Source organism: Heloderma suspectum, chromosome 1 (assembly GCF_057233095.1).
Source record: "Heloderma suspectum isolate Gila_16-S chromosome 1, 16-S_ref, whole genome shotgun sequence".
Taxonomy (NCBI): domain Eukaryota; kingdom Metazoa; phylum Chordata; class Lepidosauria; order Squamata; family Helodermatidae; genus Heloderma; species Heloderma suspectum.
Genome location: NC_139458.1, coordinates 409,632,446 through 409,920,803, shown reverse-complemented (window position 1 = coordinate 409,920,803; position 288,358 = coordinate 409,632,446). Strand labels below are relative to the sequence as shown.

The following is a 288,358-nucleotide window of genomic DNA, read 5'->3' as shown; positions in this document are numbered from 1 at the left end:
CTGGCAGAGATTCCTCCTACCGGCATTCCAGACATAGATAGCAGTCCTGGGAGTGAAAGAGTGCGGGAGGAGGACTGGCTGGATGCTCGACGCAGACGCAGAGAGCGACGAGCTATGGAGGGCGTGGAAAGGAGGCGTAGCACCCGTTTGGCGCGCAAGCAACGGTCGCGTCCAGAGGACCCAAGGGAAAAGGGGAGGGACTCTCCCTAGCCCATAAGTTCAGGGTCTGCAAGTGATTCTCGTTCAAACGGGGACCAACTGTTTCCAACCCGGGGCATAGATTACTCTGCTGTTCATAGCTTAGTTGCTGGTGATAAGAGTTATTAAGTTGTAAAAGGAATAAAGCCTTGAAAAGAATCCTTTGTCTATGTCTGGAGTTGGCTACTGGAGTAGACTGAAAGAGGCCAGCTAGGGCCTCCTGACACACCCATGGCAATGAATACATATGTAAAGAGCTCATAGTAATGTTCGACAGGTCAGACTCAGTTAGGAGACCAATATCTAGCAAACTCACAGGACTTTCTGAGGAATTCACATCTTCTTCTTAGAAGGCCTAACCTAAACTTAGGCCTAACCTTTCTGATGTTAATAAAGCATAGGTTTGGGGCCTTTTTCTAGATGCTTCCGTGACCAGAGCCATCTATAGCCATGGAGGACTTTGCTGAGGAGTTGCCTGCTAAAGGATATTCTAAATTCCTTTCCTCTGTTTTCAGCATTCAATTTTCTTTTATGGAGGGATATATAAGGGAAAATGTTCTGTCTTAGTAAAGCGGTTCGGACCTTCCAGTACTCTGGCCAATTAGTATAAAGTTGTTAGGGTGAATGACAAACTTACTAGGATGACTGACAAGCATTTGACACTTACTTTTTTATTTTCATAGAATCATAGAATAGTAGGGCTGGAAGGGGCCTATAAGACCTTCGAGTCTAAAATAAACTTTATTTTATTTATTATGATCATCAAGTAGTGCGTACACAGCCCTCTTCCTATTCCTGCTTTTAGCCTCAGGACTAAGCGTTCTATTTCCTATTATCCTGTCTGGAGATAAGATGACCATAATAAATAAAATAAAATAAACTTTATTTTAGATGTATGATTGGATTCAGGGGGTGGGGTGTTCTGCTTCACGTTGATTTGACATCCCCCAGGGTACCCCTGGCTATAAAACTCCAGCATAAAATCTCTGGCTACAGGTTCTGTTCCCTACATGCATTGTTGAAATGCCAATACAGAAATGTACTTTTACAGGGGGGGGGAGGAGGAGGAGGAGGAGGAGGAGGAGGAGAAGAAGAAGAAGAGGAAGAAGAAGAAGAAGAAGAAGAAGAAGAAGAAGAAGAAGAAGAAGAGTCTTCAGTCCACACCTACCTAGGTAAAAACTGCACTAAACACAGTGGGAGTTACTGCCCAATAAACAGGCATAGGATAGGCCTGCAGAGATCAGAATAGGCCAAACCACTCATAAGGAGTTCCAGTCCAAGTGCAGACTCCTAGATGTAGCTCCACTAACCTAGACACACTGTTTACCACCTCTCAGGGGAGGCTGGCAGCTTCGATGTCCGTGGGGTGGTGAATCCGCACCAGGTTTCAGTCAGAACTCTAAAGAAGCTATCTAAGGTGCTTTGCCTCACTGGTGCTGCGCTCCCCTGCTAACTATGTGGAAATATCCCCCATTATCTTTTCTATCCTTCCACCCCCGCCACCACGTGGCCTCCATTTTCTCTGCGAAAGCAAAGTTGTCCTGATTGCGTTCCTGCCTCCCTCGATATGCTGCGTCGCTGGCTCAGCAGGCTCCGGTGGAGACACCTGCTGTTAAAAGCACCTCCGCGTCCTGCACTACTCGACTTTCCTTTGCAAATTTCCCATCCAAACACTTGACCTGGTCTAACCCTCTTCAGTGAGCGAGAGACCGATGAGATCGCAGCCTCAGGTGATGAAGCTAAACAAATGAAAAAGTGATAACAAAACCCAACCACCATGATTGATGTATCAGTGAGCCGAGTACAATAAACGTGCGGAGAGCTCTGTCTATGCGTTCTGTTTCCTATTATCCTATCTGGAGATAAGAAAAATAAGCTTAGTCCTGAGGCTAAAAGCAGGAATAGGAAGAGGGCTGTGTATGCAGTACTTGATGACCATAATAAAAAACGTATATTATACGAGGACAGATTACTGCCACAGAAAGGATTTGGGTGCTTGTGAGATGTTCCCTCCGGGCAAAGCTGAAGCACAAACCATCCTGGACTTCTTTTTTTAGCTGCTGGCAGCTATCTTTTTTTCCCTTCCTTTTTCTTCTGAGGCTTGGTGCTTCTCACTAAGCTCTGATCTGACCCCACACAGCCCTGCTTTTCCGATCCTCGCTGTCAGCTTCACTAAGACTCTATAAAAGTATTTTGCTTGGGCAAAAGGAAAAGATACGTGAACAAGTAGCTGAGTGCATCTTCGGATAAAAGAAGTAGTCAGCTGTGAGTGGTCTTAAGAGATTTTCTTTTGTAGCCTGTCAATGGGAAGAGGAATATTTGCGGCAATTGGAAGAGGGTGTGGTTTAGCGTTATGCAAGAGGGACTTGAGATACCAAGCTGGCAAGTGAATGGAATGCAGTGATCTTAAACTGGTGCAACGAAACTTTGATCCTTGATTTTATGGTGATGTGGCACCTAGAGGCATACTTTAGTTCTGATTTGAAGACCTATTTACGCAATCAATTAGTTCAAGCTAAAAGCTCTTTAATTTGCTTTAAGCATGTTCTTCACATGTTGGGTTATCTGGAAGTTTTATTTAAAGATCTCAGCTAATGCTTTAGGTACCATCAGCCCCAAGGCATGGTTTGAAGGTATATATTACAGTAAGATTGATGAAGCTAAGCAGTTCTGGTCTGGTGAATGCCTGGAGAGCTAACCACCAAGGAAACCAATGTACACTGCCTTGAGTACCATCCTGGAGGAAAAGTGAAATATAAATGAAATAACTAAATCAGTGGCGTCATGGGAATATTATGGGACAGTGACCAGGTTGTACCATAGTGGATGTTATATATGGAAAAGAATCAACATGGCTTTCGCAAAGGTAAGTCCTGCCTCACCCACCTTTAAGAGTTCTTTGAGAGTATCAACAAACACATAGACAGGGGGATCGAGTAGACATTGTTTACTTGGACTTCTGAAAGGCTTTTGAAAAAGTCCCTCCCCAAGACTCCTGAGCAAACTTAGCAGGCTGTCACGGTTCCAAGCCCTCCTACTGAGTAGTGAGGCAACGAGACTCGCTGTCAAGAATGGGTTAATAGGGTAGGAGCCATGAGGGCCGCTGGGGCACTCACGTTTGCAGCAGCCCCCTGGAGGTTCATTGTTTTTTTTTTGGCCCTTTCTTAGCCCTTTCTCAGCAGCTCAAGGCCACGGTTTGCTCTGGCTAATTGTGGAAATGATAACAGCCGTGCCTGGTGGGAAGATGCAACCCCTTTGGAGGGTGGAGTGGGGCGTCCTGGGACTGGGCTTAAGCCCTTGTATAACAGACTTGCATATCAGCTAAAAATAAAATGAAACTAATGCTGAAACTGGGAGGGACTGTAAGGCCAGATGGGGCCGCAGCAGAGGATTTGCATAGAAGGGGGAGGGAGTGGTAGTGGGCTAATCAAAGTATGAGATGTGAGAGGTGCATATAAGCAGCTGCAGCCTAGCCAGCTACATCAGCGTGATCAGTGTGACCCAATCCCAATTTGGATTGGGTATTTCAAATCTGCCTGGAGTTGCTAGGGCTGGGTAATAAAAAGAGGGCTAAAGAAGGGGCGGGTGTCTCTTCTTGGCCCTGACTGTACTAGGGTGCACTGCTGGTCGATGACTATCCTGGGAGGCCGATGCTTTGGTATGTACAGGATAGACTAGCTAGCTTTATTGTTTTGCTCTTAGGAGTGTGTGCCTTGGTGTTTGGCATTTCTGGTTTTGTTTAGAGTTTTGAACCTTGCTTGTAATTTCCTGTACAACCTACCACCTCACCCCTGTTCCTTCCTCTTTGCCCCTTTTCCCCTCAATAAACTTTTATCCAACCTTCAGTTGGTGTGGTCTTCCTGTGCTAAATGCAGTGCCTATTGGCCTGGAAGGGAGCTACTGGGTTAATTCTGGGGAAATTTGTGGCCAAGTTGGGCCTGGCCCACCTTGCAGGGTTGTTGGGGTGAAACCAGCAATCCTTCACATGGTGGTAGAGGTGGGATAAGACACTGAAGTGGTTCAGGGTGCTTGAGGGCACTGAGGAACCAGGGAGAGGGAGACGCCGATGCCGGGTCGTATACTCCTGAGGTTTGTTGTTTTGGCTAGTTAGGGACCATGCAGGCCCAAGCTAGGAGTGGCTCCAATCGGGAGGAGGCTGTTTCCTCCCAGCTGCCTGGAGCAGAGGCTGGGAGTTTGGCCATCATAGAATGGGTCGTAGGTGCTTCTGCCTCTGGGCTGGGGGGAAGCGGAATGCCGGCTGCGGCTGCAGAGGTGGAGAATTGGCCTATGGCTCTAGATACTGCTCCTCCAGCTAGTGGGAGGCGAGGGAGCCCAGTGCCAGCCTCTGAACCCAATAGCCTTCCTGACAGCGTGGAGGCGCGCTTCTCAAGAGACTCATGCCAGGCAGATGAGGCTGATGGAATTACAACTGGAGGCGCTAAAAGCCCAGTTGGGTCCCTCGGGGGAGAAGAATGGTTTGCCCAGCTGGATCGTAAGTTCTTTCCTGTTCATCAGCCAGGCCAGGACGTTTTAAGCTTCTTCTCTCTGTTTGAGCTGGCCTGTGAAGACCAAAATGTGTTGCCCCACCAACGTATGGCCCTTTTGAGGGCTCTGGTTATGGGAGAATTGGCTGATATATTAGGGTCCGTGGCTCGACTTGACGCCCATGACTACGGAATGTTTAAGATCCTCGAAAAACATCATTATGGCTTATCGGCTGACTATTGCGGGCAACTGCTCCGGAATTTACGGCCTGTAATGAAAGAAAGCTATGTTGCCTTATCAGGGAGATTGTTGAAGGCCTTAGACATATGGTTAGAGGCGGCTGAAGCTAGCTCCTTTGAAGAACTGCGCGAGCTGGTGGGGCTGGAGCAATTTCTGTCTCTGCTTCCCTTGGAACTGGCGGCCTTGGTCAGTGATCGGAGCCCTCGGACTGTGAGAGAGGCGGGGCTCATGGCAGACCAGATGAGTATTCATCGCCAGAGAGAATCTTCCCGATCTGCTCACTCCAGGCCCTTTGGAGGAGCTGGAGCAGGGGGGAGTGAGAAGGGGAGTGAGGCCAAAGCGATTAGTGACCCCCTCAGAGCAGCTGAAGGGGGACAGCGAGAGTCTCTGCCCTGAGCCACGTCCACTCCCCAGGCTGGGGGCTGCCATTATTGTAAGGAGGTGGGCCACTAGAAGCGAGATTGTCCAAAGTTGGCTAAGAAGAAGGAGATGGAGGCACAGCCAAAGGTGGCTATGATTGCCCGCCCCCTGACGCTGACTGCTAGCCTGGCTGCTTTGGAATGGGCCGAGGGAGGGGAAGGCTGGAGAGGACAGGACACAGACGGTCTCCTGCCACTGAACACTGGCTTGGCTGGTGTGGGAACCCACCTTCCGTCGGAAACCCCCTTGCCAGCCGCCTCACGAACCTGGAGGGAGGCCAAGAGCCCTGATGTTATCCAATCGGCTGGGAGTGACCAACGCAGCTTTGCTAGCCTGGCAAGCCCAGCCACTGGCTCTTCAGTGGCGATGCGGCTGCTGCAGCTGGGGCAGATCAAAGGGAGCCAGGCTGCTAAACTACGAGAAGCAACTCCTGACCTGATGGTGGAGTCACTGGAGAGCCCTCCATTGTCTGAGGCCAAGGAGGCTCCTTCCAACCTGGGGGCCCAGATGGATGTTGGAGGCCTGGAGAGGGAGAACAGAGATGAACTGGGGAAGAGAGGTAGCCCTAGTCCAGCTTTCATTGTAGCCCAGATCTCCGATCCCACCCTACAGTCTTGCCGGGGAGAGGCTGCCCGGACTATTGCCGATGTTTCTTCAGTCTATCCGGCACGTTTCTTGTGGGCCAATGGGGCTTTGTATAGAGAGTTTGCCCCCAAGGGATGTGGGGCGAAGTGGACCCGCCAGCATCAGCTGGTTGTACCCCAAGCCTTTCAAGAGCAAGTTCTCTGCCTGGCCCATGAGGTGGTGTGGGGGGGCCATCTTGGTGTTAAACGTACTCAGAGCCGAGTAACAAAAAGGTTTTATTGGCCCCTAGCGGCCAAGGTGGTGAAGGAATATTGTGCTTCTTGTGATACCTGTCAAAGAGTGGGGTTTAATAAAGATCATCCAAAGGCACCGCTGCAACCCCTTCCCTTGGTTGAGGCCCCTTTTGGACGCATTGGTATTGACATCATGGGACCCTTTGCCCCCCCTACTAAGATGGGGAAGAGGTTTATCTTGACTGTTAGAGGCTTTGCTACTCGATATGCTGAAGCTGTGCCTTTGTCCAACATTACAGCTGCCATCCTGGCTAAAGCCTTGCTTTCCATTTGTTCTTGTCTAGGAATGCCCAAGACCATTTTGTCAGAACAGGGCACTGGGTTTGTCTCAGGATTTCTGCAGAAGATACGGGAGATTGGAGGTATAGAAACTTCTTTTAGCGTCCCCTATCACCATCAAACCAATGGGCTGGTGGAAAAGTTTAATCAGACTCTGGGCCAGATGATACGGGCCTACGTTCTCCAACATCCAGCTGATTGGGTCCAAGCTTTACCATTTTTGTTATTTGTTAACCGTGATGCTCCTCAAGAGAGCCTGGGATTTTCACCCAATGAACTGATGTTTGGCCGGGAAATTTGGGGCCTCTTGGCTTTACTGCGGGCAGAATGGGAGGGAGCCATGGCCTCTTCCCCCCAGTCAGTTGTGACTTTCAGGCAAAGATTGCAAAACACCTTGAAGGATGTTCGAGAGGTGGCTCAAGCTAATTTAGCTCGAGAGCAAGAGGGACAGAAAACCTGGTATGATTTGAACGCTAAAGTACGGGTGTTCCAGCCTGGAGATCAGGTGATGGTGCTCAAACCCCTCAAGCTGGATAAACTGTCCGTGAAGTGGGATGGGCCCATGGTGGTCAAACAACGATTGGGGGTGGTTAACTATTTGGTGTCCTTTCCAGATTCATCCCGTAGGCCAAAAGTGTTTCATGTCAACATGTTAAAACCGTATGTGAGTTGAGATCATAGGGTGTTTCGATTTTTGGCTGAAAAGGAAGATGTGGGGGAGGTGGTGGATATGCTGGAGGAGTGTCGAAGTACTGGGGGGGTGGAGGAGGTGGTTCTTCCTCCAACTTTGACTACTTCACAGCAGCAACAACTGGAGACCCTCCTACAGGATTTTAAGGCCATGTTTTCAGCAGTGCTTGGGTGGACAACCCTGGCATGACACTCTATAGTGACTGGGGACCACCCTCCTATTCAGTCTTCCCCCTATCATACTACGGGCAAGCATGCTGCTGATATTGCCCAAGAGATTCAAGCTATGCTGGAGATGGGGGTCATCTGGCCCTCCCAAAGTCCTTGGTCCTCTCCTGTGGTGTTGGTGGAGAAAAAAAGATGATGGAGGCATCAGGTTCTGTGTTGATTATAGAAAATTGAATTTATTGACCCAGCCAGACCCCTACCCGATGCCCCGGATTGAGGCCCTTTTAGATGATCTAGGGAAGGCCTGGTACATCACAACGATTGACTTGACCAAGGGGTACTGGCAAGTACCCCTAGATGAGGAGGCGGCCCAAAAATCAGCTTTCATCACCCATCTCAGCCTGTATGAGTTTGTAGTACTCCCCTTCAGCCTGAAGGGGGCCTCAAGTACCTTTCAAAGGCTAATAAATGGGCTGCTGAATGGGTTGGGAAGCAACAGTAAGAACCAGACATGGAACAATCGATTGATTCAAAATTGGGAAAGGAGTACGACAAAGCTGCATATTGTTGCCCTGCTTATTTAACTTATATGCAAAGTACATCATGAGAAACGCCGGGTTGGATGAATCACAGGTCGGAATTAAGATTGCTGGGAGAATTATCAACAACCTCTGATATGCAGACGATTCCACCCTAATGGCAGAAAGCGAAGAGGATCTAAAGAGCCTCTTGTTGAGGGTGAAAGAGGAGAGTGCAAAAGTTCGTTTGAAACTCAACATTAAAAAAACTAAGATCATGGCATCTGGCCCCATCACTTCCTGGCATAGAGAAGGGGAAGAAATGGAAGCAGTGACAGATTTTATTTTCTTGGGCTCCAAGATCACTGCAGACGGTGACTGCAGCCATGAAATTAAAAGACGCTTGCTCCTTGGGAGGAAAGCTATGGCAAACCTAGACAGCGTAGTAAGAAGCAGAGACATCACCTTGCCGACAAGTTCGTATAATCAAAGCTATGATTCCCAGTAGCAACGTATGGCTGTGAGAGCTGGACTATAAGGAAGGCCGAGCGCCAAAGAATCGATGCTTTCGAACTGTGGTGCTGGAGAAGACTCTTACAAGTCCCCTGAATTGCAAGGAGGTCAAATCAGTCCATCCTAAAGGAAATCAACCCTGAGTGCTCATTGGAAGGACAGATACTGAAGCTGAAGCTCAAATATTTTGGCCACCTAATGCGAAGAGAAAACTCTCTGGAAAAGACCCTGATGCTGGGGAAGATTGAAGGCAAAAGGAGAAGGGGATAGCAGAAGATGAGATGGCTAGATAGCATCACCAATGCAATGACTATGGACTTGAGCACACTCCGGGAGAGAGCGCAGGACAGGAAGGCCTGGCGTGCTATGGTCCATGGGGTCACGAAGAGTCGGACACGACTGAACGACTGAACAACAACAATCTATGTGGCCATTTTTAGTCAGACCTGGGAGTCCCATTTAGAACATGTCTGTCAGGTGTCTGGGTGTATTCAGGAGGCTGGCCTGACTGTGAAGGCCTAAAAGTGTCAGTTCAACCTAGGAGAGGTCACCTATTTGGGCCACAGAGTGGGAGGGGGCACCATTAAACCCCTTGAAGCCAAAATAGCGTCCATTCGAGATTGGCCAGCGCCCAAGACCAAGAAGCAGGTCCAGTCCTTTTTGGGTCTGGCTGGATATTACAGATGCTTTGTGCCCCACTAGTGATCTCCCCCCCCCCCCCGCCGACAGATCTTTGTAAGAAGAAACAGCCGGTCCAAGTGAGGTGGACTGTATCGTGTCAACAGGCCTTTGATCAGTTGAAAGCCAAGTTAGCGGACTATCCAATTCTACAGGCCCCGGATTTCGAGGCCTCCTTTGTCCTCTAGACAGATGCCTCAGAGGCAGGGATGGGGGTGGTCCTTCTGCAGGAAGGGCCAGATTGAGAACTCCATCCAGTAGTCTATTTGAGTAAAAAATTACTGCCTCGAGAACAGAATTTGGCAACAGTGGAGGAGGAGTGTCTGGCCACTGTGTGGCCCTCAGGCAAACTCTGGCCTTATCTGCGGGGCTGGAAATTTCAGCTACAGACCGACCATTCCCCCTTCTGCTGGTTGGACTGAGTGAAGGGGTCCAACCAGAAGCTATTGCATTGGAGCTTAGCCCTACAAGACTATGATTTTGATGTTTCTCATATCCAGGGCAAGAAGAACATCTTGGCTGACAGCCTCTCTCGTGTTCATGATTGGAGTCAAATGGCGGGAGAGGGGGCTTCTGGTTAGTGAGCCTAAGCTGTTGGGACTAGCTGGAAAAATCTGTGGGAAATTTTTCAGATTTGGTTTTAGCATTTTTCTTCCGTATTTTAGTTAGAGTTTTAAGTAAGGCGGGGTGGGAAGATAGAGAATTGGGAGGTTGTCCCCCGAGTCCTCATCTTTTAAAGGAGGGGATGTCAAGAATGAGTTAATAGGGTAGGAGCCATGAGGGCCGCTGGGGCACTCACGTATGCAGCAGCCCCCTGGAGGTTCATTGGGGTTTTTTGCCCTTTCTCAGCCCTTTCTCAGCAGCTCAAGGCCACGGTTTGCTCTGGCTAATTGTGGAAATGATAACAGCCGTGCCTGGTGGGAAGATGCAACCCCTTTGGAGGGTGGAGTGGGGCGTCCTGGGACTGGGTGTCAAGGGCTCCTTGGAGGCCTCTCTCAGTCTAATCCAGTAGCCAAGTCCAGACACAGACGAAGGGATTCTTTTCAAAGCTTTATTCTTCTTTTACAACTTAACCACTATACCGTTTGCAACTAGATCTGAGAAGCACCGAACCTATGCCCTAAGTTGGAACAGTTGGTCCCCGTTTGAAAGGGAATTACTGGCAGACCCCTGAACTTAAGGACTAGGGAGAGTCCCTCCCCTTTTCCCTTGGATCCTCTGGGCGCAGCCGTTGTTTGCATGCCAACCGGGCACTACGCCTCCTTTCTGCGCCCTCCATCTGGCGCCGCTCTCTGCGTCGGCATTGCGCGTCCACCAAGTTTGCTATCCGCTCTCTGTTACTCCCTGGACTGCTATCTAACCTAGGAATGCTGGTGGGAGGAATCTCTGTCAGCTGTTGGCCCTGGGAAAGAGGAGCGCGCTCCCCTCCCAGGAGCGACTGCTCTTCCTCAGAATCAGAACTACTCTGGGATTCTATGGGCTCAGTGTCCACCCTGACACTGGGCTTGGATTGGGTATTTCAAATCTGCCTGGAGTTGCTAGGGCTGGGTAATAAAAAGAGGGCTAAAGAAGGGGCGGGTGTCTCTTCTTGGCCCTGACTGTACTAGGGTACACTGCTGGTCGATGACTATCCTGGGAGGCCGATGCTTTGGTATGTACAGGATAGACTAGCTAGCTTTATTGTTTTGCTCTTAGGAGTGTGTGCCTTGGTGTTTGGCATTTCTGATTTTGTTTAGAGTTTTGAACCTTGCTTGTAATTTCCTGTACAACCTACCACCTCACCCCTGTTCCTTCCTCTTTGCCCCTTTTCCCCTCAATAAACTTTTATCCAACCTTCAGTTGGTGTGGTCTTCCTGTGCTAAATGCAGTGCCTATTGGCCTGGAAGGGAGCTACTGGGTTAATTCTGGGGAAATGTGTGGCCAAGTTGGGCCTGGCCCACCTTGCAGGGTTGTTGGGGTGAAACCAGCAATCCTTCACACTGTGCAATCCACAAAGTCTTTATTCTGTTTAAACACATCTTCATGGCTGTAGAATCTGTGAAAGCTAAGAGCTGTCCTCTAAGCCTAACTAGCTACACAAAGCAAGGCAGTTGCCTATCTACGAAATGAATAGTTTCCTGCTGTGTCTGACTGGCTTTTGCAGGGCTCCTCCTTCAGGGAGGGTCCTCCTGACCCAACTCCTGAGGTGCAGCAAAGCGGGAAGACTGCCTCCCACCTTCCCTCAGCTGCACCTGCCTAACCCTGTGGCAAACTCTGGGATCTGTCCATTCTGGTGCTCCCTCCCCCTCCGACAAAGGCTGAGTTCCCATCGGGGTGGGGTGGGGTGGGGTGGGGAGATGATTTCTGAACCTGGGCCTCCTGTTCGATAAGCTCCTGGGAAGATTCATCCCTGACTCCTGGAGAGTCTTGGGGAATTTCCTCCCCACTCTCTGTTTCGACTCTACTTCTTCTAGCTCTGCCTCTGAATCTGACTCAGAATCTGACACCAAACCAGGGAGCCTGGGTTCCAGCCTGACACTGTCATGGAATAAAAGGAGAGGTCTTTTTATGGATCAGTAACTGGTTAAAGAACAGAAAGCAGAGAGTAGGAATAAATGGTAAATTCTCCCAACAGAGGGATGGAAATAGTGGGGTCCCACAGGAATGTGTATTGGCACCAATGCTTTTCAATTTGTTCATAAATGATCTGGAATTAGGAGTGAATAGTGAAGTGGCTGAGTTTGCCAATGACACCAAATTATTCAGGTTGGTTAAAACAAAAAGGGATTGTGAGGAGCTCCAAAAGAATCTCTCCAAACTGGGAGAATGGGCATCTACAGTCAGGGCCAGAAATATCGGAAGAAGGATAACTGTTTTGGCAGTTGGCCTCTGTACACCACCACATTGAAGTTGAAAGGAAACACACCCAGATGGGAGTGAAGTCAGGACTTTCAGCTGTAATTCAAGGGGTTTGACAAAAGTGGGGCACTAACCATTCAGGAAGGACAGCCAGTGGCACACACACACACCCATTGTTGGTGGCTCATAAGTAATGGAACAAATGGCTGACAAGCAGCTGCATGGCCAGGTGTGGCCTGTTTCCTGGGTACTCCATGACCAATCAAGCAGATAAAAGGCCTGGAGGTGGTTCTGAGTGTCACATTTGCATTTGGTGGCTGCTCACTGGAACTCCCAACATGAGGTCGGTCCAAAGAGGTGTCCATGTGAGTGAAGGAGGCCATCATTAGGCTGAGCAAGCAAAATAAACCCATCAGAGAGACAGCAAAAACAGTGGGAGTGGCCAATATAACAGTCTGGAACATCCTGAAAAAGGAGGAATTAACTGACAAGCTCAGCAACAGCAAAAGGACTGGCAGACCACGGAAGACAACTAAAGTGGATGACCGCAGAATTCTGCTCATGGTGAAGAGGAACCCTTTCACAACATCTAGCCAGGCCAACAATGCTCTTGAGGAGGTAGGCATGTCATTGTCAACATCTACAGTCAAGAGACAGCTTTATGAATGTAAATACAGAGGCTTCACAACAAGGTGCAAACCACTGGTAACGCTCAAGAACCGAAAGGCCAGATTACCCTTTGCCAGCAAACACCTAAAAAAGCCTGCCCAATTCTGGAATAAGATTCTTTGGACTGATGAAACCAAGATTAACTTGTACCAGAATGATGGGAAGAGAGAAGTATGGCGAAGGAAAGGAACAGCTCATGATCCAAAGCATACTACATCATCTGTTAAACATGGTGGAGGCAGTGTTGTGGCACAGGCATGTATGGCTGCCAATGGAACCGGGTCACGGGTGCTTATTAATGACCTGACTGATGATAAAAACAGCAGGATGAATTCTGAAGTGTCTAGGGCTATACTTTCTGCTCAGATTCAGCCGAATACTGCCAAACTGATAGGACGCTGCTTCATATTGCAGATGGGTAATGACCCAAAACATACAGCAAAAGCTGGCCAAGAGTTTCTCAAGGCAAAGAAGTGGGATGTTCTTCAATGGCCAAGTCAGTCACCGGATCTCAACCCAAGAGAGCATGCTTTTCACTTACTGAAGACAAGACTGAAGGAAGAAAGACCCACAAACAAGCAGCAGCTGAAGGCAGCTGCAGTAAAGTCCTGGCAAAGCATCTCGAGGGAGGAAACTCAGCATTTGGTCATGTCCATGGGTTCTAGACTTCAGGCAGTCATTGACTGCAAAGGATTTTCATCCAGGTATTAAAGGCAATCCTTAAGTTTGAAATGATGTTGGTTTGTTCCATTACTTATAAGCCACCAACGATGGGTGTGTGTGTATGCCACTGGCTGTCGTTCTTGAATGGTTCGTGCCTCACTTTTGTCAAACCCCTTGAATTACAGCTGACAGTCCTGACTTTGCTCCCGTCTGGGTGTGTTTCCTTTCAACTTCAATGTGGTGGTGTACAGAGGCCAACTGCCAAAACAGTTATCCTTGTTCCAATATTTCTGGCCCTGACTGTAAATGGCAAATGTGGTTCAATGTAAGCAAGTGTAAAGTGATTCATGTTGAGGCAAAAAATCTCAGTTTCAAGTATAACCTGAGGGGATATGAGCTAGTGGTGACCGACCAAGAAAGAGATCTTGGGGTTGTGGTGGACAGCTCGATGTAAATGTCAGCCCAGTGTGTGGCTGCTGTAAAAAAGGCAAACTCCATGTTAGGCATAATTAGGAAAGAAATTGAAAATAAAACTGCCAATATGATACTGCCCTTATATAAATCTATGGTGTAACCACACTTAGAATACTGTGTACAGTTCTGGCCACCACACCCAAAAATGATATTGTAGAACTGGAAAAAGTGCAGAAACGGGCAACTAAAATGATCAAGGGGCTGAAGCATCTCCGCTTTGAGAGAAGGTTACAACAGCTGGGATTGTTTCGCTTAGAAAAGGGTGAGTAAGGAGAGACATGATGGAGGTGTTCAAAATTATGCATGGTGTGGACAATGTGGATAGGGAGACATTTTTCTCCTTCTCTTATAATACTAGAACCTGGAGTCCCATGAAGCTGATTGGAGGGAGATTCAGGACAGATAAAAGGAAGGACTTCTTCACACAGCACTGGGTCAAACTATGGAATTCACTACCACAAGATATAGTGATGGCCACCCATCTGGATGGCTTTAAAGGGGTTTAGACAAATTAATGGAGGAGAAGGCTATATAGTGCTATATAGGGCAGGCAAAGAGTTAACATGATGCTGTATCCAGGGCGTATTGGAGACAACAGAGCAGAAGTGAAGCAGACCTTGGCCTCCGCCATCAGGCCAGTGGGAGGTTGCATCCCCTGCCCCCCGGGAGGAACATCATGGCAAGGTGAAGACTAGCCTGCCCTCATCCGTTGGCCAGAGAAGGAGCAGCTGCATGGAGCATGCTTCCCCCATTCCAGCCAGAAAGCACACTCAGCTCCAACTGCCCATCGCCCTCAGCCTGCAGAGTTGAAGGGAGGTACACTCTAGCTTCTGCCACCAGCCAGAGTAACAAGGGCTGCTAGGTTAGTTGCAGCACCTCTGTCCAAGCCAGATCACCAGGGAGAGAATATCAGCCTGGCCCCAACTGAATATTATCACCCATTTATAACTCACTGCTTTGTTCCACGATGTCCAACTGATCTTTCTCCTCTATCTTTTCCTTCCACTCCCCTTCCTTTGTGTATCCTGTGTTTTCCATTTATAAGCCACAGTATCAATCTCTCTCAATTGATGTGAGTCATTTTGGGAGGCAGTATTTATTTGAAAAGTGTGATAAAAATATAATTACATAACCTCGCGATATGCTCTGCTTGTGGCTACCCTTGAGGTTGCTGCAGAAACTAGAGCTGGTGCAAAATGTGGAGTAGCCTATTACCGCCTTGTGATGTTACAAGTCTGAAGATAAAAAGTCTATGGTTATTGTTATATCTCTGCTTTTCAGGGTGAGTATTTCTATGGTGAGGGAGAGATGAGCGGCTGGAAGAAGGTTGAATTTGCATATGTGAGCTGATTGGCTGAGTGAGTGAAGTGGGGTGAAATATTTGGGCTATATAAATTGTGGACTGCGCTGTGGGAGTCAGATAGGATAGAGAATTGATGTGACACGGTTTAGAGCAGAGACAGGGATTAGGAATGAGGGATAAAATCAGAATTAAGATTTGTGATGAGATAGGGTTAGGATTTTAGGACTGAGAACTGCGGGGGGAGAGGTCTGTGGTGATTTTGAGGATTGTGTATGTGAGAGCATATATTGATAGAGACATTAAGAATTACTTGTTTATTATTCAACAACTTATTATTGTAATTAATAAAGTTTTATTTGTTTAACCAAATCTTATGCCTTCTGCTCTTGGCTATGTAAGGGGAAGATAGGAAGGGAACAGTACAAGGTTCTAAGTAAAGTGTGAGTGTCCTTGCAAGTAGAGGACTGAGTAAAGGGTTGGACCTAAGCCTTAAAGGTCCTGGCGTCAGCGAAACCCAGTGTGTCAGAGAGAAGGTGGTTCCTGCTGGGGGTGAGAAAGGCCTTAGAGAAGGGGAATTCCCACTAGGAGAAGACAGGAATGCCACATATCTCTACTGAAAGGGTTGCACTGGCTGCCTCTATGTTACTGGGCCTAATTTAATGTGTTGATACTAGTGTACAAGGCCCTAAACATCCCAGGACCAGGTTATTTCAGAGACCACATTGGCCTTCCCGGCCTTCCCACTAGCATCAATCTTTACAGGAGGCCCTTCTGATGGTTCTGCATGCCCCTTGAATTAATCTGGCAGCCAGTCAGAAAAGGGCATTTAACGTAGTTGCCCCTGTCCCCTGGAATTCTCTGCCCTTGGAATTAAAACGTGGGCCAAAGATTGTGAATGTTAGGCACATGCTTAAAATGTTTCTTTTCACCCCAGGCTTTTTCAGATTAGTTTTTGTTGATCAAGTGTACTGCTGCTTACTCTTTTAGCTGTGTATATGCTGAAATGGATATTTTTTTACAGGACTCTTATATATTATTTTATTCTGTTTGTGTATTTTCTTTGTTAAGTGGTATATAAATGTAATTAATAAACAAACAAATAAAGAAGGGGAAGGAGAGACTTCTAACAAGGTGATGTTGCTATATGCATCATGGGTGTCTTATCGGCCAATCTCAGAACCAAGACTAAAGGAATTTCAAATGTTATTACAAATGAGAGTATTTTGCAATTCCTAAAAATATATATTATTTTTGCAGGGATGGCCAGACAGAAGAACAGAAGTTCCAGAAGACAACCATACTAATAAGGTAGAAGAAAAAATAGATTCCCAGATGTACTAATTGTTTCCTTTAAACTAAGACAACAGGAGTAGCAAATGTTCATCAACATTAAAACTCAGGCTATATATCTGTTGGAGTGGAACATTCCAGGGATGTCTATCTGAAGTCTTCAAAATTTAGCTCCCTTGGTAGTAATTTAACCATTTGGCTTCCCCCACTGTTTCTCTGTTGTTGTTCTTTGCCGAAGGAGTTGAATTCATTTGGAAAGCAATCAAGAGCCCTTTCTGAATGCCTTATTTTCCCCTGCGGCAAATGCATGCAATGTATCATTGTTTTACATTCCATATGAAATTCAGATGTGATGAAATATGAAATTCATTTAGTGTCGTTATCTCAGTTGTGGCAAAATATCACATTTGGTCATATTCACAGGCGTAGCTTTGTAAGTACTGAGAAGTCACTCGCTCCCCACACATCCAATCACCACGGCAGGGACACCTAAAACCTGGAATACACATCACTCTATAAAAGCGAAGTGGTCCAACCTCAACTCTTTGTTACTAAATTCATGCATATGCTTTTCAGACTTGGGAGGCTACTGAGCAGGGAAGTTGATATTGGACAAATCCCTGATTAGACCCTTTGTAATGTTAACCATCCCTGCTGTGCCGGAATTGATTACTCACATTTGAAGAAAGGCTGTTTGAACGGTAAGTCACTTAGTCATATTCTCGTTTTCACACATCATTCAGCATCCTCCTGTCCTTAGGCCCATTCTGTCCTCCTTTCTCACAACAGTCTGCGCAGCATGTTCCCCCTATTGTTCGGCATAGTTTGAAAAGGCATTAAGAGGAGAACAGCAAGGTAAACAGGTGGAAATAGTTGCCACTGAAATGGTTAGCACAACCCCAGGCACTTGTGTCTCCCACACAGCAAGGAGGAGAGAGGAATTAGCAACACTTCAATCAGAGATCAATTAATTGCTACAAACAAGCTTAGGGCCCAAGCACCCTTTGCTCTCAGGGAAGTGCTTTGAAGGGAAGGGCACTCAGCACCTTGCAGGACAGACCACTTAATGAGGATTAAATATTTTTTTAATAGCGAGCAAACAAACATGTTTCATGCTCATTAGGAGAAGCAGGAGCTCAAAATGCAATTCAAGTGAGGGTGAATATGACAAATGCCAGATGTGAACGTTAGATCCAGATTCAATATATTTATTCTTAACACTGTGAATTCTTGATTTGATATTCAAACTGAAAAAGTCTTTTATTTTATTATCTGTCTAGACTAGGGGTACGCAACTTGGACCTCCAGATATTTTGTCCTACAACTCCCATCAGCCCTAGCCAGCATAGTAAATGGTGAGGGATCATGGGAGTTGTAGGCCAAAACATCTGGAGGGCCACAAGCTGCCCATCCCTGGAAGGACACCTGTTCCAAAGACTATTCATATGTAGCAGCTCTGGACATGTCATCTTTTGTAAAATTAGCACCCTGAGCATTGAAGTTTTCTTTTCTGTCTTTTTTTTTTTAAAGGTCCTGACTGTCATGGTTGTGAAGAAGTGTTTGAAAAACTGTTATATGATGAATGCACAGTAACAAAAAGCACCTTAAAATAGGCATGAGATAGCAGAATGTGCAACATTAGTATGGGCAGGGGGGATATGCCAATCAGCCTGGGTAGTCTAGTCAGGATTGGTTCAGTAAAGGTGGAAAATTCCAAAGAAACCAGCAGGTAGAGATGTTGGAGAAATCCACAACAGAACCAAATGAGTTCAGATTTTCATAAATCCGACCTGTGGATTCCACAGCAGACTGGTTTTCACCTGTTGGGTGGATTCTGTGGTCTTTGCAGACTGGTTTTCTAACTTTCCCAAATTTTGCATAAATTTCATTGTAGAAAATTATGCAAACATTTTAAAAACCAGCCAAAAATGTGCATTTCCCCCATAGGCTAAAGTGTGAAAATGCACATTTGGGGGGAATTTCTGCATTTTCACACATGCAAATTTGCGTGACTGCACATTTGCGCAAATGCGGATCTGCACAAATTTGGAAACAAAAAAGTTCCAATTCCATGGGTGGGTGGATGACAGAATGAAAGGTGCCTGACAATCTGCAAAACCCAGAACGGATTTTATACAATCCATACATCCCTAACAGCGGGGCAAACAAACTACACCATACAGTAGAAGCAGGTTCCTGACAGTTACGGTGACCAGTTCCAGGGCAAGTCAGAAGAAAAGCTAGGAATCAAGCCAAGACGGGTGGCAAGGGTTCTGTGTGCCTCGGAAGTAAGGGGCAAACTGGATAGGATCCCTACCTGTTTATTGGAATGTGCATGAAGCTTTGGACTGGAGTCCATAATGTACTTCCTTTTCTGAGACCTGAACAATTATGGAGAGTTTAATTAATCAAATACGGGACACATAATAGTATGGCTTCAATATATCTGGACTGATCTCACCACCAGTAGATGCTGGTGGCTCTTATGCCTTATGTCAGTGGGGCAGTGAATATGCTCTGAGTTTCAGTCAGAACCAGTCAGAACTCTAATGGAGCTATCCAAAGTGCTGGGGTTCAGCACTTTCAATAGCTCCTTTAGAGTTCTGACTGGTTCTGACTGAAATCCAGAATATTTATTTATTTATTAAATTTATTAATCGCCCATCTGACTGGTCACCCAGCCACTCTGGGCGATGTACAACCCACCATAAACAATTTAAAACAATAAAATTTTACCATAATTTTTTTTTTTTAAATACCCTAACCCACCCCAAATGCCTGCCTGAACAACCACGTTTTTAATGCACGACGGAAGCTCATTAAAGAGGGGGCATGACGGAGTTCCCTAGGGAGGGAGTTCCACAGAGTGGGGGCCACCACAGAGAAGGCCCTCTCCCTCGTCCCCACCAGTCTAGCTGTCCTGGCTGATGGGACAGAGAGAAGGCCATCCGAGGCTGATCTTGTTAAGCGGCCTGTCTGGTGTTGCTGGAGGCGCTCCTTAAGATAGGCTGGGCCGGAACCATATAGGGTTTTAAAGGTCAAAACCAACACCTTGAATTTGGCCCGGAAAACAACTGGTAACCAGTGCAACTCCTTCAGCACTGGAGTGATGTGATCTCGCCGGCGGCTGCCTTTAATCAAGCGAGCCGCCGCGTTCTGTACCAGCTGCAGTTTCCGAACCATCTTCAAGGGTAACCCCACGTAGAGCGCATTACAGTAGTCTAAACGAGAGGAGACCAGGGCATGTACTACCGATGGGAGCAGATGGTCGGGAAGGAAGGGGCGCAGCCGCCATATCAGATGGAGTTGATACAGCGCTGTCCGGCTCACAGCTGACACCTGAGCCTCCATGGACAGCTGGGAATCCAAAATGACCCCCAGGCTGCGGACCTGGTCTTTCAAGGGTAGCTGTACCCCATTCAACACCAGAATAGATTCATCACCTCACTGACATAGGAGCCACCAGTCTCCACTGCTCACCACCACATCTGTATAGTTATAGCAGCGGTGGGGAACATTTCTGAGTCCAGGAAAGTTCTCGCGGGCCACTCTGCTGAAGTGGCTAGTGCCAGAAGGAAAAGTGGGCAAGGCCATAGGCAAAAGTGAGCTCCCCTTTCTCAGTGCACAGAAAGGAATCCAATTTTGCTGGGGCTACAGGAACAGATGGCTCGCCCCCTGCATGCTCAGCTCGCCACGATTCCTCTCTGGGCATGGAGAATGGGGCTGCTCTGTCTCAGTGCACACAGAGTAGGCTCCTCACAGCAGCTCCCTCTTGATCACTGCTCAGCTGTTTCCCAACCAGAGGCCCACTATCAGATGCACACTATCAGAATCGGGTGAGTGCTAGACAAAGCACCTAGGCAGGGGGATTGCGTCATGATGGATCACCGTAATTTCACTACTGGGTGGTATAGAAATGTAACAGATAATTTTAAAAAACAAACAAACAAACAAATAAATAAATAAATAAATAAAAAAAATAAAAACATAATAAACCTCCCTGCCCACCAGATCTTGCCTACTGCTAAAGTAGAAAACCCAGTGGACAGAGCTGAAACAAGTTAACCCCATCCGTCTCCTCCAGACTGGCTTTGTGCATGTTCAAGTCATAGAATCATAGACTCATAGAATAGTAGGGTTGGAAGGGGCCTATAAGACCATCGAGTCCAATCCCCTACTCAGTGCAGGAATCCAAGTCAAAGCATCCCTGACAGATGGCTGTCCAGCTTTGTCTTGAATGCCTCCAGCGTGGGAGAGCCCACCACCTCCCTAGGTAATCGGTTCCATTGTCGTATTGCTCTAACAGTCAGGAAGTTTTTCCTGATGTTCAGCCAGAATCTGGCTTCCTGTAACTTGAGCCCGTTATTCCATGTCCTGCACTCTGGGATGATCAAGAAGAGATCCTGGCCTTCCTCTCTGTGACAACCTTTCAGGTACTTGGAGAGCGCTATCGTATCTCCCCTCAGTCTTCTCTTCTCAAGGCTAAACATGCCCAGTTCTTTCGGTCTCTCCTCATAGGGCTTTGTTTTTGCGTTGAAGAACTGGAAAATAACTGGGATTTCTTTCTGGCATGCTCATTCTTGGTCCTGTTGAAGTCAATGGCAGATTTCCAGCTGGCTTTATCAAGGCTAGCCTTTAAGCTCCTCTATAATCAAAGTTGTCAATTGAAAGTGACTTTGCCTTTCCTTTGTCTCCAAGCAAAAAAGATAGCTTAAGCAAGCAAGCACGTATCATTTACATACAGAGGGAACAAGCAAAGTCACTGCCAACTGTTCATAGTACTTGCCAAAAACAGGCATTGGGTGTTACTACTGATGTGCTGTCTTCTCCATCTTGACATATGAGTTCTGTAATCTTTATTTAAAAGGAGATGGGGTAAAAAGAAGGCTGAGAACATACCCTCGAACACGTGGCCTATGGTAGGAAACAATTCAAGTGTAGAATTAGGGCGCCGGTAAAAAATATCAGTTTGCATGAATAACGCATTAAATACAGCAACTATAACAAACTATATGGAAGGATTTCACTGGGGTTACAACCCCCTGCAGTTTGCTTTCCTTGGAGTAAGCCCCACTGAACACAGTGGGACTTATTTCTGAAAATATGCATAGGGCTGTGCCCTGGATTTCCCTACCTGAAGTGGCAATAAGGTAAAAAAATGGGCCTTCTGCTCCTTATGATGTAGCAACTTGCTTTATCAACTCCAACTCTGGGTATACTGAATGAGGGAAGAAAGAATACAGTGGAGGCTGGTGGCTCCAATGTCAGGGAGTGGTGAATCTGCTCCAGGTTTCAGTCAGAACCAGTCAGAACTCTAAAGTGCGAAGCACCTTTAATAGCACCTTTAGAGTTCTGACAAACCTGGAGCGGATTCACCGCCCCATTGACATCAGAGCCACCAGCCTCCACTGAAAGAATATATATAATAAATACCCCGAACTGTACTATTCTACCTAAGCTATATGCAATGCTTGTTATGTTCTTGACATGGTAAATAAAGCTTGTATTATAGAAGTTTCCACTTTATTCTGCACTAACCACACAACTCATCTGGAGTACAACATTCGGTTTTGAGCACCACATGAACAAGGATACAGACAAATCGAAACAGGTTCAAAGGAGGGCAATGAAGCTGGTCAGTGGTATGGAAACAAGTTGAAGGAGGAAAGGTAGAAGGAACTGACTATGTTTAACCTTGAGAAGAGAAGACTGCATGGAGACATGATCACACTCTTCAAATACCAGAAGGGCTGTCACACAGAAGAGGGCAAAGATTTTTTTTCTGCTGGGCAGAGGGCAGGGACAGATCTAATAGACTTAAGTTACAGGAGGGTAGACTTCATCTGAACATGAGGAAAGTTATCACTAGTAAGAGCAGTTCAGCAATGGAATCAATTACCTAGAGGGGTGGTAGGCTCTCTCTTGCTGGAAGTCTTCAAGCAGAGGGTGGCAGCCTTCTGTTCGGAATATTCTAGTTCTAGCATTCCTGCTTTGAGCAGGAGGCAGGCTTAAAGCCCGCCTCCCCCCCATTCTATAGTTCTGTTATCTAAGGCTGTAATCCTATTGATTGCACCTTTGCTGCTTGGAAGCCTCCAAACTTGAAGATTTCCGAGACTCCTGAAGCCGGCAGGGCAGGAGGAGCAAAGGAGAAGATCTTCGCCTCCCCATCCTCCATGTCTGGTATTTTTGCTAGATAGGTTTTTCAGCCCATCTAGTAAGGGCGCTTTGGAGTGGGAAGGAACGAGGCCAGAGGAGGCTCAGGATATCTTGCATCTTAGCATCTCCAGTCTCCTCCCCTCCCCACCCACCAGAATGCCCCTTTCCTCTTCCTCCGAGGTTGCCTTTCTGAAGAATGTGCCTGTTATGTTTAGATTAGACAGCTAACTGTCAGGGTGGAAACTGAGCCCAGGGAGCCCCAGAGCAGTTCTGATTCTGAGGAAGAACAACAATCCATGGGAGAGGGGCCAGCTCATCCCTCACAGGCTCAGCACCTGGCAGAGATTCCTCCTGCCGGCATTCCTGGGATAGATAGTGACCCTGGTAGTGAGGGAGTGAGGGAGGGGGGCTCCTTAGATGCTCGACGCAGATGCAAAGAGCGACGAGCGATGGAGGGCGCGGAAAGGAGGCGTAGCGCCTGTTTGGCGCGCAAGCAATGGCTGCCTCCCATGGACCCAAGGGAAAGAGGGAGGATCTCTCCCTAGCCCATAAGTTCTGGGTCTTCAAGTGACTCTCTTTCAAACAGGGATCAACTGCCTACTTGAAGCTTAGGCCACTGCTGTTCCTTGCTTTAGTCTCTGGTGATTAGCATCTGAAAGAGTCATTAAGTTGTAAAAGGATTAAAGCTTTGAAAAGAAATCCTTTCGTCTGTGTCTTGAGTTGGCTATTGGAGTCTACTGAGAGAGGCCGCCAAGGTGCTCCCGACACTAACAGCCTGAGACTATGGTTTCACTTTTGCTGTACTACTGTTTGCAGTGCTGCTATAGGTAAAGTAGTATCCTATTTCAGGCAAGTGGGGAAGAAGCCATTGAATGTGCCCTTTAACCTCCATTCTTAATCCCTTGTTTATGGGGTCATGGCATTTTATTGGACATTGTTTTTAGCTGTTTTAAATTTGGTATGTTTTATCTTTGTTGTAAGTCACCTTGAATCTTTTTTCTTCAGTAAGTCCAATAAATAAGATGATGATGATGATAATGGCTGACCTTATTATTGTGCCTGACCTTAGTGGTATTCCATCCACTGGGATGCCACGCTAAGGGCATCTTCACACAGGGCTTTTATCTTGCTATTGAGATTGGTTACTTGTGGAAGTTTGCAGGTCTGTAGGTGATGCTGTCAACCTTCAGGGTGTCTCCCGCACTAAATGACTTTTATTCCATTTATAAAAGATCAGAGATAATGAGCTATCAAATTACAGCACTTGAGTTCCTCTTGAGTTCCCTCCTGAAAAGAGGAAAACCGCAATTAGAGGAGCTAGACCACAGCGCCATCTAGAGGCTATATAATGAAACACATGGAAGACTCAGATAAGGGGGGAAAGAAGGTGGAAAGGGAGGAAGGAAGGAAGAACGGGGAAAGGGAGTCCGTCGTGATCCTGCATTTAAAATGGAAGCAGAAAGCCCTGTTTTAAATGCAGGACTTTAGTCTGGAATAGAGTCGCTCTAAGAGTGCCCTGCTCCTTCCTGCTCTCAAAGCGAGGGTCCTAACGAGACATCAGTGTACCAAGGAGCAAGACAATGGGCATTTTCTAGTACAGTGGTTCTGAAGGTGCTGCTGCATCCAAAAGATGAGACCACCACTAGAAACCACTTGCATGATCCTAGGAACTCACATGCCTAGTCATCAACAGGACAGTGAAAACCACTCCACCTGGATTAGTACAAATTTAAAAAACCCCTACTTTGGAATACGTGGTTTGAAAGCAGGAGCTGTAACATTTATACATCTGCAAGTTCTTGTGCCATGTTTTAAAATACAACTGCCAAAAACTAGTTCTCACCTGCCAAAAACTAGAATAGGACAACCCCAGGTTGTAGTTATTTTATATCAGGAGTGGGCAACTGCAGGAGGTTTTTGTGGGGGGCAGCAAACCTCCCCATGAAGGCACCAGAAAAAGACATTAAAACATTAAAACATGGCATCTGTAGTGCTACAGACTGCCAAAAGGGTCAAACTTTGTTTGTTTGCAAGCTAATTTTGACCCTTTTAAATTTGGCTACACTTGCTTTTTTGTTGTTAAAATCCCCCCACCCCCGATTTCAGGAGGCAGCAGGGAGCAGTGGGGATCTGGCTCAACAGACAGCGAAACAGTAGGAAGGAAGGGAATTTACAGCCATTTTGTGCTTGGTTTTTGGATTACTAAACCTGGATTATTGTAAAATGATTGCTTTTTGTTTTAGAGACTTCTGCAAATGGGGATGCTCTGAGCAGGAGGATTAAAAGTCCAGCTCAGGAATCTAGCATTTAAGAGAGGAAACAAGCTCACAGGAAGTTCAAAAGTTCATCTTAGTAAATGACAGTTAAAGAGGGAAATTTGCTCACAGGAGGGTCAAAGGTTCAGCATAGGAATCTAACAATTAAGGATGAATAGAAACTTAACCAGGACTCTACTGTCCTTCCGATTGGCTATAAGGTTGGGAGTGGGACTGAAAATTATATACAGTATTTTACTTATGTAAGTAAAGTTGGAAAACAAAATAGTCAGAGAGGAACAAATACAGTTCTGAGGTTAGGGCCCTGTTGTAAGGAGAGTGGACATCTGAAGAAAGGAGGTAGAAAGGATGCCTGCAGTGGATCCAAACTGGAGAAGAAGGCTGGAAGACTCTTTACTGAAGAGTATTCGCTGGGTTAAGGAAACAGCCTAGAACAGGTCTAGTTGGATGCATTTATTTCTTTTTTTAAATTTGCTTGTCCGGTTAATTGTTGAAGCTGTTCTAAAACTGGTGTTCACCCCAAACATTTTCTTAAACACTGTTAATCTTGTTTCCTTAATACAACTTTAAGTATTAAAATAAAAATAATACAGAAATAATAAATAAGTAATACCAAGTGTGAGAGTCCATGCATGCGTGGAACTTTGGCTTGCCTCTCTACTCTACCTGAAAGTAATTGAGGCATTCCCAAAGGAGGTGGGAGCTGGCTGGCATGCGCAGCTAATGAGCCCAAGCAACAAAGGGAAAAATATAAAAACAGACCAAAACAGAAGAAAGGGGTGGTGGAAGGAGGAGAGGACAAGGAGTGGTGTGTGTGAAGCTGTACAACAGGCAGGCAAGTTTTGTTTTGAGAGACCGATTGAGACTCAGACTATCTATGAAAAAAAAAATCATCCTCTATGATGAACCAGCTATCTCTCGTTTAAAGATAAGCTGGAAAAATATTTAGCTTTCTCAAAGAACTGAGAGAGACTAAACTATCTCTGAGAGGCAGTATCTTTAATAGCTTATCGCAGCAAGATTTGTTTTCAAGCAATTTCTGTACGACTCTACCCAGTATAGAGAATTGACTGGGCCAGTAACTCTGGTCCAGAAGTTAAGGGCTATTTAGTGGAGGCAGCTAGGGAGTAAAGATATCCATTTTTTATTACATTTGTATGCTGCCCCATAACATAAAGCCCTCTGCCACTTGGTGGCAGTGGTAGGCTAGCTGTTTTGAACACCTTCCCACACTCTTAGGGTGCAGGGGTAATGCGTGCCATCACAAACATAGGTTCTTACAAGCTTTTGTCTGCAACACAATTATTTCAGTCAACTTGAACTCTTTGACTGCATCTTTCTCCCTCTCTGTCCATGAGGTATGCTACATGCAGCTATGCAATGAAAGGTGCGTAGACCTTTTTAGATAGTACAATGTCTTTCTGGAATCAAAATCATTCTTCAGAGGAATTCAGTTTAGCTTAACCCATGGTGAATGGCCCACCATTGGGTTGGAATAATGTTGTATTAGACAACTAAGAATCACCAAAAACATGAACATTCAACACTTGAATCTCTGTTTCTACCCTCTCCCACCTCAGGGCAAATATCCACAAACAAAGGTGCTGTTGTTCAGTTGTTAAGTCGTGTCCGACTCTTCGTGACCCCATGGACCATAGCACGCCAGGCCTTCCTGTCCTCCACTGTCTCCCAGAGTGTGCTCAAGTTCATATTCATTGCATCGGTGATGCTATCTAGCCATCTCATTCTCTGCCGTCTCCTTCTCCTTTTGCCTTCAATCTTTCCCAGCATCAGGGTCTTTTCCAGGGAGTTTTCTCTTCGCATTAGGTGGCCAAAATATTTGAGCTTCAGCTTCAGTATCTGTCCTTCCAATGAGCACTCAGGGTTGATTTCCTTTAGGATGGACTGATTTGACCTCCTTGCAGGCCAGGGGACTCGTAAGAGTCTTCTCCAGCACCACAGTTCGAAAGCATCAATTCTTCGGCGCTCAGCCTTCCTTATAATCCAGCTCTCACAGCCATACATTACTACTGGGGAAACCATAGCTTTGATTAGACGGACCTTTGTCAGCAAGGTGATGTCTCTGCTTCTTACTACGCTGTCTAGGTTTGCCATAGCTTTCCTCCCAAGGAGCAAGCGTCTTTTAATTTCATGGCTACAGTCACCATCTGCGGTGATCTTGGAGCCCAAGAAAGTAAAATCTGTCACTGCTTCCATTTCTTCCCCTTCTATATGCCAGGAAGTGATGGGGCCAGATGCCATGATCTTAGTTTTTTTAATGTTGAGTTTCAAACCAGCTTTTGCACTCTCCTCTTTCACCCTCAACAAGAGGCTCTTTAGATCCTCTTCGCTTTCTGCCATTAGGGTGGTATCGTCTGCATATCTGAGGTTGTTGATAATTCTCCCGGCAATCTTAATTCCAACCTGTGATTCATCCAACCCGGCATTTCTCATGATGTACTCTGCATATAAGTTAAATAAGCAGAGTGACAATATACACCCTTGTCCTGCTCCTTTCCCAGTTTTGAACCACTCGGTTGTTCCATGTCTGGTTCTTACTGTTGCTTCTTGACCCTTGTACAGGTTTCTCAGGAGACAGGTAAGGTGGTCTGGTACTCCCATCTCTTTAAGAATTTGCCAGAGTTTGTTGTGATCCACACAATCAAAGGCTTTAGCATAGTCAATGAAGCAGAAATAGACGTTTTTCTGGAATTCTCTTGCTTTCTCCATGATCCAGCGAATGTTGGCGATTTGATCTCTAGTTCCTCTGCCTCTTAGTTTGAACACTCTTTGGCATTGCCCTTCTTGGAATAGGAATGTAAACTGACCTTTTCCAGTCTTGTGGCCACTGTTGAGTGTTCCAAATTTGTTGGCATATTGAATGCAGCACTTTAACAGCATCATCTTTTATTTTAAATAGCTCAGCTGGAATACTGTCATCTCCGCTAGCTTTGTTGTTAGTAATGCTTCCTAAGGCCCACTTGACTTCACTCTCGAGGATGTCCAGCTCAAGTTCAGTGACCGCACTATCATGGCTATCAGGGACATTCAGATCTTTCCTGTATAGTTCTTTCTGTGTACTCTTTCCACCTCTTCTTAATCTCATCTGCCTCTGTTAGGTCCCTGCCTTCTTTGCCCTTTATCATGCCCGTCTTTGCACAAAACGTTCCCTTGAGATCTCTGATTTTCTTGAAAAGATCTTTAGTCTTTCCCATTCTATTGTCTTCCTCGATTTCTTTGCATTGTTCATTTAAGAAGGCCTTCTTGTCTCTCCTTGCTATTCTCTGGAACTCTGCATTCAGTTGGGTATATCTTCCCCTTTCTCCCTTGCTTTTCGCTTCCCTTCTTTCCTCAGCTACTTGTAAAGCCTCATTAGACAGCCACTTTGCTTTCTTGCATTTCTTTTTCTTTGGGATGAATTGAGTTGCTGCCTCCTGAACAATGTTACGGACCTCCGTCCATAGTTCCTCAGGCACTCTGTCTATCAGGTCTAATCCCTTAAATCTATTCCTCACCTCCACTGTATATTCATATTCCATTTCTTCTAAGGGATTCTTGCCCACTGTAGTAGATATAATGGTCACCTGAATTAAATTTGCCCAGGTGTGTCCATTTTAGTTCCCTGATGCCCAAGATGTCGATGTTCAATCTTGCCATCTCATGTTTGACCACCTCCAGCTTACCTTGATTCATTGATCTTACATTCCAGGTTCACTCTTTCTGGCGCTACTTGGAAATTCCCTCTGCTCTTCCCCATTAGGATATTGGACACCTTCCGACTTGAGGGGCTCATCTTCCGGCGTCATGTCTTTTAGCCTTGTGATACGTTCCATGGGGTTTTCTTGGCAAGAATACTGGAGTGGGTTGCCATTTCCTTCTCCAGTGGACCACATTTTGTCAGACCTCTCCGCCATGACCTGTCCATCTTGGGTGGCCCTGCACGGCATAGCTTATGGCTTCACTGAGTTACGCAAGCCCCTTCGCCACAACAAGGCAGTGATCCATGAAAGGGAAACAAGGGTGACAGGTAGGCATTTAATTGGAGAAATCACATCTACTGAGTGATCAAGGTCACAGGAATTAGTAATCCTGTTTGACCAGGAGTTCTCCTGTTCCATGGTTCGTTGAGGCTCATGGGGAAGCGGGTAGCATCTGATGCCTGTCAAATCAAGGCAGAAAGAAAATAGGGGCTAGGATAGCTCCAAGTGAGTCTTGCTAAAACAATAGGAGGATACCTCAGTGGGGAGCTATTTCTTTGGGATTTAATGGTGGATCAAGGCCAAAAAAAAAAAACCCTTCATGGATCACTGCCTTGTTGTGGCGAAGGGGCTTGCGTAACTCAGTGAAGCCATAAGCTATGCCGTGCAGGGCCACCCAAGACGGACAGGTCATGGCAGAGAGTTCTGACAAAATGTGGTCCACTGGAGAAGGAAATGGCAACCCACTCCAGTATTCTTGCCAAGAAAACCCCATGAAACGTATCACAAGGCTAAAAGAGATGACGCCGGAAGATGAGCCCCTCAGGTCGGAAGGTGTCCAATATACTACTGGGGAAGAGCAGAGGGTGTTTCCAAGTAGTGCCAGAAAGAGTGAAGCGGCTGGGCCAAAGCCGAAAGGACACTCAGCTGTGGATGTGTCTGGTGGTGAAAAGAAAATCCGATGCTGTAAAGAACAATATTGTTTAGGAACCTGGAATGTCAGATCAATGAATCAAGGTAAGCTGGAGGTGGTCAAACATGAGATGGCAAGATTGAGCATCGACATCTTGGGAATCAGTGAACTAAAATGGACAGGCATGGGCAAATTTAATTCAGGTGACCATCATATCTACTATTGTGGGCAAGAATCCCTTAGAAGAAATGGAATAGCACTCATAGTCAACAAAAGGGTGGGAAAAGCAGTACTGGGGTACAATCTTAAAAATGATAGAATGATCTCAGTACGAATCCAAGGCAAACCATTCAACATCACAGTAATTCAAGTCTATGCCCCAACCACTGAGGCCGAAGAAGCTGAGGTTGATCGGTTCTATGAAGACCCACAACACCTTCTAGAAATAACACCAAAAAAAGATGTCCTCTTCATCATAGGGGATTGGAATGCTAAAGTAGGAAGTCAAGAAATCACCGGGATAACAGGCAGGCATGGCCTTGGTGTACCAAATGAAGCAGGACAAAAGCTAATAGAGTTTTGCCAAGAGAACACGCTGATCATAGCAAACACTCTTTTCCAACAACACAAGAGGCGACTCTACACATGGACATCACCAGATGGTCAATATCGAAATCAGATTGATTATGTCCTTTGCAGCCAAAGATGGAGAAGCTCTATACAGTCAGTAAAAACAAGACCTGGAGCTGACTGTGGCTCAGATCATGAGCTTCTTGTTGCAAAATTTCGGCTTAAATTGAAGAACGTAGGGAAAACCACTAAACCATTCAGGTATGACCTAAATCATATCCCTTATGAATATACAGTGGAGGTGAGGAATAGATTTCAGGGATTAGACCTGATAGACAGAGTGCCTGAGGAACTATGGACGGAGGTCCGTAACATTGTTCAGGAGGCAGCAACTCAATCCATCCCAAAGAAAAAGAAATGCAAGAAAGCCAAGTGGCTGTCTGATGAGGCTTTACAAGTAGCTGAGGAAAGAAGGGAAGCGAAAAGCAAGGGAGAAAGGGGAAGATATATCCAACTGAATGCAGAGTTCCAGAGAATATCAAGGAGAGACAAGAAGGCCTTCTTAAATGAACAATGCAAAGAAATCGAGGAAGACAATAGAATGGGAAAGACTAAAGATCTCTTCAAGAAAATCAGAGATCTCAAGGGAACGTTTTGTGCAAAGATGGGCATGATAAAGGACAAAGAAGGCAGGGACCTAACAGATGCAGATGAGATTAAGAAGAGGTGGAAAGAATACACAGAAGAACTATACAGGAAAGATCTTAATGTCCCTGATAGCCATGATAGTGCGGTCACTGAACTTGAGCCGCACATCCTAGAGAGTGAAGTCAAGTGGGCCTTAGGAAGCATTACTAACAACAAAGCTAGCGGAGATGACAGCATTCCAGCTGAGCTATTTAAAATCCTGAAAGATGATGCTGTTAAAGTGCTGCATTCAATATGCCACCAAATTTGGAACACTCAACAATGGCTGCAAGACTGGAAAAGGTCAGTTTACATTCCAATTCCAAAGAAGGGCAACGCCAAAGAGTGTTCAAACTACCACACAATTGCGCTCATTTCACATGCCAGCAAGGTGATGCTCAGAATCCTACAGGCTAGGCTTCAGCAGTATGCGAACCGAGAAGTACCGGAAGTACAAGCTGGGTTTCGAAGAGGCAGAGGAACTAGAGATCAAATCGCCAACATTCGCTGCATCATGGAGAAAGCAAGAGAATTCCAGAAAAACGTCTATTTCTGCTTCATTGACTACGCTAAAGCCTTTGATTGTGTGGATCAAACAAACTGTTGCAAATTCTTAAAGTGATGGGAGTACCAGACCACCTTACCTGTCTCCTGAGAAACCTGTACAAGGGTCAAGAAGCAACAGTAAGAACCAGATATGGAACAACCGAGTGGTTCAAAATTGGGAAAGGAGTACGACAAGGCTGCATATTGTCACCCTGCTTATTTAACTTATATGCAGAGTACATCATGAGAAATGCCAGGTTGGTTGAATCAGAGGTCGGAATTAAGATTGCTGGGAGTATTATCAACAACCTCCGATATGCAGACGACACCACCCTAATGGCAGAAAGCGAAGAGGATCTAAAGAGCCTCTTGTTGAGGGTGAAAGAGGAGAGTGCAAAAGCTGGTTTGAAACTCAACATTAAAAAAACGAAGATCATGGCATCTGGCCCCATCACTTCCTGCCATATAGAAGGGGAAGAAATGGAAGCAGTGACAGATTTTACTTTCTTGGGCTCCAAGATCACCGCAGATGGTGACTGTAGCCATGAAATTAAAAGACGCTTGCTCCTTGGGAGGAAAGCTATGGCAAACCTAGACAGCGTAGTAAGAAGCAGAGACATCACCTTGCCGACAAAGGTCTGTCTAATCAAAGCTATGGTTTCCCCAGTAGTAATGTATGGCTGTGAGAGCTGGACTATAAGGAAGGCTGAGCGCCGAAGAATTGATGCTTTTGAACTGTGGTGCTGGAGAAGACTCTTACGAGTCCCCTGGACTGCAAGGAGGTCATATCAGTCCATCCTAAAGGAAATCAACCCTGAGTGCTCATTGGAAGGACAGATACTGAAGCTGAAGCTCAAATATTTTGGCCACCTAATGCGAAGAGAAAACTCTCTGGAAAAGACCCTGATGCTGGGAAAGACTGAAGGCAAAAGGAGAAGGGGACGGCAGAGGATGAGTTGGCTAGATAGCATCACCAATGCAACGAATATGAACTTGAGCACGCTCCGGGAGAGAGCGCAGGACAGGAAGGCCTGGCGTGCTATGGTCCATGGGGTCACGAATAGTCGACACGACTGAACGACTGAACAAGGCCAAAAAAAGCCCCCGAGACTGCCACCTACTAGAAACTGGAAAAATCTACAACTAATTCCTACAAGTGATCGTAAATGTCTGTAACTTTTAACAAACCTTCATAACGCTTGAGGAATGCTGTACTAAGATTCTTAAGTTGGAGAGCAGACTCCAAAGAAAAGCCTTCAACCCTTGAGCTCTGGAGCTCATTGATCAGAAAGCCTGGTTCTGCATTATATATCAGACAATCCCAGAGAAGATGATCTACAGTTTCATCCACTCCACAAACCTCGCAAAGAGCATAATAGGGAGTTAAAACCAACTGAAGCCTTATGTAGACCGACCAGACCTGCAGCGTGGTCAGTTCTGCCTCTCCTGGAAGAAATGACTGGACTGTTAAAGGATCCTCACTCGATTTTGTAGCCTTTGTGAGGCTGGGGAGATACAGTTTCTGTCAGGAACTCATCTTCTGGGTCAGAGCACAATGGCAGGGCTGTATCCACTGGACAGGAGGGCCTTGAATAAGGCACTGACTATCTTACCCCCAAGGAAGCTTCATCCTGGGCTTCATCCTCATCAAAATTTTCTGCTGCACGCTGGAAGGTCCGAGGCCTGAGGATCATGACATAAGTTCTGAACTCTCTTCAACATGGATTATTATCATTTTTATTAATTACATTTCTATACCGCCCCATAGCCGAAGCTGTCTGGGTGGTTTACAGAAGTAAACTGTTCAAACCTATCCATGCTATTCATGGATAACGTGAATTAATGACTTACTGACTTTCATTAATTAATGACTTTTAATTAATGATTTTTATTTAATGATTTTTTCTTACATGAATTGACTTAATAAAGACTTCATACATGTACAACCCCAAATTATTAATGTTCAGCTCTGATTGCCAATTAAAATATGAATGGCATTTAACTTGGTTAAGTCATGGAGGGAGCAATCCTATGTGGATCAACGGTTGCCTCCAAGACTGAGGGTGACCGCCTAGCCAGTGCAGGGCAGGAGGAGCGGTGAGAAGTAGATCTCCTCCTCGCTCCCCCCAACCTGCTTTTGCTGCTAGACAACCAATTTTGGCTGTCTAGCTGGGGGTCCTCAGAACATGGGAGGCGGCAGCCGGATGACACATAGGAATGCCAGTACAACACATCCTGGCCTCTCCGCCCTGCCCCGCCCCCAGGAATGCCCCATTTTTGCTGCTCCGCAAAAATGCACTTCCAAGTGCAGAGCGCAGGGCCAATCTCCACTGCCTATGAAGCAGTACAGGAGGGGGTGGGGGTCGGTTCTCTGGGAAGCTACCTCAGAGCACGGGTTCCAAGGTCAGTTCCCGGAAACTGACCTATTCTATGGCCATCTAGCTGCTGACTAGTGGCCATAGGATTGCACCCTAAGTATAATTAACTCATAATTTGATCACAGCCATATTTTTTTCTGCAGAGGACTATGTATAGCTCTGTCGACCATATTACTGGCATTGAGTCATAATGACTGTTTGTAAATATTGTTAGCAGGCAAAGCAAAAATAAAAAATAAATCACAGATGTAATGAGATAGTTTCAAGAGATGTCTTGATACTGGTTATTCAGCTTCTTTTCTTTTAGAATAAACTCCACTCCACCATTTAGCACATCAGAAGTCAGATTTCTCAGTTGGAATAGCTATAAAACCAGACTACTAAGAAGTATGGAAAGTAGATTTCCAAGGAAGTGGGAATGCGATTTTATTTTCAACATTTTTACCCTGCTTAAACCAGCTCCATAAAGCTCTTGAAGGGGCTAATAACAAAGCAAACAGCCATTTAAAACCAGTTTACAAGTTCAGTTTAAATACACTCACATATTAAAACCATCCCAAGCAGGCTACAGTAAATTAAAGCCAGCTTTATTCTTGCCTCCAGAATTCAAAGATATCTCTGAACAGGAATGTCTTCACACGTCTTCTGAATGCCAGAAGGATATTAGCTAGATTAGTCTTCCTTGGAAGTGATAGAGCCACAGTAGAGTAAGCCCTGCCTTGATCATACTGCCTCTACAGTGGAGACATGCTTACAGCAGGGCCTCTTTAAGAGCCACTAGAGAATATATGGGAGAAGGAGCTCCCCCCCCCCCCCGGCCCAATACTACACCAAGGTTGTTCAGGGCCTTCATGGACCACTTTGAACTGGAACCAGAAACAGGCAAGCAAACAGGACAGTTCCTTCAGACTAAATGTAATATGCTCCACTGGTAGCATAAACACTTATTTTTAAAATATGGTAGGTGGTATATAAGGGTCCAATCTTCTGCATGTTTAGACAGAAAAAGACCTGTCTGGGCCAGAGTGAGAGGCAGATGAAGAAGCAGGCTGCAATGGTGAAGAGGAGAAGCAAGTCCAGGGGGCTCTTGTATGTGGGTCCCTACTGGAATATGGGCCCTTGGCAGGTGCCTAACTATGCTTACCCTTGATGCTGGCCCTGACACCAAATGGGACCTGCAGCAAAATTTGGTCTAGGGTAAATATTTCCTCTTCCATATCAGAGGGACATCTCAGCAATCAAAGGATATCTGTTGGAGCCCCACAAGTCTTACTGGCCCATTTTCACCCTGTGGTAGCATCCAAGCTATCCTGAGAGCTACTTATGGTGGAATACCCTACCTGAGAGCAGGGCCATCCTAAGACATTTTGCTGTCTGAGGCAGAGCAGCAAATGGAGCCTCCCACCCACAGCTCAAGGACCATAGTACCCAAGGCTGGTCAACTCATTTTGGCACCAAAGCCAGAAAATCCTACAAGTGCCTCTCCCCCTTCCTGACAGCAGCAGCAACAACAACAACAACAAATTAAATAACAAACTATTTCCTGCCCTTTAACAATGCCCCAAAGCAGCTGTGAACACCTCACTCTACCTAATAGTAGGGCTGTCCTTGGCTACAGAGTGGGTGATGTTACTCACAAGTCTGATTGCTGTGGTTGCCCTAGCAACTAACCACTGTGGCCTAGGGCTTCCTGAGGCAGGTCAGCTATTCTAGTGTGGTCCTGCTCTACAGTAACAATGTTTTTCCCCCAGAACAGATGTTATGGAACATTCAGTCACTTTCTACAATTCCCATTTTATTTTACTGTACAGAAAAGTTGGAGGAAACTTTGATATGGGTGGGTCGGAAGTCATTCTCCCTCAATTTCTCCCTGCTAAAATAAACAAGAATGGCAACATTTTAGAATCGGAATATAGTTATAGTGGGGCATGAGAAAGACAGGAAAGTCTATTCCACAGTAGATAGGACAAGATGCATATTTAGCTTCTATGACTTTTTAATTTAAAAAAAATATTGAAAATCTTACATCTGAAACAGCTATCAATTTTTTTAAAGCCACATGACCAATAGCATTCATACGTTGATCAGTGGCAGTTTGAAAATTTATTTCAACAGCTAAACAAGCACATCCTCTCAAACTCCAGCAATTAATTCAACTCTTAAGAATCAGTCCAGAGGTTAGGAGCTTCTGCTGCACGCTCCATCTACTGGTCTCAGCGTTGCTGTACTCCAATTACAATGGAAGGATAAACAGAAGCTCTCCTGTCACATTCCCCAGACAATTTATGTAAATGCATTCTTCCAGTCCTGAGAGAATGACTTCAGAGCCACAATAAAATGACAGATCTATAGAATAAATGGACAAGCAGAAGGGAATCCTGCTTTAAAACTGTTGGCTATGAACTGTTGGCTATCAACAGTCCTATGAACTATTGGCTTCATTATGGTGCTCACTGCAATGGTAACCATGACCATCAATTTCATCTGGCATCAAGATATGTCACATGAAGGATAGAAAAGCAAGCGCTGAGATGACTCACTAATACAAGATCCTATGGGCACTTCAGCCATCACTGAGCAAAGCTATCATATTTGTAGTCTGCCCTTGCACCAAATATCCCAGGGCAGCATGCAGCAGTTACCCTCTTCTCACAAAATCTACATAAAGTAGGCCAAGAGAATGTGGTTGGTTTCATGGCTAGACAAGGATCTGAATTCTGATCTCTGTGGTCCAAGGTGCAATGCTCTGTCAACTGCACCACACTGGCTTTTCTAAGAATACTACACTCCCTATGTACTCTAACTTAACCTTTACAGTGAGAGTATTGTATTTTCTTGTTATTTTGTCTTGTGAAGTGCTGTGGGATTTATTTATTTTAAAAATGAAAAGTGGAATATACATTTCCATAAATAAATAAATAAATTCCCCATTTCACACACACATGTGTGCACGCGCACGCGCGCGCACACACATGTATTTTTAAAACGCTCTTGAGAGGGAAAGCCATCAGTTGGGCAAGCAATCTTTAATGGTTACAGCTATTCCTGAAGACAGGCAAAAGGGAGATGATTGAGCCTTTTTGACAGCAAAATAGATTGTGGTCTGAAGCCAAGGGATAAGTCTGTTTCCTCTGGTCAGGAAGGTGCTCTGCACAGCTCTGTCTTCTCAGCGCGCGTGTGTGTGTCTGTATATATCTATATCTATATCTATATCCAGAGTATACTAGATACTTCATGGAATGTCAGCTGGGAAGAGAATAAGCAGCTGTATATATACATGCCCAGGCCATAAGATTGTCTTGAGTGGCCCTTCTCCAGGAGCCCCCACCAAAGGAAGTGAGGTTGGTGGCTACTAAGAAGAGGCCTTTTCTGCTGTGGCACCCTGGTTGTGGAATGAGGGTTTTTCCCATCACCTGCCACCTGATCCTTTTAATGCCAGGGATTGACCATGGTACATTGTACATGTCTTCTACCACTAAGCTATGGTTAGTGCACAACTCCATGTAAAAAAACTGGTGGTTCACCGATGACACTTAAAATGTAAGAATCTTGCCATGCAGTTGTAAATCCACATTCCTACATTGTCATCAGCTCATTTTTTAAAAAATCCTAATACAAGTGCATATAGAACTGCATTTTTGTCTTTCACACACGTACACCAACAGTGGGAGAAAGACTAAAAAAGTGCTTTCAAGTGGCACTTGTGATGTCTTAGTTGTTGTATGCAATGCCCCTTATTCCACAGCTTATTCCACTTTTTTGAGTGCATATAAACTTGAGCACGTGTAACAGGAAGTATAACTTTGACCCCTAATCTGAGTTGAAACGCCACATTCACAACCCTAAAACTGTATCAAAGGGCAAGAAAATAACACTTAAATCAGAGGCCTTGAATAAAAAAAGAGAGGCTGTAATTCTGAGGCTAACTGTGCCATCTAGTGGTAGAAATGGTTGAGCAAGGGCAATAGAGAAGAAAAAACAACCCTTGACTGTCTCATCTTTTACTTATAATCTCACTGCAGCATTTTCCTATAATTGTGCCCTTCTGCTTGTACATGTTCTTTTTCTGATTATTAGATTATACATTTCAAATATATGTCTGTACTTAATACCCTTTATTGTTCCTAATCCGTTTTTACGGCTAACAACAGCTTCAAGAGCATTGCCTTAGGAAGGGTTCTTTGAGTGCGAGTAATTTTTGAGGAGAACAGGAAGGCCTGACGTGCTATGGGGTCCATGGGGTCACGAAGAGTCGGACACGATTTAACGACTGAACAACAATTTTTTAAAAGGCTCAAAACTGAAAATCTGTATGTATTTAGATGGCACATAGAAGGCGTGCCATGAGAGCCAGTGTGGTATAGTGGTGAGAGTGTTGGACCGGGAGTTGGGAGATCCAGGTTCTAGTCCCCACTCAGTCATGGAAGCTCACTGGGCAACTTTGGGCCAGTCACAGACTCTCAGCCCAACTTACCTCACAGGGTTGTTGTTGTGAAGCTAAAATGGAGAGAAGGATTATATACACCACCTTGGGTTCCTTGAGGAGGAATAAAGGTGGGATATAAATGAAATAAATAAATAAATAAAGTTGCTCATTGGCAAATGCATGTTTACCACTGAGTGGCCATTGAATTGCCAGCCTCAGTTCCCTGGCATATGTGCCTTCACCGATACATGTGTCTGAAAACATACTTTCACATGCATGGCATGTTTTAGGCATGCACACTGAATGTTTTATGCCAGGGGGTGGAAGCTATTTCAGCCCGAGACCCAAATTCCATTTGGGAGAAGTTCGCTGGGGCCATATTCTGATGGTGGGAGGGGCCGAAGAAGGAAAACAGGGAGGGGCCAAAAATGCCAACATGCTTTCACTTAAAACTCTCACTGCCAGTAACTGCCATGGTTGTTTGCTTGAAATTGCTTGTTTGAAGTTGTTTTAGATATATGTTCTTTTGTGTATATTGTCTGTTCGTGGTTTTTTTTTATGTAAATGACTTTTAAACTCTGCATACTATATTTTTAATGTTTTTAATCTTTGCAAACTGCCTAGAGAGCTTTGGCTATTTGGCAGTATAGAAATGTAATGAATAATAATAATAGGAAAGTAATTTCAACCTTTTAGAATGGGGCAGCGGGGACTGCACAAAAGCCGGGAAGTCACTACATGATGGGTGGGTGGGTGAAAAGACATAGCCATCTGGGAACCCTGGAGGGCTGGATTGGGACACCCAGGTGGCCCAGGTGGCCCAAATGCCCCCCCCCCAGTATGAGGTTCTCCACCCCTGTTGTATGCATATAATTGCCAAATGAATGCTAGTTTAGAATGCCAGTTTAAATCTTGTGGGTTTTCCATGAGATTTTTAGAACTGCGCGGGGGGGGGGTCTGCACAGAAGCTGGGAAGCCACTAAACAATTGGTGGGTGGGTGAAAAAGACATAGCCATTTGGGAACCCTAGAGGGCTGGATTGGGATGCCCAGGGGGCCCAGATTTGCCCCCCAAGTCTGAGGTGCTCTACCCGTTTTATGTATACAACAGTCAAATGAATTGTGTAAAAGGGCCTTAAAGCAGCCTTTCCCTACCTGGTGCCTTCCAGATGTTTTGGACTACAGCTTCCAGAATTCCTAATAATTGGCCATGCTGGCTGAAGCTGATGGGACTCTCAGAGCCTTTCTACATGAGGCTTTTATTGTGCGCTCATGATTGCTCACGCATGGTAGTTTGCAGGTCTTTTACATGATGTCGTCATCCTCCAGCGCCTCTCCCACTCTTTGCAACCATTTCCCTGGCTTTTTTTAGATTGAGGAAAGTGTGGTATTATTTAGACATGGTGGAATGAGACTCTTGTGTAATTGCACAGTTCCCCTATACCACATCGGCATCTACTGGCTGTGTGATGAAACATAGAGAAAAGCAGAGACAACCCCCCCCCCCCCCAGAAAAAAACACATGTAAAGGAGCCAATCTTAATCCTACAAAGAATCCAGAAGCAGAAACCTCGGTAAAGCTATGGGTTAAAAGCCTCATATAGAAAAGCCCCGAGACAACTGGAGGGCAGCAGATTGGGGAAGGCTGCCTTAAGGGGTTAGCTGTGGAATGTTCTCAATGTGGGAAGTCATCATGCATTGAGCAGTAGGTGTGGCCAACACCAAGGATGGATGCAGCACATACCAGTGGAGGCTGGTGACTCTGATGTCAGTGGGGTGGTGAATCCACTCCAGGTTTCAGTCAGAACCAGTCAGAATTCTAAAGGAGTTCCCCGCCACACACTGACTGCCAGTTTAAATCTTGTGGGTTTTCCATAAGGTTTAATATCAGCACATATAGTAACGGAATGTTACTGTCAATGATTTTGGGACTCTCGCTCCCCTTCCCAAAATGTAACTAGGGATTTTGGAGACTTGAAAACTGTGATTGTCAAATGGGGCTTTGGATTCAGATTGGCTTGGAAATGGCTCAGCCTATTTCTGAGCTGAGCCAAGCCACAGGAGGCCAACCCATCTCTGGTCATGGCAATTAGGATATACAGGTTTGACCTCCACAGGACAAAACTGACCTTTAGGATCTTCTGCCAGCGACAATGATTTGAGATGCAATTAAGGAGAAGCAGAACAAGAACCTAAGCCACAGAGAAACTCCTCAACCACACAGCCACAGGAACAGACGGAAGACACACTCACGATGAGCACCATCCTACTTCCTAGTGTCCTAACAGCCCACACTGTAGCACTCCCCCTTGCTGCTCCCTATTCCCATGCACAGCATCCAGGGACACAGGCATATATATCAGAACTGAAGGAGCCCAATATAGAGCATTGGGACTCAGCTTTCCTGCATGAGGCATTTATCATGTACTCATCATTTTCTACTTATGGTAGTTTATGGGTTCTTTAGACAATGTTGTGACCCTCCAGTTTGGCTTCTGTGTCTAGGGATGTTGGAGAATTCCGCCATGGACTCCAGTGAGGCTGGATTCTAAAGAACCCCCGGAGTCCATGGCGGAATGGTCTCCCCCACCACCACCCCTCGAAATCCCCCCCAGAGCGGACCTACCTGGTGGCGGATGCGATGATGGCGGCGGATGCGGCGGTGGTGGCTCCAGCTCGTCTTCCAGCTGCTGCTGGGCTGCTGCGGCTGCAAATGGCGGCCGTCATAGTGGCCACCATTTGAGTGCCTGTATTAGGCCGTGATAGGCTATATAAATACTTACGTAGCCTATCACAGCAAAGAGCAGGGGCGCAAATGGCAGCCGCTACACCATTTGTGCCCCCACTCTTTGCCCTAATAGGCTACGTAAGTATTTATGTAGCCTATCACGGCAACAGGCACGGACGCAAATGGCGTAGTGGCCACTATTTGCATCCCCGCCTTTTGCCCTGATAGGCTACATAAGTATTTATGTAGCCTATCATGGCCTAATGCAAGGACACAAATGGCGGCTGCTACGACGGCCACCATTTGCGGCCGCAGCAGCCCGGCAGCAGCTGGAAGCTCAGCTGTGGCCAGCCCCGGCCAGTGGCTCCACGGCCTTGCCGTGGAGCGAAGCCGGCTGGGGAGGATTCTGGGGGGAGGGACGGATCGCCTCCCCCCACCACGGATGCCCCAGACCAGAAGAAGGTAAGGGATTCGTACATCCCTATCTGTGTCTAACCAGCACTTTCAGTGAGTGTTTTTAAGCTGGGAAAATACAGCATTGAATTGTGAAAGAAACCGCTTTTTTCACATGTATTTGCGCTATTCTGCAATACCACAGTGCCACCTAGAGGTTATGTAGCAGAAAAGCAAAAAAAGGAAATACTCTTTATGTAGTGCTCAGATCTCAGTTCTGCAACAAAATCAAAAGTAAATACAGCACATCAACAGTCTCATATAGAAAAGGTCTCAGAAAGTGAAAGAAAGGGAGATTTCCTCTTGTGCATTTGTGCTGTTTCACTATACCATAGTGACACCTCAAGGTTATGTAGCAGAAAAGCAGGAAAGGAAATGCTCTTCGTGTTGTGCTTGGATCTCAATTATGCAACAAACCAAAAACAGATACAGCTAGGGATGCTGGAGAAATCCTCAACGGATTTGAATGAGGTCAGATTCCTAAGAATTCGACCTCCGAATTCTGCAGTGGATAGTCTCTCCCTGCTGGTGTTGGCCCTGGCAGGGAGAGCAGGAGGGTAATGTGCTGCTTATGGATTTTGTCTACATTTTTCCCTTTAAAAAAAGCAAGATACGTAAATTGCATGAGCAATGTGCGTATCTTGAGCAAATTACAGCCTCAATTAGTGTATTTTAAGCAAACTGCAGTTGTAAAGTGCTCAGTTATGTGTAGATTGAGATGCAATTTAGACAAAACCCACAAGCAGGGCTGGGGGCTCCAGGGAAATCCATCGAGCCCCAAGAGGGCCAGATTTCCCCGTGATGGACAACCCGCAAATCAGGCGGATTCACACTTCCCTCGATACAGCCAATTAACAGCCTTGTGTAGAAAAGCTCTCTGTCACCAGAGACTTTTTGTTCTGTGCCATCTGCTCTTGCTCATACGTGAGCCAGTGTGGTGCAGTGGTTAGAGTAGGGATAGACAACCTGGTGCCCTCCAGATGTTTAGTATTACAACTCCCATAAGCCCCAGCTAGCATAGCTAAAGGTCAGGGATTATGGGGGCTATAGCCCAAAATATCTGGAGGGCACCAGGTTGCCTATCCCTTCTCTAACCACGGCACCACACTGGCTCATGCATGCAGGTTCCTTCCCGCACATATAGCGAGCACTTGGACAAGCAACTGAGTTGCTTTCTCAGTTGGCCACATGTTCTCCTAGATCAATCTTCCCAGTCTAGTATTCTCCAGATGTGTTGGACTACAACTCCCATCATCTCCCACCAATATGGCCACTAGTCCTCCTGACTGGGTAAGTTTGAAACAATAGTCCAGCACAGCTAGAGGGCATCAGGTTGGGGAAAGCTGTTCTATCTCTTCCTCATAGGGAGGCTACCACTATGCATAGCTGAAGGCAATGGGCAGAACCGCCACCTTTGTGGGTGAGCACCAGGCACTCTGCTGCAACTATCGGTACAACTGCTGGTCAAACACTCATGAGTCATTTTTCCTTGCAGACTCTGAGCAAAAGCACATAGCACAGGACCAAAATCATTGGAGACAGAGATCATTCATTTACGAGGCTGCTAATCTGCTGTATCTACTTTCAATTTCATTGCAGAATTGAGCAATTCTTTCAGGAAACACCCCCCGTGTAGTGCTCTGATCTCAATTCTGCAATGAAATTGAAAGTAGATACAGCAGATTAGCAGCCTCGTATACGAAAGCTCTCTGTCTCCAGTGACTTTGGTCCTGTGCCATTTGCTTTTGCTCAGAGCCTGCAACCTCTAGGTGGCATAACCTCTAGATGGCACTGTGGTATAGTAGAATAGCACAAATACACAAGTTAGGAATCGTGGTTTAAAATAAACTCTGGTTTGTTAAACAAGCCAGCTAAACAATCCATGGTTTCTAGTTGGCTTGTTTATCAATAGAATAGAGTTTATTTTAAACAATGATTCCTGGTTCACATGTAACAACAAGCCAGCAATCAGGAAAAGTGAAACAATCCTGGTTTATTCTTCCTCCTGGCCATGTGGGAGGAGGAGAGTGAGGGGCAGTATGTGAGCCTAAGCTTTCATTCAGGCTCCTTTCTGCCAGTCTGCAAAGCACTCACTAAACTATGGTTTAGCATAATGTGTGAATCTTCCCATTATTTGTAACCTGCCCTAGGGAGCCCTTTGGGACAGAAAGGTGGAGTAAGAAATGGCAAAGTATAAAATAAATAAGAAAGAATGAATGTTATGGCAACACACGAGTAGAAAATAATCATTGCAGTAGGCCAAGGATTTTTAAGTGAGGGAATATAAGGCCGTATTCGCTTATCATCCCTAAGGCTATAGCCACCCTTCAAATAGAGAAAATGAACAGAAGGACATGAAAACAGATGGAATCAAAAACAGAACTCCCTTTCCCTTTTCTCTATAGAAGGCAAAAGACAGTGGTAGCAATCATTTTGATGCATGAATAATTTTGTCAATCAGTGCCTGCTAAATGGATCTATACCTGTATTTTTTAGCATCTCTGTGGGAATAATGCAGTGCTAGCTTGATTTCTATGTGTGAAAAAGTTCTCTCCAGAAAGAGGCCAAAACAAAAACAAAAAAACCTGCAAACAACCTTGAATTCAACTTTTTATTTGAGATTGGATTGTTCCTAAACCACTCCTGAGGCTCCTTCTGAAGCTGAACGTAATTGCTGGCTGCAGGCTGTGTGTAAGTGGAATGCAACTTCTCTCGACTCCCCCAAAATAAGCTAGGAAGGCAACTACACTAATTGAAATACTAACCACAGTTCCTCTACTGGTGGTTAGTGCTGTAGTTACTCTACTGGTGGAGGCAGGGAGCTCAAATGAGTTCCTGAGTGGATTGAACTTTTGTGTATTCATCTCGCAGCAGTTGCCTCCTTCCAAGTTCAGTGCTTTCAATAAGACTGCATTCCACCCGCCCGTTGGAGTTTCAGAGCAATTGGCAAGCTACTTGCAGGCAACACAATTCCAAAGCGAGCTACAGCAGGACAGCTCCTTCAAGAGGCTATCTCCTGTAGACAAGGTAGTAGGTCTGCAGACTTCAATGTACAGGGCTGATGAAACCCTGTAAATGTTATAATCACCTCTTGCCAACTTGGCACTGCTAATTACCAGAGTAATTCAATGCACACTTAATAAAACAAAAAGCAAAAAATAAAAAACGACAGAAAGAGAAGCTTAATTTGCATGGAATCATAACAGAGATGTAAGGGAGACATACAGGCCAGAACAATTTTCTAAACAATCTGACCCCTAGGGAAGGATCTGTGAAATAAACGAAATCTAACTGAATGGCTTCATTCATTCTGCTAAGCAGGCAACTCAATGCCTCTCACCTGCAATTCTCAAGAATAAGTCTTGGGTCTTAAAAAATAAATCTAAATGCAATCTCACAGTTTGCAAAAGTGAAGAGCTTGTCAGGAGGTGCTGGAATTAGAGCCAGCACTCCACACAGCCATAGGTTCTAGCCTTGTGTGGTAAACCACTAGGCTAGGCTGCCTAGTTACACAGATTTGCACCAAAATAACATATAATAAAATTGCATAGGATAATTTATATGTGTAGATGCACATTGCGAAAAATATATATAATTTACATAGAAAGACAACACATCTCACCATAGTAGGAAGGCTATTGTTAAGGAGCGTCCTCTCTGGATACGTGTGTGCGCACATATTCAGAGATATTAACAGAGCAGTCTTACGGTCAGTGGAAGCCGGTGGCTCCATTGTCAGCAGAGTGGTGAATCTGCTTCGGGTTTCTGTCAGAACCAGTGAGAACTTGCACCTTCGGTAGCTCCTTTAGGGTTCTGCCTGGTTCTGACTGAAACCTGGAGTGTATTCACCACCCCACTGACAATGGGTCAATGGAAGTGAGTCTCAGGGATCGTAGAAGATGTTGGAGTCCCCGTCCTGAAGCCATAAACTCCTACAACTTTGGCGGGGGAGCCCTGAGTTCTGATCCCCCCCCCCACGCGCCTTTGCAGTCGCTGCAGGAAGAACCGCAGGGGCTGCCACTCAAAACTGCAAAATTGACGTGGATGACCTTGTAGAGGTCAAAGGGGGGCATTCCACCAGGTGGGGGAGGGGAGAAGCCGGGATCCGCTGTATCCTGTGGCCTCTCCAGCCCTGCCTCTGCCCCAGGAGCATGACCTCACTAGACAGGCTCAGAGGCCTGCGCAGAGGAAAAAGTAAAAAAGGAGAACGGAGAGGTGACTATCGCCTCCATCGCTCTTCCTACCCTACTTGCAGCAGCCTAGCAGGGCATAGAGTACTGAGGGCTTCTCCACACAGAGCTTTTATCCTGCTATTGAGATTGCTCACTCATGGAAGTTTGCAGGTCCTTTAGATGACATCGTCAACCTCCAGGGCGTCTCCCGTGCTAAATGACCTTTATTCCATTGTTTAAAAGATCAGAGAGCTATCAAATTACAGCATTTGAGTTCCGCTTGAGTTCCCCCTGAAAAGAGGAAAACTGGCAATAAGAGGAGCAATACCACAGCACCATCGAGCTGCTATATAATGAAACATATGGAAAACTCAGATGATGGGGGAAAGGAAGAGTGTGTAAAGAGAGTCCGTTGTGATCCTGCATTTAAAACGGAAGCAGAAAGCCCCCTTTTAAATGCGGGATTTTAGGCTGGTGTAGAGATGCTCTCAGAAGCCTTTGAGCGCAGAGGCTTCCGTCTAGCGGGTAGTGATTCCATAGGATTGCTCCCTAAGGGATCTTTTAACCTAGGCAGTAGGGCATCTTAGCAGATTTGTCCCAATGACTCACTTACTCACACACACTCACATACACACATATATTCCACAGGGGGTTGGTTTATTTATTATCACACAAGATATAAAAAATGTACACTGTGATCAAGTTGGGAAAGTCTGTCTGAAAGGGTGCCAGAGGTTTGCCTTCTTTCTGAAGGCGTTCTCCGTTTGAAGAGCTGTCTGTCCAATTCCAGTTTAAAGACAAAGAACCATCAGAACTGTTGCCCATCAACAGTGAGCATCTGGGCAGCAGACCAAACAGGCAGGCACACAGCTCACTTGCTCACAGTCTTCTGCACTATGGTGAGATTGACTGTGTTTCTCTTTAAATTCTAATATTTTTTCCTGAATCGTCATCTCTACATATAAATTAGCATATGCAAATAGTATGCAGATCACAACCCTTTTTAATCCTCTTTTTGTTGAGGCATTTCCTCTTTTGGGGCAGTTTGTAAGTGACCACCCTAGTGGTGTAGTGATAACTTTTGAAATGCAGGCACTCATCATGACAGCCCTGTAGCCACATCCCCACTGAGAGATCAAACATGCAGGCAGCTGTGTTGATCCATATCAACAAACCAGTTCTAGCAGTTTTCATCTCCACCAGGAGCAAGCCTTTTGTAAAGCTAATGGGTCTTAATTGCCTATTCAAGACCAAAATACTTCGCAGTACAACAGGGATAGTTCACAACAATATAATGTTGCTGGGGAAATCCATCCCCCCCCCCCGCGCCCCCGCTACTGAGAGAACTGCAGCTAAGCTCAGAGGGAACAGGAACATCTGAGAGGTGCAGCAGAATTTACTTACATCTTAGTAGACATATATAGAATTGTACTGTTCAGAAAAGATCATGAAATGCATCTCTCTCATCCACCGTCAGACAGCTGTGGTAACCTCTGGTCACTGCCACCAGAATGGTAGATTGCAAACAAGCCTAGATTACAAACAGAAGACAATGGATAGAAGATAACGGGGTTAAGACAACAGAGTGTGGATCACATCAGAAATCTGAATGCAAAAGGCTGTATAGGTTATTACTACAAATTCCCCCAACCATTCACATCTTCTCAGAACAACCAGTTATTTCAAGGAACCAAATTCTTGAATCCAAGATAGTTTGTATTTTCGTTAATTCATTATACACCTGTTCAGGCATTCTTCTTCTTTGCTATGGAATTGGGGGGGGGGGGTTCAGCTGCTGAAATCTAAATCAGCGTACAGTACCTTTTAGGAGCAATTGATCTTTTTCCTAGCAACCTTCCCCCCCCACCCGCACCCCTGGCCAGGCTTCCCCCCCCCCATCCATCCATCTATTCATTCTGTTTTGCTAAAGAATATTTGCATCCACTCCATTACACTCCTGCTTAATGGCATTGCAATGAAATGCTATGCAATGCAATAAAAAAAACAACACCTTACAGAATTAGGACCCAGCCTGACATCCCTAGAGGCTGAGTTTCAGATAATTATTTCTGCTGACACTGTACAGCTGTTGTCAAGTTCTATTTTCCTCCCCCCGCCCCCCCCCCGCCATCCTCAGGAGCAACTTCGATTCTTTTTTTCAATATTCCCCCCTCTGGTCACAGAAGGCTTTTGTGGGAACAGGAAGGCATGCCTTGTTTGAGCTGTGATGTAATGTCACTTGACAGGTGGGTTTCAGAGAACTCTCTGGGGCCGTGGCCTCTTTAGTAGTTTTACCACTCTAAACTCAATTACACTGGAGTTTCACGCTCCAAAGCGAACTCCGGTGCTTTTTTTTATTTTATTAAAACACACATACCCTCTACAAAGTAAATAAATCATGATGATGCTGTGGGTCTACCATTTAATATTCACTGAAGTACATATGTTTGGAAGTTGGAAGCAGAATTTAATCCATTTTCATATTTATTCCAACATGGAGTTTTCAGAAGGAAACCATGGGCAGAATTCAACAGGGCACTTATGCACCCATGGATTCCTTTCTGCCCCACCAGTTCCCTTCTGCAAGCCGTGGGTCCTGCTGATTCCGTTGTGCAAGTGGGACCCACCACGTACGCAAGGGAGATTTAGTGCTTCTTAGAGGAAGCCCGGAAAGGAGCGTTTCTGAAGAAGGCAGGTCAGCGGAGCTCCCTTACGTGAGCTCTGCCAACCTGCCTCCTTCCAGAAACGAGCATTTCCCCTCATTTTGGGCTGCCCTGGAAGTGCTAAATTGATGCTGCACAAGCGGTGAGGGCCACTTGCCCTACAGTTGTGGGATGTAACAGAGTCAACGCAGGAATGAGCACCCTGTTGGATTCTGCCCAATGTCAAGTTCTGGACCAAACAAGATAAACAGATCGTGTGTGAGCCCCCAGCTTCAGCATAAGAGTTGTCCAGATTGGAACCACCATGCATGGTAGGGAAGGTTTAAACCTTCCCACCCAGCCACTCCCCCTGCACAAATTTGGTCCCCCCCCCCCAACCAGGGGAATAAAAATGGTGGAAAACCTCCATCGGCACTGATGTCGTTTTTTCCTTTTTTGAAATAGTCCCTGAGGTGTGTGTGGGGGAAGGGTAAATTTGCGGGACAAATGGCTGGGTGGAAAGGTTTAAACCACCCCTACCTATGCATGGTGGTCCCGATCCAGATTGGGTGTCCATGTGCTTACATTAAAGTAAACAAAATGGTGAAGATCAGTTGCACACTGCTGCCTGAGCAATAAAGTACAGTTTGGGGATAGGATCCAGCACCTTGGATAGCTCCTTTAGAGTTCTGGGTGGTTCTGATTGAAACTCAGAATAGATCCATAGCGCCACCGAAATCAGAGCCACCAGCCTTCACTGCCCGTGCCCATTCAAACTCACCTTTGGAGCTTCCTGGACAGAAAGGGCTATAAATAGTTTCTTCTTTGAACTGGGACTGTGCATGAGCAAGAAGCCCTTCCTGGCTCCAGTCCACTTGCATGTTCCTTTGGTTCTCACTCCTCTTTCTTCCTCGGCTCTTGACTTCTGGCTTGGTCATTGGTTCTGACTCCTGTTTTGTTCACCAGCTGTGACTCCTGTATTGTGTCCCAGCTCCAACACTCTGGCTCAGCTTCCTGGCTGTCAGTTCCCAGCTCATCTTGGACAGCATCCTATGGTTCAACCCTGACCAATTCCTCAGCTGTTCCCTGCCATTTCATTTAGAGTAGGGGTGGGCAACTTGTGGCCCTCCAGATGTTTTGGCATACAATTCCCATTAGGCCTAGCCAGCATAACCAATGGTGAGGGATCACAGGAGCTATAGGCCAAAATATCCAGAAGGCCACAACTTACCCACCACTGATATATAGACTGCATGAAATGCGGGGAGCAAGAGAGGAATCTGTCAGGCCCGCGGGCCAGAGGTTCACCATACCAGATGTAGCCAATAACATCCAAAGCAGGGGAGAGTACGTCATCTCACAGATTTAATTACTTCCTTACCCTGGATATTGGGCCCACTAGAGCAGCCTTTCCCAGCTTAGGGAATGGAACCTGGCTGGAAATTACGCAAGTTGCAGTCAAACACATCTGAAGGGCACCAGGTTGGGAAAGGCTGCACTACAGAACCAGCTCACATGTGAGTCCATCTGTGAGCTCACCAGGAATAGTAAGGTGAGAACAAGCCCACTGAGTTTAGGACAATGGGTTGCTTGGGAATTACACAACCATATCATGGAGGGATTTGATCCTTAGGAAATATTTCCAGTTATCTGGATGATACAATTAAGCAAGTGCAACATAAGTGCTGTTGCAGTCGTGTCCTGCTTGTGGGTTTCCCATGGGCAGCTGGTTGGCCACTGTGTGAACAGAATGCTGGACTAGAAGGACCCTTGGACTGATCCAGCAGGGCTCTTCTTACAATCTTAACCGGCCTTATATTATGCTGGCATTTTTACAAAGTGTAAAAATCCCTCTCAGCCTTTCCAAAAGAACCTAAAGAATGAAGCAAGTAAAATCAATTAAAAACTCATGTCTTTCTCATTTGTGTGTGGTGGTGGTGTGGGGATGCCCATGAAACACTGAATCCAAATTGTTTACCCCAGGGCTTGTCTACACAAGGCTGTTTATCCGCTGCATCTACTTTCGGTTTCATTACAGAACTGAGATCCGAGCACTGCACAAGGAGCATTTCTTTTCCTGCTTTTCCGCTACGTAACCTCTAGGTGGCACTGTGGTATAGCAGAATTGCACAAATACACAAGAGGAAATTGCACATTCTTTCACCAGCAGAAATAATACTGCATTTTCCCTGATCTAAAAATACTCACGGGAAGCTGTTTACAAACAGAAGCAAAACTGGAGGGTGTCTAAAGAACCTGTAAGCAACCATGATTGCACAACAAATGCCTCACATAGAAAAGAAACAGATTCTCCCCTCTTTCTTTGCTTGCTTATATAGCTGTTTGTTTTTATGGGACTGATGAGATCAGACGCTGGGACAGCGGGCTTGATCCTGCACTCCCCCTCTCCATGCACCCATTCTACATGTTATGTGAACGGGTACAAAGGGCTTTTGTTCTGTGGGTATCCTGCCCTTCTTCTGAAGAGCTCAAATCGAAAGATTCTTGAAGGGGAAAGTTCTCCTTTGTCCCTCAGAGTTCTATTTCAGATCACTAAAAGATGAATGAAGCTGATTTTGAAAAAAAGAGTTAATATAATTATGTAGTCTTTTCTCTGACTGAATGTTTATGCATGCTGGTATGGCTGATGGCACCCTCTTTAATAATGCAGAAGCCAGGTTCCTAAGGGGACAAGGCTTGATTTGAAAACGGAATATGGTGCACTCTAAATTCTCTTCCCGGAGGAAAGCTGACTAAGTGAAAAGTGCCATGAGCTAGCGTGGGGACTGATTCTGTCAAATCAAGCTCAAATGGAAAGCACAATGTAGAATCTTCTCAAGCTTTCGTGAGGTAATGCAAGCAGACACTTGTGACATTAGACAGTACATCGGCTCCGGAATGCTGTAGAAGTTCACTGTCTTACTACAAGGTGGTCTTTCGATGACAGGATAAGGAAATCAGTGCAAATTTGTTAATGTAACAAGTTGGAAAAGCTTGCTAGAAATGTCACTCTGTTGGGATATGTGATAAAACCTATAGGGATGTGATTGCCATTTGTGTACCCTTGTGAAACCTTTGGAAGAGTGTTAGCTAAAGGACATACACATCCACAGCCTGGGGAAGATGTCGAAACTGTTACATTAAAATCAACACACACATCAAGAATTCAGTCCCGCCCGCAGTTTTTGGGTGCCTTCAGGAAGACCAAAGTGTCTGTCATTAATTATTATATTTTTCACTGGCAGCAGCAGAATGTGTATTTTTAAAATATTTTATTTTTATTTACTTTTTCATAGAATCGTAGAATAGTAGGGTTGGAAGGGGCCTATAAGACCATCGAGTCCAACCCCCTGTTCAGTGCAGGAATCCAAGTCAAAGCATCCCTGACAGATGGCTGTCCAGCCTCGTCTTGAATGCCTCAGGTCAGCAGTTCAAGACCCGAGTGCTGCGTGATGGAGTGAGCTCCCATCTTCAGTCCCAGCTTCTGCCAACCTAGCAGTTCGAAAGCAAGAAATTGCAAGTAGATAAATAGGTACCGCCTCGGTGGGAAAGGTAACAGCGTTCCATGCACCTCAGTGTTCAGTCATTCCGGCCACATGACCACGGAAGCGTCTTTGGACAGCGCTGGCTCTTCGGCTTAGAAACAGGGATGAGCACCGCACCCTAGAGTCGGACACGACTGGTTGGGGACACCTTTACCTTTTTAAGTGTAAATAAGATTGCAGCCTACATGTTGTTCTCAATTTCAATTCATAACCAGGGATCTAAAAGAGGTATTTTAGGAAAAGCTTGCGTGACTTTTATTTATTTCTTACATTTGCATCCTGCCTTTTCACCAAATGGTGCTTAAGGCAACTTTTGCCCTTTGAACGATACACCTCCATGCCATATCACCAACTGCTTTTGAAAGTCACCTTGGTTTCCAAAGAGGTGTATGGGGCACAGCTGTTTGAGAAAGTCCTATCCAAACCTGTGCAGAACTAGTTGTATGGATTTTTGGATCCAGGCCTTAGTGTTTTGTTTTGCAAATAGTGGGATTTTTGTGAGAGTATCATATTATTTTGATTAATGGGTATAAGTGGGTTTTTCTTTAGAATGTTCTTACAAATAAGAAATTGGTGCTCCTTTTTATATAAATACCAGACCCACACACCAAGCTCCCTAGCTAAACAACTGTCTGAAGATAATAGGTAGATAAGGAATCTCTTAGGCATCTACTTTACATTTCTATAGCTCCACTCATTTGAGACACTGCAGGCACTTTACAAACAATAACATGTTTAGCTTTGCAAAGCTCTAGTGAAGTAGGCATTATCCATAGTTTCTATGCAGAAAAACTGAGGAGCTGAGGATGCTTTTTATTTTATATAAAACCCCCATTATTTTGAAGTGCTTCTATTTTCCCATGCTCACCCTTGGTTCTACTCTTTTTTTAAAAATGCACAACACATCACAATTTACGTTGATGTATCCAGTTTGCTGTTGTTGTTGTTCAGTCGTTAAGTCGTGTCCGACTCTTTGTGACCCCATGGACCATAGCACGCCAGGCCTTCCTGTCCTCCACTCTCAACAGCTGTGTGAGGGCAGCATAACTTCATCATATTGGAAATTGCACTGCTATAGCAGGTGGGCAGGGGGAGCGGGGAGAAGAAAGAAAGAAATGGGGCTCCTGCACCTTTAATATTTATGTAGAAGAGGGAGTTTGGCCAGGTGTAGGTAGACCAAGAAGTAGGAATGAATAAGTTGGAGAAGACCTGGCTGTTGTGTTTGCTTAATTGATCATTTTACCTGATCACCCTCCACCCTCTAGATGTTTAGGGCTACAATTTCTAGAGGTCCCAGCCAGCATGGCCAATGGCCAGGGATGTTGGGAGCTGTAGTGCCAAACATCTGGAGAAGGGTGGCCACTTATGAACTGCCAAAAATAGGAAATGCATCACCAAAACAGGACAGTGATTTGCATAACATTTTCATATGTTGATTTATGTGTATAGCTGGACATTTAGAAATAATGTCCAACTATAATAAACAAACAAACAAATAATGACTAAAGAGAAGCACAGTACATCTCACCATACTGTGGAAAACTGAGACCAGGTGGTGAGCTGTGTGTCTGCCTGTTCAGTCTGCTATCAAGGTGCTAACAGATGATGGGCAACAGTTCTGATGGTTCTTTGTCTTTGAACTAAACAGAACAGGACAGCTTTTCAAATAGAGTCTGCCTTCAAACAGAGGACAGTCTTACAACACCTCCAACAAAGGACTGCCCTTTGTAAAAGAGGACGCCTGGCCCCTGTCGGGGAAATCGTGGTCCAAAAGACTGAAGATCACGCATGTTCGTAGGATTGGGTAAAGCCCTTTATTCATGGATGAGGTTGCTCTCCTGAGAGAAGAACAACATCTCCAAAATGGTGGCACACATATATATATATTTACATATAAGAGGCGGCCTCTGGGCGGGGCGTTTCCGCCTTCAAGGTGGCCTCCCTGCAAGGATTACACAGCCAATAGTAACATTTGGCAGCAACTTACAACCAATCATATTAAGATAACACAGGAATGGTTCTGCACATGCTCAGTTATTCCTTACTCATGTGGCCATGATGATCTCATCATGACTCTTGGCACATGTGCAATGGCATTTGTTATCAGTCACCTGAGTACTTCAAGGCACTTCCTTGCATGAGCACAATAGAACTGTGAATGTGCTTTGTCCATCTCCAGCTACTGTTCGCCCTCAGGGGCTTGTTTGCTTGTGTGAAGTATTTTTATCCTGTCCCTCAGCCATAAAGGTTTCCAGAGTGGCTTACATATGTGGAAAATAGCTAAGGCAAGGCCATGTTGATCGGCTTCTTTGTGCCAATGTGGCAGATTCCTCAAAAGCCCATAACTGTTGTCTTTGTTTCTTCTGTACTGAAGGAGAAACTGCTAGGACAGTAGAGATAAGTTATCTTGTCTCCACAGCAACTCACCCCAAGCCTATGAATCGTTGTCCTTGCAAAAAGTTACAGGGCTCTGAGAAGAAGCAGGGGGTGATGGTCCAGAATACGTTTAATCGATAATGACCAGACATGCGTGCTAGGTTTGGTTGATGTCACTTATTTAGCCACATTATGATTATAAATGTAACTGGTGAGTGTTGATCTGCGCTGCCTCTGGGTTGACAGAGCTGCCTTCGTTGTACACGAATAAACTTGAGTTGAATCTCACCCGTGTGTCCAGAGCTTAATTGGAGGGCAGCTGGGCACAGACCTCCAAGTCCAGTTTGGACTTTTACCACACATATAATCAGTAAAACAAGATAGTCCCTTCCCACAGGCTGACAGTCTAATCTAATCTAATCTTTTGCTAACATGATCTGGAGAAATCATCCAGGTGAAGCTTTCCAGGGCATGGAGATAAGCATTACCACTTGCTGAAAACTAAAGATCATCAAGCTGCTTTTAATGGCACATGACCCAGTTGAGAAATTGGCAACCCCTGATCTTCTAGGCCTTCTAGTCTTTTACTGCTTCCCCCACACACCCCTACCAGGGCTAGATGGACCAATGTGTGATTCCATGTAAAGCAGCTTCATTTGCATTGCTTGCTTCATAGAATCATAGAATAGTAGGGTTGGAAGGGGACTACAAGCCCATCGAGTCCAACCCCTTGCTCAGTGCAGGAATCCAGGTCAGAGCATCCCTGACAGATGGCTGTCCCGCCTCGTCTTGAATGCCTCCGGTGTGGGAGAGCCCACCACCTCCCTAGGGAATTGGTTCCATTGTCATATTGATCTAACAGTCAGGAAGTTTTTCCTGATGTTCAGCCAGAATCTGGCTTCCTGTAACTTGAGCCCATTATTCCGTGTCCTGCACTCCGGGATGATCAAGAAGAGATGCTGGCCTTCTTCTCTGTGACAACCTTTCAAGTACTTGAAGAGTGCTATCATATCTCCCCTCAGTCTTCTCTTCTCAAGCCTAAACATGCCCAGTTCTTTCAGTCTCTCTTCATAGGGCTTTGTTTCCAGTCCTCTGATCATCTTTGTTGCCCTCCTCTGAACCCTCTCCAGTTTGTCTGCATCCTTCTTAAAATGTGGTGCCCAGAACTGGACACAGTACTCCAGATGAGGCCTAAGCAGTGCTGAGTAGAGGAGAACTAGTACTTCAAGGGATTTGGAAGCCATGCTTCTATTAATGCAGCCCAACGGAGCATTGGCCTTTTTTGCAGCCACATCACATTGTTGGCTCATATTCACCTTGTGATTGACAACAATTCCAAGATCCTTCTCACTTGTAGTGTTGTTGAGCCACGTATCCCCCATCTTGTAACTGTGCATTTGGTTTCTTTTTCCTAGGTGCAGAACTTGGTATTTATCCCTATTAAATGTCATTCTGTTGTTTTCTGCCCAGCGCTCCAGTCTATCCAGATCACTTTGAATTTTGTTTCTGTCTTCCAAAGTATTAGCTATCCCGCCCAATTTTGTGTCATCTGCAAATCTGATCAGCATTCCCTGCACCTCCTCCTCCTCCAAGTCATTAATAAAAATGTTGAAGAGCACTGGGCCCAGGACTAAGCCCTGCGGTACCCCGCTCGTTACCTCTTCCCAGTTTGAGAAGATCCCATTGATAAGCACCCTTTGAGTCCGATTCTGTAGCCAACTGTGGATCCACCGGATCGTTGTTTTATCTAGCCCACTTTGAGCTAGATGAAACAACTAGTTTGCTCATCAGGATATCATGGGGCACTTTGTCGAAAGCTTTGCTGAAGTCGAGGTATATGATGTCTACAGCATTCCCACAGTCCACAAGGGAGGTTACTTGATCAAAAAATGATCTGGCAGGATTTGTTCTTGACAAATCCATGTTGGCTTCAAGTAATCACTGCATTGTTGTCAAGGTGCTTACAGATGGATTGCTTTATTGTCTGCTCCAGAATTTTCCCAGGAATGGATGTCAGAGTGACTGGTCTGTAGTTTCCAGGTTCCTCCTTTTTACCCATTTTGAAGATAGGGACAACATTAGCCCTCCTCCAGTCATCTGGCACTTCACCCATCCTCCATGATTTCTCAAAGAGAATAGACAGCGGTTCTGAGAGTTCTTCTGCCAGTTCCTTTATTACTCTGGGATGCAGTTCATCTGGCCCTGGAGATGTGAACTCATTCAAAGTAATTAGGTGTTCCTTGACCGTATGCCTATCGATCTCAAGCTGCAATCCTGCCCCTTCAGCCTGTACTTCGTCTTTGCCAGAGGGGTCATAGACCCTCTTTTGGGAGAAGACTGAGCCAAAGTAGGAATTGAGCACCTCTGCCTTTTCTTTGTCATCTGTTATCATTTTGCCATCCTTATTTAATAGCTGAACCACCATTTCTTTCCTCTGTCTTTTACTATGCACGTATCTGAAGAAAGCCTTTTTGTTGCTTTTAGCATCCCTCGCTAACTTCAGCTCATTCTCAGCTTTAGCCTTCCTGACGCCATCCCTGCAATTCTGTGCTACCTGCCTGTACTCTTCCTTTGTTGCTCTTCTTTCCACTTCCTATATGTGTCCTTTTTTGTTTTCAGGTCATCTCGAAGCTTTTTGTGAAGCCACATTACCTTCTTCTGTTGTCTTCCACCTTTTCTTCTTGTTGGAATTGCTTGTAATTGTGCCTTGAGAATTTTCTTTTTTAAAAGCTCCCACCCATCTTGGACTCCTTTTCTCATTAGAGCCGCTTGCCATGGGACCTTACTGATCATTGTTCTGTGTTTATTAAAATCAGCTTTCCTAAAATCCAGGGTACGTGTTTGACTACATTTGGCTTTTGCTTCCCTTAGAACCAAGAACTCAAGGATAACATGGTCGCTTTCCCCCAGAGTTCCTGTAATTGCTACTTTATCCACTAAGTCATCCCTGTTGGTTAGGATCAAGTCAAGGATAGCCAATCCTCTAGTTCCTTCCTCTACTTTCTGTAGGAGGAAGTTATCCAACACACAAGTCAGGAATTTCCTGGAGGGGCCATGTTTTGCAGAATTTGTCTCCCAACAAATATCGGGGAAATTGAAGTCCCCCATTACTACTACATCGTGCTTCCTTGAAACATTGGCTATTTGCTTTTCAAAAGTTTCATCCTCATCTTCTCCTTGATTGGATGGCCAGTAGTAGACTCCGACCACCAGGTTCCTTTTATTCTTTGCTCCATTTATTTTGATCCAGATGCTCTCGATGGGGCTACCAAGCTCATCCTCCTGTATTTCTGTGCAGAGATATGTATTTTTCACATACAGTGCAACCCCACCTCCCTTTCTGTTCCTCCTGTTCTTTTTGAACAAGTTATATCCTTCAATTGCTGTATTCCAGTCATGAGAGTCATCCCACCAAGTCTCAGTTACACCTATCAAGTCATAATTTCTCTCTTGTATTTTCATAATTTCTCTCTTGAAGCAGGGGGTGATGGTCCAGAATACGTTTAATCGATAATGACCAGACATGCGTGCTAGGTTTGGTTGATGTCACTTATTTAGCCACATTATGATTATAAATGTAACTGGTGAGTGTTGATCTGCGCTGCCTCTGGGTTGACAGAGCTGCCTTCGTTGTACACGAATAAACTTGAGTTGAATCTCACCCGTGTGTCCAGAGCTTAATTGGAGGGCAGCTGGGCACAGACCTCCAAATCCAGTTTGGACTTTTACCACACATATAATCAGTAAAACAAGATAGTCCCTTCCCACAGGCTGACAGTCTAATCTAAACTAATCTTTTGCTAACATGATCTGGAGAAATCAGAAATCAGATCAGACAAGAGCTGGCACCTCTAGCACTCTGCTGGTTGGTGATAAAACTTGGTGAGGTTGTTGATAATTCTCCCGATAATTAATTAATTTAATTAATTAATTAATAATTGATAATTATTAATTATAGTTGATAATTAATTTAAATTAATTAAATTAATTTAGATAATTCTAAATTAATTAATTTAGAAATAATTAATTTCTAAAAAATTAATTCCTACCTGTGATTCATCCAACCCAGCGTTTCTCATGATATACTCTGCATATAAATTAAATAAGCAGGTCAACAATATACAGCCTTGTCATACTCCTTTCCCAATTTTGAACCGATTGGTTGTTCCATGTCCGGTTCTTACTGTTGCTTCTTGACCCTCGTATAGGTTTCTCAGGAGACAGGTAAGGTGGTCTGGTACTCCCATCTCTTTACAAAGGCACTGTGTGCTTTCACCACATTGTAGGGTGGCCCCTTATGCATCACCAAAAAGAAGAACACAGATTTGCATTAAAATGTGCATGTGTTTATTCATATTTTTAGAAATAATGACTGTACATTTATATAGAAATACAAGGTACATCCAGACAAGGATTTTAATGTGCAATCAGCCTGCCTCATTCACAGAATTTTACAGGGTGTCCAGACATCATTGCTTTAACTTGTAACCCTCCCGTATTTTCCCACCACTCCTTCCATCCTTTTTCTTACTGTGGAAAATTCATTGAGGAAGGAAAGATGGAATAGTTGCACATTTTCTTCTGATTGTTAGTGCTAGGAAACTTCCATCTGGAAGCAACAAGAGTACATTTCAATACACCATGGTGGGGAGGTTACCGAATAGCCCTTCAAATGATAAAAAAAAGGTAAAGGTAAAGGTGTCCCCAACCAGTCATGTCTGACTCTAGGGTGTGGTGCTCATCTCCATTTCTAAGCCAAAGAGCCAGCGCTGTCTGAAGACGCTTCCGTGGTCATGTGGTATGACTGAACACCGAGGTGCACGGAATGCTGTTATCTTTCCTGCCAAAACGGTACCTATTTATCTACTTGCAATTTCTTGCTTTCGAACTGCTAGGTTTGGCAGAAGCTGGGACTGAAGATGGGAGCTCACTCCATCACGCAGCACTTGGGTCTCGAACTGCTGTCCTGCTGACCTTCCAGTCTGCACTAGGGATGGCGGAGAATTTCTGAGAATTTCTCCACGAATTTCAGTGAGGCCGAATGCCAACGCATTCAGCCCCCCGAAATTGGCGGTGAAATTCTCCGCCCCCCCCGGGATGGGACTTACCTCCTGCGAATGTCCCTCTCGGCGGCAGGTCCTGGAGGCGTTTCGGAGGCGTTTCGGCGGGGGCGGGGGCAGCGGCCGGTCTTCTGACCGGCTGCCGCCGCCGCCATTACAAAATAAAGTAAAAAAAAAAAAAGTGATAGGCTACGTAACGATTAACGTAGCCTATCACAGCTAGATTTCCAAAGTCAGCCGTGATAGGCTACGTTAATCGTCACGTAGCCTATCACGGGTGACTTTGGGAAAAAAAAAAGCGCATATGCAAATGGCGGCAGCCCATGACTACGGTACCGTAGACTACGGTAAAAATAAGGGCAACGCTATTTTCGCCGTAGTCTACGTAAATGTTTACGTAGACTAGACGTGCCAAAATAAGGAACGCAAATGGCAGCGCCCACGGGCTGCCGCCATTTGCGTACGCGCTTTTTTTTTCCCCCAAAGTCACCCGTGATAGGCTACGTGACGATTGACGTAGCCTATCACGGCTGACTTTGGAAATCTAGCCGTGATAGGCTACGTTAATCGTTACGTAGCCTATCACGTTTTTTTTTGTTTTTTTTTCTCTTTTTGTTTTGCGGCCGGGGAGACGGGGCGCTTCTCCCCGGCCTGAATTTCAGCCAGGCGAGGCAGGGCGCCTCCCCCCCCCGGCCTGAATTTCGGCCGGGCGAGGCGGGATGCCTCCCCCCCCTCGCCTGAACTTCGGGGGGAGAAGCAAAGCGCCTCCCCCTCACCGCGAAGCCAAGCTGCGAAAAGGTAAGTGACTTTCGTACATCCCTAGTTAACCACTAAGCCACCGTGGCCCCAAACGATGGATACCTTCAAATAGAGGGCTGTCATCTGTAAAGTAGGATGCATGGCCATCCTAGAAGGCTGGATACTGAAGAGGACCAGCTACTGGTTTGATACATACACTCACTGAATTGGGACTATGTGTGAACAGATTGCTGACAGCAGCAGCTTCTTGTTTGGTCAGGGAGGAATTTGCTTCAGAATGGTAAATCATAAGTTATAGCATCCTTCCCTGATCTGGTGCCCCCCAGATGTTTTGGATTACATTTCTCACCATGGTTGAGCGTGGCCCATGCTCAGGCTGTGCTAGAAGATTCACAAGTGCAAAGAGCTTCACTCTTATAAGCCAGCAAGAGGTCCGTTTGACACACAGGCCTGGCCTAGCCAGCACAGAGAATTGGGAAGATACATTCAAAGAGACATGATTGGGATGAATGTTCTCCTATGACTTTCGTACAAGTAGCTACATAACTGCAAGCATGTATAATGCAAGAAGTACAAACCAGGATTATTTTTATTTTTTAAACTGAGCTGTCAAAAAAGGATTCAAAGAACAATCTAACCTTTTCTGTTTCCTAGTCATCTATTTGTGTGAAAATAAACATTTTAGTGGCTAAAGTGTTGATTAAAAAAAAAAAATCCTCCAGAACAGAATAGCCCCTAAGTGATTCGTTTCTTTTATTCAAGCGAAACATACTCACACAGAGTATAATATTGAAAAAGCACTCTTCCACATTAATTGTAAATGCATGTGATTTGCAAGTATAAAAAGCTGGCGCTTCCCCTACAGCTGCGCTGAGCTGCTCGCCCCTTTGGCAAAGATGCCACTCACAGAAAGCTCACAAGCTTGGTTGCAATTTGCCCCCTAGGTTTGCTCTCCACTGGGGGGATTGGGGTGGGGGGAGAGGAAGAGTACGGCCATTACGCTTGCAAATGAGCCTTGAAAAGAGAAAGGAAAAAAAAGAAAACAAACCTCAGGAACCATCACACTGGAAATTCAATATTATTTTGCAAGCCTACTTAGGGGAAGAGTCTGAATGAACAGTGAAGAGAAAGAGTGTGAGCCTCAAAATGACACCATTAAAGCACACACAGAGCAACAACGGACTAATAACTTCTGACTACAGAGTTCATGCATTACTCTAAGAGAATCAAATGCTCAGTGATAACGTCTGAAAACTTCTGCTCTTCTAAATTGCTAGCATTCTGCCATAGACCTTGAGATAACTTATTTCCTAGATCACCAGTAATTTCAGCAGTGTTAGAATTTGAGTAGAAGTGAGGCAGAGGTTTGTTTTTTTTTTTTTAAGTAATATAGCGTTCAGTTATATGTAGATTACTCTGTGAATAAGTACAGAAGGTCAAGGCTCTTAGCTTGAATTTCTGCTGATGCTTAGCAGAAATTACATGGGACCAAAAATGGATTGCCAAGGTGAGAGGAAGAAATCACTTCGTAATTCACAAGCAAATAGGTGAGTGTATTCATCCAGCCATCCGTCCATTTCAACTGATAACAGTCTTTAAAAGTCCTCCGCTTTGTGACTGGACCAGTGCAGAAGAAATGAGATCTTATTATTTTATTTTTATGATTTTATTAAATTTATACTCTGCTTTTCAAAGCAGTTTACAATTATAAACTACAAAGAGGTACGATATAGCAGGAACACATGGAACTGTTAAACTGCCAGCATGAGAAGAGAATGCTGTAATGACATACATTGAGATCCAATGTGGTGTGGTGGTTAGAGCGTTGGACTGGGACTTGGGAAATCCAGGTTCTAGTCCCCATTTTTTCCATGAAGCTTACTGAGTGACTTTGGGCCAATCACTGACTCTCAGAATAACCTACCTCACAGGACTGTTGTGAGGATAAAATGGCCAATCTTTTATTGTTCACTGCTCCAGAATCTGTTTAGATGTGGAATGGTATATAAATGTTGTAAACAAACAAACAAACAAACAAACATTACATGCATTGTTGCATTTAACATGCATGTTTTTGAGAGTTTTTATTTTTTAGTGGAGTCATGGTGATGGCTACTGACTGACATCGCTCTTACAGGGACTCGACAAATCCACAACAGATCTATCAGCAGATGTTAGCTATGGCAGCTAAAGAGAACTTCCTGTCCAAGATCCATTCCCCATACCTTGTGGGTAAGCAAGTTGGAGCTGAAGCAGGAACACCGGAGTAGCTGGTACCAAGGCAGGATCCACAGCATAGGTGTACATAAGAACATAAGAAGGATATAAGAAGAGCCACGCTGGATTAGACCAAGGGTCCATCTAGTCCAGCATTCTGTTCACACGGTGGCCAACCAGCTGTCAACCAGGAACCCACAAGCAGGGCATGAGCGCAACAGCCCCCTCCCACCCATGTTCTCCAGCAACTGGTGTACATATGCTCTCAGCCTCTGGTACTGGAGGTAGCACATAGCCATCAAGACTAGTAGCCATTGTAGCTAGTGAATTGATGCTGGAGGGCTGCATGGGGTGGCCAAGTATCCTACTTTACAGAGGAGTCCTCTACTTTGGAGACCTGGCAGAGAACAGTCCTCTATTTGAAGGTGTCCTCTCTTTGAAGAGGTGTCCATCCAAGTCTGGTTTAAAATCAAAGAACCATACGGAGGGAGAGCAGCAGAGGCCTTGAAGTTGCCCATCCACAGTTAGCACCTGGAGAGAAGACTGAGCAGGCACACAGGGCACCTGGCCAGTCTTCTCTACTATGATGAAAACTTAAATATGGTATTTCTATTTAAATTAGTAGTTATTATGTCTAAATCTGCAGCTATACATATAAGTTTGCAAATGTGAATGTTATGCGAATTGGTGGCCTCTTTGTTTGGTGATGTGTTTGCATAGGGATGGGAACTGGAGCCAAGACAAATGTTCACTAGAGCTACCCAAGGGAGACCTATATGGAGCCGTTATCCCAGCAGAGACTGAGAGATTTGCACCTCTGCAGCCACCCCCACACCTTCCTGGTGTAGTAGAAATGTGGAAGGCAATTGCTATTTTGTGGAGTTAGTGGTATACAGCAGTTGTTCCTCCTGTGCTGGTCTTTCAGCTGGGCCTGTTGGTTTTGGTGGTTAGCTCTGCTTCTTCTTCCCAGGGCCAATTATCTGTTTGAGACTGAACAAACTGAGAGGCAAGTAGATAAGCTAGGCTGCTAGGTTTTATTCCAGTAAGCTTATCTGATAAGATAAGCTGCTAGGTTTTATTCTGATTGTATTGTTATATTGTGGTTTTAATTCTTTTATATTTTATATTGTTTTATCCCACGCCTTTTGGTTTTAATGTTTGTGATCCGCCCAGAGAGCTTCAGCTATTGGGCAGTATAGAAATGAAGTAAATAAATAAATAATAAGCCTCTGGCGAGATCTCAAAGTTAACCAGAGTAGCTGGGATAGAGTTATCTATGCTAGCTTACTGCCAAACATTCTCAAAGTCATTGGAGTATGGCCAGGATAAGGAAGGTGTTAATATGAGCACAATAGTATATATGAATCCCTAAGACACTCCCTGGGTGGGGAACTTGACTTGATATTTTATAGGGCTCTCTGGGAACATCTTGGACAGATAGTGAATAATCAGCCATCCTCCTCCTCAGACAATATCCCCAGGACAGGGGCTGTAGCTCAGTGGTAGAGCACCTGCTTTGCATTCAAAAGGTCCCAGGTTCGATCCCTAGCATCTCAAGTAGGGCAGGAAAAACTCCTGCCTGAAACCCTGGAGAGTCGCTGCCAGTCAGTGTGGACAATAGTGGGCTAGATGGACTATTTGTCTGACTCAGCATAAGGCAGCTTCCTAAGTTCCTATGTCAGGGTTGACTGCATTGATTAAGGCTATACGTGTGGTTCTCAGTTTAGTGAAGGGCACCATTGGCACAGCTCTAGATCAGACGCTGAATGCAGCTTGGAACTGCATGCAGAGCACCCATATGCACATGCTGTTCCCAATGCAACAGGAGATACCCATGCAAAAGCCCGTTTCAGGGTCTGCATTAGTATAGCAGGGCTGGGGGAAAATAGTTTATTAATTTAAAAAAAAACTTTAATCCTGGGGTCATAGTGTCTGCAGATGCTGCTTCTTCCCCCCCCCCCCAGGCTCTCTGCCCCCTCCAATTTTTATTTTATTTCTTTAGAATAATTTTAAAACATTACTGGGAGGCTGGCATGCTGCAAAACAAAGTGCTGCTTTCCAGCGGCATCTTTATTTGGGTTTGACAAAGTGGTTTTGTGTTTTGGAGTGCAGAACCTCCAAAGGCACCTCTGCCTTTTACTTCGGTTCTGGGGCAAGTTACTTTTCCTTTAGTTTCACCAGGTTGGCTTCTGGGAAATGAGTGTTTTGTAACTGGCCATGCCCACCATGGCAGCCATCTTATGAATGGGCAAGCCCACCCCATGGCAGCCATTTTGTGAGGACACCCATGACACTCTCTCAGAATTCCAAATGCGCCCACTGATCCAAAAAGGTTGGGGACCCTTGCTTTAATCAGTCAGCAGCCTTAGGGCATATCTAAACCTGCAGTTCATCGCACATTCATGACTGGCCACTCACAGAAGTTTGCAGGTTCATTACATGATGTTGTAATCCTCCAGTGATTTTTCTGCCATTTCCTCCTGCCTATCCAGTGTTAGCCCCAAATGGAAAAAATGCCTATGCAAGAGGAGAGCCATGACCTTCTGTATTTCTCCCATAGCATGAAGAAACCATTGTGCGTGTGCAACTGTGGATGGTTGTTTTGGTTTGTTGGGGGTGCAGTCATGATGATGACGGCAGTGACATCAGGGTGGTGGGCATGTTGGTATACTGACCTGCCGGCTTGCTGCCACACTATGACTAATGCACTGACTTTTGCTCCCGACTTGGGCTGCTCACTCCACAACACAGAATGGCCGACATGCCAGCATTCCAGCAGTTTGCCAGGAAACTGGTGCCTGCGAGGGCAGGGTTTGGGCAGTTCGGTGGAGGTTGCTGTCCACCCCCATTGCGTGTCAATCACAACCAAACAACCAGTAATCTGTGAGGGGAGGGAAAGGGGCAGGAACAAAGGGAGAAAATTTTGCTATGCCCCCAGCGCGTGTAATGGCTTTTGGTGGAAAAGTACTCCCCCACACAGGTAAGGGAATATAACAAGATAGAAACAACTGTGTAAAGGAGTCTAATCTAATCCTGTGATGAAACTGGATGGAGAAAGCCCTAGTATTGATGAGGATTTCTGCCCCCTGTGTGATGAACCCCTTAGTAGTCATCTGTCAGCATAACAGGCAAAAGTTAGTAAGATATTCTTGTCTGTTGGATTGTCGAGCCACTTACATAATGCTTAAAAGCAAAACAAAGAGGATTGCCTAGTGTGTATCTGTAAACTATGGCCTCTTGCTCGGAAATTGTTTAGATTTGATTGCATTGCATTATACGATGCACCATTACTAGCTTAACCTCTCCAAGGTTTTCAGCTGCTGTTTTATTTAGTATACCGACTATATCGCCTACAGCAACTCTGGGCAATGATTCCCCCAATGGCTTGCATGAGCTGCCCTGTTCGACCGCAAAAATACATTATGGCTGAATTTGCCTGGAGAGTTTTGAAAGATCTAAAGTCTTTGGAGACTAAAAATGTGTTTTTTCTTTGTTTTAGCTGACAGGATGAGCCTCTGGCATTTTAAAGTGCAAGTCATTAGCGTCCACAAGGGTGATGTTAATATGTCTGTGTTTCAATCTCAGGACATTTTCCAGTTGCTTCTGCCACAACAATCTCTGCCATCTCAGTGCTTTTTAAGCCCCCTGTGAATTAAAGGAACCTTTGCCATGCCAGCAGGAATCACGGTAGACTTCAGCTCAGACCAGTTGCTATATCGGATTCACTCTTTGCAGCGGTTGGCAGCGAAGGCCAAAAAAAATTGTCATTCAGGTTTAGAGTAGGAAGGGGAGGGGGAGCTTAGTGTTTAATAATGAATCATTATCTTGTCATAGTAGATCAAAAAGGAAGGTTGTGGAGGAATTTGGAGGAAATGTAATGTTGTGCTGAGTATGGAATTTTTATACAACACCAAGGCTGAGGGAAAATGCCCCCCTCCCAATTTGCCATTCTCAGGCAACAAATCTGAGGGGCATTCAGAGAGTTTTGGGTGCGTGTGTGAAATTATTCAACGTTTTGGTACTAGGGGCTTATTGGGTGGCGTTGGCAGCTTGATGTCCCTCAGCAGCTGTCTCCTGACAGTCTCCATCCCACCCACACATAGTCCCCCTTTGGAAGGATGGTACACAGTGGTAAGGTAACATTTAATGGGGGTGGGGGGAGGGAGAGAATAAAGCTTCTGCCATGACCCAGTAAGCCCTCACTGCCAACCCCCCCTGAAATTGCCCCCAGACTTGTAGTGCCCCCCCATCATCATCTCACGCTGATGTCAGTTCTCAGCTCGATGTGCAGTTTGTCACTGTCTTAACATGGTATGGAGACAGTTCCATTTAGGCTAGTGGTGGCCATACTTCAGGCTCACGTGATCTACTTCATTTTTTACTAGAAACCCAAGATCTCCTTTGGGTTTTTTAACTAGAACCTTAAGATGCACCAATCAAGTGCAAAATAGTGGCTAAGATGCGCAGGCATATGTTAAGCATTAAGGAACAGAGCGCCCCTAAGCACATGCTCAGCCCGAGAATTTGTGAGCAGTACCAGAACCAAGCTCAGAATTCCTTTCACACACAAATCCATTCCTGGTTTCCCTCCAAGCATTCTTTTTCAGCCACCTAATTTAGAGAGCAACCCTATGGCCCCTAGACAGAGTCTGGGGGTCCATAGGATACTTTGGATTCTTTGATCCGAGGTCAGAGACAGTGCTCCAACCTTGGACTCAGGAGTTCGAGGTCCCTGCCCCTCCCTCTGCCCCTCACAGCCAATGCAGAGAGAACCGCAAAGGCAACCTTGGAGGGAAGGGGGAGGTTCTAGGGCAGGGAAGGGACAGGCCTGGGGAAATGGGGATATGAGCTACCCCAGCCTTCCCCAGCCTCCTTCCCTCCCCCTCTGCAGTGCCCTAGCTAGACGGGTGAAAATGCCCATCTAACAAAAAAACAGAGTGGGGGGAGCACAGAGGTGAAGATTGCCTCCACGCTGCTCCTGTTCTGCATAGGATTCCCATCAGGCTCTGAGTTCAGAGGCTGATGGGCATCCCACTAGGATTGCACCCTTAGGGAGGAAAGGCTTTTTAGTTGTTGCTTTTGTTAGGCAACTGGGAGTCGGAAACTCTTGCCCATCTACTGCAAATCACCCCGAAATCTACCAGTAGATCCTGATCTACCTTCTGTCCACTCCTGAATTAGGCTAGGCTGCACTTGAGGCAAAAAATCTCCACTTGCACCCAGGCCTAAGTTAATTAGCCACTCTTCTTTTGAAAATGTAGATGCCAGCAATTATCTAAATCTGTTTCTGGCACTAATCAGAACTTACAGGACCCCTGTACGGCACAGAGCAGAGTTCTGAATGGAGTGCATATGATATAGAAAGCGGAAGATAAGTATTTTAAAATCCTTATCCATTCAAAATGGAAAAAATATAAAAGTACCACTTCCAAAAGGGTCTGCTTAATGACATATTTGCAATTTGCCTGAACTTAAGTGTGGCCTTCAATATTCAACATATATTTCTTTGCATCAGCTACAGCCCATTGCAATTAATACATCATACATAAGACACAACAAAACAAATAAAATGATCAAACTAAATGTTATAAAAATGCTTGCCAATCACAAAACACATCAAATATTAAACTGAGCACATGGAATTGCCAAACTAATGTTTTTAAGAAGAGTTAGGGCTCAGGGCATTACAGTAGACCTTATTTTAATGGCAGACTTCTAATTTTTGCTTCCTCCCTCTTCAAAAAATGTAATGATGCAAGACAAGGTAAATAACCACAGCAACAGAGATAAAAGGTGGATGGTGGACATGCACAAAGAGGGGACGAAATGGAAGGCATCCAGAAAGTAGCCTCCGGGACCAGATGACAGTCCTAATTGATGCGAGGGACAGAACCTGTCAAGGAAAGGGAACACCACATGGGAAATACAATCAGCCAACATTGTAGGAAAGCGAGGGGTGGGGGAAGGGGGTTGAATCAAAGGGTCTTTTGCCCCCTGTGGAACAGCTGAGCATACATGTTCAGCGTGTTTGGTCAATTGCTGCTTGCTTTAACTGGAAGGAATGTCATAAAGATTCTCCCTTCCCCTCTCAGATTCTCTGCTGGCTATTCCCTACAGTTTCCAGCTCAGCCTCAAATGACATCCCATGACCAAGTGTAATGTAACCTAATCTGATCAGAAGAGGTAAGAAAGCAGGAGAGGAGACATAGGTTTTAAACCAGTCAAAACTAGGGAAAAGATAAGTGAGTGGTGGGGAGGGGGAAGTATTATGTTTTGGCCATTCTTGGCATGCATGCCTGGTTTTTTATTTTGTCATCCGGAACAAAAGTGATTCCCAGGTTCTTAAGCCCTGGTATGGTGCCAGGAGAATTATTCAGAAATGAGAGCTTGGGGTTGTATCACAGACGGTTTCATCCAGTGCATCCATGCCATATAAAGAGGATAGAACAGCTAGAATAAATCAAATGAATGGTGGCACCTTTCCCAAAGGACGGTGGAGAGGACCAATCCCAGAGATTCCAGTGGGAGCTTGATGAAATCACTTTGAAACTGTTAACTTGCCTATGCCTGTAATTTGCTAGCAAAGGCTGTCATAGGGAGATTATGCAGGAATTCATATGTAGATTTGATTTGGCTTCAGTAGAGACTGGGATTGTCCACTCCACTACAGGAATTAACAGCTAAACTAGAAGTGAAATGCATTCACACATTTAGAGTGCAGTCCTGTGCAGATCAGCTCGGAAGTAAGTCCCACTGAGTTCAATGGGACTTACTCCCACGGAAGTGCCTATAGGATTGTAGCTTTAGGGGGCAATGCTGTGCATGTTTAGAGAGAAAAAGTCCCACAATTCCCAGCATTTCCCAGCCAGCCATGCTGGCTGGGAAATGCTGGGAATTGTAGGACTTTTTTTTCTCTAAACCTGCATAGGATTGAGCCTTTAATGTGTGTATGTGGGGGTAGGGAGTTCTTTGAGAATAACAGCTGTAGGGGAGGGGATGATGCCAACCTGCCTAGTCAGTCACTGAGGTCATCAGAGGGCATGTTCCTGGTGATTCCACACCAACCTACGGCCTAGCTGGAGTCCACCAGGAGTCCACACCTTCAGTGTGGTGGCCCCCTTCCTGTAGAACTCCCTGCCTTTGGAGGTCACACAGGCACCAATGTTGTGTTGTTTCCAGCGCCTCCTGAAGAAATTGTTATTTCGGGAAGCCTTCCTTGAGTGACCAGCCACGATTTATTAAATTTGGTCTCATCAGAACTGGTTTCTTTTTTAAATGTTTTAGGGCACAATCCTATCCAGATAGGCAGCTGCCTCCGAACTCGGAGGCGACCACCTATCCAAAGCAGGGCAGGAGAAGTGCGGAGTGGATCGTTCCCTCCATGCTCCTCCTGCCCTGCATTTTCGGCTAGACAGCCAATTGTGGCTGTCTAGCTGCGGGAGGGCTAAGTGGGGGAGTAGCTGCTGTATGACACATTGGATGTGTTGTACAGGCATTTCTGCCCTCCCCGCCCTGGAACACCTCCCGGAATGCCCCTTTTCGGCTGCTCCGTGCTCCTCTTGTGAGCGTGGAGGACGGGGCTGTTCCGCACTGCCTCCAAGGTGCTCCGAGGTCAGTTCCTAGACAACAGGATATCCTATGGCTACCTAGCCGCTGTCTAGCAGCCATAGGATTGCTCCCTTAATTGTTTTAGCATGGTGTTTTCTTCTTTTATCTTTGCTGTTCACTGCTCTGAAATCTTTTGATGTGGAGTGGTATATACACATTGTAAATAAAGCAAACAAATAAATAAATAATTATTATTATTATTGCATTTATACCCCGCCTTTTTTCCTCTTGCAAGGAACCCAAGGCGGCTTATATTATCCTCCTCCTCTCCATTTCATCCTCACAACAACAACCCTGTGAGGTGGGTTGGGCTGAGAGTCTGTGACTGGCCCAAAGGCACCCAGTGAGCTTCCATGGCCGAGTGGGGACTAGAACCCGGATCTCCCAGCTCCCAGTCCAACACTCTTGCCACTATACCACACTGGCTCTCAAATTATATTTGAGATTATATAATCTCAAATTATATGTGTGGAGGTTTTTTTAAAATTGTATTTTAATCCTTTGCCTCTACACTGCAGTCCCAATTAAAATCACCCCCCAAACCTGCTATTCAGCCTGGAAGGGAAATTGCCAGTGGCATCAGTCCTAAAATTCAAGGAGGTTCCTTGCTGATTGCTTGCTTTAACAACCAACTACTTGGAAGGGTAACCCACTATTCCAAACAAAGGACTCTGACTCTCAAGGATGCTTAGGGTAGAAACCAAAGTTAGTCCTATGTAGAATAGACCCACTGAAATGAATGGGACTTAAAAGTTAGTTGTGACTAACTTAAGTCTCATTAATTTCAATGAGTCTATTCTACATAGAACTAACCTTGAATTCCACCCTTAGATTAGTTGGGTTTGTGTTTGACCTTGCTGAAGTAGCAGGTAGGTGAGGATGCTTCAAGACTGGATCATTCTTCCCATTGGGGTATTTGATTGGCCAGTTCAAAGATACCCTCCGGTAGCCTAGCCGACTGGGTGGTGATGTAGCAATTAGGTATGCATTTGGATGTGTTCCCCAGTCACAGGGAAACACTCCCTTCCCAACAACCCTGTAGCATTCCAGAGCCTTTGGGTTCCCGACAGCTATTCAGGCCATGCTTTCTGGAACAAACTGGATTCCTGACCAGTCTCAGAGTAATGTCCAAGAGATCCATAGAACATACTACACATAAAGACACAGCAGTGCATCTGAAGCCCCTCTGTAACAGAGGGTGAGGGGAAAATAAATGGGGTATCCCAGAAGATGGTATGACAACTTGGCTGGAATCCTGGGGCACTCCACCAGCGAAAATGGTCTTTAAAATACCACCTGATTCTGTGGTTTTTACTCCAATAGCCTTTAAGGCTACAGAAAGCGATGAATTTCAAAACATCTCAAAGAGCTAGGTACTGTGCAAAACTTAGAGACTAAGTCAGCTCTGGCTGCTTACAGGTTTACAGAATGCTAAGACAAGTAAAAATTGAAATAAGGAAATAAGACGCAGGAGGAAGAGATTTCCCTATTAAAAAAAAAATTGAGGGAGCACCTGGATTTGAACCAGGGACCTCTTGATCTGCAGTCAAATGCTCTACCACTGAGCTATACCCCCAACTGCACATGTTTTTGTAATTCTGCTCATGAACACTGTGAAACTCATCTTCCAATAGGTTTGTGAACTACTATGTTGATTGTGTTTCATGCCATCTACAGAAACCATACATATATTTAATCAAATAATACGTTTAGAATACTACAGCATTTAGATGTTAACTGGTTGGATGCTATTTTTATTGTGTTTTTTATTTATTTCTTTTTAATCTGTATTTTACTGTTGCCGCCATGACTGCCATTTGTGGTAGAAAGATGGGATAGAAACTTCATACATAAAATAAGATAGACTTGTTCCTAAACGCTCTTAACTGTCTTCTGCCAGGTGTGGGTGGGGAGAAACCAGAATAAGCAAATGACAGCTTTTGTACTTGTATGTCTCCCAGGGCTGGTTCCAGGTTGGACCTCCCTCTTTGGCAAAATAGCATCTAGTGCAGCTTCTCCAACCTGGTACCCTCTAGAAGTATTGGGACTACAATTCCCATAATTCCCAACCAGCATGGCCAGATTGGGGAAGGCTGATCTAGTGGATTTGAGGACCCATGGTGGCCTTACTATCAGCAACTAGAGGCATTAGCTGTAGTACCAGTTTACATTTCCCATGATGGCCCTACAACATATGCCCTATTCAAGCATTCAATTCGGGTAAGAATTAAACATCTGGGGAGAAGGAGTAGTACCAGTTTACATTTCCCATGGTGGCCCTACAACATATGCCCTATTCAAGCATTCAGTTCGGGTAGGAATTAAACGTCTGGGGAGAAGGAGTAGTACCAGTTTACATTTCCCATGATGGCCCTACAACATATGCCCTATTCAAGCATTCAATTTGGGTAGGAATTAAACGTCTGGGGAGAAGGAGTAGTACCAGTTTACATTTCCCATGATGGCCCTACAACATATGCCCTATTCAAGCATTCAGTTCGGGTAGGAATTAAACGTCTGGGGAGAAGGAGTGTTCCACCCTGCTCCTCAAGCGTTTCCATTGCCCTCTACTTGTGGTTTGAACAGAAGATCCTCCATGGATCCATGCAAGCTGGAACGCTGAACAATCCACATTCTGGCTCTCAGGGAGAGCCTACACAGATACAGGAGACTCTTTGTAAGACCCAAGGCCTGAACCAAGCTATTAGTACTTGTAGAGTGGCTTCGATCCATAATGCTCTCAGCCTTTGGTTAGAGGGCTGCTGTTTTCCCTTAACTGGCCTCCTGATGTAGCCAGATGAGTAAAAAGGGTGAGAAGCAGCTCCAAGAACATTCCTCACTAATGAGGAGAAGGTCTTATCACTGATGAGCCTGAGAAGTGGAGTTTGTTTACCTTAAAGCTGCAGGTGGCTATGCTTGAGAACCAAGTACTGCTGGTTGATGCTGAGAATGATCGCTGGGGCACGTGCTGCTGAAACATTGCTAACCTGTAGAGTATATGATCCATTGTGCCCAATGGCTCGGGGTTCAGAGAAGCTGTCTGATCCAACCATTGGATGGTTGGATCAGACAGCTGTGTGCTGTCTGTTACTCAATAAAGTAACAGATAAATAAATTGTGTGCTGTAAGTTACTCAATAAAGTCTCCTTGTAAGCAAACCTTTGAGTCTGATTTATCACTATCTTGGCACTTCTAACCTAAGAGTTCAGTGTCCACTGCAGGGACGACACACTCTTCTCTTCAGACAGTTGCCCTCCATAAGTAGAGAGCAACAGACGCAATGAGGGAGCATTCTCCTCACGCATTGATTTTAACCCCTTTCTGAATGCTTGTATAGGGCTATCATGCCACTCCATTGTGGGAAATTTAAAATGGCAGGTGGCTTACAGTCCACAAGATAAAACCAAGCTGCAGGGAATATTGTGCAGGCACATCAATATGCAGCTATCAGCAGCATCTGTGGCCCCTTGGCAGCTGCCTGAGGATGCCACAGACAGACACAGAACCCTTTACCCCAGAGGAATTATTTCAAAAGGCAATTTGTCACCACTAAAAGCACCACTAAAAACAGCACATTCTTTGCTACCTCCAGTATCAGAGGCAGTATCCCTGTGTACACCAGGTGCTGTGGTGAACATGGGCGGGAGGGTGCTGTTGCACTCGTGTCCTGCTTGTGGGTTTCCCATGGGCAGCTGGTTGGCCACTGGGTGAACAAAATGCTGGACTAAATGAACCTTAGTCTGATCCAGTAGGTCTCTTCTTATGTTCTTAATATCTGTCATCTATCTTTCTGTCTGCTAGTCCCTAAAGTCTAGCTGAGACCACAAAACTGAAGCTCAGGATCGGAAGGGGCAAATGAGGCTGTGCAGGTATGGCCCAGATTGATTCTCAGTGGCCGTGCTGGCAGTTGTAGTCCTACACATCAGGGGGTACCAGGTTGGGGAAGGCTGGCTCAGGAGTAAGAAGTGGGATTAGCCTCCATCCCAGTGGTGTCTCTTGGATCTTTATAGGTTACATTTTTTAAAAGGTTAAAAACAGAAAAGCTCCACTAAATTCAATGTGGCTTACACCCAAGTAAGAGTGCACAGGATTACAGCATGAGTGATACATAGAGCTCTGCACATGGGAAGTGGAGTAAGCACCAGTGGAGGCTGGCGGCTCCAATTTCAGCGTGGCTGTTTATCCATTCTGGGTTTCAGTCAGACGGAACTAGCTAGAGCTCTGAAGGAGTTATCCAGGGTGCTGCACCCTATCCCCAAAATCGGTTCAGCACCTTGGATGCTCCTTTTAGAGTTCTGGCTGGTTCTGACTGAAACCCAGAATGGATTCACCGCCCCACTGAAATCGGGGCCACCAGCCTCCACTAGTAAGAATATAAACGCCCTGCTGGATCAGACCAGGGGTCCATCTAGTCCAGCATTCTCTTCACACAACCGCCAACCAGTTGCCCACAGAAACCCACAAGCAGGACATGAGTGAACAGGGCCCTCCTGCCCATGTTCCCCAGCACCTGGCATACTGCCTCTGACACTGGAGGTAGCATATAGACATCAGGACTAGTAGCCATCAGTAGCCTTATTCTCCAGGAATTTCTTAACCCACTCTTAAAAGCCATCCAAACTGGCAGCCATTGACTACCTCTTGTGGTAGCGAATTCCCTAGCCCAGCGATGCGCCGTGTGAAGAAGCGCTGCCTTTTATCCGTCCTGAATCTCCCACCTTCATGGGAGGACCCCGAGTTCTAGTATTAGGAGAGGGAGAAAAATGTCCTCCTGTCTACTTTCTCCACACCCTGCATATTTTTGTAATAACAGCGAAACGACATTTTTATTCCACTTTCAAGCGTTCGAAGCGCGTCACCTGCATTACCTAGTGGGCATCCTTACAACAACCCTGTAAGGTAGGTCAGTACTATTATTCCCGTTGTGCGGTTGGGGGGGCGGGGACTGAGGCTGAGAGGGCGGCTTGCCTCAGGCCACCTAGCGAGTTCATGGCAGAGGCGACATTCGAGCCGAGGCCTTCCCGGTTCATAACTCAGGGAGCCGCTACGACACGGCAGCGCCCTACAGCCGCGCCCCATCAAGGAGGTCCAGCGACGGCCGTAGTTACTGTAACCCAGCCCACGAGCGCAACTTCCCACGAGCGGCGCAGGCGCAGTCCGAATGGGCACCATAGCGCCCGCGCATGCCCAAGTAGGCGGAGTTAGGTTTGTCTCGCACGAGTCCCTCCGTGTGACGCAGGCGCTTCCAGAGAGGCCAACCAGCAGTTTCCCCAAAGTTGAAAGTGTCTTTGGTCGCTGCTCAACCCGTCAAATGTCATTTTCCGTCTCTGTCACATGTTTTTTTTCCCCACAAGTCCCGTTGCCGCGTCTGAAAAGTGGCGCCTTCATTTTCGAGATAATCATTAATTAATCACGCATCTTAAAACTTCGGGTTATTTTTCTGACTGGCCCGGGATCGTCTCTCGGCTGACCCCTGAAGCAAATCCGACCGTTTCGGGCCGTTCCATTTTCCCCCCCCCGAGGGGGAGATCGACTTTAGAAAACCAGATAGCATCCTGAAGCGGAGGGCAACCGAAGAGATGCCCCTTTAGGAGCAGTGATGATGACAGCTTAAAAATTCCGGCTTTGTGGTGGACACGTTCCTCCGTCCAGGAGAAGCGAGGCCGGGCAGAGCACCGCCTCAGCAACCCCCCTTCGCCACTCAGTGGTTGCGTCGACCCCAGTCACGTGCCCCCTGGAGCGGAGCGTGCCTCCGCTGCGAGCGCGTGAGCGGGAGTCATGGCTGCGCTCCTCAGGTCGGCCTTGCGGCTCCGCTCGTGCCTCTTGCCCCTGAGGGGGGGACGCACCGTCGTGGCCGCCGTCTCCTCCCCGGCGTCGCTCCCCTCCGCCCAAGCCGCCGCCTCCCGCGCTGGCAGCAGCAACAGGTGAGTACGTTCCCGGGCGGGCGAGAGTCCCGCCGGTGCCCGAAGGAGCCGCGGCGGCGGGAGAGAGGGCGAAGGTCGCGCGAGGGTGTCGCCTGCGCTTCCTTCTCTGCGCCGCCCAGCCTGCGGTCAGCAGGCCTCTAGCTAGAACCAGCCTTCAGCCCACTCGGAAGGAAGCCCCGTCGAGAGCCCTACGCTGTGATGTGGTTAGGACAGCCTTCCCCAACCTGGTGCCCTCCACTACAACTCCCATAGTTCTCAGCCAGTAGTGGCCGGGGGTGATGGGAGTTTTAGTCCAAACACACCTGGAGGGCTCCAGGTTGGGGAAAGCTGGGCCAGAGTAGCCTTACTCCAACCTGATGCCCCCTTCGTTCTAGCCACCATGGCCAATCTTGACTGGGGATGTTGGGAATTGTAGTCCAGATACTTTGGGAGGGCATCAGGCTGGGCTAGAGTGGCAGGCTAGTCCTCAACATAAGAACCCCGCTGGATCAGACCAAAGACCTATCTAATCTAATATTCTGTTGCCTACAGCAACTAGCCAGATGTCTCTGGGAAGCCCACAAGCAGGTGATGGGGGCAGTATGCTTCTTCCAGTGCTGTTTGCCCCAGCAACTTGTATTCCAAGGCATGCTGCCTCAGCTCCTGAAGGTAGCAAGTAGCTATCATGTCTAGTGGCTATTGATGGCTTTATTTTCCATGCTTTTGTCTAATTCCCCTTTAAAACCATCTAAATTGGGGCCAGCACTACATCATGTGGTAGTGAATGCCATAGTCTAACTGTGTGCTGTGTGAAGAACTACTTCTTTTATCCATGTTGAATCTCTCATCAATCAGCTTCAAGGGAGGGGCCATAGCTCAGTGGTAGAGCTCATGCTTTGCATGCAGAAGATCCGAGGTTCAATCCCTGGCATCTCCAGGTAGGTCTGGAAAAACTCTTCCCTGAGACCCTAGAGAGCTGCCGCCGCCAGTGTTGACAGTAGTGGGCTATATGGACCAAGAGTCTGACTCAGGCAGCTTTCCGTATTCATATGTTCGTGAGATGACCCTGGGTTCTAGTATGAGAGATGGAGGAAAACTTCACTTTGTTTGGATGAAAGATGGGATATGCATGTAAGAATGTAATTGTACTCAGTTGGGCTTGCTCCCAGGTAAGTGTTCACAGAATGACAATATATTTAGCAGCATCAAGTGACAGGCTTTCTTTTTTTTTCCCCTTGGAAAGTTTCCCTTCAGGGTGCAAATGTAGGGGTTACAGGTTTGAATATTCACTCATGTTACAATCTCCCAGCATGTAGAAAACTAGCATGTGGGGTAAGTTTCAGCCTAATGTTCTTTAGGGCTCAGATAATCAGGGAAAAGAAGCCACTGTGGCTTCTTTTCCCTGCCCCCCACATGCGGCTCATTCACCCTCCATTTCCCTAATTTCCCATGCTACAGTGCAGGTTGCGGTGTCATCCGAATCCGGCGAGGCGTGCAGTGCAGGTGGCTTTCAAACCACCCCGCAACCCCTACAACAAGCCATGGGTTGTGGGGTGATTTGGAAGCCACCCCCGCTGCACACTTCTCCAGGTCCCAATGACACAGCAAACTCAACTGTGGCGCAGGTAATTAGGGAAATGGCGGGTGCATGAGCGGTATGCGTAGGGCAGGGAAAAGAAGCCACAATGGCTTCTTTTGGTCCACTGATCATCCAAACCTGGCCACTCTGAAATCCATTTCTCTAGGCTTTTCAGTGCACTAAATAAAATTGCGTAGCAGTACATTTGAATAGCTAGTAAAACCAGTAATGACACCAGAAAATGAACTGAATGCAAATTGAAATCAAAGATCTTGCAGCAACCCATGCAAAAGATGGATACGCTTCCTTACTTCTGTGGGTAGAGCATATTAGAACCTAAAGGCCCTAACTGTAGCTGTCATTCTTCTGAACTGATGAAGCAAAGACCTGATTTCCTGACCTGGGTTGGAATAGGGAGATGTGGTCCCTCAGGTATGTAGGTCCCGTGCCATGTAGGGGTTTAAAAGGTTAAAAAAACAGCATCTTGTTATTGGGCCTGGAAGTTCACAGGAAGCCAGCACAATGCCTGTTTTTCTATGTTCTGGGGGGGGGGGGGGTGTTGTGTTGGAATATTCAAACATACAACTCTGAACTTGTAGCCTGAAATGGTCCAGCTCAGGAAAACTTTTACTATGTAGCAGGGGTGTGCAAATTGTAGGCCAAAACGTCTGGAGAGCCACAACCCCCATGATCCCCCACCATTGGCTGTGCTGGCTAGGGGCTGGTGGGAGTTGTAGGCCAAAACATCTGGAGGGCCATAAGCTGCCCACCACTGCTTTATAGTCTTTATTTATGCATTTGTCCTCACACAATTCTAGTTGAGTGAGGGAGAGAGTGGGGCCACGCTTGCTGTTGCATCCCAGTTGGTCTGGCCCTGCCACATTTCACACAGTGGAGCAAGGAGGTCTGAAGCAGGGAGCCTGTTCTTGGGGTTCTACATCATGTAGGAAGCTATGTATGTAGAGCAGGCCCCCTGCATCAGACCTTCTCTCTTCAACACGTGGAAGGCTGCTGGGATGGGGCCAGTCAGTGTTATCCTGCTCTCCTCTTCATTTAATTGGAAACATGAGGGTGAACACGCAAATAGGGCTTTTTATTCTGCTGAATGTATAAACTAGCCCATAGGCCTAAATCCCTTCAGGGCTTGCTTATTCATGTAGTAATATCACTTGATCACTAAGTGCAAAGAGGCTGGTTCACACGGACACTTGCATCACTTGCATTCTTGATGAACTGTGTTAACCGAGTCCATTGAAAAACACTGCATTTTGAAGTGATGTGCAAACACTTCCTGTGGTGCTGTTATGTCTGTCATAGCTCATTTACAGATGGAAATTATCACTGCAAACACAGAAACCTGTTCTTGTTAAAAATCCAGTATATTATATATAGCAATTTAGAATGTGTGTAGGCTTACCTGCTAAAACCGTTCGCATAAGTTAAAGCTGCAATTAATTATCAAGCTAGCATAGGATTTCTTGGATTGTTTGTGTTTATTTCCCCTGCTCTCATGTTATAGTATTCTTCAGTTTACCTGCTGTTTTTGGTGTATGGCTTTCAGGTCTTGTAAAGCGGAAACTGATAGAGGTTTGTATCTAATGTTAGTCTAACATTAGACCCATTTCAGTGGACCTACTGTAAGTAGGACGAATATCTTCACAGGCCCTTCTCTGGGTTCCCCCACCAAATGAAGTGGGGTGGGTGGCTACTAAGGAGAGGGCCTTTTCCATTGTGGAATGAACCTCCCCAGAAGCTCACCTGATACCTGTATTGTGGTCTTTTCAGAACCAGGGGAAGGCCTTCTTATTTTCCCAAGGATTTTAGTCTTTCAGTTTCTGTTCTTTTTAAATCTGTTACTGTATTTTAAATCTTTGCACTGCTGCTGATTTTTATTAGGTTTTATTCTGTAGTTTTAAACTTTTATATTACATTTTATTGTGCTGTATTTTATGGTTTTAATTGTTGTGAACTGCCCAAGGAGCTTTGGCTATTGGGCAATATGGAATGTAATAAATAAATAATACATAAAATCAGTCAATCACTAACATTCAATACAACTTGTAGATTGATCTTCTTCAGTAACTTGTCAAAGATTACTGGAGCAAAGATGACTGCAGCAATTCTGAATGCACTGATTAGGGAGTAAGTTCTCAGTCAGGCTTATTTCTAAGGAAATATACTTAGGACTGCCTTGGGAATGCTAGGATTAATTTACACTTTACCAGATTTCTCCACGATAGGAAATGATCAGCCCCCTGCTGTGCATACTGAGAAGAAACTTGGCCCTTTCAGTAAATATGTGCTATTCTCAAGTGACATGCCCTCAATGTGTTTTTCTTTTACGAAGTATCTGTCCCAAGTGCTAAAAGAATTGTGCATTAGTCCCCAGTTTGCTTGGTTAAAAAGTGTATACTCTTGGGGCATAGGCATGATCTTGCTGCATAATCCTGTGTTTATTCAAAGTAAGCCCCACTGTGTTCATTGGGGCTTATTCCCCGTTAATTGTGCACAGGATTGCAGGCTTCATCTTTCTCCCCAGGTAATCTCAACTGATTTGCTCAGATTTTACACTACAGTCTTCCATTATATCAAGTACCCCAACAGCCAAAATAGCTGGGGTGCAGCTAGTGCGAAAGCAATAGCTTTGAAGAAGTTTGTTTAAATATACAATTTAACAAAAATAATACAATAATATCAATAACTCGTGCATAACACAATGAGTACTATAACCGAGTGTTATCAGAGACTTTAAAATAAACAATAAAGGGGAAAATTAAAAGATATTTCCTCATAGCTCACTTGAACACAGTTTGGATAAGCTTTGATGAAACGTTTTAAATCATTGATCTGAGCTGTTGCAAGTTTTGGTTGTGAAACACGTCATCCCAGTTTAGTCCAGCAGAGACCAGTCCAGTTGCTCATCTTGTATGGAAGCTGCACTGCTAAAGCGTAAAGAGCTATGGCTGGCCCATGTAGGGGAAGCCCTGTGTGATGGGGCTCTGGCAGTTATTTATGAGCAGGAATGAGAAAATGTTTGAGAGTTGCTTATAACTCCTTCATGTAATTTTGCAAAAAAAGTATTCATTATTTTAAAAAATTGTATCCCGCTTTCCCTTTCAAAATAAGTGACTAACAACAGAAAAAATTGAAAACGTCCACAGCAACCTGGCAAATAAGTTCATAAAATTCACAAGCTTGCTAACATTTTTACTAATCCACATGCCTGTACACACTCATATGGGACGTTGATGATCTAAAACAAAAAGTGAATCACCTTTTCCCATTTAAAACGGTTCCCTGCTTGGTTGCCTGGAGTTCATATTTTTATTCTTCATAAGTAACTAGTGAAATGGCTGCTCACAAATTCAGTAATAATTTCTGATAAAAATGGTGTTGTTATGGAGATCCTGGATAATAATGAAATGAAACGAAAAGCAAATGGTGTAAGAGTCAGAATAGCTGACTAGACAGTGACCCAGTTCGTACATAATGAGCAATCCATGGTTTGTTAACCATGGTTTGTTTGGGAGCGTGGGAGCTTGCTGGCTCCCAACTGTTTGCCCACTTCTGTTGTGTGTAAACCTGGAATTCTGGGTCGTTGAGGGAGAAATCCATGGTGCTTGGGATAAAGCTCTGGGTTGTTTCTCCCTCAACAACCAAGAGTTTCAGGTTCACACGTCATGGGGAACAACCCGAGTGAGCAAGCAGAGAGGAGCCAGCTCGCTCACTCCCAAACAACCTATAGTTTATTAACTGTTGGTGTTCTTTGTGTGCGAACAAGGTCAGTGTAATCATTAAGAGTTGGATCCAGTGCTGTTGTTCTGCTGATGGAAGGAGTTCCACTCCCTTTGCATACCCACAACAACTGTTCCAGAGGGCTGGGAAACCCTTTGCACAGATTGTAGGGCAGTGCAGAGGGCTGCAGGGTGTAGGACAGAAGGAGAAAGGCCTGTTGCACTTGTGTGACATTGGATTTAATCCTAAGTATTTAAGATGGGAGGCTCTCAAACTTTGCTTTGTAAGCTTCCCAGTAGCAAACAACTGGGACAAAGATGGATGGTAGCTGGCTGTATTCTGTACCTCACTTGTAGGTTGTGAACAGCAAGACTGAAAGAAAAGAGCAACCCGCAGCAAACATTAAGGCTGACCAAGGAAGAACCCAGGAAAGGAAAAGGCCGCTCAGGACTGGTGTTTGTGTTGGTAGTATAAGAATAAGCATACAGCATACAAATGCAATGCATCTACTTCTTGGTTCAGTTGTGACAAAGTTTTTTCCTAAACCACTCATGAAGTGGCAGGAGTTATTTGCAGTCCAGGTTGTTTTTGTGGCATTTGCGGACAACAGGACAGGGGGCTGTTGCTCCTGGTATTCAGTCTGCTTTTGGCTTCCAGGCCAGCCTGTTATGACACAATTGCAGCCTGCGGTGTGTACAAAAATTCTGTCTAAAAAGCAAAGATTGTACTGGCAGAGCTAGCCCTGCACACTTTTTATCAGCAGGCATTGTGTTATGCAGTGAGGACATTTTTGTCAAACTGGACAGAGCTACTCCTGTGGTTACCTATGACAGGGCCTCTCTCAACTTCAAGAGATACTTAGGTTCCAGAATACCCAATTTTGAATGATTTTTTTTTACTTCTGAGTTTAGACATTATAGTTGATAAAATACTGAGATGATAGTGTATTAACTGTGACTCCTTAGAGCCTTCAGCAGCCTAGTTCATTTCCTCAATTCAATGAAAGGGTTTAGAACTAATGAGACATTTGAGAGAGGGATACATAATGACTTTCTAGGTGCTTTTGGATACATCATTTCTGTCGTATTTTTAAAATTTTGCTGATGCCAAGAAAACTAGAGTTTTCCCTATGGAAATGGAAGCTGCTATGACGGTGGTGGTGATAATGATGATGATTTGCATCATGCCAGCCTTCCAGTTAATTTTTTTTAATTAAAAAAACTTTAAAAATCAGGAGGGGTAGCTAGTGGGGGCCAAGGGAGGTGTCTGCAGACACACTGGTTTTCGTGAGTTCCACATCGGAGACCCCAGCACTAAACCATAGTTTAGCATCATGAAAACAAGGTGTAACAAGCCTCAAGCTTGTGTCCCCCCCCCCCCACTCTTTTTGGTGTAGCTACGTGGTAGGGATTGGAAGCTTCTGTGTCCATTTTAGTTTAACTGCAATTTTGTGTTATGTCCAAACCTGAAAAACTGTGGTTAATTTTTACTGCAGTCAGTGAAAACAAGCAAGCTTTATTAACCATGGGTTGAACTTTGCTTGTTTCTGCTAACCAGAATTCTCACATTCCCGTGTATAGGAACAATGAGCAGGGCCTCCTTGGGGTATCTCAATGGATATTTTATTTCTCTGTCTAACAGACTGTTCAATAACCAAGTTATCTGGGTAGCTTACAAACATAAACGTTAAAATGTGATCATGAGCCATAAAATAATATTTTGAAAACTTGATGGGGGCACCCAGAAAAAGGCCTACGAAGGTGATATCAAGCTCTGGCTGGGTACATGTGGGAAGAGAAGATCCTTCAGGTACCCTGATCCTAAGCTGTTAAGAGCTTTAAAAGTTATGATTTATCTCTTCAAGTAATGTTAAGAATTAATGTACTGCATACTACTAGAGTTACAGGGTGACTATCTTCTATTATCCTTCCAGTATTACATTTTTCAAAATGTCTCAGTTGTAGGACATTCCTTTTCTTTCAAGCGTAATTACAGACCTATGTGAGCTCCAGTGTTGAAAAGAAGAATCATAACTCAATCACAGACCATACCAATGTTCCTAGCTCCATAGCTAAGGAATAACTGGATCTTTAATAGTACAGTTCATACCATTGAGCAGGTGCATGCCATTCTTAACACTTATGCCGTTCTTAACACTGGAGAGATTCCAGTTATGCCAGCCTTCCCCCACCTGGTGCTGTCCAGATGTATTGGACTACAACTCCCACAATCCAGTCAGCATAGCCAATGCTGGCCAGGGGAAGATGGGGGTTGTACATCTGGAGGGCACTAGGTTGGGGAAGGATGTCTTAGAGTACTGAGCTCTTTGTAAATTACAGCAAGCATTTCTGTAAACTGCAGGAATGTCTTTCAGCCCAAGGGCTGAATTCAATTTTGGGGAAGCTCTCTGGGGATGTATTCTAATGGTATGGCTGAAGGCAAAATGGGGCAGGGCCAAAATACCAGCATATTTTAGTTTAAAGCTCTTACTGCCAGTAACTATGCCTTAGGAGAGGCATTTCAACCTTTTGGAATGGGGAAAAACTGTGCAAAAGCCAGGAAACCACCGAACGATCAGTGGTTGGGAGAAAGGGGGTAGAGCCAGGGGAAGTAACCATCTAAGGAACCTGGGTGGGCTGGATTTGGCCCCTAGGCCTGAGGTTCTGCACCCCTGCTGCAAACAAACGCTTGTAGACAAAATCTGTAAAAGTTGAAAATATCTGAGTTGTAGCTGCTGAATAGGCATATTCTATGTTTGAAACAGATTCATTTTACAGAAGTAAATCTCTTGCACCCAGGTGTTGTTGCCGTTATTAGTATTTCACACCAGACAGCTTGCTTAAGGATCAACTTAGCCTTCTCTGACTTGCTGCCCTCTATATGTGTTGAATCTGACTTGCTGCCCTCTATATGTGTTGACCAGCAAGTGGTCAGGGGTGATAGGGGTTGTAGTCCAAAACATCTGGAGGACACGAGGTTGGGGATTTGTCATTAACTTATCTCAAATTAGAATGAGAGTTAATTTCTAATCATTTACACACACATACATGCGCGATCTGACTTCATTGTCACCTTTTTAAGAATGGTGTCTTTGATCTGAAAAGAAACCTTAGTTTCTGATCTGTGATGCGTACCAGTCTTAAGTTAAACTTGTCTGCTAAGACCTAAGGATATGTTCCTTCCTAGAACCTTAGATATAATTACAAGTAATCACTTACCCAAAGCAGCAATACTCCATACTACAGTATTTTGTTGCAGGTCCCACTTGTTTATGGCTAATAAAGGTGTCCTTTAGCGCACACTTGACAGTGGGCATCAGTTGGTTAATTAGAACTTGGGCATGGATCTTGCCAAATGCAAAATAAGCACTGCAAAACTTTTCTATGTGCTCAGTTGGCTTTGTAGCTGGTAAAGCATTCTATTCTTGGGAAATTTATATTGCATATATTTTCCCAGTATTTAAAGTGTCTTATCTAGGTAGTTGAATTATGCAAAACTCCACTATATATGGGCCAAGATGGAGTGTGTTTATACAGATTAACTTTTGAAAACGTTGGAACAGAAAATGTTGTTGCGGGTATTAATACTTGCCAAGGCAGACTGCGCTTTGGCTTTAAAATATAGGCACACAAACTGAAAACAATGAAAAGTTGTTTTCTTGTTCATTCTGGAGGGAGACAACATACATATTAAATGACTGCTGCCTCTTGAACCCCTTCTATACGTTTGGGAGACAACCTCTTTTCCTATATGGGTCCATATAGTTTCTTGTTAAATTCAATGATACGGATAGGCTTTGGACAGTCGGTGGGTACTAATGCAAAGATTTTTGGCAAAAGTGTCCACTATGTTTCAGGCCCCCTTTTATCTTCTTATCCCCACTCCACCCCACAACCACATTAGTTTCAGTTGCCACAGCTCCCAATTACTGCTTAGCTATTGGGCCTATAACTAGCCTGTGTTAGCACTTCCTGCTCCATGTGTTGGGGATTAAATGCTACATAATAAAAACTGCATATAAGCAGTGTACAATGTTATTTTTCCTTCCGAGTGTTGCCTTGAGAGTCTTTTTTCCCCATTAATTCCTTCCTTTCTTTATGCGGTTTCTTTCTCCCAACAGACAACTATTACCTCACATTCTACCCCATCCTTGAAACTCTCCAGGTTTGCTTCTGCTATGTACACTCAGTAAATCAAAGGCACAGGTATTGCTGTTAATTCCCCTCAAGGGGGAACTTCTGGATTAATTTGGCAGAATGGGGGCAGATCTTGAAATATTTTTTTCTGTTCATCTACAGTTTGCTCTAAACAAGGCAATGTCCTACCAGATTGCATGCAGACGTGATGTTAAAGCAGTTGGTTTCGCGTCCTTAGGCAATCTGGAAAGATTGCTGTTAAATGATGTCCTGGTTTGCATGATCAAAATAACCCACCATGGCTCATTTAAGCCATGGTGGGTGCAGTGCATGCTGGGTGGAATTTGCATATTCATTGTCTTGCTTTCCTTGTCATGCAGACCCATGGTCTGTTGTTAGGTTATGTGAGGGTTGTTTACCCCTCACACAACCCCCTCGACCCAGGTTCGCATGACACAACAACCTTTGGCCAAGCAGTGAATATTCAAAATGACCACAGGCATGCTCTGCAACCCACTGTGGCTTAAATAAATAAATAAGCCATGGTGGGCTGTTCAGTTGTGCAAATCAGCCCGATGACTGTAGATTTGTATGTAACAGTCATTGTTTTCTGGATTTTTCCCTATGTTAACATTTTAGATATAAAAGTAAGTAGATTTCATTAGTCTATGCTAATTTATGGTAAAGATGTAACAATTGCTTGACATTGCTTTAATTGTAGCATTTGTTTCATTTTGCAGACATCTGATCTACCAAGCAAGGCTTTTTACAATTGCAACCCAAGAGAAGGGAGATGTTCAAGAGCAACCAGTTTCAGCTATTCGAATGAAGCAGGCACAACATTTTGATTGGGCTTTGAATAGACTGGATAATTCTATCAGAAGAACAGGGCGCATTACTAAAACTCTTCTATTAAGAATATTTCATGATGTGAGCAGAACAGGTAGGCAGTTATTTCTCATTTAACATTTAATTGACCCAACTTTAGGTTTTGCTAAAAAGCACCAGTGTGACTTACATTTTTGTAAACTCCTTTGGAGTTATTAATGTACACTGCCTTAAAACATTTCAAAATAGTAACAGCATTTTTATGTACTTCATGTCTAATGGTTTGGTAACTGTAATAAGAACTTTAGTTTTGTTTACTCGAGGTACAGATTAGGGATGCTGGAGAAATTTGAGATGGACTAAAAGGAGCTTGGATTTCTAAGAATCCGACCTGTGAAATACGCTGTGGAGCGGCCCCTCAGGCCGCGTGGAGTCCACAGACTTCTGGATGATTTTTTTACTTTCCCAAAATAAATTCATAGGAAAATGCATAAGTTTCTGCTGAGGAAACGTTGAATGGAATGGGAGACAATACGCTAAGTATTACGTACTGAGGTAAATTCTGTAAATACCTTCATAAATACTTACATAAGTATTTGCTTATTTTTCTGCAAGATTAAAAAAAAAAATTCTCATCCATCTGTGGGCGGACAATGGAACAAAAGGCACCTAACAATCTGCAAAACACAGACGGAGCAGATTTTACACAGTCCATAAATTCCTAGTACAGATACAACTTGTGAGAATTGATTTCTTTGTAGAGGACAAACAGTTTTACAGCATTGATATGACATTAGAAATTTAACTTCCATTGGAAATTATTGAACGTAGTGCCTTTAGGCAGACATGAGCAGACATCAGGCCTGTGCAATCTACTTTGTTTTTTCACTATAACCTCATGTTACACCAGTCAGAGCCCAGGTGCAAAATAGTGGTATGGGTGGGCAGACATGAGTGAAGAATTAAGAAACAGGGTGCCCAAGAATTTGTGATCGATACCAGAACCAAGCTCACAGCTCCTTTCATACAAAAATCCATTCATGGTTTTCTCCTGAGTGTTCTTTTTTTAGCAATCTAATACAGGGGAAGAAAACTTTTTAGTTGTTAGTATTTGACAATTGGGAGTCAAAACTCCTGCCAATCCACTGTGTATTGCCTAGGGATCTGCCAGTAGATCCTGATCCAGTAGATTCTGCCCATCCATATCTTAAGGCACAAGCCCTGTTATAACCCTTCCCCCAACAGTTGCTTTACACAGTGTGCTCTGCCTCAGCAGGGCCATTTAATTACAGCGAGGCCCTCCTGTATTTTATCCATCAGCATCCCAGAGTTCTGGGACAGTCTTCTCCCAGCACAAGCAGTAGTAAAGAGCCCCCAGTAGTTAGATGCCAGACAAGGTGCAGTGCACTCTGTACAGCGACAGCACACACTGTGCACAGAGGCACCTTGCTTGTCAAGGGTGCAGGATTGCACCCATTGTTAACCACTTTCAGCTTGCTATAAATTGCAGGTGCGGACCCCCGATTTGGATTGGGTGGCTGGGCAACTTTAACCCATTGTCTTGTGCTGTGGTGCAAATCCTGATCAGGACTTCCATGCTTCCCAATTCACACTGGGGGTTCCAGGATGGGAAGCTCCCATTTGCAGGACATTTAAGGTGACAGATGCATTAGGCAGTATAAATAGGAAATATATTATCCCTTAACTTAAAGCTTTCATTGAGAAAGACTTTAACATTTCCTTACCTGTTCCCTGTAAAAGTGGGATTACCAGTGTGTTTGCTTCTAAATTCAAATAAAGAATATGGTGTGAGCTTGGCAATCTGTTCAGTGAGCTTGGATGGAGTCTTACTTTCTTGACCTGATGTGCTCGCTGTGGTGATAGTCCTATTTATGTATGTATTTATCTGTCTATTATCTATGTGATTATGGTCTGCACTGTTGATTGTATCACTTCATTCTGGCACAGTTATGTGTTAAGTTGATTTAAATCATGCTTTTGTTTGGTAAACTGCTTCCAGATCTGATGCACATTTTTGACTTTCCAAAGTTTTTGCTTTCATTATACTACATTAATTGTGCTTTCCTTGGGAGCTTTGTATGTGTATTTTTAAAGTATTTATAAACAATTTCTCTGAGGAATGTGCATTTATGCATTCATGTGATACTGAAATTCCCTATGTCCATCATAAATATGTTACACATTTGTACAGTTATTCCAGGAATAACTAGTTTGTGTAGATGCACATTGGTGCTCACATACCACAGACTAAAGGCAAAACAGTCTCAGTTGCATATACATGTCACTGAAGGTTTGGTCCACTCTTAGTAGCCATAATAGAGTTCTGAGTTTATGATACTTTTTGTCTGCACATATTTATTTTTTTATTTATTTCATTTCTATACCGCCCAATAGCCGAAGCTCTCTGGGCGGTTCACAAAAACTAAAACCAAACAACACACAATAAAACAATTTAAAATATATAGAACATTAAAACCACAATATAACAATACAACCACAATAAAACCTAGCAGCAGTACAGGAGTTTAAAATACAGATTTAAAACAGCAAAGATAAAAATTTAGAAAGCTAAAATGCCTGGGAAAATAAAAAGGTCTTCACCTGGCGCCGAAAGGAGTACAATGTAGGCGCCAGGCGAACCTCACTAGGGAGCTCATTCCAGAGCCGGGGTGCCACAACAGAAAAAGCCCTCCTCCTAGTAGCCACCCGCCTCACTTCCTTTGGCAGGGGCTCACGGAGAAGGGCCGCTGATGATGATCTTAAGGTCCGGGCAGGCACATATGGGAGGAGGCGATCCTTCAGGTAACCTGGCCCCAAGCCGTTAAGGGCTTTGAATGTTAACACCAGCACTTTGAATCGGGCCCGGAAATGGACTGGCAGCCAGTGCAGCTGGAAAAGTACTGGCGTAATATGAGCTTGCAGGCCAGTCCCTGTTAACAATCTTGCGGCCCTATTTTGGACCAGCTGAAGTTTCCGGACCGTTTTCAAAGGCAGCCCCACGTATAACGCATTGCAGTAATCCAGACGAGAAGTTATCAGAGCATGGATAACTGTAGCTAGGCTATCTCTGTCCAGATAAGGGCGTAGTTGGTATACCAGCCTAAGCTGATAAAAAGTGCTCCGTGCCACTGAGTTCACCTGTGCCTCAAGTGACAGTAATATTTGTATTACAAGCAGACATAGTTGCTCAATTTAAACTAGAGATGTGAGTTTTCTGGAAAATTTTGAAGTGGGAGATTTTCCTCTGCAAACTGTTAATTTGCTTAGGGAAATTTGCAGTGGAATTTTTTCAGTTGATATTGGAACATTTTCTGATGCCCTAAATAATGATTTAATTTAGCATGTTTATTTTACTTGTACTTAGTACAACAAAGCTAAAAAAAAGTACCCCGTGTTAATTTTTTGTCCCAATTTGTCCCTGACCTGAATATTTGAGGAAAAAATTAAAGCACACTTAGGGCACAATACTATGATCCTGGAAAAGTATCCCCAGGACCATAGGATTTTTCGGCCCTCCTGAGGCTGTAGGTACTCTGTGTTCCAATCCCTCCCCCTGCCTCCTCCCCCGACAGCTACTGCGGAAAGAACTGCGGCAACCACTTCCCAAGGTTGCAAATGAAACTTTGGGGAGGAAAAAAGGGAGCATTCCAGGAGAAGTGGAAGGGAGGCCAGGATACACTCTCCAGCCCCCAGCAGCACAACCTCTCCAGACTAGATGGGCTCAGAATCATCTCTAGAAGAAAACAACAATAAAGAGGACGTAGAGGCAAACATCACTTCTTTTGCTGTATCTGCACTGCTGGGTCATTTGGAAAGGATAGGATTGCTCTGCCCATATAATTTAAATGTTATATTATGTAGATTTTGTTACTGGAATACTTGTAATTTTTTTTTAAAGATAACAGCATGTAGTTCCCTTGCATTGTTTAAATTTAAGAAAAAAAACAGGTACTGTTAATATGCTAATAAATCTTAGCAACCTAAAGGACTGTGCGTTATATGCTGACAACCGCTCATCTACAACTTTGAAACTGCCAAAGTTGTCTAATATTGTATTTGCAAATGATATTCCTTTATTGTTACTAATGAATTTATGAAATTGAGAATTTTCTGTGGAAAAATAAAGCACTGGAAAATTTTCTGCCCCACATCACTGATTTAAAACTGCATCAACACAAGTTCTTACTAAAATCCAAGGATCCCCAACCCAGTGCCTGTGGGTGACACACCTGCAGAGACATTCCTCAATACCCACCTGGCTCTCCTGTTCCTCAGGTGGAGTTCTCCACTCCTACCCTCCCCTACTGCTGCCATAGCTACACCATGGCCCAATAGGAAGCCCCCTTCTGCACACCTCTGACCAACTAGAACAAAGAGATGGCAGAACATATCTAGGATATCCACCAATAATGTTGCTCAAATAATAGGGAAGTCAATGTGCAAGTTAAGTATGCCCGAAGGAAGGTTTTTTCCACCATTTCTTCCTTCTTCCCCTTTGCTTTCCTTTTCCTTCCTCCTCACTGAGATGTAAAACTCCAGAAAGTTTGAAGTTAATGGGAAAAAATTGTTTTTTCCCATTCCCCTCCTGGAAAAACAGATATTATAAAGGGTGCAGGATCGAAATATATGCAATACTTGTTTCTTATCAACCTAAACTTATTTTACTGCTTTATCAAAGTAAAATGCATAATTTATAACTTACCATATAACAGTATTTGGCATATTTCTGAGGTTTATGGAGCAATGCTAGTTATTTATTTAAATACTTTTAGGCCATCTTTTTGAGTAAGAAGCTTTCATGGTGGTTTGCTTAAAAGAATAGTATGTTTACTCAGAAGTTAGACAAACTGTTTAGTGTTTCTCTCCTGGTAAGCACAACTAGGATTGTATTTAAAGGTATAAATGTCTTATAATGCAATCCTATGTATATCAACCCAGATGAAATCCCCACTGAATTCAGTGGGATTTACCTTCTAGTAAATATTACAGGATTAGAGTTTTACAAGCAAAATTGTGAATATACCCAATATGAGAGACGAGAGCTGCAAACTGCTGCATCCTATGCTACCTAAGCACATATATGATATGTTTTTGCCATATGAGAAGTAAGAAACAACAGTTGAACATAAAAATTATAAATGTTGTAATAAACCCAAAAAAGTGTATTTTAAACTGAAACAGTCATACAGACCCAGTATTAAGGATTAGCTGCATATTTGTATATCTTTATAACAACATTGAAAACATTCAACTCTACAATATATATAGGAGTTCATTCTTTAGTCCTATAGATGGAAGATTTTTTACATAAAACAAACTACACATTTTGAGTAAGTAGAACTTTGTCTTAAAAAGAATTTCACTCATTTTGAAAGAGTATTTCATAGGGGGTTTTTCCCCCAGTGTTCCCACAAATTTCGTATCCAAAAAAATTGGGTGGAAATGTCTTGTGGGGAAGACATATCCCTCCCCCTATTTTTCCAGTTCTTTTCTGGGCCTTCATGTCTCTACCTCTACCTACTACTCCCCTCCATTGCTTGGTTTCTCTTTACTTTCTCCTGCCCCCTCTGTTGCTGGGCTTTCCTGCTCCCTTCTGTTGGTGGGATTTTCCTTTCCTCACCACGCCCGTTCGGTTGCTGGGGCTTTTCCTACCTTTCCCCTCATCGCAGCCATTTTGTGGTATTCCCAAAATACTTGGTAAAAAAATCCTAATGTGCCCAGAAGTCCAAAAAGGTTTGGGGACCCTTGCCCTAGTCCTGTAATATTAGCTGTAGACACATAGTTTAAAAACCCACTGTCCATCTAGTGCTGAAGTATCTTGCCAAATACGTTACTACATACTCCCTATCGGTCAGATGGTTCAGTGTTGCAAAGTGACTTTCATTCCTTGTGGTATTGTATATTAAGAGGCAATGTGGATACTCTTACGCTTAAACTTTGAAAGCTAAGCTGTGTGCCTTATATCACTGATGTGCTCACGTTGCATTTCCGTATATTTTGTTCCAATTTAGGTTATCCTAGTAGTAACCAAGCTCTGTTGCTGTTGAGAAGCTGTGGTTCATTACTGCCTGAGCTGTGTCTAGCTGAAAGAACAGAACTTGCCCATATTATATGGACCAAGCTGAAAGATCTGGGTATGTCTGTCCTTGTGTTTAAGTAAAATAAATCATATAGATGTGATCTTAGTGTGTGCTGCCTTTTGTCTAAAGTAAAACTTAATGGAATTCTAATACTACTATATACTAAATGTCTAGCATTCTTTAAATATTGTCAGATAGAACACTTCCGTGTCTGTTCTTTCAGATTTTGAGTGCTTTGCTGACATCTAGGGGTGTTAATAGTAAAAACCAAGCTTTATTTTTGTTCATTTAATTTAATTGATTTGTTGCTTATTGCTATTGAGAGTTTATTGTTTTTGTATTTTTACCTTGCTAAATTACTAGATAAAATTCTGTGCAATATCCCAATTGGGTGTCTCCCTTGATCTAGCTAGTAATAATTCTTAATCAAGACATTTAGTTACAAAGTAGATATTAAGTGGTAATTGTATTAAAATAGTATGCATGCTTAGACTTGGTTCAGGCATAACTCCAAGCTCTGGTTTGGGGCTACTTGAACAAGATTTGTGCTTATATACCCCCACCCCCTCTGCAATAACTTCGATTCCCTTCCCTCCCTTCTGCTTTAGCTTATAACCATATTTTAGTAATAATCTAAACCAGGCAAACTGTGGTTTGCACAAAACCTAGCCGACCTTGGCCCCATTGGTGAAGTGTATAACACAGGGTTCCCCAATCTGGTGCCCTCCAAGTGTATTGGACAACAACTCCCACCATCCCAGCCTGTCATCCTGACTGGGTATGACTGGGGTTGTAGTCCAGCACATCTGGAAGGCATCAGGTTGGGGAAGGCTGGCATAACTGAAGTGTTAAGAACAGCATGCACCTGCCTCATGTGGTGAGTCACTGAACTGCAGGTGGCAACTTCTCAGGAAATAAGCTTCCAGACATGGCCTGGTTGTGCCCACCCAGGCTGGCATTGGATCCTTCTGGGTGGGAAGTAGTATTAAAGGTTTCCTATTGCAACTGAGCCTCGACTGAGTGACAAGGTCTGCCTGAGCTCTTGCATGTCTCGTGTGTCTAGTTCTTGCTCTTCGGTCTGAGCTCCTGGTTTATTCTCCAGTCCTGTCTTCTGGTTTCCCCTCTTGATCCTTATTGCTGTTCAGTCCCAACTTCTGGGTCCAGGCTCTAGACTGCTACCCATGGCCCAGCCCTGACACTAGTTTCTCCACAGACCTGAATTGCAGACCAAATTCAAACTAAACCATGGCTTTGTAGTTTTGATTAGCAGCAAACTATAGCCCTCTTCATATTTAGCAGGCTCTGTTGTCCACATCTTCAAAAGCACATCCGCATTTTGTGGCCATGCCTACAGATGTTCATGTGGTGGCACAGCTCCATGCAATCAGGAACCCGACTTTTCCAGGGGTGTTCCAATCATGTGGAACCCTGCTTATTTGCAGGTGCACATTGCTGCTTTGCATTTTAGTGTGTGCACCGAATACACAACCTTGCCGGGGAGGTGGGCGGGGGGCGACACAACCTTCTTCCAGGTGTCTATACATACAGGGAAGGTGCAGAGAAAAGCCATAATGCCTGAAAAGGGCTTATAGCTTGTCACTAATTCAGAAGTGCTACCAATCAAGAAGGAAGAAGTGGAATTTGCAGTATAGGAGGAAGGAGCGTGAAAATGCAAATCATGTTCTAAATGCTCCAGCCTCTGGTTTGAAGAATTGGGAATGCTATGTCTCATTTGCTTTCCGGCATTGTTGAACAAGCTGTAGACCTAAGATGTATTGTGTTGAAAACAATTCACAACAGATGTGTTATTTAATGGGCTGGTTTGCACAATCACCACATGCCAGTGGCCGTTTCAAATATTCAAACCATGATGGGGGGTTACCATGGTTCACCATGTCATACGGACTCAGGCAGCATGGCTTGTTGGAAGGGGAAATGATCCTCCAGTAACCCTACAACAGGCCATGGGTTATTGGAGGGTTTCCCCCACCGACAAGCCCGGCCACCCGGGTTCAGACAAGCTGTGGCTTGAATAGGCAACCTGGCGCCTGTGAGCATTGTGGCTTGTAGCTTAAATAAGCAGGCTGCAGTGATCGTGTGAACCAGGTTGATGTGTTTTTGTGCTTTAAGCTTCGCACTAAAAAAGTGCACAGTGTATAGTGAACTACTAGGTGCGGCGGCATAAGTTTCTAGCCTCTATATGTCTGTGTTTTGTTACTTTGGCAATGTTTGTGTCAAACTATTTTATCATATTGAACTTCTTCTGATTTCAGTGGATTTTACTAATTTTTTCCCCTTTATAACCTCTTGTTTAGGTGTTGTATACGATGTAAGCCATTATAATGCTTTGCTAAAGGTGTACCTTCAGAATGAACATACATTTTCTCCAACTGAATTCTTAACAAAAATGGAAGATGCCAATATTCAGCCCAATCGAGTAGGTACTTCATCAAGGCATCTTCTCCCCCCCTTCCCCACACTCAGTAAATATCAAGTCTCATTTTCATCTTCTCTTTTACAGGTCACATACCAACGACTGATTGCTGCCTATTGCAGCAAGGGTGATATTAATGGTGCAAGGTAATGGTTTGCATAAACATGTTTAAATATTTTATAGCTGAAATGCATTTTACAGTACAACCCTATGCATGTCTACATAGGGTAAGAAGTAAGTTTCATTGATTTCAGTGGACCTTACTCCCAGGTACATGAGTGTAGGATTACAGCCTTACTGTGGTTAAACATGAAGTCAAGTTTAACAAACTATGCCCCTTTTGCTGATTGAAAAATAGAAGTGCCATTTTTAACTGGCACTCAGCATCATTACTGAAGTGGTAGCAGTCTTTGCTTTTCCATTTTGAAGTTGGTTGAAATTTGGTTAGCATTCTAAAACAACTTTTGCAATAATGGATTATTGAAGAATAGCTTTGTCTGAGTAACTGTTGATAGGATGGGTGGTAGAATGATTTTTTGGCTATGATTGCAAAATACGCTAAGTTATGGTTTAGTGCAATGTGCACAAAAAGGTGCTGGTTGGTTGAAACTAGCTATAATTACTGTTAACCACAATTCCAGGTATGATGACACAGCAAACTGCAGTTAACTGAAAGTGGAAGCAAAAGCTTTCGAACTCTCAGCTGTGGGAGGAGGGTGAAGGGCATGAGCCCAAGGCTTGCTGCAGCCCATTCATGTTTCAGTAAGCCATGATTCAGCATGGTGTGTGAAAGCAGACTGTGGGTTATGCGAGGGTTGTTTAACCTTAAAATAACCCCTGCTGGCCAGGCTTGCATAACATGACAACCCCGGTCATGGTTGCATATTCATAATGAGAGCCAGTGTGGTATAGTGGTGAGAGTGTTGGACTGGAAGCTGGGAGATCCAGGTTCTAGTTTCCACTTGGCCATGGGAGTTCACTGGGTGACTTTGGGCCAGTCACAGACTCTCAGCCCAACCTACCTCACAGGGTAGTTGTTGTGAGGATAAAATGGAGAGGAGGATAATGTAAGCCACCTCAGGTTTCTTGCAGGAAGAAAAAAGGCAGGATATAAATGCAACAAATAAATAAAGGCGGCCAGCATGCGTCGCAGCTCTTCAAGGGTAAATTAACTTTCAGTGGGCTGGTGTATCATGTGAACCAACTCATTGTATGTGAGAGAAAGATTAGAACTAGAGTAATTTGTAAGGAACAAGTTGCAACAAAAATAACTAGCTGCTGGAGAAGGTTTGTATACATTTTTATGCTGCACAGTGCTTGTTATGCCATTTAACATTGCCTAATTCAATTGGGAATTTCTGTTTCGGGTTAATCTGTGATTGTCAGGCACTGAGGAATACTTGAGGTAGAATTCAGAGGAATTGACATGTGCCATTTTTGTAAAACATGTTTTAAAATACTGTATCAGGAATATTTTACATTTAAAGCTAGACATCCATCGCTCACAAATAATGTATTACAGATGTTTGTCCTTTTTGTCAATTTTATGTATACATCTTTTTTAGGAATAACTTATTTAGTTTTACTTTAGCATACAGGGTTTACTATTAAGGTACAATGATTGGTTAATTGCATTGTCCAAGAAAAATATAACTGACTTGGTCTTTCATCTTGCAGCAAGGTTCTTGGTTTTATGAAAAGCAAAGAGCTCCCAATCACAGAGTCTGTGTTCAGCGCACTTGTGACTGGCCATGCAAGAGCTGGGTAATTTATAGTTCTTAAATTGTTACATTATCTTAAGTGGATATATTTTCAAAAAATAATTTTTGAATGATTACAGTTGAACACTATTCATATTTTTCTCCAGTACTTATGTGATCCAAAGTCCAGAGATCTGTGCATGTGCTGGTGTGTTTGACAATCTCATAAATGCAAGAGCGTCTCCATTGTGGAGCAGTGCCTTTTTGCATGGGACTTTGTCAGGATTTGTGGCTTTGGATGATATTTTCTGTCCGCTCTTATCCTTCCATATTTCATTCATTCCTTTTACATAGCCATTTAATTGAATGAAGAACTCATGTTGGATAAAATGTGATTGTGGATTGTCTTTAAGATCAGGAGACTGGCTTCATTCATAGGCAAGGGGCTAATACTAATCATTACCCATATATACCATTTTGTTTATCACTGTATTTAAAAGTCACTGAAATGTTTTTCATATTTTCCCCCCTGGAATGCTTCAGAGATATGGAGAATGCAGAAAATATCCTTTCTGTGATGAGAGATGCTGGAATTGAACCTGGTCCAGACACTTATGTTGCATTATTGAATGCATACGCTGAGAAAGGTGACATAAATAAAATTGAAGAGGTAATACACTTTGCTCCTGAAGGCACAACTCTTTCTAGAGTAGATTTTATAATATCCACCACTTTTCATCCATGCATTTTTCCAAAGTGCCAGTAACTAATTCAGTAGTAGTTGGTGTACAGTGGTAAGCTGAGGAGAGTGGCTTGGCTAAGGCTACCTAGTCATTTTATGAGGCAAGATTTGAACCAGAGACCTCCCAGCTGACATTCTTGGCCTTTACATTACACCAGATTTAGTCATGACACTATCAGCTGTAGAATCTTTAAAAAATGGTGTGGAGATCTGCCAGCACATAACCCCTTTGGGAAAACTGTGTGCCTGTCTTCAACATCCATGTAATCGTATAAGAGACATAAACATTTGTTGAGATTAGTGTTGGAAAAGAGAGGAATGTGCTGAAGATGAATGAAATAGTTCATAATTATCATGGGATAAATTGTGTTTTAACAGCCAGATCCACAACCCAGTTAAGCTGGCTTTTCTTCAGTTTAAGCTTATTATCTCCCCATGAATTTAATGAGGACTATACTCTTTTGAATCCAAGCAGTTGAGCAAAACTGTAGATTGGGGTGTTCATCTTAACCTCCCCCCACAAAAATTTTCCCTAGTTTTTACAGCAGTATCTGACTGATGGAAAAGGACTAATGCTAATGCTTTCCAAATAGGTTTTCTCTCTCACTGGAAAGGTCCCTGAACAATGCAGAGACATGATTGTGCCAAGTGTGGTATGGCAGTTTGGGAGTTCTGCAACGTTCTGCATCTCCCTTCTGGCTAAATGGAAATTACAGCTGAAGAAATAACAACTGCCCTATGTGCTAAGATTAAGAATGAATGCAGTGCTATTAGAGCATGCTTGCACATTAAAAAGGAAGTTGCAGCACAGTATTTTGCTTCACTGATTGTTTTTTAATTGTCCTATGTATGCAACATTCTGTCAAAATGCGTTATCGGCATAGCTTACACAAATACTACCCTATGGAGCAGATCTATGCTAGATCCCATTCTTTTAGATATTTGTCTTCTGATTAAACATCTTCGCATATAATGCATTCACAGAAGTCAATACACATGCCCTCTTTATAGATGGAAAACTATGTTGTGTTGTGTTGATATTTATATCTGTGTTGATATTGATACTTATATCTATAATAGGCATGATTAATACAGGTTACAATTTTTCTTGCTATTATAGACGCTGGGAAATACTGAAAAGGCTGAAAATTATCTTTTAGACAGGGACTTGATGGACATAATTCTTACTCTTGCTAAGGCTGGATATCCTCAGTATGCACAAAATATTCTGGAGAAGATGAGATATGATAGAGGATACATTCCAGGTAATGTTTCCAGAAATCTGGCTTGCTTATTTGTACTCAGCGTTATGCTGCTAATAGGACATTAATGAGAATTTAAGGTTATTTACTAATTCACCCCATTTGAGCAGCTCAGAGTAGTAATAGCCATAGAACAGAAATGTATATCTCTTTCAAATACATTTTTTTTAAAACTATGGATGAGTTTAAAAACCCTTTTTATTGCATCCTTTTATTTAAATTGTCAAAAGATGTGTAGATTAAAAGATTGCAGACTCTGTCAAAATGTCTCATTTGTGCCTTGTCATGACTTGACTTTATATAGTCATGGCAATATTAAGGTACAGTAATCTAGACTTTTTCCCACCATTTTTTATGATTCTCACTACATCAGATGGCCATGAATAGTTTGTATAGCAATAAGAAAATATAGGATATGACCACTGGCTTTAATGATTATTGGAGGCATTTTTTTTACTTTAATACATTCTACCTACGTTACAATATGCCTTTCCTAAACTGCACCAGCATTTCATATTAACGGATACAAGCTATTTATCTTCAAATTGCGGTATTAGTAATACTTAAGGTCTTCCAAAAGTTGATGTATTTTAGCATTGTTATTCAGTGAAAAATTAATGCCAGACCAAGCTCTAAGTGATACGTTTGCAGTAGCACTACTTTGGAACATTAGTTAATGTTCTATTACATTACTAGAATTCTATTCTATTACTAGAATTCTATTACATTACTATTACAATTCTAGAAGAAACCATTACTAGATTTCTTCTAGAATTGCATTGAAGTGAATGGATTACGTATCTTAGTGCTTGGTAAATTGCACACTAAGCTGATAATTTACAAGTAAATGGTTTTCCACAACTTTTGGATGTAATGCCTTTGTATCTGAACCATGACTGTTTGCTTTGCTTATCATTGTACTATCATTTTTCATATAATTCCTAAAAGTATACTGCTTTAAAATAAATGGTTTAATTCTTCTACACATTAAGGCAGAGAGGGTTGTGTTTTTTTTTAAAAAAAATCTGTTCATAGTGGTATTTGGTTCTTCCCCCTCCCCTCTCTTTACTCCAACATCCAGATGCTATGAATCTTTGCCTGAGTTTAATAACACAAGGCTTAGAAGATACAGCTTTTCAAGTTCTGAAGTCGTTTCCTGCATCATCATTCGATTCCCAGAATGGAAATGTCATGGACCGTGGCAACTTCTTCATACGGCATTGTGTAAATATGGACAAGGTATCTGAAGTTTTGTAGGGTCATAACAGTGAATTACTGTTTGCAGGCTCACAGAATTTGTTGAACTGATGATGTCCATGCACATATGGCTGACTTTCAAGGGTAGTTTACAATCAATGGGTTGTCTCCACATGAATGTGGAGGGTTGGACTCGATGGTCTTACGGGCCCCTTCCAACCCTACTATTCTATGATTCTATGAATGCCTACAGAAGGGGGCAGGCGAAAGGTGAGTTTCCTGCCCTTTTATCTCCCTGCTAGTCCCCAGAGTCCCCCGAAAATGCTCCCTTAGGAGCCCTGTTGAATGGAGTGGCTGTGGCATAGGGAGTTAAGGGGAGATAGTGGAACGTCGGGCAGAGGCACCTTCTGTGAGGGAGCATTTTCAGAGGACTCTGAGGGCTGACGGGGAGAAGAAAGACAGGATAGTCTGCTTCCATCTGCCCCCTTCGGTGGGCAGATAACTGGATCCAATTAATTTCCTAACCAAATTGTTTACTCTAAACGATTACCCTTTTTAGAGTGTGCTTTTCCCATCCTCCTCTCCTCACTCCATGCCCTGACTGCACAGACTGCCAGCTAAATAGTGCTCTGATGCCCACATCCCTACCAAGAATAGAGAAAAGCTTTCTCTTCTCTAAACTAGCCTTTATTTTCCCATGTGTTGTGGTCCCCAACTGGAATCAATCTGTTCCTCCTGCTATTAGTTCTTCCAGCTCCATCAGTCATTGGCTTCCTGGTGTCACCTTTGTCACCCTTATGCTGCCTCCAATTCATGCAGTTACATGAGTGATTCTTTGCTACTTTCTCACTGGTGAGCTGGTGATGACGTGTGATGACTCTCCCAATCAAACCCAACACAAATTGCTTCCTGGGCATATTTGAAGTACCCATTTGCTTATTGTCGGGTTGAATGTTGCTCATTGAATAGTGACAAGTTTGAAATTCTTAAATCTTCCCTTTCCTTACAGCCAGTGGCTAAGCTGAAATATTTCTGTGATGAGTTGAAAAGAGCCAACATACATACTGCACCCCTACAGTTGACTCTACATTGTGCATTGGAGTTAAAGAAAGATGGTACTTAAAAAAAAACCCTCTTAACTTTGTTTAAAAATTTACTACTTCTTCTGTGATTACTCTGTTTGTTAACTCTCTGTCTTTCTGCATCTTTTCAGTTCTGGCTATTGACCTAATGAAGATAATGAAAGAAGAAGGCTTACCTGTCAGAATTCACTATTTCTGGCCATTGCTGGTTGGGCACCAAAAAGAAAAAAATGTTCAAGGTTAGCTTTTCTGATCAAAGCTAGGTTACTGTGAATGTGAATTCTAACACACAGTCCTTTAGCCAGAAATGAGTTTGAACATGAGAAACAGAACAATTTTGCAATACAGGCAATCCCACTAAAACACTGTTGTGCTGTTGATGCAGCAATGAACGATATGAAACACTTTCCTTGGCATTACTTTTTTCATTTTTCTTTTATTATGCTGATATTCATCGTCTTAAATTTAGAACTCTTCAAAGAGTTATGATTGTTTTAGCTTGGCTGTAACCAAGGTTCTTGGTTTATTACTATATCCTTAGCTGTCTGCCTCTTGATCTTCAGATCTAGAAAGACATTATATTGAAATCTAAGGAAGCTTTTAAAACTCAGGTTTTAAAAGCTTTGCTCTAAATGTAGAAGAAATTAATCTTTTAGACAAGGTTTTCTTATTCTTCTGCAATGATAAGTTAAATGTGAATGAGCTTAGCTACAATAATAAAAGCACAAAAACCTCCATTGTTGAATGAATGATCATGACCTGACAGCATATTGATTGAATGTTCAATCTTTTGGATTCTTAAGTAGGTTTAAGCATTTAGCACATACTTTCCCCTGTTACACATGGGGGTGTCTATAGGATATGAATAAGAATTGAACAAATATTAAATTTCAAAGTACAATATCTAATTCTTTGGTTTGCATTATTGGTAATTCAGAAAGAGTGGTCTGATAAAAAGATGCTTTTAACAGAAGTACTTTCCCCTTGGGGAAATTAAAAACTGTCTTTTTCATCTTATCTCACAGTATAATGTGCTTTAGAATGAGATGCAGAGTTGTTAGTGTGACACTGGGTGACAAACAAAATGCACAAACAAAAAAAAGTGCTTTTAGCAGGCAGTTCCTATTGCAATTTTATTTTAAAATATACAGTCACATTCCAGTTTAGAAGAAATGCTGAAACAAGTATTCCCTAATTGTTTCTGGCAATAAAAGTGTGCCAAACCTTTTTAGAAAAGCCTTTATAAAACAATATTCTGTTCTTGTTAACTCTTTAGGTCCCTGAAGGTACTTGGGAGTACTTGGCAAATTGTCCTCTAGCATAGCATTTGAATTCCAGAATGTTGTCAGTGCATTATAACAACACACTGTATCTACTAAAACATGTTGGATCTTAGAATTACTTCCAAAAAGTTCCGTTTCATCTACAAATAAGTGGATGAGAAGCAACATGTAGCTATATTTATGCAGTAAAATAATGTATTGCATATCTCAGTGATTTGCTCTGCTTTATGCAGTGGTCAGAAGCAATAAGCGTTGTTTGTGTGATTCTTGAAAAAGGCAAATGGGGAGCGAATGGACAAGCAATTGTAAGATTTGTGGCATTAGTTGATGTCGGATCTTCAGTACCACAAAAGTCCTTCAGTACCACAAAACCGCAGGAAGCATCTCCTAAGAATAGTGGCAAGAAGAAGTATGAAAATATCTTGGGCCACATGAAGGATTTTTTTTTCTAAGTCTAAAAATGTAAAATGTTTTGTTCATATACAACTTTTGTAGTGAACTTAGAAAAACTTTTTGTACCCTGCAGCTACAAAAGCTCCAGCTGTGTGTACCAGAAGCATCCAATATTCTTGTAGCCATTCATTCTCCCTTTTAATGGGTTAGGTCCGAGGTCTGCCTTCAGCATGGAGTTATCAATGTAAATGTTCATTCTTCAAGCAGGTTGAATACATATTCATGCCTGTTGGTATTTTCATGATGGAATTCATATGTAAAATATGTCAGTAAATGGGGAAAATGAAATCCAACTTGTAGAATGGGAAGCTGATGCATCTGGGGGGAAAATGCCAAAATATAAATAAAATTTATCAGTCATACAGATAATGGAAAAGAGTAACATAGCATTAAAATTTGGTTTGGTGGTGTCCAGTGAATGGGGAGAGTTGCAGCATATTATGTTATCAAAACACTCCTTGAGAAACTGAGATTTATTTATTTTTTTGCTAGTTAAGACAGCACTGGCGTTTTGGATTTCAGGGATGAAGTAGCTAACTTTTATTGTGGTGAACTCCCTTAAAAAAAACACAAATGAACACTGTCTCCAGTGACATCTGTTTTATTTACAGACCTCCTTAGAATTCAAGTTGGGACATTTATTTTCACATGAATACTCACAAAGGGTTGTTGTTGTTGTTGTTGTTTTTTAAGGAAAGGTATCATTACTTATCAGAATGAATGCCTAAATTGCTCTGTAACCTGTTGGATAGAAGCCAGTTGCTAATACAGTTGGAAGAAGCTCTTCATTCTTTGCTATTTATTTTCACATTATAGTTGGTCTTTGTTTTCAGACAGATCCCACGCTTTGATGATCTTAGCTAATACTAATACCACTCAGTGCCTGCCTTTTGTGTTTTGTGTGCCAGTATGTTCTGACGAATTGTAAGACTTGAACTTTAGAGTTTGAGTTGAAATATGTAGTCAGTCATAAACTTGCCAGCCCAGTTTGTATGTAACTCCAAAGCATGGTTTGGACATCCTTAGGCTTGTTTTGCTCCCCTCTCTCCTGTCCTCATGTGCTCCAATCCCTCCCTGACTTCCTTCTCTGGGCATATATCATTTGTCATCTCATCCAAATCAGCAAACTATGGTTTGGTTTCCAAGCCAGAATTGAAATGACACTTTGAAGTGGGCTTCCAGTTCTTGCTTGGGGGAGCACAAATCATAATTGGAGTGAGTGGGGGAAGGAGGGGAAGTACGCAAACCATGATCTCACTATTGCCTCTGAATTGGCCCATGGCCTTGGACCAGTCCTTGTTGTTGTTGTTCAGTCATGTCCGACTCTTCGTGACCCCATGGACCATAGCATGCCAGGCCTTCCTGTCCTGCGCTCTCTCCCGGAGCGTGCTCAAGTTCATATTCATTGCATCCGTGATGCTATCTAGCCATCTCATCCTCTGCCGTCCCCTTCTCCTTTTGCCTTCAGTCTTTCCCAGCATCAGGGTCTTTTCCAGAGAGTTTTCTCTTCGCATTAGGTGGCCAAAATATTGGCGCTTCAGCTTCAGTATCTGTCCTTCCAATGAGCACTCAGGGTTGATTTCCTTTAGGATTGACTGATTTGACCTCCTTGCAGTCCAGGGGACTCGTAAGAGTCTTCTCCAGCACCGCAGTTCGAAAGCATCAATTCTTCGGCGCTCAGCCTTCCTTATAGTCCAGCTCTCACATATTGTATGCAAGAAGCTGTTGAGAAACCTAGCTATGGACATGGTTTGTGGACACTGTTTGTACCTTTAGAATAAAAATGATGTCTCTGACGCTCCCAAGCAATCCTCCATCTGAGTAATGGCCAGCTCTAGATCTATATACCTTCAGAGACTGGCCTGAATTATGACTTTTAAACTGTTATCTGAGCCAAAATATATTAAAGGTGTGGCACTCCCTTTTCTAATGTCCCAAGCTTGACCCAAAATTGAAGTGTGGATCTCTTGCACCCACAACAAGAAGCACTCCCTGAGGCCTACAAGCTAGACCACGAGTCCCCAACATGGTGCCCATGGGCACCTCCATTGGCACCTGCAAAGGGGTCCCTGACGTGGTGCCCATGGGCACCTGCAAAACATTTTTTTAGGTTTCCCCCGTTTTTTTTTAAATAAGTACATGGATTTGTATATATCCATAATAATGAATACATATGAAATGCATGCAACTTTCTAGCATTATACATAGGCTTCAACAAAAGCAGACCAAATATCCAAAGAAGTACCCATTTGAAGGTGGCGTCTATATTCCACCCGTTCAGATATTGAAAGCGTTGTAAGGTCCTCAACCCATTGCATTATAGGAGGTGAGTGTTCATTCTTCCAGTGTTGTAATATCAGTCTTTTAGCTGTCATTTACTCTGACCATTTGTTAATTTCCACAAAGCAGGTAAATAATTTAAAAGAGTGTGTACATCGGTGCGTATTAAAGACTATTCCAGTACAAAATTTATCTGTGTAATAACCTGCTCCCCAAAAGAAGCAACTACTGGACATTACCAAAACCTATGCTTTAAAGAAGCAGTAGCTGCACTGTCAGCAGTTAGCGGAATTAGATAATTCCTTATTAAAGTGACATTGCAATGTCTAGTATAAATGAAACAAAAGGTTTTGCGAAATAAGACACAGCCTAAGATACATAGACATGGCAGGTAGACACCAAAATGGCGATCCACTGATTGGGGATTTTGTAGTGGTGCCCACAACGTTATCTCAAATTCCCAAATGTGCCCATGGGTCCAGAAAAGTTGGGGAGCCTGACCCTTCAAAGAGAACCTTTTGTCTTCTCCCAAAGTCACAGGGGATTCATATTAATTAATTACTCCTACTGTCATTGATTTTTCTGAGAGTGAGGCGTATTTATTTAAAATAGGCAGATATTTAATGGGTAGAAGCAGATATTGATTCATTAAAAGGTTTAGTGCCTTTTCTTCCTTCTGACACACTTCTGTAAAACTTACAATTTTGTCTGGGACTCTGGTTTGGTGTAGGTAAGCGGTGCTTTTCTAGGTGTTACTTTGAGCCTTGGGATTACTTCACTTGCTCTTGGGGATCTGATGTGAATATATTCTTACTAAGGCAGCATGATGTGAGTGTATATTGACAAAGGGAACATTTTAAGTTTTAAATGGATCAGCAGGATGCTTCATACACCGCACATTAGAGATGGGCAGAACTGCTCAGTTTTGCTCTGGAAAATGTTCTGCTAATTGCAGATCCTTCTCATTACAAATCCTAAATGTGTGAAATTCTGGAATGGTTGTCTTGGGCTCCAAAACAGAATATCCAGAATATCTCTTAGGCTTAACTGCACACATGTGGGGGCTTGAGTAATTTGTGTCTGATTTGCTTGAACTGCATTGCTGTATGAGGTACTGGGAGTATCTAGGCATGTGCAGTATGGCCTAGTGAAGCATATGGTTATTGAACAACCTATTTGAGAACTTGGTGGATCCACCGGTAGATCCGATGTATCCTGGGTTTGAGTCACAGGGGGTTGTGCCAAAGCAGAACTCCAGATCTGCTGCCAAAATCTGTTTTTCAATATCCTTACATCGTATATAAGCATATATTCTTGCACAAATATGTGAGCATATATGTAGTTAGATTCTGTCTCTCTGTCTTCCCATGATCTCTGTTGGCATATGCATTGCTGAGACAGTTAAAGACATTGCTGAGTTATCTGCGACCTGGTTTAAGCATGATGCTTTAAAAAAAATGTATTCTATTTGGGATTCATTGTGGTCAATGTTGAATTTAAATGAATTTTTTGGTGCCTGCACATGTTAAAACTTCCTCTGTAATCAGAATACTAGCAGAGCAGGTGGGCTGGGATAGCACCTTTCTACCTGATGTGCTACTTTGTTACTTTCAGGAAGCTTGATATATGGGAAAGCAATTAAAAATGGCATCCCTCATCTGTGCACTTAAGGAGAACTGTCCATTCCACCATCTTATTCTGCTGCATGGGTAGACCAGCCCAGATTATATTGAATGATGGATGGTACCACTTCATTCATTCATTCATAAATAAATAAATAAATAAAAACTTGCTAGTCTCCCTATAGCTGAAAGCTCTGAGACTACAGCTAGGGAATTACCTATATATAGAAAACCAGCACATCGGGGAGAAAGGTTTTACCCTTCCATGATGTACTAGTTTTACTATATACAGGGATCTTTAATGTGGGGAAACATTCAAAAATGTGACCCCTGTACCTGCATTATGAGGCTGAAGAGGCAGTGCTATCTTTAGTGGACTCGCTAACCATGGCATGATCAATAAATAACCAGTCTGTCTACGAATTTTAATTTTTACTGGTCATCTGCCTTTTAACTGATTGATTGATACATTATTAAATTTAAATACATGTATGGCTGTGAGAGCTGGACTATAAGGAAGGCTGAGCGCCGAAGAATTGATGCTTTCGAACTGTGGTGCTGGAGAAGACTCTTACGAGTCCCCTGGACTGCAAGGAGGTCAAATCAGTCCATCCTAAAGGAAATCAACCCTGAGTGCTCATTGGAAGGACAGATACTGAAGCTGAAGCTCCAATATTTTGGCCACCTAATGCGAAGAGAAAACTCCCTGGAAAAGACCCTGATGCTGGGAAAGACTGAAGGCAAAAGGAGAAGGGGACGGCAGAGGATGAGATGGCTAGATAGCATCACGGATGCAATGAATATGAACTTGAGCACGCTCCGGGAGAGAGCGCAGGACAGGAAGGCCTGGCGTGCTATGGTCCATGGGGTCACGAAGAGTCGGACACGACTGAACAACAACAACAAATCAAAACTCAGTACTGATACCTTCTTGAGATATGGGTGAGGAATAAGGTAATTTGCAATGTAAGAAAGAGGGCATCCATAATAGTTCCATTTTTTTCCTTTATTACAGTAACACTACAAAATCAAAAAGAGTCTCCAAAATAAACATGCCCTTAACTCTGAGGCCCAGTGATTAAAATTGGTCCCCATCAGTTAATTGAGTGTTGATGAACCAATTTAAAACTTGAAGCCTTAAAAAATAGGAAGTGCTCAGTTGTGAGTACAAACGGATCACTAAAGGGTTAAAAGACAAAGCTAGTCTTGCAAGCATATAGTTTGAAACAGTAATTCTACTGGCTATGCCATGTTCAGACAATCAAGATGAAAATGAGTCTCATGGCCCCGCACACAGTTGCTTCATTCCTCCCTTTGCATGAGCTGGGAAGCAAGCCAGGAAATGTTCAGTTAAATGCCAGCTTGGGCATTTTGATTTTTTTAAAGGGTATAAATGTAACAAATAATAAAATGATAGCTTCCCATTGTATCCAAACCGGGCTTCCGAACAAGCCAGGCTATTAAGCTATCTTTAAACCATGACTTGATATGCTTGTTCAGAAGCTGTTGACTGTAGATTCCTGGTTCACACGTAACAGGAAACTGTAGTTAACAGATGACTTCCTGGCTCCCTGGCTTGTTTGCTCACATGAAGGGAGGAGAAAAGTGGCTGTGTGTGGGAGCCGTGTTCATATCTCTTCATCCAAGACACTTCTAGCTTCCTTGGATGCTTCATCCATATCCCCTTAATCCACATACACAGCAGCACCCTGAATTCTAATCCTTAAGACATCAGCTCAAAAATAGGGCCAGCAGGCATGGGTTTGTGATATTTTCTGCGATGACTGAGTGGGAATTTGAACCCGCATCTTCTGCATATAGCGAGCTTGATTTACTGTAGCAGTTATTAAAAAAACAAAACAATTGTTTCTCTCAATGTGGATCTAAACAGTTTTTAATTATGGAAACACTGATGAAATATACTTTTAGCTGAATTCATTACAGTTTTTGACACCTTATAAATATAAACCATAAGCTTGCTGTCAAAATTTGAAAGGTATTGAGCAAAATTATATTGTAATTAATTCTTTCTGGATAGATTTGTCAGTTCTGGGCCAAAATCAGTCAGTGTTCTGTTTTAAGGCAAACTTGAGCAGATGATGCGACTTTAATTTAGTGTGACTTGTCGGCATGTATTTTGAAGTGCTCAAAGGGAATTCACATTTGATTATTTGCACCATAGTGCACTGCATAAAATATTCATGGAAGTGTCACTTTTCCATAGGTGGCACTCCAGGGTAAAGACAGGGACTTCAGGAAACTTTAGAATTTTTTGTAGTAACAAATATGTGAGGCAACTTGGAAAAAGAAATAAAATAGCATATGCTACTTAGATCTGATATCCTGCAGCATCTGACAAATCATTTTTATGCTAACAAAAATTTCAGTACCTGTATAGGTTTTGACATGAATTCTGAGTTAGTTAACAAAATGTGATGTAATAAAATTCAGCAAGTTGTGTGGATTTCAAAGAGAAGAGCTTATCTGTAATGTATTTGTGGTAACCTTTAAATGCTGGATGTAAGACTTTTTCATTTCTTTTTTAATAATCAAGTTGGTCTATCATGTATTGGCTTAATCCCCCTACCAATACATTTCTATTTATGCATGTCACCCTTTATATGAAACTCTGATTGTGTTCAAGGTGCCACCTTTCTCTTGCTTCTTTCAGATCTCTCTTCAAAACCCAACTTTTCTGTAATGTTCCCATCGTAGCCGAAACATAAATATGATTGTTTATTTTAAACATTTTTATACCATCCTGTATTCTGTTTCAGAATTCCAGGGCAGGGTACAATTAATTAAATCACAGCATAGAATACATCAATAAAACATCACCTGAAACCCTGAATTCTTAAAAACGTACACAAGCTAAAATGCCTGGCTGAACAAAAATGTTTTATCCTAGTGCCAGAAAGATTTCAGTGTGTGTGCCAGGAGAGCCTTTTCCTTTGGGACATAACTGATGTCTGATAAAGGTGCCTGAAGAAGGGCCTTGGTAGAAGATCTTAGCACATGGGTAGACTGGTATGGGAATAAGTGCACCTTCATGTATTTGGGTCCCAGACCATTTAGGTCTTATCTAAATGAATAAACCACCTTGAACAGGACCTAGAGGTGAATAGGGGTAACCATTCAAACTTGCATAATCCATAAATCTGTCCTTAGTAGCCAGAACTCTGGCGGCTATATTCTGCACCACTTGAAGCTTGTACATTGTCTTCAAGAGCTGCCCCAAGTATAATGCATTGCAATACTCCAGTCAGGAGGTTACCAGCACATGGATCACCTTAGTTAGGCTATCCGTGTCCAGAAATGATTGAAGCTGGCAAACCAGCTGAAGCTGGCGAAAGGCACTCTGTGCTACTGAGGCTACTTGGGCCTCTACTGACAAAGTTGGATCTGGGGTACCTCCAAACTCATATTTGCTCTCATCCATTTCATTTAATTCATTATATTTCTATACTGTCCCATCGCCGAAGCTCTCTGGGCAGTTCACAAAAATTAAAAACCATTAAAACACAAAGTACAAAAAACATTTTCATAAAAACAGCACACACAGACAACATATATCTAAAAACAATTTGTTTAACAATCAGCCAAGATGATCCAGGACCTAAACAACACTCATTATATGCTGTCATTTTTTGCTACGCATGTCTCCCTCACCTCTTCACCTGTTGCATTTCCGACAGTCAATGGTAAGCTCCTTGGGGCATGAATTGGTAGGTTTTGCTTAAGCAACTCTGTAAAGCACCATGTACACTGATAGTGCTGGATGTAGTGGTGGTGGTGATGATGATGATGATCTTTCTGCTGCCTCTGTTTTGTTATCTTTATTTTGAAATAAAATAAAATTTCATGATAAAAAATACAAACAATAATCCTGAGTCAGTATGCTCAAATGGACAGATGGTTGGACTTATCCATAGGTTCCAGTCCACACTCTGTTCAGCTGCGTGGGCCAATCTTGTGTATGTTTAGTCAGAAGAGTCGAGCAAGGAGCTCTGCTCCACATGCATAAAATGTTGAAGGATTTCTCTAGAAGCTGTTTCTAAAGGCAAGGAAGGCTAGATAGGCAAGGAGCAGTTGCTCTAGTGTTGGGTGGTTGACTGGGCTTTCTCCATCTGTTGTGCCTAATCTGCCTTCATACTTCTCTCTTGCCTGTTGGAAGTGCTAGGGCAAGTGGTTGTTCTTGTTGTTATATTTATGGTTTGCATGATTGGCTTGCAAAGCAGCTTACAGTTATACCACACAAGATATAACATGTTAGGGAACTGTGAAGGGATTGATGGCAGTCTTTTCTGGTCTATAGCAGTTGATAATCGTGAACTAGATTCTAGGCACTTCCCTCCAGAGGGGGTGAGGGGAAGAGGCAGAAGGATCTGCAGAATGATTCGGGCTAGCTTATGTTAAGAGCCCCTCCACTGATCTGCAGAGTCTTCTGGGCCCCAGAAGTTGATGATATAATCCAGGCTCTTCCCTCTAGAGCAAGGGTGCAGAACCACTTTTAGGTGCGGGGCCGGATGACCCCCAACCCAGCCCTCTGCGGGCCATATGACATCAGGTGACCGTGCCTGCCTGATGTCATTTGCTCCCTGGTCCAAGCATGCCAGCTTTCCTGGTTACAGTTTCGAGGGAAAGGGCAGAAGGAGCCAACAACTTGCTTCTTCTAGCAAAGAGCTGCTTTGCCAAGGGTGAATCTGGCTCCTTCCTTTCCAAAAGTACAGGGACAGGGAGATACAGGCATCAGCTCCAAAGAGGAGCCTTCGGTGTTCTGTGCAAGCCGAGCTGCTTTCCACATGAGTAGTTTAACATGTAACTATCTGATTCCAACTTAATTCTGTGGTTCTTACTTCTGAGGAACTGTGCCTAGCACTGCTGCCTTAATTTTCCATCTGTAAAAGGAGAATGATGGTGATCTGCCTTAACAGGATTCTCTTGAAGGTGGGTGTGTTAGAAATTTCTTGTCTGAGCTGGAATGATCACGTAATAGTAACAAGCGTTAATGTGGTGCGTTGTGAGTGTTCAAAGTGCTTCACGTAACATTGGGTGAGTTTGCACATCATACTAAGCCACCCTGAAGCCACCATGGTTGGTTGTTCACTCAGTAACCCACGTTACTCCTGACAGATGATTAGGCGCACTGTGGTTTGCCATGGGTTGTTCCTCCTTAGTCCTCCTGCCCACTTGCAGCACATATCCCAGGTGCCTTTGAAGGAGACATCCTTATTCCCTACATCAACACCGTTTCTGCAGTTGGTCCTCTGGGATTGTCATCTCATGAGGTGACAACCTCTGGTGGGAGCCCCTCCCCCCATCAGATCGCCAAATGCACATAAATTTTCTGAGCCCTTATGCATTCGCAAACTTTAAAAAAAATTATTTGGGGTCTTCTGCAAGTGCACAGGAGCACAAGACCGACTGTCTGCTATTTAGCCTAGCATACCATATCCCCCTCTTGTCAATGCCCTAGTCATTTTCATCCTCCACTTTGGTGATTGCCTTGCTAGTAAACACCTTTTTTTTAAAAAAAAAAGGCTGCTTCAGGTACTACTGAAGTAATTACACCTGCCCCAAAAGCTCCTTCACTTGCAGCCATCAGCCACTTTCGGCTCCCCCTACCCCCTTTCATGCTTGTCACTTCCCTCCACTGGTCTGAGTTGTTAGCTGTCAGATATAAATATGTGTTACAGAGCAGTGATGGGGATCAGTAAAGATATGCAAATCGCAAAGCAGAGCAGTGAGAGGGATTGGTAAAGATGTAAATTTCAAGGCAGAGCAGGGAGTGAGGGAGACTGGTAAAGATATGCAAACTTCATGGAAAGCAGTAAAGCAGAGAGGAAATTTAAGGAAATTTCATAGCAGCGGACTTTTGAGTGTGCACACTTGTAAAAGACCTTCTTCTTTTAAAGGACTCTTCAGTGTCCTTCTCGATTTTTAGGAGTACGGGGTGGAGGGTACTGACAAGGGATGAGGGAGGATGGAGGTGGCACTGGCAAGATTGCAAGGAACAGTAGGGTTTTTTCTGGCTGTTCCCTACAACCCACGATGAAATCGCCCTGCCTGGGTTTGGACGTCACAACAAACCACCCTGAAAACAAGCCACCCTGAATAACCCAACAACAAGATGTGGGTTGCAGGATGGCTTGTTTGTGGAAAACAACTTATGATGAAAAAAACGCTCTGATGTCACAACAAGCTACCCTGAAACAACTCACGGTGACAATTCACCGTGGCTTATTGTGTTGTGCAAGCCAGGTCATTATCTTAATAAACTTTACAATAGTCTGTAAGAATAGTAGTGTTCCCATATTTCAGAGGGGTGGTCGTGGTGGGATTTTGTCTGAGACAAAAGTGGATTGTGTAATAAGTTTGTGGCTGTGGCGAGATTTGAATTATAGAGAACTTTGGTCAAAGCTCACTTTCTGAGCCTATTATGCCATTTTTCAGTAGTTCGCAACACTTGATAATGATAGGTTTATTGTAAAGCAGTCTTCATATTAAAATGTGATTTAAATGGTTCTGATTTATTCTGTTTTTAGGAAATGTTATAAGCTCTTGTATTACTTTTTTAATGCTCTATTGTGGTGTGGGAAGCTTGAACATTTGAATGTTTAGACTTCCTGCTTAAGAATCGTATTTCTAATGACTCTCTAAACTAGTGCTTGAAAACTGAAGTCATCATTGAGAGAGACGTTTGGTTAAATCTGCAAACTTAATATCAGCCCCTTGAACTCAAAAAGCTTGGGAGTTTGAAAAGCAGTTTGGCATGATATAAATGTAGTGCTTCTGATCTCCTAAAGGTGGTTAAGAGTTTTGGAATGGGCTTTGGGCTCATGTGCTTTCTTTTCAATTGTGCATTCTCTCTCCCTTTGCCTTGTTTGAAGCAGTCAGAGAGAAAGGAAGTCAGAAGTCATTTGGACACATCTAAGTTTGTGGAGTCCCCTTCCCCAACAAACATAAGGGAGATACCATTTATTTTGTCATTTTGACCACAAGTTAAAACCTACTTGTTTACTTAGGCCTTTAATTGTGGTTAAATTTTGTAATTTATGGTTTTACTTTTGCTGCTTTGGATTTTAATGGTATTCAACTTTCTAGGTTTTTCTAAAGGAACTTAGTTATGTATTGTTCTGTTCCTTTTCGTTGGGTTTTGTTTGCTGCTTTGAATATTTTCATAGAAAAGCAGCTTATGAATGCTTTTGGGACATGCCTAAAGGAGTCCTCTGGATGGTAGCCTTGTAGTCCATTGTTTCTTTGGTTAAGATATTTCAGTCTGCTATCCTTTGCCTTCTTTTGAGGATTATGACACCTTTTGGAACTCATATACAACTGTGGTGCATGAATACCCTACTTTGGCATGTCCAGTAATTTTCATGCCCATATCTTAAAACTATATTGCCACAAAACAGAGAGCTCCTTGAGGTACTACTAAATATTTTGTTTTTCTTCGAACAGTAGCATCCCTTGCCATCTTAGAAACTACTCTTAACCTCTCCCCCCCCACACACACACACACACAATACTAGCATGGATATTAAGAGCAGGTTATCATGTTGATTTCAGAGTGGTCAGCTAGTTGGGTAGACCCAAATGTTCCTCTCTGCAAAAAAATGTAGCTGTGTGGCTCTCTGAGTCCCCCTGTCCCCCCTGGTGTTGATATTGGATTCATGTTTGATACTGTGATGCAAAACAGTTTGTCTTTAAAAAGCCCAAGCATCAGTCTGTATTGTTTAACAAATTACTTTTAATCTTACGTTGCAAGATTGAAATAAAGATATTGGTTTTTTTTACTAGGAATCAAAACTGAACATTGTATCAAGAAAAAATACTTTTCTAATCCTAGTAATTTCTAAGTGTTTCCATTACTTGTTATTCTTATAGAGTAAGACATACATAAATACAGTTAATTTCACAATTTAGAACTTGATTACTGAGGGCAAGAAAGAAAAACAGTGTCTTTTTTTCTTTTTAGGTACAATTGATGTCCTCAAAGCAATGCATGAAATGCAGCGAGAGCCTGATGCGGAAACATATGCAAGCTATGTCTTGACAAATTTTGATGATGTCAGCTCTGCGCGCCATCTGCTGCAGGTGAGTCAAGTCTAAATACTTTAGAGCTGAAGTCTGTAATCTTAACAAGTTTAATTTTACTTCAGTGGTGACCTGAGCATGTATTGGCTTGAGAATGATGTCTCCCAAATAAATCTTTAAAATAAATCTTTAAAATCTTCTCTTTAAAACACTTTTCATCTGTTCAAGAAAATGGTTCATGGCATTTAGGGTGTCATCCTACACATGAGAGCAAGCCCCATTTCATTCAGGGGGACTTATTTCTGAGTAGACATATATAGAATTGCACTATAAGATGTTTAATTAATGATTCATTCTGTAGCTGAAAATTTTCAGCATTCCTTTGTCTAGCAGATGCTGCATAGTGGATTGATTTAGATCAAGGCAATTTAAATCAAGTTTCCCATTTTTAAATCTTAGTATGCATACTTGTTCCAGAAATACAAGAAATTCAAAATTCATATACTGTATATTGATATAAATGAATTCACATGCATACTAACTGGTTGCTGTAATAATGAAAACATACTGCTTTGCAACTAAATAGATTACACAATGTAGGAGCATAATATAAAATCATTTGGCATGCAGCCCGCATACCGTTGGCATAGCAGAATTAGGTTCTGCTTCACTTACTGAAAACTGAGCTGCAATCCTGTACATAGTGATTTGGAAGCAAATCCCATTGAATAAGTGGGACTTGCTTCTGTCATGCATGGGCTGTAAGATGTATCCAGAAATTTCCAGAAGCAAGAGCAGTTACTGGGCAAAATAGTGTTTCTTAATGAGATAGATAGTAAGTGAGCATATAAAGCTACCTTGTACTGAGATAAACCATTGCTCCATCTAGCTCAGTATTGTCCACTCTGAATAGCCCTGCAATGCCTTTCCTGGCTTTATCTGAAATCCTTTTAACTGGGGATGTCTGGGGCTGAACCTGGGTCTGTATGCATGCAGAACATATGCTTTGCCACTGAGCTATACCCCATCAACTTAGGTTGTTTATAAATGTTCATATAGAGTTAAAAATGTTCATAACAAGAGATCTGAACACATTGCTCACCTCTGGTAACTGGAGGGCATAAAATGAAAGTGTTAGATGACTCATACGGGCTCTGTGGATGATCTTCGTGAGATACTGGATGGCATCTCCTGGATTCTAGCACTTGTAATCGGTACGATACATGACATACTGTGTCACTTACACTGCTTGAGTTCAGAAGTCAGATATTAGTACCTCCACAGTTCAATCTGACATTAACAAGCAGTCTTTACCTCAGTATATGTTCCTGTATCATTATGATACAGCATTAAAAGAAAAGAGTAGACTTTAACGTATTTATTTGTATTAAGTTCATATAACCTTTAAAACCAGATAATTTTTTAAAAAAGAGATACTTACTATAATTAAAATATTAAAACAATGAAATAGTACTTAATTTTTAATTTAATTAAAAATAATTATATTCACGTTGAGATCATTTAGTTCCTGCTATATAGCTTCCGTTTTGACTACAACTGAAACCATTCAGAAAAGAAAAACTATGTAATGTATTTCTCCACCAAATATGCAGATTGTACCAACAGTGGACATTTATTTATTTGCATAAAGTAAACTTACCACAGAATTTGGACTTCCCTGGTGCAGAATTTATTTATTTTTTTGATACTCTGCTGTCATCAACAGGGAGTCACTTAAGGCTTCTCCCCTGTGTAGAGCTAGGCATGTTCAAACAGATTGATTTCAATGGGCTTAGACCAGGGGTGGGCAACAAGCAGCTCACTGCCCTGTTTTGTGGCCCCTGTTGCCCCCCAAAGTGTCCTCAAACTGCTGCCACTGTGTGGTGCAGCAGCAGCACTTTCTCTTTGAAACAAGGCATGTGGTGAGCGTGCACCTTATTCTAATGGCAAATCATGCTCTTCTGGGAGCGCAATTTGCCTTCAAAACAAGGGATGCACTCACCGCATGCCCTGTTTTAAAGCAGAAATGTAGCATTTTTGCTGCTGCAGTGCTGTCAAAATTTGACAAATTTGGCTGCCATTTTGGTAGTGGGGTGTGTGTATCTAGCGCCTGCTGGGGTCCTGAGTCTGAAAATTGGCCCCCAGACTCTCTGCAGTTGCCCACCCCTGTCTTAGACATACATAATTTTGCAGAGGATTGGGGTATAAAAGAGGGAAACAAAACTGATATGTATTTTTGAATAGAGCAATCGCTATGCTGGCTGTGGATCATGGCAGTTGTAGTCTAACATCTGGAGGGCACCAGGTTGGGGAAGGCTGGAATAGAACGTCATTCAAACTTTCTTTCAAAAAAAGTTTATTTTGGGCTAGACCTACTTTTCCACCAACAAATTCATATTTCATACAGCATTTCTCAAAGTTTCAGTCACATAAATGTAACTTTAGACAAGACCTTGCCTGCTTGGACAACAGTCTCAGTGTTCTAGCATGAATTGCTAGAAAGTTTGTGTTGTATTTGCATTTTCTACAAATTGAAAGGGATGTTCTCTTTCAAAGTGATTATATTGCAGTTCCAGTTTGTGTATTAGGTATGATTTAAAAGGTGGCAGTATTTTATTATAATTCTTAAATAGTGCTTTGCCAAAGTACTTCATATAGATTATCTTAGGAATCTTTACAGCATCCTATAAAGTAGGCCAAGGCTAAACTTACATTACCAAAATGGATGGGGATTCCATAAAGCTGGTTGGTGAGCTCATGCCAGAGTTGAAGTTTGTGCTCTACCAAGAGTTACTTTATTTCATCACTGTGTTATGATTTCTCCCTAGGAAAGGGGCTGCCCTATTGGAGCTAGTTTCTCTACAGCAGAAATCAGACAGGAAGCTGTATATGGAAGACTGGATAATGTTTTAGCATTAAGTAAGTATCCTTGATGTCGTAATTCTTATCTGAATAGCTAATTTGTGGTCGGTTTTTAATTTCAAATGTCACATTCGTGGTATAAATGAAATACATTTTACCAGTTACCTAAATTTAGGATGACATGGAGTTTTATCATTCTTCTTTATGAACAGAGAACTAATGGTTAAAATGAACACAAGAAAACATACAAATCAGTATTTTGCTTTATTTTAGGAAGTCCATTATCCATCTCGGTAGAGCAGCCTTCCCCAACCTGAATGCCCTCCAGAAGTTTTAGACTACAACTTCAAACAGCCCCAGCCAGCATGGTCAATGATTAGGGGTAATGGGAACTGTGATCCAAAATATCCAGAGGACACCAGGTTGAAGAAGGCTAAGACAATACATTAGTCAGGCTACTGAAGATCAAGTATCATTTTTAAAAAGTAATGTTGCAAAAAATGAGCCTGAACACTGCAAACATTTTCTAAAATATATGGAAGTCAGTAGGCCGCTTCTATCTGAAATACTAGAAGTGTTCTCATAGTTTTATTTTTAAATGCCCTTCAAAATTACAAATTAAATAAAGGGAAAGTGAAATCTCATTTGAGAGACAACTGGGTCAAATTTGACTGGATGTCTGAGAGTTTGTAAAACAAATTTCTTTGTTTTAATTTTTAAGGTAAATTTGAATGTGAGAATATTGTAAAGTGGAACTGATCAGGAGCTATCAGGAGACAGGATTTAATGAGTCTTAACAGATTTGTTAACATATTATGAAGCACAAAGAACCTTTGGGTTCCTTTGATGTATATAAATTATACTAAATACTATATATTCTTTAAAAATGGTGTATGCGGTATTGATTTTTCTTTGACTATATGGCTCTTTCTGCCATGTTTGTCAATCCAGTCATGAAATGGTTAAATAATCTAACATTCAGGGAGCAATCGTATCTAAATAGGTGGCCACCTCCAAATTCAGAGGCGACCACCTATCCAAAGCAGGGCAGGAGAAGCACGGAAGGGATTGTCCCCTCCGTGCTTCTTCTGCCCTACTTTTTCAGCTAGACAGCCAATTGCGGCTGTCTAGCCACGGGAGGATGGAGCGGGGAAGGAGGCTGTTGTATGACCTGTATGTGTAGTTACGCTCTCCCCGCCCTGGAACGCCCCCAGCCACGCCCCTTTCCATTCGCTCCTCACTCCTCTTGTGAGCGCAGAGGATGGGGCTGTTCTGCGCTGCCTCCAAGGCAATGCGGAAGTGGGGGGAGGTCGGTTCCCAGAAAACAACATATCCTATGGCCATCTAGCCTCTGTCTAACAGCCCTAGGATTGCTCCCTCAGCGTCCTAAGAATACCTCCAACAAAACCACCATGCGAATTCATAAATGTTGTGTTCTTCTGTAAATAAAGCATGTAATGCAGTCTACTTAAATTCTGATTCTGTGATAAAGTTTTTGTTCTGGTTGGACCTGGCTTGGCTACGCACTTGAGTGATCCAGACTCAAAGGGGCTTATATGCTAGATTCTTTCATTCATACTTCATCTATGTCACCAGTATAAATTCATCCTTGTCGCAAGTGTAGTTTCACTGGCCAGTATAGCAGCGCATTTTCAATATTTGAAATTATTCAGGCTATTGGGCAGTACAGAAATAAACAAACAAACAATATTTATGGGAATTCTTCACACAGTGCATGAACTGTGGAATTCACTTCCAGAAGATGTAGTGATGGCCACCAATTTTGATGGCTTTAAAAGGGGATTGGACAAATTCATGGAGGATAAGGCTATCAATGGCTTCTGATGGCTGTATGCTACCTTCAGTATCAGAGGCAGTATGCCTATGTACACCAGTTTCTGGGGATCGTGGGTGGGAGGGTGCTGTTGCACTCATGTCCTGCTTGTGGGTTTCCCGTGGGCAGCTGGTTGGCCGCTGTGTGAACAGAATGCTGGACTAGATGGCCCCTTGGTCTGACCCAGATGGATCTTACGTTCTTCATTACTACAGGTGTAATGGTCATTTTTTATTTACGTTAAGTAAAATTCCCTTTTGCTAGGGACAGCTCCTTTCCACTGTGAAAAATACATGAGTGATTTTCCTGGAACAGGTGCACCATTATAGAAAATGTAAATATTGGTTCATGCAGGTTAACACACACGCACATGCACAGTCCTCCCGATTCAGAACTCCTGCATCAAGCATCTGAAGGTGTGCCCACTGTGCTCTTGCACCACATGCAAGCTTGCCACAAATTATCAGTGATTTCAGCCCTTCCCGCTCTTGATTATCTGTTTGCAAGGTGGAGTGCTGGTTCTACCTCTATTAGGTAATCAGAGTAGTCAGAGCTTCCGGTACAGTCCAGCTGATGGGATCTTGATACATGGCAGAGCCTTCACATCATGTTCTGAGCATGGCAATCTTGGGATCAATGTCGTATCATTCTATGCTTTTACTAAAAGTGTTGATTTTAATCAACAGGGTAAAACAGGATTTTTTTTGATCAAAAAATCAGTTGATTTTTTCACTGTTGGTTATAAACTGTGGTGAAAGAGTTCTTTAATTGCATTTGAATTTGAAAATTGTGTTTATAAAGTTGTTTTTAATTCAAACCACTACAGCCAAAGAGATATTAATGCAGACATCTCTTTAGTACTATCTGAAAGCAAAAGCAAGTCAAGCTTTATAAAGCCTTTACAGTATTTCTATATAGATTAAACCATTGACTCTGTAAATTGGTGTGCTTGTCAATACTCCTTTAGAGAAGGGGGTGTAATATTAAAATATTTAATTAAAGCTTGTGTTTTAGTGCAGTTGTTGAAGGGGAAGGCAGCCTGTTAAAGCTGACTTCTCTGGAGGGTCATTGATTCTTCTTCCAGTCTCCTATAGTGCATAGATTTCAGCTACTGAAAAGCTGAAAACTATGAAGCATCAGTTAAGGAATCTGGGCACATAAGACAGCATGCATAAGAGTGCCTGTTTCCCCTTTATCATACCATACCATTCCATTCCACTTCATTGTCATCTGCTTTTGATTTTTCTCAGACTTGTTTGTTGCTAAGGAAACCAGGTTGCCGACTGTCAGCAGCAGCTGAGCATATGGAGATGTACTGTGCCAAATTTTTTTTAATGAACAAAAACTTTTTGAGCACAAGATTTTAAAAATTGTTGCTTTTTTAAAATGAGAAACATCATCAGAGGTTACATAATATACCACCGGAAGCAAGGAGATTTTTCAATGTCAGTCCCAGGTTAGGTCACGAATCACTTTCCTGATTCCAGGAACTGAATGAGATTCTTCTCTACTGCTTCACAGTTCAGGCTGTTTTATATCTGGTATCTTTCTTACATGGGTATAGGAAAAATAGTATGCATTTCCGTACACAATAAACATATGAAATTCATGTGGCCATCTAACTTTGCTGTGTGTGCTCACATGTTTGTAAGCTTTAGTGCTGCTGCTGAGCTCATGATGCTAGAATGCATCCATTTGTGGGAGACAGAGGCATGGGCATCTCATCTGCTTGAAATTCTGGATAGCTGGTGATTTGCTAGAGTCATTCACTGGCTGCATTTAGATTATCTTTCCTGACTTCACAAACCATAGGTTATGAAGCTGGGAATGAGGGTTGGGCTCATGAGCTCCTCCCCACCTTGCACATGGACTTTGGTGCTTCATTCCTGGCTTACCCTAAATCACAGTTGCCTTCCCCCTTTCCCCAGTGCCACATGACAGTCTGTGTTCCTTGGGCACACGTAACCTTGGGTGCACCTATTGGGGCTCCCTAGGCTTATGAAATTTAGCTTGCTAGATACATTACCGAGGGCTAATTGACACTTTACAGGGATAAATACAATAGAGATTGACACCTTAACTTAGTAAGTGATCACAGTTCTGAAGAGAAGAATGTGCAGTAACTGTGCACTCCCAAATCAATGACAGACTCTCAAGAAGTACTGTAACCCAAGTAATGCCAGGGTATTCTGTATCTTTCTTATTCTAACTGGTGAACAAAGGTCAGTGTTTGTAAAAAAAAAATGTTATTGAAAGACCATGTGTTAATGAACAAAGATGATTTTATTAAATGGAATCACTTTAAATAACTGTCATTTGATATGGATGGTTTAATCAATGCTTTTGAGAATCGAAGGTCAACACATTCTAAGGCATTTCATATACTCTGCAGTGTCTTCCACAAATATGCCACCTCCGGATCACATGCAGTTCAGAGGCAGTCTGATCTATGGAATCAGAAGGTAAGAGTGTTGAATGTCCTGTACTTGGATGATTTTGGTCCCTAATCTTAGGTTTAGGGTAGATGAAAGAAAAGGAAGGAAGGCAGGCAGGCAGGCAAGCAAGCAAGCCAATTTTAGCTTTTATAGCTGGTGAAATCTCAAAAGCCAGACAGGAGCTTAAGGGATGATCTCTACTGGGTTTTCTGGAAAAATTTGAATTGGAAAATTTTCCTATGCAAATTAGAATAATTTGCATTTGAAAAATTTCAGCGTGCATCACAAATTTCCTGGTGCCCCAGAGTGTTATTCAATTTATTTAATTTTGCAACTACACTTTTCAATTGGCATCTATTCATTGATACGAAAGAACTAATGAAATGGGAATTTTTCCTCGGAAAAATTTAGCACTGGAAAATTTTTGGTTGTGGAAACATTTCTGTAGAAAATTTTCCACCCCACATTATTGACAATCCCCATGGTCTTGAAAAGTAGTTCAGGCCCATCCATTCTGCCTCAGTCTCTCCAAGTTTTAAAGAGTCCAAATGAACTCTATCCTCCTCTGGTGAGTGGAATAGGTGAAATTTTTAAATCTGTACACACAGTGGCTGTAGCATAATCATTTTTGGTTCTGTAAATTAAAAACTTAATGAGTGATGGTGGTGGTGATAATATGTATCATTTATATAGCCCTTTCAGTGTTCAAAGTCCTTTATGTACAGTATCATAGTAATCCTTGCAACAGCCCTGAAAGGTAGATCAGTATTACTATCCCTATATTATAGATTAGGCACTGAGGCTGGGCTTGCCTAAGGCCACCTTATGAGTTCATGGCTGAATTTAGATTTGAACTTGTAACCTCTCTGATCACAGTGCTTTGTATTATCCGCTGTGCTACACCTGTCTTCACATAAAAATTGTGCAGTGCTTTATAGTCTTTCCTTAGTTCATTCTCCCAACAGGTAGGTGTGTTTGTTATGTCAAAATAAATCCCATATTACAAGTGAGGAAACAAGACATGAAGCCCAGCTTCATGCTTAGCACACCTGTGTGATGTCTCTCTTGTTGGGCTGTACTGTGTCAGAGTGCAGGTTGTTCTCCATATTGAAAAACCCCCACACCCTGAGAAAGCTGCCATGCTAGGGAGAAAGCCAACCTAGAAACAGCCGTACTAGTTTGGTATATATAGGAGATGTTTTAAATCATAAGAGACAGTCTTTGATTATAGCATTAGAAATACATGATGTGCCCTATATTAGGGTCGTTCATGCCTGTTTTTAAAACTTCCTTATTTGGGAAAAGTTAGCAGACTTTGGTCTCATGTTAGCTGTTTGCTTATATGGTAACTCCAGTTTTCCAACTGTGATCAGTGCCTAAAAGAGTTGTTCAGTATGATTGGCAAAGTGTGTGGTGACTGAAAATCCTTATAAGACCATTTGTGGTCTGCCACTTGGGGTAAAATGTCTGATATACCAGTGGGAAGAACAGAGTTTAGATGATGAGCATTTTTAAAACTTGCGACCCTCTTTTCAGAATGCTTCTTCTCAAGATGGTTGCATAGAGCATAAGATAGGAATGGAACACAACTGGGGATACTGATAATGGAGATCTCTCTTTAGGCCCTACTGTATTAATTAATGCCTCCTTCCCCTGTTGGTCATGTTATTCCTGTTGTGCTTTCAGGTTAGCGGGCTGATGCAACCCTGCTTCAAATCTGCATTGGGAAAGGTGGTTAGGTGGGCAAAAAAGGGAAGAGAGCTTCGGCCACTGGGCAGTATAGAAATGAAACAAATAAAATAAAATAAAGATTTTCACAAACCAGTTTAGTGCAGTATTTCCTGAAGTTCCCTTTCTCTCCCCCTGCTTCTTTTTTGGAGATGGAGAAATCAACTATTTTCTTGCTAAATGCCTAAAACGTTTGTATTTTTGTATGGGGTCACTGTGCCACAGACTGCCCTCTTTTGCTGATTTTGAATAGTCCCGTTAAATAGTCCTCATTGCAGAATTCAGGCCTTGTGTGTGTATATAAAAAAAAACAGTGTGTCAAGACATTTTCCTGTTCCAAGAATAATCTTGAAGAGTTTTGAGAGATGTTTTGTAAATGCAAAACGTCACCAGTCAAAGGGATAAACATTGAAGAAGTGACAAGTACAGCTAACCATGCACATCTGAAACCTTCTGGTGCCCTAGATGCTTGCATAATTCTTCATGTCTGGTAGTTCAGAACGTACTCAGCTGCTTGTTGGTCACTATCACTGTGTGCCTCCCTAGGCTGTGTACTCTGCTTTCTTGAAAGGGAACCTCCATCCTGGCATCTCTATGCGTTTTCTGGAGAACAGTGCTACATTTCTTTTACTGAAGATTTATTTTTAAAATGGAAGAATATAACTGGTAGCCTCCTGGTCATTTCGCTTCTTACATTGAGACAGGTTTTTGCATGTGTAAGGACCATTCAAACAACGGAAGTTGTGAAGTGTAGTTGTGGACAGTTCAATAATCCCTGACATAACATATGAATTAGCTAAGATTCCATACATTAATTTTCCTGTTTGCCAGCCACAAGCACCCCTTCCCTGTCTGGCAAATGTCTTTGCACTTCCAGCAAAAGTTTTGTTCATGGGAAGGAATCCACACCTTTCTTTTCCTATGGGGAGAACTTGGGAGAGGGAAAGAATTCATGGTTTCTCTTCTTTTCCTCAAGAAGCTTACCTACTGCTGCTTATGTAAAAGCCCTGTCGTAAGGAAGAGAACCCACTCCTCCTTTCAAAGAGGGGTAGTTTGTTCCTTTATATTGGCCTTTTGCAGAAGGAGGCAGAAGCAAAACCTCTGCTCATGGGAGAAACCAAGCGATTCCTCTCTTTTATACTGGATTTATGCTCGAAAGGAAGGTAATGTAATTACTCCTCCTTTCCTTCTCCATGTTCTTCATGGAGTAAAGGAGGACTGATTTCTCTCCCATAAAGCTGATCTTTTGCCAGAAGTGTCAGCATCACCATGGAAAGGGACCTTGTGGGGGGGCAGGGGGAATGGCCATAACTGTGGTTTTGGTCACACTACAGTTAGCAGGTGGAACCATGGGTTACAAACGCATTTGAAACCAGAGCTCCCAATTCTGGTTTGCTAGCCAATTGCAAACCATTGTTTGTTAATTCAATTGTTATGTTACTCATAGCTGAGCATCTTTAACTATGGCATGGAATGAAGTCTGAACTGCGCCTCTATGTGAAATGCAAATGTTGATGATAGTGTGTACTCTTTTCCCCAGCAGTTTTGACTACCAAAATTTTAAAAAAATAGATTGTGGTTGGGCAAAATAAGATAATGAGCTCTCCTGACTCCTGCCCAAATGTCTAGCTCAGGCCTGGGGTCCCAATCCAGCCCTCCAGCATTCTCCAGATAGTCATTTCCACCCCCTTTTCCCCAACCACTGATCATTTTGTGGTTCCTTGGCTTTTGCATAGGTTTTTCACATTCTAGAAGGTCGAAATGCCTCCCCTAAGGCTTAGCAACTGGCAGTAGGAGCTTTAAGCTGAAATATGCCAGCACTTTGGCCCTGCCCCAGTTTGCCTTCAGCCCCGCCCACCATTAGAAATGGTGCTTCCCCGAAATTGAATTCAGTCCTTGGGCTGAAAGAGGTTCAATACTCTTGGTCTAGCTAGACATTACATGAACACATAACTACATCTTTATAACCAGATGCAATAGTAATTTCCCTACCAAAGCTCCATGATGTTTTGGGGGCTTCTCCATTGTTTGTTTTCTTCCCGTCTTGTTTAGAATCCCTTGGGTGGCTGGGAATTGTATTCCTGGTGAATGAGATCAAATAAGAACCAGGAGAAGAATGGCTGTTAACTCTGGATTGTGGCAGTGCAGAGTAAGGAGAAGCTTGGTCAGGGAGGGATAAGGCTGACAAAAATGGGGAGTGTGCTTATTGATTGGTTGATGGCTGGAGCACTACCGTCACAATAATTGTGTGACAGAGTTGGCAGGGGTGAGTATGAACTGTGATGTGAATACATGGGTAGATAGGAAGGAGAGATGAAGGCATTATTAGCATGAGGGTTAGGTTGATGGCGGGGAAGGGGCAATTTAGGAGCCACGAGGCGGAGGGATGTGGAATAGTAAGAAGGGAGTGATGATTTGATGGGAATCACAGGGAGATGGGAGAAATGGAAAGTATCTCATTCAAGAGATAGAGTGGCAGATTTTGAGCAAGGTGAGAGAGAGAGAGAGAGATACACACGTGTGTGTGTGGGGGAGACATTTTTTCTATATATATGTATCTGAGGTATATCTTCCTACTTCTTGACAGGATGTTTCAAATGACTAGGTACAAGAACACCCTTTAGGGTAGTTTGGTCATCTGTCTGGGTGCAGAGAGAGAGAGAGTGAGATATGAAAAAGTGGTAGAGTGCAGTCTAGGAGAGAGACAGTGGTGGTGGAAGAGGCAGATGGGAGGATTTGGTGGAAGGTGTCTATATTGTATGCCCATGCCACTTTGCCTGGGTCAGTTCGTTGTTTAGTAAGAGACAGTAACCTGGTTTACACGTAACGACAACCCAGCAGTTTAAAAACCAATGGATTGTCATGCACAAGCAGGAAAGTGGAGGTGTGCTGCCTGCAGCATGCCTGCCTCTTCCACTTTTACTGCCCAACCCAGAATTGGCTCCTTTGTAGGTTGTGGAGAGTGACATCCAAACTTGGGCCGCTGGGTTGTTTAGGGGCTAAACAACCCAGCAGTTAACCCAACAACAAGCCATGGTTAGCCCCTAAACAACCCAGCGGTCCAGGTTTATTTATTATTTATTTATTTATTAAATTTATTAATCGCCCATCTGACTGGTCACCCAGCCACTCTGGGCGATGTACAACCCACCATAAACAATTTAAAACAGTAAAATTTTACCATAAATTTTTTTTAAAAAGAATACCCTAACCCACCCCCAATGCCTGCCTGAACAACCACGTTTTTAATGCACGACGGAAGCTCATTAAAGAGGGGGCATGACGGAGTTCCCTAGGGGGGGAGTTCCACAGAGTGGGGGCCACCACAGAGAAGGCCCTCTCCCTCGTCCCCACCAGTCTAGCTGTCCTGGCTGATGGGACAGAGAGAAGGCCATCCGAGGCTGATCTTGTTAAGCGGCCTGTCTGGTGTTGCTGGAGGCGCTCCTTAAGATAGGCTGGGCCGGAACCATATAGGGTTTTAAAGGTCAAAACCAACACCTTGAATTTGGCCCGGAAAACAACTGATAACCAGTGCAACTCCTTCAGCACTGGAGTGATGTGATCTCGCCGGCGGCTGCCTTTAATCAGTCGAGCTGCCGCGTTCTGTACCAGCTGCAGTTTCCGAACCGTCTTCAAGGGTAACCCCACGTAGAGCGCATTACAGTAGTCTAAACGAGAGGAGACCAGGGCATGTACTACCGATGGGAGCAGATGATCGGGAAGGTAGGGGCGCAGCCGCCGTATCAGATGGAGTTGATACAGCGCTGTCCGGCTCACAGCTGACACCTGAGCCTCCATGGACAGCTGGGAGTCCAAAATGACCCCCAGGCTGCGGACCTGGTCTTTCAAGGGTAGCTGTACCCCATTCAACACCAGGTCAACATCCCCCAGCTTCCTCTTGTCTCCCACCAAAAGTACCTCGGTCTTGTCAGGGTTCAGCTTCAGCTTATTCCTCCCCATCCAGCCACTCACCGTCTCCAGACATTTGGACAGGGATTCTACGGCCAACCTTGGTGAAGATTTGAATGAGAAGTAGAGCTGAGTGTCATCCGCATATTGATGACACTGCACCCCAAACCTCCTGATGATAGCCCCCAGTGGCTTCACATAGATGTTAAATAGCATCGGGGAGAGGATGGAACCCTGTGGCACCCCACAAGTAAGTGGCCACGGGTCCGAAACCTCCTCTCCCAGTGCTACCCTCTGGTACCTGCCAGAGAGGAAGGACTGGAACCACCGCAATACAGTGTTTCCAATGCCCAACCCCTCCAGGCGGTCCAGGAGGATACCGTGGTCAACGGTATCAAAAGCCGCTGAGAGGTCGAGGAGAACAAGGAAGGAGCATTCACCCCTATCCAGAGCCCTCCTCATATCATCCACCAAGGCGACCAAGGCCGTTTCTGTCCCATGCCCAGGCCTGAAGCCCGACTGAAATGGGTCTAGATAATCAGTTTCTTCCAAGTGTGCCTTCAACTGCACCGCCACCACCCGCTCAATCACCTTGCCCAAAAATGGCAGATTTGAGACTGGGCGAAAGTTGTTCAGAACTTGAGGATCCAAGGAGGGCTTCTTTAAGAGCGGTCTTATCACTGCCTCCTTGAGGGCTGATGGCATCACTCCCTCCTCAAGGGAGGCGTTCACCACTGCCTTGATCCCCTCACCCAGTCTCTCTCTGCAGCTCATAATGAGCCAAGATGGGCAAGGATCAAGTAAGCAGGTGGTTGGCCTTACAGATGAAAGCACCTTGTCCACTTCATCAGGAGGAAGAAGCTGGAACCGATCCCACAAAACCGGTTTGCCACAGGCCACCTCTTGCTCACTAACTGTATCCACAGTGTGCAGAGTAACACACCTAATCTGATCAATTTTATCTGCAAAGTGCCTTGCCAAAGCCTCACAGGAGGCCTTAGAATGCTCCAGTGGTTCCGGAGCCACAGGACCGACCAGGCTCCGGACCACTTGGAACAGCCTCCTGGGGCAGCACTCTGCAGACGCGATGGAGGCAGCATAATATTCCTTTTTTGCTGCCTTCACCGCCACGTGATAGGCTGAAGATATAGCTCTAGCCCGTGTCTGATCGTCTTTGGAGCGAGACTTCCGCCACCGGCGCTCTAGCCGTCTCACCTCCTGTTTCAGAGCTCGTAACCGCGGATTGAACCATGGTGCAGTCCGAGCCCTGTTCAGGGGGAGAGGGCGTTTCGGAGCCACCTGATCTAATGCCCCAGTGATTGCGGCATTCCAGCCACCCACCAGGGTCTCGACCGAGTGGCCGTTGGCATGCCCCAGAGAATCCCCAAGCGCATTCAGGAATCCATTTGGATCCATAAGACGCCTGGGGCGGACCATTTTAATGGGTCCTCCACCCCTGCGGAGGGGTTGTGGAACCGAGAAGTCCAACATCACCAGATAGTGATCTGACCATGACAAGGGGGTGGTGGATATACCCCCGACTTCCAGATCACTCCCCACTTCTCCAGAAACAAACACAAGGTCTAGTGCATGACCGGCTACATGGGTGGGCCCAGTTAGAATATGGTGCAGCTCCCAGGAGGCCATGGTCTCCATGAAGTCCCGAGGTGCTCCTGTGAGGATGGCCTCCGAATGTACGTTGAAGTCCCCTAACACCAGTAAGTTAGGGGACTGTACACGCACATCAGAGACCACCTCAAGCACCTCGGCCAGGGAGTCAGTCGTGCAGCGGGGTGGACGGTACACGAGCAGAATCCCCAGACTGCCCTTCGGGCCCAACCTCCAGTACATGCACTCAACAACCTTGGTCTCCCGGAGAGGGGGTCTGGTGAAGACCAAGGACTCTTGGTAGATAACAGCCACTCCCCCTCCCCGATCCCCAGCCCTCAGCTGCTGTGCATACGAAAATCCAGCTGGACACATGGCTGCAAGGGTTGGAGCAGCAGCCTCGGCCAGCCAGGTCTCCGTAATACATGCCAGGTCTGCACCCTCATCCAGGATCATGTCATGGATGAGGGAGGTTTTCTGGGTAACAGACCTGGCATTGCAGAGCAGCAAACGAAGGCCAGAAGATGGGGTCACGCCTCCCCCAGCCATCCTTTGGCTCTGGACAGGCCCGGAGCAGGGGACAGATACTACACATCTCTCCCTCGTTCCCCTTAGCTGGCATGGCCTGCCCCTAGCGCTCCGCCAGCGCCTGCCGCCCAGCCTCGGTATGTTCTGGCCCCCAACACTCCCCCCACTGCCTCCATCAGGTGGACACATGCCCCCTCGCTCCCGCCTATCAGGCAGGCTACCCACCCCTAAAAACACAACAAAATCCCCCCCAACAAAATAAAACAAACAAACAAAACAATTAAAATCCCCTTAAAAATGCCAGGCAGGAGTCCACAGGGAAGGCCTGGTGGCGGTGGTAGCGGCGACGGCGGCAGCAGGCCCAGCGGCTGCAAGCACGCCTCTTCCCCGGTGGTGGTGGTGGTGGTGGTGGCGGCTTCTCCTGCAGGCCCTGGCTCTCCCAGGCCACCTCAGCCAGCCAGCTTATGTAGCCCCTCCAGGGAGGGGCAGGTGGAGCAGCACAGCTGGCTCGGTACCTGGGGGCCTGGTCCTGCAGGGACTGGCGGTCTGCCAGGCAGAAGTGCACAAGGAAGGCCTGGTGGTGGTGGCAGCGGCGGCGGCAGCAGGCCCAGCGGCGGCAGCAGCAGGCCCAGCGGCGGCAAGCACGCCTCTTCCCCGGTGGTGGTGGTGGTGGCTTCTCCTGCAGGCCCTGGCTCTTTGGTTTGGATATCATGCGCCACCACCTATGAAACAGCCAGTTGTGGGTTGTGGAGTAAAAGTGGAACAGGTGGGTGCGGTGCAGGCAGCACACCCACTCTCTCCTGCTTGTGCACAGCTACCCGATGGGTTGTCTTATGTGTGAACAGCCCCAATAGAATACAAGCAGCCTGATATATCATAAGTCTAGAATGCAGGTTTGAAATGTTTAAACCCAATGAACCTCAGAGGGAATCATAGCCAATAGGACCTCTCCAAGAAGCACACAGTTTGTTTTGGTTCTGTGAACAGCACTGCCATGGAAGAGTGGCACTCTGAGAATATCTGCCTGTGAACTATTTTGGTATCATTGAATTGATTAGTGGAACTGGCCCTGGAAAATTAATTGGAATTGGAAGCCGCATTTTGTTTCCCCTGTAGACCTATGCTTGGCTCTCTTTCAAGTTAGTCTGCCAGAGGCACTATAAGCTTAAATACATACATTTCAAAGCTCTAAGGATCCTTTAGAAATGTTCTTATCTTACAACATACAGGCTAAACTATTAGTTTTAGAGTCTATTGAGGTTTAAACTCTCAACGACCTTTCCCATCTGCAAGGGTGAGGGACCTATTAAAATGGTCCATCCACAGAGGCCAGTGGATTCTGGAAGGCTCTGGGGGATTTTCCTCCTGTTATGGCTGGTGCTCCTGTTGAAGATGTGTTACTCTGTGCAATGCAGAGATGACTCGCCAGTTGAAATTATTGCACCCAAGTGCCCTCTCCCTCTGTGCAGAGTCCGGGCAGCTCCTTGGTATATGCCTGATCTGAGGGCAATGAAGCAAGAGGGAAGATGACCAGAATGCAGGTGGAGGAAGTTCAGTCTAAATGAACACAGGTTAGAGGTCATTACTGAGTTTACTTTGTGGCAATGATGGTGGCAAAGAGGGAGTTCCTTTCCAGTACCATTGCATCTTCTCAGTGTCATCCAGCAGAACCTTTCTATGTGGTTCATGGCCTGCTACAATCTAAGCCAGGGAGAGAGATGGTGGAATCCTCAGTAGCAAGCTGTGATGAGTTTGCATGACACTTTGAAGCTAAAGTCTCTCATATTTGTCACAGTTTGGACAGCACAATTAATGGCGTTCCATCTGTTGAGGCACAACTGCATTGGTCAAGATTTGGTGTAGTTTTATTGGATGAGTTTCAGTTGTTGAGACCTGAGAATGTGGGTGAGGTGCTTGGCCAAGTCTGGTCGACCACCTTTATGCTTGACCCTTGCTCTTCATGGCTTATTGCATCCTCTCAAGATAGATGTCCGGCTTGGTCCAGGAGGTTATAAATTCCTCCTTGAGAGAGGGAGTAGTACCAGACACTTTAAAGGAGGTGGTAATTAGGCCTCTCCTGAAGAAGCCTAACCTGGACCCAGAAGATGTTAACAACTATGGGCCGGTTGGTAAAATCCCCTTCCTGGGCAAGGTACTTGAGCGGGTGGTTGCCGATCAACTCCAGACACTCTTGAATAAAACTGATAATCTGGATCCCTTTCAGTTGGGCTTCAGGCCTGGTTTTGGAATGGAAACTGCCTTGCTCATCCTGTGGGATGAACTTTGCCCAGAAGCGGACAGGGGGAGTACGACCTGGTTGATTCCTTTGGACATCTTGGTGGCTGGGTTGGGAAATGGAGGTACTGCAGTGGTTCCACTCCTACTTGGATGGCCAGTTTAAAGTGCTTGTATTAACCTTCATAGCCTTAAATGACTTGAGGCCAGGTTACCTGAAGGATCATCTCCTCCCATATATACCTGCCTGGACCCTAAGATCACCTTCAGAGGCCCTCATAGAATCATAGAATAGTAGGGTTGGAAGGGACCTATAGTACCATCGACTCCAACCCCTGCTCAACGTAGGAATCCAAGTCAGAGCATCCCTGACAGATGGCTGTCCAGCCTCACCATGAATGCCTCCAGCATGGGAGAGCCCACTACCTCCCTAGGTAATTGGTTCCATTGTTGTATTGCTCTAACAGTCAGGAAGTTTTTCCTAATGTTCAGCTGGATTCTGGCTTCCTGTAACTTGAACCCATTATTCTGTGTCCTGCACTCTGGGATGATCGAGAAGAGATGCTGGCCTTCCTCTCTGTGACAACCTTTCAAGTACTTGAAGAGCGCATCTGTCCCCTCAGTCTTCTCTTCTCAAGGTTAAACATGCCCAGTTCTTTCAGTCTCTCTTCATAGGGCCTTGTTTCCAGTCCCCTGGTCATCTTCATTTCCCTCCTCTGAACCCTCTCCGGTTTGTCTGCATCCTTCTTAAAGTGTGGTGCCCAGAACTGGACACCGTACTCCAGATGAGGCCTAACCAGTGCTGAGTAGAGGGGAACTAGTGCTTCCTGGTATTTGGAAGCTCTGCTTCTATTAATGCAGCCCAAAAGAGCATTTGCCTTTTTTGCAGCCACATCACATTGTTGGCTCATATTCAGCTTGTGATCTATAACAATTCCAAGATCCTTCTTGCTTGTAGAGCTGTGGAGCCAAGTATCCCCTGTCTTGTAACTGTGCATTTGGTTTCTTTTTCCTAGGCGCAGAACTTGGAATTTATCCCTATTAAATTTCGTTCTGTTGTTTTCTGCCCAGTGCTCCAGTCGATGAAGATCACTTTGAATTTTGTTTCTGTCTTCCAAGGTATTAGCTATCCTGCCCAATTTTGTGTCATCTGCAGATCTGATCAGCATTCCCTGCCCCTCCTCCTCCAAGTCATTAATAAAAACGTTGAAGAGCATTGGGCCCCAGACTGAGCCTTGTGGTACCCCACTCGTTCCCTCTCCGCAGTTTGAGAAGATCCTATTGATAAGCACTCTTTGAGTCCAATTCTGTAGCCAACTGTGGATCCACCTGATCGTTGTTTCATCTAGCCCACTTTGAGCTAGTTTGCTGATCAGAATATCATGGGGCACTTTGTCAAAAGCTTTGCTGAAGTCGAGGTATATTATGTCCTCAGCATTCCCACAGTCCACAAGGGAGGTTTTGTTGTTGTTCAGTCGTTAAGTCGTGTCCGACTCTTCGTGACCCCATGGACCATAGCACGTCAGGCCTTCCTGTCTTCCGCTCTCTCCCGGAATGTGCTCAAGTTCATATTCACTGCATCGGTGATGCTATCTAGCCATCTCACCCTCTGCCATTCCCTTCTCATTTTGCCTTCAATCTTTCCCAGCATCAGAGTCTTTTCCAGTGACTTTTCTCTTCGCATTAGGTGGCCAGAATATTTTAGCTTCAGCTTCAGTATCTGTCCTTCCAATGAGCACTCAGGGTTGATTTCCTTTAGGATGGACTGATTTGACATCCTTGCAGTCCAGGGGACTCGTAAGAGTCTTCTCCAGCACCACAGTTTGAAAGCATCAATTCCTCGGCGCTCAGCCTTCCTTATAGTCCAGCTCTCACAGCCATACGTTACAACTGGGAAAACCATAGCTTCAATTATACGGACCTTTGTCAGCAAGGTGATGTCTCTGCTTCTTACTATTGTTGCAGAACCCAGAGTCAGAGAGACCACGGAGTGAAGGAAAAAGAGATGCTTTATTTAACGCGCGGGCTTAAGGCTGGAATCGTTTCCAAAGAGCCAGAAGCCCCGATTTACATTAGCACATTGGTTTTATAGACATTGTGACACATATGAAACGGCTCCTCCTCCCCCTCCCGCATGGGGTTGCAATCCTCAACATTTCTTCTCTTAGCACTATTGTTTATAATACAAGAACTGGGTTATAGGGTAGCCATGATAAGGAGAGAACAGAAGAGAACAGCAGAGAACAAGATATACAATTGTATGACCTTTGACAAGATAAGGAATTCCTGTGTCTCGTCAGCTTACAACAATATATTCAAGGGAGAAAGAGCTCAGCAAGAACATGAAGCATGAGACTGCAAGAGGCTACTTAGTCTGACCCCCGATATGGCTGCTACATTCCCCCCTTAAATGCATAATTTCATTACAATTATAGCATTACTGATAACTATACAAAGCTTTTTGTGACATACATATTACTTAGCCTCTTGTTGGGCTATTAGAGCGTAGAGGGCAGCAGTTTTATTAGCTGAGACATAAAACAGATTGGTTAAACAGCGCATAAGACAAGGAACGCAGAGACATAACAGAACTTTTATGAACAACACTGGTAGAATTAGGATGAACAATGCTTTTAAGCCAGCTAAGATCTGGAAGCCAAAGGGTTAACTAATTGAGCTAATTGTTTTGTCTTATTGTTTTGTAAGCTACTATATTGTGCAGCTTGTTGATTTGTTTATTTACAGCATTGCTATTATCAGTTAAGTTAAAACAACAGAGCTTTTGGTGTGTCTCACAACTTAAATGATGAAGAAGGAAGAGGTAATCTATACCAGCTGTATTTTCTAGAACTGCACCTCTTAGATCACGCAACTCTTTATTTAACAATGACAATGCTCATGAGGTGGCATTTATGCTTTTGGCTAAGCTGCAAGCTAACCGGTTGATTTCCAGACCATCAGCCACGGCTAAACCTGGAACCTCAACTAGTGACATTGCTAAGGCCAATTTTTTTGAGTCAGAATATAACTGCACATGACTATTACAATTTTTAGTTAGTTGGAGTGCTCGAGGCTGCCGTTGACGGATTTTCTCGGGCTACAGGGGAAGAATTGGCACCAGTTCAATTGGCGGCTGAGGCAACATGGGTGGTTATCAGACAAGTTGGCAGGAATGAATGACCAAGTGCGGGAATTACATGTCTAAAACTATCCATGAGGCAAAAGTATGTGGGCATCATTAAAAGATATGTTTTGAATTTTATTACAGTGGAAGGGGGCCAGGGATAGCTTTATATTTTCTGGAAAATGTTTTGACAATTAAGCATTCGTGCACACGTAGCATTTGTTTCAGCAACGATGGGGGTGCGTAGAGTGAACTCTGTAGGGGGTAGGATCTTTGCAACCACGCCCCAATTAGCATTTTGGGAATAAGTTAAACTTACACCATAAACTTTTAACATGGTATCTTTTTGAATTTTCTCAGGATGTCTACAGACAGGTATTAGGCAAGAGCTAATAAGCCTGTTTGCAGGTATACCTCTTGGCAAACAAAAATGTTTTACTCTCGTGATGTTAGCCAGGTGAAGCCAGTAATTATCAGCAAATCACTGGGACAAACTTTCTCTTTCAGGGGCTGGCCCCCCTTTTTGCACCTTATTAAGGAAACACAATGCAACACTACTAACACTACAACACTACAACACGCATGTTTGATCTTCTTTGGGATCTGACCGTACGCTGGGCAGCTATTCACCTGGCAAGCTGCAGTAGGGTCTAGTCCCCTTCTTCAATTCTCCAGTTGCAGGTCTGACCGTACGCAGGGGGACAGTCTCCCGGTGTGTCTACAGTAAGGTCTAGCCTGAGTCTTCTTACTGCTTTTTCAGAATGATTTTTAAAGGATTTTCAGGATTTCTGTTTACAGTCTACTCTCCCCCTCTCGCTTTCTTGACTCGTGTCTAATGTATCCAGGGTTTAATTCTAGCTGCTTTCATAGCTGCGGGGGTGGAAAGTATGACAGTTTTCAGTCCTCTCCATCTGGGAGTCAAAGGGTTATTTTTCCCTCTTTAACTCATACTTTAACTCTTGGTTGGAAAGGATGAGCTTCTGTGATGGGAATGGCTTATTTTTTTAAGACAAAGCGGTGCTGGGCTTGAAGAACTTTGCTCAGTGTTTGAACTTTTTGTTTAAGGCTAACGTTTGCTTGCTTTTGATGCTGCTCCAGTGTCAATTATGAAGTCAATGTCACGGCCCTTCTCAAGCTGTCTCCCTCTTCGCCCATTTTGGCCCCTTTGGTTTTCTCCTTTGTGTATTTGATTTATTTTATTTGGGCATTCATGCCACTAATGTCCATCTTGTCCACACTGGGCACACTGGTTCTTTTTTAAGAATCTTTTGCCTCTGCCAGGTCTTCTTCTTTTTTTCTTTTGTCCACGCCACGTCTTCTTGGGCCTCTGGGTTGAGGGAGGGGGTTATACTGGCGATAGGCATTTGAAAGACGCTCCAAGTACGCTCTGGGGCCTCGGTGGCACCTTGCAGCACTTTAGACACTTTGGTCATATTAACTGACTTCTTCATACCTGCTTTCATGGCTTTTAACAGCAGGGTTTGATACTGGGTGAGGCGCTCTAGCCCCACTTGTGTTTTGGGATTCCAGCGAGGGGGGGATTTATTTACAAGGAGACTTTATTGGGTAACTTACAGCACACAGGCGTACTTAATGGCTGGATCAGACAGCTTCTCTGAACCACGAGCTATTGGGCTAAATGGGTTTTTATACCATACATGTTACTCATGAGGCAGCACAACACTAGCAAGCATTTTCAGCATAGGCTAGAAGTGTTTGGTTCTCAGGCACAGCTTCCTGTAAACAACTTCGCTTCCCAAAGTGCTTGATAACACTTTTATTTATTAGTATGGGAAGACAAATTTTTTCTTTCTTTTGCTTTCTTTTTCTTTGCTGATCTGCCTGTATTGCAGATCATGTTTCAAACTTTTTATATAAAACTTTCTGCTCCATGCACCAGCCTTGTCTCTTTATTTGTCTTTTTCAAGTTAAACTCACTCACTTAAACCTTTCTGCCTTACACTAGTCCCAATGACACACATTTGGGATAGGCTCTTCTTCTCTTTCTAGTTACATTTTCTTCATCTTAAAGAACTATTACATTATTGTGGCTACTTTACCCCAGGTAATAAGCTCCAGGCACAATCAGCTGCTTTTAATTTACCCTGGGGGCAACTATGGCCACGCTTCTTTTTTATAAATGTTTTTTCTTTGCCTCTTGCCTTTTCTTTCTTTCTTTTTTTTTCCTCTCTTCTCTATCTGTCTGCTACTTTCTCTATTCCTTCTTTTTTACTTGCTTTTGTCTTTCTTTCCTTGTCATCCATTGGGAACCACACTTAGTATTATTTGGAGTTGCAACTAACACTAATCTGCAAATATCACATATATTTTATGATATTTAAGAAATCATAAAATATACACAACAAACTTTTTCTGCAATTTAATACAATGAATGAAAAACACTTCTTGCATGGTAAGGCATGATGGAGCAGATCCAGCAATTATACTGCTCTTCTGGCTGAAAGCTCAGGGCTCATTAAAATCAAGGGACGGGCATACCCACACACGCAGAGTTCTAGGTCACCATTTTTGCATCGGCAACTCTATGCTGCATGAGTTCTGGCAAAAGGAAATTTAAAAGTTACAGATCAAACGTAGCCTGCTGTACACTGAGCTGACTACAAACACAGACACATGGTCCACAGCGATGAGAGTTCAAGTTTATCAAAAGCTTCACAGCACTGTCCATGGCAAGTCTCTGACAATTTAAAATTTTAGTTCATGTGCAGAGTGTCTCTAAAAAGCCCAGATGATGATGGAGGCAAACAGTGAAGGCTCTGGGCAATGAAGATGCGATGTTTCCAGCAAAGGCTCTCTACTTTTGCATCAGTTTAAAAAGGGAAAGTGTGGCCCTACACCCCTTCTGACAGACAAGGGCCTTTAACTTTTTAGCAAGGCCTCTGTCTAAACAGAGCCGCACAGCTCAGCTCTCTAGCCGTGACGCTTTAACCTGGGCAACTCCTTTGTAAATTTTATTCTACTTCTGTCAGGTTCTCTCACAGACATTTTAAAAACTTGCTCTTTTTTTTTTTCTTCTAACCTGGTACACGAAAGCACTGAAACACTGAGTGCCGAAACTCAGGACGCTGGGGGGTGATGGGCATCGCCTTATACTTGCATTTTTCAAGCAGCCATTAATTTTCGGGGAGGCGGTGGGGTGATTTGCAGGACTTCAAAGGCAAGCTTCTCAGTTTGTTTGTATTTGTAAATCCCAAGCTCAAAACAGGACACGATGAGGTACAGGGCAGCCAAATTCTTGCTTTGGCACAGGCAACAAATAACTCAGGTCAGCTTTCTTCGCTGGGGTCTCAAACAGGAAAACAGTCTTAATTTAAAGTTGTAACATCACTGACAGCGTCAGCCAGCCAGCTACACAGATCTCATTGTTTTTCAAGACAGTTGCTCCAATATCTTCTTTTCTTCTCAATCAGGTTGGGTCTCCCAGCTTACACAGTTTATTGCAGCTTCCAGGAGCATGGCAGTAGCGTGATTTTGGCTTGGCCAGGAACATGCTGTCTGGTTTCTCGGTCTCTTTAGCACACACACTTAGGCAGTGTAACACTGGACACTCAAATCAGTGAGATTTCTTCATTGCAGGGAATCCCACGGCAAAAGCTTAATGGTTACGCTCTTTAGAAATCATATAGCTGATGGTCAGTAGCTACAGGCTCTATGCAATTTTAACACAGTTCAAAGCTAAACACGGTTACCTTGACAGAGATTTTCAATGTGGTCTTTCCACTTTATTCTGCTTTGGGACAGTCTTATGGCACACTTTTTACTCGAAGAGGGGTCTAGCCTGTGCTCTGGGGGCTGATTCTTCACCTTTATTTTCTATTTTTCCTTCATCTTCTGGGTCTTCATTTTCAGTTTCCATTTCTTAGGAATTTCATCTCAATTAGGCGAGGTGATGATGTTGCACAACTCAGAACGTTGTGGGCAATTTTCCTGCCCCCCCTCTCTCGGCGCGCTAGGCTAACAGCTACTTCTTCGGCCTTACACTCTCACGCTCCCACGCTTTGTTAAAAGCCAGACTGTCCTGCAACATTTTTCTAATTAACAGCCTCAGATCTTGTTTTTTTTCCTCTCAGCTCGACCTTGAGCTTTTTGCTGTTTTCTCTTTCTATTCTGAATCTTTTTTAAAAAAAACTTTTTCTTTCTTTGTTTGACATACATCTCAAGGGGGTGCAAGGTTTGCTTCCCCCACCACCCATAGCCTCCCTCTTAAATTGAAGACAGACACAATTAGGGAATGGGAATTGGTCAGTGAGTAAGGGGTCTCACTGGCCGACACAAGAGGATTTTTCACACCACGCACTTTGCTACTGGCCTGGGCACCCGGACGGTCAACGGTATGCTTCAGAAACCGCAGTAGCCACTCACACAATCATCATTCTCTCTACTGCATCCATATGTCCCTGCCACCCACTTTTCCCACTTTTTACCAGAGCGGAAAACGGCTTCCCCAGCTTCCTCAGCTTCCTACTGAGTACTGGCGTGCTGGGTACTGGCGCCCACTCGGGGGTGTGATCAGGCCCCCCTTCTACCCGCAAGGAGTAGGTTCTTTTGTATACGTATACCACCAACACTGACCTTCTTCATGAGGCGGGGCCCTCTTTTTTTCTGCCCAGTGGCCTTTCTCCCTAAAGGCGGGGCCCTCTTTTTCCCATATACTTGCCTTTCTCCTGAAGGCTTCCAATGTGGGTTTCAACTCAATTGCAGCTGCGATACAGGCAGGGCTCAAGTTCCTTCCTACGCTTCCCAAGGTTCTCTTGCTGCTCACTACCGTTTGGGCGATCCCGGTGCAGGCTTTCTCCCATTCACTCGACAAAAAGGTCGGTGGCGTCAAGAAAGGGAGGCATGCGCCGAGCTCGTCTTCCCGGTGCGGCGATCAAGAGCAGGCAACTGCCACCTGTCTGGCTCAGAGCCTGCCACATCCGAGTCACGGCACCATTTATGTTGCAGAACCCAGAGTCAGAGAGACCACGGAGTGAAGGAAAAAGAGATGCTTTATTTAACGCGCGGGCTTAAGGCTGGAATCGTTTCCAAAGAGCCAGAAGCCCCGATTTACATTAGCACATTGGTTTTATAGACATTGTGACACATATGAAACGGCTCCTCCTCCCCCTCCCGCATGGGGTTGCAATCCTCAACATTTCTTCTCTTAGCACTATTGTTTATAATACAAGAACTGGGTTATAGGGTAGCCATGATAAGGAGAGAACAGAAGAGAACAGCAGAGAACAAGATATACAATTGTATGACCTTTGACAAGATAAGGAATTCCTGTGTCTCGTCAGCTTACAACAATATATTCAAGGGAGAAAGAGCTCAGCAAGAACATGAAGCATGAGACTGCAAGAGGCTACTTAGTCTGACCCCCGATATGGCTGCTACACTATACTGTCTAGGTTTGCTATAGCTTTCCTCCCAAGGAGCAAGCGTCTTTTAATTTCATGGCTACAGTCACCGTCTGTGGTGATCTTGGAGCCCAAGAAAATAAAATCTGTCACTGCTTCCATTTCTTCCCCTTCTATATGCCAGGAAGTGATGGGGCCAGATGCCATGATCTTAGTTTTTTTAATGTTGAGTTTCAAACCAGCTTTTGCACTCTCCTCTTTCACCCTCAACAAGAGGCTCTTTAGATCCTCTTCGATTTTTGCCATTAGGGTGGTATCGTCTGCATATCGGAGGTTGTTGATAATTCTCCCAGCAGTCTTAATTCCGACCTGTGATTCATCCAACCCAGCGTTTCTCATGATGTACTGTGCATATAAGTTAAATAAGCAGGGCGACAATATGCAGCCTTGTTGTACTCCTTTCCCAATTTTGAACCACTCGGTTGTTCCATGTCTGGTTCTTACTGTTGCTTCTTGACCCTCGTACAGGTTTTTCAGGGGACAGGTAAGGTGGTCTGGTACTCCCATCTGTTTAAGAATTTGCCACAGTTTGTTGTGATCCACACAATCAAAGGCTTTATTCTCCAATGAAGCAGAAATAGACGTTTTTCTGGAATTCTCTTGCTTTCTCCATGATCTAGCAAACGTTGGTGATTTGATCTCTAGTTCCTCTGCCTCTTCGAAACCCAGCTTGTACTTCCGGCAGTTCTTGGTTCACATACTGCTGAAGCCTAGCTTGTAGGATTTTGAGCATCACCTTGCTGCCATGTGAAATGAGCGCAATTGTACGGTAGTTCGAACACTCTTTGGCATTGCCTTTCTTTGGAACTGGAATGTAAACTGACCTTATCCAGTCTTGTGGCCACTGTTGAGTGTTCCAAATTTGTTTGCATATTGAGTGCAGCACCTGAACAGCATCATCTTTTATTATTTTAAATAGCTCAGCTGGAATACCGTCATCTCCGCTAGCTTTGTTGTTACTAATGCTTCCTAAGGCCCACTTGACTTCACTCTCTAGGATGTCCGGCTCAAGTTCAGTGACCACACTATCATGGCTATCAGGGACATTCAGATCTTTCCTGTATAGTTCTTCTGTATATTCTTTCCACCTCTTCTTATCTGCTTCTGTTAGGTCCCTGCCTTCTTTGTCCTTTACCATGCCCATCGTTGCACAAATGTTCCCTTGATATCTCCGATTTTCTTGAAGAGACCTCTAGTCTTTCCCATTCTGTTGTTTTCCTCGATTTCTTTGCATTGTTCATTTAAGAAGGCCTTCTTGTCCCTCCTTGCTATTCTCTGGAACTCTGCATTCAGTTGGATATATCTTCCCCTTTCTCCCTTGCATTTCGCTTCCCTTCTTTCCTCAGCTACTTGTAAAGCCTCATCAGACAGCCACTTGGCTTTCTTGCATTTCTTTTTCTTTGGGATGGATTGAGTTGCTGCCTCCTGAACAGTGTTACGGACCTCCGTTCATAGTTCCTCAGGCACTCTGTCTATCAGGTCTAATCCCTGAAATCTATTCGTCACCTCCACTGTATATTCATAAGGGATATGATTTAGGTTATATCTGAATGGTTTAGTGGTTTTCCCTATGTTCTTCAATTTAAGCCGAAATTTTGCAAGAAGCAGCTCATGATCTGAGCCACAGTCAGCTCCAGGTCTTGTTTTTACTGACTGTATAGAGCTTCTCCATCTTTGGCTGCAAAGGACATAATCAGTCTGATTTCGATATTGACCATCTGGTGATGTCTAGGTGTAGAGTCGCCTCTTGTGCTGTTGGAAAAGAGTGTTTGCTATGATCAGCGTGTTCGCTTGGCAAAACTCTATTAGCCTTTGTCCTGCTTCATTTTGTACATCAAGGCCATGCTTGCCTGTTATCCCGGTGATTTCTTGACTTCCTACTTTAGCATTCCAATCCCCTATGATGAGAAGGACATCTTTTTTTGTGTGTTAGTTCTAGAAGGTGTTGGAGGTCTTCATAGAACCGATCAACCTCAGCTTCTTCGGCCTCAGTGGTTGGGGCATAGACTTGAATTACTGTGATGTTGAATGGTTTGCCTTGGATTTGTACTGAGATCATTCTATCGTTTTTGAGATTGTGCCCCAGTACTGTTTTTCCCACCCTTTTGTTGACTACGAGTGCTACTCCATTTCTTCTAAGGGATTCTTGCCCACAGTAGTAGATACAATGGTCACCTGAATTAAATTTGCCCATGCTTGTCCATTTTAGTTCGCTGATTCCCAAGATGTCGATGTTCAATCTTGCCATCTCATGTTTGACCACCTCCAGCTTACCTTGATTCATTGATCTTACATTCCAGGTTCTTAAACAATATTGTTCTTTACAGCATCGGATTTTCTTTTCACCACCAGTCACATCCACAGCTGAGTGTCCTTTCGGCTGTGGCCCAGCCGCTTCACTCTTTCTGGTGCTACTTGGAAATACCCTCTGCTCTTCCCCAGTAGTATATTGGACACCTTCTGACCTGAGGGGCTCATCTTCCAGCGTTATATCTTTTAGCCTTGTGATACGTTCCATGGGGTTTTCTTGTTAAGAATACTGGAGTGGGTTGCCATTTTCTTCTCCAGTGGACCACATTTTGTCAGAACTCTCCACCATGACCTGTCCGTCTTGGGTGGCCTTGCACGGCATAGCATATGACTTCACTGAGTTACGCAAGCCCCTTCTCCACAACAAGGCAGTGATCTATGAAGGGGACAAGGGAGGTTACCTGATCCAAAAATGAGATCAGATTCGTCTGGCAGGATTTGTTCTTGACAAATCCATCTTGGATTCGAGTAATCACTGCATTGTTTTCAAGGTGCTTACAGACTGATTGCTTTATCATCTGCTCCAGAATTTTCCCAAGGATTAATGTCAGACTGACTGGTCTATAGTTCCCAGGTTCCTCCTTTTTACCCTTTTTGAAGATAGGGACAACTTTAGCCCTCCTCCAGTCATCTAGCACTTCACCCGTCCTCCATGATTTCTCAAAGAGAATAGACAGTGGTTCTGAGAATTCTTCTGCCAGCTCCTTCATTACTGTAGGATGCAGTTCATCTGGCCCTGGAGATTTGAACTCATTCAAAGTAATTAGGTGTTCCTTGACCACATGCCTATCAATCTCAAGCTGCAATTCTGCCTCTTCAGCCTGTACTTTGCTTTTGCCGGGGCGGGGGGGGGGGGGGTCATAGACCCTCTTTTGGGAGAAGACTGAGCCAAAGTAGGAATTGAGCACTTCGGCCTTTTCTTTGTCATCTGTTATCATTTTGCCATCCTTATTTAAAAGTTGTACCACCATTTCTTTGTCTTTTACTATGCACGTATCTGAAGAAAGTCTTTTTGTTGCTTTTCGCATCCCTCGCTAACCTCAGCTCGTTCTCAGCTTTAGCCTTCCTGATGCCATCCCTGCAATTCTGTGCTACCTGCCTGTACTCTTCCTTTGTAGCTTGGCCTTCCTTACACTTCCTATATGTGTCCTCCTCCTGGTGCTTCCACCAAATGCGGTGAGACAGATAGCTACTAAGGAGAGGGCTTTTTCAGTTGTGGCATCCTGGTTGTAGAATGCCTTCCCCAGAGAGGCTTACCTGATGCCTATGTTGTAGTCTTTTCAGTGCCAGGTGAAGACTTTGTTATTCTCCCAGGCACTTTAGTTCTTCAGTTTTTGTTATTTTTAAATCTATTTTTAAATTTTTACACTCCTGCTGGTTTTTACTTTGGTTTTATACTGAAGTTTGATATTATGTTTTAGTGTGCTTATTTTATGGTTTTAATTGTTGAGAACTGCCTAGACAGCTTCAGCTATTGGATGGTACAGATACTTAATAAAGAAATATTAGTATCATTTTATGAGAATTTAGAAGGGATCAAAATGTATTTATCCAATAATGCAGCAGTACTAGGATATAAGGTTAATTTTCAGATAAGGGATTTGGTGTTCATTGAATTAAGCACAGAAAAGGAAAGTTTGCTATATTGTTTTTGGACCACTTAGTTATCTGTCGGAAATCTTGCACATCATATGGGGCAATATCTGATTACTGTAAGGAAGTGAACTGTGGTGTATAAAATAGATTTGCAGTGGAACACTTCCAAACACCAAGAGTCACCTAGGAAAAGTATTATCTGAAGGGCTGCAGTATTTTCGTACTAGTCCCCCCCCCCCCCTGCAAAGAATCTGTATTTGGGCTGGTGTTACTTTAAATTAATAAGTGATATGGAATCAGGGATAAACAGGAGTAGCCAAATTTGTTGATTATGTCAGATTATACCAGATGATGAAATCCCAAGCAGACTGTGGAAAGCACCAGACAAAATCTCTTTAAAACTCTGTGGATGAACAACAGAACAGTCAGTAAAATTCAATGTAAGTGTGAAGTGATGCACACTGGGACAAAAAATCAGAAGTTGATCAATATGCCGATTTAAATGTAATGTAAACTGGGTATAACTACCCAGAAAAGAGATTTGGGGCCATGGTACATAGTTTACTGAAAAATCAACGCAGTGCTTTGACAGTGAAAAGAACACATTCATTGCTAGAAATTTTTAGGAATGGGATTAAAAACGAAACAGCAACTGCCATGCTATTAATCTATGACAGACATATTCAAGATATTGTATATAGTTAATGGTGGTTCCATATCAAAAGGGATATCAAAGACTTGGTAAAAGTACAGCTAAAGCGATTAAGGAGCTGAAGCTATTTCCCTATTGGAAAAGATAAAGGTATACTATCTTCTTAGTTTAGTGGGGAAAGGGTGGGGGTGGTAAATATTGAGAAACATTTCTATTTGAAGAAGAGTAGGATAGGAATATTCTACCTCAGAAGAAATTGAAATTTCTCACAATAGAACACATGGTCATCCAATAGAGCCAGTATGGTGTAGTGGCAAGAGCGTTGGACTGGGAGCTGGGAGATCCGGGTTCTAGTCCCCACTCGGCCATGGAAGCTCACTGGGTGACTTTGGGCCAGTCACATACTCTCAGCCCAACCTACCTCACAGGGTTGTTGTTGTGAGGATAAAATGGAGAGGAGGAGGATAATGTAAGCCGCCTTGGGTTCCTTGCAAGAGGAATAAAGGCGGGATATAAATGCAATAATAAATAAATAAATAAATAAATAAAATTTATTGACCGTGTTGACAGGTCAGAGAAAAATAGAGCTAGTGTCAAAGTCAGCATGCCTGACTCTCTGTAGTTGACGGAAGGGCAGTATTTACTTATTTTGGTGCCTGGGTGAATTGCCCAGACTCCAAAATGAGCATTTAGAAGGTCCAAATAACCCAGTTCCTTCAGGGGCTTGTCGGACCCTTTGTGCAGCTGATTACTTCATTGGGTGTGGAAAAGGCCTAGAAGCCTCAATGTCTAATGTGCTTCTTAACTGCACATGTATGCCCTTCCCATGCTCACACACTGCTCCCAAGGAATCATGGGATGCTTAAAGGGGCTGATGTGATTCGTAGTAGCACCCTTGTGCAGTAGTATTGAAGCCCCCCCTGTCGCCACTGCAGGATTTCTGGCTGAGCAGAGTGTCTCTATTACTCCCATCACCAATAAGTAGTGCAAAGGGGGCCGGGGGTGGGGCATGGCAGAGAGGGCATGGTATTTCCATGAGTACACAGTTTAGTGGAGATTCAGCCAAGTTGTAACTGACTGCCAGATGGACATCCAGTTTATGAATTGTACTGGTGTGTGCATGTGGCGGGAGGCTGTCCTCTTATCAGTAGATGAAAGAAAGCCCTTCCTCATACAATGCACAATTAATGTGTGGAATTCATTACCCCATATTAATAATATGTAACGTTTCTATAGCTCTTTCGAGTGTTCAAATCGCTTCACATAATTTCTACTTGTTATCCGTACAACAACTTTGTAAGGTAAGTTAGTATATTATCCCCCCGTCCCCATAGTGCAGATGGGGGGACTGAGAGTAGAGGGAGTTGCTCGCCTAAGGCCACCCAGGGAGTTCGTGGAAATGATGAGGTCTGAATCTGGGAATTCCTGATACATAGCTCAGTCTCACTGATGACCACTAGCCTGGATGTGTGTGTGTGTCTGTGTGTGTGTGTGTGAGTGTGTTTTAAGGATCGAGCAAATTCATAGAGAGTGGCTCTGGTAACCTTTGTTGCTAATTCAAACTTTTATGTTGACCATTTATTGTCATTGGAATTATGTAGGGATGAGCTTTTGCCGTCACGTCCTCATGAATGCATAGGAGCGTTTGGGCAGCCAATGCTGGAAACAGAGTAGCGGACTGCATGGATTTTGTCTGATCGACAAAGCAACTCTTTATGTTAATAATAGCGTGCATTACATTTGTTCAAATGGGTGAAACCAGCAGCCATATTTTAACCTGTCCATTTCTAAGGATAGCTAGAACTCCAGCAGTTCAGTGGTGGTTTTGTCCACATGGGTTTGCAGTACACTTTAATCTGTAACTGGATTAACTACTTCATGTGATACGCACATAAACTAATGTTGTTCTAGTTCTTTGAACCGGGAACATCTTCATTCCATTTTCAGCTACAGTTTTCTCTCTTATATGAGTGTTTGCCGCCCTGTTGAAATTTCATTTTCAGTTGCAGTATTAATTAAGTGTTTTAAAATCTGTTAAGTGGTTAAAATAAATATTTTAACACACCTCTTTTCTGTTAGTGAGGGGTATCTTGTTTATGAGATTCCCCTCACAAACAAAAACACATTTAGTATATTTAATATGTGATAATGAGTTGAATTGATAATTGTACATGAACAGATTAATCATGTGGATTATTAAGTGCTTTCAGCATTACTTGTAAAGAAATAGCCCTAAGCATGTTGGAAATTACAGTAATCTTCGTGGTTTTCAATTTATTATCCTCTGCTGCCCTCTACAGGTCCAATGATGTAGATCTTTGGAGCAAGGTAAGTGAAGAAAGTAAAACTTGAAATGGTTTGGACACAAAATACTTGCAAAGGTACAATAAATAGAAACACTTATGCAACATGTGTTATATTGGGACTTGATTCATGAGCACTTTTAACTCCTATTGATCTCAGTGAAGAAAATTAAATATGTGCTTAACTCCCCCCCCCCCCTAAAGTGTACCCATAGGTTGTTGAGACATGCTTTGGTAGACGGAGGCTTGGGCTGTAGCTTCACATCAATACAGAAATGCCATACAGTGGGTGAGATCCAGCCTGTACTCCATGCAAGTAGGGATGCTTTGTGAGTGCTACTCTGGAACCCACTCACCTTGGTAAGGGAGTGAGCTGGTTTGGTTCAAGCCACCGTGGCTTGTTGTGAGCTGTGGTGCGTGCTGACGGATGCTGGGCATGATTTGCATTGATGTGTCATCCAAACCTGGGCAACATGGCTTCTTAGAGGGTTAAACAACCCTCAAATAACCCATGGGCTGTTCTAGGTTTATTTGAGAGTCGTTTAACCCTCCAGCAACCCATGCCTCCCAGGTTCAGACAACATGATAAGCTGTAGCCAGGCAGTGATTATGCAGATCGTTCCCAGCATGCACCACAGCTCACAACAGCTTGTTTTGATTATGCGAACCAGGTCAGTCTGGGGAACTGCTGCTTGAAGAGGGTTGCTTAAAGGGCCCTGTGTGAATGGATCAGCCACTCATGTGAGCTTGGATCTCTGCTCATATGATTGTCTTTATTGTTGTTCAGTCGTTAAGTCATGTCCAACTCTTCGTGACCCCATGGACCATGGCACGCCAGGCCTTCCTGTCCTCCGCTCTCTCCCAGAGTGTGCTCAAGTTCATATTCATTGCATCGGTTATGCTATCTAGCCATCGCGTCCTCTGCTGTCCCTTTCTCCTTTTGCTTACTAATTTGTAATTTTGTGTAAAAGGTGGATAAGGAGAGTCAGCTCTGGCTCATTTCTTTGGCAGAAAGCCCAAAGTAATTCCTATATTGTAACCATTTAAATTTCCAAGATAGCAGCATATAAGATAACCAAATACCGGATGAAGTATTTCATGAGAATATCCAAACTCCTTTCTACGTCACATATTTTAAAGTATTTAAAAAGATAATAAAGTGGTGGTGGCGATAGGAAGTTTGTACTAAAACGTGTTTGGGGGGCATTGTTCTTATGAGCATCACATTACCAAATTGGATTTGGAAAATATGCTTTATACCATGTTATAATAGCAGTACATTGCATGTATTTCAGCATGCCTTATTATACTATCTATCTTCTTGGATATGGAAAGAGGGGATTATTTTTCCAAAACGTTGTTTGTTTCTTTGTTGTTTCAGATAGTCTTTTTAATATTTAAATACCGTTTGGGGTTTTTTGCCCATCCTGGATTGTGATGTTTTGCAGAGCTCCGCCTGTGGTGCTTGCTGAGCCAAAGTGTTTGCTAAGTTCAGAAATGGGTCACATTTATAATTGCAGACAGATTGAGCTGGTTGGCATGATCAAAATAAGCCATGCAGCTTGTGCCGGCTGCGATCTCCATAATTACTGCCTGGGTGTGGCATCCATCCAACAAGCCATGCTGCCCATGTTCAGACAACAGGACAAGCCATGTCTGGCACATGCCGCAATTTAAGTCATTATCGCTTATTTTGATCATGCAAACCAGGTCATTTACTGACATTGCAAGATAGCATTGTAATTATGCAGCTTATAATAAAGTGACTGTGCATGTTATGTCCTCTGTTGCAAACATTGCTTCTCTTGCTACTTTTGTTAATAATTATTTAATTTTGTTAGAAACAGGGCATACTTTTATGTAGACTTCATTCATCTTGTTGGAAAGCCTAGGGAGAGAGGGAAAAATCCAAGCCAGTATTGTAATTGCCTGCAGGTTATTTTCTTAGTGAAAGTGAATGTGGTAGGAATGCATCGTATAGAACAGCAGGTTCTGGCCTTGTTTAAACTTTCCAAGTGAAGTTGAGACTCTTTCCCAGCTTAAAACAGATAATAGCCTGGTTTGCCCATAACGACAACCCAGAGTACAGGTTGAGTATAGCTTATTGTTGAATCGTGGATTATTGTTGAATCATGGGTTGTTGTTGAATTGTGGGCTATCGTTACATGCAAACCCTGCACTATGGTTTAACTGTGGGTTGTTAACTGTGAACAACCCAGGAAGAGAACCCACTGTTTGTTTTCGGGTTGTGAACTCTGGGTTGTTCGCAGTTAACTTACTGCAGGGTCTGCATCTAATGACAACCCACGATGCAACAACAACCTACGATGCAACAACAACCCACGGTTCAACAGCAATCCATACTCTAGATTGTCGTTACGTGCAAATCAGGTCAATATGAATTCTCAAGTGTCCTTTTTAAAGCTTTGGCATGGTAGGAAGTAAAAAAATTCACAAAACTCAGACATCCAGGGTATCGTGAACCTAAGATTTTAAATAGCCATTCTCCTCAAGCAAGGGTGTTTGTTGCGCAAGTAGGTCTTGTACATGTAGTTCCTGAGGCAGAAAAGCTCTATTCACAGACATAGCTGGTGAGAGGAAGTAATCAGCACTATTGCTGACAATCTCACTGGATGTTCTGGGATAGACACTGTGGTTTGCACAGATGTGGAACAGCCAGATCATAACCAGTGTATAATGGGTACAAGTAACTTTTCCCAAACAAAATAACGTGCGTAAACATTAATGGGAAAGCTGTTTGTTTCAGGGGAGTGGGTGGTTTTAGGGAATGAATTAATGTCTGCAACAGTTGCAGGGGGTGGGGAGAGAAACATAGTCTCTTGCTTCAAAGTTTCGTATGCCAAAGTGGGCCACTGTCAAAATTAGTTAGGTATTTAGAGGCTTCGTCTCTTTATACTACTGGGCAGTATAAAAACAAAATAAATAAATATTATCCTGAAATCTTACCAAAAATTGGGAAGCTACTCTGGATGTAGTAAACACCATTGGTATGGCCATCCAGAATGTGTTCTACGATGCAGTCCTATCCATTTTTACTTGGAAATAACTCCTACACTTTTCAGCAGGGCTTAATCCCTTGTACTTGTGTTTAGGAGTGCAGCCTGACAGAGCAATCCTAACCGCTAGATCTCCCAGCTGAAGGTGGGTTAGAATGGGGTGGGCCTCTCCAATGGGGGAGTGTCTCTCCCCCCACTCCCCAGCAACCTAGTTCAGCCTTTCGAAAGCTCCACTGATGGACAGCTATTGCCAGCTGTGTTCCTGCAGGTGGTTGCAATTCTGAGCCCCTGAAACAGGGCAGGGATGGGGCAAAGCTGTTCCATTCCCAATCTGGAGCTGGCATAGCTAGTTTAACTCCCTCCCCCCTTGCTTCCAGTGTGGGGGAATTTAAAATGAAAGGATCTACCAGGCTGACAAGTCCAGCAAAACTGCCCCCCTCACAGACCTTCCACCCTGAGCAGCATGAGCCAGCAGGGCTTGGGATGATCCGCTGCTCTGGTTTCCCTGGCCACACTTAGGATTGCGTTGTTGCTATTTTTTGCTATTAGCAACTAGTAGCAAAAATTAACTATTTTTCTTTAAAGCCAGATTCTTAGCAGGCTGTATTATACACAGTATCACTTCCTTTTAAAAAACTATTTAAAAATAATATAGAGAAACCTCATGGGCCCTTAATGTTAATGTTCCCTGCCCCCACGGCAGTGGTTAATGCTTGCTCTAAGCAGTTCTTCCCCTAATGATCACTAATGTGGGTAGGATCCATGTACAGAATCATGGACTTTCTTATTTCTGTACTTCAGTATATATATTGGTATGTAGAGCATATATATAAACCATATTGGGGGTGGGGGGGAGCTTTCCTTTTAAAAAAAAGTGAATTGCTATGATGTGGCGTCGAATAATACCTTAGTGGAGAGATGCTTTATTATTTGTAGAATTCAATTTCAGATACTATTTGCCCTTGCTTGCTTCTCTTGGCTGCAATGTACGATTATTCTGTCTTACCAGATAACAGAACTGTTGTACAAGGATGGACGTTATTGCCAGACGCCTCCAGGACCAGCTGGTAGAGTTTCAATTTCTATGATTGTAACTTATCCACAAATCCGTTCTTCTGTGTAATGATGGGCTTGAGGGATTACAACCGTAAACACTGATTACTTCTTTTTGAAAGTGAAATTTGAAAACATGTTGGGTAAAATCTTCATCCAGATGATCACAGTATATTTTATGGGATCCATGCATTTTTATTAGGTTTCCCCCCCCCATTTTTAATTGAAAATGTTTTTTTGTTCTTAAAAATGTTCACATATTAAGTAAAATAAAAAAGATCACAACGTTGTTAATAGAATCAAAGCATTTAAGTAAATGTTTTGCAAGTGCAAGCAAATTTCTCTGTATTACAGAAAGCTATTAAATGTTTTTTAAAGCTACTAAAATAAACATTTTAATAGCTTTTTGTAATATTTTAGAATGGCATTTCATGTCACAAATATGTTACTTTGGAACAAACTGACTTAAGATCTGTTTGAACATTCTTTAAAAAATACTGAAGAGAATACAGTACATGTCTCTATGTGGTTCTCTTGCCGAAAAGCTCATTAGTTCTTCGTGATGCTCCTATACATTTTATGCTTGAGTGCCAAAGAAAATTAGTGCTGTTAGCTATACAGCATCTTTTGTTAATCTTGATTTTCATTGGCTAATAAGCAGCTCTCCACAGGATTATTGGATCTGGTTGTTAAAAATCATTTAATACTCTTTCTTGTGTTCGTGTTCACTTGCTAGCTGCAGTAAACATTGTAAATAATGTGAAATATACAGAGCTGTGTACACGACGCTTTGGAAGCTCTCTTTATTTCCTTTTGAATAAATGACAAAATATTTATGGCAACTATTTTGGGGTAGTGGGCAGGAGAGTGAGGGAGAGGCCTTGGGCAGTACTGCTTCTGTCACACAGTAGTGGAAAAAAATAGATTGAAGGAAGATTCTGTACTGAAAAGCTGTCACCGGGTTTGAAAATAATTAATATTCCTTTCACTCACCAGTTAGATATGTGCTCCCAAACCACATAATCTCTATGCCTCAGTGATCATTGTTGCCATTTCAGAGCCTCTCATCAGGGTGACATCTCACACCAAAATGATTTCTTATAAATTAATCTTGATAACATGACAGTGTCAGTAATTTTAGTGGAATGCTTTCTCTTGGGTTTTTTTTCCCCCACAGAAGCTGTTGGCTATTTTCTTTATAGCTTGATTGACAGCATGAGTGACTTAGAGGTACAGGCCAAGGAGGAGCAGTTGAGACAATACTTCCATCAGCTGAAGAAGATGGTACCATTTCATTTTTTGCTACATAATGCCTGTCCTGCCTGACATGTAACTATTAGATTTGAAATTGCAGCTTTTAAGTACAACCAGACCACTTCTCAATGACATGCAAGTGCTGGAGACTTAAATTATGTCTGAAATTTGTCTAACAGAAATTATCTCAGTTAGATTGTGTTTTTAAAACTCATGTAATTTTCTCCACCTCTTGGTATAGAATATAGTAATCCCTCCTAACATCTTCAGAGGTATTCGCAACCTACTGGACAACCGCCACGTTCCCGAATTAATTAAGGTCTGTAGTAGTAAATTAACTATTGTCTTTATGAATATGAAATACAAGTATATACTTCCTATAGATACAGTTATCTTATGATAAATATTTCTAATCTTTAAAAACATGTTAACCTTACCCTTTTTTATTTAATTTGGAAGAATATTTGTTTTAGGCAGAATTTTAAAGCTCTAAATATGAGGATAAAATAGGAGGGAACAGGGAGACTCCTATATCTTAACAGTAACATTGCTGAAACATTCATTTTTTCGATTTTGTAACTAATTTATCATTTGGTGTTTATATTCAAATATATTCTTACACATATATTGTATTTTAGGATGCAATTTTATTGACTGACAGAGAAAAGTTATCGCAAGGAGAATTATCAAAAGTATGTACACTGGCAACTATCTAGCTTTCTTTGCTAATCAAATAATTTTTGTATACAGCAAGTATACTTGGCTTTCAAGGTATCTATTTTACTGTGCAGTTGATGTTGCTTCAGTCTTTTTCTAAAATGAGTGCTAGTGTTAATAGCACTGAAAACATATGTTGGTGAGAATATCTTGTGGGTAGTCTTGGCATTTCCACAAACTGGTTCAAAGACCTGAGATGCTTGTCAGCTGTGACTTCGTTCCTCATTTTAAAAATAGAGCTATTCACAGGGATGGTTTATGCCACACTGGACAGGAAGAGGAGGATGCACAAATCGGTGTGCCCTCACTGCTATTCAGTACTTATTAATGGGTAATATCCTACAGTGCTTGGGAGCTCACTGTAGTGACTGTTGGTGCAACAGGGCCGTCACACTTCTAAAAATAATCCAAAGCTAGCATTTCTGCTCATTTCTGGAACAGGTCAGATCAGCGGAGCTTGCAGAAGGGGGCTCTACTGACTGCCCCGATCTGGAAATGAGTGGTTTTGGAGTTGTTATTAGGAGCAAAAAAGCCCCATGACACAAGTGGTCACTCCTGCAAGCACAGTGGAATCAGCAGAGGCAGAGCGACCCTTTTGAGTACTACCCTATGTATGCAAAGACCTAAGCAAGGGCGGGGGGCTCCCCACCAAATGGGGAAGCCTCTTTTAGAGGTTCTGGGCAATACGAGTCCTAGACAGTCACAAATGCAGTTCTAAGGGTTTTAGTAAATGTTGTGCCTTCCTGCAAAATTCTCATGCCTCAAAGTTGTTCTTTGGACTTGTACTCACAGTTGGGTGAGGGGAAAGACACCAAAGAAAGTGTGGCATTAGGGTGTCCTTCTGTTCCTAGTGTATGCAAACTTGAAATATTAAAAACAACCCTACAATGGATTTTAATTCTCACCGAAAACTTACCGAGAATGTATAGTCTAGCTTGCACGCGTCTTCAATCCACCCCACCTCCCCGTTAAAACATTCTAAAAGACCATTTGTATTATTTTGGTGTCTTCCTATCCTGTTGTCATAGTTCACTTTCCTATCCTGTTGTCATAGTTCACTGGATTTCAGGCATCTGATTTGGAGGAGAAACTTGAACAACTAAAAGCTGAGAATCAACCTGTTGGAGATGTTCTAAAACAGCTTATATACGTTCTGTGTGCAGAAGAGGTAACTTTGAAAAGATTTGTGTTGCATTGCTAGCATTTGATTATATATAAATGAATTGTAATAACCTTTCTGTATATAACAGCATCAGTGTACATGGCACTTTACAGGATAACCCAAGTAAAAGACAAGTCCCTGCCCCAGGGAGCTTGCCATCTAATGTAGAGGGAGGGAGGGTGTTAGAGAAAGAGTTATAAGTAAAGGTAATCTGAGATAAATGTGAGCAAATGCAGTTTTATGTACTTAAGGTTCGTTGTAGATGGGGTTTTGGTGTAGGTAAGGAAGGGAATATATCCAGTTTTATGGATTCAGTTTTGGCCCTTGTAAATCATACTGAAGTACAAAAAAGCAATTAGAGCAAAAAGTCAACTCATTTCAGTTACCTCTTGAATGGCATGTTTGTGGATTGCTCTGGTCTGTGAATGGTTATCTGCAAAGTGAATGATAGTAACAGCTGTGAAAGGTTTATCATACATGCCAAATGTCCTTTCAAGCCACGGCTCTGGTCTCTTACATCTAGATTGTCAGGCAACTGATACATGCATAGTCATTTGCAAGTCAAATATAACAAGGTGGTTAATGTGAGGATTGAAATTCCATTTTCCTGCTGGAGAAAAGCTTTCTGAGATAAAGAGGCTCTTGCCTTCATCAGCAGGCATCCAGCTGTAGTTCATATTTTTGTGTAGATCTGCAATTTGCTGTGTATTCTCAGACTTTGGTCCAATTTTGTATTTGCGTTGTGTGGCTGTAATGTCCATGATTTTATAGCAAACTAGAATATAGTTAACTTTATAGCTTGTATTCTGTAATGGACTGTGGTCTGACTTCTTTTCATTACATGATACATGAATGATGATAGCAGAAGCTTTAACATGACCTCATTTCATAGGCATTAGAAACATCACTGTATTATGATATACAGCCAAGCACCCTTTCTTAAGAAAAAGATACGGAAATGCTTGCTTGGTTTAAAAGTTTGACACTATTCCTCCCCTACCCCCTCGAGGTTAAAATAAAACTATGGAGTTCTAACTGAATGTGAACGTTAACATATTTAAGCATATCTGAGATGTCCACCACATAGACTAGTCATGTAACAAAGGTTTAGACTGGGCAAGTTACAGCTACTTTCTAATATATTTTCTTTTGCAAATGTAAAGCACAAGAGCTTTTTATTTATTTATTTATTTATTAAATTTATTAATCGCCCATCTGACTGGTCACCCAGCCACTCTGGGCGATGTACAACCCACCATAAAACAATTTAAAACAATAAAATTTTACCATAACATTTTTTTTTTAAATACCCTAGCCCACCCCAAATGCCTGCCTGAACAACCACGTTTTTAATGCACGACGGAAGCTCACTAAAGAGGGGGCATGACGGAGTTCCCTAGGGAGGGAGTTCCACAGAGTGGGGGCCACCACAGAGAAGGCCCTCTCCCTCGTCCCCACCAGTCTAGCTGTCCTGGCTGATGGGACAGAGAGAAGGCCATCCGAGGCTGATCTTGTTAAGCGGCCTGTCTGGTGTTGCTGGAGGCGCTCCTTAAGATAGGCTGGGCCGGAACCATATAGGGTTTTAAAGGTCAAAACCAACACCTTGAATTTGGCCCGGAAAACAACTGGTAACCAGTGCAACTCCTTCAGCACTGGAGTGATGTGATCTCGCTGGCGGCTGCCTTTAATCAGGCGAGCTGCCGCGTTCTGTACCAGCTGCAGTTTCCGAACCGTCTTCAAGGGTAACCCCACGTAGAGCGCATTACAGTAGTCTAAACGAGAGGAGACCAGGGCATGTACTACCGATGGGAGCAGATGATCGGGAAGGAAGGGGCGCAGCCGCCGTATCAGATGGAGTTGATACAGTGCTGTCCGGCTCACAGCTGACACCTGAGCCTCCATGGACAGCTGGGAGTCCAAAATGACCCCCAGGCTGCGGACCTGGTCTTTCAAGGGTAGCCGTACCCCATTCAACACCAGGTCAACATCCCCCAGCCTCCTCTTGTCTCCCACCAAAAGTACCTCGGTCTTGTCAGGGTTCAGCTTCAGCTTATTCCTCCCCATCCAGCCACTCACCATCTCCAGACATTTGGACAGGGATTCTACGGCCAACCTTGGTGAAGATTTGAATGAGAGGTAGAGCTGCGTGTCATCCGCATATTGATGACACTGCACCCCAAACCTCCTGATGATAGCCCCCAGTGGCTTCACATAGATGTTAAATAGCATCGGGGAGAGGATGGAACCCTGTGGCACCCCACAAGTAAGTGGCCACGGGTCCGAAACCTCCTCTCCCAGTGCTACCCTCTGGTACCTGCCGGAGAGGAAGGAACGGAACCACCGCAATACAGTGTCTCCAATGCCCAACCCCTCCAGGCGGTGCAGGCGGATACCGTGGTCAACAGTATCAAAAGCCGCTGAGAGGTCGAGGAGAACAAGGAAGGAGCATTCACCCCTATCCAGAGCCCTCCTCATATCATCCACCAAGGCGACCAAGGCCGTTTCTGTCCCATGCCCAGGCCTGAAGCCCGACTGAAATGGGTCTAGATAATCAGTTTCTTCCAAGTGTGCCTTCAACTGCACCGCCACCACCTGCTCAATCACCTTGCCCAAAAATGGCAGATTTGAGACTGGGCGAAAGTTGTTCAGAACTTGAGGATCCAAGGAGGGCTTCTTTAAGAGCGGTCTTATCACTGCCTCCTTGAGGGCTGATGGCATCACTCCCTCCTCAAGGGAGGCGTTCACCACCGCCTTGATCCCCTCACCCAGTCTCTCTCTGCAGCTCATAATGAGCCAAGATGGGCAAGGATCAAGTAAGCAGGTGGTCGGCCTTACAGATGAAAGCCTTACAGATGAAATTTTAAGAAGAAACACATAGGGATGTCGCGAGGGTCCAGCTGGGGCTCGAAGCCTGTGAGAAATCACCAGTTCAGCCCCCTGGAGGCCAGTCCACGAATCCCTGCGCTTGTCTGGCTTGGTGCACGCTGAGCCAGGCAAGCGTGCGGCCACCCACTTCCGTGCTGAGGTGCCATTTTGCAGGGAAATGGCGGCTCGTCCTTGTTTGTAAACATCCATATGCCCAAATGGTGGCTGTAAAGGGTCCATTTATGCAAGTTTACAAGCATAAATGGTCCATTTACACCTGTAAACTTTCATAAATGGTCACTATAGCTGCTATTTGCGCAAATGGACATTTATGAGCAAGGATGAGCTGCTATTTTTTCTGCAAAATGGAAGCTCAGCAAGGAAGTGGACAGCCGCACACGACTCACCAGGTGCTCGCAGACTGCACAGTGGCTCACTCAGCACAGTGAACAGGAGCGGCTGGGCAGCAGAGGTCCGGCAAGTGGCTTGTGTCCTGGACCACGGTGAGTTCACCCTTCCCTAGTAGCACAGAGGCTATAAATACATAGCTAAATGTAGTTTCACAGCAAATGCTGGAATACAAAATGTCATGTGGAGTTTTCTGTTCTAGTTCATACCTTTTGCTTAATGCTCCTTCTAGAACATGCAGAAAGCCCTTGAAGTGAAAGCCAAATACGAAACGGACATGACTGTTGGTGGCTATGCAAGCTTAATAAATTTGTGCTGTCGACATGATAATGTAGAGGAGGCAATGAACCTGAAAGAAGAACTGTAAGTACACCGGCACTGAAAGATGTCACAGAGATTTATGCTGATACACAGACCTTATTGAATTAAGTAGGTTGAGTATTAAACCCCCCTCATACATTTTTAATTAGCTTTTCCCCTGATAAAAATATTTTGCAGAAATTCAAGATTGGTTGTAACAAGTTGTCATGATTACATAATCACTTTTGAACACACATATTTGTTAGAGGTGCTCTATGCATCAGTTTCTGATAGGGTCTTAGCAGCCACCTTGGCATTCAGTTGTGGTTTCTGAGGTGAGTAATATATCCGCAATACAGTGGGTTACAGCGCTTGTAAGTGACATTACATTTTAATATCTGTCTGCAAGCATTACCTTTTAAAGTCTCTGATTTCTGATATAATATCTTCGTTGTGAATATTAGCTCCCAGTTAAAACTTGTAATGCCCGGTTTGTCAAGCAGCAAAGTATTTTACATATCCCCATTTTTTCTGTTTACCCTCTCTAGTTTTATTTCTTTGATTTTAATGTTAATTTTTTAAGGGTTATAAATGTGGGGTTCTGCTCTTTTGGCATCATGTTGGCCTGGGCAACATATAGTTGTGGCATTAAGCAAATGGGCATAAGCTGTAGGATTGTGTGTCACATCCATCCCAACCCTTTATGAAATTTCCCTAAATGCATGCATGCACATGAACAGTATTACTCCTGCTAGTCCAGGTTAAAATGAACTCTGGAACATTCCTAGACTTTTTTTTTTAGAATGCTCTTTTAATTAGATTCCTAAATCTTGGTTATGTTGTCCCTCTGCTCCTGGCCATTGGAACATCAGTTTCAAGATCTCAACTGAATTCTGGTCTTGGATGCACATAGGTCATAGCAACAGTCAGATGATTTCCATATTGCCAAGTAGCACCCATCAGATGTTTCTTAGAATGCTGTAGTTGCTTGAGCAAATATTTGAGAGTTTTTCATTATAAGGGATCATCCCTTCAACTTGCTCATAGAGGATCCTGTGGAGAGCATTTGCTCAGTCTTTTTTGAGCTTACAAGATTAGCTACAAGTTAATTGCCTAGATTCAATGTTTTTACATGTATTCATCTGAAAAAATCACTCCAGAACCACTCTCACCAGCAAGAGGGCTAAATGATACAATGCGACTGGACCTTAAGAGTTACATAAGACAACGCACTTGCAGCCTGTGCAAATGTGCTGTTGTGCTTAACTTAGCATTGTGTTTATTATAGGAAGATATCCCATAGACACAGCCCGTCATTACTGTTACCATAATAATGATTTTTAATGAGGTAATGAGTTTAAGACACAGAGTAGTTTAAAAGGCAAGTTAAGCAAGATGCATTAAGCCAAAAGCAAAGTGATTCCATTAAATTATTTTCTTTGGAAAAACCTTGTGAATTGAGAAGATTGCATTCTGTTTAAAAGGGGCGGGGGGGGGCACCATAAAATGGTAATCACGGGAGATATTGCAAGGGCAATTGCCATTGGGTTGGATCCAGACTAACAGCACAATGTTAGTAAACATGGCCACTCAGAAATAGTTAATTGAAGTGAGTTCAGTGGGGCTTCCTTCCAGATATATGGGTATAGGAATATAGCCTAAGTTAATCGCACTCAGTTCCAATTGAAATTAATGGGATTTAAGTCATGACTGTTGTGTTCCATTCATTTCAATGGGACCTAAGTGCAACTCACTTAGTCTTGATCCAACCCATTGTTGACCTCTGTTGAAGATTTACTTCAGATTTACTTCATTTTCTAAACCTACTTTTTACATTTACCTACCCTTAAAGGTAAAAGGTAAAGGTGCCCCCAACCAGTCATGTCCGACTCTAGGGTGCTGTGCTCATCCCCGTTTCTAAGCCGAACAGCCAGCGCTGTCCGAAGACACTTCCGTGGTCATGTGGCCGGCATGACTGAACACCGAGGTGCACGGAACACTGTTACCTTTCCCGCCGAGGCGGTACCTATTTATCTACTTGCAATTTCTTGCTTTCGAACTGCTAGGTTGGCAGGAGCTGGGACAGAAGACGGGAGCTCACTCCGTCACGCAGCACTCGGGTCTCGAACTGCTGACCTGCCGACCTTCCAGTCTGCAGTTCAGCATCTTAACCACTAAGCCACCGCAGCCCCCTTACCTCTCCAAAATAGCTGCAAAGTATTTTCTCCTGATTTTCACTGGTACTCTGCTCCCGTTGCAGTCCCCCACACCAAATTGCAGGTCTTCCACTCATGCAACTTTGGATCCAACCCAATGTCTTCAAGTAGGAATGCTTTCTTCTCAATAATATTTTAGAAATAAATTTAATTTGCAGTCCTATCCACAATTATGTGGGAGTAAGTCCCATTGCAGAGACATTAGGACTTACTTGTGAGAAAATGTGTATTAGATTGCACTGTGAGGTTATTATATGCCAGCATGAACAAAAACAAAAGAGTTTATGGAGTTCTTTTCATATATTCTAGCGGGCGTAAAGATTCATTTCTTGCTCTTGACACAAGCAAGTACTTAGCCTTGGTGAAAGTTTTGGGGAAATATGGTAAACTGGAAGGTAAGCGCTCTTGCTTTCACTGTATATGTCTGCTATATAATAAAGGTATCTTGCCACCAGAATAAAAATGTGAGTTGTTATTAATGGTATATCATGTCCTGCAAAGTGCTTGAACATTTTGCATACAAATTTGCATGTGAATTCAACCAGAGATACTTGGACAGTGTAGGCCATTAGTTTTAATGGATTGGCAAGCTTGTCATTTACATTTGCACAGCTCAGTGCTTTTTGCATTTCTGCAGCTAGTTTTTATTAGCATTGCTGTTGAGTTTGAAGATCATGACTTATGGCACAAATTGCGTATGTGCCCAGACTAATGGCTTTGTTTTTGCTTAAGAAGGTCTGAAGTCTGAGCATAAAGCCTATAAACGTAACCTCCTTGTAAAGGGTCTAAGCACTCCAGAAAAAAAGACCCTGTAACTTTTGAATAAATACCTTGTAATATTAAAATACTCAATTTTCTACTATACGTTATTAACATGGCAATGTAAAACCAACAGCTGAACCATGTTGTTGAATTAATCAACGAATTTTACATACCGTATTTGGTAATGGCCAAGTTGCATTTAATGCCTTTTGCTGTGAAAGGTATGGATTTCATAATATATGAAGTTTGTAAACTGTAGGATATTGCCATCATTAATTAGAAGAAAGCAGTTTGACACTGACTAGGGCTATTATTGCATGGCGCTCTATTAAACAGAAGATTTATATCTAATTCATTTAATTGAAAGCATGTGATCGAAATCTGGATTGTTCATTAGAATGAGCTTTCTCTCCAAAAGATGCTAAAATGAGATCATGGCTACCTATGCAGTGAAAAGGTAGCATTGTGTTGATTTTTCTGAAGCACGCAGCATGCTGCTGCGGGCAGTTTCAAAAGATGAGCCTGCTTTTATGTAAAGTGGTCAAAACATTTTGCCTGCGCAATAATTAAGAACATTACAAAAAATGCTCTTATTCCATATACCAAAATGTTTGTTTCTGCCTTCCTAATGAAGCTTAATGAACCTAATGTTTTAACATGCACTCTCTTAGAAAGCTTTCATTGGCTCTCCTTGGCTAATTAGTATCGACACAGCAAACAGGCCCTATCGGTATCAGACCATTAGTCTGGCGGTATATACAGTGTAAACACATCTTTATTATCTGGCCTCGTGACAAGCCATCTGCTGAAGAAACAATGGTGTGATTTAGCAGATGTTAGCACGGAACGATAAAAGCATCCATTTAGTAGGATCTTGTTGCTATAGGGCAGACTCTACAGGGTTACGTGGTGCAGAGTGGGCACACAGTTCCTATCTGTAATTTGTAGTCAAAGTTGCAGCAAAATGATAAAACCATGCTATTGTGGATTCATAATTGTAGTCTCGTTTAGAAATGCAAGTAGTAATTAACTTGAAATTGGCATTATACACCAGAATTTACATTCCTGCTGGTTTTTGAAATGCTCTTTTAATAGCAGTTTGTTTTCTCTGTACATAAAATTACCTAAGGGTCTTTTGTGGTGGTTCATTGTAGATGCTATTAACGTTTTAAAGGAGATGAAAGAGAAGGATGTCCCTATTAAAGATACAACTGCCACATCCCTTTTCCACATCCTTAATGGTGCAGCCTTGCGAGGTGAAGTTGAAGCAGTGAAGCGGCTGCATGAGTCCATTGTGGCCCTGGGTATAGCAAAGCCTACTGGAAACCTGTGTTCTCCCCTTGTTACTGTTCACTTGGAAAAGTAAGTTGGTTGAGGTCTACAGTTAACCAAACAGATCTGTGTGCTCCAGTTTTCATGTTTTATGCTCTCAATTAAAACGGTTGCACTGATCCAGCGCAAGTGCACTCTTGTACTCTTGACAGGCTGCTTGTTTTGGGATGTGGGTTCATCTAGCAACCCCTGTTATGAGAAAGGACCATAGCTGAGGGGTAAAGCACCTGCTACGCATGCAGAAGGTGCCAGGTTTGATCCCTGGCATCCCCAGGTAGGGTTAGGAAAGAATTCTGCCTGAAACCCTGAAGAGCTGCTGCCAGTCAGCGTCGACAAAACTGGATGAGATGGACCAATAGTCTGATTTGGTGTAAGGCAGCTTTCTGTGTTCGTATGTTACAGAGAGAGTGTTCAAGAACACTAGCCATATTGAGAAATACGGTTCCTATCATACACTCCTTGCCCAGTGCAGACTATATTTGGAAGCACAGCCCCTTTGTAGTGAAACTCCCTGTAACATTCTTTTCGTTACTGAATTTTGAACCAGGTTATTTTACTGAAAGAAACAAATGTGTTTATACCTTGGTATGTTTTACAGTCTCAGGGTTAGTAATTGGCAAAACCCATTCATTCTCTTCTGGAACAAGTTCAGTACAATTGGAACGTGATTCCAGAATCGAGCATAACCTGGCAGAGCCTGTTGGTTATCTTTCTACAATCTGCTTGGTGTATGCCAGTGACATTATCAGGGCATACCAGTGCGTGATGGCTCCTTGGCAGGCTGCAGCCTAGACAGTGTGGGTGGAGACCTCCCTGCCCTAGCTGAGTCATCCAGGAGATACTGGAAGTGCAGAGGGCCTGTTTTGGTACAGGCCTTAGGCTGCATAGAGATCCTGAATGCTCTCTGCATGCACAGCGCTTTCAGGTTCATGGAGCATCGTGGGTACTGCCCAAGTCCTTCACAGCACATTCCTGTGCATGTCCACTTAGAAATAAGCTCCATTAAACTCAGTGGTAAGCTTGTATAGGATTACAACCTTATTTTATTTCTTTACAGCACTTTTGCCCCACTCTTTTGCCAGGGAGTTTTACAAATATCAGTAGTAAGATGGTCATACCCTCAGTCTCACATGCTGAATGCCATGACACACAAGAAAAAGGGGATGGGGAGGGAGAAGGAAAAATGCAAGCTCAGGCACCAGTTCTTAGGGTCCAGGGGATGTTTAAAATCAGGTGGACCACAAAGTCACCTCCAAAATCTGTCATGGGCCAAATCTGGCCAGATACCCAAATCTGCCACCAAATTCTAGTTTTGGCTAGAACCTGGCAGCATTCCAAGTTAGAACTGAACCATTGCTCTGTGTAAAATATGCATCCCACAGTGATTATGCAACTTTCAGGAAATTATAGTCCCATCTGACTTTAGTTCAACTAATAGTTTAAGTTGCATCTTGAACGTCTTGGGTTGCCCTCACATGCTGTCATAACCAGATATTTCTCTCCAATATACATTCAGGGTCATCCTTAAAACAAAGGTGTCTTAGGGGCCCCCTTTTATATGACACTTTACGTGGCATGAGAGGAAGCAGTGCTGTAACAGCTCCCATGTCAGTAATGGGGTCAAAATGTGATGGTCTATGCAGAAAATATGACTAATGGATGGGATCCAGAATTCTGTAAACAGAGTTCTGCCCATGGATCGTTCCCACTAACACAAGGGGACAAGCGATTTTCACTAATTTCTCCCTTCAGCCCCTTGCATCCCACAAATATGCTCTCCGGAGGGTTGAGGTGTTGTGGAAGGCGACAAAGGGAAAAGAGGAACAGGTCAGCAAACAACAGTCCAGTCCAGATGGACAATAGATGCAGTGCAAACCTGAGTTCAGTTGATATATTTCTGTCCATCTGGGCAAATGAATCAAGCACCACCATCATCCTTCACGCCCCCCCTTCCCAATCCCTTTCCTTGTGTCTCCTGTCTTTTTTGATTGTGAGCTTGAGGGAAAGGACTGTCAGATTGTTGATTCTTGTAAGCTGCTCTAGGAGTCTTTAGACTGAAGAGTGGGATATGAATACTTTAAATAAATAAATAAGCAAGCAAGCAAGAAAGAAAGAAAGAAAGAAAGAAAGAGGAAGGGGAATAAATCTGCAAGAATCACCACCTCCTCCTTTCTCTTTGCCAAGGCATCTGCCAGAGCTCATTCTGCAAGTGGAAAGACTGCTATGATCCAGCCCAATTTTTCAAAGTCAAATCGGGGGCAGTTCATAGCACTTGGACCCAGGAGAATGAAGTTCCAGAAATCTTGGGTCAAATTACTGTGTTTATGGAAGCAACAAGATGTTTATGGATGAATGTGATGAATTGAAAGCCACTTTGCACTCTAAAAGTGCTGTATAAAATGAATTAAATTTATTACTAGAGTTCAGAGAAAATGAAAATATTCAGCAGGTGCTCTTCTGCCTATACCCATAATACAGTTCCATAAAGAAAATAAACTTCTTGCACTCATTTGTATTAAATCATTTCCCAAAGCCATCCTGTGCCTTGGTTTACTTACGCTTTAATGAAAGTCCAAAGTCATTTATTAGGGAAAATGTTTTTGATCAAATATATTATAGTGTTCTTCAAAAAGTAGATTTCTCCCCCCACTATCCCTTTTCAAATAGTAAACATTTCAGTTCTGCTATAATTTTAGAGGCTTGTGCCACTGTTTTAAAAGCTGACGTGTAAACTTTTCATCTGTTGCAAACTGTGATCCTTACCATTCTTGCTTCACAGTTGATGCGGTGTAAATCGGTGGGACACTTCCACGTGATGTATTTTGGATGCAGTGCTAGACTAGTTCAACAGACATGGACCTGGTTCACACATAATACTCCCCAATGGTTTATTTAACCCATGGTTTGTTGCCCTATCCAGGGTTTGTCTGGCAGACAAACAACCAAACTAGTTTGTTTTCTCAATTCCTGGGTTGTTTGTTGCCCTCCTCTTTCACCTGTTCCCTCTCTGTATCTCAAATGCTTTTGCAGTACTGTAGTTCTGGCATGTAGAGTAGCTGTTGTTGTTTTACCACTCTTGCCCACTGCCTCTGTAGAATATCAAATTTACTACAATCTCAGCTCTTGCCACAAGGGGGCATAAGTGGCTGGCTGCCATTTATTCCTATGGGAAAAAATTAAAACACTGCACTTGGATGAAGGTGTGATGGGGGCAAAATCTTTCCATTACTCCTCTCACTTGGTTGGCCTAACATTCACCAAAAGAGACTCCATAGAAAGGACATAGCTGTGCATTGAGACGCATGCACATAGCTGGTTCCTGAAGTATACTGCCTCTCCTAGCACCTCCATTATGTCTATCAAGAAAGGGCGTTGCTAGTCATGTAAGTGACATTTTCAGGTTTTCAAAATGGAGTCCAGAACAAGGCTACGTACGTAGGGGTAGCTGCACTTCCCACTGCTCCCTTGGATGGACGAAAGGTGCTACAATTTAGCATATAGTTGAGATGGAGCAAAATGAATGTCAACTTTTCAATCCTATGGGACCACATGAGCCTTTCTGAACACAACAATCATCATTAGAAGCCCTACTCAGAGTTCCCACATGTTCTGGATTTAGGCATGTTGTGTCCAAAGTGACAGCCTTCCTGGTTGTGCCATCCTGTATGTGGAGTGCCCTCCTTAGGGAAGCTTTTGTGGAGCCAAATCTGATGATTTTGGAGCCAGGTGAAGATTTTTGTTTATTACCCAAAATGCCATTGAAGCTTTTTAAATTTATTTCCCTCTTCTCCAGCCACAGTTCTTCTGATTTTTTTCACCGTGGTTTGGTTTTGTTCTGCTTGTTAAAGTACAGTGATTATCACTCCCCTCTCTAGATTGCTCAAGGTGATGTACCTGGATTACCGACCTCCTTTTATGCACACAACCGTTCTGTGAGGTAGGCTAGGCTGAGAGTCATTCACAGAGCAGAGTTACTGACTGACTGGGGATTTGAAGCTGAATATCTCCAGTCCTTGTCTGACACTCAAGCCAGTATTTTATTATTTAAAATATTTCTAAACTGTCCTTCATCCAAATCGATTCCAGGGTGATATACAAAAGTCATTTTTAATATTAAATAAACAATTATACAGTGGGCAGTATCCAATACTGCCACTTAGAGATGTCTTGTCATTAGAAAATCTGGCCCTTTGGGGGCACGACAGATCACCGCTGCCTGCCTGGCTTGGCTTGCATTTGTGAGCCAAGCTGTGTGGGCTTGTCTCAGGATCCCGGAACATTTCTCGAAGGGGAGGGGGGGAGGTCATAAAAAGACATTTGCGCAAATTGCAACTGTAAATTATGCATTTTGTGCAAATTACGCAATTTATGGCCACAATTTGCAGAAATGTTTTTTTAAGGGGGGGTGGAAAATCTGCAAGTTGGGGAAGTGAGCTGAAGTACGGCGGGGTGAGCTGCTGAATCTCAGCAAGCTTCACCCCCCAGGTAGATTTCTCTGCCATCCCTACTGCTGCTGAGCTCCCACACTTTCTGTTGCACTAGTGGGACCTACTGTGAGCACAAGAGGAACTAGCACTTCTGGCAGTAACCCCAGAAACTAGTGGAAGCACTTATTTCCTGAACAGGACAGATCAACAGAGCTCTTTTCTGCAAGCATTGCTGGCCTGCCCCATTCCGGAAATGAGGATTTTGGCTTGTTTCCAATTGCTGCAGGATCTGCTAGATTCCCGTTGCACTAGTGGTGGGTACCATTGGGGGGGCAGCATAGGATACTGCCCAATAAAAGAATCTTCAGACAAACTTCATACAAACAATGAATTGAGAGGCAATGAAGCTATAAAGCAAACAGATGCAATATGATCATTTTAAAATGCCTGGGCAAATAAAGTTGTTTAACTGGATGCCAAAAAGATTGTAATGTCAGTCCCGATTAAACCTCTTTGGGGTGGGTGTTCCAAAGTTGGAGTGCCACCACATTAAAAGGCTCTCTGTTTTGAAAATACATAACAGGCCGCTACTACCGAAGGTACTCATATAAGGGCTTCTACTGAATGTTTTTGTCCATGGGCAGACTATACCCCACGCTGGCTTTTTGTTCTATGCTTATACTGTATTTGATTGAGTTTCTATTATTTTTGTGAACAGCCTTGAGATTTCTGTAAGTTCAAAGAACCCAATTGAGTGGGGACCATGGAGGGCACTCCAGGGTCTCGAGAATATATGGGCCTTCGCTCTACCCCCGCTTGTCATAAAGACAGACATTCTGCTACACTTTCAATAAAATACTGTTTTTAGAATTACTCTAAGGGAGCAGTCCTGTGTCCCCTAGACAGCAGCCTCTCTGCGCTCAGTAAATGGAGCACGGAGACAGGGGGAAAGAGGCATTCCTAGGGGAGGGGAGGAGACTGGGGCAGCATTCCTACAATCTTTCCTATGGCTGCCCCAGCCTCCTTCCCTCCCCGAAGCCTCCACTAGAGGGGCAAAATCACCCATCTAGCTAAAATGTAGCATGGGGAGGCACAAGGCACCTCCCTCTCTGCATAGGATACTCGTAAGCCTCCAGGTTTGGGGGCTTACGGGTACGCAGGGCGCAACGCATAGGATTGCACCGTTAAGTAATGAGACTGGAAATAGTTCTAGTTATTTTACATCAGCAACTTTTAAAAACATTTAAAGAAAACTTCCACATTGCTGTTAAAGCAAGCCTGTTATTTTGGGTTTGAGGCTATATTGTTTCAGAATTAGGAATCTAAATATTTGTACAGCAACTCCTCCTTCAAAATAATTAGACTTCAAAAAGTGTTGGATGGGAGGCTTAATCATTACAGACCTTGTGTATGTGGAAAATACCAACTATTGTTTACTTTTATAATTGTCTGAATTTTGAATCTTTCTTCCTATTGCTGGTAAATAAAGGAGAGTCTACCAAAAGTATTATGGAAGTATTATCATGGGCACGTTTTCTTAGATTTAGTTACTTCTGTCATTTCAGTTCCTAAATATTCTTTATTTGGTACAAAGAACTGTGCCACATATTCCCATTTCTATTTTCGAGCACCAAAAATAGCGCTTTCAGGGGTGAATAGAAATATTGCTTGAAAAACTGTTGTATATGAATATTCACATTTCCCTATTTTCTGCTGCATTTTTTTTTTCCATTTAGTACTTTTTCTTTTCTTCCTGGATCAGTCAGATGAGTGATCCCAGCAAACTGACAATCATGTAGTAAGTAGGATGATGTCACAAAGCTCCATAATGATGTCACTGAGGGTAAACAAAGCTAGCTTGAGAACAAGGACTGGGTTGATCAAATGGGTGATCTCAGCCAATTGGGATCGTACTGTGAATGAGATCTCATCTTGATGCTGAATAGCTAATCAGATTTGGCTACATGACTGTGATACTGAGGGGAAATGAAACCAATTTAAAGAGAAGAGGGCAATGTAAATACATAGGTGAACATTTTCACAGGCATTGTCAAAAACATCATTGAAAGAGGGATGTGTGTGCTTTTCAGTAATATAGAAAATGTTTCTGAAACACAATGAGTAATTTCAGTTCAGTCCTAAGAAACCTTTTTCTCAGGAATGGTTAAGGATGAAAAAAACCTGCCTCTCTGTTAAAGTATTAAACTTGCTTATAGTTAAGATACAAGTTAAGTTAAGAGAGCTTTGGCTGTTGGGCAGTACAGAAATGTAATAAATAAATACATGAAAACAACTTGTTTAACTCCCTTTAAAGTTTGACTTGGAAATGGAATGTAATTTTAAATGGGGTGATTGTCAAAATTATTGTTATTTCCTGCTGTCCATTGAAGAGACCTATGGGTAACTTATGCTATAGTGCCTGAACACAAGTTTTCCATCTAAAGAGGTTTTGGTGTTGTGAAGAACTTGGATTTTCATAACCCTAACCTTGGCTGTTCATTAAAACCTAGCTAGTTGTCTTATTCATTTGTTGTTTGTGAAGTTAGTCTTTTTTAAATTACTGCTTTTTTTTTTAATAGTATGCAGAAATCTACACACATACCCTGCCAGATTTTTGTATCTTTATTTCAAATGTCCACATTATTTCTGGATTGTTTTCCTTCTCTTCAAAACTCTTCTTTAAAGAGCAAAGCAAGGAAGGGTTGTCTCTTTTACTCCATTATTGCAATTAGGAATTTTGCATCATCAGTGCCAAAGGACAAAAGTGGTTCATTTGCCCTAGGGGAACAGGACAGTGATAAGATGATTTTTCGTCAAGGATCATTGGGTCGTAATTAAGTTACATTCATTGCTATTGCTTTTTGAAGGATGATTGGTAAATGACAGGCTTCATGTGTTTAGTACGGACAGTGTTCACTAGGTTTTTTTTCTCTCTCTGTCAGAAAATCCTGTTGAGCCTGATAATGTAAATGTGGCATTTTATTCTGAACAAAAGAGCAGGGAAATGAGCTATCTTGTCTAATCATTCAGTTGTTTAACACCGACTTCCAGTTTAGACTCAATTGGCTGGAAAGCACTTGACATGTGAAGTTAGTGCTGTTCGGAACGCATGTTTGAGTAAATTTTAAAGTAAGTGACAGCTAAATTGTACCTAGGGAAATTACAAAGCCTTCAACACAGTTAATTTTTTGGGGAGGATTAGTTGTAATTGCAACACCAGTCTCCTTGAAGATTCCTCGTTATAGCTGATGAACGGGGGGGAAAAACATTTAGCTCTTTCAAGAGCCCCGTTCTCTTAACAGAATAATTTTTTAAGCTGATTGTACCTTACTGAATTGATTTCCCTCCACACTAACATCTGCTTCAGATTTCCAGAGAGATTTGTTTTTGAGGCATTCTCTTTTTCCCAGAGTCCCTTTTTTCTTCAAATCCTCCCCCCCCCCCATTTTTATTCCTTCCTCTCTAGTGATTTCAGGTTTGAGAGCTTTTCAATCAGTAAACCCCTTAGGTAAATTGCCACTTCACTAACACTTTATGCAGAACACTGAAGCACTTCATTCCAATTAAAATCAATATTTGGAGTCTTACTTTACTTTTTTTATATCAAGCAGACTCCTTGGTTTGGAAAAGTTGTTTATAACACTTAAAAAGGGTAAGGTTGAGAGAGTGGTACCCCTTAAGCAAGTGGATTTATTGTCATTTAAAACTGAAATGGGTGAAAAAGAAAAGAACAACTCAGTCAGTTGCAATTCAGGGCCTGAAGCTACAGATACTTTCTCACATGTACTGTTAGTTGAAAACCCAACTGGTTTGGTGAATGCTGATATTGATTCCTTACAACGTTAGAATAGATAGCTAGTACCATGTTGTTGCCCCAAGCAAATAGCACTTTATTTAGGATGCAATTCTATACACACTTACCTGGGAGTAAACCCCATAGAACATTGTGGGTCTGACTTCTGAGCATTCTTAGGGCTTTTAGGCTCCATCACAGATAGAGAAGTCCAAATTAGGAAGATTTAAGACTTTGTGATATTATGTGGGGGTTGAGATGAATACACATGCCTGAGGTTCTAGCTGATATGCAAGTTAGACTAGAATACTGCTCTTTAAAAATTTAATATCCCTGAATAGCAACATACGCAAACTGTATAAACTATATATTAAGAAGAGTTGCAGAAATGTGCCGGGGGGGGGGGGGGAGTGCAAGTAAGTTGATCTGTAATAAGGTAGAACTATTCTGTTTGCATAGAACAATGCCATGAGTTTTAAACTGAACATTTTGATTTGCCATTTTGAGCAGCAAGATTAGCATAGTTGAAGTGCCTTGTATTTAACTTTGTTAAATTTACTCAGGACCAGTCAGCTTCATTTCTTGAATTCATTAACACCTTACTCTAGTTCTGTGTCCTTCGAGGTAAGTGTAATCTGATCATACTTTTCATCAAGGAGAACATTAAAAATTAGTTTTATATCAGACACATCTGTACTTCAAAGGTTAGCATAGCTCCCTTCATTTGAAAAGCCAAAAGTCAGAACCAGTAGAGAGTTTTCCTCTGCAGTCCCTGTTGGAGGGGATCGCCTACAGCTCACAGATTTGGTGGATTGCGCCCATAGATTCTCTTCAACACCTAAAGATCCTGTGTACTAATGTACATATAATAACTGCATTCCTAAAGGTAGGTTGCAAAAGACATATTTCTTGAGCTACAGCTATTTTAAGGCTGCTCCACATGACATCATTATTATGAACAGCTTCTGTTGTTCCAGTTATTTTCGCCATGCAGTCAAAAACATTAATACACAACAAAACTGCATGGGGAGCCAATTCATATGAACTATTTTTCTACATGTGTTGGCATGTTTTTAAGCAGTATGCTTTGCACGCTGATCTGATGTGTTCACTTGAGCTCAAAGCACTTTACGGAGTCATATATTTTCACAGCAGACTTAAGTTTTTTGTCCCAGTTTGCATGACTAGTAGTTAATCAGACTTTGTTTTTCTTGATTAACTTGCTCAGGAGTTGCATTCTTGTGGGGGCTTCTGGTTTGATGTAACAGCTTGGTATCAGGAAAACTCTTCTTGGTTATTTAAATTGCCAGTATGGAAAATAAGGGGAGGGGGGCACTACATGTGGTAAAGCAAGGCAGGTAGAATAGGGAGTTGATTTGGCAAGCCTGGACCAAAGTCTTTGAAAGTTGGGGTTTTTTGTTTTAGACGCGACAAAAAGTGGACCCGTGTGCGCGCGCATGTGCACATCGGTGTGCGCAGTATACCCCAATTAAGTATTTAATTGGTGGCTGTTATGTTGTTGCAAACTTGTATATATTTGATGTTCACATTAGCTGACTAGAAATCTTGGCTGGAATCCTCACTTGAACGGATGGAACTTGTGGACAACGTAGTTGCCAGTTTCTACCAATTCTCCCACACCCCTTACTGAACCCCCTCATGCTGCATCATGTTCTTTTGGAGGGACCCTTTCCAAGAACAGTTTTTGGGGAAGTCAAGGGGTTGTAATGGGAAGGGGGTGGATGGGCAGGAAAGTCTCAGAGCATGCATGATAATTTGGATCCAAGCCCTTGAATTTCTCTACTTTCTGCAAGATGGATTCGCGTCTTAAAATTGGACTGTCTAATAGTATTGTTAGAGAACTAACATTTTGCAATATCTTGAAAACAAACATCAAAAGCCATAGTAGTTTTCTAGTGATCTCAGAACACTAGGTGAAGAGGCAAGCTTATGATTGGTGAAACATTTACAGATGCTTAGACATTCAATCATGGCTACTTGTATGTTATTTTTAATCCATTTGCCTTTCATGGATTCCTTATTTTACACACACGCAGGCTAAATATCTTCAGAAATATGTATCTGCAGCCTGTATACTATTAATGTGTCTATTTGATTGACATTCCAATTATTCATTCATTTATTGATAGCTTTGACCTAAACAGTCAATTTAGTGCTGTGGGAACGCAGCTGAGACAATACTGTTGCTCTTTTCAGAGTCACTGACAGAAGCTGAACATAAACAGAGAGAACTTGAATGTATTTATTTGATTGCACCCTAGGTGGAATTATTGGGAGTTCTCAAGCTTGTTTCTATGGGTGTTAACTGAACTTGCATCCAGAGCAGAAGAAAACACTGATTATATAAAGCTTTATACCCATCTGTGGTAGCTACCATAGTATTTCTTTTGTATGACAGTAATCTAGCCTGCATCATCCACTTGCAGTTTTGAAATTAACCTGTAATTTAGTCTTCACCCCAAATGACAATAATTCAAATGACTCTGTGGGGTGCCAGAAGATGCACTGTAAACAGGGCTCAGTAAAGGGGGTAAGGTAGAGATCCATCAAGCTAGGCTCATTTTTATGATTTTATATGGATTGCAGTAAATTCACAATTTCTTCTATATTTGTATTTCATTTCAATAATAATTTTTTCAAAATTTGAATACCTTTTTAAAATGGCAATTCAAGGCGAGGCTATAAATAACACAGTGGATTTCTTTTAAAAAAACAATTGTGTTGTTTATGGAGTGGTATAACAAAATATTCTTTATGGTAAAATATGACATTCAAGACTATAAGTTCAAAATTTTCAACCCCTCAAAGTCATCTAATGCTCCATTGTTACCAGCATTTTTTCTGAGGATGCTATGTTTTGTCTCTAATGCTTCTATTAATTTTCACTATCTTTCTAACTTGCTGTACAAAGTATGCAGACAAAATGTTTATAAACAGCTTTTATTCTGTTGGGAGCACAACCATGTGTTAGCAGAATTCATTGTTCATCAGGAAAATATACCAAGCTCCTGCAGTCCCCACATTGCTCAGTTTAGACTCAGTTGATATTTGTCACGAAACTGAGTACTCAGAATGAGCTTCTTTGTACTACATTAGGACTACTTGGAATTTGATTAAGATGTCTTTTAGAATTTAAATGAGCAAGCTTGTATATTATCAAAACCTCCGAATGGGTGTCTTTTGAGAAGCTGAAGGAAATATTAGAAAAGGAATTGGATGGTTTGGATATCCCTAATACATTTTGAACTGAACTCTGACGCTAGAAATCGGGAGTATGATATTGAAATGGCTTTCTAAGGTTTGGCGTATACATTGCTTTGTTCTTCCCTCTTATTTCTTTTAAGGAATGACTTAGAAGCAGCCCTGGAAGCTGCCTTTGACTGCTTTAAGAAGTATGGCAAACTCCCTAGACTTCATGATATCTTGTGCACGTTAATAAAGAAGGGAAACACTGAACCATTGCAGAAAGGTTGGTTGCTACTATTATGTATTGGGATTTGGGGGGTGGGATTGCTGGTTGTTATGGAAGGGGAACAATCCTTAATCTGAAAAGTTTGGCAGTTTATTACTGAGGGCCAAACCAGAAACATCTCTCATCACATATTCAAATGATGTCCTATAATCATGAAGATCATTAAAAAAATATTCTGGTATTTGGTGTTAGGATACTAACAAGATCTCATAGACCTCACAGAAGCTCTCGGGAGAGGCAAGGGGTGGTGGTGTATCATATTTGTTGTTCAGTTGTTAAGTCGGGTCCAACTCTTCGTGACCCCATGGACCATAGCATGCCAGGCCTTCCTGTCCTCCGCTCTCTCCCGGAGTGTGCTCAGGTTCATGGTGTATCATATGGTCCCTCCTAATAAGCTAGATGAGAAGTGAAGACTATGATTGTGATGTAATTTTATTATTTCTATTAGATCTGTGGTCATTAATTATAGCAAACTGTTACGTTCTCGCCATTACCATGTTTTGTTCTGTCCATATTGGAGAGTTAAACCTAACACAATTCATGAATTTCCCCTATATATCTTCATCAAAAAAGGGTGAATTCTCATTTTCCACATAGCCCAGGTATTACACAACATCCTAGTAACACTAAACTCTAGAAAGTGTGCTGCAGATTATTGTAAAGGGAACTGTAAATGGCATTTTAATGACTAGCTATAAGCGGTCAAATACTTTTCCATATGATATGGTTGTTCACTGACATGGCTGTTTGCCTTGTGCCATGCTCTTTCCTACTCTAAACAGGTAACCTAATGAGCTTTTCTTTTTTAATTCCTCCAGCTATGGACTTTGTGAGCCAAGAGAGAGGTGAAATGACGATGCTCTATGATCTCTTCTTTGCCTTCCTACATACTGGCAAATACAAAGAAGCCAAGAAGATCATTGAGGTGGGACTATAACTACAGTACTCTAATCATGCAGCTATTTAGAGTTTTAATTAGAATATATTTAAAGTTTTTAACCTTTAATTAGTCTTCTTCTGATTAATGTTAATAGAATCCAATCCTAGTAATGAAAGGGGGCGGGGGGTGAGGGGGAGACCTAGCCAGCTTTTTCATTGTGAATAATTACAATTACAAGCAAAACAGTCTGGCTGTATATCGAAATTGTTTCCTTACCTTGTCAATTTCACTGTTAAGTATCCAAATTATATTTGCATATTAAATCTCGCATTGTGGAACAATTAAATTAAACTCGCATTCCTAGGTGTAAAGTTGCTAATCCTCTTTCCCAACAAATTCTTTGTTCTTTAAAGCACAGGAATTTAATTTGCTTCAGAGTGTGCTCAGATTTATTTGTAATGCTTGTCTACAAGTTAATCAGGCAAACAAGTGCTGTCTGCTACTGTTTGGCATTTAATTTAACATTTTTTTCTCCCGCTATGGTAAGCAGCTTATAGAAAGTGGTAGGTGACAAACTTGGTCTATTTAGGATTAGTATATTTTATCTAGCTTGATTGAAATTTTGCTTGCTGAAATTGATAAGTCAAAAGGGCAGCCTTCGAGCCTTCTCAGATTGTGATTATGTTCCTCTAACACAGTTGTATTCCTCCCTGACCCCCAACTCAATATTAGTTGACCAGTATTACGTTATTGAGAAGAAAAGGGAGAAGTTAAATCTTTTGAAAAGCTGAAATGTCTTCAAACATAAAGAAAACAAGGCTTCACTTTTTGTTAATGATGAAGTGATTCATTAACAATTGCTTAAATAAGAAAATACTGTAAAGTATTACAATGTTGCCTGGTTTACTATTTTAGTGTTGAGCAAAAAGAGACAGGTCCCGTTTTAGTTTTAAATCAGCCATGGATTTTAACCTCTTTGATAAAGGAGCTGGGTGATGAGCCCAGTTTAAGCTATGCAAGACTTTTTCTCTTGCCTTGTGCAAAACAATTCAAAAACAATGCTATACCACCATCTCCTCATGCCTACCTGCTCCTGGGTCTACCCAGCACCCCACATATTTGCATTGGGGCCTACACAAGAGGAGTCTTGCCCTGTAGTATGTTTACATCCCCACTACTGAAACTTCTGACAGTCTTTCAGTCATTTACTAATCTAGTAAACAAATTGTCAGCATTCTTTCTATGTTTACTAAATAATCACCTGTTTAACTTTTTGTTTCACCTAATAGTTAGCAAATATGGTGCCAGCAGATGGCAACTGTCTAAAAAAAACATTCATTCCAGAAACTTTCCCTCTTGTCTACTTTTTCTCCTGGTATACCAACATCTGGCATTCTTGCTTGTCCTTTTATGTTCATTGGATTAGGATTTCTCAGACTTGCTTAACCGTGACAGATTCTTATTTGAGCTTTTTAACATGGATTATGCTGTTTCATTCACTTTTTAGCTCTTTAATTTGACTTCTTCCATGCAGCATTTATTTATTTAAAAAAATATATAGGCTGCCTTTTAGGGACAAACCCTATCAAGGCTCTTTCTAACATATAAACTCACAGTATAAAATCAATGCAAGTTTAAATCTATTAAACACTCTGGGCAATACCCAATTAGACACTAGCACCAATGTAAATTACATTGTGCTAATGTAAGCAACCTCTAACTCAACACCAGTAGCGTTTCCTGGCATGATGGATTTTCTGGGGAAACCCATCATACCGGCATAAACTGTTGGCATTGTGCTAGAAATTGCTTATGCTACCACAACATAATTTACATTAGTGCTAGTGCTGAATTGGATACTACCCCATAAAAAACCAACTGAATAAAAAACAAGAACAATAATACTCTGTGATCACAGATAAAGGGAATTCCCCAGTGCATTGCTCACCCTCTCAGTTGGGAGGGGCAGCAGTGCTCAGGGGAACCCTCTTGTTATCTCCAGTCTGTGATCATCCATAGTGCTGTGTGGATGATCCTGAACAAGCATTGAAGCATTCGGTTTGCATCCTCCCATTCTTCCTCTCAGTCAGCCAGGAGGAGGACGTTGGCAGAATTTAGTTTCACTTTTAAATAATTCTGGCTTGGCATTATGTGCAGACAAGTCTGTAGTGGTGGTTTTCTGCAAACCGTGGTTTTGCAAATTCAGAGCCAGCCCTATGAATACATGTTTCCTCTCCCTTCTTGCCCACCCCAGTATAAAACATGGTTTGAAGTGGGGTTGCAGCCCATAGTTATTTTGACATAACCATGGTTTACATTTGGGTGCGTTACATGAATATGGTTAATGCCAGACCTTTTGGGTTGGCTCAAGCAGACCCTCCATGGTTCCTCCACCCCCACCAAAAGCTACTCCTGAGGATAAACAGACCCTTTGGAACAGTGTGAGATTAGTCACAGGGGGCTGCAGTGGGATGGGGAAAATGGAATAATTCGGTGGTGCTGCCTTGCACAAGTGGAAGTGCTTTTCCACTCTCACAAGACATCTCTGGATTCAAGCCTTTAGCTTTCGGTTAATTAGACTCATGTTGCCAGTATCTGAATAAATATATGTTCTGATACTTGGGTGGTTGGAAATATGTGATATATATTGACATTGTTCTAGTGTTTGTTTGAAAAAAATGAAATTGCGCCTTGAAATAGATTTTATTGGGTTCTGAATCTTGTTAATAATTTAACAGTGTCACAGCTGCTTTCCTTTGCTAAATAAAAGGTATAAGTGAATGTTGTGTTTGCTGTTCCTTAGGTTGTCAGGCAGTAATGCTTCAAGGGAAGTGTAACATTTCATTAGTCTGAATATGTGTTGATTAGTTTAAAAAAAACGGATGGTAGAAATGCTGATTGGAGTTCAGGGTGTGTTTTTTTGCTTCTACTTTAATTTGAGCTAGATGATCCTTTCAATAGGAAAATGTTTAAAGTGACCTGGAAAGTCAGAACCTGTATATGAATTCTTTTAGAATTTCTGACAGTTGATTCTGCAAGCGAGTTCACATGAAATGTGTATTGCCACCTGATTAAAGTAGTCTGATAAAGTAGTCCCTCCCCAAAAAGTGGATCTATGGACATATCAAGCTTAGTGCTGTCAAGTATTCCAAACAACACTCACATGATAGCAATTCACTGCACATTTGCAAGGTTGCCAGACTGGCAGCTGTGATTATAGATATCCCCTGATATGGGTACCTTTCATGTGTAGTGGTATTAAACAATTAGATTAGCTGTATTTAGTATTACTTCACTCTTCTGTGTGACAGAGAAATCAGTAAGTACATTTTTAGCTTGTTACCTCACTCTGGTTGTTTCAGTAGTCACTAGTTTTGCAAGTGAAGAGGCTGTGGGCAGACCACTACGGTCTGGAACGTTTAAGTCTGTTTAAAGCTTGTTTTCAGATTATGAGAGTTATCCCTTGCTCTCTAACCTGTGAAGGTGGGTACTCCAGAATATTACTTTCTAAAACTACTTTCCCCAACCCTGGTGCCTTCCAGATGAGTTGAATTAGTCCAACATATTTAGAGGGCACCAGGTTGGGGAAGTCTGTCCTGAAGGAACGCAATTAACATCCCTGTTTCAGACCACTATAGTTCCTGTGTCTTTGACATTTTAATGTGACAATGTGAGGATGTTATCTTTTTGGGGCAGCAGGTGCACAAGCATATTCCATTGTTACAGGCAGCAGCTCATTCCTGTGAATAATCCAGTAGCACATAAAAGCGGTTAATACAAGTGTGCTTTGTGTTAAAAAGTTCAATACGTGATACTGAACTCTTATTTTAATGTCTTGTCATCCTTTATGCCATTTTACCTAGTTTAGCACCTGATATTTCTTTGGGGGCAAAATATAATCTGTTCAGTCCAAGAATATTGATAGGCCTTAAATGTTCAACTTGTATGTCTGGTCAAGTGATTGAAGAGATACTTGAAAATAACGCAGCTGATGACACTCAGACCTAGCAAGGGGGCTACTTTGGATTGATAAAAAAGAACACTGAAAGATGTTTAGTGAAATCGTAGCAGTACATTGATTTAAGCACAGCATTGTGACATATATTACAATGCTAACCAATTTTCAAGATAACAATCACCATTGGTTTGGGGTGTTTTTAATCTACTGTAAAAACTGAAAATATTTTTGGACCCTGAGATTGTGAGATTACAGCACCTTTCCATCCAGATTGCTTTTTGTATGAATCGGTATAAAATCAACATGAACCTATATTTTGTGGTGGAGATAAAAACTACTGAAGCACGATGTTACTTTATTTGTAAAGTATGATTTGACTTCAGTTTAGTATAGATGTTCCAAAGTAATTTAGCTTCTGGATTATTGATGTGACCTACTGAGCAGAATAGAAGATGGTCAGAACAAATTATTTTACATGAATAGTTAACATGGGGTGTGTGTGTGTGTGTGTGTGTGTGAGAGAGAGAGAGAGAGAGAGAGAGAGAGAGAGAGAGATACCAGTAGAGGTATACATTCTGATATGCAAAATATATGTTGGTAAAGCAGTACATGGGGTAAATAATAATAGATCAGTATTAAGATAGGAAGAGAGATCAAGTGGGATCCAGTACTTGCAATATTTAATTGACAGACAGCTTTGAATAAAGGAATAGGGGAATGGATCTGCATGCCCATGCAAGTCCCAACCACAGCAGAACATGACTAGTCTAGATTCATAAACGTGTCATGCCAAAATAAGTGAGCCGTGCCTGAGAAACAGTGTTGCAACCTCTGACCCAGCCCATTTCCTGTATAATCTGAATAATATCACACTGTTGTGTAGGAGAAGGAAGGCTACACCAGAGAAATGAATAAGACCATAGGAGTCTAATTTGAGACACTCCATGGGAGTATGAAGAATAAAACATTAGAAGTGCAAGACCCATGAAGATAGATTAACGGCATGGGATATCTTCATTTTAGAAAAGACTGGTTTGTGTGTGTTGGTAACTAGTTGATATTATAGGCTTGCAATAAGAAGAAGAAGAAGAAGCTGCTGCTGCTGCTCCCTGTTGACTTTTTAAGTGTGGTAAAGGAAGCAATTAATCATAAGTTACAACATGGAATATTTAAATGTTAGCACAGTGTTTGAAACCTTGGCTGAAATGCAGGGCAGCTTTTTACTTGCATGTGAGACAACTGCCTGCTTGTAGCCAGAGCTTCGTGGATAGTTCTCAGAGCTGTAGCTCCCATGAGCACATGATCCCATAACCACATGCATATAAAAATCAGCCGCCTGTGTAACCTTCCATGCAAATTTTATTAATTAATTAATTAATTATATTCTTTGGCCACCTTTCAGGGAAAGAGCCCTCCCAAGGTGATGTACACCAATAAAACACATAATAAAAACCAATGAGATATTAAAAACATTAAGAACACAATAAAAACAGCAACAACAGTAAACATATCAGGGGAAGGCCAGAGTAAAATAGTATGTGTTCAGGGCCTTCTTAAAAGCCTGCAATGAAGGGGCCTGGCATACCCCCATCGGCCCCACACCTCCGTAATAAATTGCCAATGCGGAAAAGGCTCTTTCTCTTGTGTGGTCACCCACCTAAGTGCTCTCACAGGTGGGCAAATGAGAAGGGCCTCTCTTGCTGATCATAAAGTGCGGGCAGGCTGATATGAGTTAAGGTGTTTTTTCATGTCACCCTTAGAAGGCTGTGTTGCTACTGCTTGGCTTTCTGTTTGGTATAGAGTTATTTTATTTTTGTTTTTCCTCTAATTTCAGCCGGTCTCACCTCCACTAGAACACATTACAAATGCTTCGGTTGCCTTCTGTATTGGCTTTACTGGGGGCGCAGGAAAGACCAGCACACATACTGTTCTGTGAATCCAAGCCCTTGGGTGGAACAATGTTTAGCTACAGTTTGGATTATATATGTTCATTTACTTCTCTCTCTCTCTCTCTCTCTCTCTCTCTCTCTCACACACACACACACACACACACACACACACCCAACAGCCACAAATAAATAACAACATGAAAGCAACTATATGCTACTGCAAAGTTAATTACATAATTATCCATAGGTAGACTGGGAGACATCAACATAATAGAGGAAGAGTAAAAGTTACATAGTAAAGCAAAATAAAAAGTAAATAAAAATGGTTAAAAGGCAAAATTATCTTAGAAGAAAAGCAAATCATGATGCACAAGGTGTGATTTATTTGGTTTAATAAATGTTCTAGTAGCGTTGCTGACAAAATTAATATTTTCGATTGGACTAATGTATAACTAAAGATCTCACAATTTATTAAAATATTAGAAGTTACCACACCATTTTTATACAGTATACTATATTATAGATGTCTCAGTGTCATCTAGGCACAATGCTGAAAATTCAGTAAGATGATTAGAGATAAGCCACAAATATGGACTATCTTGCAAGCCCTAGAGATTTAGTTAATCTGACCTAGATGTTCTTTTGATGATTGAGAACCTACTATAAGTGAAAACACTTCTCAATTTCAAAATGAAATACAAGAATATCCACAGTATAACTCAGCTGTCCTTGTAGCGATGGGCACAGCAATCATTTCTTAACAGGGGAGGATTTGCTATATAAAGTTTTCAGCTTTTAAAACTGTTTGGATCATTGGCATTTGGAGGAGCAATGATATTGAAAGTTGGAAGTGAATGCCACATTTGAGTTTTGCCATGTCAAAAAGAGGATTATCTACAGATTCAAGTAATGTACATCTTCTCTTTTAATTTCCATGGACATGTTGTATAAAATGTTAATTCTTTAGTTTTCACTGGGTTTTATTTTCTCATGCGTATCCATGAAATTGTTCAGAAGATGTTCAAATTAGAGTGGAAAAAGTAACAGTTGCATATTAAACAAGCATGCAGTTCTCCCTAGTGCATTCAGTTGCCAATGTCATCTGCACTATAAAACCATATACAAGTCATTTCTGTTGACTGTTTAAATGTGCCTGATAGTCACTTAATTTTATAAAATCCTCTTGTGCAAACACAAAAAGAAAGACAAGGGCATCTTAATGTGGAGTTTTACAACTTAGGCGTTATGGTTACCAGAACAAATTTAATAGGTGTGGGTGGAGGGACCAGAGTCTACCAGCTTTGGGGACTGGTAGAGGGATTTTAGAGCAGAGGCTATAATGTTTGGCCTACAACTCCCATCATCCCTCATCATTGGCTCTGCTGGCTAGGCCAAAACATTTGGACTTGTGTTCTAGAGGGATGGGATTGGTACAGGGATTCTGAGGGCTGGTGTCGCTATAGAACTGGGTGTTGGCGTGGGGCACCAGTTGTAACTTTCTACATATCCTACCTTTTGTTCCAGTCTCTTCTTGTTGGTGCAGCAGCCATTTCCATTCCTGCTGCTGCACCACTCTCTCCATCTTTGCTTCCCATCTTACCCTGTCATTGCAAAACCATGTGTCAGTAAAACCAATGTTTAAAATCTCTTAACCTTTTCAAGCTATTCTAGTCCATGATTAATAGTTAACCTTAAACTGAAGACCCTGTAGGAGAGAATCAATTTATATAACTTGCGTAATTCACACTAAAACTCTGGCTCTTTTTGATTCCTGTAATGTTTTCTATGCCAAGACAGGCATGTATAAACAATGCATAGTACAGTCCTCTCTGGATTGTATCACTTCAGACTACATGAGGAAATCCGTGATTGAATGATTCTCCATATAAAGGATTTCCTGATTATGGAAATCTTTCCTAAATGAGTTAATGTTCTCGGGAAAATAAGTGTTTTTTTGTTTGTTTATTTTATTCACTATAGTCATATCCCACTCTTCCTTTAAAAAGGTCACTGCCGTTTACATATGGCTCCAGTAATTAATCAGGTTCACACCATTGGCAGTGCTACAGCAGTTGGGGAAGGGAGTGTGTGTGTGTGTGTGTGTGTGTGAGAGAGAGAGAGAGAGGGATTAACTGCTAAGCAGTCTTTCTAAAATGTAATTGAGGACAGTGTTATTGCCACATAAGCCCTATTCACATATTCTGCTTCTGAGTATACTAAATATGTGAGGAGAGGAAGTGCGCTAGCCCTGTCCCTTCCTTGTACATTTCCATCACCCTGTACATGTAGAGGGTGATGTTCTGGCGAGGAGAACCTCCTGTATCTGTAGAGCTCTCCACATGATTAAGAACGCTGGAGAGTCATCATTCGTAATTGCATGAAGAGCCTCCATGAATAAAGGAAGCTCTTTTCTTCAGAAAGTTGCCTTCCACATATAGATGGTGACGAATGCAACAATGGAAGGGGGCAGGGCTAGCATGCTCTCCTTGCACATTTATTAGCCCCAGATGTAGAACACCTGAATTCATTTTTTAGCTTGCTCTCAATAGGTTTTTGATAATCAATTTCTATTCCAGTGTTGATGTCAGAAACTGGTTCTGGCTTTTAGTGTTTCCCACAATCAGGTATTAGATAATGTGTTTTGGTAGTACTACCCTCTGATGTTGAAGCACAATAGTGAGGTAGGTAGAATTACAAAGCATGCTGTTGTCTAGGACAGATAGGAGGTTGGCTGCAGGATGTTCCTCACACTCATTGTAAAAGACCAGGATAATTGAGGTAGGCCATTGGCCAATGGAATAGCAAAGAAATTCTGGTTTTCAAAAGTTTTGTAGCTGAGAACAAGATGGCCAGTAAAAACTGTGAATACCATTGCGTTTTGAGTGGTAGTTGTGAAATGACTATCATTAACAGACAAAAGTAGATTTGGAGTTTCAGTTGGGAATTCTTGCCTTCTAACTGGATTGTTGACGTGTTCTTAAAAGATTGCTGTAATTACGACATGTGCAAGCTAGAGCTAGGGATGAGTAGAAACTTAGGGGTGTGGAAAGGGAAGAGAATTAAGCATGCTATGAGAAAAGTTTCTTCTAGTTAAGTTGCAAATAAATATCATCTTTAGTAAGATGGTGAACAAACTGAATCTCTGTCAGCAAAGATGTTTTAGGTGGTCAACATGCTATTTATGCAGCATTGAGAGTTTTTCTGCTAAAGGTAAGGAGTGGACGATTACAAGAACTATCTTAGGATATACAGATCTGTTGAAATCTAGTTTGGTCTCTGTAGAGTTGAGTTAAGCAACATAAGAAATAACAGTTCTGTGTATTGCTATAACCATTATTGGAAGTCTAGCTTGTTCAGAGATAGGGCCTGTTCAAACATCACGCTAAGCCATGATGGTTGGGGAATTTCCAGTAACCACAGTGGCTTAGCGTGTTGTGTGCAGGGAGAAAACCACATTCCCCATGATTACTAAGCCACACCTGCTAACCACCCCCCTGCAAAAGGGTTAAGATGCCCCAGGGAGGTTTACTGTATCGACCAGTGGTCTCCTCTGTGTTTAAAAGACTCTGGAAGACTTCCAGGCTCTGAGCATAGAGTCCACCAGCTAGAGCATCTGTCACTGTGGGTGCTGCTGTAGCTGCCGCAGACTTTCTCTATGGTCGCGCAGCCATTCGGGATATTGGAGCAGCCACTGGGGGCCCATTTATGCTGCAGAGGATGTTGGGATGTGTGCTAACTAGTCTGGTAAGCTCACCAGGTAACTATGGGGTGGTGGTAGTGGAACCATGTGGCGCAGTCATGTGACGGGCCCAGATGTCGTGGTTTCGCTCCCCCCCCCCGTAGTTACCTTAACCACTCTCCCTCTGTGTGCATGTGAATAGGCCCATATTCAAGTAAATTGAATGGAAAAAATAATTATTTCTTTACTTATTTCTTTCTTTTTAAAATTGTATGCCACCATTATGAACTTGAGCACACTCCAGGAGAGAATGGAGGACAGGAAGGCCTGGCGTGCTATGGTCCATGGGGTCACAAAGAGTCGGACACGACTTAACGACTGAACAACAACAACAATGCCACCGTTATGCCATAGTGGTATTTGAGGTGGCTTAACAAAATATCATAAAAACATCACTATAAGAAAAACTGAAACAGCATATAAAACAAAAGAGCATGCCATGATATATAAATAACAACTACAGCTAGCGCTAGCATAAGTGGCCACTGGTGCAACACTAATAGTGTTAGCTGGTGCAACAGGTTTCCCCAGAAAACCCATCATGCCAGCTAACACTATTTGCGTTGTGCTAGAGGTAGCTTACGCTAGCACAGGGTAGTTTACATTAGCACTAGTGTTGATTTGGATACTGTCCAACCCCACCCCACCCCAAATTCAGCTTTATTTATATTTATATTCCACCCTAACAAGCCAATTTGGAACAATTATGTTTTAAAACAAGATGAAAAATACAGACATTTATTTTCACTAAAACATGAGAGTAAGTGTGGCTATATTTAGCAAAACTGAAATGTTATGAAAAGACTTGGAGGGTGCAATCCTATCGGGATAGGTGGCCGTCTCCAAACTTGGATTTCGGCTGTCTAGCCGCAGGAAGTCGGAGCACATGGGGAGGGGGCGGACGCCAGACATCACATAGGAAGTGTCAGAACGGCGCTTCCTCCCTGCCCGCCCCGCCCCCAGGAACGTCCCATTTTCACTGCTCCGCACTGCTCTTATGAGTGCGGAGCATGGGGCTGATCCGCGCTGTCTACAAGGCAGTGCGGGGGTGGGGGTCAATTCTCAGGAGACCGAGCTTGGAGCACGGGCTCTGAGCTTGCAGCGCAGGTTCTGCAGTCGGAGCGCAGGCTCTGCGGTCGGTTCCCGGGAACCAACCTATCCTATGTCTGTCTAGCCGCTGACTAGCGGCTATAGGATTGCATCCTAAATCTCATCTTTAACTATTCTAGAGTAAATATAAATCTTTAATTTAGAAAAAAGCTGATTGGTGGGCAATTTCAGTTACTATTCTTCATTCTTAATTATAAACTACATGTTAATCCTGTGCATTTAAGGAATTATCCTAAGCAAGCGCTTAATTATTTTTTAATCTTGTTTTGCAGACGCCTGGCTTAAGAGCTCGACCAAGCCGATTGCAGTGGTTTGCAGAGAAGTGTATTGCAAGTAATCAGGTATGTGTATTTTAAAATTTGCTTCATTTATCTTACAAATTTTGAGTAAGAATTCTTCATTTTTATAAATCAACCCAATTTGGGGCATGGGGGAGAGAGACTTCTCAATTCTGTATCCTGATCAATCAGGCCTATAATTGGCAGTAGTGTACGGACTGTTCGTTTTCCTTGCTTTTTCCTATCCCTGAGATTATATGCAGGCTTCTATCAATTCACTTGCCTTCTTCCCCCCCACCCCAATTGCTTCTGAACTTCTAGTAGAAGCCCGGCTACTGCCACCTTCTGCTTCATAAGCCCAGCGGGAAGGGACAAAAGCTATAGCTCCTTTTTCCCAAAGGGAAGTTGGAGGACTAGACTTCTGCAAGAAGATAATGGAAGAGAAATTGCTTCTCCTTTCCTCCTCCAAGTTCTTTGTGGAGAGGTGGGTTAAATCCCAGTAGGAGGGAAAATGTCACTTCCTTTCCTAAATTAAGAACATAAGAACCGTGCTGGATCAGACCAAGGGTCCATCTAGTCCAGCAATTCTCTGCACATGCCACAAAATTTGGGAAAGGGTGGCAGGGTGGCGACCACAAACAATGACATGGTTCACATGTAGCAATAAACAGTCAGTTTAAAAACTGCTAGGTTGTCAGAGATGCGCAGGTTTGTTGCTGGGTTAACCACTGGGTTGTTTAGCCCCTAAACAACTTAGTGATCTGGGTTCACATGTCATGCTGTGATCGTAGGCTTTGTGCTAAAGCAGAAGAGACAACCCTTCCAACAACCAGTTGATTTTTAAATTGTTGTTATGGGTGAACAATCCTAATACCTTGGTTAGTAGGCCAAGTAAAAATTCACATATTCCTTTTAAAGAAAACATTATCAACCTCTTTCCCTACAAGGCAACTGGCAGCCTGTAGGTGACCACGCACAACTGTTTAGGGACTGCATAGATCGCTTATGAATTACTGGAGAGGTCAATCTGATGTACAACTAAAAATATATATTGTTAGAACCAATGTAGAAAACTTGTGAAAATAATAGTGATTACTATAATTAAATTGATGTAATAGGGAAGTGTCAGAAAGTTGTTAGATGAATGTAGGCAATATCTGTGTATAATATTTTAAATTTTTGACATTTTTTTGTCAGCATGTCTTATGGCAACTTGCGGAAATTATTACTAAAACATTAGTCCATACTTGGAAAAATGCCATCATACTTCATATAGACGCATTTGTCTAACTCCCCTTGTTCCTATTAATTCTACGTCCCTTTCCTATTCATTGCCCTTTCACAACTTTTTACCACATGGTTTGTAGCAAATTGGGAAATTGCATGACTGCCTGAAGATACAGATATAATAAATGTCTAATAAAATAAGCAGAGTTTTGATATCGTATATAGACTTTATAAATATAGTGTGTGTTCCATTTTTCTTTCAAAGGTTGATGCCCTGGAAAACATGGTAGAATTGACTCAAAAGCTGTTTGAGTGTGATAGAGATGAGATGTACTACTACTTGTTAAAATTATGCAGTAAGTAAAATGAACAGTGTTTTGTTTTTACTCTCTCAAATGCTTGATAAGTTGGACTTATTTATGTTCAGGATAAAATTGGTTGAGCATCCCCAGGAAATAACTGAGACATGATACAAGCAGCTGACAACATGCATGTTTATTGTATGGCAGGCCTATAAAAAAAAGGAAAACCCAGAAAAAAACAGAAAAGCTTGTAGGCAAAAATTGGACGTTGCTTACCTTATTGCACCTACAGGATCAATTAATTACAAATAGGATGCTCTAGATTTGGGATTTGGGTTAACTCTGGGTTGTTTAACCCTTAAACAACCAGGGTTCCAGGTTCGGACCTCACAGTAACAACCCAGGAATGGGTTGTCCCTCGGTTGTTAATTGAAAGCGGAAGCTGCTGCTCAGCCCCAACAATTCCTGCATTAAATAATAGAATATGCTCCAATAGTGCATTTTGAATTTGCAGAATGACACCATTGGATACTGCCCTTACTAATAAAATACTAACACAAGGGTAACCAAAGTAGCAAAAAGTCTGTGAAATAGCAAACAAGCAAGGAACAGTCAAAACAGCCAGTATAATACTAAAATAAAAATTAGCAGCCAGAAGCAGGAAAACGGCAAAAACAAATACAGCAGGACACAGATTAGCTATTAAAAGCCTTGGTGAATAAAGCAGTTTTAACCTACCACCTAGACAAGGCTAATGTATAGGCCTCCATAGCCTGTCTGGGGATGACATTCCATAAGTGGGATGCCACCAGAGAAAAGCTCCTCGCTAGTCTCCTCTGCCTCACCTTTTGAAGGTAGAGTATCCTAGAAAAGGACCTCCATTGTAAATCATAACAGTCAGGCAGGTTCATAAGGGAGAGGGCAATCCCTCAAATATCCAATTCTTAGGCTGTTGAGGGCTTTAAGGTCAACACAAGTACTTTGAATTGTGTCTGGATACAAACAGGTAGCAGTGCAGAGCTTTAAAAACTAACAAGACGTGATCGAACTGGTGAGCCTCCATCACTTTTAGATCTGCTTTTGGGACTACAGTTGCAGACTTTTCAGAAATGTAGGTGTACTTAGGGCAAATTGTTTTATTTTAGGCAGCAATAAGATGGAACTGAGGGAAAAGATGGGGAGTAGTATACTGAGAAGTTAACAACTGTGATCTTTGGTGCAATGCTTGCATCCATTAACAAAATTTGAAGGTTTTAACTCAGGAGTGTAAAACTCCTTTTCCCCAACCACCGTTTGGTGATTTCTTGGCTTTTGTGCAGTTTTTCCCCCCATTCTAAAAGGTTGAACTGGCTTTTCTAAGGCTTAGTTTCTGGCCCTAAGAGCTTTAAGCTAAAATATGCTGGCATTTTTTGTGGCTTTGGCCCTGCCCCTTTTGCCTTTGGCTCTGCCCACCACTGGAATGCAGCTGCGGAGAGCTTCTCCAAATTGGAATTTGGCGCTTAGGCTGAATGATGTTCTGCACTCCTGTTTTAAGAAGATGGAGTGTACTGTGTCAGATCATTGATAACTTTTCTCACCCACATTGTATGGGTACTCTAAGGGTCTCTCTAGTCTCTTTATTGGAGGCTTTATTGTGCCTGGTGTTGGGGTGGGGAAGAGGAAGAGGAGAACTGAATGGGGGACAGTGCAGCTGCGGGTGGGGCATAGACATCACACAGGTACACTGAACCAGCTGTCATGCATTTGTAGGAATATCCAACTGCTTGGCTATTGTTGGACATTATACTGCCAGATGGGGGTCAGGGCATAATTGTTGTAGTCAGGAAGGAGACCTATGCCTCTCTACACACACGGATTTTAAAAAGAGGATGAGCTGAGATCCTGTCAGAGTTTTAGGTGCATCTGCACAGTCTCCATGGATTATTGGCTGTCGTACTGCATAGGACTTGCTTAGCAGTCTAGGTGGCTTTTTGGTTTATAGGGCCAAGAAGGAATTCTTACCATGACTCCTGATTGGTCAAGTGTTTTCGATATTTTGTCTTACATTAGCAGCCCAAGGAGGAGTTCATTAGTCTGATGAAGTGTTCTTTATTGCAACTTGTGTGCAGTGGCTGTACATGTGGAGGGCAACTTTGTGAAGCGGAGAGCCACCTCTATCTGTGGAGGCTCTCCATCCAATCCAGAACACTAGAAAAACTGCGTTCTGGGTTACGTGGAGAGCCCCCACGGATAAAGCTCTCCTCTTCAGAAAGTCACCCTCTACACGTACAGTGTGACAAGAGAGACAACGGAGAGGGCAGAGTTAGCACTCTCCCCTCCTCACATGTTAAGTGTCCTTCTATTTTGAACATCTGAAAAGGGCTACTGTCAGGGTGGAAACTGAGCCGATAGAACCCCAGAGCAGTTCTGATTCTGAGGAGGATCAGCAATCCGTGGGAGAGGAGCCAGCTCATCCCTCACAGGCACAGCAGCTGGCAGAGATTCCTCCTGCCGGCATTCCTGAGATAGATAGTGATCCTGGCAGAGAGAAGGGGAGGGAGGGGGGCTTCTTAGATGCTCAACGCAGACGCAAAGAGCGACGAGCGATGGAGGGCGCAGAAAGGAGGCGTAGTGCCCGTTTGGCGCGCAAGCAACGGCTGCCTCCCATGGACCCAAGGGAAAGAGGGAGGATCTCTCCCTAGCCCATAAGTTCAGGGTCTTCAAGTGATTCTCCTTCAAACAGGGATCAACTGCCTACCCAGAGCATAGGCTACTCTGCTGTTCATTGCTTAGTCGCTGGTGATTAGCATCTGAAAGAGTCATTAAGTTGTAAAAGCATTAAAGCCTTGAAAAGAATCCTTTCGTCTGTGTCTTGAGTTGGCTACTGGAGTGTACTGAAAGAGGTCGCTAGGGCGCTCCTGACAGTTACTGTCTTTGTCATATTCCATTCCTCTGATTCTTACCTACCGGGAGGACTTGTTACTACCGAATTCAAGAGCTCCATCATTTCGTCCTTGAACAGTTTGTCCTATATTTCTGTTTGTTAAAGTTTGTGGCCTTTGTTTTCCTCCAGCTGTGCACATTGGGTCTTTTTCCTTCTCCACTTGTGGCAGGCGCAACAGATTATCTTCTTCAAATACCCCCCCCCCCCAGTCTCTTCTCATCTTTCCTAGCCAATACTCAGACATTTCCATGGATAAAGCATTTGGGATGGCATTTGTGCATTTAGTTTAGCACCTTGCCCATGGCTGAAATATCATTTGTTGTGCTTGAGCTGTATTCCAATTTACCAGTTAGTTTCTTTCTTTCAGTTTTAGAGTGTTAACTTGAATAGGGAAACATTCTGCAGTTGGCTTACTTTGGATGAACGATAATTGAAGGTTTTTGTAAACCACCTATTTACTTCTGCATAGGTGGTATTTATCTCTTGAGGAGTTCTTTAAAGAAAGTTGCCATTTCCCATCATTGTGTAGTGCTAAACCATGTACATAAATTCAAGAATCCTCTGTGTAATTTCTCCCTTTACTTTGAAGTGCTGTCTTGTTTTGCTGTCTACAAAAGAATTTGAAAAGAATTTGTTCCTCTTTGCTACATACATAATTGCTTTCAACAGAAGATAGCCAAATACGTTTGCAGACTCCCAAGGAATATCTCGAAAGCCTTTCATAATCTTACCAGTACGTGGGCAACTTGTTAAGCATTAGAGGACAATGCTGGAAAATTTAGAGCCTCATAGCACAGGGTGACTGCAGGTTCAATTCAAGGAGAAGAAATTTTGCAGGCATGTCAAATCAGTGAAACAATTTGCCTCATCCTCTATTCTTATCAAAACTACTGTTTTAAAGGAACTCTCTTAATAAGTTTCTTCTGATGGTCTGGGATCAAAGGACTATACAGTTAGTCCTGTGCGTTCATAATGGCTTTGATCTTTGTATTTCTTGAATAGCAACCCCGCATGCCATATGGCAAGCAGCTTTTGAAACCAAGGACTAAACCACACGTTACATTAATCATGTGGTTTGCCCTTGAGTGCAAGACTTTCCTTTCACAAATAGTCAGCATGGAGCCCCCAGTTGGGACCTTGCCATGGGGTATGTAGGGCTTTAACCTTTTGCCTCTCGCAGCAGTCCTGATCCAGACAAGGGCCCTGTGCCTGCTGTTTGTATTGGAAGTTACATAAACATGGGTGAATGTAATCCTTGAAGGGTTGGATCTAGACTAGCACTCTGGAGTTCTGCTTATGCTGGAGGAAAGAAACAGGCAGGCAATTTTCACCAATTCCTCCTGCCTTCTATGCCCCTTGAATGTTCCAGAGGGTTGGGGAATCCTCCAGAACACTATGAGAGGGGAAGCTAGGAGCTGCAGGGGGAATCAGCAGAAATCACTGCCCCATTCTTTCCTAAAGCAAGAGGCCTCCACTGGATCCTAGCTTCCTCCATGAACAGAAAGAGTCCTTCCGTTCTCAGTGGGGCAAGTCTGAATCCAAACCTTTATTTTTAGTAAGAACAACAAAGAATCTGGTGTCACCTTAAACACGAAAGGTCAAATCAACCCTAGTTTGGTGATTTGGGTACATCCCTTTAGGCTCATAAATTCTTCTTCCTCCTCATGCATGGATTTCCTTCAGCAATTCTTGGTTTTTGCTAATTGTGGTATGCCATAACATCTGAAGAGTACTTGCTTGCTTATTTATTTCTTATAAATAATTGCTCAAACCACAGTATAATGTAGATTTGCAAGCTGTCCTTTGACAATTAGCACTGACCTCATGGAAAATTGTGGTTAGTGAAACTTAGGAAGTGGAGGAGGGAACCTGTGAGAGACAGGACCAGCCCGTGAAACTCAGGGAATAGCAGTAGGTCTTTTAAAGTGCCACATGACCGTCTTGTTGTTTTTGATGTAGCAGATTAACATAGCCACCTCTCAGGAACTGTGTTTAAGGTAAGAGATGAATTTTTGTTTTATAGCAGCTTAGCAGCCTAGCGTTCAAACTCCTTCATGTTTCCTTATAAAATAAGGAAACATCGTGTTTTTCAATCTGCCCTGGCAGAGTATCCACCTCTTATGCTTGTGAAAAGAGTGTTCAACATAGAAGTGGCCAAGAAGAGCTTCGGCTATTGGGCGGTATAGAAATGAAATAAATAAATAAAATAAAATAAGCTTAGTGTGTGCTTTATTCAGTTCTTGTCTTTCATTTTCTCAGCAGCTTAAAAAAAAGATGTCAGAACTTCAATCTTGGTGTACGAATACTAGTTCACCATAATAAAGCAACCTAACTTCAAAACATAATCTTCCTTCAATAGGAGGGTGTCCTCTTCTTCCAACAGCAGCCCATCTGCCTCCAATTGGTTACTCATACTGACAGCATGTCTGCTGAGAAGAGAAATCTAAGAAGATAAATTTTATCAAACACTGTTGCACAAATTCTTCAGTCAGCAAGAAAAGACACAACCAATTCTATCTACTTAGATGAAGGGAAAGCAGCTTTGTTCTGACCATCTTTCAGAATTGATACATACAGTAGTACCACTGACATTCTGTAGTCATTTCTGTATAGTATAATAACAATAACTAAAGGTGCAATCCTATGCCTGTTTAGACAGAAAAAAGTCCTACAACTCCTAGCATCCCCTAACCAGTTGTAGGCCTTTTTTCTGACCAAGGCATAGGATTGTGCCCTATGGCCGGTTTCGCCCTAGTTAGCAAACTATGGAGGTACACAGTTTAGTGCAAAAAAGAAATGATGATAAACAAACCTGCAGTCTGTCTATTGTAGGAGTGTTGGACCTCAGCCCTGGGGGCCAAATCCAGTCTTTTGGGATTACCCAGATGGCATGCCCTGTTCCACAAATCACCAGGTGGTTCTCGTTCTAACCTGTGAGAGCTTCTCAGAAATTGGTAATGGCCTTCAAGCTGAAAGAGCTTCGATACCACATGTCTATTGTGTGCAAGGCTAATGATTAACAGAGCCTGATTTTTTTTCTTCTCCAAGAGGGAGGGCATCTCTACCATCTCTTATTCCGCTTTACCCTTTGTTAGGCACAGTGCACAGTAAAGCTTAGGCACTTTGAAAAGATAGGGAATGTTGGTGGTAATCCCCTAATGAATCAAGTTTGCAGCTTGGGGGTGTCCTGCATCTTTTCCTAGAGAAGTCAGAACTGATCTCAGTCATTTATTCCCTAGATTAGATTATTGTAACATATTTTGTATGGGTCTGCCCTTGAAGGCAATTTGGAAACTTCAGTTGGTTTAAAAATGTGACTGCTAGGTTTTTAACTATGATGTGAAGATCAGATCATATAGCCCCTATTTTAATTAATCTTTATTGGCTATCCATTTGTTTTAGGGCTCAATTAAAAGTGCTGGTATTGACCTTTAAAGCCCTACATTGCCTCACCCCTTAAGAACCTGCCATAATGCCGATGTCATCTTCAGAGACTCTGCTTTGTGTCCCTCTGCTAACAGAAGTCTGCAGGGCGAGGCACAAAGTTGATTCAGAGCTGAAGTGGTGAGTGGGTGGAAGGCAGCACATGCACTCCCATCAATTCATGTGTTGTTTAACCCATGAATTGGCATTACATGCTAACCAGATCATATACACTTAAGTCTCATTCAACTCACTTCTGACTACATGTATAGGATTGCACTGCACTGAGGCTTTTTTGTTTGGGGTTTTCTGTAATAGCTTCTGCAGTAACAGCTAAAATAATCTCTCTAGCAAACAGGGTCCCCACATAAAGTAAACTTTGAAATGGGTGATAGAACTCTGTGTGCTTGATAGAAACTCCAACATCCTGTAAGCCTTGCTCTCACAAGATCCCTCTGCCCAGTTTGGGGCAAATTCCCCAGTAGCCCATACCATATCCATAGTTTTTAAGGAGGGTCTCTTGATGCTGTGGAAAGGTTTTGAGGGGATGCAGGGGGGAAAGCTGGGGCAGGAAAGTCCTGAATTTATCACAGTTTAAGTAGCAGCTTGTTAGTTGAATGTTTTGCCAATCTTGATCAACCGTTTATGCCTCTAACAAAAGGGAAATTAGGACTACATTGCAGAGAGAATTATTCCTGTACTGTGTAATGTTTAATTTTCAATATGGATAGCCCTAAAAAGAGTACATTCAGACACCCACTCCATGTTAGGCAAAAACGGTAAATTGATTTTAACATTGGAAGATACACTTCCTGTTCATTCCTAAAAATGAATTAGGAAGTTCATTACACTTCCTAATGAAGATACACTTCATTATTCAAGCAATGAATAAAACTGCTTGCTGAAGGCAATGTCAGTGATGCAATTATGTGGTTCCTTTCTATTTTTTCCTTAAACTTTTCCCTTTCAGAGGAAAATAACGACTGGCAAAGGGCTGATACCATTTGGACTAAAATTCAGGAAGAAAGTATTATTCCCCGTGAAAGAACTTTGAGGTTGCTAGCAGATATTCTTAAGACCAATAATCAGGAAGTTCCATTTGATGTACCTGAGGTAAATTAAGTTCAGTGTTTTGTGAGTGTAATTGCCTGCATTAGAATCAACTTTTATATTTGATACCAAGTGGGTACATAGGGGGAGATTGTATATATGTATGATGATAGTTAACTTAAACTACTTGTTTTCTTTTAAAGACTTGGTATAATGAAGCTGTTGATGAGGGTGTTGATGAGGGTGTCAGTTCTACCCAATCTTTCTCTTCGGTGTCTCCTGGACAATGGTCTAATCTTCAAAAACAACTAATCATACTCTGCAAAAAGGGTAGAGCTGAAGGTAAATGTATAATGACTGCTGTGTGAATGCTCTGCTTTATGAAATTGTACTTCAGAATCTTAAAGTCCAAACATTAGCAGTCTTATATTCCTTTTAGTGCAGAATCCACAGGCTCACAGTATGTAAGTGCTTGTAATACTATCTATCTTGCTATTGTAAGGAATTATTTGTGGCTAATATCATACCTAAATTGACAGTGACCAGGTCTGTACAACACACCATGACTTGTTGTGGGTTATTTAGCCCATGAGGGAGCCATGGCACATTTGCATAACCCACACTCACCAGGTTCACACAATACAGCCCCCAAGCAGGAGTTGCATTTCAAAATGGCAACCGCACATGCCCCATACACACCACAGCCCCACCATGGGTTAAATAACACCATGGGCTATCGTGTTATACTTTCCATAGTAATCTTCAATCTAGAATTCATCTGCAGATTTAGTTGTATTGAGTTCAAACTTAATCAAGGTAGGGGATATCTTTCCCACTACAGGAAGTAATTGTTTTTCCCTAGTGTTAAGTTAGTGTAGCCAGAAATATAGTGTTGTCACAAATAACAGCTGTTGTGAATTAATCACTCTGCTTTTAACCTTTTTAATGTTTAGCTCTGCATAGAAATACTAAATTCCTAAACCTCTCCTCTCTCACTAGAGACAGAACAACAAATTAGGCTTATCCTCCAGTAAAAAGAGTGTTTCCCACATTTTATCCCCGAAGTGAAGCCTCCAAAGGAGAGTTACCACTTTGGGAATAATCTGCTGGCAGTGACCTACAGTCTGTAGCAACCATGGAGTAAAATCACCCAACCTCCCTGAAATGCACTGTGAAATATAGGTCCAGCAGTGCCAGATGTTTGTGCTCTGGGTGGCAGGTCTTCCCCTCACCTGTGCCAAGATGAAACCAAATGGTTTTGATGTTCTTTCTCAGGGAAACTAATCACTAGCTGATTCTTGGAACCAACACAAAGCAATAGTTGTAGCCAAAATACCAAAATGGTTGTAAACATAAAGCAGAATAGGAAGTATTGAATATTTGCATGAGTTTGTTTAAAATTATTTAATATTTTGCATCAATTCGAAATGGTAGGATTATATTCTATAATATTGCAAGAGGTGTATAATTTCATGAATGCGTGTGTGTGTGTGTGTGTGTGTGTGTGTGGGAGAGACAGTAGCACCTATGTCATAAGGAATATTTAGCCAGTATGTGCACTGTAGTCTTCCACATTGTTTCTCATTCTTTTGTTTTGTAGATAAATTTTCAAATACAGGCTGAATTCCACTAAATATGCAAGCAAAACATGTTGGATTTTACAAATTATAGTTTCTTTAAAATATTTAAAATGATGTTTCTTTATGTGAAATTAAAAGTACAGTGTTTTTTCCAGATGTATAATATTAAATTTTTAGAGTATATTAGAGAACAGATTACTGTTTCAAGAGAATGTTTACAGCTGCACTTGTTCAGAAAAGTAAATGACTGAAAAGTGCAGTTACCTTTTTTCCTTTTTTTTTTGGTAATGTCTTTTCACTAACTGACAGTTATTGTGAATGTGTGAAATAAAACTGTTAATCACTCAAATAAATGCAGCTTTAGTTTACTTGTTAAATATCTGTATATTTGTAAATTGTATGTTTCTATGTAAATCTTGTCGTAGCCAAATAATTTGATCTCCCGATACTGAAAACACTGCCAATATCTGCTAAATACTACTATGATATAATATCAAGCATAACTCCCTACCACAGAATTAGGGACTGCATTAAAATAATGTGCAGTATGTCTTCAAAACAGGTAGCAAAGTAGTGACCTGTTAATGAACTTGAAAAGGGCAATTTTGAAGATGGCCGAGGCAGAACTTGTTAGCCATTGGTGGTAGCAGTGTTTTTCCTCCTTTACTGTGAAGCAAATTTAAGTTGCTAAACGTTTAGAAAAGATTTCGGTCTTTTTTTAAAAAACTATTACACCAAGAAGAGCATTCATTTCAACCTAGAAAACAAGACGGTTTCATAAATATAGCTTTGGACTGAAGGATATATGAAGAAAAGAGGAATAGATTTGTTTCAAATGCTGTCTGTAAAGAGAGAGAGAGAGAGAGAGAGAGATGAATACTGTTCTGTGGCACTTCAGTAAAAGCTGACACATCAATTGTTTTTTTTAATTCTCTTTGCAGAGGCATACAATATTTTATTAGAAGCACAAAAGGAGGATATTGTGTTTCAATCCCTTGGTTATACCCATCTTATAAAAGCATTGCTCAGCAATGGTTATCTTGAAAAGGCAATCAGAGTAAACAACATGTAAGTTTTCTGTGTATACATCTATCTTTTAACTATGCATTTCTAACCTTGCATAAAAATTACTGCGTAGCTTGCTTTCAGGTGAAATTTCCATTTTCCTAATAGAAAAATGGTCTTGCTTGGGAGCGGCATAATGCATTGGTCTTTCCAACATGCCATATGTCATGAGTTAAAAAGAGGTTGGCATTCTCAGGTCATTTTGTAGTTAATGGTGCATCACAGCCCAGTCACACACTTGGTACACTTAACAATTTCACAAATGCACACATCATCAAAGCACCATTCACCTCTTATGGCTGGATAGTCCTGGCGGTCCTAAGACCAGACACAGAGCGCTGCAAGTTTGGCTTTTTATTGAATACACTGACAGAATAATATGAACAGGAAGAAGTGCCATTTAGGGAGGTGGGGAGTTCTGCTTTGTACATAAACTATTACTCCTATGTCATGTGTGCCAGTCACTAGTCTATTGAATTAGTTCCTTTAGGAATGCAGTTGTGTCTGAACAGTTGATGTGAATATGCAATTTATCAAGCCATACAAAATAGTCCCATTTTATAATTTGATGTTTTGTTTTTGTGTGTGTGTTTGTTTTGTTTTAATTTAATGGGTTAATATTTGTTTGAAAAACTGTTCATGGTGTTGTTTGGGATAAGCCACAGAAATCTATTTTAAAATATCTTAAAATGGAACCTACTGGTAATTGCACGGTTTCATATAGAGATATTTTTTATAAATAAAACAAAAGTTTGTTTTGGCTTTAGGACATAATCTTAGTGACAAAAGCAGCAGCAGCAGCCAAATGAAAAACTGTATAAAGTCAGTTTTTATAGGCCATAAAGTCAACACCTCTCTTGTTTCTTTATGTGCAGATATGTGCACTAATATAACCAATTGTGAAACATGAGGTACAAAGGGGGACAAAAAGCTGCTGTTTCTCTCCCCACCCCACCCCCGTTCCTTTGGAGGAATTTTCTGGATACCATTTGATTTTCTTCTTGGGCTTCTGCATGCTCAGGGCAGCCTAGAAAAATAACCATTGTGTACAATACCACGTAAGCACTTGGAACAGGCCTTCAGGATCACTGCTGATGTGGTGGTGATATATGCAAGCAAGTGGAAAGTACAAAAGCAGGCAGGTAAAAGAACCCGAAGCATTCCTTTGTGTTCCTGCCACCTCATTTGCACATCCACATATATTGAAGTTGAGTCTTTTGAATATACAGTTTAAAGAGGAAGACAAATTTAAAAAATAGTGCCAGGTTTACTTAATATAGGCAATACTGAATTGTTACGGTGATCTTGATGTTATCATAAGTAGTGAAACAGTAATTGTAGTGTTCAGAACCTGTAGTAAATCTGTGGCGGGTGGGAATCTGGTAGTCATGCTGGACCATTGAGCTGTTTTAGTAGCCTGTGGTATATTCAAAAGTAATGTATCAGTATCTTTTCAGACCATTTTTAATTTGAGTTGACGTAGTGGGCCAGGTTTCTTTTGATTTGAAGTGTCTGTGTTGCAGAACCCAGAGTCAGAGAGACCACGGAGTGAAGGAAAAAGAGATTCTTTATTTAACGCGCGGGCTTAAGGCTGGAATCGTTTCCAAAGAGCCAGAAGCCCTGATTTACATTAGCACATTGGTTTTATAGACATTGTGACACATATGAAACGGCTCCTCTTCCCCCTCCCGCATGGGGTTGCAATCCTTAACATTTCTTTTCTTAGCACTATTGTTTATAATACAAGAACTGGGTTATAGGGTAGCCATGATAAGGAGAGAACAGAAGAGAACAGCAGAGAACAAGATATACAACTGTATGACCTTTGACAAGATAAGGAATTCCTGTGTCTCGTCAGCTTACAACAATATATTCAAGGGAGAAAGAGCTCAGCAAGAACATGAAGCATGAGACTGCATGAGGCTACTTAGTCTGACCCCTGATATGGCTGCTACATTCCCCCCTTAAATGCATAATTTCATTACAATTATAGCATTTCTGATAACTATACAAAGCTTTTTGTGACATACATATTACTTAGCCTCTTGTTGGGCTATTAGAGCATAGAGGGCAGCAGTTTTACTAGCTGAGACATAAAACAGATTGGTTAAACAGCGCATAAGACAAGGAACGCAGAGACATAACAGAACTTTTATGAACAATACTGGTAGAATTAGGATGAACAATGCTTTTAAGCTAGCTAAGATCTGGAAGCCAAGGGGTTAACTAATTGAGCTAATTGTTTTGTCTTATTGTTTTGTTAGCTACTATATTGTGCAGCTTGTTGATTTGTTTATTTATAGCATTGCCATTATCAGTTAAGTTAAAACAACAGAGCTTTTGGTGTGTCTTACAACTTAAATGATGGAGAAGGAAGAGGTAATCTATACCAGCTCTGTTTTCTAGAACTGCACCTCTTAGATCACGCAACTCTTTATTTAACAATGACAATGCTCGTGAGGTGGCATTTATGCTTTTGGCTAAGCTGCAAGCTAACCAGTTGTTCTTTAGACCATTAGCCAAGGCTAAACCTGGAACCCCAACTAGTGACATTGCTAAGGCCAATTTTTCTGAGTCAGAATATAACTGCACATGACTATTACAATTTTTAGTTAGTTGGAGTGCTCGAGGCTGCCGTTGACGGATTTTTTTCAGGCTACAGGGGAAGAATTGGCACCAGTTCAATTGGCGGCTGAGGCAACATGGGTGGTTATCAGACAAGTTGGCAGGAATGAATGACCAAGTGCGGGAATTACATGTCTAAAACCATCTATGAGGCAAAAGTATGTGGGCATCATTAAAAGATATGTTTTGAATTTTATTACAGTGGAAGGGGGCCAGGGATAGCTTTGTATTTTCTGGAAAATTTTTTGACAATTAAGCATTTGTGCACACGTAGCATTTGTTTCAGCAATGATGGGGGTGCGTAGAGTGAACTCTGTAGGGGGTAGGATCTTTGCAACCACGCCCCAATTAGCATTTTGGGAATAAGTTAAACTTACACCATAAACTCTTAACATGGTATCTTTTTGAATTTTCTCAGGATGTCTACAGACAGGTATTAGGCAAGAGCTAATAAGCCTGTTTGCAGGTATACCTCTTGGCAAACAAAAATGTTTTACTCTTGTGATGTTAGCCAGGTGAAGCCAGTAATTATCAGCAAATCACTGGGACAAACTTCTCCTTCCAGGGGCAGACCCCCCTTTTTGCACCTTATTAAGGAAACACAATGCAACACTACTAACACTACAACACTACAACACGCATGTTTGATCTTCTTTGGGATCTGACCGTACGCTGGGCAGCTATTCACCTGGCAAGCTGCAGTAGGGTCTAGTCCCCTTTTTCAATTCTCCAGTTGCAGGTCTGACCGTACGCAGGGGGACAGTTTCTCGGTGTGTCTACAGTAAGGTCTAGCCTGAGTCTTCTTACTGCTTTTTCAGAATGATTTTTAAAGGATTTTCAGGATTTCTGTTTATGGTCTACTTTCCCCCTCTCGCTCTCTTGACTCGTGTCTAATGTATCCAGGGTTTAATTCTAGCTGCTTTCATAGCTGCGGGGGTGGAAAGTATGACAGTTCTGAGTTCTTTCCATCTGGGAGTCAAAGGGTTATTTTTCCCTCTTTAACTCATACTTTAACTCTTGGTTGGAAAGGATGAACTTCTGTGATGGGAATGGCTTATTTTTTTAAGACAAAGCGACGCTGGGCTTGAAGACCTTTGCTCAGTGTTTGGACTTCTTGTTTAAGGCTAATGTTTGCTTGCTTTTGATGCTGCTCCAGTGTCAATTATGAAGTCAATGTCACGGCCCCTCACAGTCAATATCACGGCCCCTCTCAAGCTGTCTCCCTCTTCGCCCATTCTGGCCTCTTTGGTTTTTTCCTTTGTGTATTTGATTTATTTTATTTGGGCATTCATGCCACTAATGTCCATCTTGTCCACACTGGGCACACTGGTTCTTTTTTTAAGAATCTTTTGCCTCTGCCGGGTCTTCTTCTTTTTTTTTTCGTTTACATCTTCTTGGGCCTCTGGGTCGAGGGGGGTGTACTGGCGATAGGCATTTGAAAGATGCTCCAAGTACGCTCTGGGGCCTCGGTGGCACCTTGCAGCACTTTAGACACTTTGGTCATATTAACTGACTTCTTCATATCTGCTTTCATGGCTTTTAACAGCAGGGTTTGATACTGGGTGAGGCGCTCTAGCCCCACTTGTGTTTTGGGATTCCAGCGAGGGGGGGATTTATTTACAAGGAGACTTTATTGGGTAACTTACAGCACACAGGCGTACTTAATGGCTGGATCAGACAGCTTCTCTGAACCACGAGCTATTGGGCTAAATGGGTTTTTATACCATACATGTTACCCATGAGGCAGCACAACACTAGCAAGCATTTTTAGCATAGGCTAGAAGTGTTTGGTTCTCAGGCACAGCTTCCTGTAAACAACTTCGCTTTCCAAAGTGCTTGATAACACTTTTTATTTATTAGTATGGGAAGACAAATTTTTTCTCTTTCTTTTGCTTTCTTTTTCTTTGCTGATCTGCCTGTATTGCAGATCATGTTTCAAACTTTTTATATAAAACTTTCTGCTCCATGCACCAGCCTTGTCTCTTTATTTGTCTTTTTTAAGTTAAACTTACTTAAACTTTTCTGCCTTACACTAGTCCCACTGACACACATTTGGGATAGGCTCTTCTTCTCCTTTTAGTTACATTTTCTTCATCTTAAAGAACTATTACATTATTGTGGCTACTTTACCCCAGGTAATAAGCTCCAGGCACAATCAGCTGCTTTTAATTTACCATGGGGGCAACTATGGCCACGCTTCTTTTTTATAAATGTTTTTTCTTTGCCTCTTGCCTTTTCTTTCTTTCTTTTTTTCCTCTCTTCTCTATCTGTCTGCTACTTTCTCTATTCCTTCTTTTCTACTTGCTTTTGTCTTTCTTTCCTTGTCATCCATTGGGAACCACACTCAGTATTATTTGGAGTTGCAACTAACACTAATCTGCAAATATCACATATATTTTATGATATTTAAGAAATCATAAAATATACACAACAAACTTTTTCTGCAATTTAACACAATGAATGGAAAACACTTCTTGCATGGTAAGGCATGATGGAGCAGATCCAGCAATTATACTGCTCTTCTGGCTGAAAGCTCAGGGCTCATTAAAATCAAGGGACGGGCATACCTACACACGCAGAGTTCTAGGTCACCATTTTTGCATTGGCAACTCTATGCTGCATGAGTTCTGGCAGAAGGAAATCTAAAAGTCACAGATCAAGCTCAGCCTGCTGTACACTGAGCTGACTACAAACACAGACACATGGTCTACAGCGATGAGAGTTCAAGTTTATCCAAAGCTTCACAGCACTGTCCATGGCAAGTCTTTGACAATTTAAAATTTTAGTTCATGTGCAGAGTGTCTCTAAAAAAGCCCAGACATTGATGGAGGCAAACAGAGAAGGCTCTGGGCAATGAAGATGCGATGTTTCCAGCAAAGGCTCTCTACTTTTGCATCAGTTTAAAAAGGGGAAGTGTGGCCCTACACCCCTTCTGACAGACAAGGGCCTTTAACTTTTTAGCAAGGCTTCTGTTTAAACAGAGCGGCACAGCTCAGCTCTCTAGCCATGATGCTTTAACTTGGGCAACTCCTCTGTAAATTTTATTTTACTTCTGTCAGGTTCTCTCACAGACATTTTAAGAACTTACTCTTTTTTTTTTTCTTTTCTAACCTGGTACACGAAAGCACTGAAACACTGAGTGCCGAAACTCAGGACGCTGGGGGGTGATGGGCATCGCTTTATACTTGCATTTTTCAGGCAGCCATTAATCTTCGGGGAGGCGGTGGGGTGATTTGCAGGACTTCAAAGGCAAGCTTCTCAGTTTGTTTGTATTTGTAAATCCCAAGCTCAAAACAGGACACGATGAGGTACAGGGCCACCAAATTCTTGCTTTGGCACGGGCAACAAATAACTCGGGTTAGCTTTCTTCGCTGGGGTCTCAAACAGGAAAACAGTCTTAATTTAAAGTTGTAACATCACTGACAGCGTCAGCCAGCCAGCTACACAGATCTCATTGTTTTTCAAGACAGTTGCTCCAATATCTTTTTCTCAATCAGGTTGGGTCTTTCAGCTTACACAGTTTATTGCAGCTTTCAGGAGCATGGCAGTAGCATGATTTTGGCTTGGCTAGGAACATGCTGTCTGGTTTCTCGGTCTCTTTAGCACACACACTTAGGCAGTGTAACACTGGACACTCAAATCAGTGAGATTTCTTCATTGCAGGGAATCCCACGGCAAAAGCTTAATGGTTACGCTCTTCAGAAATCATATAGCTGATGGTCAGTAGCTACAGGCTCTATGCAATTCTAACACAGTTCAAAGCTAAACACGGTTACCTTGACAGAGATCTTCAACATGGTCTTTCCGCTTCATTCTGCTTTGGGACAGTCTTATGGCACACTTTTCACTCGAAGAGGGGTCTAGCCTGTGCTCTGGGGGCTGATTCTTCACCTTTATTTTCTATTTTGCCTTTATTTTCTGGGTCTTCATTTTCAGTTTCTATTTCTTAGGGATTTCATCTCAATTAGGCGAGGTGATGATGTTGCACAACTCAGAACGTTGTGGGCAATTTTCCTGCCCCCCCCCTCTCGGCGCGCTAGGCTAACAGCTACTTCTTCGGCCTTACACTCTCATGCTCCCACGCTTTGTTAAAAGCCAGACTGTCCTGCAACATTTTTCTAATTAACAGCCTCAGATCTTGTTTTTTTTCCTCTCAGCTCGACCTTGAGCTTTTTGCTGTTTTCTCTTTCTATTCTGAATCTTTTTAAAAAAAACCTTTTTCCTTCTTTGTTTGACATACATCTCAAGGGGGTGCAAGGTTTGCTTCCCCCACCACCCATAGCCTCCCTCCTAAATTGAAGACAGACACAATTAGGGAATGGGAATTGGTCAGTGAGTAAGGGGTCTCACTGGCCGACACAAGAGGATTTTTCACACCACGCACTTTGCTACTGGCCTGGGCACCCGGACGGTCAACGGTATGCGTCAGAAACCGCAGTAGCCACTCACACAATCATCAATCTCTCCACTACATCCATATGTCCCTGCCACCCACTTTTCCCACTTTTTACCAGAGCGGAAAACGGCTTCCCCAGCTTCCTCAGCTTCCTACTGAGTACTGGCGTGCTAGGTACTGGCGCCCACTCGGGGGTGTGATCAGGCCCCCCTTCTACCCGCAAGGAGTAGGTTCTTTTGTATACGTATACCACCAACACTGACCTTCTTCATAAGGCGGGGCCCTCTTTTTTTCTGCCCAGTGGCCTTTCTCCCTAAAGGCGGGGCCCTCTTTTTCCCATATACTTGCCTTTCTCCTGAAGGCTTCCAATGTGGGTTTCAACTCAATTGCAGCTGCGATACAGGCAGGGCTCAAGTTCCTTCCTCCGCTTCCCAAGGTTCTCTTGCTGCTCGCTGCCGTTTGGGCGATCCCGGTGCAGGCTTTCTCCCATTCACTCGACAAAAAGGTCGGTGGCGCCAAGAAAGGGAGGCATGCGCCGAGCTCGTCTTCCCGGTGCGGCGATCAAGAGCAGGCAACTGCCACCTGTCTGGCTCAGAGCCTGCCACATCCGAGTCACGGCACCATTTATGTTGCAGAACCCAGAGTCAGAGAGACCACGGAGTGAAGGAAAAAGAGATTCTTTATTTAACGCGCGGGCTTAAGGCTGGAATCGTTTCCAAAGAGCCAGAAGCCCTGATTTACATTAGCACATTGGTTTTATAGACATTGTGACACATATGAAACGGCTCCTCTTCCCCCTCCCGCATGGGGTTGCAATCCTTAACATTTCTTTTCTTAGCACTATTGTTTATAATACAAGAACTGGGTTATAGGGTAGCCATGATAAGGAGAGAACAGAAGAGAACAGCAGAGAACAAGATATACAACTGTATGACCTTTGACAAGATAAGGAATTCCTGTGTCTCGTCAGCTTACAACAATATATTCAAGGGAGAAAGAGCTCAGCAAGAACATGAAGCATGAGACTGCATGAGGCTACTTAGTCTGACCCCTGATATGGCTGCTACATCTGGAGTCTGGAAGCAAGCTGCTTCTTCCAAGAAGCAAGGGAGAGGGAATCCTCCAGAAGAATCTCTAAGAGTTTTTCCCTTGATAAAGACCAGTGTCGAAACGCATTGGGAATTCAATTGGTGCAGCTGTTTCTTTTTTGGTTTCCAGCCTTACAGCTGTTTTTTTCTGGTCCCTATTGGTACTGTTGCAAGCAAGCTGTATACCCAGAGGAGTTATAAGTTCTAATTCTCATTAGTGAACATTCAAAGGATTGAAGTTTACTGCTGTAACCATGAAGGAGGTGATCATGAAACATATTATACTACTCACAGTAATAATGGGATAGCATGGGAGGATTCTTCAGCGTGGATTCACTGGAGACTTTCTTGGCACATTTTCAGTAGTTTCCCATTTAGATTCCTGTCTCAGTAACATAACTGAACATACCTAGTTGTTAGGGTCAGTTCACATAATCCCCAATGTAGTAGTTAAGAATATGTAGTGGAGAACAAGCCTGAATATGCAACTGATACCACACATGCCCAATTCCCAAAATCTTTCCCTTTCTTGAGGACTTGTTATGAGAACTGGAGGGGGGTGTACACATGGGGATATATATGTGTACACGGCGTTGTACATATAAGATTGCACATGTGGTGGATGGCGTTTGGGCACACAGTTGTATATTAAAGTCTACATGACCCAGCCCTCAATCCCATTGCACTATGCTATGGGAGCAAATGGGTTGTGGGTTTGAGCATGTTGAAAGAATGAATTAGGCGAATGTATTGGTGATAATTTAAGCCAACTGTAGATATAAAACAACAAATATTTTTACATTTCAAATTTCAGAAAGCTGAGTTCAAATATCAGGCTCTACCATACTTTGGTGGTAACAAATGAATTAGATGGGCTGATTGGGAATAACCACAAAAGACTGTCACATGTACAGAAAAATATGCAGTCTGTTTATCTTAAATAAGTAAAGTACAAAAAAGCAAAATGTACACAAATTCCCACCCAGAATTGATTGACATTAACTAGCGAAATAAACCACGACAAATAAAGATCTATATGAACAGAAAAACAATTACACAGAAATTAAAGTTAAGCAAAATAAGATTTACAAATAAAAATTGTTGGCTACTTACACTTTTATTGAATTTAGTTAAAAGATACCAAATGTCCAAAAGGTTAAGTCTGAAAATCTTAGCTTAAAAATTTTGCACTAAAATCGTATCTACAGTTGGCTATGTTTCGACATAATGATAAACTAGTTATCTGAATGAGCCTCTGGCTTGTCAGCTCCCTCCTCCCCTCTCCTCTTCTGGCACAGCCATAAGAAAGAGATTGGAAGCTTTTGCTTTCATTTTTCATTTTTTAATTTGATATACTAGAAGCCCAATCTTCTCTTTCCAGCCACACTGGAGGATGAATGCGGAGGGGGGAATGCATAAGCCCGAGGCACTGGGCCAACGTATGGATACTAACCATACATTGGTCTGAACTGGATAATAAAAAGTTGAAGATTCATAAAACATTTTCTCTTAACAAAATGACAAGCTTACATAATAGAAGAGGAAAGGAAACTACTGACCTTGCTGTGTTATGACTTAATTTTGATTCTTAAGACCCAAGTACATAGAGTGTGTCAGAACAAAGGATTTTCAGAATCATAGATCTAATTGGATAAAGCATAGTTCATTAGCGCTACAGAATAGTCATAGATTATACAATTATAACTGGACAACATGTATCTCTCTAGTAACACAATAATATTTTTTACAAATTTGCACCTTCTCAACACATCAGTGGAGGTTTGAACTCTTTGGGGGAATCAAACCAGTCAAGTAAATCAAAACAGAATGCTTTTTGCAGGAGCTATTATCTTGAGCCCAGTACACACAAAGCACTAAAATTGTAAAACAAATTCTATGACAACAGGTAGTCTAGGTGAGAAGCTAAAGGATCATATATAGGGAGAAAGAGAAGACCCAAGAAGAAGTTGTTTTGGAGTAGCTTGCTTGGTTTACAATGGAGATGGAATAAGAAGTCCTGGTTCTCTTTGTTTTAAGTAATGGGTAGGATTTTCTTTTCTTTTCTAAATCAGTAATATCTGAATTAGAAAGAACTAAATGTTTTAAGGGCACAATCCTATGCATGTGTAGAGAGAATAAAGTCCTGCAGCATGGATGGCTGGGGAATGCTGGGAGTTGTAGGACTTCTTTTCTGTCTAAACATGCATCGGATTGTGCCCTTAGAAAATTGCATTTTCTGATGCTTTTAGTCAGCCCAGAGTCCTACATTTAGGATTTTAGTAAATTGTAGGTATGGTTCTAAAATAGAATGTAGTAGTATTGGAATGAGGGATTAGTTCTGTAATAGTGGCTAACATCTATTTAATCATGCTAAAGATTGGAAGATTGGAGAAAGTAAATCCTTTGTTATATGTAATTTACAGTCTCATGCATGAATTGTTGACTTAAGGGCTTTGACAGATGGGACAAAGAAAAAAGCCGAACTGAGCAATGGGTGCTTAGGCAGGGATTAGAGGGATTGGTTGGTAGAGTAAGAAAATCCGGAGTCCAGTGACTGTATTTGCTGGCCCCAGAGGCTGAAAGTGACTGAGAGGATAGTCATATTGTGAACTCAATTAAGGATTTCCTTAGGATTGATGAGAATAATTTAGCAATGACCGTGCTTACCTCCCAATCCGCTCAGCTCATAAGTTCAAGTAGGTAGGCTGCTCAGTTGTTTGCCACAAGATGATCACTGTGGTTTATCTTGATGGTTGATATGGCAAATGGCAGTTCTATGCAGACTCTGGCCAGAGGAAATTTTCTGACCTAGAAAATGAACCTTGTAAAGTGATCCTGAGATATTAAAAAAGAAAAGTCTAAATTTCATTATGGTTGTTGAGGGGATTTCAAGGCACACACACACAAATAGGAAAGGATTTTCTGGTTAGTCTAAGAGTGCATGTGTCTTGAAAAGCTTTAACCAATATTATTAAAGCTAAGTTCTCATTGCTGTTACAGACCTGTGAAGGTGGCTTTTCCTTTTTCCTTTTTTTGCCTTGTAAGAGATATAGAACTGATGAATGATGAAATTTTAGTTTAAGGCAGCAAAGGCAATATGTCGAGTTTTTTTAAAACTGTATGCATCTAGATGACAGAAATTTGAAAATTAAATCAACCAAATGATACGGTGTTGGTTCATAATATCCCTTTAGTTTATATTTAAAATATACAGTGCTGAAAATAAATGTTTCATTTTTTATTGCAGAAAGAATAGTTTTACATTTTATAATTATGGTGACTGTTTTTAAAAAAGAAGAAAAAAGTATCCTGCTTAGGATACAGCAGAACAATGCTGGGCATGCAGTTATTTTCGTCATCTAATATGTCAGCATTCAAGAATCTGAACCGATTGTTTAAAAAAAATCTTGTACTTTGTGTCTTTTGTTGCTCATTTCCAACTTTGTCATCTGTCAGAATGCACAAAAAAATTATCCTTCTATAACCATTGACAGGATAACACAAAAGCTGTCTCCAGGTCGATATTTTGCGGCAATATTTTTAACATACGAACAGTAGTTTTTATAATTTCACCTTGGTGCTCAACCATTTATTATCGTATCAGAAGCATGTCAGTAATTCCTTTCTAAATGTCTGCTTCTTTTAGCGCTGAGACCCACATCAAGGGCTTCGTGCTGAACGATGCTGCCAGCAGCCTCCTCATCATAACGCAAGTTAGGCGGGATTATTTGAAAGGTATGTCACAATGCTTGACCTTTACGTCACATTAATGCCTCTGCAGATTTTTCTTGTAACGCCCTTCGAATACTTGGATAAAGGAGTCCATTTAGCAAATTACCTGCTTATCAAGCGCCTTTTGTGGTAGCTGAGAGACGTAAATTACTGTACATGCATTTATAATACAGCTTGAATATGAATGTACTTGTCATTTGACCACTTAGTCCAGTTTCCGTTCCATTTAACACAAGATGGGTTTTCTTAAGATGAATCACAGCTCTTCAGACATGCAAAATTTGTGCTCCAGAACGAGAGAAAGTACAGGCTTTCAAGTGCGTTAAAATTCACAGCACAAGTCATTTTGCTTTGGAAATTAACATACCTTAGAGCATCTGAAACAATTCCCAGCAGTTTCTTCCTGCACATTGTGTTGGTAGTACAAGATATCAAGTGAGTTAAATTGAGTGTTAAATGTGCATGGTTGTGCACGAAATGATTATAATATTGATTTTTAAAAACCTTAATCTAATACTTTTTAATAGTTAGCAGTACCAACAGTAATGAAACATACATTGTGCTTTTGTGCTCCTTTTTCAGCTTACCTTGCATGGCAACAGCAATGTTGGTTGAGCAAAATAAATGCCTGGGAATACAGTGGTAGACAGTGTTATTGTTAGACTACATCTGTCTTTTCCACACATGTTGTTTGGCTTCAGCTCTGAGGCTCTGCAAAGAATTGAATGTACAGATTTTTGCAGAACAAAGCAGGGCTACTGAAGTCCAGATTCAGAAGACTGAAGCTCGTAAAAATTTGGTCGCTTATACAGGATTGTACACTGAAAGACTTGGGAACTTACTTAGAAGCTTACGTAGATGGGTTTGTTTGGTTTTTGCTTCATTGTGGACCCTATTTTAAGAAAATGGCATTAGTCTAGGCAGGAGGACTATTGACCAAATGTTCCGCATCATTAGTTTTCTTGCCCAGTTAAATGCATTACAGTGTAATAGTGAAATATTCTTAATACCAGTTTCACTCTCACCCACAAAGGTTTTTAATATCTATATAAAACATACAGAGTATGCCACAGCTCTGTCTTTCATCTGCTCAGTTTGCTTCCTGTTGTTAAGTTGACATCCCCCCTTCCAAATCTAAATTTATTCTAGGGGGTTGGAATAGTGACTCAAGATCTTATTGAGAAGTTCCAGTAAAATTCCCTGATAAACTTAAATCCTGTCCTTGTACAACTTAATTCCAGTAATTAAAATCTTGAGTTGAATCTAGCACCTCTGCTGGAAAGTATGGCATTTTCACATGCCACTAAAGGGAGTATTTGCAGGTTCCCTGTCTTTTGTACCTCTATCCTGCAGCTTCTTTTGAATACAACATCACAAGCTCTAACTTCAACACCTCCCCCTCCTTCATTCTCTTATTGTTGAGTGCACCCCTCATTTTTCACTCACCCAGGCTTGTGCCCTTACACCACATTTGATTTTTGTCTCTTGTTGCCATCTAGAGTTGACATAAAGCTTAGAACAGCAACACAATTTTTGCCATACATTAATATTTTACTTCCATTTTTTAAAAATGGTTGTCACTCCAAAGGGCCTCCAGAGTGAGGTCCAGGTACTGACCTTTCCCTGAAGCGACCCTCAGGCCCTACACTGCCAAACAAGATGCCCTGAAACTCAGAGTAGCTTCGGAAGTGGCTGCCAGGAATACGTCTGTAGCCCCCCTACTTACAAGCAAAGGGCAAACAGATACACATTTTATTTTTATTTATTTATTAATTTTATTTCTATACTGCCCAATAGCCGGAGCTCTCTGGGCAGTTCACAAAAATTAAAACCAAAGAGCACACAATAAAACAATACAAAATATATAAAACATTAAAACCACAGTAAACAATACAACCAGAATAAAACCTAGCAGCAATGCAGGGATTTAAAATACAGATTTAAAACAGCAAAGCTAAAAGGCTAAAGAGCTAAAATGTTAAAATGCCTGGGAAAATAAAAAGGTCTTCACCTGGCGCCAGAAAGAATACAATGTAGGTGCCAGGCGAACCTCACTAGGGAGCTCATTCCACAGCTGGGGTGCCACAGCAGAGAAAGCCCTCCTCCTAGTAGCCACCCACCTCACTTCCTTTGGCAGGGGCTCACGGAGAAGGGCCTTTGAAGATGATCTTAAGGTCCGGGCAGGCACATATGGGAGGAGCCGATCCTTCAGATAACCTGGCCCCAAGCCGTTAAGGGCTTTGAATGTTAACACCAGCACTTTGAATCGGGCCTGGAAATGGACTGGCAGCCAGTGCAGCTGAAAAAGTACTGGCATAATATGAGCTCATTGGCCAGTCCCTGTTAACAGTCTTGCTGCCCTATTTTGGACCAGCTGAAGTTTCCGGACCGTTTTCAAAGGCAGCCCCATGTATAACTCATTGCAGTAATCCAGACGAGAAGTTATCAGAGCATGGATAACTGTAGCTAGGCTATCTCTGTCCAGATAAGGGCGTAGTTGGTATACCAGCCTAAGCTAATAAAAAGTGCTCCGTGCCACTGAGTTCACCTGTGCCTCAAGTGACAGTTCTGGATCCAGGAGCACTCCCAAACTACGAACGTGATCCTTTAGGGGGAGTATAACCCCCTCCAGAACAGGTTGAATATCACCTAGCCAGGCAGACGAACCACCTGCTAACAGTACCTCTGTCTTTTCTGGATTGAGTTTCAGTTTATTGGCCCTCATCCAGTCCATTACCATGCCCAGGCTCTGATTCAGAACAGCCACTGCCTCACAATTACAGGTTGTCTAATTTTTACCTAAACTTGGAATCTTGAAATTAAATTGAAAAATAATTCAATTCTAGGAATGTAATATACCCAGTGATAGCTTTATTATTATGTTATTAGTTTATATGTTTATAATGAAACAATATGTATTATAGCAATGTTTTATATGTAATTCAATAAAAATATTTGGAAAAAATTATGCATGGTATGGAGAAAGTGGATAGGGAGACATTTCTCTCCCCCTGTCATAATACAAGAACCCAGGGTTCATCCGATGAAACTAATTGATGGGAGGTTCAGGACAGATAAAAGGAAATACTTCTTCACACAGCACATAGTTAAACTATGCAGTTTGCTACCTGAAGATGTGGTGATGGCCACCAATTTGGATGGCTTTAAAAAGGGGTTAGACAAATTCATGGATGATAAGTCTATCAATGGGTATTAGTCCTGATGGCTATATGCTACCTCCAGTATTGGAGGCAGTATGCCTGTGTACACCAGTTTCTGGGGAACACGATTCAGAGGGTGCTATTATACTCATGTCCAATTTGTGGGCTTCCCATTGGGGCAGCTGATTGGCCACTGTGTAAACAGAATGCTGGACCAGATGGGCTTTGGTCTGATCCAACATGGCTCTTGTTATGTTCTTACAGGCAGGCTAGCTTGATGCTTGAAAGAAAGTGCTAAAGAAAGCGTTTACCCATAAGTAAGGTTACTTGCACAAAGGTATCCCACTTGCGATCTGAAGTGGGAAATGTACACCTAGCTATGAGTAAATGCTTCAAAATTGTCCCCACCACATCTGTTGTCCCTCAGGTCTCTGTTGTTTTCTGCAAAAGCACAAAGGACAGGACAAGAACAAATAAGGGACAACAGAGATGAGGGGCAGATTGTAATGAAATGCACAACAGTGGCATGGTCATACAGGCATACCCTTAAGTTTATTCTGTCTTTTGCTAAACGAATCACAATGGCCAGAACATTATGTAATTGGCATATTGAAGTGGCTAGAATATTTTCTATTTTGGTGAGAGCACAACAGTTTGCCTTAAAGTCCCTTTCAAAAATACTCAACTAATGCGAGAGTTTATCTGTATGAAAGCACTATGCTTTCTTACTGATTTTTGTCTGAGTCATGGTTTATGGAACATAAACTGTGTTTGTGTAGTGTCAACAAAGCCTTAAAAATGAAAAGTAATATATAACCTTGGTTGCTATGTACATGGCCTTAGTAATCCATAAGCACATTCTAAAATGGTGATTATAAATATAGAGACTTATTTTTTGGCAAGAAAGCATTAATAATATGTGAATATCTAACAGCATTCTCATCGAGATAGATAGATAGATAGATAGATAGATAGATAGTTTTTATATCTATCTATCTATCTATCCTTTATATATTTGTCAACTTCAATTGCATTAAGTGCCATGGTGGTCCCCTCTAGCATTTTACAAAAGATACAGTTGTATGGATGCTGGCTTTTAAGTGGATATTAGTTAAATTGGTGGGGGGGACAATGCAAGATACTAAGGAAATAGATTCTGACTAAGGTAGACTTTTGTCAATACATAATAGACAAGGGGCAGATAGTAGGAGCACAAAGATTATTGCCACTTCACTTTACTGAGCTACAAAAGCACATGAATGGAAATCTTGTTCCGTGAGCATTTTGACTGTCACTTGTAGCAGGTATGTTCATAGCCATGTAATATCCATTCCCCAAACTGAAAATTTGTGGTCTTCCGCTTTTTCCGTCTATATATTATACTTTGCACACCTGTACAGATTTGCTGAGTGGCCAGCAAATGACTAGCAACGTGGAAAAATATGCAAAGTGTGTTTAATTTACAAGCAAGGTTGATTATTACTTGTAAATGTATTAATCCCTTTGGAGATTATTAAAAGGAAGGGGAGGAACCAGGAAATCAAAACAGTGCTCATGGCATCCCCCAGAGACAATTGAAATAACTCCGGGTAACACAGTGGGAGTGCTCACACATAAAGATAACCCATGAGTTCTGGCTTCTGATACTCCAGTGTGAATGAGCAATGTGCTAGTGCATCAGCCCATCCACTCATACATCATGCAAGCAGATAAGCAAACCTGACAAGGATAGCTTACAATGGCATCCGAACCTGTGATTATGGTTGCTTATGCCAAAACAAACCAGGATCATAAGCCAGCTTTAAACCAAGATTTGTTGGCTTACGAATCCAGGTTTCTTTGGACACAAAACAATCATCATCTTGAGTTCAGATATCACACTAAGCTATCCAACCAAACAGGCTATATACAGACATGCTGATTGTTCACACTGTGGTTTAATAAGCCAGAATTTTTAGCTTATTATGTGCAAACATGACCATTGGCTCAGGTGTAGATGTGTCCTAGATTTTCCCTTCAGAAATACTATAGGCGGGAAAAGTGCTTTGCAGAATTTCAGCCTTTACACCAGAAGTGGGTAACTGCAGAAGGTCTAGAGGCCGTTGCACCCTCCCCGATCCCCCCTCCCATATGCTGCACTGGGAGGGAGATTTAAAACAAAACAAAAAAAAGTCAGTTTGTCACTGAAATTTGGTGGCAAACCATCCCATAGTGCTCAGTAGCACTAAAATGGAGAAATGTAGCTTGCTTGCAAGCTAAATTTGGCAGTGTTAGCCCTCCATAGCTGCTATGGTCTGCCATTGTGTTTTGTTTTTTAATTTTTCCATTGTGGGGTGGTGGGAGGTGGCAGCAGGGCACATGTTGTCCACAGGCTACATCTTGCCCACTGGCGAAATGCTGCTCACCCCTGCTTTACACCATGGCTGTTACCTGCAAGGCATAAACCCGAGCAGAAAGGGGTCTGAGGGGTTACTGTGTGATGTAGGCATTTACCCTGTATCCTAGCCAGTTGTGCTGGCAAAGCACTCAGGTATGCCAGACCCCAAAGTGAGGTTGCTTTGAAAGTAATTGATCTTGATTTAAAAGACACATAGTGGCTTTGAGTATTATGCTCAGAAATGAGCGCCAAAAGCTGAATTGAGACTGTGTATCAGAAACAAAAAACTCTTGTCGCTGCCACAAGAAAAGTAAAGCAACAAATGCCGTTACTTTCTTAAGGTGTCACACAAAAGAACCATAGCAAGTTTAAGGAAGAGGATTTGGGAAATTTTCCACTCTCCTTTTTCCTGTTTTTAATTAAATATAGAAATACATAATATAACGTACGTTAAGTCCCAAGGCCCTGTTTCTGAATAAAGAGATTTCTTTTTTTCACTTTTCCATATTCTCCTGAATAGATGCAATGTCTACTCTCAAGACGCTTCTTGAAAATGACAAGGTGCCCTCTGCACTGGCAGTTACTCGGCTTGTTCAAGCTTTGGCTCAGAAGGGAGATCTGGAGAGCATAGGCACAGTTGAGAAGATGGTGGAAAACTTCCATAACTCTCTTAAGTTGTCGCAAATGCTTTTCATCAACAACACAGTGTTAGCTCACATCAAGAAGTAAGCAACTCTGTAGTGGATATTGCTTCTATTGTATGAGTAGGGGAATAAGGCAATATGGTGACCTTATTTACTTTGCATACCAATAACCAATAACCTTTCCCTACATGCTACATGTTAAATGGATGCTAGAATTGGCTGCCATTGAGATTTCTTATCCTAGAAACAATGGAGCCTGGAGCGCATTCAATGCAATGCAGAAGCTGGCAGGTTATTACTGGATAAGTGAACTTTAAGTAGGTTAATGGTGTCAAACATACACACTTATCAAGTTCTGCCTACCTAAACAGAGCCTTGACTTAGGTTGATGTCTGTAATCTCGTTACTGTTCTAATTCACAGCACGATGCACACCTTCACAGAGCCAGTAGGAGGTGTTCTGTTTGTATCAGTAAGCCTTAAATTTGCTTTGCATCCCTATGATTGTGCAGAATGCAAGTGTGATTTTTCAGAATTATAAAGGTACTTGTTGGACATCTTACTGACTTTGAAAGAAAGACAAGTGCTTCATTTCCTCATGGAACATTTTGGAAACCCCCCCCCCCTTTTTAAAGAATATGCATAAGATTTGAAAATATAGAAAGCATTTCTCCGTTGCCTTTAATGGTCTACAAACACCAACCATATGCTTTTCCTATGTGTTCCTGGCTTGGTTAAAAGTTTTGATGGTACTTTATCTGTTTTTCATTTGGGGTCTGAATGGGCTTATATTTCCATTTGAAACCCTTTTCCACTTTCTCCCTGGCAAATGCACTCAGTACATTTTAATGTAGTTCTCAAAATATATCTGTTAGCAATAGTTTCTCAGGAAAATCCTGCCTTATTCCTTAGTTTTAATTTTGAGCCAGTCTTACAAGATAGACCCAGTTGTATTCTCTCATTCAGCAGATCTGTACAGTAATATTTTGTTGCAGGTGTCCGTGTCTCAGGCACGTAGGCCCAGTGAGTATACACTTGCCAAACTGCTGTAAGATAATTTAAAACAGTAGCATGATCAAGATAGAGAGAATGAAGAATTGCCTGAACAGGCCTGTTTCCAAGTCCATCCTGTCTGTTTTCAGACACTTATGTCAAAGAGAGCTCAATTCTGTAAATCCTTATAGTATCCAACACTCCTGTGCTCATCCCTCATTAAAAGTGATTTGGGCTGATTTATATATTATTACAGAGATGTTTGCAAGATCAATCTCTCTCTTTAACATGGGTTTCTCTAGTCAGTATCCCACAGGAAGGGAAATACAAGGGATCTGCCACATAGAACAACAAAATAACATGGATGAAGAAAACAGTATCAGTGGGACTCTTTTTCCTAGCAAGAACACTGTTGTCAGCATAGTTAACTACTTGTTTAGATTCCATTTTATCAGTCATGTTCCTTGCTAGATCCTGGGAAGAAAAACCAGCTCTGCCTGGAGTTCAGGTATCTCTTTGAATTGGAATTGGCTCTAAACTTTTCACAAAGTTGTAGCAGTTGTCAATACCTTAAGTGCTGATACTTGCTCAAAATGTATCTTCTTGAGAAGTGTCTGACAAACACGCTCGGAGAATTTCTTGTGTGGAACTTTTTATCAAAGCCACAATAAACTGTGCTTATTTCCTATGACTGCAGTACTTTCACATGTTGCCATCTCATCCTGCATTGTGCTCCAAAGAGCAAGTGTGTAGACAAAGCTGTTAAACATATCACATTTAATATCACTGTGTTTGCATCCAGAAGGACAGCTATGAAATATTCAGGAAAATATTTAATTTAATACTATTTTAAAAATAGTCTCTGATTTCTTCTGCATTAATTATTCAGATGTTATCCCTGGATGTTTTATTTTTGCCCTTTTACTATTTCGGAAGTAACAAACCAACAGACATCTTTGTTCTGTTAAAAATGGCAACATTTATGTCAGAGTTACTCAGCCATAGAACAGGTCAGAGTTCATTCCTGAAAGAAATGGACTTCGTGCCGACTTTATGCACTCAGCCATACATTTGTTTCACTTTGTGTTGTGACAATATCTGCATGAATGGGGTCATAGGTACTTTTAACATTGCTACTCTGTGTAATATTAATGTAGTAATAAAATAAAACATTCATGCACCTACTTTATTGGTTTAGGAGCTCTAACATTAGGAACTAAAATATTGCAACACTCTTTTCCCTGTCTCTTCCAGTAATAACCTTGATGGAGCGATTGAATACATTGAGTCCATGTTTACTCCTGGTGGAGCGCTGCATTCTGATTCCTCAAATAGAAGCATCTCCTTTGTGTTTAGAAAATTGATGGAAAACAAATTGGAACCAGCATTGGAAAGATGTAAGTTATCCTAGTAAATATATCTACATGAATCACTAGCCCACAAAATCTTTACTAGCCTGCCTACCCACACATACCTAGGTAAATTAGTTGCCGCCTTAAAAGTTAAAGAGAGAGAGACAGAGACAGAGAATGAATTCCTGTAAATCTTCCCTGCATGATCAGTTCTTTAACACAGATGACCAAGCAAGTGGTTGTTTTCAAGCTTGAGGTAAGTCAATTGGCATGTTGTGAATCTATGTTCATTTAAGCAGGAACATGACTTAATAGCTTTAAATCCTTACAAACACTTTATTTAAAATATTTTACTGCTTTTCAAGGTGAAGCCTTTTCAAGGTGGTTTATAAGGTAAAATTTCAAAACAATAAAATATAAAATACAGTTAACTAAGCCAAGGAGCATAAGACATTTAAAATAGCAGCAGCAATAAAAATTCCAATTTATAAAACACAAAGATGGGCATTTGTTCATTTAAAAGCTGACTGGAATATCCAGGTCTTTAAGGCCCATTTAAAAACAGAAAAGGAGCCACATGCATCTCTTTTGGTAGGGTATTCTATAAAGATGGGGTCACCACAAACAAGGCCCTATATCTTGTGCTGCCAGCCTACCAGCGGGCAACTTACCAACAGGCACACACAAGTTTTTGTTTTTAAAAAGCCAGCTATTATTTATATCTGTCCATTTTATTTTTTGCAGTGAGTGCCATGGCTGAACGATTGGCCAACCAATTTGGAATTTATAGGCCTGTGACAGACCTTTTTCTTCAGTATATAAATGCAGGAAGAGTGGATGACGCCAGGCATCTTCTAGAGGTAATAATATATCAAGGGAAGGGATAGCAATGCTCTAACCTTGTCAAAAGTAAATTAAGAAATTATTAAATGGGAGGAAGTCTGTGCATTCTGAAGCTTGTGTTCTTAAGTTGCCACATGACTCAGCCTTGCATGACTTTATTACTTTTCAAGTAATAATCGTTTTTATGGGTGCTAGAGTTTGTTTTGGATTTGTGTTTTAGAGTGGAGGGGGAAGCAATAGTTTTATTTTACTCTGTTGTGAAATGTCCTGGAGCAGGAGCTTGTCAGGGTAATCTGTATCTCAAATTTGTCATGATCAACGTGTCCATTTTATGAGTAGCCTCTCCTTGCAACATTCTCTGCTCCTTTCTCACAAAAATACCTTTAGGGTGCAATCCAATGCATGTTTAGACAGAAAATGTTCTACAACTCCCAGCATTCCCCAGCCAGCACAGCTTGTCTGTCTAAACATGCATAGCATTGCACCCTTAATGTCTATAATGTTATAAATGCCCAGGTCCTGGTGCCTACCCTTCTGTTCTGCTTGCAGGGGGAAGAAGAACTTCAATTTTTCCCCAGAACAGGCAGGAGGAGGGCAGGCTAAATGACAGGACAAGAAGAGAAGCCAAAGCTGCATTTTCTGTGATGGATTTTAATTACCACAAACCACTTTGGGAACCAGTTCTTGGCTAAATAGCAGTGTATAAATTAAAAGATAAGCACAAACTACTTTCACATCAAACGTGAACATTTTTTTTCTTTATCCAGTAGTATTATTTCATTTTGAATAGCCAGACACCTCTCTGGGCACTACAAAAGGTTTTATTAAAAACAGTGTTTGCTGACTGTTTGGTTATGTGTCACTGGCATGTTAGTTGACAAATGCAGGTCTCCAGTGGTCCATAGCCCGCCCGTCTGTCTCTCTCTAAAATTGGCAATCTTCAGAGAATGAGACATCGGCGTTCATGCCACTTTAACATTGCTAAATATAAAGCTGAGAAATATGCAGAATGAACCCTGGGTGATAAGAGCTGCCATTGGCAGTGTACACAAACAGGCTCCAACGGGGAGGCATTCCCAGCAGGTGGCAGTCAAACAATCACAGTGATCCTGCAGATTGCTGCTTTTGTGTAGACTCCCTGTGTCAAATTGAGGCCTGTTACCAATTTCTGATAGTAAATACTGCTACATTCACTTACGTTCTTGCTTAGTTGCTAAGTACTTTAAAGAGTAAAAGGAAAGAAAAACCCTCTCTTAAGTCATCAGAAGGTTTTGTGGCATCCAGGGAGGCTGGGGGTGGGGGAGGAATTGGCAGTGGAGAGATTTGGTCCTTGCCTGCTGGTTATATAATTAAGAAAACTATATATTGAGCGCCTGGGTTGTCATTTTATAATCCAAGAGATGCATTAGTTTTAAATGGGCACCATAGTCGCATGGTAAACAAATCCTAGTTTTACTAAGCTTACCGATGATGAGAGAAATCTGAAAGGGCTCTTTTGCTTTATTTCTGTTCATGTGAATAACTTTGTTTTTGTGTTTGGACAAGGGAAATCAATGAACTGCTTTGGAGCGTCTCTTAAAAATAATGATTCCCTTTTTAGAAATATATAAAATAGCATAGGTTACATTCCTGCTGTCTGTAGGTTTTAAAGTTAGAAGTCACAACATGTGTGGGTTACAAAACAACATGGAGTATTTTTCTTGCATGTAGTGTAAAATGTTGTTAGATTTTAAATGTACAGTCAGGGCCAGAAATATTGGAACAAGGATAACTGTTTTGGCAGTTGGCCTCTGTACACCACCACATTGAAGTTGAAAGGAAACACACCCAGATGGGAGCGAAGTCAGGACTTTCAGCTGTAATTTAAGGGGGTTGACAAAAGTGGGGCACTAACCATTCAGGAAGTACAGCCAGTGGCATACACACACACCCATCGTTGGTGGCTCATAAGTAATGGAACGAATGGCTGACAAGCAGCTGCATGGCCAGGTGTGGCCTGTTTCCTGGGTACCCCATGACCAATTGAGCAGATAAAAGGCCTGGAGGTGGTTCTGAGTGTTACATTTGCATTTGGTATCTGTTCACTGGAACTCCCAACATGAGGTCGGTCCAAAGAGGTGTCCATGCGAGTGAAGAAGGCCATCATTAGGCTGAGGAAACAACATAAGCCCATCAGAGAGATAGCAAAAACATTGGGTGTGGCCAACACAACAGTTTGGAACATCCTGAAAAAGAAGGAATTAACTGGCAAGCTCAGCAACAGCAAAAGGCCTGGAAGACCACGGAAGACAACTAAAGTGGATGACCGCAGAATTCTGCTCATGGTGAAGAGGAATCCTTTCGCAACATCTAGCCAGGTCAAGAACGCTCTTGAGGAGGTAGGCATGTCATTGTCAACATCTACAGTCAAGAGACAGCTTTATGAATGTAGATACAGAAGCTTCACAACAAGGTGCAAACCACTGGTAACGCTCAAGAACAGAAAGGCCAGATTAGCCTTTGCCAGCAAACAACTAAAAAAGCCTGCCCAGTTCTGAAATAAGATTCTTTGGACTGATGAAACCAAGATTAACTTGTACCAGAATAATGGGAAGAGAAAAGTATGGAGAAGGAAAGGAACAGCTCATGATCCAAGGCATACCACATCATCTGTCAAACATGGTGAGGGCAGTGTTATGGCATGGGCATGTATGGCTGCCAATGGAACTGGGCCACTGGTGTTTATTGATGACCTAACTGCTGATAAAAGCAGCAGGATGAATTCTGAAGTGTCTAGGGCTATACTTTCTGCTCAGATTCAGCCAAATGCTGCCAAACTGATAGGATGCCGCTTCATGTTGCAGATGGATAATGACCCAAAACATACAGCAAAAGCTACCCAAGAGTTTCTTAAGGCAAAGAAGTGGGATGTTCTTCAATGGCCAAGTCAGTCACCTGATCTTAACCCAAGAGAGCATGCTTTTCACTTACTGAAGACAAGACTGAAGGCAGAAAGACCCACAAACAAGCAGCTGAAGGCAGCTTCAGTAAAGGCCTGGCAAAGCATCTTGAGGGAGGAAACACAGCATTTGGTCATGTCCATGGGCTCCAGACGTCAGGCAGTCATTGACTGCAAAGGATTTTCATCCAGGTATTAAAGGCGATCCTTAAGATTGAAATGATGTTGGTTTGTTCCATTACTTATGAGCCACCAACAAGGTGGGGGGGTGTATGCCACTGGCTGTCCTTCCTGAATGGTTAGTGCCCCACTTTTGTCACACCCCTTGAATTACAGCTGAAAGTCCTGACTTTGCTCCCATCTGGGTGTGTTTCCTTTCAACTTCAGTGTGGTGGTGTACAGAGGCCAACTGCCAAAACAGTTATCCTTGTTCCAATATTTCTGGCCCTGACTGTAAAAGAAAGGTTTGAAGTTAATTCTGCATGTATTTAAATAACTATGCCACTTAACTGGTGCTGTGACCCTGCACAGAACTTAAATGTACAAAACTTCAATTAATTTTCAAGCAAGCCCTGTACACATTACTTGGTGTAAAGTTATGGCAAAAGAGCATCATTCATGGGGTTGTGGGAGGAGAGATATTCATAAATGGTAATTATACAAGAGCAACAAAAAGGGGATTGCTTCAGTTGAATTTTCCCAAGCAATTTTCATAGTCTACCATTCCAAGGTCTTCAAGGTATCCCTCTCTCTCAGTACTTTTAAGAGCAGGGGAAGGGGAGAAATGAAGCAAACTGTCATGATCTCCATCTGCTTGAACGGGAACCTCTTTTCTTTACAGCATCCATTTAGGATCAACTGCCCTATAAACATCAGAGGAAAGCAAGTGTAGAGAACAGTTGCCCTCACCATCTCCAGGCTGCTGCAGCTCCATCAGCTGTGAAACACACACATGTACACACACACGCATACACTTTTAAGTGTGGATGGGAAGGCATCCTGGATCCCCCCCCCCCCGTGTCATTTTTTTGTCATCTGAGAATTAGGAGTGGGAAGTGAATGGAACCAGAACAATGTGCTTGTTGTGAGAAGAGTAATAAGGACTAGAACATACGGGTGAAGCATTATTTTTATTTCCACTGTGAAAACAGGAAGTAGAGGAATTTCACCATCCCTGTCACCTCCGACCCCACCCCATATTCAGTCAGATGTTCTGAGAGGAAGGGCATTGCAATGGCAGACTACATTGCTGACGAGTTCATTTCAGAATCTGAAATGAGCATAGTGTTGGTTTTTTTCTGCCTATGTTCAATGCTTGAAAAGAGCTAGATTGTGATTCCTTTGGGGACAGAGCTGAATGTTGACAAAATTGCTGAAAGGCACCTGGAGCCCAAAGGATAGTGGCAGATATAAATCTAGGCAGGGATTCCAAGAACATTTTATCTATTCCTGGATGCCTAAGAGTGTGGGGGCAGTATTAGGCTTAGGCTTTTCTAAACAGCAGCTTTCCATGTCTCATGGTTCCACCGCTTTTTAAACTAAGAGGACTTTCACAAGCAGATTGAAATATGGCATTGGTGCTCTGCAGTGAGTCAAAAATCCCACTAGCTGGGCCTAAGTTGATGGGTGTGCCTAAAGTTGCTCTGTGGTGGATTCCTGCCATAATAAATAAATACGCTACTTGTTGAGATTTAGGCTGCAGTCTTAAACACATTTACTAGGGCAAGTGTGATTTGAAAGCTGAGACTTAAGAGTAAACCTGCACAGGATTGCAAGGTTAAGATATGCCCCCCACAATGCTTCACCCTTGTTTTGTAAAGTTTGAAATGGATATGTTTTGCATGGGTTTGAATATTATAGCCATGGGGGACAGAGCCATACAGATCATGGAGGTTCTACCTGTTGATCACTTGAAATATTTTTCAGCCACCACCTTGGGCTTTCTAGGTTGCATGGGCCACTCATCTCAAAGGCTCTTTCATAACCATTTCTGCCTTGAGAGAGTTTTATTATTTTTAGGCCACCTTAAAAGCAGCCTGAAAATAATATTAAATAAATAAATAAATAAAAATGAAAGCTGCACATGAAACCAGAGGGGCTGTCTTATGCACCACCCAGTGCCTAGTTCCACATTTCGGTTCAGTTTGTCCAGAATCGGGTCATACATACACTTCTGGCATATACATCTCTTTTACTGAAAAGCTTTTAAGCCAGTATTTTGTGACTTCTTATCATATATTGCTATTTGTTAAGGAATAATACACTTTTTGTATGGAGTTAAGGGATTAGGAAGTTGCGGACATTTCTTCAGAGGTTTTTTCTTTTCTTTTTTTGATATCCCTTGTAAAACAGTTAAGTTGTGGTAATTCTTTGAAAGACAGGATAGACATTTAATGAATGAATGGATGAATTATGTACAGTGATGTATTTAATTTATTATACTTTTATGATATATTAAAATCCCTATGCAGTTCACAATAAAATTTCAAATTGGCTTCCTTTTGCTGTTCATTGGACAGGTCCAATGATAAACGTCATTTGGATCTCCAAGAACTTGACAAGAGAGCATTATACATCTTGGGTTCCATCTGCTTATAAAGTAATTCATTGTGTGCCGATGTGTGTATACATACTCTGCAAAGTGGAATATATTGATACTTTGAGGTGTCAACATTGAGAGAACGTCTTAAGCATTTTTAGAGGAAAAAAATCAGTATTCATTGTTCAGATTTTCAAGGCCAACACCTCTGAGCATAAACTAAAATATTGTCTGACTTTTTTTTGCTATAGTTTCTAAGATGGGACAGACACCTGATTTGTCGGGTCTGTCACAGAAACTTTTTTTGAGTTTAACTTTTGTCTCTTGAGCACTGGCTGTCTGTTCCAGAGAAAACCTTTTATAAAATAGAGAGATTGAAATCAGTCCTTTTGTATGCATAAGTGTAGGTAATTATACTTTAAAGAGAACTTGCTTTGTACATTTTAATTTTTATAAAGAAACGAGCAGTTATCTCCCTGACACCTTATTAAATGTATAATTAACCTTATGATCCCTAGCTCACTTGTGAATGCTTGGCAGAATAATTGGAGAGAAATCGTGTTCCCCCCCTTTCTTTCTTTTACAGTCCTAAATCTCTTTTCTGTAGGATGTTAAAGCATTTGTTCATTTTCTCTCCCCTTTTGAGAAAACTTAATGTTTATTGTGCCAAGGACAGCATTTGCCAGAAAAAGGAAAAAACATTGGCTTGGCACCCCATTTGTTTTCCTTTCTGTGGGTTTTTAATAAGTGGTCGACTATTAAGGCCTTTGGTTAATAATAACATATTACTGCTTATTGTGAACCTTTTTAATTGGAAGTTTTCACCTTAGCTAGTTTTATTTATCAAGAAACTGCAGTTGCCTTTGCTCATTTAATTTTCTCTCTCCCCCCCCCCCTTCAAGAGATGCAGCGCAATAGGTGAACAAAAGAGAAATCTAATGGCTTTCATTGTGAGGACAGCCCAGCAACCAGGACAGGTATATCAACTTTCTTTTTTTTTGCATGAATGTAACTCATATATTTTTCTAGCATCTTCACTTAATCATGCCTTGATATGAGCATTTGCATTATTTAACATTCAGAACAGAGGTGTTAACACATTGCACTTTCTCAGCACAAGAAGAAAGGAAAGGGGAAACTATTCTGATTGACTCAATAAAGCCTGTGAGCTTGCTATTTTCTTGTTGTTTAGAGGGCTTGTGTTTTGTTTTGTTTTTTGCTGGGGGAGAACATGGAATACATTATCAATTGGTGCACCTCAAACATCGTTGCAGGTCTATATTTTACACAGTGTAGCATTTTTCAGAAAACACTGATTTAGCAATTCGCTTACTGTCTTGGCCAACTAATTTTCACTTTATTTGTTTAGTTTGTTTTTGTGAACTGAAAAGTAAACATTGAGAAACAAAACTAAAATGATACTTTCTGTCAGGAAGTATGTTGCAAGATATATTAGCAGCATAAATACATCCAAATATAATTAGAAAATGTTTGAGGAACCCAGATGCTCAAACTGGCCTATGCTGGACAGTTGGTTTACTCTGTAATTAACAAAAACAAAAGTAGTTCCTTGCCTTCAGAGTTAACCAGGAGAGTCACCATTACTAAAAAGTACCTTAGAAGGATCTCTGATAACTATGTTCTACATGTGTTTGCTAGGCCACAACTAGTGAACAGGTTGATCATCTTCTTTGATGCAATGTCAGTGCTATAAATTTTGGCACTGTGACTTCTTTGTGAAGACGTGTTTTCAGGGAAATATGTTTCTGCCAGATAGTAATGTACATCAAGCTCCACCTGAAAATAATGTACTTGAGTTTTGTACTGGGGAGAAGCCTCCTTGCTATCAGTCCCGCTTTTTTAAAAGTGCTTGTGTTGAGCCGGCCATGTGAGCCTTATGAGCACCAGCCAGGCTTTTGTGTAATACTGGGGGTGGGATTGAACAACAGAGGTACTTGAATGTGAACCAGTGGCTCGGATGATTTGTTGTGACCACAGCCTGGAATCTCGTGGTTATGTGGGATTATTCCAGAAAGCAAAAGGGTGAAGTGTTACTGTCACTTAATTATTAATCTCAGATGTCAAAGATGGCAGTGCAGTTCTTCAGAATTGCAACAGGAACGTTAGAAATTGCAATATTTCAAAAGAATAAATGTGTGAGTATTTGTATTTGCTTTTGAGAGTGGAACCTTTATTTAGGTGCCAAATGAACTGCACTAGGGAGGGCTTTCCATGGCGAGTGCCATCACAGTCATCACCTCAGAAAGGGTGGGGTGAGGGTCCTTCCCTGGGAATCTGAGAAAATGGGTTTGTGGAGACACTCCCAAATTGTTCGCATAACTGTGAGAGCTAGAGCCTTGCCACTTAATTTTTAAATAAAAGCTGGAAATATCCAGATTCTAGCAAGAGTATGCAAGTCGAAAACTACATATTCCCATTGGCCCAATTATGGTTACTTCAACAAGATTCAAAATATGTCTTTATATTAAATTTGGATTAACTAAATCTCATCCTGTGACCAGTTCCAGGGGATGGTGTTAGTTGGCCCATGGAGGTGCTAATGGTGCCTGTTGACCACCCCAGTCCTAAGTACTTTGTTCTTTTATATGAGAAGCTTGGGTAGCTAATTAGACAGGCTTGGCAGCTCTGTTGTGGCTTGCAGGGCATTAAAGGAAAAGAGGAAAATGTAAAAGATTTGAGTCCTTTAATATGAGGCAGGAAGGGGAGTTCTCTGAAACAGTACTTTTTTGTTATTTATAAGACCTGTGTTTCAGAAAACTATGCAGAAAATATTTATTTGGTAAGTGGTATTCTGCTTAAGTGGTTGTAATTGCCCTGTTTCAAGATGCATATGAATGTTGAAAGCTACAAACTTGCTTTTTTTAAAAAAACAACTGTGGATGTCAAGTTTCTAAGGACACAGTCCATTGAGAGATTCTCCTGCGTAAGCTCGATTAAAGGAGCGGGAGTTGTGCAAACCAGTACTTTTCTGGTGGAATCTGTATTTTTCTAAAAATGTGTATGTAGGAGTATGTTAAAGGTAGCATGGTATTCATAGCCTCTTGATGATTTTCTAATTTGCTTAAGTAGGCTGCGCTCCAGGGGGTTGACTGTATAGTATCTGCAGGTGAGCGTACATTTTTGGGAGTGATTCCTTCTAAGCAGCTGCCCCCATTAGATCCCAAGACAACATCTTAGTTCAGAGTTTAGAAGCAGTTTGGAGATTTAGAGTGAGGAAATGGTTGCAGAGCACATGGTCATGTTATTACACTAATGGGGAATGGCTGCAGCTCAGCGGTAGAGTACATGCTTTGAATGCAGAAGTCCCAGAGTCAGTCCCTGGCATCTCCAACAACATCTGGGAAAGGCTCCTGCCTGAAACCCTGGAGAGGTGCTGCCAGTCTGTGCAGACGATACTGGGCTAGATGGACTAATAGTCTGATTTGCTATAAGGCAGCTCCCTATGTGCCTTTGTTCACCTATATTAATATAGCATATATGGCATGCTATAGGATAATATTAGCAAAAAACAACAAAAAAGGTACCTACCCTAGTGATCTTACAATATCTTGTTCCACACTTCTCTCTCCCCTTTAAAAAAAAATCCTGCATACACATGCCTCTGGATCATGGTCATTGTATATTCTGTGTCCTTGGCCCTGGATTCTTATGAAGGGTATCCTCCTTGTTTTTGTATGACAGAATTCTGTTTCTGTGCCTTTAATTTTTCTAGGTTCACAAATTAAAGACATTGTTGGATCTGATTCCTGACTTCCTAGATATGACAGTTGCTTACTCTTACCTCATGAAATGCCATGGTAAGATATTGTATATTTTACTTTACTTTTTTTTTAAAAATTAACATTTATATGCTGTCCTTTGATATAAATACTGTAAGGCTGGCTTACACAGTAAAAGCAACACACAGAACAAGACAATAGAATTTAAAATCCGAGGGTTTGGAACATCACAGTCCCATCTGGAAACCTTCAGAAGGTGGATGTTTTAAGGATTGTTCAAGGCACACATTGTTCTGTGATATCAGGATGTCTTAGCCCATGACAAGCTATACAAGTGACACTGATGACGTTTTCCTAGTAGCTGAAGATGTGGATGAGCAAAGCACACAGTGGGCCATTTTGCATGATCACTGCAGTCCACCGTGGCTTACTTAAGCCACGGTGTGTTGCAGCGTGTGTCGGCGGCCATTTTGAATATTCAGCCACCTGGCGGGAGATTGCTATGGTTTGTCTTCTTGTCCAAACCCAGGCAGCAGGGGTTGTTTGAGGGTTAAACAACCCTTGAATTACCATACAACAGACCATGGGCCTGTTGAGCCACAGTGGGCTGAGTTTATCATGTGAACCCAGGCAGTATTGGAACAAACTTGTAAGGGAAGCACAGCTCAGTATGTTGTGCTTCATTTGGAGAAGATCCCAGTTCATACTTAAGCATCACTGGTTAAAGGATCTAAAGTAGCAAAGGGCTGCTATTAGGAAAGGGCTAGGAAAGACTTCTGTCCAAGACCTCAGAGAGCCATTGCAAGTCAAAGTAGACAATATTGAGCTGGGTGGACTAGCAATCTCTGTTAAGGCCAAAGTTTTGCTGAACTGTTTGGCTCGTTGGGTATTTTAATCTTCCTTGATCAAACACACCAGTTTCAAAGTACAATGTATTTTTATATGAAATGCTTTCATAACAACGTTCAGATGTTGATTTGATTTAGCATTGAACTTTTTTTCATCATAAACAGTTAAAATTAGCTACTGTTACTATTGGTTTTTTAATTATTTATATTTCTAGCCCACCCTTCTCCTTATGGTCCCAGGGCATGGTACATATAATTAAAACAATATAAAGCTACTAAAAAACACTCTAAAAGCTCAATTAGCAATTGAAATTCTTGTGTGTCCTTCCCCCTCATCCTGTGGAAAAAGTAATGAGTTAGTTGGACTGCTTATTTATTTTAAATGTATCTCCTTGGCCACCCAGTCGTCCCTGGAAAAAATACAATGTTTAAAATCAAGTGGTCAGAAGATAGCAATGAAGTATACACAATCCCACCTGATTCACTCCTTTTCCTTCTCCCCACAATGAGGGGGAAGGGTACATTGGAACACAAACCTCTTACCAGATAGACATTTCTCCCTGGAAAGTAAGTCAAGAAGCCTCTTTTAACAAATCCTGTTACAACCTTTGAGAACCTAATTTTATGTTATTTAATAATTTCCTTTATTTTGTTCCCTGAGCTCAGACATATGTGCTGGGGCGGGGGGAGGCATTAGGTTGGACTCAAGTTAATTGAACTTGGGTCCTACCGAAATCTTTTAAGTCCTTTGATTTTTAGGGGAAATACATTCAACTAACATTGAATCCAACCTGTTAGGTATATGTCAACACCCCACCTTGTTAAAGGCTGAGGAATGCTTTTTCGGAGCTTTGGGTGGTATTTTTGTGACAATTTTGCTAAGGTATCGAAGGTGAAGGTATTAGGTTCTAGAACCAAAAGGAAAGTGAGCTACAAAAATAGACTTCTTCCAAAGCCCGTGAACATGTGCGTGTTCATTCTGTTTCTCATCAGGGATGTAAACCTCTGGGACTGTGTCCAGGATGGGGGGAGAAAAAGCCCTTTACATTATTAGTCTTCCAAGAATAAAGAATTACTAAGAAAACATCTCAATTGTGCGGTCCATTAAACATAATCTCGCTGTTCCTTTTTTTTTGTTTTTTCATACAATAGATACTTGTATTTTAAAGGAATGGGAAGTTAACAATTTCTATTATACCTTCATTAAACCATCACTTTGTGCAGGTTCTGAAGCCTCCCACAGCTAGAAAGCAACTCATCCACTTGCAGCTGTGAGTGGGAAGTTTTTCCTTGGCAAATGGAGGGGTCTGAAACATACATTTCTACAGAATAGAAGCTTTTTATTTTTTGCTATGTATACCATTAAGTAACTCCTACTGGGAAGGCAGATATCAAAAAGTAAAAGAAAATCAAATAGTTCAGCATTAATTTCCCAAGCTTTTCAGAAAGACCTGTTTAGTGCTTCTGTCATTCATCACATGTAGAAGCAGAGCACGGACAGTAAATGTTTTTGCTGCCACAAGCTCTATAAAGAAAAATAGGAATTGGGAGTAATAGACTGTACGTCAGTGACAGAACACATGCTTGGTATGTAGAAGGTCCCATGTTCAATCCCTGGCATCTCCAGGTATGGCTGGAAAAGACCCTTCTTTGAAAAACTAGAGGACCGCTACTAGTCAGTGTAGACAATACTGAGCAGGATGGTCTGACTTTGTATAAGATAGCTTCCTATGATATGCCTATGTTAATAAAATATAGAGTCACATCTCTTCTTTATAATTTGCATTATTTGAGCACTTTATTGCTGTAAAAGCAACTTGTAAATTTTTATGAATAAATAAATCTAGGAGCAGAAATCCAAATCTGTGCCCATATTTGATCCTAAATTCAGCATGAAATCTTTTCCCATATCTAGTAGTTTCTGCCTTTTGCATCTTCTTTTTATGCAACCTGAAACTAAATATCCCAACCAGGAGATCTGGCCATGCCATTGAATCCTTTAAGAAGAATCTGCAATGAATTGCAGGTTCTAGGTATTGCAGGTTCTGACATAGCGACAATATGATTTGCGTCTTTGTTGATCACCCTTACAGTCATCATAGGTATAGAAATCTTCATGAAATCACTTGCTGTGGATATTGTTGGATTTATCAGGTCCTGAAAAGAATAGGTGATGCTATTTTAAAAATATGTTTAATGTCCTAAATTGTGCAGAAAAAAGCATTGAAATTATATGTGCAGTTACTGCTTAGAATATAGATGTAAAAGGGGATGCCTGTTTCATGCCTAATAGTCAGAGAATGGGCCTGTTTGCACATGATAACAGCCCACCATGGGTTCATTTACCCGTAGGGACTGTTGTGTTGTGCCTAGCACCCATGGGCACCTGGCTGGCCATGGGTTGTTGTGTTAGACAGCCCTTAAATACCCCTAAAACAAGCCATGGATTATTTGAGGGTTGTCTAACCTTCAAACAACCCCAGATGCCTGGGTTTGCATGACATGACAAGCCATGGCAAACTGGGTGCCTGTGGGATCGTGCCTGTGAGCGCACGATGCAACAGTTTCCACGGGTAAATTAAGCCGTGGTGGACTGCCATAACATATGAACCAGGTCAAAGAAACCGCGCCTCAGAACTTGCAGACGTCCTCAGCAAATTTGTGTCATCTTTGTTTAATAATGCTTCTTTCTTATTTTAAATAGCTCATTCAGTGTTTGGTTTTCAGCTCAGGCTGTCAATAGCTTTTAAAGATGTTTTTAATCAATTGGGTGTCTTTTAGCTAAGGAAATGTAAATAAATGTATGTACTTCAAAGCCTAAATGAAAGTGACTTTTCAGGATCCTTGAGGAAGGAGGCAGTTGCTCAAATGTGAGAACTTAAATTTAATAAAACTTGCTGTTCATTATCAAAAGGAAATGCCATATTTAGCATTTCCTTTTTTCTCAAATTTTGAAAGGTGGGGCATTGCACTCACTCTTTGAGTTACTCTTTGCCAGAGCCAGAAATGGCTTCATAAAGAAACAAAGTCAAGGCCCATCAACACTATGAACAATCCAGATTTAAAGCTATGTTGCCATTCATCTCAAGTGAGCTTCTTCTGTTTCAACTGCCTGATTTTCTTATTACTAGAAGGAAAGCTATAGAAGTTTCATTCTGAAAAGCTACATGTCTGCTACTTTAGGATAATAACTGGAAGGGGAACCGCCATCTTTTCTCCAAAACTGGCACAGGGACAAGGGAGTTGGCTTATCGCTGAGGCCTGCTCTCTGGCAGGAGCTTTAAGAGTCCCAAGGCTTGGTGTCCCTGCTTTTCAGCCCTTGGCATTACTGCTTTTCAGTAATTCACAAAGAGGCAAATTTAATCTGCAGTTGTAAAGCTTTAGTTCATTTAATCACACCAATTAATCGATTAAAGCCTGCAGCCCTATTTCAGATCTACTTAGTGTGGCACTCTTTCACTGGTATGACTGGGGCTGCTGTAACAAGCAACAAAGTTGAGTCTGCTGGCCACCTGCAAACTCTGTGTAAGCCTTTCTGAAGTAAATGGAACTAGAAATGTCCAGCATCATGCATCCCGGTTGATAGATAAGTTACAATGTTTTATTTTCTCCTCCTTAGCATTGGATGATGATGTAGCTTCGGCCAAAGCTCTATATGATAAAATGCAAGCTGAGAAATTGAACCCAGATGAGTTATTTCTGAAACGTTTGGCAGCTGTCCTGAAGAAAGCAGGAGAGCCTGTTCCTTTCACTGAACCCCCTGTGAGTGTTTACCGATTTTCAAAGAAATACCTCTGCAAATATGTTTGTGTGTGTTAATAAAATGTGGCAAACTTAATTATGCTGGGATTAAGGAGAACCCTCAAAGGAGTCTACAAATGAAGTGCTGAGTATATTGTAGGCATTGTATTAATGTGGCATTAGACTTGACTGGTGGGAGAAGGGAATCTTCTGGTGTTATTGTGTTTAAAGTATAAGTTCATTATTGAGCATTCATGTTCAGGTGTGAATTTATCAAGCATCCTTGGAGTCTTTTATCTCCAGTGTTTAAACTTTAAATGATTTCCGCGTGCTTTAGTTGAGATGGGTTTAGGTGTCAGCTAATTGCTAGTCTTTAAATGTAAAGATTTTTTTTTCCAAATAGCATTTGTAGGATGAAAATGTAAAACATAAGAACTAATTTTCTCAGGCAGCTTGACTTATCTTTACTAATTTTGCCAATGAAAACACAAACCTTGGCCCCTCTGTAAATCTGCTTAATTGAGGGGAACAAATGTATAAAAAACAGTGGAGACCTCTTGAAATACTGTCTTTAGCACATTACTTTAATTTGAGAATCTACAGAAAGCAGGTACTGGCAAGTTAATGTAGTTGTAATTAGTACTGCTTTGTGGTTAGAGCTAGGATTATTTATAAGTCCTAATTTGGAGGTTTATTATATCCAGTGGCAGGAAGAAATCATAACTCCTCATTTAGATGCATAAAGGGGCTGACCTAAAATTCAGGTAAACTTTGTGCATGGTCTGTTCATAAGAAAACATACTGTAGATGCATGTCTATGGAACTTGCTTATCACTGTTTATTTAGATCATAGTTGTCAAAGTACTAGGTGGGCTTCCCTCAAGATGTGGAGGCATTTGATCCATCTAAGCCTTTACAGAATGCCTATCCTTGCCTCTCTTTTTTGTCATTGCTAACAAAACAGGTGTAAAATAGCAGAGTTCAGATGAGACAATAGTTTGATCCACAATTTGCTTAGCATATACACTAAAATACTAGTTTGTCTCCCTTCCTACCCCACTTTCTCTTTTTATTCCATTATAGGAGAGCTTCAGATTCTATGCAGACAAGCTAAGGAATGAAAAACAGGGACATTCATCAGATGAAGATTAACTTTTTAATGCTTTTGTTGCTATTAGTAATGTTGTGACTGTGAAGATTGTTTTAAATAATGTATTATTGTCAGAGAGAAATAAAATTGAAAATAGGACTCTTCAGTGTAACATTACTGACTTGTGTAAAATTATGTTTTGAAGCAGTTTGAAATGGCTTTTTTCTGGAACAATTTTAAGCAGGTTGCTGGACCTGCTAACATGACTACATATAGGGCTGGATGCAAGCAGTGTATATCTTCACCACCACCCTCTGCAAACCTGCATATATTTCCCCCCAAGCAGTATCAGTTCCGTGCCAAAGGGACCCTGCATTTACAGAAAAAATTATGCAAAGTATATTTATATGCATTATTTGCTTCAAAAATTCAATGTTTTTCAACACAAGATGGGTGGACTAAAATAAATAGGACAAGAGCATGGAAATTTGGGTTAGACTGCCATTGTAGGTACAAGATGGCAAATAGCTTTAGCCATGGGGCAGCGTGTTTATGTCTCCAGAAACCCTTCTGATACTTGGGGGGAAAATAACCCTTTCTCCAGGATTTCTGATGGTACATTCCCAAACTTTACCACACAGCCATAAGAGATAACATGAACACTGATGTTCTGCCAAATTTAGCATCCCCAGTCAGTTTTCAAGCTTCTCTGGCTCCTTCAGAGGAACAGAATTCACACAGTCCCAGACCATGTCGGTGTTGACAAATCAAAGCCTTCAGCCATAATTATGCTATATATTTTTCTGCGAAAACACATCCCTGAGCATATGACTGCTCTTTAGAAAGTCCGCAATCTTCACAACCCCTGCACTACTGTACATTAAAGCTCTCTCCCTTAGGTTTTTTTTTACTTGTAAATAATGCATAGAAATTGGGGAAACAATAAGAGATAATGGGTAATTCAGTTCAAGCTAACAGATTCTGGCTTTGTCTTTCTCAAACCTTTAAACAGTGGATCATACATTTGAGTGATAATTGTTAAGTTTATTTGCAAGTAATTATACCTGTTCTGTGCAAACAAATAAACTTGCAAATGTTCAGTAGTTTTCTTCTGTGTATATAAAACATAATTTATTTTTTCCTAGGGTTTTTTTTCCTGTTCACAATTTGGAAGTATGGGGGTTTGGGGGCTTTTTAGCTAAGAAAAAAGGCAAGTAAGAGAGGACATGATAGAAGATTTTGAAGGATATGTGGAAAAATTGGATAGGAAGACATTTTTCTTCTCATAATACTAGAATGGGGGGAGGGGATCCAATGACGCTTTATAGTAGGATATTCAAAACAGTGTATTGTTAAACTATGGAATTCTCTACCACAAGATGTAGTGACGGCTGCCAACTTGGACAGCTTTAAAAGCAGATTAGACAAGTTCGGGGGGGATAAAGGTATCAATGGCTACTGGTAATGATGATAGCTGTTTATTACCTCCAGTATCAGAGGCAATATGCCTCTGATTATCAGCTGCTTGGGAACATGAGCAGAAAGGTTGTATTGCACTCATGTCCTGCTTGTAGACTTATAGGCAGGAGATTGGCCACTGTGGGAACAGAATGCTAGACTAGATAGGCCTTTGATTTGATCCAACATGTCTGCTCTTATATTTCTGTGGTGGTGACCACAGTTGCTAGGAGAAATATCTGACTCGGGAACTAGGATGTGGACCCAGGATTTCAGTTAACTAGATTGGCCAGTTAATCATTTTGGGGTTCCAAACCCTATGGCAAACCTCTAGAAACGGTCCCTATCGGAATTAAGAATAGAAAAAAGCACTCTCCTCTGCTGGAAGGGACAAGCGCAAATCAAAACCCTACCATCCCTTTTATCCCCACAAGTAGGCATACAGGCCCCATTACACCAGGGGGGAGGAGGTGTAACCCCAAATCTGAGGGCAAAACAACCAAGCAGCCCTCTAGCTATTTCTCAGCCTCCAAACTAAAAAGAATGCCAGAAGCCACCCCACCTTGGTCCCATTGGGAGATGACCCCTGCATTCTGCCCACATCTGCATGCACAGGCCTCTTGCGGTGAGTGCTCAGGATATAGTTAGCCAGTTCGTATGATCAAAACAAGCCAATTTGCATAATCACTGCCCAGCCAAGATCTGAGCAGGACAACAATATGGGAGTCTGAATGGAACAAGTATGTCATGACATAACTCATCAGCTCAGTCACCCAGTGCTGGATCTGTTCTCTGTGCAAGAAAATATGGAAGTTTTTCTCCAGGTTCCAGTACTGAGAGGCTTCCTGAACAAAGTTGGCCAACAGTCTCCTACACTCCTTTCCGCTTCTTCCCCTGCTTTTTGCCCAGGATCTTCCAAAGGATTCAAGAAGTGGTATTGATGGCTCCATGTTGGCCCAGATGGTTCCCAGAATTGGTCAATTTGTCAATCCAGGACCCTTGGTATCATCTCAGTAGGAGAGAGCTTCTATTTCAATGACCAGTGCTGCACTCTTCTTTGAAGCTCTTTGAGCTAACAGCCTGGAGGCTTTTATTTTCTTGTGCCAGACTAAGGGAAAATCTCTAGAGGCCAGATTGGTAACGGCTATTCGAAGTTTTCTTCACACCAACTTGGATAATGGTGTGAGCATGAACACCATCAAATCCCATACAGCGACCCTGAGCAATGTCCTGGGGTGTAAGATACAGGGGTATATTTCTTCTCAACCCCATCTCAAGAGATTCCTTAAAGGGCAGCCTTGCTTAGTCCTCCAGTCATTCACAGTTTTCCCAACTCAAACCTTAATTAGGTCCTCATGGCCTTGTTGGGGCCTCCTTTCAAAGTCAGGGTCAAATGCTCCCTTATTGCACATCCTATGGCCACTAGACAGTAGCTAGATGGCCATAGGATTGGTCGGTTCCCAGAGAACTGCCTCCCCTCCCCCGCCACCTCGTGGGCAGCATAGATCGTACCCATGCTCCTAAGAGCAGGGGGAAAGGAGCAAGGGAAAGGAAGCATTCCCGCTGGGCAGGGAGTTTGTAAGTGCCGGTGCAACACCACCCTGCACTCCAATATCACGCTGTTAGCCGAAATCGCCCATCTAGCCACAAATACAGAGCGGCTGGAGTGTGGAGGAGACGATCCCCTCTGCATTCCTCCCGCCATGCATTAGATAGGCGGTCGCCTCCAAGTTCGGAGGTGGCCGACTATCCCCATAGGATTGTTTCCTAAAGCTACTTTAAAGATGGTGATTTTAGTGGGCATTGCCTTGGCCAGGTGGGTTTTGAAGCTGAAGGCGCTTTCTCGGTAGATCCACAGCTCTGTGTACTTCATACAGGTGAAGTAGTCCTTACACCAGACCCTTTCTTAGTCCCTAAAGTAAATTCTGGGATTCATAGAGCTCAAGAAATACCTTTACCACCTTTTTGCCCCCGGACAGTCTACTGAAGAGGGCAGAGTTGATATAGGATTCCCTCCCCTCTCTTTTTTTTCTTTTTTGCTAGATGGAGCATCTTAACACTGACATTCTGAGTCCTTGTTTGTATCTTTTTAAGCCAAATAATTGAGAGACAGGGTTTCTAAGACCATCTCTATCGTACTGGCTTACCAAAGCTTAGGAAGCAACCATTGAGTGGGCATCACAGTCCATTTGCTCAGAGGAGGAGCAGCCTCCCTCAGGAGCTTTCTGGGGCAGCGTATTTTAAGGCAGCCATGTGGGCTTCTGTCCACACATTTACCAAGCAGCATAAGACAGATTCATTCTCCTTGGTAGATACAGTCTTCAGTAAAAGGGTACTGTGAAAGGTCCTGGGTTGGGTTGAATGGAAGCCCACCCATGTGGGTGCATGATTGAGTGCTCTCTCTACAAGGAAGTCTATTTAAGTTTTTATCTTGGTTTGAAACCAGAGGCATTTTTCATTTCCTAAACTGCAACTCTAGAAAATACACTTCAGTACAGTATCGCCATAATTGAACTATGTAATGTTGGAAATCCTTTCTGAAAGGCCACAGGTCTTGTTTCTAAAGGTCATCTAATATATATATTCCATACAGAGAACTGTTGCAGGAACAAGTATTAAACCGCAGAATCAAAAGAGAAGTCTTGTATACCAGAAAAGCCAAAGGAAAGATGTGAAGCATGCTTAGAATCTGCACATCACCTCTAAGAAACAAAAACAGGAGCAGTGACAAAGGCTAGCCTACATATTGGAATAAAGTGCAAGGTAGAGCCGTCTTCAATTCTGACACTATAGTCAATTCTCATATATTTTTAACTACATACAATCAGTGTGGGCAGAGAATAGAGACTGTATCCACTGTCCTTCCATTTCTAGGATGGAATTGACATAAGATATCTAGTCCAGCCCCTGCTGATGCAGGAAATCCACTTCTACAGCATCCCTGCTAGGTGGCCAACCTACATCTGTTTACAAATCTTTCGTTAGGGAGATTCCACCACCTTCTGAGGCAGGCTGTTCCAGTGCTCTTACCATCAGGAAGTTTTTTCCTGATGTTTAGTCAAAATCCTGTTGGTACTTCTGAACCCGCTGGGTTGGGTCTAAAATAAAATAAATTTGTCCCATCTATGTGACAGCCCTTCTTATATTTGAAGATGGCTATCAACATTGCTTCTTAATTATATCTGCTTCTAGATTAACATACCCAACAATAAGAATGGCCATTTAAATGCTCTGATATTTCAAAGAAAAACAACAGATTACAATATCCTATCACTTCAACACATGCTAAGATGGCCTTGAATTTGTACTCTCGTTTCCTTTGGTTCAATAGTAACCATTGTAAGATGGAGTTAATGGGTGACTCCTTCATTTGAAGTGTGTCACTGCAGGCAATTCTAGATCATTATGAAATGTGATCTGTTCACTCGAAATCAACGTTGCATGAGGGAAGATTTTCCTACCATCAGCATTTGTGCCAGATCTCCTTTGGTACATTGTACATGACAGCTTTGAAATGGAGTCTGCCGTGGAAAACAATACAGCTTTTTAAGCACAAAGAGAAGACAGCAAAACAAACATTGCAAGAGGTTAAAAGTTCCTTGTCTAATCAGTTAGTAGTTTGGCTGATTTTATATATATATATATATATATATATATATATATATATATATATATATATATTATTTTTTTATTTTTTTAAGGGGTAGATGGAGGGTCTCCAGCAAATGTGCAAGTGTGTTGTGATAAGTCAGTACTATGCTATACAGACGCGCGCAGACCCCAGTTGATTTCAGGGTGGTTTACTAACACACAAAACACAACAGTAAAAGAGCAGCCATTAAATGCTATAATAAAACAGCACAAGGAAGAGTTTGATTAAAGTGAGACAGCATATCTAAAAGGCCTGAAGGAACAGAAAAGTCTTAACCTAGTGCCTAAAGGACAACCAGGCAGGCACCAGTTGAACCTTCCGGGTGAAGGTGTTCCACAGATAAGGTGCCATAGCCAAAAATACTCCCTCTCTGATCACCACTTGTCTTGCTTTTGATGGTGAAGGCATCCAAAGAAGGGCCAGGGCAGATGACCTCAGCACACGGGCAGGTCAGTATGGAATGAGGCGTTCATTTAAGTACCTGGGTTCCACCAGTACCTTGATATGGCTCTGAAACAAATGGATCGGCAGCTGGTGAAGCTCTTTTATGCAAATCAAGTATTTTATATGGAGGAGCATTAAAATATTGGAAGCTTAAAGAAATCGCATGCTTAAAGAAATTGCATGCTGCGTTGTGTAAACCGGGAGTGGGGAGAAGGTAGGTGTGGGACTGCCAGTAGATCTCTGGGTAGTTTGCAGTAGATTGGGTTCCTGACTCCCAAATCTCTTAATAGTAGCAACAACATAAAGACTCCCCTTTGTAAAATTAAGCAGAAGAAGAAAGCTTGAGGGGGAAACCCTAAAGAATTGTGTGTGTGAAAGAGCTGTGAGCTCAAGCAGGGTCCTCAGAGGCACTCTGTTGCTTAAGTGCACATCTACTCCAGTTTGAGTAGTCTGAGTCTGGAGTCTGAGTACTCCATTTTGAGCCACCATTTTGCACTTGCATATACTTTTATGCAAGGTGAACCTCAGGAATAAAAAAAACACACCATAGTAGATCCTGTAAACCTGAAGTCTGCCCGCCTCTGGTTAACTCAAAATCCAAAAGAGGGAAGGAATTAATTGTTGCATCCACAGGAGCAAACATGTAAAGAAAACCCAGGCCTGCCCCCAGATATATACAGGTGTGGGAAATGAGTGAAAGATCTGAGCTCATTGTAGGCCAATAGCTCAAAAAATGAGTAGAGTAGCTCACATCTGCTCCTGGCCCCACAATTTCTCTCTGCATCCCTGAGGGTATTGGTGAGGCTAGGAAATGCTTCTCCCCCTTTAGTTAGGGAGCCTCACTATGTAACAAATTTGAAAGTTTGAAAGCAGGGACCCCAGAACTGTTTTTAAGGTGTAGGGACTCAGGACTGGCAGGCAGGTCATGTCATGATGATCTACTTGCAGGTGCATTTTTACATCTGCTTTTTTAATGGGTTAAATACAAAATAAATCTGTCTTATAATTCTAGCACTGTCACAAAGTAAAAATTACAGAATGCTTATGGATAATGGAATACTCTGAATGTTCCAGCTAACCTCTTTTTGCTTCAGAAATGGAAAAGAAGAAAGCAAGATCTTTTGTAGGAAGTTAAAGTCCATTTATTATTGGAACTTCATGTAACATCTTTAAAATAAAGATGCATAAAGATCTTAAAATAAATTAATTTAAAAATAAAATTAAAATAAAATTAAGGTACAATAAATAATTACAAATAAATAAAAAGATGTTAAAATATGTAATTAATAAATAAAAGAAAGATTTTTAAAAAATAAATAGTGTAGTTGTGTTTCTTGTATTCTACAATTTATAACATGGATATCATAACAGGTATGTATTATACTTAATGACAACAAACCATAAAGATACATGCAGGAGGGGTAGCCATGTTAGTATGAGATACAAAAACACAGACAAGGTGTGTGTTAGTCTTTAAGGTGCCACAGACTCCTTGTTTGTGTTTTAATAAACTGTAAACATTACTGTGGCACACTTAAGCCAACAGTGGCTTGGCGTTCAGCAGTTCTGGTGACAAATTCATTCACAGTGTTTTCCAATGGAATTTGGCCAATTTTTTTGCTTGTGCCCATGAAGACGGAGCAGATGTGTAAGGCGCTTCTGTGCCATGCAATTATGCAGGCATGTCTTCACTCTCCTCAGAGTACTAAAGGAACGTTCTCTTAATGCTGCTGATGCAGGCATGGTGTGTAAGAGCTGTACCAGCATGATGACTTGGTCTAAGAGATTTCAGACTGTCTGAGGCTGTCTTCTCAATGACTGTGAGATGCTTCAGTAGTCTTTACTTCAGCAGTTGGAATGACTGTTGGGAGGAGTAAGAGCTATGCCAGAAGCCTGTTTAAATCAAAGTCAGAGCTGTGAACCCCAAACGCCTCTGTGATGCTGAAATGCCTTCCACATGCAGCAGTTACTAAAGTGTTTTCCAGTTTCACTAGTTGGTCCATTCCAGGCTGGTTGAACCGACATTTGAATTCAAATGTGATCAATCACATCAAATCCTTCTGGAGAGTTTTCTTTACATCCAGGACCACTGGGGGTGTTGGTGTCTTTGTATGCTCAAAACCTGCTGGTGGTTTTCTAACTCTTGGGAGCTGGAGGCATCTTCAAGCCCAGTTTCTCAGAAGTCTTGCCAAATTGTTTCAAATGCACTCTCTGATCTTAGGTTTGATAGGGTACAAATAAGCATTCCTGCTGCTTGCTTTGCCCTTGCTGCATTGTATTTGGTGCCCTGAAGGGTTCTTTCAAGCTCTTTGCATGGCTCAAACACTGCTATGGATGTATTTAGCCCAAATGTTGTTTCAAATTTACCAAGGATTTTGTAGTAGCCTTTCATTGTTGCCCTTCGGTCATGGAAGGACCCTGGAAGTTCCAGGATTTCATGGAGTGTTGCTTGAATTCTTTCATAGTTCTCAAGGAACCTCTGAATGGACTTCACTCTTGACAGCCCAACATGCTGGACACAAAGGAAGGAGGCTGTTTGGTTTATATATCCCTTCAGCTTTTTCTATGGTTTCAGGAAGAACAATGTTGGAATATATGCCCTTCCCTTTTACTGAGACAAAGATAATTTTTTATACATCTTTCACAGCACTTAGTGCATCACCAGCCATGTCACAGCTGCAGGCAACCTCTTGCAGAGCCAATCAAGTGGTTGCTGCAGAGTATGTAAACTGACTTGGGATGAATATTGGTGACCCTTTTTTGAACACTACAGAAACGCCCAGACATGTTAGCTGTAGGGCTGTGCACTGCTTCAGTCTGAATTCCGAAGCTAATCAGGGTAATTCGGACCAAAGTGGTCTGGTTCCGGAGTGGGTCAGGCTCAGGCCAAAGTGGCCCGAAGTGGGTTGGATTGCTCTGGAGTGCCTTGGGCCATTTTGGCCTGATCCAGACAGCCGTACACCCAGCCGCACAAGCCCTGCTCCATACCTGGACCCGTGGGGAGCAGCCATTGCCATCTTGGAGGGAGTCACCATTTTCTTTTAAAATGGTGATGCTTCTTCTTCCAGTAATTCAACAGTGTGTACATTGCGGCTGTAAAGGGGCCATCTACGCAATATTACAGGCAGATAAGGGCTTGCGCGGCTGGTGTGTGTGTGCAGGGTTCATGCAGCTGGGCAGGGGGGCACTTCGGCTGTACAGATCTTGCTTCAGATCCAGAGACTGAATCAGGTTGGCCCGGCTCCAGATTGGGCCAAGGCAGGTCGGGGATGATTCAGAATCATAGAATCATAGAATAGTAAGGTTGGAAGGGGCCTACAAGGCCATCGAGTCCAACTCCCTGCTCAATGCAGGAATCCAAGTCAGAGCATCCCTGACAGATGGCTGCCCAGCCTCGTCTTGAATGCCTCCAGTGTGGGAGAGCCCACCACCTCCCTAGGGAATTGGTTCCAGTGTCGTATTGCTCTAGCACTCGGGAAGTTTTTCCTGATGTTCAGCCGGAATCTGGTTTCCTGTAACTTGAGCCATTATCCCATGTCCTGCACTCTGGGATGATCGAGAAGAGATCCTGACTGTCAGGAATGCCTTGGCGGCCTCTCCCAGTAGATTCCAATAGCCAACTCAAGACACAGACGAAAGGGAATTCTTTTCAAAGCTTTAATCCCATTACAGCTTAATGACTCTTTCAGATGCTAATCACCAGCGGCTAAAGCAAAGAAACAGCAGCGTGGACTACGCTTCAGGCAGGCAGATGATCCCCGTTTGAAAGAGAGTCACTTGAAGTCCCAGAACTTATGGGCTAGGGAGAGATCCTCCCTCTTTCCCTTGGGTCCATGGGAGGCGGCCGTTGCTTGTGCGCCAAACGGTCACTACGCCTCCTTTCTGCGCCCTCCATCGCTCGTCGCTCTTTGCGTCTGCGTTGAGCATCTAAGAAGCCCCCCTCCTGCACTCCCTCACTACCCGGGTCACTATCGATCTCTGGAATGCCAGCAGGAGGAATCTCTGCCAAGTGCTGAGCCTGTGAGGGATGAGCTGGCTCCACTCCCACGGATGGCTGTTCCTCCTCAGAATCAGAACTGCTCTAGGGCTCTCTGGGCTCAGTTTCCACCCTGACACTGGCCTTCCTCTGTGTGACAACTTTTCAAGTACTTGAACAGCGCTATCAGTCTTCTCTTCCCAGGTTCTGCCCAGTAGTCTCTCTTCATAGGGCTTTGTTTCCAGTCCCATGATCATCTTTGTTGCCCTCCTCTGAACCCTCTCCGGTTTGTCTGCATCCTTCTTCAAGTGTGGTGCCCAGAGCTGGACACAGTACTCCAGATGAGGCCTAACCAGTGCTGAGTAGAGGGGAACTAATACTTCCCGGGATTGGAAACTATGCTTCTATTAATGCAGCCCAAAAGAGCATTTGCCTTTTTTGCAGCCACATCACATTGTTGGCTCATATTCAGCTTGTGATCGACAACAATTCCAAGATCCTTCTCACTTGTAGTCTTGTTGAGCCACATATCCCCCATCTTGTAACTGCACATTTGGTTTCTCTTTCCTAGGTGCAGAACTTGGCATTTATCCCTATTAAATGCCATTCTGCTGTTTTCTGCCCAACACTCCAGTCTATCAAGATCACTTTGAATTTTGTTTCTGTCTTCCAAAGTATTAGCTATCCCGCCCAATTTTGTGTCATCTGCAAATTTGATCAGCATTCCCTGCACCTCCTCCTCCAAGTCATTAATAAAAATGTTGAGGAACACTGGGCCCAAGACTGATCCCTGCAGTACCCCGCTCATTACTTCTCCCCAGTTGGAGAAGATCCCATTGAGAAGCACTCTTCGAGTCCGATTCTGTAGCCAACTGTGGGTCCACCAGATCGTTGTTTCATCTAGCCCACTTTGAGCTAGTTTGATCATCAGAATGTCACGGGGCACTTTGTCGAAAGCTTTGCTGAAGTCGAGGTATATTATGTCTACAGCTTTCCCACAGTCCACAAGGGAGGTTACTTGATAAAAAAACGAGATCAGATTCATCTGGCAGGATTTGTTCTTGACAAATCCATGTTGGCTTCGAGTAATCACTGAATTGTTTTCAAGGTGCTTACAGATGGATTGCTTTATCATCTGCTCCAGAATTTTCCCAGGGACTGATGTCAGACTTGACCATTTGCCTATTGATCTCAAGCTGCAATCCTGCCCCTTCAGCCTGTACTTCACTTTTGCCAGGGGGGTCATAGACCCTCTTTTGGGAGAAGACTGAGCCAAAGTAGGAATTGAGCACTTCTGCCTTTTCTTTGTCATCTGTTATCATTTTGCCATCCTTATTTAATAGCTGAACCACCATTTCTTTCCTCTTTTACTATGCACGTAGCTGAAGAAAGCCTTTTTGTTGCTTTTAGCATCCCTCGCTAACCTCAGCTCATTCTCAGCTTTAGCCTTCCTGACACCATCCCTGCAATTCTGTGCTACCTGCCTGTACTCTTCCTTTGTTGCTTGGCCTTCTTTCCACTTCCTATATGTGTCCTTTTTTGTTTTCAGGTCATCTCGAAGCTTTTTGTGAAGCCACATTACCTTCTTCTGTTGTCTTCCACCTTTTCTTCTTGTTGGAATTGTTTGTAATTGTGCCTTGAGAATTTCCTTTTTTAAAAGCTCCCACCCATCTTGGACTCCTTCTCTCATTAGAGTCGCTTGCCATGGGACCTTACTTATCATTGTTCTGCATTTATTAAAATCAGCTTTCCTAAAATTCAGGGTACACATTTGACTACACTCGGCTTTTGCTTCCCTTAGAGCCAAGAACTCAAATATAACATGGTCGCTTTCCCCCTGGAGTTCCTGTAACTGCTACTTTATCCACTAAGTCATCTCTGTTGGTTAGGATCAAGTCAAGGATAGCCAATCTAGTTCCTTCCTCTACTTTCTGTAGGGGGGAGTTATCTGATACACAAGTCAGGAATTTCCTGGAGGGGCCATGTTTTGTAGAATTTGTCTCCCAACAAATATCAGGGAAATTGAAATCCCCCATTACTACTACATTGTGCTTCCTTGAAACATCGGCTATTTGCTTTTCAAAAGTTTCATCCTCGTCTTCTCCTTGATTGGGTGGCCGGTAGTGGACTCTGACCACCAGGTTCCTTTTATTCTTTGCTCCATTTATTTTGATCCAGATGCTCTCGATGGGGCTACCAAGCTCATCCTCCTGTATTTCTGTGCAGAGATATGTATTTTTCACATATAGTGCAACCCCACCTCCCTTTCTGTTCCTCCTGTTCTTTTTGAACAAGTTATATCCTTCAATTGCTGTATGCCAATCATGAGAGTCATCCCACCAAGTCTCAGTTATACCTATCAAGTCATAATTTCTCTCCTGTATTAAGAGTTCAAGTTGGTTCTGTTTGTTTCCCATACTCTGGGCATTAGTATATAGACATCAAAGACCATGTGCTTCATAGTCTGGCTTTCTTCCTACATGTGTCTGAAGACTATTATTGGGCTCTTCTAACTACTGGAAGGATGGATGAGAAAACTATCTGGGCCCCAAAGTTCTTGAGTTTCCTTCCCAAAGCTTCAAAGTCTGACGTGATTTCTTCGTAGCTCTGCTTGGCAGTATCATTTGTTCCCACATGGATGAGAAGAAAGGGATACCTGTCAGTGGGCTTTATGAGTGCAGGCAACCTTTCAGTCACGTCTCTAATGAGTCGTCCCGGGAGACAACATACCCGGCGAGTCCACGGGTCTTTGCGACATACTTGGGTTTCGATCCCACGCAGCAAGGAGTCTCCCACTACTACTACTCTTCTCTTCTTGTTGTTGTAGGCCTGGGTTTCATTGCCTCTGCTTGACTGACCTTCAGCCTCTTGCTCACTCTCATGCAGGTTCCCCTATAATTCTTCCTCTGCAGGCTGTCCTCCAGTCTCATCCTCAAGTACCTGGAATCGGTTCCACAGCTCCACTGTCAGGGTGGACACTGAGCCCATAGAATCCCAGAGTAGTTCTGATTCTGAGGAACAGCAGTCGCTCCTGGGAGAGGAGCGCGCTCATCCTTCCCAGGGCCAACAGCTGGCAGAGATTCCTCCCACTGGCATTCCTGGCATAGATAGCAGTCCCGGGAGTGAGAGAGCATGGGAAGAAGACTTGCTGGATGCGCAATGCCGACGCAGGGAGCAGCGCCAAATGGAGGGCGCGGAAAGGAGGTGTAGTGCCCAGTTGGCGTGCAAACAACAGTTACGCCCAGAGGATCCAAGGGAAAAGGGGAGGGACTCTCCCTAGCCCATAAGTTCAGGGTCTGCCAGTAATTCTCCTTCAAACGGGGACCAACTGTTCCCACTTAGGGCATAGGTACTCTGCTGCTCATAGCTAGTTGCTAACAGTAGTGTTGTTAAGTTGTAAAAGAGGAATAAAGCTTTGAAAAGAATCCCTTTGTCTGTGTCTGGACTTGGCTACTGGATTAGACTGAAAGAGGCCACCAAGGAGCCCTTGACATCCACTGCTTCCACTGGTGCAGAGTGGCGTCTAGTTCTTCTCCTAACTGTCACCCTTTTCCAAGAAGTATCCTCTACTGCATTTTTCCTCACCTCAGCATTTCCCACTTCTGCCTCAGCTTGCTGTTGCTCTTCAAGCTTCTGGTCTTCCCTTTGCTGCTGTAGTTCCCCCATTCTGTCCAAGAACTCTTTGTGTTCTCTTATTCCCCGGAGGGTCGACAGTCGCCGCTCCAGTCCACTTACTTTTTCTTCCAGCAGGGTGATCAACTTGCACTTGTTGCAGGTGTAGGCCATGTTGTTCTCAGGCAAGAAAACAAACATTGCACACACCTTGCAGGTCACCAGCACTGGAGAGTCTTGTCCTTCCATAGCCTCTTTTCCCTTTTTGTGTCTAGCTTTCTGATTGTTCTAGACTAGCCTGTGCCTGCTCCTCTACTCACTAAAGATTAAAAGCAGAGTCCCACTGGTGTGGAAGTGTGTGTTACAAGAAAAATAATTAAAAAAAAAATGTTAGGGGCCTCCCCCATGACCTCCCCTGCCGAACTCCCATGGCCAACTCCTGTTTGCTCATGAACAGAGCTGAAGCTCTGAATTGGCCTCTGAAGCGGGTTGGGAAGTCCCTGCACAGCCCTAGTTAGCTGCACCATTAAAGCAATGTCCACACAAAGCATGGAAATCAAGGCCCAATTGAATGATCATGTCTTTCACAGAAGTGAAGAGAGTACAAGCGGTAGAGGTGGGAGGGTTATAAACACCACAGTATTCTCGTATGGTCAGTGATTTACTATCTACCCAACCAGACAGAATGTAAACTGCTTGTCTCCAGTCACATCCGTTGTCCGATGAGCAATTATTCAAAACCCCCTGGCTTGATTTCACCTCTTTAATGATGTCATGTTGCAGTCTTTGAGCCACAATTTCTAATAGCTCATTTTGGATGTCACCACTTGGCCATTTGTCTCTTTGTGTCAACCACCTTTTGAAGGCAGGCACATCTTCTGAGCATTCCTCCAAAAGGTCAGTTGTTGCCATCTTCTTTGGTGAGGCTCTGCAATACTTGACCTGTGCGGCAGAGGTAACGCACAGAACTAACTATGTCGCGTGGTGCTTCTCGAGCCTCTTGCTGAGCTGACTTGAATGCTTTGTAAGGAGCATAACAATATTCATACCTTTCTCTTTTGTTAGATGGTACCTCACAGAATCAGTGTAGTAAATTCTCTTTTCATGAGACTGGAATTTTTCAACAGTTTGTTTCCAATTTGAGAAACCTTTCAGAATAAAACTCACTTCTGCACTTGAAGAATCCTTCTTCTCTCTAAATGCTGTACTGCAATTATGGCAAAGAACCACATCATGATCCACATCATAATGATGCCAGGTGAACTTCTCAAACCATTTCAGCTGACAAGACCTATTACCCTTAGTTTATGGAAATGTATAGGTTTTTGTTGGCACAAATCTGGTGGACAAATAAGGCAGTCCATCTCTTTCTTGAGGAGCATCCTCAAGGTGTTGATAATCTTCATTCAGCTTGCTGAAGTGATTTTTCTCTTGAGGCAATTCTTCTGAGGCAGAAGCTGTTTTCTTTGATGGCAGCAGCCAGGCATCAAGCAATGGCCTTATTGTGGACATTGTCCTGCAAGTAATCAGAACCATTTTTCTTTCTATTTGTGTGTGTGTATTGAGAAATATAGAACAAAAAATGATTTTTTTTTACAGAATTGTTGAACCTGCTTTATGTTAAACTGTTTGAAAGTGTGAGAATCCTGTATATTTGATTCTTTATCACAGTTTCAACTGTAGTATATAAGCAGCATTTAGTGCAAATTGATATTTATAAAGCATTATACTCACTCAAGGACGATTCTAAGGGCTCCTTCACATGGAGCTTTTATCCTGTGATTGAGATTGTTCCTTCACGGAAGTTTGCGGGCTCTTTAGATGATGCCTTGACCCTCCAGGGCATCTCCTGCACTAAATGCCCTTTGTTCCATTTTTAAATAGATCTCAGATAATGAGCTATCAAATTTTACCCCCTTGTGTTCCGCTTCAGTTTCCTCTGTGAAAAGAGTTAAAGCGGCAAGAAGAGGAGGGAGATCAATGAAAGATAATGGAAGACTCAGATACGGGGAGAAGGAGGGGGGAAGGGGAGGGGGGGAAGGAAGCGTGTGTAAAGGGAGTCAGTTGTGATCTTGCATTTAAAAGGAAGCAGAAAGCCCCATTTTAAATGCAGGTTTTTAGGCTGGTGTAGAGATGCCCTGAGTCACTGGGTTGCAGGCTTTTGTTCTTCACTAGGGCTCCAACATACAGTTTAAAAATAGCTGTTGCAAAGCTCTCCTCCCTGAGTTCTCTCAGATCCAAGAAGTGGGCCCTCTGTTAGCTCAATAAAAGTACTTTTAAAGTGAAAGTGCCTCTTTCTAAGGTGTTGGAGCCCCCTAGGAGTGAGCCCCTTTCAATGCAAAAATACACCCCAAATCGCAGGACAGAAATGCAGATGCCCCAGCAGAGGTCTCTAGGCAATGGGGGAAGGTGTAATATTCTGAGTAGTTTGTGTTGCTACCTAGTGGCCAAAGGACAGATGTAACACTGTGGCAAAGGGAGACTGAGCATGCTCCAGTTTGCTGGCTGGAACTGTTCCTAAGATGGCTGCCAGGCAAAGGCCTTGATGAAAACAGAACAAAAGAAACACAGTTATCTGTTAGTGTTTCTGGTGTGGTCTCCATACATTACAGATGGGATGCTCATGTTCCGGATACCTCTTTGTAGTGGCAGCGTGTGAAGCCATTCATTTTTTTTGCCAGAACTTAAGAACACTGCTGTACCACTAACAATTTTGCCTGGTTATTTCAGGGGGGCTCAGTGCACCCAAGCCTAGTCTTAGGGGGGCTTGAGCCCCCTCTGCCCCCCCATTCCGGGGGCCATGCTTGAAAGCTGGTAGTCGTTATCTACAATACAAATAATAATAATGAGATGTACTAATAATACTGGAGAAGAGGAGAGGGTATTTCCAAGTAGCGCCAGAAAGAGTGAAGCGGCTGGGCCAAAGCCGAAAGGACACTCAGCTGTGGATGTGTCTGGTGGTGAAAAGAAAACCCGATGCTGTAAAGAACAATATTGTTTAGGAACCTGGAATGTCAGATCAATGAATCAAGGTAAGCTAGAGGTGGTCAAACATGATGGCAAGATTGAACATCGACATCTTGGGAATCAGCGAACTAAAATGGACAGGCATGGGCGAATTTAATTCAGGTGACCATCATGTCTACTACTGTGGGCAAAAATCCCTTAGAAGAAATGGAGTAGCACTCATAGTCAACAAAAGGGTGGGAAAAGCAGTACTGGGGTACAATCTTAAAAACGATAGAATGATCTCAGTACGAATCCAAGGCAAACCATTCAACATCACAGTAATTCAAGTCTATGGCCCAACCACTGATGCCGAAGAAGCTGAGGTTGATCGGTTCTATGAAGACCTACAACACCTTCTAGAACTAACATAAAAAAAAGATGTCCTCTTCATCATAGGGGATTGGAATGCTAAAGAAGGAAGTCAAGAAATCACTGGGATAACAGGCAAGCATGGCCTTGGTGTACAAAATGAAGAGGACAAAGGCTAATAGAGTTTTGCCAAGAGAACACGCTGATCATAGCAAACACTCTTTTCCAACAGCACAAGAGGCGACTCTACACATGGACATCACCAGATGGTCAATATCAAAATCAGATTAATTATGTCCTTTGCAGTCAAAGATGGAGAAGCTCTATACAGTCAGTAAAAACAAGACCTGGAGCTGACTGTGGCTCAGATCATGAGCTTCTTGTTGCAAAATTTCAGCTTAAATTGAAGAACGTAGGAAAAACCACTAAACCATTCAGGAATGACCTAAATCATATCCCTTATGAATATACAGTGGAGGTGAGGTATAGATTTCAGAGATTAGACCTGATAGACAGAGTGCCTGAGGAACTATGGACGGAAGTCCGTAACATTGTTCAGGAGGCAGCAACTCAATCCATCCCAAAGAAAAAGAAATGCAAGAAAGCCAAGTGGCTGTCTGATGAGGCTTTACAAGTAGCTGAGGAAAGAAGGAAAGCGAAAAGCAAGGGAGAAAGGGGAAGATATATCCAACTGAATGCAGAGTTCCAGAGAATAGCAAGGAGAGACAAGAAGGCCTTCTTAAATGAACAATGCAAAGAAATTGAGGAAAACAACAGAATGGGAAAGACTAGAGATCTCTTCAAGAAAATTAGAGATCTCAAGGGAACGTTTTGTGCAAAGACGGGCATGATAAAGGACAAAGAAGGCAGGGACCTAACAGAAGCAGATGAGATTAAGAAGAGGTGGCAAGAATACACAAAAAAACTATACAGGAAAGATCTTAATGTCCCTGATAGCCATGATAGTGCGGTCACTGAACTTGAGCCGGACATCCTCGAGAGTGAAGTCAAGTGGGCCTTAGGAAGCATTACTAACAACAAAGCTAGTGGAGGTGACAGTATTCCAGCTGAGCTATTTAAGATCCTAAAAGATGATGCTGTTAAAGTGCTGCATTCAATATGCCACCAAATTTGGAACACTCAACAATGGCCACAAGACTGGAAAAGGTCAGTTTACATTCCAGTTCCAAAGAAGGGCAACGCCAAAGAGTGTTCAAACTACCGCACAATTGCGCTCATTTCACATGCCAGCAAGGTGATGCTCAAAATCCTACAAGCTAGGCTTCAGCAGTATGCGAACCAAGAACTACCGGAAGTACAAGCGGGGTTTCGAAGAGGCAGAGGAACTAGAGATCAAATCGCCAACGTTCGCTGGATCATGGAGAAAGCAAGAGAATTCCAGAAAAACTTGTATTTCTGCTTCATTGACTACGCTAAAGCCTTTGATTGTGTGGATCACAACAAACTGTGGCAAATTCTTAAAGTGATGGGAGTACCAGACCACCTTACCTGTCTCCTGAGAAACCTGTACGAGGGTCAAGAAGCAACAGTAAGAACCAGACATGGAACAACCGAGTGGTTCAAAATTGGGAAAGGAATACGACAAGGCTGCATATTGTCACCCTGCTTATTTAACTTATATGCAGAGTACATCATGAGAAACGCCGGGTTGGATGAATCACAGGTCGGAATTAAGATTGCCGGGAGAATTATCAACAACCTCCGATATGCAGACGATACCACCCTAATGGCAGAAAGCGAAGAGGATCTCAAGAGCCTCTTGTTGAGGGTGAAAGAGGAGAGTGCAAAAGCTGGTTTGAAACTCAACATTAAAAAAACGAAGATCATGGCATCTGGCCCCATCACTTCCTGGCATATAGAAGGGGAAGAAATGGAAGCAGTGACAAATTTTACTTTCTTGGGCTCCAAGATCACCGCAGACGGTGACTGTAGCCATGAAATTAAAAGACGCTTGCTCCCTGGGAGGAAAGCTATGGCAAACCTAGACAGCATAGTAAGAAGCAGAGACATCACCTTGCCGACAAAGGTCCGTCTAATCAAAGCTATGGTTTTCCCAGTAGTAATATATGGCTGTGAGAGCTGGACTATAAGGAAGGCTGAGCGCTGAAGAATTGATGCTTTCGAACTGTGGTGCTGGAGAAGACTCTTATGAGTCCCCTGGACTGCAAGGAGGTCAAATCAATCAATCCTAAAGGAAATCAACCCTGAGTGCTCATTGGAAGGACAGATACTGAAGCTGAAGCTCAAATATTTTGGCCACCTAATGCGAAGAGAAAACTCTCTGGAAAAGACCCTGATGCTGGGAAAGACTGAAGGCAAAAGGCGAAGGGGACGGCAGAGGATGATATGGCTAGATAGCATCACCGATGCAATGAATATGAACTTGAGCACACTCCGGGAGAGAGCGCAGGACAGGAAGGCCTGGCGTGCTATGGTCCATGGGGTCACGAAGAGTCGGACATGACTGAACAACTGAACAACAACAACAACAACTAATAAACACTCAGCTACAAATTTATTTGCTTCTGTTTATGTTTATTCCCCACACACACACACACACACACACACACACACACAACTTCCCTTTTCCCCCTCAGGGTGTAACAACCATAAAAGTACATTAAAATATATAGAAAACATAAAAGTATATTTACTAGTTTTGTCCCCCTTTTTAATTTACTACTTATATTGTTTAGATTTCATGGAGACCCCTAGCCCTTTTCAAAACTGACAAAATGTAAGATTCAAAAGACATATTCACAGTTAAATTCATCATGCATGGCTAGATTACAAGGGCTTGCCAGTCGAGATTTAAACGACCATTTATGAGCTCAGTAAATACACCTAGTTTATTTGTAAGCCCCCTTTACACGTTACTTACATAAAAGAGCAAAGCACGCTGAAAGGGACTGTGTGGTCACACCTTTAGGCCTGCCCCCAACATGGACATCACTAGGGCTAATTTCAGCTCCTGTTTTATAAAGTCACCCTTTGCAAGAGAAATAAGATGACAGGTAAACATAGAAATGGGAAAAGATTAGGGTTACGCACAGCCTGAACATCCAGTAGCTGCAAGCTGCCATTGGCCTTGATGGGCTATGAATGTAGAGAGCAGCAGTGCTCTATACCTTGGCTTCTCTGTGGTGAAAACCATATAGTAAAACTGAACTGGTTTTCCACTCTAACTTCAAAAACTTTGAATTCGAAGTTAAGAGTAGAAAACCATTTCAGTTTTAGACTGGATGTGCCAAAACAGACAACAGTGGTGAGTGACTTAGTATTTTTTCTTATCTCTCTGAAGATGAAGAGAACTAAGGTGGGACTTTTGGGGTGTACACAAGATCTTCCCCCAGATTCCTTATATAATGGCAGGGAGGGGTTTTCCCTGTATGCAAGCTTGCATTATGGTAGTTTTGTGTTAATAAAATATGTTTATATGTAAAATTAATACTGCACTTCTTTCTCTATTCTTTCAACTACAAATGTAAACTTCAGATATCTGCCATATGAATAGCTCCAAAAACACAATATCTAATGTGTCCAGGAGTGCCTTTTCTCTGTGTGTGTGTTTTGCATTTGTATGAATGTCTTTTCTGAGGCCCACCAGTAACATTATGAATTTGTCTAAACGGAACAAGTGAAAACAACCTTCGAAATGTGTGTGTTGTACCACTAACAGCAGGGGGCAGAAAAATTATGGTAATTTATAGGTTTGCTATTGTTACTCATTCACATGAGTGTGTTCAGTGGAAATTTATCAGGCTTCTGGCACTGAACATATTACAAAGCAGCTATAATGTACTTTTTATTATATGGAAGTGCTGATGAGTTCTCCATGAAATGCACAAAGCTAAATATTCATACCTTCTTCTTTATTCTTTTTTAAAAGAAGCAAATCAGAGCTATGCACATTCCAAACAGTTAACTGTATTAGGACCTATTGTAACCAGGGGAGGAAAAGAAAAGAATAGTCTTTCTCAATAAAGATAATACTTAGCCAAACTATCACTGTAAATGATTAGTCGCAGTGAAGGCTTTGTTCATTCAGAAAGCAGTGAAACTGTTAGACTGTAAAAGCCAAGGCCACTGCAGTCAGAATAAAATGAACCGTGTGCTGATATGGGCTTCCTTATCATTATAAAATGGCCCCACATGCTGTCACAGGTCAAGTTGGGTAAAATGCCAATCTCTGGCCTTGTCTTTTTAAGAATCTAAAAATCAGATGCATTCACTTTGTTTTAAACATAACATTACAAGAGAAACAGCACCATTAGCATTTTGCTTATCTCAGTGGCAAATGACTCCCTTGTGGTGACTACTGTTTTGCCTGTGACCCTTGTGGATGATCAGATCTGGGATCCGATTGCTGTGGTCACTAATTTTTTTTAATAGAATCATTATATCCACATAATTTTGAAGTGAGGCTGTTTGTGGCTTCCCAAGAGTTTGAAGTCATTTCTGTTTGTTTCACTGCCTACCGAAGGGATAGGCAATCTGGTGCATTCCAGATGTTTTGGATTACAGCTCCCATAAACCCAGCCAGCATGACCAATGGTCAGGGATTCTGGGAGCTGTAGTCAAAAACATCTGGAGGGCACCAGGTTGTCTACCCCTACTACTGTTGTCTGTTTACTTTTGGAACTATCTGCTGTTATATCTCTACAGCTTGTGTACAAATTAGTGTCTCTTAGGCCTCATTTAGCCTGAGAGATGGGGTTGACACTACTATGGATTTCTGGAGGGCTCATGCTAGTGCGGGAAGGGAATTCAGCCTGGGCTTCTCCTGTCGGCTCCCCCTCCCCTCCTTCAGCACAGCCGTGAGGAAGAGATCAGAAGCTTTTGCTTACATTATTGACCCGCTGCAATTTGTCATTTCATCCAAAACCAGAGGAACTGTGGTTAAGTCTTAACTATAGTTTATTGAAACAAGATAACTTCTGACAGTGATTGGTGTATGAAGAGTGCTTGTTTTAATAAACCATAGTTAAGGCTAGCCAAAGTTTAGGTTTCAGCCGTAACATTAAGCTGTCAAAAATGAAAGCAAAAGCTTCCAGTCTGCTCTTGGCCACCTCAGCCCTGTAGCCAGGGTGGGGCAAATGGGTTCATGGCCCCCCAAGCTGTGCTTTGCCCCCCGTAGGATTTGTGTGTGTGTGTGTGTGTGTGTGTGAAAATTGTCTTTTTAATTTGTGACATGACAGACAATGACAGCTTCCATTTAAAGAATGACTGTTTTAAGAACAGGAGCAATGTAAGAATAAGACCCCCTGAAAAATTCAATGAATAAGGCAGGGCAAGAGCACAACAAAAGCCTCATCTGGAAGAGCCCGCAGAGTCTGCTCACTCAGGACTTTCCCGGACTGAGGGTAGACTTTTCATGATCACAATCACCCTATAATTACTTAAGTATCCTGGGAAAAAAAAACAACCTGTATAGTAACTTGACCCTTGAAGAGTTAAATATTAAAACTTTATAATATGGGCGAGGGTTAGGCCCCACCCCTTGCACTTCCCTTTGCTCTGCTTCTCAGTTCCAGTTGTGCTCTCTAGCCAGGCAGCAGGAAAGAACCGTGCTTGTTTGCCTGCAGTAAGAAGTAACAGTTTCTTTATTCTGCCGTTATTATGAGTAGAGCAGGATTGGGTGATTATTGCTAAAGGGTGAAATAAAGAGGTAACTTAAAGTGATCTGAAAAAATATATACCCTAAGCTACCCTTTAGTCATTTAAAGTATTCACTATACTCACAGTTATAGTGGCTATTTTTCTTCTTTTTCTTGAGTATCTGATGGCAAAGGATGAAACAGCCCTAGAGGAATAGAAACATTGCTGTGCGTGCTACAGTTGGCTGGCTGCCCGGCCACCGAGGCTGTAAGTCAGGCCTAATTTCTGATTTTCCCACTGTGTGCAGCTCAGCGTGAGGCGTTATCAAGGTTTCTGGGCAGAAAGGTATTTATTTATTTATTTATTTATCGCCAATCTGGCCGGTCACCCAGCCACTCTGGGCGATGTACAACAATAAAAACAGTTTACACAATAAAATTCAACATTAAAAACATCACATTTCTAAAATTGCCCTAGCCCACCCCAAATGCCTGCCTGAACAACCATATTTTTAATGCATGGTGGAAGCTCATTAAAGAGGGGGCATGGCGGAGTTCCCTAGGGAGGGAGTTCCACAAAAATTAACCCAGAAATCAGTAAAAAAAATAAATCCAATTGTTTTCCACAATTAGTTTCCAAATGCTTAGCCAGTTTTTATCTGTCTGAAAAGGTGTATTGTGACCCTACCACTCAGAACGCTTTCTTGCATGTTTAACAAACATTTTATAAGTTTATGAAAGTAAGTCTATTATGCAGTAAATATTTTACAAAGTTAAGAACTCAATCTCATTGACTTCAACAAGAAAGTTATGCATATTGTTCTCAGTACCACTTTCCCTAAATGCTTGACTGTGGTTGCATTGTAATGTGGCCTTAGTCTGTTTCTAAACCTGGGTGATCATTTGTTTATGGGCTGTTGTGTTGCCATGATACGAGATTAAGATTGAATTTTTGAGAAAACAAGTTCCACACTAGTTTTTAACTTCTTAGTTATAGCATAAACTATTTTGTTTGTTTTACATCTTTTGGTATCTCCTTGTTCACTGTATCCATAACATGCTTTTTTTCTCATGAAACAAAAAATATGCCTGTCATTTAATTCCTGTGATTAATACTAAATTTTAACTTGACTATGCAAATGGAATTTGTATAGTCCATTATGCAAGTTAACACACACTCTGCATGGAGAAGGAGTGAGGGGTAAGATCACTGCCTTTCCCTTGCCCTGGCTTGGCCCTCACAACCTCTCCACCAGTGGGGGTTGGCAGAGGGGCACTATGCGCCTCTCCCCTAAAAATGCCCCACCTAGAAATGTGGTTGCCCCACAAAACAAAGAAGGCTAGCTACAGGGCTGGCCACCGTGGAGGAGGAAGTGGGGAAAAGGGCAGTGTGTGGGCCCAACTTATATCCAAACGCCGCCTGTTCTTTGCAGCTGTGATTTCAAGGCTGCCAGACATGACATGGTGTTCCATTTTTCTCTCTTCTTTGATTGTGTGTATATGTCTGTGAGCACACATACTTCTTCACACTGCATAATTAAATTATGGAGTTCACCACCACAAGATCTAGTGATGGCCACCAATTTGGGGTGGAGGAGGGCATCATCCATGGTAGCAGCTTTTCTTAAATGAAAATTCTAGGGCCAAATTAAAGGAAAGTTCTTTGCTGTTATGTATGGCAGGGGCGTGGGCAGAAGGTAGATCAAGATCTACTGGTAGTTCTCTGGATGATTTGCAGTAGATCAACAAGGGTCTCCAATTCCCAACTGTTTAACAATCGTATTTCTTAGATACAGATTATAATCTCTGATCTGTTGTAATTCATATGTAGACTCGTATTTATGTAAAAAGATCATTCCAGTGCATGGCTCATAAGGTTCAGTAGGTTATTTATGCCTCTTGTTGAATCCCCATTTTTCAACTGGCTCCAACTGGTGGACCTCAGGGGATCTCATACAAAGCAAAGTAGATCCTACAAGCCTGAAGTCTTCCTTCCCCTGCTGTATGGCATGGTTCACTTCCTAGCTTGAGTCATCTGGAAGTATTTGTTTCCTCAAAGCAGAAAATCCTATTGTTGTTGTTATTATTGTAAAATTTCAACAAAAGAAAAAAGAAAGAAATGTGGCTACATAGATTTGAATATATTGATTTCAATGTATACATATGAAATGTGCATATATATATATATATATATATATGAAAATACAGGTTTCTAAGAACTATACATAAACTTCAGACCAACTATCCAAATAAGTATCCATTTGCAGCCTTGCAGGTCATGTCTATACACCTCCCGTTCAAATGTTGAAAGCATTCTAAGGTCAAGCTATTGCATTATAGGAGCTGAGCATTTATCCTTCCAATGTTGTAATATCATTCTGTCAAAATGGAATGGAAAATCCATTTGTGCTGACCATGCGTTAATTTCCAGGAAGCAGGTAGGTAATTTAAAAGAACATGTACATCAGTAAATTTTAAGGAGTGTTGCAATACAAAATTTATCCATATAATGACTTTCTCCCAAAAAGGGGCAACTATTGGGCATTGCCAAAACATATGCTTAAAAGAAGCATTAGCTGTGTTACACTTCCAGCAATTAGCTGACTTAGACAAACCCCTTTAAGGAAACAGAAAGAACGGGATTTTTTGCGTATCTGCTCTGTGCTTGCGGTCTGGATCACATGGTTCAAACTCTCGTTGACTACTGTGAGGATATGTTCGGCTTTAAAGCTGAAGCTGGACTTGATGGATTTTTTTTTATCCCTTGTAACTCTTGTAAAAATTTTCATAGCAGAGAAATGGAAAACTCATTTACTGTTTTGAACATGAAAGTGAATATAGCCACTGGCAATCCTGTCTTATTTAAAATTTGTTTAATACTTTCTGTAATGAATTCTTAGTTTGTTTATGCAATAGGTCCTGCATATGCATGCTGTGAAACTTGGAGGTGTTTTCATGGCTCTCCTTTACTCAGTTGAGTATAACACTTGGAATCGTGTTCCTCCAGTTGAATATTTATGCCAGTTCTCTGCACTCAGCCGCCAGCAAACTCATTTGCTAGAATATTTATGGAAAAGCAAACACAAAAAGGAAGTCTGAGGGAAATCAGCTTTCATTCAAGCAAAATACTTGTTGCAAAAATGTTAAGGTAGTCATCCAGTATTAATTAGGGAAGGTAGGAAATAGCTCCAAGTTACAGAGGCAAAAACAATACAATTTTCATCTTTGTAGATTGAGTCAATCTTCCAGTCACATACATCCATATAGATGCTTTTCCTTATGAAACCTATTAAAGCTCACTTTCTTGACAAGAGGAGGGACAGAAATCTGACATGTGTTCTAAGGAAGTGCAAGTCCAATCACTTCAAGCTGAGCCACTGTTTGCAGTAAACATGTAAGATATGAATTTTAGTGAAAAATCAACCAAGAAAAATAGCTTTTTCAGTATCACTAAGAGCACTCCGCATTAAAATTCCAAGTTGAACTGCCATTTCAAAATGCCCCCATGCTCAAAAAGTTTCTGTATTATAACAAGAAAACTTCTTTCCTCCTGCTGCCTTACAGCTAGCTCTAACCTATTGAAAGGGTTAAATGGCTTTTTAAAAATATCTCAACCCACCACTTAAATGCTGCCTCCTTAATTAATAGTTGCTAACACTGTATGAACTGTTGTTGTTCATCTTTGGCTCACAGGTATTTTTTCAAAGCCACATGTCAAGAGAAATGCGTGCTTGTTTTTGCTTCATCACCCACCATAGAATCAAAAAGTCAGTGCGGCTGTAGCCTAAGAGGTTCTTGAGCTCCAGGACAAAGGGACCTTTTAGTTTATTTTGCTGTCATTCGACTCAGAGCAGCTCTCCAAATTTCAGGCGGAAATCCTTTATTGCTAAGGATTGAATCTGGAACCTTCCACATCAAAATATGCAGAAGGTTATGTGTGTGTGATTTTAGCACCAGTATATCAACACTAGGGCTGCTAGCGATGACATGAAAGCTTTCCATGTGATAGCACTGATCTAGTGAACCTAGGGCCGCAGTGGCTTAGTGGTTAAGACGCTGAACTGCAGACTGGAAGGTCGACAGGTCAGCAGTTCGAGACCCGAGTGCTGCGTGACGGAGTGAGCTCCCGTCTTCAGTCCCAGCTTCTGCCAACCTAGCAGTTGGAAAGCAAGAAATTGCAAGTAGATAAATAGGTACCGCCTCGGCAGGAAAGGTAACAGCGTTCCGTGCAACTCGGTGTTCAGTCATGCCGGCCACATGACCAGGGAAGCGTCTTCGGACAGCGCTGGCTCTTCGGCTTAGAAACGGGGATGAGCACCGCACCCTAGAGTCGGACACGACTGGTTGGGGACACCTTTACCTTTACCTTTTTAGTGAATCTAAGGGTCAAGGTACACCGAATACAATGGAACAGTATTCCATGTAGTATGGACCATGACTCATTCACCCTGTGCCAACGAATATGGGAACTGGATTGAGTTACACATATTAACATCATGTATCTCCAGAGCTCTCTCTAAATCCACATTTTAGTGCTTTTTGTAGATGGGCTGAACTGGGGTAGGTAAGTTGAACTGTGTAAATTTAGGCCTGGAATCCATTTTGTTTGGCTGTATAATGTATCTGAGTCACATTGTGAATAGGTGGTTTTAAAAATCCTTTCTTTCCATTTGGTGGTGCAAATGAATACATATTCCTAGCTAAATTCCTCCTAATGTTTGCTGAGCCATACTTAACCCCCCCCCCCCCGGATTATGTAACCCAAACTCTCTCATTTACAGTTATTGACTCTTAATTGCCTGCTACCTCAGATTTCCAGAGAATAGCAAGGAGGGACAAGAAGGCCTTCTTAAATGAACAATGCAAAGAAATTGAAGAAAACAATAGAATGGGAAAGACTAGAGATCTCTTCAAGAAAATTGGAGATATCAAGGGAATGTTTTGTGCAAAGACGGGCATGATAAAGGACAAAGAAGGCAGGGACCTAACAGAAGCAGATGAGATTAAGAAGAGGTGGAAAGAATACACAAAAAAACTATACAGGAAAGATCTGAATGTCCCTGATAGCCATGATAGTGCAGTCAAGAGTGAAGTCAAGTGGGCCTTAGGAAGCAATACTAACAACAAAGCTAGCGGAGATGACAGTATTCCAGCTGAGCTATTTAAGATCCTAAAAGATGATGCTGTCAAAGTGCTGCACTAAATATGCCAACAAATTTGGAACACTCAACAGTGGCCACAAGACTGGAAAAGGTCAGTTTACATTCCCATTCCAAAGAAGGGCAATGCCAAAGGGTGTTCAAACTACCGTACAATTGCGCTCATTTCACATGCCAGCAAGGTGATGCTCAAAATCCTACAAGCTAGGCTTCAGCAGTATGCGAACCGGGAACTACCGGAAGTACAAGCTGGGTTCCGAAGAGGCAGAGGAACTAGAGATCAAATCGCCAACATTCGCTGGATCATGGAGAAAGCAAGAGAATTCCAGAAAAACGTCTGTTTCTGCTTCATTGACTACGCTAAAGCCTTTGATTGTGTGGATCACAACAAAATGTGGAAAATCCTTAAAGATATGGGAGTACCAGACCACTTTATCTGTCTCCTGAGAAACTTGTATGAGGGTCAAGAAGCAACAGTAAGAAGCCCCATCACATCCTGGCATAGAGAAGGGGAAGAAATGGAAGCAGTGACAGATTTTACTTTCTTGGGCTCCAAGATCACCACAGACAGTGACTGTAGCCATGAAATTAAAAGACGCTTTCAGTACTGCTAACTGCCCATGGTAGTGCCCTGTGCCCACCTTAGTAACTGTAACCAGGGCTACTGTTAGCTGTGAAGGCCTCCTACACTAACCTCCTCAGTGGTTTGAGGCCTCATAAGATACACTTCTTACATAAGAAGTAGGTATTTATTTATTTCAAAGAGGCAGAGGAACTAGAGATCAAATCACCAACGGTCGCTGGATCATGGAGAAAGCAAGAGAATTCCAGAAAAACGTCTATTTCTGCTTCATTGACTACGCTAAAGCCTTTGATTGTGTGGATCACAACAAACTGTGGCAAATTCTTAAACAGATGGGAGTACCAGACCACCTTACCTGTCTCCTGAGAAACCTGTACGAGGGTCAAGAAGCAACAGTAAGAACCGGACATGGAACAACCGATTGGTTCAAAATTGGGAAAGGAGTACGACAAGGCTGCATATTGTCACCCTGCTTATTTAACTTATATGCAGAGTACATCATGAGAAACGCCGGGTTGGATGAATCACAGGTCGGAATTAAGATTGCCGGGAGAATTATCAACAACCTCCGATATGCAGACGATACCACCCTAATGGCAGAAAGCGAAGAGGATCTCAAGAGCCTCTTGTTGAGGGTGAAAGTGGAGAGTGCAAAAGCTGGTTTGAAACTCAACATTACAAAAACGAGGATCATGGCATCTGGCCCCATCACTTCCTGGCATATGGAACGGGAAGAAATGGAAGCAGTAACAGATTTTACCACCGCAGATGGTGACTGTAGCCATGAAATTAAAAGATGCTTGCTCCTTGGGAGGAAAGCTATGGCAAACCTAGACAGCATAGTAAGAAGCAGAGACATCACCTTGCCGACAAAGGTCCGTCTAATCAAAGCTATGGTTTTCCCAGTAGTAATGTATGGCTGTGAGAGCTGGACTAGAAGGCTGAGCGCCGAAGAACTGATGCTTCCGAACTGTGGTGCTGGAGAAGACTCTTACGAGTCCCCTGGACTGCAAGGAAGTCAAATCAGTCAATCCTAAAGGAAATCAACCCTGAGTGCTCATTGGAAGGACAGATACTGAAGCTGAAGCTCCAATATTTTGGCCACCTAATGCGAAGAGAAAAGTCACTGGAAAAGACTCTGATGCTGGGAAAGATCAGGCAAAAGGAAGGCAAAAGGAGAAGGGGACGGCAGAGGATGATATGGCTAGATAGTATCACCGATGCAATGAATATGAACTTGAGCATACTCTGGGAGAGAGTGGAGGATAGGAAGGCCTGGCGTGCTACGGTCCATGGGGTCATGAAGATTCGGACACGACTTAACGACTGAACAACAACAACTATAAGATACACTTCTACCTCTTGTTTCATTTCTAACTGAGGTTTTTAACTATAGTACAAAATGTATGACTATTCACAACTCTCAAACACCTGTCCTTTTACATTAAATAATAAATAATTGGTTTCTTCATAAAGACCATGCAGTCAAAGGGAGCAAAGCCTCCAAACTAGAATTGTTCTGAGTGGTTTTGTTATTACGTTCAAGTTGTTATGATGTTTATTAAGAATGAGGGCCATAAGAAATAGAGGAAAGTATTATAGACACACAGAATGAACAAACTGTCAATGTTCTATAATCTACAAGTAATCTTGCCCTTGGAAAAGATTGTGTTTTTACTTGCTCAGATACAGTGATGTTCATGCATCTTGAAACAGAAACACAAGCTGACTTACAGGATGCTAGCCAAATAAACCATTATATGAAAATAAAAGTGAAGTATGCAATAGAATCCTTTCCAGGCTGTATATTTTTGTTGCTATATTTATATTTGATGGAATGAAATGCATCAAACTGAATGCACAAGCATTCTATCTGAATATTTTCCATTATATTTTGAATCTCACTATCATAGTTCAAAGAGTTATCTGATGTGCCCTTCTGTTTTGCTCACATACATTTAAAACTGGCATATTTAGCTGTGCCTGGGGCTCTTGCATGGAAAACACACATTTTTCTTCTATATATTCAAAGCATGAAAGCTGTTGTATCTAGAAATGTTAAGGTTAATCTGTCAAGGAACCCTCTATTATTAGCAGTTTCCCCATGCTTTCACAAATTTGAAGGCTAGGATGTTAAATGGGGCCAGAGTTACTTCTAAATGAGTTGAAACTGACTTTAGGCCAAAACTACACATGATGGGAGCAGCAAGACGATGTCATCAAATGCAGGTATGTATGTCCCAATCATGCCTGAAGTGTGTGTGCAGTTTAAACACTAAAGGGGCTTGTGGGGTGCTGCCCTCCATCTTTCTGTTCACATCCTGGAAGGACACATACACACACTTTTCTCCCACCCAGGCTATCTTCCATAATCCGAGCCCAGCTGGGAGAGCAAGAACTTCAGGATATGGCTGCAGGTGCAGAAAGGGCACCTCCGCCCACATTTGCTTTGGTGTTTTAAATTACACCCCACTCCCTACTTTAAGAAATTGGTGTCCGGTGGTTATGTGGAATGCTCTGTTTGTGGTTTCCAGTTCAGGCATCAGGTTAGGTATTGTGGAAAGCTGGATGCTGAACTAGATGAACCTCTTAGGTAGGGATGTATGGATTGTGTAAAATCCATCCCATCTGTGTTTCGTAGATTGTCAGGCACTTTTTGTTCCACCCATTGCTGGAATCAGATTTTTTTTGTTTCCGAATGTGTGCACATTCGCACTTATGCAAATTCCCATTTGCACAAATTCACACATGCGAAAATTCCAGCCAAATGTGCTTTAGGGCACAGTCCTATGGCTGCTAGACAGCAGCTAGACAGCCATAGGATTGTTCGGTTTTTGGGAGCTGACCTCAGAACCTGCAGTCCGACGTTGGTTCCCAGAAAACCACCTCCCTGCTCCATCCTCCGCTGCCTTGTAAGCAGCGCAGATCGTCCCTGGACTCCGGACTCAGAAAAGCAGTGCAGAACAGGGCAAAAGGGGGCATTCCTGGGGTCAGGGAGGGGCGGGGTGTGTGGAAGTGCTGGTATGATGCTTCCAATGTGTTGTCTGGCCTCCCCCATTTGTTTGTTTGTTTGATTATTAGCCGCTCATCCAGCCAGGTTCCCAGTCACTCTAGGCGGCATACAATACAAATAACAACACAAAACTGAACAAAACATCATTGCTCTAAAAAAAACAAACCCCTAACCCACCCCAAATGCCCTCCTGAACAGCCAGGTTTTCAAAGCCTGACAGAAGCTCATCAAAGAGGGAGCATGGTGGAGGTCACTAGGGAGGGAATTCCACAAAATGGGGGCCACCACAGAAAAGGCCCTTTCCCTAGACCTCACCAGCCTAGCTGTCCTGGCTGATGGGACAGAGAGAAGGCCTTCTGAGGCCGATCTCATTGAGCAGCATCCCTGGTGTTGCTGGAGGCACTCCTTAAGATAGACTGGGACGGAACCATATCGGGTTTTAAAGGTCAATACCAATACCTTGAATTGGGCCTGGAAAACAACTGGTAACCAGTGCAACTCCTTCAGCACTGGAGTGAAATGATGCCTTTAATCAGGCGGGCGTCCACGTTCTGCACCAGCAGCAAATTCCGAACTGTCCTCAAGGGTAACCCCCACATAGAAAGCATTACAGTAGTCTAGATGAGAGGAGACCAGGGCATGAACTACTGATGGGAGCAGATAGTTAGGGAGGTCGGGGCTGATAGAATTGCTCCCCAAATCTATGGGGAAAATGCACATTTTTGGCCAGGTTTTTTATTTTGCATATTTTTCAGTGGCAAAATTTGCACAACATTCAGGAAAGTTAGAAAACCAGTCCACAAGTCCACCTGACAGAGGAAAAAGCCCGTGTGCTGTGGAATCCGCGGGTCAGATTCATGAAAATATGGATTCATTTGGTTCCGTTATGGATTTCTCTGACATCCCTGGCAGGAGGGATGTTGGTAGTTGTAGGACTTTTTTTCTGCCCAAACATGCATATGATTGTGCCCTAAGGCTCTTTAACAGCAGAGGATTATGCATAGATGTCCTTGTACTGATGGTTAGGAGAAAGCAGCAGTTCTTCTAACACCCTTTGATGGAGAATATATGTAATATTTGCTCTTTTCTTGACCTTCTATGGTCTCAAGAGTTGAATATTTTGTGAATCAGTTCTACCAGATGTAGATTGATTACTGAGCTGCTGAATTTCAGTTTGCAGTTCTTGTTTTCTTGTTCCTATTTATTTTAATTGTTATCTTTCTGCTGAAGTGAACAGAACAACAACAACATAGCAGAGCGTCTGTTAATTTAGAGTGCAATCCTACCCCTGATATTTCCTGGTGGAGGTGCACAGCGCACCAGGAAACCTCACCTTGCTGATGGTTACTGCTGGTAGTCACTGGCATAACGCCCTGAGAAGGGGTGGTCTGGGGATGAATATTCCCCTAAGATGGACCCAATACAGGTCCATCAGTTCTGCCAGCCTGGAGCTGGCACAGCGAATTCCCCCACCCCCTTGCTTGCTTGCAGTGACAGGGGAATTTAAAAGGCAACATCTGGCTGGCATGAGCCAGCTAGGCTTGGGATTCAGCGATCTGGTGCTCGCTCAGCTTCTCCCCAGTCCCGCCTAGGATTGCTCTGCCCATTATGTGTTATACAGGCATAGGAAGTCTAATGATGTTCTAACACCTAAACATTCTAACCATTGTAAAATCAAGACAATTTGTCTCATCTTCTGGCATTTAACCTGGAATAATTACTTTGTGGGTACACAAGGTATAGCAGTAATCTGCCAAACTTCAGCATGCTCCCAGCCTGCAAGGGAGGAGAATCAGGATCAAAAGACCAAGGGACAGTGTAGGTGCATGGAGAATAGAATTGTTCCTTCTGAATTGCAAAAAAAGAGGAAATACATCACCCGAAAAAGGACGCAAGAGGATACCAATTTGCATAAGCTAATTAATGTGTATAGATGCACATTTAGAAATATTAATTATAATTTAAATAGAAGTACAGTCCATCTCATCATAGTGTGGAAGGGGACCTGGTACCAGGTGACCTGCGTGCCTTGCTCAGTCTGCTGTCCAGGTGCTGTTGATGGGCAACTTCAAGAACCCTTCCTCTCCGTTCTGATGGTTCTTTACCTTTAAACGGGGCTTGGACTGGACAGCCCTTCAAATAGAGGACAGCTTCAAATTAGACAACAGTCTTCTGGCAGCCCTTCAAAAAGAGGACTGTCTTCTGTAAAAGAGGACACATGGCCATGCTGCTGGAGGATAAGTTGGTAAGCAAGCACAATATTTGAGATCGTAGAATATTTTTACTGCTTCCATGGTGTGGAAGTTAAGGTAGCCTCGTTAATTTACCATTTCCTTGCCTTTTGGCCCATGAGTTTGTAAATGCCTTAATACTTCTCTTAAACTGAAGTGTTTAAAAAACAACAACATCCTAGGATAAATATGTTCCGCTCTTCCTTTTCTTGGAAAGTTCAGAACACATTAAATGAGCCTCCCATCCAAGCATTGTTCAGGTCCACACCTACTCAAGTCAGCCTCAACAATACTTCACCATCAGTTGTCCTTGCAGCTTCTGGGACCTTTTTACTAAGGCACATCTATTATCCAGGTTTTGAGAATCCCCTGGATTCCTTTAGCCAAGCTTCATTGCCATCCATCTCAGAAATGTACACCTTTCTTAGACTGCAATCCTGTGTATATTTACCTGGGAGTAATCCAGTGGAGGCTGGTGGCTCTAATGTCAGTGGGGCAGTGAATCCAGATAGTTACTTTAGCATTCTGACTGGCTCTGGCTGAAACCTGGAGCAGATTCACTGCCCCGCTGACACTGGAGCCACCAGCCTCCTCTGGGGTAATCCCCACTGAAAGCAGTGGGGCTTACCTCTGAGTATCATATATAGGATTGTGCTATTAATGTGACAATGGTAGTGTCTTACTTTTGCAGACCACGCATAGACGGGGATGCTACTGCATGTATTTGCTTCCTGATCTATGAGCTAACAATCCATCTGTTTTTCTGTGCATGTATGGATGGAGAGGAAGATAATATAAGACCTGAGGCATGTTTTTTTAATGGAACTGTGTGAGCGTGGTCGCCTTCTGCGACAATCCTCTGCTCTAAAGCACCATAAAGCTGTTGTAACTTTGCTCTCCCTGAGTCCTATTGTATGTACATCTCTTCTTGTCATAACACCACCTCTGAAACACTCACACAGCTTAGTCCCTTTTGCAGAACGTTTAGAGGGTGGAATTTTAAAATGTTAAAAAGCTTGTTTAAGCTATGTCAACTGCCTGACTCATTTCACAAAAGGAAGGAAACTATCAAGGAGGAAGTAAAGGATAAGGGTATATTCATACATCTTTTGCCCCTTAAATTCAGAGCGGTCCCATACGGCTTGAAATTTCCCTGATTGTCTCTCTTCCTCCCTATTAGCCCCCCTTATAAAAATGGGGGGAACCCATCATGCTGCATTCACAACAAAGAGTCAGCCTAGAATTTAATCCTTAAAAATAGGTGGTGGTTTTTTTAAAAAAGTGTGTGTGGGGGGGAAATAACTGAATTGCCAATATACAGTCTGGAAACTACAGTGCACTAGAAAAGAGATCCTAATCACAACAGAACATTATGCAAAAGAATAAATCTTTTTTTAAATTAAGTGTCTTAAATATAATAAAAAGGAATAATTAAGAATCAAAGAGGAGCCCGCCATCGTGACAGTTTAATGATGCCACATAAGACTGAAAAAGTCTGGCTTTACCGCTTTCTCTTTTTAAGCAAGTTAGGCAATTTCAGAACTATTGAAAGGCTAGTTCTGTTCACATTTTTCATATCTGTCTATCTGAAAACATACTGAAAAAGAGTACAGACATAGCATCCCCTGTCAGGATGCTACTACATGAGACTTTGCTTTCAGGGATCAAATTCATCCCAGGATTCTGCTGCTGCTGAGCCCTACAGCCAATTGTTCACTTCCCTTTTCCAAGAGTAAGAGTGTGTCCTGTTTGGCCATTACTGTTTTCATCTCCTGGGTTTGTAAGTCTGTAGGTCTAGTATGTCGCCACCCCAATTTATGTGCTCCAGACTGAGCATTCAAGTTGCTATCAAGCATAAATTATATGCTGGCGTGCAAAAATCCAGGTGCACAGTTGCCAGTGGTGCCTTTAAAGAATGAGTCCTGGTCTCTGAAAAGGGCAGGAAGCAAGGTCCTCCTCCGCCCGTGAGTGCTGCTTCGTGCAAGACTGTACCACCTTCTTCTCTAGTTCCTAGCTAGAGAAGAAGGTGGTACAGCCCTCTACTATGTTCATAACTATAGCCAGCAACCACTCACTGGAGGAAGGTCACTGTCTCCCAAGTAAGTCAGATGCTAGGGTGGACATGTGTCCTCTTTTACAGAGGATAATCATCTGTTTGAAGGGCTGCCAGAGGACTGTCCTTTGTTTGAAGGTGTCTTCTCTTTGAAGATCGGTTTAAAGATAATAAACCATATAAATGTTTGCTCAATAACAGTTAGCACCTGAACAGCAGACTGGACAGGCAGGCACACACGTCACTTGGTCACAGTCTTTCCCACTATGGTGAGATATACTGTATTTCTATTTAAATTACAATAATTTCTAAATTTGTATCTATACATGAAAATTGGTGTATGCACATCACTGCCCTCTTTTTTCCACTTTTTTGGTGATTCATAAATGGCCACTGGACTTGAACTCTGGCACCTCTCAGTAGAGCACTACCTAGAAGAAATGTGGATGAGATGAAGATCGGCACACATCTACAAAAACAGGATCTCTTCTTTAATTTGTACCCCCCCCCCTGTTTCCATCTCTCCCAAGCTTGCTCCCAGAAAATCTGATTGGTTTCTAAATTTTGTGTACACCCCTGCTTATATGAAAGGTATTAATGGGGGCATAATCTTTTCTTCAACTTTACCAAATGTGCTAATTAATCAAAAAGCCCAAGCTATCATAGCAGTGCCTTTGCTTATCTTTAGCTGGTGCACCAGCTGCATCCCTTGCTAGAGAAGATGGATCTGGTCACAATTACATATGCCTTGATCACTTAGATGAATCTTACTTCAACACTGGCTGTGTCACAGCATCCTCCACCACACCTGAGAACATCATACAGCTGATGTTCTAAAGATTTATGTGCTGGTGCAAACAAAATTTAGGATTGGTTTTCAGAGATTATAAATGTCCGGAATATTTTTAAAGCAACCATCTTTTATTTATTCCTCTGTGTTAGGAATTCTCTTATTAATAAGGATTCATAGAAATTCTTTTATTTTCACAAGCAACTTTTACATTTGTATAGTGCATTCCCATGAATATCTGCTCAGAAGTGAATGCTATTCACTTCAATAGGATTTACTCCTTCATAAGTGTGTAAAGGGCTGAAGCCTTAGGTTGCACCCTATATTTACTTACCCAGGGGAAAGCCCAGTTCACCCCAGTGAGCTTAGAGCATCTCTACACCAGCCTAAAATCCCACATTTAAAACGGGGCTTTCTGCTTCCGTTTTAAATGCAGGATCACGATGGACTCCCTTTACACATGATTCCTTTTCTCCCTCTCCTTTCCCCCTCCTTCTCTCCCTTATCTGAGTCTTCCATATGTTTCATTGATCTCACTCCTCTTCTTGCGGCTTTTCCTTTTTCACAGAGGGAACTCAAGAGAACCACAAGCAGAGTAATTTGATAGCTCATTATCTCCGATCTATTTAAAAACAGAATGAAGGTCGTTTAGTGCAGGAGATGCCCTGGAGGTTCACGGCATCATCTGAAGGGCCCGCAAACTTCCATGAGTGAGCAATCTCAATAAAAGGATAAAAGCATCCATGTGAAGAAGCCCTTACTTCTTAGAACACATGTAAAAGGCGGCACTTAGTCCCTGAATTTTTCATGCATATATTTGGTTGAATCTTTATTTGTTTTGCCCAATTGCATTTAATTCCTTTGCCTCAGATTTATGATGTGTCAGAGGCACTTGACGCATGTCAATGAATCATCATTTCTGCTTCATTAATTTTTCATTTGGTTATGCCATTCAGTCATTTGGTTGTTTCATTGGATACTGGGGGCAAGCGTTCTCCAACCTGTTGCCCTCCAGATGTTTTGGACATTAGCTCCCATCATCCCTGACCATTGGCCATGCTGTTTGGGGCTGATGGGAGTTGTAGAACTTCCAGAGGGCACCAGGTTGGGGTGGATCATTTGTTTAATTAGCTAATTAAGGCTGCAGTCCTGTACACGCTTATCTGGGAATAAGCTCCACTGAAAATAATAGTTACTGCTGAGTAAACTGGAGAAGATTTTGTAAGACCATTCACACAAGCTGTATTTCAGGGGTGGGCAACACACAGCCTATAGGTTGAATGTGGCTCCATCGCCCCACTGCGTTTGGTGACAGTGGAAAACAAAATAGTATATTTGGTCACAACATGAATGCAAACCTTTGTCCAGTTTTGCATCAGGGGCCCAATCTCGAGAACTGAATATGCAAGAGATGTGTCTCACCCTTGGTTCTGTGTTCATGGTTCTCAGAACAGGTTACGCAAAAAACCTTTCACAGCCTTGATCTGCTGTCACAGGGGGAGTGAGAAGAAAGAAGAAAGGGGAAGTTAAACTCAACCCAGGCCACCTCTTCCTTTCCCATTCCAAACAGAAGATGAGGTTCCCCTGGGTAGTCAATGAAAAGAAGGGGGTGCCTTGGTTCCAAGTCCTTTTCACTGCTCGCACCCAGCTAACGATGGATTTATGCCACAAGGAGCTTCGCACAGGTTAGCCTCATGATGCTGGTATGTTATGAGAGCAAGCCCCTCACTAAGTCATGAGAATTATGGCCCATGTATTCCTGATACAAGAGCCTCGTGTGGCGCAGAGTGGTAGGTGGCAGTATTGCAACCGAAACTCTCCTCACGACCTGAGTTCGACCCCAGCAGAAGCCGGGTGTCGGGTAGCCGGCTGAGGTCGACTCAGCCCTCCATCCTTCCGAGGTCGGTAAAATGAGTACCCAGCTTGCTGGGGGAAAGGTAGTCATGACTGGGGAAGGCAATGGCAAACCACCCCGCTACAGTCTGCCATGAAAATGCCAGCGAAAGCAGCGTCCCTCTAGGGGTCAGCAATGACCCGGTGCTTGGACAGGAGGAACCTTTCCTTTCATTCCTGATACGCAGCAAAAATGTGTAACCACAATATCCCCAGTACAGCTCTAAACTACCCCCCCCACACACACACACACAATAACTAATGGAGAGTTACTAGTTGTGTGTCCCTCATTGTATCCCTATCTACACCAGAAGATGTATTCATCCAGAACAATGGCACTTGGACAAGCATCATGATACAGATGATGCATTAGCATCAGTTGTGTGTATGGAAGCCTTTCTTCTTGGGCAAATCTAGCTTGCTTTAGGGGGCCTATGTGTTTTCCTGGCACTGTGAATACTCCTTAGCACCATGATTGCAGAATAGCAAGACACTGGAATATAATTTATTTTAACGACGGATAATAATATATGTTGTCTTTTAGAATCTCAGTTCATGGATGTTTCAAAGAAGAGCCTACAATTAATTTAACAATAGATTTTCCATCTTGTCAACAATGTATTTTATACATTGCAATAAGCAAGTAATACAATATTATGCTTTCTTTTAAAACACATAGGAAATCTGAAGTTTGTTTTTTTTTAATGCGATATTACAATTCCCATTTTCTCCTGTGGCATCAGGTTACCTATCACAGTAAAATTGTGGGTTAAAACATGATTTAAACTTTTTTAATTCCCTTTTTAATTCTCCTCTAATCTGCATATAATTTGCTGACAGCTTTTTGATACTGGTGTAACTGAAATACACTGGGTGTACGAAATAACTTCTTTGGTGGAAAAAAGCTGAAATATATTAAAAGCCAGTTTTGTATTGTACCACATTCCTCCCCTTCTTATATTGCTAAAAAATAAGTAAATGTTAAATGCGTTCAACCATAATAAACTATTGGTTCCAAAAAGCAATAGAAATTTAATCTAGATATTTAAGCTCTCTTCAAATAAAAGGCCCATAGCTCTGTTTTAATTCTCCATACTATTCAAAATGAATATAAATAATAAGGAAAATTGATTAGATTCTCTTTGATGCAGATGATTTTATGTAGGGCTTGTATTTGTTGGTAACTTATTGGAAGTCTCATAGAATAATATCCCATTCTCTGAAGTGTACATCTATATGCAGGTTGCATGGATCTAATCACCAACATATAACTATGTAATATAATCCTGAAGTCTTGGCTTGATACCCAGTTTCCTTCCTCAATGATAGTAAGTTTGTGCCAATTGCCAAATACTTGATGTGTTCAGTATTTAACCAGCTGTATTTTGCTGCCATCCGGTGGCTTACCCAAATGACTGCACAATGGAGAGAACAAAATTTACCTCTGCCTGTAGTGTTTTCATAAAACTGCATAGAGTTTATGCAACATTTTAAAATGACCTTATAGTGAGAGTTAGATCTGGCATTTCATAGGGACACATATAATCTCACCGTTGTCAATTTATGTCATGCTGTTAACAGTCTTAATTTGATTTCTGCTTGATAATGAGATAAAAAAATATAAAACCAAGAATCCTATTGTAATATGAAGATGAGGGAAATTGCTTAGGGGGGATAGGAGTCTAAATGCATTGACTGGAGCTCCTGTAAACACAGATCGTACCTGACAAGATAGGGCTGTTGATTGAAGGAATTTTACTCAATTACTCATATGTGATTTTTAATGAATTGGCTAAATGTGCATATGAACAAAACCATAGATTGACCATAAAAGCATTATTTTATTTTATTTTATTTTAGATGGTGCATACCCATATTCCAGCAGGCACCATCTTAGAAGAGGCAAGAATTTAAGAGAGAATAAATGCCTTGCTTAAGACGGCATCCCCACCCTTTATAGTTATGTGTGTGTGTGTGTGTGTGTGTAATCTGCTTCCTGGTTTAATTTGGGGCTCATTTTAAAACTATTCATCTATCCAGTTAATGAGCGAAATGCTGCAGTCCTGTGTTAAAAATCTCTTATCTGGTTCTGGAAAAAACCCCAATTCATTTTCCTTTCTTTCCTCTTCGTGTCCACAGTTTGTGGTAGCTATCGATAACTTTCAGATGAGAGGCTCACCAGTTATGATAGACACTCATAGCAAGGGCTGTGGCACCTCTCTTGACGAGTGCATCCTTTGGAAGGTGGCGCAATGCAATGTCTATAAGCCCTGTTTTCCAGTAAATTCATAGCTGAGGGGAATTATTGTTCCTTTAACAAAACAACCCTCCCCAAAATACAGTTTTTGTGTTACCACTTTTGACAGTCACAGGTACAGTAAAGCACAAACAGGCACAGCTAATGAGGAGAAGTGTAGGTAAAGTATCAGCAGCTGCAGGCCTAGGAAGACCCAAGAAAAGTGTGTACAGGAGTGTGTTTTTTTTTAAATTATTTGTTACATTTATATCCCTCTTTTTCCTCCAAGGAGCCCAAGGCAGTGTGCATAATCCTCCTTCTCTCTATTTTTATCTTCATGATAACCCTGTGAGATGAGGTAGGCTGAGCGTCAGTGACTGGCCCAAAGTCATGCAGTGAGCTCCATGGCCAAGTGCGAGTTTTGAACCTGGGTCTCCCCAGTCCTAGTCCAACACTCTAACCACTACACCACACTGGCTTTCCGCAAGTGTTGGCTGTGGAAAGGAAACAGGGCAGACTAGGAATCCACTTTGGGGATGCCTTCCCCCTGCCTGGTGCCTTCCACCCTCACCTCAAAGTGGCTCTTCTACAAAACTAGTTACTGGCCAAGGCCCCATGAAAAAATTCAGCATGACTCTGAATCCTACCAAAGCATCGGCCCTGAATTGTCATTGAGGGTAGTCATCTCAATTAGTTCTGTGCCTAAAGTTTTGATTCTTCCATTTTCAGCATTTTGTGTGTGGGGGTGGAGTGGGCAAAACAAAAACCCTGGCAAAAGAGGCTGGGAGAGGTGAGAATTGTGGAGAGTTTTCTCCTTGGGGAGGGGGACAGAGTTTCCACATACCTTTTTAAGTGTAGGCAATTCTTGAGGAGTCTTATTTCTATTTTATTTTTAAACACCCCCTGCACTTGCAGGAGCCCAGGACTCTTCTCCAGACAGGTGTTCTTCCTGAATGTCTGGTGGAGAGGGCATGGTCACATGGGCTCCTGGGAGTTCAGAAAGAGCTACTGGGCTGGAGAAGAGTCTCCAAAATTCTTCACCTCCCTGAGAAAGAGGCAGAAAAAAATAATGTCTCTTTTGCAAGGAGAGACAAAGTTCCTGAAAAACTTGGGCACAGCACTAATCGTAATGACCAACTCTGACAAGCATTCCAAAAGCAGGTGATGTATTGAGCTTTTCTACACGAGGCTGTTAATCACTGTGTCTACTTTCGGTTTCATTGCAGAATTGAGATCTGAGCTCTAGACAAAAAGCTTTTCCTTTCTTGCTTTTCCACTACATAACCTCTAGGTGGTGCTGTGCTGTAGCAGAATAGCGCAAATACACAAGGAGTTCTTTTGTTTTCAGAAATAGTACCCCATTTTCTCTACTCTAAAAATCCCCAGGAAAGTGCTTTTAAAAAATGGAAATGAAACTGAAGGATCACGTTGTCATCTAAAGAACCTGTAAACAACCATGAGTAAGGAATCACAATCACAAAATAAAGACTTTGTGCAGAAAAGCTCATCGGCCTGACTCATACAAGCAGTGTCGTTCCAGATCTTAGAAGTCACTGGAGAAAGATGCTCTCAGTGAGGGCCCACCACTGCTCATTTACTTGCCCTCTCCCTGTGGGCCCAGTTTTCACCACCAGAAGGAGCAGAGAGGGGAAGGAAAGTGGAATCGGCCACTCCTACTCCATGTTCTTGTCACTGTGTACAAGTTTGGAGAAGCATGGTGAACAGGAAGCAACAGCAAGGAGGAGGAGAGGAAGAGCAGGGCTGGAGGGCTCAGCTGTGGGCCCTCTGCTGGCTGTGGGCCTTGACAGATGCCCAATGCTGTTGACTCATGGCTCACAACTAAGTCTCAGAGTCTGCCCTACACTCACCATGTAAGAGCAGCCTCACCATACAATAGCTCTGTCTGGTGAGTTCTGAAGGCTCCTCTGCCAACAGGCAGAGGGGGCTGGAAGGGACCGCACGCACACACAGGAGGAAGAGCCTTGGCTCTGTTTTTACTCTATCCCATTTTAATCTCCCCTAATCTGCCCTCATAGCCACTAATTTCCCCTAGGGCTTAGGAGGGGTGAGACAGGGAAAATTAACTGCAAAGAAGAAAGGTAAAGAGAACCTATGAATGAAGAAAGACAGCCTGCGGTTCTTCCTTCACTCTGTGTGTGTATGTGTGTGTGCGCGTGCATGCTCATGTCTGTAACCCCTCTAGCATTCCCTGCCTGTTGGAGCCTCAGTCACACAACCCATTCTACACAGTGGTGTAGAATGGGTTGTGATAGCCAGTGTGGTGTAGTATTTAGAGCGCTGGACTGGGACTTGAGAGTTCTGGGTTCTAGTTCCCACTCGGCCATGAGGGTCACTGGGAGTCTTTGGGCAAGTTACTGACACTCCACCTAACCTACCTCACAGGGTCATTGTTGTGAGGATAAAATGGAGAGGAGGAAGACCATGTGATCCGCATTGGGGTCTTTGCAAGAGAACAAAAGGTGATATAAACTTAATAATATTTTTGTTAATGGTGTGTGATCTTTTGTAAGCTGGCACTTTAAGTGTCTCCTATTGCGGACAGATATTATTTTAATAAATAAAATGAGCCCGAGGTTTGGGCTCACAGCCCACCACCACCACATGATGCATCTCCATATAGGTTCCTGTGTAAAATAGACCAATGTTTGATTGATTCTAATATAGCCAAAAATGCAGCCTCCATCTGCAGAAGTGGTATATGTTTTCAGTTCTGGTCAGTTTTATCTATGGCTGTTAATGCATAGATTAACAGGGGAAGGCCCTTTTCATGAACCTGCTTGATGTATTTGAGACTCAGAACGGTGACTATTCACAGCTGGTCCCTGTGATAGTTCACACGTCTTCTTTAGAATGGCAATATGTGTCAGTCAGTCATATCGGATAACAGTGTGGTGTGGTGGTTAGAGTGTTGGATGGGGACTCGAGAGGCACAGGTTCTAGACCCCACTCGGCCATGAAGCTCACTTGGTGGGGCCAGTCACTGACTCTCAGCCTAACCTACCTCACAGGGTTGTTGTGAGGATAAAATGGAGGGGAGGAAGACCATGTAAGTCACCTTGGGTTTCTTGCAATAGGGAAAAAAGGTGGGCTATAAATGTAATAATAAATAAACAGTTTGCATGCATGATGCCATACTGAAGATGGTGTACCATGGCTTATGGGCATCAGCAGTATGACCTGTGCTTGGGAATCTGTTGGTCAGCAATAAATTGAACCCAAAAATTTTAGGGCCCGATAGGATCTACATCTGTAGCTGGGGCACTGCATTCTTCCGATTACATATTCCCTTGTCCTCTGGAAACGCCATCCCATGCTTAAGGATTAAGGTGGAGATTTGGAGAAGAAGTGGACTGCAGCTAAGTGGTAGAGTCTGTGTTGTGCACGCGGAAGGTCCCAGGGTTCAGTCCTTGGTATCTCCAAGTAGGGCTGACAACAGCAGGGGCTGGGTGGATCTGATTTTGGTGTAGCTATGAATCCATTCTGTTTTTCAGTCAGAACCAGCCAGAACTCTAAAGGAGCTCTCCAAGGTGCTGTTTTGGGGATGCAGTTCAGCACCTTGGATAGCTCTTTTTAGAGTTCTGGCTGGTTCTGACTGAAACCCAGAATGGGTGTACACCCCCACCAAAATCGGAGCCACCAGCCTCCACTGGCTGGGAAAGCCCCCTGTCTGAAACCACGGCGAGCCACTGCCCATCAGTACAGAGTGTAGACAGTGCTCAGCAAGATGGACCAAGAATCTAACTCTGTATAAAGCAGCTTCCTATGTTCCTGAGGTGCAGACAAAAAATCGTCCATATGAGAGCATTTCGCTAATATTTTCAATTTTTCACCATAGACTGCATAATTGGAATGCCATTGAATGTGTCCCTGTTGCTTTGTCACTGAGGGCCAAAACAGACATTACTTTAAATCCGTATCTAGCAACTATGTATTTGTTAGTCTAGAGCAGGCACAGGGGGTTGCCGCCCCCTCCAACAAGCCACGCCGCATGCGTTCAGATGACATATGGCAACAACCCCCAGCTGGGGAATGAATATCGAAAATGGCTGCCAGCACACACCACAACCCACCGTAGCTTAACTAAGCCATGCTGGGCTGCAATGATCATGCAAACTGGTGCCCTCTCGTAGAATCACTGACACGGTTCACACGATTGTGGTTAAGAAGCCATATGTGCCACCTGGCTTTCCCTAATTACCCTTGGTGGTGCAGCTTGCTATGTTGTCTGAACCCAGCCAGCATGGCTTCTTTGAGGGGGCAGGAGCCCTCAAATAACCCATGGGCTCTTTTTGGGTTATTTGAGGGTTGCTGCCTGCCCCCTAAGTTTAGAAATCCAAGATGGGACTAGAAAGAGGAGGCAGAAGGAACCTAATTGAACTTTCTGATCCTTCAAAGCATCCACGGCAGCAGCAGAAAGGCATATAGAAGCCCCCAAGGCCATGGCATCTTGAGCACGTTGTGCATAATTGCTTCTGGACAAGAGTCCCTTGTCATGAACTGAGAAAGGCTTGTGTTTTGCGGCACTGCAAACAGATCTATTTCCAGCAGTCCAAAGCAGTGAATGATCTGTTGGAATACCTCCAGGTGAAGTCCCCACACTGCTTCTTGCACGACTGAGCCAAGTAGCCAGGAGGTTGGATTTTCCTGCTAGGTGGTTGGCTCTGATCGAAGCAAGGTTCTTCTCCACCCAGGTCAGTATCTCACACGCCTCCAGGTGTAATGCCTCCAATCTCCTTCCTCCCTATCTGTTCACATATGCTTTTGCATCCTCACCAGAATGTGGACATTCTGTATTTTGTCTTGAAATTCCAAAAGAGCCAACTTGATAGCTCAGGTTCCAGCAAGTTTATGCTCTTCTTTGCCTCCTTCGCTGACTACATTCCCCGAGTTACCTGGGACCCTGTGTGGGGGCCCCAGCTAAACAGGCTGGCATTCGTGTTGATGATGACGCTGTTGTGGTTTGCCAGCAATATTCCGCAGACCACTTGGGAGGGCCCCAGCTACCCATTAAATGCTGTCTGTACCTTCCTGGGAACCTCCACCATAACGTGCTCTCAGCATGCTATGTGAGCCTGGGAGGGGCAAAATAAATGCTGCAGGGATTGAGTGTGGAACTGCAACCACCTGATTTATCTCCTCAGAGGACACCCTCAGACCTAGCAGGTGAGCCAAAGACATCAGGTCCATGTGTCTGTGCTGCCTCTGCCACCATCAGCAGAATCTGCTCTTCCTGTCCTCTGTGAGGAAACCTGTGGACTGGTGGAAGGTTCAGCAACACTGCTCCTTTAAGGAACTGGCAGACATGAGAGTGTGAGGATAAGCCCTCTCGACCAGAATGCTATTCAGGGCCCCAGCTGGCCATTTCAGTGTATTAGTACTCAGTCCCTTTGAGAGACCTATCTGTAGAAAACTGAGGATATCCTGAACTTGCCACTGTTCAGGATTCCTTCCCTCTTTTTGGCACCTAGGCAGAAAAACCCTCAAAGCGTTAGAGTAAATCTGATTTGTGGACAACTTACAGGAGTCTAGGAACATTGTGAGAACCGCTGAAGAATAGCCCAACTCCCCTGACCATAACAGCTCAGCCTCCAGGCTGTCAGATGAAACATGTGGAGCTGAAGTTGTGTCACTGCTCCCTGGGTCAGCACGTTTGCCCTGCTGGGAAGCCTCTAACACTCCTGGGTTGACAGGTTGACTAGGTCCATAAACCATAGTCTGTGTGATCAGCATGGTGCCACCAGAATCTGTTGTTTTAAATATGGGTTGTCATTATGTGTGAACCCAGAACCATGGGTTGTTTTGCCAGACTACAGAGGCAGTGGGCAAGAGTGGTAAAAAAACAAACAAACCCCAGCTGCTCTACATGCCAGAACTACAGCACTGCAAAGGCATTTGGGATACAGGGAGGGAGCAGGCAAGGGAGGAAGGAATCAAACAACCCAGGAATTAAAAAAACAATCTGTGGTTTGTGTGCAGACAAATGCAGGTAAAACCTGAGTAAGGCAACAACCCATACTCTGGTTGTCATTACAGGTGAACCAGGTCTATGTCGTAGACAGTAACCATTTACATTTTTAAGAAGGTTTATGTCAAGGCATTCTTAAAAATGTCCGTCATTTATTTTTCTTTGCAAATAGAAATTACACGAAAGGGATGCAGTTTTAAAGAGTTAGATAAGCACTTGCATGACAGTGTGCCAATTCATATTTTTCTGTCAAAGAGCGCAAAACAGCAAGCCATTCGGAAACAGGAGATGTTAGGCAAAACATGCTTTATTACTGATAAAAAGGACAAATAATCACATTCAGATGAGCTTTTCTTTATCCAACAACTCATACAGTCACTTAGCTAATGTTATTAAATACACTCTTGACAACTTAATTTTCGTTCTAATTCCGCTTTTTTCTTTTTGTGAATTTGAAAAGATCTTTGGGAGACACAGTTTCGTGATGAGCACAATGTTTCTCTGTCTGTCAGATTGGATAGGAGTCTTTCATCTTGCTGTATGTGGCACTACATGTCTTCAACAGCTGGTGAGTGTTGCTCTGAGAAACTGGAACATCTGTACCTCCAACTCTGAGGTAGGACTGGCTGCAAAACACCCTTTGTCTGTATTCCTCAGAAGTAGGTTGCTACCATTCATACTATTAATAGCTCTTATGTGTTATTAATATTTGCCAGTGTGGTGTAGTGGCAAGAGTGTTGGACTAGGAGCTGGGAGATCCGGGTTCTAGTCCCCACTCGGCCATGGAAGCTCACTGGGTGACTTTGGGCCAGTCACAGACTCTCAGCCCAACCCACCTCACAGGGTTGTTGTTGTGAGGATAAAATGGAGAGGAGGAGGATAATGTAAGCCGCCTTGGGTTCCTTGCAAGAGGGAAAAAGGCGGGGTATAAATGCAATCAATCAATCAATCAATCAATCAGTACGTGAGAACCTAGATTTATGGTCAGGGACAGCACCAGAGTTCTGAAGCCCTTTGTCTGCTGCTGAAGCTTTTTGTTGCCGCTGAAACATCCTGCCACACCAACCGCTTCCTCCACTGTCGAAGGCAGCCAGCCAGTCTGCCCAACCAGCCAACCATCCTCCCTCCATTTTTTTTACCTGGTGAGGAGCAGTTGCACTGTAACAGCCGGGCTCCTCCTCACCATGAACCAGCTGGCCCTGTTGGCAAAGTGTTGTGGTGAATGAGCAGGCCCTGCGGAGGACCATTTTAAAAGCTTTTTTTTTTAATGTACATTTTGAATAGCTGTTATTTGAACCAATCAGACTCTCCCTTTGGGGGAACATGGCCAATGAGGACACAGCACTGGTCTGGAGACCAGGGATACCCCTCTCTCTGGAGGACACCGGCAAGACATTGGCCTACTGACCGGCGGAGAAGGGGCTATTCTGAAGGATAAGAACCCCGAATGCCCTCTGGGAGTCCGGGAAACAGGCATTCACAGTAAGAATTTCCTTTTCTAGAAAGCAAACATCAAAGAAAAATACAAATGTTAACAACCGTACCGTGTCAGATTACCTTTGTTCCATAAAACAAAGGCCTAAAATGTTGTATAACCGGTATTCTTACTTTCATTAGGTATTGAGCTCCTACTTAGACCGTTTTACTGTAGATGTTGTACAGCATGTTGGCATGGTATGTTGCCAGATGTTGGCATATCAGTACTAGACTAAGATTTATAATTAGCGAATTCCTTTATTTCTTTAGTAATTTTGATTCATTATTATGTACTTTATTCTTTTTGTTGCCTTTATTTTGTTAACTTTATTTCAAAATAAAATAAAATTTCATGGAAAAATCTGGAACGCCATAAGTTGCCCGTTCCTGCTTTAGCAGCAGTTTTTGATTTATGACGAGTAACAGGCAGTCATGTTTAGCCCCATGCTATAAAAAGCTTCACCTGCTGATTTCTGTGGGGTCACAACAGCATGTCAGATGGATTCTGTTTGTTCCTTGGCCAGTTGGAACTCCTTGTATTTCTACTGGGGAGGGGGGAAAGAAAGTGAGGTAGATCTGCTTTGCCTCTAGCCAAAGGTCAGAAAGTGGTTCATAGTCAAGAGTTGTAGTCAATTGGCCCCCACCCACCCTAACAGATGGTTAATCCGTCATACTTAACACAGAAAGCCAGGAGCAGAGTTTAAGCATGGAAAATTTGCTCTCCTGAGGCTGAATTTTATTCTCCTCACAATTGTTCTGGGAACTGCCATATAGATCTGAAACACTTGGTATGAAGATTCTTTCTTTCCATTGCCAGGTTAGATTGAAAACAGTTGGCTTCAATTTGACAAATCTAGATATTCTGAAGGGAAGGTGGCAGATGATGTAGCTGTCAGTCTGGCTTCTCAAATGGACTTTGGGTCCCTGGAATTTGTTCTTTTATTCAAGCTCTGATTGGAGACATGGATTTATCATCCCTTTTATAGTGTAAAAAAGCAACTTGCAAATTGTTTCCAGATGGCTGCGATAGAGAAGCATTATCTCAGACCTTGGTGTGTGTGTTTTTTTAAATATACCTTTAACATGTCTCCAATTTTACAGATGGGCATGACCTACCTGAGGCACATCCTAAGATATCTCAATGGCTCATTAGTGTCCATTTAAATGTACCATCTGCTGTTTACTATTGAGTGCCAAAGTAAAGTTCCTTTATTTTAACAGCAAAGCATGTCTGTAATGTTAGGCTCTCCGTTGTTCCAGGCTGAAAGTATGGTTCAGATAGAAGACTCATGTACTCTTGGCTTTAAGTAATCAGGGCATGCTTCTACTGGCACCAATGGAAGCTTTTTTCTCTTTTTTAGCCTCTGCATGGGAGGTGAATTTCAGAAGAAAAGGGGACTGAGGAGGAAAGTTCAGTCCTCCCTCACTTGTCCACAGTGGTCCTGCTTCAGATCCAGCACCCGTGCACTTACTTGTGAGTAAAAAACAAAGAGAGGGTCAGCTACCTGTTTAACCTATCGTGTTGTTTGGCCCTTCTACAGCTGCTAGGTGACATGCCATTTGGGGTCACTGCTATACTAGTGTTAGCCCTGTGTTGTGGCAGTTGTGGTTTTATCCTACGTGCCACATGGTAAAAGTAACTTTTTAATGTTGCTGTCTGGTAAGCAGGGAACAGCTAACAGCCATGGCTTGTCAGCCCCCCACCCCCTCTGATTTTGCAGTCTAAGGCAGATGACAGACACAGGTCATTATAGTAGGATGGCCATGCACACGTGGCTAAACAGAAGAAACACATCACCGAAAAAGGGGACTAAAGCAGGCATAGATTTGCGTAAAGTTGCATATGCTAATTTATATGTATGTATGTACACTTAGAAATACTGATTATAATTTAAGCAGAATTACAGCATATCTTGCCAGAGCAGGGAAGACTGTGACCAAATGAGGGGGGTGCCTGCTCACCTGGCTGTTCAGGTGCTAACTATTGATGGGCAGCTTCACAGCCCCTGCTGCTCTTCCTTCTTCGGACAGCTCTTTTTCTTTAAGCCAGACTTGGACTTCGAACTGAGGATGCCTTCAGATAGAGGACTACCCCCTGTGAAGTAGTTTGGGCTTAAACGTTCTGCATGTTTGGACTGTGGAGAAAATTCTGCTTAGCATTTCTACCGTGTTTTACTGTGTTTGAAGTACTTTGCAGATATTATCTTGGCATGCTATGTAATAACTCTGAGAGGCAAGTCAGTATTATTATCCCCCGGTTGCAGTTGCTGGGGCTAAGACAGAGAGATAATGACTTACTTAGGGCAGGGGTGGGTAGAAAGTAGATCTCCGGATGTTTCAGACTTCAACTCCCAGCATTCTTGACCAGGGCCAGCACCAGTCTCCACTGTTCTGTTGGCATAGTGCTGCTGATGGTCTCCTGCTGCCGCCGTGGTCTTCACCACAGACACCCCCAGTGCCATTCTCCCACTCACCAAAGGCCCCCCTGCACACCTGCTTGGTGGGCAAAGCTGCCCGCTTGCTCACTCGCTGAAGCCCCCACCATGCCAGCCTGTCCTCCCTCCCTCTATTTTCTGCAATTTTTCTTTACCTGGGTTGGGTGGTGGCAGTACGAGAGGTCCTCCTCCTTGTCACCTGGCCTGGCCAGACCTGCTGGGAAAGTGCTACGGCAGCTGGCCAGCCAGCTGAGCTTTCAGGTCCCTGCACTCATTTTTAAGGTTTTAAAAAAATTATTTACCTTTTGAGTGGCAGTGATCTGAACCAATCAGACACTGCCTTCAGGGAAAACTGGACGAATGAGGGCCCAGGAGTGATGTAAAGCCCACCCTGAGCCCTCATTGCCCATGCCCCTGTTACTTCTTCTCAATCTCTCAGCGGCTATTGATACCATTAACAATGGTATCCTCCTGGACCGCCTCGGTGAGTTGGGAGTTGGAGGCATGTTCTACACTGGTTTGACTCATATATACGGGGTCAGTTCCAGAGAATTGCATTGGGTGACTGTACCTCTGCCCCATGGCAGTTGAACTGTGGGCTGCCACAGAGCACCATCCTGTCCTCAATGTTATTTAATTTCTATATGAAGCTGTTGGGAGCGATCATCAGGAGATTTGGGGCAAGGTGACACCAGTACATTGATGACACCCATCTCTGTTTCTCTGTGACAAATGAATCGGGAGAGGCAATGCATGTTCTAAACCGGTGCCTGGATGCAGTTATGGCTTGGATGAGGGCCAATAAACTGAAGCAGGATCCCAGTAAGGCAGGGACCCTATGGTTAGGCAGTTCCCAGGTCTGGGAATTGGGGTGTTTGCCTGTTCGGGATGGGGTTGCACTCCCTCTGAAGGAGAAGGTCTGTAGTTTGGGGATGCTCCTGGATCCATCTTTGTCACTGGCCTTGATGGCCTGGAGCGCCCATTACCAACTTCGGTTGGTACGCCAACTACACCTGTTCCTGGTTAGGGATAGCCTAACTGTGGTGATCCATGCACTGATAACTTCATGATTAGACTACTGCAGTGCACTCTATGTGGGGCTGCCCTTGTGCGTGGTTCAGAAGCTGCAACTAGCACAGAATGCAGCAGCTAGGGTGCTCACTGGGACACCTAGCTATGCCCACATAACACCTGTGTTAAAAGAAATGCACTGGCTACCTAGTAGTTGCCGAACCATGTACACGGTTATGTTATTGTCATACAAACACATAAACAACTTGAGACTACAATACCAAGCAGACTTCCTTCCCAATACCTAGCAGACTTCCCTTCCCTTCCCCGCCCTACCAAGGCGACCTTTAAGATCATCAGAGGAGGCCCTGCTGGTAATTCCAAAATGAATGGAATGTCACCATGAAATACCCAGATGGCAGGCCTTCTCTGTAGCGGCACCCAACATCCAGAAAATCGTCCCTTGTGTAGTACGGGAGCCAGAAAATGTAACATCTTTCAAGCGCCTCCTGAAAACACATTTGTTCACCCAGGCTTTCCCTGGACTGTAAATTAATTAGTTATGTTGCTCTATTTTACTTCTCCTTGTTTTTTGATGTTGTTGCTCGAAGTATTTTTAATGCTGTGTTTTAATGCTGTGTTTTTAATATTGTGAACCACTGAGAGATTTTATTATATTCAGCGATATAGAAATGCCATAAGTAAGTAAATAAATAATAACACACTCACCCCAGCAGCATCTTATTGGTTCAGATTGCTGTCACTCAAAAGGTTAGTAAAAAGGGGGGGGGGTGCCCCGGGACTAGCATGTTCAGCCATGGCGCTTCCTTTCATCAGCAGGGCTGGCTGGGAGGGCAAGGATAAGGATGTTGGCAGCTGTGGCAGGGTCAGGGTGGGCCCCTTCTGAACTTCTGGGCCGTTGGCAGCTGCCTACCGATGCTGATGCCCGGGATATTTATTATTATTATTATTATTATTATTATTATTATTATTATATCCCACCTTTCCCCCCAATACTGGGACTCAAGGTGGCTTTACAACATTAAAAAATTGTACAGATCAAACATATAAATAGAAGTTGCAGTCCAAAACATCTGGAGATCTACCTTCTGCCTTCCCCTGACTTAGGGCATCTAGACAATTTATCACTGAGGTGAGATTTAAACTGGGCCTTCTTGACACATAATTCAGAGTCACTACACTAGTTTTCACATTCTGTCCCCGAAATCAGAACCATCTGGATATGCTCCTATTCAGGTAACAGCATATTCAGTGATTCATTCACCTACATTAAGTTGTATGCTGGTATCTTTCTGTCTTAGAGGCTAATTGAACTGTCTGTTTCATGATCATTCTGAATTACGAGTAGCATTTTATAGCTTCTTTTTTTTTAAATGTAGAGCTCAAAGGATGCTCAAGCAGCCCCTGGGCAGGCAATCACCATTTCAGGCCCTTCCTGAACTGTCACGGTTCTTTGCAGGTTGATGCTGTTATGGCTGCGCTGAGTCTCAGTCATGTTGCTAACAGTGTAATTGGAAGCCGTATTTTGGGGGGAATTTTTGATGTCGAAAGGCGCTGCGTTTCAATCGCAGCACAGCGATTACGAGATCCCAGTGAGTCTGTTGCCTGGCTTTTCAGAACAAAACAAATACTCTGTCCTTTTTATTACACTGTCACTTGGTACACACACCTACCACCCACCTCTATCCGACGTTTTTCAATAGAACTTTTCATCTGTCACAGAGGCTCAATCTAACCACACTCATTCACTTCAAGAGGAACCCAACATGCCCTCCCTCCACCTGGTAGAGATTTCACACCAGCTGAGTTGGTGCTGATGGGATTTACAATTACAGATCTCCAGTTAGGCAAATTGCTTACAACTCAGTCCTCTGAATAGCGTGTGAACCCTGTGCTAGTGGATATAAGAAGTTGTTTTGTTTGTTTGTTTACAACATTTATACCTCGCTCTTTAGCCAAAAAGTCTCCCAGAGCAGCTTACAAAGATAAGTAACATGACAGCCCCTGCCCACAAGCTTACAATCTAGATTGTAACATGACACACAAGGAATAAGGAAGAGGGAGGGAGGATATATATAATTAACAATTTAAAAAGAGAGTCTGTTTTAAGAAATGGTGACAGTTTACTTCTTCTTCCTCTCCTGCTCACAGGCAGTTGGTTGAAATGGCCTCTGTGAGGGGAGGAGGGGCTCATCCATGCTCAGTGAAGCAGTAGCAGTTCAGGGATTCTGTCAACAGCCCTTCAGAGGTTGCTTCCAGACAAGGCTTCTTCTGTGCAATCGCACTGCCTGATTCATGGAGTTTTACAGGAGGTGCAGACAATGTCATCTTCCATTTGTAGCCTTCCTGCGTTTTCCCACAGCTTCTTCCTTTTTTCTTTCCTTCCACAAAAAAAAAAAAAGGATGGAATAGCTGCACAATGCTTTTTGAGTGTTAGTGGTAGGAGCCCTTAAATACTATGGTATTTAAGATTGAAACTAAATGCTGTGGTAGATAGAGCTGTATCTTCAGCCTATCACGTGGTGGTGAAGGCAGCAAAAAAGGAATATTATGCTGCCTCTAATCTGCAGAGTGCTGTCCCAGGAGGCTGTTCCAAGTGGTCCGGAGCCTGGTCGGTCCTGTGGCTCCTGAACCACTGGAGCATTCTAAGGCCTCCTGTGAGGCCTTGGCAAGGCACTTTGCAGATAAAATTGATCAGATTAGGTGTGTTCCGCTGCACGCTGTGGATACTGTTAGTGAGCAAGAGGCGGCCTGTGGCAAACCGGTTTTGTGGGATCGGTTCCAGCTTCTTCCTCCTGATGAAGTGGACAAGGTGCTTTCATCTGTAAGGCCGACCACCTGCTTACTTGATCCTTGCCCATCTTGGCTCATTATAGGCTGCAGAGAGAGACTGGGTGAGGGGATCAGGGCAGTGGTGAACGCCTCCCTTGAGGAGGAAGTGATGCCATCAGCCCTCAAGGAGGCAGTGATAAGACTGCTCTTAAAGAAGCCCTCCTTGGATCCTCAAATTCTGAACAACTTTCGCCCAGTCTCAAATCTGCCATTTTGGGGCAAGGTGACTGAGCAGGTGGTGGCGATGCAGTTGAAGGCACACTTGGAAGAAACTGATTATCTAGACCTATTTCAGTCGGGCTTCAGGTTTGGGCATGGGACAGAAATGGCCTTGGTCGCCTTGGTGGATGATATGAGGAGGGCTCTGGATAGGGGCGAATGCTCCTTCCTTGTTCTCCTCTACCTATCAGCGGCTTTCGATACCGTTGACCACGGTATCCTCCTGTACCGCCTGGAGGGGTTGGGCATTGGAGACACCATATTGCGGTGGTTCCGGTCCTTCCTCTCCGGCAGGTACCAGAGGGTAGGACTGGGAGAGGAGGTTTCGGACCCGTGACCACTCACTTGTGGGGTGCCACAGGGTTCCATCCTCTCCCCGATGCTATTTAACATCTATGTGAAGCCGCTGGGGGCTATCATCAGGAGGTTTGGGGTGCGATGTCATCAGTATGCGATGTCATCAGTAGGTTTGACATCACTATCATCAGGAGGTTTGGGGTGCGATGTCATCAGTATGCGATGTCATCAGTATGTGGATGACACGCAGCTCTACCTCTCGTTCAAATCTTCACCAAGGTTGGCCGTAGAATCCCTGTCCAAATGTCTGGAGACAGTGAGTGGCTGGATGGGGAGGAATAAGCTGAAGCTGAACCCTGACAAGACCGAGGTACTTTTGGTGGGAGACAAGTGGAGGCTGGGGGATGTTGACCTGGTGTTGAATGGGGTACGGCTACCCTTGAAAGACCAGGTCCGCAGCCTGGGGGTCATTTTGGACTCCCAGCTGTCCATGGAGGCTCAGGTGTCAGCTGTGAGCCAGACAGCGCTGTATCAACTCCATCTGATACAGTGGCTGCGCCCCTTCCTTCCCGATCATCTGCTCCCATCGGTAGTACATGCCCTGGTCTCCTCTCGTTTAGACTACTGTAATGCGCTCTACGTGGGGTTACCCTTGTAGACGGTTCGGAAGCTGCAGCTGGTACAGAACACGGCGGCTCGCCTGATTAAAGGCAGCCGCCGGCGAGATCACATCACTCCAGTGCTGAAGGAGCTGCACTGGTTACCAGTTGTTTTCCAGGCCAAATTCAAGGTGTTGGTTTTGACCTTTAAAACCCTATATGGTTCCGGCCCAGCCTATCTTAAGGAGCGCCTCCAGCAACACCAGACAGGCTGCTTAACAAGATCAGCCTCGGATGGCCTTCTCTCTGTCCCATCAGCCATGACAGCTAGACTGGTGGGGATGAGGGAGAGGGCCTTTTCTGTGGTGGCCCCCACTCTGTGGAACTCCCTCCCTAGGGAACTCCGCCATGCCCCCTCTTTAGTGAGCTTCCGTCGTGCATTAAAAACGTGGTTGTTCACGCAGGCATTTGGGGTGGGTTAGGGTATTTTAGAAAACGTTTTTATTGTAGAATTTTATTGTTTTAAACTGTTTTATTATATGCTGTACATCGCCCAGAGTGGCTGGGTGACCAGCCAGATGGGCGATTAATAAATTTAATAATAATAAAAAAATAAAATAGATGCGTTTAGGGTGCATCTGACAAAAACCAGCCCTGTCTACTTCTCTCTCTGCCATAACGGTTAG

General features: G+C 42.8%; 1 protein-coding gene and 1 non-coding gene across 4 annotated transcripts; one reads left to right on the top strand and one right to left on the bottom strand.

Annotated features, from left to right (window-relative positions):
- Positions 1-71,017: 71,017 nt before the first annotated feature.
- On the bottom strand, positions 71,018-71,089 carry TRNAC-GCA (transfer RNA cysteine (anticodon GCA)). The gene has a single exon. It is a non-coding gene; the product is annotated as a tRNA-Cys (tRNA).
- A 4,178-nt stretch (positions 71,090-75,267) lies between these two features.
- On the top strand, positions 75,268-233,881 carry LRPPRC (leucine rich pentatricopeptide repeat containing). 3 transcript variants are annotated; one of them, XM_084828950.1, is made up of 38 exons: positions 75,268-75,437; positions 85,607-85,809; positions 91,727-91,849; positions 94,111-94,232; positions 94,317-94,375; positions 95,907-95,993; positions 96,473-96,599; positions 97,792-97,936; positions 99,015-99,172; positions 100,140-100,245; positions 100,344-100,451; positions 113,829-113,947; positions 116,716-116,806; positions 120,976-121,045; positions 146,429-146,456; positions 150,458-150,515; positions 151,679-151,785; positions 151,997-152,074; positions 152,394-152,447; positions 153,527-153,640; positions 157,140-157,270; positions 159,733-159,818; positions 161,340-161,547; positions 173,103-173,227; positions 174,049-174,155; positions 185,079-185,147; positions 186,577-186,667; positions 193,930-194,072; positions 194,213-194,351; positions 196,531-196,657; positions 208,410-208,498; positions 214,554-214,758; positions 216,924-217,066; positions 217,766-217,881; positions 224,244-224,318; positions 227,075-227,159; positions 231,549-231,691; positions 232,754-233,881. In XM_084828950.1, exons 1-38 carry the CDS (start codon positions 75,292-75,294, stop codon positions 232,820-232,822), a joined length of 4,254 nt encoding a protein of 1,417 aa, XP_084685076.1. In that variant the 5' UTR covers positions 75,268-75,291; the 3' UTR covers positions 232,823-233,881. The 3 variants fall into 3 exon arrangements, with proteins under 3 accessions (XP_084685076.1, XP_084685078.1, XP_084685077.1); XM_084828952.1 differs by lacking the exon at positions 94,111-94,232; XM_084828951.1 differs by lacking the exons at positions 224,244-224,318; positions 227,075-227,159; positions 231,549-231,691; positions 232,754-233,881 and adding an exon at positions 223,322-223,401.
- Positions 233,882-288,358: the final 54,477 nt, after the last annotated feature.

Excerpts from the sequence above, each read along its gene's own strand:
- LRPPRC (XM_084828950.1), top strand. The coding sequence starts at position 75,292 with ATGGCTGCGCTCCTCAGGTCGGCCTTGCGGCTCCGCTCGTGCCTCTTG. Across the intron at positions 97,937-99,014 it reads TGATAGAGGATACATTCCAG|ATGCTATGAATCTTTGCCTG; the intron begins GTAATGTTTCCA and ends TCCAACATCCAG. Across the intron at positions 231,692-232,753 it reads TTCCTTTCACTGAACCCCCT|GAGAGCTTCAGATTCTATGC; the intron begins GTGAGTGTTTAC and ends ATTCCATTATAG.